Below are 288,358 nucleotides of genomic sequence, written 5' to 3' on the forward strand. Positions count from 1 at the left end.
TGGAAGAATTGGCAAGCATCACTATCTGTGCACAGAAGATAATTGCAACCAGTTAAGGTGCAGTTGCCACAAACAGGGGATATACCTGAAAATATCTGGTGGTTCTATTTTGGAGATACTAAAATCCTGTATTTTTTTTTTCACTTTGCCTTGAGGACTTTTTATATACACTGCACACATATTTCTGTCTTTCTCATGCACATATCTAGCTCTAACACAGACATATCTATCTCTCCCAGACTGTAAGCTGCATGGGCAGAGACCATATCCAGGCTATTTATTATTCTCTCCTACTATTTGGCACAGTGCCTAACACACATTAAATACTTAAGAAATATTTGTTTAATTGAAATGCATCCCCTTTTGGTTCTTAGACAGTGGCAAAAGTCTGTTGTCAGGATGCTATTTAAAGATCTTCCAGCAATATCAACTCAAGAGATTAGCATGGCTTGAATAAACTGATGAGTAGATTCCTATTTTAACCTGGTCATAAATATAAATATAAATATAGTAACACACTAAGTTCTTCTAAAAACAAGACATCACACTCTATTTTGGTCGAGCTAGCCAAAGTACACAGTTTAGTCATTTGAGATTAGGTTTGAAATTATGTGAATACGTCAATATCTGGCTGACTGATAATCTAGATATTCTAGGCCTAACAATGGCCAGGGAAGGCTATTCAAGTTAAGCAGAAGGAAAAGGATGAGGGAAATGGTGGTGAGACTTGTAAAAGTTGGAGAACAAAGGAGAAGTGGTTACCAAATTTTGACCATAGTACCTAATTTTGCTCTAAATTTACCAAGGTTTTTTTTTTTTTTTTTTGGAACGTGTTGTTCAATTGTCCCATGGAACAAAACCAAAGAGATAAGCACAAAGCTTTTTTTTTTTAAAAAAAGATTTATTTATTTATGCATACAAGAGCTGGGGTGTAGGCCAGAGGTGTGGGGTGAAAGGATTCTCCAGAGACAGATTGGGGGAGCAGAACAGGTGGATCTACTGAAATACACTGCTGAGGGGAGCAGCAGGTGAAACAGGAGAGGTCTGCTGTGCCATATATGGGGGGATGGAACTCAGGTTGTAGTGGTGATAGCATTGAGACTTAACCCCTAGGCCACCCCAAGAGAAAAGTATTTTTTTTTAAAGTGATATGGGGCCTCCCTGGTGGCGCAAGGGGTTAAGCACCACAATATGAAGCAATCCGCAGCCTCTACAGCACGAGTTCGATCCCCAGCCAGCCAGGGAGCTACCCACATGGCGCAGCAGACCTCTCCTGCCTCGGCTGCTGCTCCCCTCAGCAGTGTATTTCAGTCAGTCTGCCTGTTCTGTTTCCTACTCTGTCTCTGGTGAATCCTCTCATCCCTCCGCACTGCTGGCCTGTGCCCCAGCTCTTGTATGCATAGATAAATAAATCTTTAAAAAAATAAATAAATAAGTGGTATGTCTTGATCATACACATTTTCTCATTCTCAATTGGCTCCTAACATACACAGGACAGAAATCAAACCTGCAACAAATTGGATGATAATCTGAGCCCTAGCTTAGCTTCAGCACTTGCTCTTTCTTACTATTCATAAATATTCCATCTTCCCCCTTCCTCAATTATTGAGTTATAATTATCATGAAATAAACCTCATATAATGAAAATAGACCACCTGATAAGTTTTGACATATATGTTTAACATAGAACCATGACCACAACTAAGATAAGGAATATACCCATCACCTCCAAGAGTTTTTCGTACTCTTTTTTGATTTCCTGCCCATTTGATCTCTCCAATCTCCACCTCTGGATACTGGCTGATATCTTTTCTGCCACTGGTATGGAGGACAAAAAGAGATTTGTTGAAATATTCCTATAAACCTTACTTGGAATCTAGACTTTTATACATAATATATTTTTAAAAATAATTTATTCTTCATTTAAGGAACTAGAGAAGATTTGATTGGGTTTCTGTCGCATAGGTAGCTTGGGCTTAAAAATTAAATTTAGAGGCCTCCCTGGTGGTGCAAGGGGTTAAGATGCAGCAAGGGGTTAAGGTGAGGCTGTCCATGGCCATTGCACCATGAGTTCTACCCCCTGTCAGGGAGGTGAACCACATGGTGCAGCAGACCATTCCTGCCTCGCCCGCTGCTCCCCTCAGCAGTGTATTTCAGTCAATCTGCCTGTTCTGCTCCCCACTCTGTCTCTGGTGTATCCTCTCACCCCCTACACCTCTGGCCTGTACCCTAGTTCTTGTATGCATAAATAAATAAATCTTAAAAAAAATTTAAGGTAAATAAATGTCTGCAAATTAGGGAAAGAAAAAGACTTTTAAAAGGTAGTACTACTCCTTAGTAATTATATTTTTGGGAAAAAAATATTTGTTCTTTCTCTCATCTACATCTTAGTAGTAGTATCAGTTGTTCTCAAGTGGAGAGGGGGAATTTTGCCCCCCAGTGGACAGTCGACAAGGTCTGGAGACATTTTTCAATGTCACAACTGGGAGAGAAACTACTGACATCTAGTGGGCAAAGGTGGGGCTGCTGCTGAATGAGTTACAACGCATAGGACAGCTGCTACAGCAAAGAATTACTACCTGGTTCAAAACACCAATAGGGCTGAGATTCACAAGCCCTCATGTAATACAATATGCTCCCTTTTCCTAGCACTCCATTAAAACTATTCTCATAAAAGACTACCGATGATTTCTAAATAGGCAATGGAAAGGTTTCTTTTTCTTTCTTTTTTTTTCAGATTTATTTATGCATAGAACAACTGGGGTGTAGGCTAGAGGTGCAGGGGATGAGAGGATTCACCAGAGACAGAGTGGGGAGCAGAATAGGCAGATCTACTGAAACACACTGCTGAGGGGAGCAGTGGGTGAGACAGGAGAGATCTGCTGGGTCATTTGGTCACCTCCCTGGCCACGGATCTCAGGCTGCAGAGGTGATAGCCCTGAGACTTAACCCCTGTGCCACCAGAGAGGCTCAGAAAGGCTTCTTTTAAGTACTTCTGTGTTGCTTAGTTTCTCTGCCGCAATTGGCACTATTGACCATGCACTTCTTTCAAACAGTTTTTCTCTTGCGTGACTTTGTTTTGTCTTGGCTTTCCTCTTTTGCTGCTATCCTGCATCCTTTGACCTGTCAAATGCTGATGTTATTCAGGGAAACACACAGGCCCTTACTTCTCTCCATACACATGATTTCCTGGAAATTATCTTCACACCCATGGTACTGATGACCTCTAGATGAAGAAAGTCCAAATCAATTTATTTAGCTAGTAACTTCCTCCTTGAACATCCTACTGTTATCAATGACCTCTTAGATTTCTTTACTCCACATCCTATCAATGTCTGAAATTCAACATAATAAAAGGAACTCAGGGTCTCCCTGGTGGCGCAAGGGGTTAAGATGCAACCTATGAAGCTATCCACAACGTCTGCAGCATGAATTCAATCCCCAGCTGGCCAGAGAGTTACCCACATGGTGCAGCAGACCTCTCCTGTCTTACCCGCTGCTCCCCTCAGCAGTGTATTTCAGTCAATCTGCCTGTTCTGTTCCCTACTCTGTCTCTGGTGAATCCTCTCACCCCCGCACCTCTGGCCTGTACCCCCAGCTCTTGTATGCATAAATAAATTAAATCTTAAAAATAAATAAATAGGAAGAACTCATTCCTTTGAGCAAATCTCTCCCCTTTTTACTGACTTTTTAAATCTCTTTGTTGTCCAACTTGTTGCACAAGTTTGAGTATTTGAAGACATTTTTGTCTCCTCATCTCCCTTGGATTCCCCTATATAAAAGGTTTAGAACCACTACTGCTCCCTCCTTTTTTTTTTTTTGATGATATCAACTCTCTCCCTAACTGTTGTAATAGTTACTGGTCTCTCCCCTAAGCCTTTCCTTATCAAAAAACTAGTTCACCAATCCAGACATAATTGTGCAAGTCCTACAGATTGGTTTTTCTGGCAAACAGAAATTAAGGTTTTAAGACTCCAAACATTGCCTTCTCTAGGAAGCATCCCTCATGTCTCTGAAGTAGAGACTGCTCCCCCCTCCTCCCTGCCTCATGTTCCCTTAGAATCTGCTTTTATCTTTATCACAGTATTTATGCAATGATATTATGATTACTCATTTACACGTCTGCTTTTATAGTAAGCACTGACTGAATTATTTACCCAGACTACCCTTTCTGCAGAGCTGTCTTTCTTTTACCTGCTCAAAAACCCTTCCATCCTCACCCCCAGTCCGTGCTAGCCACCATCCGCATGGCTACATGAGGAACACTTGTAGGCATATTCTTATACCATGAAACTGACACCCTGTTCTCATTTCTAACTCAAGTGAGGCCAGATAATCCTTGTCCAGGAAATCTGGAATTGAGAGAGAAAATGAAGATGAATGAGAGGATAAGGAAAGAACAGAGATTCGTGTTTATATTCAGTTCCCAGATTGTCAAAGAAGACTGTCTGTATCCAAACCTTTGGTTTCCAGGTGTCAGTCTTGTCATTGTCTAAACAATTTCCATTTTTCCCTTTTAAGTTATCTTGACTGCATTTCCTTTTAAAAAAAAATTTATTTATTTATGCATACAAGAGCTGGAGTGTAGGCCAGAGTTGCGAGGGGGCGGGGCGGTGAGAGGCTTCACCAGAGACAGAGTGGGGAGCAGAACAGGCAGACTGACTGAAATACACTGCTGAGGGGAGCAGCGGGTGAGACAGGAGAGGTCTGCTGCGCCATGTGGGTAGCTCCCTGGCCCAGGATTGAACTCAATCTGCAAAAGTTGCAGATAGCTTCATAGTGCTGAGACTTAACCCCTTGCACCACCAAGGAAGCCCCTCAATTATATTTCTTTTACTTGCAACCATAGAGTCTTTTATTTTTTTTAAATTTTTTTTTTTTTAATAGAGGCATGTTTTATTTATTTATTTGTTTGTTTGTTTTGTTTATACATGCACTGGGTACAGTCAGAAGCGCGGGAGGGTGAGAGAATTCACCAGAGCCAGAGCGGGGAGCAGAGCAGGCAGAAGGACCGAAGTACACTGCTGAGGGGAGCAGCGGGCGGCAGGAGATTCTGCGCGCCATGCGGGACCCGCCTCCGGTGGCCGGGGAGCAGCCGGGGATTGAACCAGCGCTGCAGAGGCTGCGGGCAGCTTCGCAACCCAGCGCTCAACCGCTGCGCCACCGGGGAGGCCCGCAACCATGGAGTCTTAACTGATATAGCCACTGTTTTGATCATCTTTGTATAGGCAGCATTTACCCTAGTAACATAGTACACAGTAATATGTAGATTTAAGTACATACATACTAAGTAAAAAAAATTTGTGAAAGGAATCAAGGAAGGAAGAGATGGTTAAAGAGATGGTTAAACATAAAGAGATGGTTAAAATAAAATGGTAGCAGAAATAGAAATGGAAAAAAATTGAAGAGGCTACTACTAAAACAAGAGAGACAGAGACAGAGAGGAAAGGAACGAGGGAGGAAGAAGACAGCAAATGACCTTAAAAAAGCTATTTGCAGCCTCTGCAGCACGAGTTCGATCCCTGGCCAGGGAGCTACCCACATGGCTCAGCAGACTTCTCCTGTCTCCCCGCTGCTCCCCTCAGCAGTATATTTCGGTAGCTCTGCCTGCTCTGCTCCCCACTCTGTCTCAGGTGGATCCTCTCACCCCCCACACCTCTGGCCTGTACCCCAGTTCTTAGATGTATAAATAAATAAATATTAAAAAAAAAAGAATGGAATAACTCAAAAAAGAAGTGGGGGGCTAGGGTGGGAGGAAGCTGGTTTGCTGTTACATGGTAATTAATTGGGAATATATATCAAAGTGATCCCTGTAAGTTAAAATTTCCTTTTAATTTATTCCCTTACTTGGTTACAAATCAATCTTTTTCTTATTGCATTATATGGAGTAGAGGTGCTGTATAAAATATTTTGTAGAGAATATTTAAGAACACCCCCAAACCAACCATTTTCTCTTCATCTCTAATTTCTGTTTACCTTTTTTGTTTCTTGGTTGTTTATCACCACCGACTCACTTCCCTTCTGGGAAGGTTTATCTCTCTAGGGACTTGTCATGGGACTGAACTTAGATTCCACAAAGGCATGGGGATCTATAAGCTGCTATTCACTGACCATGTGCCTCTGATTCCATTACTCCCTCTCATCCATACCTTCCATACCTCCTCTGTTCTCTGCTTAACACTACAAGTTTCTATCAAAGCAAAAATCTGACCTGATCATACATAGCATTTTGGGGCATAGAATATGCTCTTTACAACACGACCCAGAAGATTCTAAATGAGCTGACCTTTGCTTACCTCTTTCACCTTGTTTCTCAAATTTTTCTGCAACCACTCCCAATGCCATCCCCAAGAAGGATTCCCAAGTCGTAAGGAGTTGCTTTAAATTCTCCGAAATCCTGCTCTTTTTTACCTCTGCCTTTCTCTCCATGATTTCCCCTCCAGCTCGAAAACTCATTCTCCACCTACTGTCCTGTCCTTGAGCAAAGGACACTCGCTCTTCAGGTTTCAGTTTAAAAGCCACTTCCTCTCGGCTTGCCTACACCCTCTGTTTGCAAACACGCTGTTTACTTGTTTATTCCCCCAGCTCAGCTTGGTGAAGGTAGGGAAGTTACTCTTATTCTACCACCCAGCAGTTCCCCCTAAGGGGTGAACAAATAAGAATGCGCGCCCCACCTGCATCTCCCTATGTCACCCAGCTGGTCCTTTCAGATGCAAAAGCTTGTTTATGAGTTGATCTTTCTAGACCCCGCTAGGCAGGAAAGAACCCTGACAATTCTAGTATGTATTCATTTTTCTTTTCCTGAACCCTCAGGTTAGAAAGTTGTGGGTAAATTTAGAAAAAAATAGGGATGAATATGGAGTCTCTTTAGTAGAATTTGCACGTACAAGGGCTCTTTTATAAACTGGTGGCTTCTCAAGTTAATTCCAAGCATCTTTCAATTGATGAGAGGATGCATAATACTACACTGTCTCTAACCCACTACATAAATATCTGTTATATCGATGGGTAAAGGAAGGAATCACTACATGGAGTGTCATCTAACAACTCACTTTCTACATTCCCTGCAAGGATTATGTCACTCCCAGCTACAGCATGTTAGTGTTAAGCAGTGTTTGCACTGCACCCTTCCCGTTTGTTCTTACCTTTTGCCCTGCCCATTGCTAGTTGCCTTGCTCTTAAAACTCTCCTTGATTATGTCCACTTCCTCCTTCCCAAACCTTTGCCTTCAGAGCTGCACCCTCCTTCATGAGGACCGAGCCTGGGGCATGCCAGCACCCCAACCCAAGCTGTAATTAACTGCTCTTGCTCTGACTTGGGACCCTGACAGGTGGCAGGTATTGACAAAGCTGGCAAAAGAGACTCGCCCCGTCTTGCACATCTGCACAAATCCTTCTGAGGCCCATCTGACGTCCTGGCCATCTGAGTTTAAATAGCGAGGACGTCTGCATTCCCAAAACAATAAAATGGAAGGAGTTCTTTTTGGAAAAATTAAACTGACTGGCAGAGGAGTCTCAGGGCGCAATCTGCATGCCTATCAAGTGTTAACTGATGTTGTGGCTGAGGACCCAAGCTCACTGGGGCAGATCACAGATTTTTAAAGGGCTTGCTGAGATCTCCCAGCCCCGGAATTTCAAGGACCACGCTCGCTGCCTGCTTGCAAGAAGAGCGCATTTCTCCGGGAGGTGTGTGCGTGCTCGCGCGGGGGCAGGGAAGGCTTGGAGAGGGGGCACCGCTCTCCGGAATAAACAGCAGGGGGAGAACAGGAGCGCAGCAGAGGGCCCAGGAGGGGATGAGCAGGCAGGCTGCAGGGCTAGGGCCGGAGCAGGAGCGCCCGGACGCGCCGAGGGGCAGCCAGCGAGGAGACCCGCCTGCCTCTGTCCCTGCAGCGGCTGCCAGGAGGAGCTGATCGCGGCCCCGCGCGCGCGCACGCAGTGGCCGGAGCCCCGGCTCCCCACTCCCACCCCGGGGTCCAGGTAAGGAGGCGCGCGGGGGCCGCTTCGTCCTCTTTAGGCTGTCACCTTCGTCTTTCACCCTGAACCCACCCCGGATCTCCCGCGCCGGCGGGCCCCTGGGGCTCCCACCCTGCGCCATCCCCTCTTCTCCAACGCCGAGCGCAGGGGCTGTCTGCTTTCCATCCTCAGCCCGCACTTTCTGCTCGCCCCGGGCAGCTCCCGAAACTCCACGCCCCGGGTTTTTTTTTGGGGGGGGGGTGGACAGGAGGGCGTCCACTGTCTCCAGGTGTGCGGCGCAAAGGCAGACGCACGGTTCCCCCCTGGAGAGCGCAATGATTTCCAGGCTGAAATAACACAACACATACCTTCTCAGCCGGCCCCCGCCCCCGCCATGCCTCACCGTCCTAACTTTGGATAGGAGATGGGCTGAGGGCAAGGGAGGTGCGCCAGCGCCGACTTAATCTTGTGCATCTGCACCGCAGAACAGAGGTTGAGGTTTTGGGGGGTTTCCTTTTACCAAAAATGAAACGCTGTGATAAGTTGACACGGTTTTCTGGGTGACTACGATGCTGGCACTTTGTTACAGCTTAAAGCAACGGCTCCTGCTCGGAGACTCAGATCCTGATTCAGATGTCCACTGTGTGTGTGTGTGTGTGTGTGCACGCGCGCGTGTGTTTGCGCTCATGCTTCCCTTCCCTATTTATAAAAAAGCTCTCCAGGACCTCCCTGGTGGCTCAAGGGGTTAGGACGCAACCTACGAAGCTATCCCGCAGCCACTGCTGCACGAGTTCAAGCCCCCAGTCAGGGAGCTACCCACATGGTGCAGCAGACCTCTCCTGTCTCGCCCGCTGCTCCCCTCAGCAGTGTATTTCAGTCAGTCTGCCTGTTCTGCTCCCCACTCTGTCTCTGGTGAATCCTCTCACCCCCCCACACACACCTCTGGCCTGTACCCCAGTTCTTGTATGCATAAATAAATAAATCTTTTTTAAAAAAAAGCCCTCTAGGTGCTAGTGAAACCTCTCTCGCATAATCGTTTGAAGGTAAATCCACATAGGAGGGCGAGGGGGCAGCCAGCTGTTAGGAAGCTGCACCTGGAAATATTAATATGAACAGAGAAGAAAAACGTAGTGAAAACTGGTTCCCAGAAAGTTGATGAATTTGGTGCCATGTCATTGGCTCTGAGATGGCGATTTGGGGATGGAAGGATTAGGGTTCATTGGCACCGCTGAGACAGAATGGACACAAGTACCCTACTTTTAAAAGCCCATCTTAAAGAGTTTTTAAATGTCGATTTTTAAAATATAAGAATTCCTTCACAGATCCTCTGGCGATTTACAAAGAACTGAGGCCTGTTATCTAGGGAATCAGAACATCTTCCTTCACTGTGTCTGCAATGATTGACTTTCTGCCAGCGACTACTGGCGTTTTTACTACTTGTTCTCTTTAAGGCCAAAGACCCAAATGGACTATTATCTCTAGGAACTAGAAGGAAAAATTATCCTAGACATTAATTTAGATCCTGTTTACACTCCTAATTATTTGAACCAAGCTCGTCCACCCTGAGTTGGTTAAGAGTATTTTAATTTACACCATCAACTGTATTTTAATTTGCACAAGTACGCAAATACCACAGATGTTTCTCCATCTTTCATTTTGTTCTAGATGCACATTTTCTGCTTTTCTTCTGTGTCTACATATGCACCTGAACCCTTCTAAGTACTCTAACAAACTGTCAGGGTGTTACTAACAGGGAAAATAAAGACTTTTATGGTCTGTCTTTTGGAAAATTGAGGTAAAGGACCGATTTTTTAAAACACCATAGAGAAGATATACTACTAAATGAACCAAAGCTTTATGTAATAAGATTCTCCTTATGAAATAGGGGTGCTATTTGGACCTGCTTTCAAGGATATAAAGGGTAAGTAGGAGACTGGAAAGCATTCTGAATTTTTAAGAAAAGAGTCACTGTCTAGGTATTGAGACAATGTGATTGTTTTCCTGGCAAACTTCTTCTGTGTTCTAAAATTAACTTTTCTGTAGGAAAAATAGTGCAGATGCTCATGATTCAGCCAACCAAGTCCAGAAAGTACTGTGTGTGAAATATAGGTGACCTTAACTCATCCCTATAGATTTAGTGTTTGCAGGCTATGAAGAAATAGTCATTACTTACCGACCTTTTCAAGCACTGGCTTAATGAAGGGCTTCATGGACAGAGAACAATATGTTGTTACGAATTTTGTTGTTAGGTGAAACTATTATTATTTTCCTAAGGTTTTTGTGAATGTGTGTGTACACTGAGTTTGGGACTTACATAATTATGTATATATGTGTAACACATGTTTTTAATAGGAACACAAACCCACAATATTTTTCTTTGTGGCAGAACACTGTAAGCATTAGGTTTTGATTACTTTTTCATGGAAATTTTAATATGACAGAACTAAAAACTTCAAGGAAATAATTCCATAAAGATCTATTTAGGACTAAAGGCTTTTAAAATAAAAGATGTTTGAAGCCCTGGGTCTGTCTGCTTTGCCTCTGTGGAGAAGTCTTTTGTGAGTGAATAACGCTGGTAGAGCCAATGCTGGCAGCCTCGGCAGTGGATGATTAGACCCTGCCACTCCTCTCCAGACCTTTAATTTGGTCTGTAACTTGATGCTTCACTGACCCCACAGTCTCCCTGCCACACCAGCTCACAGAGGAATTGCTGGCACTCTGGAGTGAATTTTTCTCCTCCCATCAATTAGAACAAGTTTGCATTGGTTGCAGAATGCAGTTACATTTTTAGCTCAGTCTTCTAAGAAACCTTGAGCCGCAAAGAGAGTAGCTTTAGTGTAGCAGAGATCATACATTGCCTTATTTCATCATGCTATGTTCATTTCCCAATGATTCAACTATGTAGAAATAATAGTCATAGAGTATTAAAATTGGAAAGCACTTTAGAAGTCATCTAGATTCTAATTATTTCTTTCTACAGATGAATATTGCAGTACTCATAACCATAATCCAAACTTTGACAATAGACATTACATTTTATATCCTTTTCAGTTCTTGTGGTAATGAGGATTTTACTCATTTGAAATGGATTTATATTGGAGTTCAATAATGTAGGAAAGGCAGTAAAGCCAGTTGCAAATCTCAAGTAGATTTCTAATGAAACGTAAAATGTGACATTAAGAGCAATGAAGGTCTTTTACAGAGGCTGTAACTGTCCTGCTAAACTACTAGCCTAGGTTTTTCATTCCAGCGGGTGGTGACTACTTCAACTAACTGAAAAGGAATACTTGGAGGAAGAGGAGTGTAAGGTGAGAAGAGAAGGTGGTGGGACAAATGAACAAAATGTTATAAGTCATTATCAAAATGACCTAAGTCGGCAGATCCTTCAGAACCCTCCAACTAATCCTCAACAGGATGTCTTTTTTTTTTTTAAGATTATTTATTTATGCATAGAAAAACTGGGCTGTAGGCCCAGTAGAGGTGGTGGTGGTGGTGGTGGTGAGAGGATTCACCAGAGATAAGTGGGGAGCAGAACAGGTGGATCTACTGAAATACACTGCTGAGGGGAGCAGTGGGGGAGATGTCTGCTTCCCCATGTGGATTAGTTCCCTGGGCAGGGATTGAACTCAGGCCACACTGGTGATAGCACTGAGACTTAGCCCATACACCACCGGGTAGGTCCTCTCAACAGGATCCACAAAATGACTATTTTGCCACTTTCTCTCCTATTCTTCTCTACCAAGTGACATTCTATTATATGCTACCATGTCCTTTAATACTTAAGAATTCTATCTTCTAGTGGCCTCCCTGCTGGAACAAGGGGTTAAATCTCAGCACAATGAAGCTATCTGGAGCACAGGAGTTGGATCCCCTGCTGGCCAGGAAGCAAACCACATGGAGCAGCAGACCTCTCCTGTCTCTCTCACTGCTCCCCTCAGCAGTGCATTTCAGTAGATCTACCTGTTCTGCTTCCCACTCTGTCTCTGAATCCTGTCACACAGACCGCCCCCCCAATACCTGGATGCATAAATAAATCCTTTTTTTTTTTTAATTCTATCTTCTAGTATTGTCCTGCCAGTACACTTAGAAATTTGAATGTATGTATTTTATTAAAATTACTTTCTTTTCTTTCTCCTTCATATTGCAGTTAGGATATTATATTTATTTGGTTTTGAATGTGTGTCTGCAACTAGACTATATCTTGTAGGAATTTCAATTCAACATAATAAAGGGATAACTTACAAAATATATGTTTAAAAAATGGGCATAGTCTAAGGTTGAAAATCATTGCCCTATAAAGAATATTTCTTAAAGAGTATTATACATGTTCACTTGTCTAGCAGTTAAAAAGTTTTACCTGTAGTTTTATGAACGTACACATTTTAACCAGTTTCTCTGGCTTCTGTTACTCATTTTGCTTAATATTAAACTGTCTTTTTTTAAAGATTTATTTACTTATGCACACAAGAACTGGGGTATAAGCCAGAGCTGTGGGGAGTGAGAGGATTCACCAAAGACAGAGTGGGGTACAGAACAGGCAGACTGACTGAAATACACTGCTGAGGGGAGCAGCGGGTGAGACAGGAGAGGTCTGATGTGTCATGTGGATCAGCTCCCTGCTGGGGATTGAACTCACGCCTCAGTGCCTGGCAATATCTTGATAGCTCTGTGTCTTTAAGCCCTGTGCCACCAGAGAGGCCCCACTTTATTACTATTTAAATGTTTTCTGGGAAACCTTGTGAGTAGACAGAGGTAAGAGGATTTCGAGTATAAATGTATTTATAAGTATGTATAGGGTGCTATGTGTAACGAGATTGTCTTTAAGAAATTGATTTTAGGAAACCTTGTATAAGTGAAAGAATGTTTTTTGCTTTTTGTAAAATGCTTGGGTTACAGTCTTTACCCTAATGCTCTTTAGATATTGCTTCAAGGAATTCTAGCCACTACGGCTGTGGAAGAGAATTCTGGGGTCTGATTGCTGTCCTTTTGTAGGTCATCTGTTTTCTGTCTGAATGTTTAAAACATTGTTGTCTTTTCTCTAATACTAAAAAAAAATTTTACTCCCCTATGTCACAGTGATAATTTGCTTTATTAATTTTTCCTGGTACTCTTTAAGTCCAGTTCTGATTTGAAGTCTTAAATCTTTTTAAAAATAATTCAGGGGCCTCCCCGGTGGCGCAGCGGTTGAGCGCTGGGTTGCGAAGCTGCCCGCGGCCTCTGCGGCGCCGGTTCGATATCCCACATGGCGCGCAGACCTCTCCTGCCGCCCACTGCTCCCCTCAGCAGTGTACTTCTCTTAATCTGCTCCCCGCTCTGGCTCTGGTGAATTCTGCGCTTCTGAACCCAGTGCATGTAAATCATGCCTCTTTAAAAAAAAAAAAAAAAAAAAAAAAAAATAATTCAGTATTATTTTTTCCTGATTTTTTTTCTTTCGTATATTTATTTTTAGAATCATGCACACATTTCTGTGTTCATCTAATATATTTCATCTTTTATTTAATACTTTTAATCTTGGTTTGCCTTTTCTCTGAATATTGGCAGAATTTCTCAAGCTTATCACTAATTTGATTAGATTTTCATCATTTCTCTACCTCCATTGTAAATTTTAATTTGGCAGTGATGTTTTGGGTATTGAAGTTGCCTTTCTTAATTTCAGATCCTTTCTGCATTTTGATTATCCACTGTGACTTTGTAACCATAATGTCCTTTTGTTCTTACTAAATCCACTAAATAGAAACTCTATAAAAGTTTCTACTGTATACTTTATTTCAGTAGACACCATTTTATGGTATTTTTACTGAGAAGAATGCCCTTTTGAAATATGGTGTTTTCATTTGTCTTGTATTTTACGTGTGTGTGTTTGTGCACATATGTAATATATGTATTATATATATTACATATGCTTGCTTTAGCTTGGAGAAGTCATCTCTGTTAGTCTAGAATCAGGAGTCGAGACAGGTCCTGTACCTATGGTATGGCCTCTGGCTGGCTCTATGACCTATGAGAGAAGGGAAAAGCTGAAATGGAAGGCGATTAACTTCACCACCTCAGAAGGGAGACAACCAGAGACAGATGGAATTAAAAACAGGAACTTCGGCTTTTTACAAAATTTCCTTTTTTATACAATGCCCAAACATTATTAAAATTGAAACTTGCGCTTCAATTTTCATCACCTTTATCTTTTTTCCCTTAAACAATTGCTTTAGGGTCAAAGGGCCATGACCTTTGGATTCTGAAGGTGGTTGGTTGAATGCATTCCTAATGCTAATAATGGAAACTTCACAAATTGCTGTTCTGTTCTGTTCTTTTCTTTTTTTAAAAAAGATTTATTTATTTATACATACAAGAACTGGGGTACAGGCCAGAGGTGTGGGGGTGAGAGGATTCACCAGAGACAGAGTAGAGAACAGAACAGGCAGACTGACTGAAATACACTGCTGAGGGGAGCAGCAGGTGAGACAGGAGAGGTCTGCTGTGCCATGTGGGTAGCTCCCTGGCCAGGCCTGAAATTGTGCCACGACAGTAGCTGTGGATCCAATCTCCTATCTTAAAAAATATATATAGGTAAGAGGTAATGAGTACCTAAGTGAAAACAGTGGCAGGGGTCATGGGAGATGGGACTATAGAGGAGGAATGTTTTATAAATAGCATTAATAGGACTTGGTGACTGATTGGATATGACAGGTGAGAGAGAGGGAAGAATCTAAGAGAACTTCCAGGGAGACAGAGCAGTGTGGTGCTGTCATGGAGGAGAGGGGCTGGTGGAGTACAGGGTGATGGGCTTGGTCCAGTGCGCAGTGGGGCAGAGAGGCAGGGAACGCTGTGTCTTTGACTCCCGCTCTTAGGTGCTTCTGCCTAGACCTCCCTCACCTGGACACCCCACCTCAGCCATTGTTGTTCATCACCACTGGTTGGTGCCGAAACCTCATTTTTTGCAATTTACTGGAATCTTGGAGCTTTAAACCCTTCTTGTAGGAGTTTGTGATGCTACAGATTACACAGAAAAAATTACAGAGAACCAGTTGATAGAAGTGTGTGTACAGGGCCTCCCTGGTGGGGAGGGGGTTAAGACGCAGCACTATGAAGCTATCCACTGCCTCAGCAGCACATGTTTGATCCCTGGCCAGGGAGGTGACCCACAGACCTCTCCGGTCTGGCCCACTGCTCCCCTCAGCAGTGTATTTCAATGGACCTCCCTGTTCTGCTCCCCACTCTGTCTCTGGTGAATCCTCTCACCCCCTGCACATCTGGCCTACACCTCAGTTCTTCTATGCAGACAAAAAAAAAAAGGAATTTCTAACCTCTTGAGTGCCCCCTCCTGGCCACCAAGTGAGAGGGGTATGTGCATTACTTACCCCTTGAACTAGAGAAAGAAGTTTTATGCAGGCCACTTGGAGTGTTTAATGGAAGGATTGAAAGGCAGAGTGGGTCAGAGATTGATGCTTGAAAATCTAAACCCAGTGGGCTGACTTCTCTGAGGGCAGGAGAAAGGAGATATAGCTGCATTGTCCCATAGTTTGATAGACTACAGTGTTAGGATTGCCCCCCAAATCAGAAGGAAGATGATGCTGGAGAACAAACCAATCAGGGTCATCTTAGATCATGTGTGTAACCTGAACCCCAGCTGGGTAAAGTGAGGAAAGGGCCCATCAGCAGGCATCAGCAGAAAGTAATCTGGAGGTGGAAGACCCCCATTGATGGGGCTGGCAGGGAAGCAACCTGCCCCTCCGACTCCAGCCGCTCACCACCCTCATAGCCTTGGTTCAAGAGAAAAAGTAAGCTTTCAATGCCCACCACATTCATAAATCACCAACTTGAGATGGCTACCTCTGAACTTCTTCCCCCTATGTCACCCCTACTTTTCCATCAGTAGGTTGGGTAGCCTAAATTAGAAGTCTGGCTGAAGACAGAATCTTACCCTGTTCTCTTTTTTCAGTTCCCATGGCCAGCGTTCAGTCATCGTTTCAGGAAGGGAAAAGTAGAACTCTGGGGGAAGTTGTACGAGCTTGAGTGTTCTGTTAGACTGGACACATTAATCACAGATTGATTGATTTTGGGGTTTAGTATGACTTGGTGTCTTCATTATTTAAGAGTGACTACAAAGTCATGACAATCATCCTGAATTTCATCCAAGGACCGCAGAAGAACCAGCCCCATATAATAAAGTTGAGGCAATGGGGGAAACATAATTTTTTGATTATATCCCATGAGCGCTGCTTATTTTTTTTAAAGATTTATTTATTTATGCATACAACAGCTGGGGTACAGGCCAGAGGGCGGGGTGCGCGGGGAGAGGATTCACCAGAGACAGAGTGGGGAGCAGAACAGGCAGATTGACTGAAAATACACTGCTGAGGGGAGCAGCCGGTGAGACAGGAGAGGTCTGCTGCACCATGTGGGTAGCTCCCTGGCCGGCCTGGGATCAAACTTGTGCTGCAGAGGCTGCAGATTGCTTCATAGTGCGGTGCTTAACCCCTTGTGCCACCAGGGAGGCCCCCAACTGCTTATTTATTGTAAGGACCATACACACAAAAGCATCTATGGATTTTTCATTGACACATAATTGACAAGAGACTAGAAGGGTAGGACAGAGGTGGATATAATAGGCATTAAATTTATGCACAGATATGTCAAAATAACTATTTTCCTTTCTTAAAATGATGCTAGGAGAATTTTAATTAATCAATTAAACTATGCATTAGATAATTTTAAAAGGAAGTTTACAATCTGTTTCACAGCTGGGGAAATGATCTGAGAGATTGTCTTTGTGTAATAACCACATAAGACATTTCCCCCTTCTGTTTCCAGAGACTCACAGAAGCAATAAACAGCTAAGATGAATCATTTGCCATTTGTATTCTGTCATTGATCAATTTAAAAAAAAATACATGTTCCTGCAAAACAATAAAAGACAATGCCCAGAAGCCAATGAACTCTAGAATAAACAGGAATCTAATGGATTTCTCTTTTCAGTCTTTGGGAATTTTAAAAAGGCTTTAAACTATTAGCCTTTACATTGTCTTCCCAGAATTTTCCATCTTTTCAATCAATGGTAAAGGAATGACAAGAGGGCAATCTAAATCACGTTTCTGTCAATGTGCTCCTAAAAGCTGAAAAGAGAGCCTTCCTGGTGGCGCAAGGGGTTAAGACGCAACTTAGGAAGCTGTCCGCAGCCTCTGCAGCATGAGTTGGATCCCCTGCTGGCCAGGGAGCTACCCACATGGCACAGCAGACCTCTCCTGTTGCACCCGCTGCTTCCCTCAGCAGTGTATTTCAGTCAATCGGCCTGTTCTGCTCCCCACTGTCTCTGGTGAATCTTCTCACCCCTCACACCTCTGGCTTACACCCCAGTTCTTGTATGCATAAATAAGTAAATCTCAAAAAAAAAAAAAAAAGCTGAAAAGACAGCTCGAAGAATACACATAACACGTCAAATAGTCACATTGACAGCGTGCCTCGGGCCTGCTGCAGAAGTGGAATTTTGGACCCAGAGGTAGGATATTAGACTGACCTGAAAAGTTGTAGGAAAGGTGATATCTTGGCATGGGGCCATGAGTCAGGTCTTCTATGGCCCCAGAGGAAACCCCGCTCGTGACCTTAGGATTCTGGGGCTGTGCCCTGTTTACTCTAGAGCTCAGCTAAGTTGGTAAGAGCAAATACGTTAGATGCGGTGTAACCTGGGGCATATTATATCTTGTAATACTGCTTTTCTCTGTGGTAGGCAAAATTCTAAGAATACTATTTTATTTTTTCCTGACTGACCACACATGTTTCTTTTACATTATCTCAAGCAAACTCCGGAAACTATGATGCTTCCTTTTCGGTCTTGTTTACCAGGAAAATAAAAAATATCTATTTGGGCCTCCCTGGTGGTGCATGGGGTCAATTCTCAGCATTATCAAGCTATCACCAGCCACTGCAGCATGAGTTCCATCCCCTGTATGAGTTCGATCCCCAGCCACATGGCGCAGCAGACCTCTCCTGTCTCGCCCGCTGCTCCCCTCAGCAGTGTATTTCAGTAGATCTGCCTGTTCTGCTCCCCGCTCTGTCTCTGGTGAATCCTCTCACCCTCCCACCCCCTGGACCCCTGGCCTGTACTGCAGTTCTTGTATGCATACGTAAATAAATCTCTAAAAAAAAAAAAAAAGAACTAACTCTCCCAGAGGAAGATGAGAAAAAATTTGAAGAAGTGTTCAAAATATTATAGTGGTCTCCTTTCTCTCCCACTAATGACATATTTTATTATTTATTTATCTAAATATTTCCTTTTTTTAGCTTTTGCATAGAAGAACTGGGGTGTAGGCCAGAGGTGGGGGGGTGAGAGGATTCACCAGAGACAGAGTGGGGAATAGAACAGGCAGATGTACTGAAATACACTGCTGAGGGGAGCAGCAGGCGAGACAGGAGAGGTCTGCTGCGCCATGTGGGTCAGCTCCCTGGCTGGGGATCGAACTCGGACCCTCCTGGTGATAGCATTGAGACTTAACCTCTAAGCTACCAGGGAGGCCCCCAGAATGAATTATTCATGACTTATTTCTTTAGTCTATCCTCTATCTTGTCATAAATTTTAAAAACATTAAAATTCTTAGAGCTCTCTAATATCTGTATTTTTGTTGGAGTAAATTCTTTTTCATTTATTAATGGATTCCTTCTTCTTCGTGGTGGTTTCCTTGTTTATATGCCTTATCAACTTTGTAAGTTCAATATAGGGGTTTCGTGCATCCTGAGTGGCGAAGTTTCTGCGAGGCAGTTCTGTCCCTCATTTATTTCCAGACCTGCGTGTTTCCTCAGTTTGGGGTGTGGGTTCCCACCTGAGCAGGTGGAGTGCATTTGAAGTGCTTCCGTATGCCTTTGACAGGCTTAAATCTCTAATTTCTCATGGGTGACTTTGTTCCCATCTTAAGTCCAAGGCCAGTGACGGCCTTGTGTACTACTTGCCTTCCGCCAGGCTGAAATTTTTCTAGTCCTTTCTGCCCCCCTGCTTTATGCCAGGTGCTTAATTCCCTCTTAAACCCCACACTCCTATCCTCGTATTCCTTCAAGGTCTTTAATTCCTAATCACCATTGTGGGTTTTGATTTTTTTTTATTTCTGGGAGATTTCTCACTTTCTGCACAATTATGCCCTTAAAAACAATTTGTTGTGTTTATCCAGAGTTTATATGTGTTAGCAGAGAAGGGTGTGGAATGGGGTAAGTTTCCCTCTGCTCCCCTCAGCAGTGTATTTTGTCAGTCTGCCTGTTCTGTTCCCCGCTCTGTCTCTGGTGAATTCTCTCACCCTCCCGCGCTTCTGACTGTACCCAGTACTTGCATAAATAAATCTTAAAAAAAAAAAATCATTAAAAATTAGGTATTTTAATTTATTGGTAAATTTAGTTCTAGATTTTAAACTTTATTCCTAGGCATTATCCCTGACTTGATAAATAACCGTGAGCAAATTATTTAATCATTGTTTAATTTTTTTTAAAGATTTATTTTTATTTATTTATGCATACAAGAACTGGGGTCTATGCCAGAGGTGTGGGATTGGGATGGGGGGAGGTGGTATTCACCCGAGACAGAGTGGGGAGCAGAATAGGCAGATCTACTGGAATACACTGCTGAGGGGAGCAGTGGGCGAGACAGGAGAGGTCTGCTGTGCCATGTGGGTAGCTCCCTGGCTGGGGATTGAATTTGTGCTACAGTGGCATTAGGCTGGCATTAGCTTTATAGTGCTGAGACCTAACTCCTTGAGCCACCAGGGAGACCCTAATCATTGTTTAATTTGGTCGAACTGTTGAATTACTATTACTTAACTCAATTTCTTAGTGAATATAAGTGACACATTTAGTGGAATAATCTAGCTGTTCAGTACTTTCACATAGGAGTTTAGTCTTACTATACTGTACTTCAGAAACTTAAAATATGCATTATCAAAATTTCCCAAATGCACATAGGTAAAACTTTTGGAAACATAACTAAAAATATAAACTACTAACAGACCAGTCAACTAAATGACTAAATGAATAGGTAAGATTTTGTTACTTGATGCATGCTAGAATCAGGATTTGTAAACTCATTGGTGGAAAGAAGAAACTTGTGGAGGCTAGTTCTGTTGCTAGACTGGCAAGCTCAGTTTAAGGTAACAGCCGGTCAGCTGCTGATCTTCATTGCTAGGATATGTGTCAACTCAGACACAACAGAAACGCCAGGTTCCTGAACAAGCCCTGTTGTGGTGTCAGTGGAAACTAGGGCCACACCCTCTGTTGGCAGTGTAATTACTGTAACCTTAGTTTCATGCACACTCAGATTTAAAGAATTTTGCAAAATTATTGTGAACATACATTACCTTTTAAATTAAAAAGCAGATGTATGACTTTATATTTCAGGTGATATAGGAATCTCAGGAGGCTTCCCCAAATCAGCCATACCTAAAGGGCAAATCTTAAAATATATTAAAGGGGGGGCCTCTCTGGTGTCATAGGGGTTTAGTTTCAGCGTTATCACAGCTACGGCCTGAGTTTGCCAGGTTGCAAATCCACATATGGCACAGCAGACCTCTCCTGTCTCTCCTGCTGCTCCCCTTAACAGTGTATTTCAGTAGATCTGCCTGTTCTGCTCCCCACTCTGTCTCTGGTGAATCCTCTCACCCCCATCCCCCCAGCACCTCTGGCCTACACCCCAGTTCTTGTATGCATAAATAAATAAAATAAATCTTTAAAAAGATATATTAGCGATCTCTGCATTACAGTATTCTCCATGTAATCATTAGTGGTCTGACATGCTTAAGTATCACCCTATATATATATATTTTTTTTTTACATTTCTTTTTTTTTTAAATTTAAATTTTATTTTCATTTTCCCCATACAATTGCAACCCCCTTATTTTGACCCCAATTCCTCCTTTCCCCGCCCCCCACCCCCCTAGAGGGTCTCTGGTTCATAGTTGTTTGTTGATTTTGATTTTTACTTTCTTATAGTTATTATTTTTCCTGGTCTCTTATTTAAGTTTTCTAGATTCCTGCTGTGAGTGAGACCATCCGGTATTTTTCTTTTTCTTTCTGGCTTATTTCATTGAGCATGATCCCTTCCAGCACCATCCATGTTGCTGCAAATTGCATGTGTTTATCTTTTTTGATTGCTGAGTAATATTCCATGGTGTATATGTACCACATCTTCTTGATCCAGTCATCTATTTTTGGGCATTTGGGTTGTTTCCAAAGCTTAGCTATTGTAAATAGTGCTGCTATAAACATAGGGAAGTAGCACCCTATATTAAAGTTTGTCCATTTTAGGAACAGAGCATAACTTTGCTATTTATTTTTCTTCATTGCAAATTATTGGAAACATTTAAAATAGGAAGTCTCAAATATGAATATCTAAACATAATTCCACATTACTAATTTTTTTAAAAGATTTTTAAAAAAATTTTTAAAAAGATTTTTTAAAAAGAGTTTTTTATTTATTTATGCATACAAGAATGGGAGTGCAGGCTAGAGATGTGAGGTGGACAGTGAGAGGATTCATTAGAGACAGAGCAGGGAGCAGAACAGGCAGACTGAAACACTGCTGAGGGGAGCAGCAGGTGAGACAGGAGAGGTCTGCCTCACCACGTGGGTAGCTCCCTGGATGTCTAGGGATCAAACTTGTGCTGAAGAGGCTGAGGATAGCTTCATAGTGCTGTGCTTAACTCCTTGCACCACCAGGGAGGCCCCACATTACTAATTTTAAGGTATGTTTGGGAGGTTGAGGGATATAAAAACGTCTCAGTATGTGATTTACTAAAATGAAATGCATATATGAAAGACAAATAGCATATATTCAGGGGTTTTTTGGGAAGGTTTTTTTTTTTATTTATGCACACAAGAACTGGGGTGTAGGCCAGAGGTGCGGGGATTAAGAAGAGTCACCAGTGACAGAGTGGAGAGCAGAACAGGTGAAGCTACTGAAATCCACTGCTGAAGGGAGCAGCAGGTGAGACAGGAGAGGTCTGCTGCGCCATGTGGGTCAGCTCCCTGGCCGGGGATCAAACTCATGCTGCAGTGGCTGGCAATAGCTTGATAGCACAGAGATTTTAACACTGCACCACCAAGGAGGCCCCATATATTCAGTTTTAAGGTTGGAGCACATATATGATATTATGATCACACATCAACCTAGTCACAAAGTAAAAATACCTTCATGATGTTGTTTTTTTCCTTCTTCCTTTTCATATGGGGATGAGACAAGAAAATGAGGGTGAAGGAAAGTCAGACTGGTCCCTTTTGAGAAGCCCAGTAAAAAGTTGTTTAGAGTTACTATACAGTGACCTTTATGTTTGCATACTTAATGCACATTAAGTAAATTTCATATACATTTTCTCATCTAAATTTTTAAAAAGATTTATTTATTTATTTATTAAAGATTTATTTATTTTTATACAAGAATTGGGGTACAGGCCAGAGATGTGGGGGGTGAGAGGACCCACCAGAGACAGAGTGGGCAACAGAACAGGCAGACTGACTGAAATACACTGCTGAGGGGAGCAGCGGGTGAGTCGGGAGAGATCTGCTGTGCCATGTGGGTAGCTCCCTGGCTGGGGATTGAACTCGTGCTATAGAGGCGGCGGATAGCTTCACAGTGCTGACATTTAACCCCTTGCTCCACCAGGGAGGCTCATGACACTCATTCTTATTCATAAAATATACTTCTAAGAACCAGAAACTGCCTGAAAATAGAAGCCTATTCAATTGCACCAAGTCCCCATTAGCTTTTTTAAATTCAGTGGCAAATAAAATGCTGTTTATGTAAAGTTCAATCTTTAAGAAAGCAGATGTGACATTTTGACTAGTGTTTCCTATTTTGCGTTCCTAAAACATTATTTTCATTTTTTGCTTTCATCTGAATCTTAAATAGAAAGACAGTTTCAGTGCATTTACCCAAAGAAATAAAAATAGCAGGAATACAAACAGTACTTAGTTGCAAGAATTCTTATTGAGATTTAGGTTCTATGTACAGAAGCAGCATTCAGTGCTTTAAAAAGCTGGAAACACTGATATTCAAGGTTTAATCTCATCATCTTTGACTAGACAGCCTACCTGATCTTAAACACTGGTTTGTTACAGGAGAATCCAGTGTTAGAAAAGGTGATTTAGTGCCTCCAGATTTCAGTTGACTCTGAGGAATGCATAAGCCCCCAAGGCCAAGGTAATGCATTGCAAACTTCCTGTATACTTGTGAACCACAATCCTGGAGTCTCTTGATAGGTATGAGAAGTATGCAGAGTGAGGTATTTTACAGACTCCTCTATGCCACCAGACTTGCAGTGCTCGACTGAGCTAAACCAGAACCCGCTTGTTACAACTTGGGTGGCTGAGCTGGGAAGGAGTGTGAACTAAACGGAATGCAGTAACATAGGAGATGTCCTGAAATATGATCAGATTGATATGTGCATTTTGTATGATCGTTTTCAGCAGAACCCTTGCTGATTTCGACATTCTTGCTTAGCCTTCTAAAAACCAACAGTATTGTTTGCTTGCTTTGTTATCACAGCCATTTCTCCAAGGCTAAAGGATAATATTAAGAAAGTCCTGGGCCTCCCTGATGGCCTAGAGGTTAATTCTCAACTCTATCACCCCTACTGTCTGAGTTCAATCCCCCACTAAGGAGGAAACCCACACATGGCGCAGCAGACCTCTCTTGTCTTCACCCACTGCTCCCCTCAGCAGTATATTTCAGCAGCTCCGCCTGTCTGTCCTGTCCGCCACTCTGTCCTCCACCTCAGTTCTTCTGTGCAAAAATAAATAAATAAAATCTTAAAAAAAGGGCCCCCCCTGGTGGCTCAAGGAGTTAAGCATAAGCCCTATGAAGCTAGATGCAGCCTCTGCAGCACGAGTTCAATCCCCAGCCAGGGAGCTACCCACATGGCACAGCAGACCTCTCTTGACTCACCTGCTGCTCCCCTCAGCAGTGTATTTCAGTCAGTCTGCCTGTTCTGTTCCCCACCTGTCTCTGGTGAATCCTCTCACCCCCCCCCACACACCTCTGGCCTGTACCCCAGTTCTTATATATATAAATAAATAAATCTTTTAAAAAATCTTAAAAAAAAGTCTTAATAATTCCTTTGGTCTTTCAATTAAGACACTCAGATCTCTCTTTGCTCAGGGAATGAGCTATATTTTTACAATACTTAGCATTTGAGGTAAGTGCAGATTTATTTCATTCACACTTGGGAAGCTCTATTGCACACTTAAGTAACTGTACCTGGCAAAGCCTAAGGGGATGTTGAAAATAATAAGTTTGATGTTTGGGAAAAAAATGTTTGAGCTCATTAAAGGAAACGCAAGATAATTGCAAAGAAGCAATAATCCTCGCATATATGTTCTGTTAACCTGTCTCTGCTGGACTCAGAGGATCGAGCCTCTTCTCCCGGGTGAATGTTGTTGGGTGCCTTGCTTCAATCAGCTGCTGCTGCTGAGTGTCAGTTATGTGGGGCCCCTGACCCCTTTCCACTTGCAGAACAAGAATAGAACAAATTGTAGCATCAAGATGCAATGCATCCCAAAATATATTTATGCTGAAGCAGTAATCTCTTCCACATACTGCAAAGGAATGAAGGACATATTTTTCATCACTTAGAATAATTCTGACACTGGATTTCAAACTCTAAATCTCAAATGTGCTAAAAAAAAAACAAACCCACAGTTCAAATGATCCAACTTTTATATAGCTCAAATCTTTTAGTAATGAACTGTACACACCATCCACATTCTTGTGTGCTTGGAGTTGTGCTGAATTAACTTTTGCCTAAAATGAGAACACCAGTTTTAGAGTGTCTTCTGACAATGGCATTTGCCATAATGACTTCTGACCCTAAGCCTGATGATCAATTCAGTAAAACTGGTTACTCTTGTCTTTATTTTCTTTGTGCTTTAATTTTTTTCTCCCTTCCAAAGGCTTCACCCTCCTTCTAGTGAACACCCAGCTTGGACTAAGTCCCTTTTTCATCACAGTAAAAAAATCTGATCTTCAGAAGGAATGTAAAGTTAATACACACAGAAGTATTGTGATATTAACCGAAAATAATGAGTAGAAATAGGAAACCTCTAACTTCAATGCCCGTGGACTAACTTCATCTAACAACTGGGATGTTTTTTCTTATTTTTTTCCTGCTTAGAACCACAAGATCTGGCTCCAAGCTTGATTCAGTCACTCTTTCAGAACTCCAACTTTCTCCACTTCCATTTATATCCATTACTTGGGGGCTGCAGTGATTCTATGAGGTAGTATGTGTAGACATGTTTTATGTAACAAGAAGCACTTTGCAAAAGTTGTTTTGGAATCATGTAAAGAACTCTAAATAGGAAGCCAGTAGCCCTAACCTTCAAGACTTTGCAAAAGTCCTCTAACCATACCAAGTCTGTTTCCTTTTCATAAAAACCTGCAAGTTGATCCAGAATCTTTCTGAAGTTGTCTTAAACCCAGGTGTTTTACAATTCCAAGAAACAGAACTATTTACAAAGAAACAATATGATACTTGTTACTAGGAGCACAGAGGTGGCATAACTTTGAAATAGAAGGTAAGGAGTAAAGGAAAAAGGGTGATGATGGACAGGGCTCCCAAAGATGCCACTGTGGATTATCTCAAGCTGAAATCAATTGAGATCCTGCAGGATCATGAGAACTTTAAAAAAAATTTTTTTTGAAGATTTATTTTATTTATGCATTCAAGAGCTAAGGTGCAGGCCAGAGCTACAGAGAATGAGAGGATTCACCAGAAACAGTTTGAGGAGCAGAACAAGCAGATTTACTGAAATATACTGCTGAGGGGAGCAGCGGGCGAGACGGGAGAAGTCCGCTGTACCATGTGGATTATCTCCCTGGCCGGGGATCGAACTCGTGCTTTGGTGGCTGCTGATAGCTTCATAGTGCTGACACTTAACCCCTTGCGCCACCAGGGAGGCCCTCATGAGAACATTTTACTAGTCTTTTAACTACCTAATTATGGTTTTTACAGGAAATAACCTATTCATTAGAGAAACATATAGCTATATGGCAGGACCAACATCTATCTGATTACAGAGCATCTGATCTTCCCCTTATGAGTCCTCCTCCTCATGCCTCGAAGCCCTGACCCCTATGTCATTCCCTAGCTCAGGATATATACCCCCTATTTTGCCTCGCTAACTTTGAAATCATGGCTGTGAATTTCCCCACACAATACATTTGTAATTACATTTTTTCCCCTCTGTTAGTTTGCCTGATGGTAACATGATTGCTCAACCAACCAGAGAAGAGTGCAGGGGAGTAGGGAGAAATTTCCTTTCTCCCCTATAGTGATTATGGGGGAGTCATAGACCAGTGCAGATGGAAGCTATAGCGCAAGAAGTAGCTAAGGGTCTGGGTGGCAGGGCCCTGAGAAAGTGGGGGTGTGAGCTGGATATGTTTACAGGTTTGGGGTGAAGGTTACAAGGGATGTCTTAGAGCTGAGTCAAACAATGATTTTTTAAAGATTTATTTTATTTATTTATGCATACAAGAAATGGGGTATAGGGCAGAGGTGCAGGAGGTGAGAGGATTCACCAGAGACAGAGTGGGGAGCAGAACAGGTAGATCTGCAACAGAGTGGTCCCCAGGAAAGGGGGAGGTTCCCTGCCCCACCCAAGGGAGGGTGGAGCTGAGCAGGGAGAGAAGAAGCGGAAGAAGAGACTAAGGAAGGAAGCAGGATGGAGCCAGGAAACCTGGAGGAGGCGCATGGAGCCTAGAGACACGTGAAGAAACTGCGCTTGTCTTTTGGTTGTGGACTGGGTGACACAGATGTGGGTGAGACCCATGGGGAGGTGACAATGGCAGCTTTTATCTTGATGTTGATTTTGCCCCTTTCCTTCCGGGCTTGTCTGGTTGTTTCTGGCCCTTTTCTGTGGGTCCCCACTGGAAGATGCTTTAGACTTGTGGCAGGCTTTGGGGCCTTGCTCTGGGCCAGTCCCATTTGGATGGACTTTTACCCACGAGGGGACGGGTAACTTTGGGTGCTTCATTTAGAAACTAGACTCTGCCTTACCTGTATTGTTTCCTAGTTTTATTAAAGTTCCTTCCCCTTAAAGTCTATGTTTTCTGTTGATGCGGCGGATGGCAGAACCCATTTAGAATAGGCAGGTTTGCGGGGTTTGGGCTGCCCCTCTCCCTGTCCTGTAACAGATCTACTGATACACACTGCTGAGGGGAGTAGCAGGTGAGACAGGAGAGGTCTGTTGCTCCATGTGAGTTAGCCAGGGATCCCTGGCCAGGGATCAAACTCATGTTGCAGTGGCTGGGGATAGCTTGATAGTGCTGAGATTTTAACCCCTGCACCTCCAGGGAGGCCTGAGTGAGTCCAACATGATTATCAGACTTTTTGGGGTAATGTTGCCAGATGGCTGAGGCTGCAGCAATTTTGGTGGCAAGGCAGGAAGAGTGTAGGTGTGTTCCTGCTGCTGTGACAACCACACTCTCCTTACCTGTCTCCCCCTCCAAGCCACCAGGTAGTGAGAGAGATCAATGCAAAATGTCAATCAGCTAACTTCTCTCCCCTGCTTAAAATCCTTTAATGGCTTTCACTGTATTGGGATTAAAATTTTTTCCCCCTTGGCTTTCAGGTGCCTGAGGGAATTTTCTCTGCTCTTTTCTCAAATCTGCCTCCTGCTCTCACCTCCACCTCCCACCTCCATTTCTTCACACAGGTCAGTTTGAAGTCAGTCACAAGGCTTTCCTGCATCAGGGCTTTAGCATATGCTGTTTCCTTACAGTTCTTCATAGGGTTAGCACTGATTCTGCAAGAGGTTGGCTTAAGAATTGCTGTGGACAGGTTTGCTTTGAAGGCCTTGGTTTCCTTACCACAACCACCACCATTTAATTATTGTACCTGGCATGATATCTGACCAAAGAATTGTTAAATGATTGAATGACTAAGTGAGCACCGAGTTCACATTCTTTCTTCCCTTTTATCTTTTCTATTCCTAGTTACTTTGTCTTTCCCTCAGTTTTTCAAAAATCAATACAGCTTATATGATTTTTCCCCCTGATTATAGAATACAGATCCATGTCAAAAAATTAAATAAGAGGGGCCTCCCTGGTGGCACAAGGGGTTAAGTGTCAGTACTATGAAACTATAGGCAGCCACTGCAGCACAAGTTTGATCCCTGGCCATGGAGCTAACCCACATGGCACAGCAGACCTATCCTGTCTTGCCTGCTGCTCCCCTCAGCAGTGTATTTCTGTAGATCTGCCTGTTCTGCTCCTCACTCTTGTCTGGTGAATCCTCTCAAGCCCCTGAACCTCTGGCCTACACCTCAGCTCTTGTATGCATAAATAAACAAATCTTTAAAAAAATGAAATAATAAATACGTAAGGAAGAAAATGAAACTCACTCGAACCCAGAGAAAACCAGACCTAGCATGTTAATAGTATCTACTTAAGGCTGTACAAACTTCCCAGAAACCTTTTCCTCCCCTTGACAATGGAGCTTCTCTTCTCCACTTGTAAGTTGGGCTTATCCTGCCTTTTCCAGGCAGACTCTTTGGTTAAAAAAAGGGTTATTCTTGTCTTTCACTGCCTGCATTGTAGACGGGGCACTGAAGTGCTTTGGATGTTGTTTTTGGAGCCAACAGCTGCACGCGCTATTTCCAATACCCTTTGAGATCCACCCAGGATGTGACAGTGGGAATGCTTGTCATTTTTTTAAGGAGGTGGGGATGGATGTAAAATTGGGGAGTGATTTACAGAGGTGAACACTAGGTGAGAAATTCTTCTCTGGACTGTAGGCTTGTCATCTGCTAACTAGAGGAAACCATACTCCTTTGAGCAATATTCTCAGTGTGTTCTTTTTAAAAAAGATGTATTTATTTATGCATACAAGAACTGGGGTGTAGGCCAGAGGTGCTGGGGGTGAGAGGATTCACCAGAGTCAGAGTGGGGAGCAGAACAGGCAGACTGACTGAAATACACTGCTGAGGGGAGCAGCGGGTGAGACAGGAGAGGTCTGATGTGGCATGTGGGTAGCTCCCTGGCTGGGGATGGAACTCATGCTGCAGAGGCTGCATCTAGCTTCATAGTGCTGGGACTTAACCCCCTTGTGCCACCAGGAAGGTCCCTCAGTGTGTTTCACAATCAAAACCAAATGCAGCAGACACTTATCACTCTCCTGCCATACCCACCCCCCCGCCCACACACGCAGATGACCAGCCAGCCAACCAATGAACCAAAAATCCAAATGAAAAAAAACTCAATTTTTTCCATTAAAAAAGGAAAACATTTCAGGCCTCCCTGGTGGCGCAGAGGGTTGAGCGCAGCACTGTGAAGCTGTCTGCAGCCTCTGCAGCGCCGGTTCGAATCCCGGCCAGTCAGGGAGATTCCCACATGGCAAGGCAGACCTCTCCTGTCTTGCTTGCTGCTCCCCTCAGCAGTGTATTTCATCAGTTCTTCTGCCTGTTGGGCTCCTTGCTCTGTCTCTGGTGAATTCTCTCACCCTCCCACGCCTCTGGCCTGTACCCCAGTGCTTGTATAAATAAATAAATCTTAAAAAAAAAAAAGGAAAACATTTCAATTCATAACTCCAAGCGCCATAAGTCCTTCCTTTTTTGATGTACTGAATTTCACAACTGACTTACATTTGCTTGTTATTGTTGCCCTGCAGCTCAATCCATAAATGATTTATTGACACTATTTTGGGATCTGGTTAGGCTGACAAATTTTTGTTTTATTTTGGTAGGGACAACTTCATGGGCGTTCTCAAAATATTTTGCAATCCATCGCTTAGTTTAAATTAAACCTATATTTCTGTCCCTTTCATATAATAACATCACTTTCTTTGAAACTCTAGGAAATTTGCATTTGGGGAAGGTTGTTTGAAATAGAATGATTTTTCTTGGTTACAATTACTTAAGAAACCATCACTGCTTGATTTTGACTGTTTATTTTGATGTGGGGAAGGGGACGATTCAGGGCATTTGCACAATTACTTTATATAAAGATATATTTCATCCTTGCAAGGATGTGGCAGATACTGTCGGTGCCCTGCCCACTTCCGTGAAGATCTTATCATTTTACTGCCTTCTCATTTGCAACTGTGAGTATCTAGAAATGCTGGGGAGTTAATAACACCCCCCAGAAGCCCTAAATCTGTAGCTGTTGGGAGTTAGGGTGTAATTACTCCAGTTTCCTCTCCCCTGGCTTGGGATGATTTTTAAGCTTGTGTTTGTTTTAGTGCTTCCTGGTGGAGTTAAGTTCTATTCATGGCTTAACAACATACAACACAGCCCCCCATTAAATATCCTTCCTTTCCTGCTGCTCCCCTATCAATATCCCCTTTACCTACCCAATAAATTATTTGCAATGAAATCTTTGTTTCAAAACAAATCAAAACCTGCTTTACAGGATACCTAATCTAAAACAAATCTTGTACCTTCAGGTAAAATTTTAATCTATTATCCTTAATAGATAAAAACATTATTGACTTAATAATGTTACTAGGCAGGGGGAGGGGTCCCCAGAACCCCAAACCTACCCGCTATAAATGGGTTCTGCCATCGGCTACATCAAGACAAAACACCGTAGTGCCCGAGACTTTCAATGGAAAGGAAATTTAATACAATTAATGGCAATGCAGAGAAGAGAGGGAAAGAATATAGTTAAAATAGTTTCCACATTCAACACCCAAAGTTACCCATCCCCTCGTGGGTAAGTGTCCAGTCAAACAGGAATGACCCAAAGCAGTGTCACTGAGATCAGAAAGCCTGCTTCAAGTTTAAGGCACCTCATCGATGGTTGGGGACCCATTGGAAAGGGGCTTCTAGAAGGGCCCAAGCAAGTCTGGAAGGAAAGGAGCAAAATCAAAATCAAGGTGAAGGCGGCCAAGGTCTCTCACCCTCTAAGTGTCTCCTTCCTTGGGTGGGGCAGGGAACCTGGAATACCCCCTTTTCCTGGGGACCACTGTGTTACAGCAACTTAATACCTACTTTGCATATTTTCACTATCTGGTAGCACATTTGGTTAATTGCCTGGTAAAGGTAGATGGTTCCTCACTTATATCTGTTTGAATTGAGGGTTTTGGACTTTATGATGGTGGTAAAGCAATATACACTCGTAGAAACTGACTTTGAATTCTCCTCTTTCCCCAGCCTATCCTTTCTTGCTATGCACTTCTCCATGCCCTTTCTTGATGTGGTGGCAGCAACTAGTCAGCCTTGTGATCACAGGGTAAACAATTATAAACACATTGTAAATTTTTGAGGGGAACCTGCCCCTAGTCTAGCAGGCAAAATAACAAAGCAGGCAAAAGAACACAGGCTCATTCCTATTTGCAAAAACTTGTGGCCTGAAGTTAAAGCCAGTCCTTCAAGATTAATAAAAAAACAATAGATTTAACAATGGGTACCCAGACTTTCCATCTCTGCAAGGAAAAAAAATTAAATCCTGCATTGCCTTCCCCTAGCATCAACATAATTTTAGGTAAGGACAACTTAGAACTACAAACCCTTCTTATTCAAGAATAATTACATTCATAATGTCAGTGACTCAATGTTCCTACCTATATGAATCAAATTCACACTTGTGTTTATTGAAACAGTTCTCACAGAGTCAAATCTCTTAGACCACTTCCTAGGTTCAAATTCTCACTTTGATTATTTAGTAAATGCTTTCTTTGTCTAACTATTGTTAAGAATTTATATTCAGGGCCTCCCCTGGTGGCACAGCTGTTGAGCACTGGGTTGCTAGGCTGCCCGCAGCCTCTGCAGCATTAATTTGATCCCCGGCCACTGGTGAGGGTCCCACAAACAAAAAAAAATAAAACAAACAAACAAAAAAAAGAATTTATATTCAGGGCCTCCCTGCTGGCACAGGGGTTAAGGGTCAGCATTATGAAGTTATCAGCAGCCACTGCAGCATGAGTTTGATCCCTGGCCGGGGAGCTACCCACATGGCGCAGCAGACCTCTCCTGTCCCCTCAGCAGTGTATTTCAGTCAAACTGCCTGTTCTGTTCCCCACTCTGTCTCTGGTGAATCCTCTCATTCCCCCACCCACCACACACACACACTGCATCGCTAGCCTATACCCCAGCTCACTTTATTTATTTATTAAATAAATAAAATCTTTAAAAGAATTTATATTCCATTAACACAGCTATTCTCTTCTTTTTCAGATTCAGTATAGTACCCAGCAAATTATATGAAATAGTCAACTCTTTATTATAAAATAAGCTTTATTATATTATAAAATATTAGATGATTTTGCCCAACTGGAGGTTAATGCAACTGTTTTGAGCATATTTAAGGTAGGCTAGGTGAAGGGGTGATGTTTTGTAGTTAGGTGTAGTAAATTCACGTTTGACTTAGATATTTTCAGTTTACAATGGGTTTATTGGAACATAACTCCCATTATAAATTGAGAAAGACCTGTAATGACTTTGTTGTTATTTTTCTTTTTAAAGGAAAAGATTTTGTACATTTAAAACATCATTGAAACAATTAAAATGCAACAAACGCATCAGAAAATTTAAGTACATAAATTAAACACAGTCATATTTTAAGAGTTCCTGGTCTCAATAGTGACACTTAAAGCAGAGCAGAATATGTACCAACTGCTGTTCAGGGACTAAACTTAACCATCATGCATCTGTTGTACCTTTTCACAACATCCCCATATTATAGAAAAGCCATCCCTATATTATAGAAAATTTGTAATTTTAGTGAAGGTAAGGTTTATGGTCAAATAATATATAATTCACCTCAATATAAAAGCTCTACATTATAGTTTTACCACTTAAGTATCAAGATACTATTGATGCAACATAAAGTATCTTGCAGCATTGAAGATTATACGTGGAAAAGTTACCCACAGCTTGAAAGATATAGGGTTTGTTTCTTTTAAGTTCCATGGAGTCAATTAATTGCTTGGGTCTGCAGTTATAGTTGAGCCTAAATGTGCCAGCTGTCTTAAAAATGGACAGCTTTAGGGGCCTCCCTGGTGGCTTAGGGGTTAAGTCTCAGTGCTATCACTGCTAAGGTCTGAGTTCAATTCTGGCCAGGGAGCTACCCACATGGGCTAGAAGACCTCTCCTGTCTCGCCCGCAGCTCCCCTCAGCAGTGTATTTCAGTCAGTCTGACTGTTCTGTTCCCCACTCTGTCTCTGGTGACTCCTCTCACCCCCTACATCTCTGGCCTGTACCCCAGTTCTTGTATGCATAAATAAATAAATCTTAAAAGAAAAAGAAAAAAATAAATGTAAATAATCAGTTAAAACATATTTCTGGATAATGTGCTTTTATTTCCCTCCATTCAAAGTATGGTTCCTTGACAAATACTTGTAGAAGGCAGAGTTCACCAAATTATCTGCAGATATGATTCTTTTGATATCTCCTAAAACTGAGATGCTAAAAAGTTATTAGTCCGCTTAACTTTGTTTGGTTCCAGTGGATATTGAACTAATTTATTTTTTTGCTATTGCTGATTTATTAGAAGGAATATTTCATTTTATCATTATTTTTGTTTAATTTATTCCAGTGGACATTTTGAAAGTGTCTTTCCAGAAGTGGATAAATCTGAAAAGCAATTAAAGAATTTCAAATTAAATGTTGGATGATTGAAAGGTTCGGCGCGGTAAAGAAAAGGAGAGCCAGGCTACATTTCTCAAAGGGAGGGAAAGTTTATTGCGCCCCGGGTGGACCTCAGGGACCCAAGGCGGGGGTCAGTGGAGTCGCGCACATTGTTAGGGGGAAGCAGGGTTTTATAGGGAGAGGAGAGGTCAGGTGGGTGGTTGGGCTCCTACAGTGGGAAAAGTTTGTAGGGCAGGTAGAGGTTCTTTGTCTGAGATGAGACTCGTAGGGGGAGGGGGGAGCCTCATTGTCTGAGTCCTCCAGGCAGGTATCCCCATTCCTGCCCCCCAGGTGGGCTTCCTGGTTGGCTCCTGCATTCTGGCTTCCTGCATGGACCTTTCAATGATGATTTGAGTATTTATCATTTATTTTATTTACATTCTTTGCTTTGTTGTATTTTCCCATTTGCAAGTTTTGTTTTCAGTAATTGTAATTCTCCAGTAAGTTAAGAAGCTGAAGGTTTTCAGTGCTCTAGGGATTGTTTGATTACATTTCTTTCTTTCTTTTTTTTTTTTGAAGATTTATTTTCTTTATTTATTCATAAAAGAGCTGGGGTGTAGGCCAGAGGTATGGGGAAGGGGATGAGAGGATTCACCAGAGACAGATTGGGGAACAGAACAGGCAGAGTGACTGAAATACACCGCCGAGGGGAGCAGCGGGCAAGACAGGAGAGGTCTGCTGTGCCATGTGGGTCACTCCCTGGCTGGGGATTGAACTCATGCTGCAGAGGCTGCGGATAGCTTCATAGGTTGCATCTTAGCCTCTTGTGCCACCAGTGAGGCCTGGCAGAACCCATTTAGAGTAGGCAGGTTTGGACGTCTCAGGATACAGGGTACCCTTACCTCATCCTGTCCGCTAACAGTACTACCAAGCTTAATTTTATAATAAAAATATTTTGATTATTTGGCATATTCAAAATTTGGAAATTTTGACAAATCAGCTTCTGTTTCAGTTGGTATAAAAATGTAACTTCTTTGGCTGAAATTGTGAATTCCATTTACTCTGTAGCCAATTCCAATTTTATCTGCTCCATATCTTAAATTTATGTATTTATTTTTTTATTTTTAAAGATTTATTTATTTATGCATACAAGAGTTGGGATACAGGCCAGAGATGTGGGGGTGGGGGGATTTTGGGGGGGACGAGAGGATCCACCAGAGACAGAGTGGGGAACAGAACAGGCAGACTGACTGAAATACACTGCTGAGGGGAGCAGCGGGCGAGCCAGGAGAGGTCTGCTGCGTCATGTGGGTTGCTCCCTGGTCGGCCGGGGATGGAACTCGTGCTGCAGAAGCTGGGGATTGCTTCATAGTGCTGTGCTTAACCCCTTGCGCCACCAGGGAGGCCCCCATATCTTAAATTTAAACTTTCATTTCTTTATTTGGTAAAATGCTTTTACCAGGGATGCCGTACTCCACCAAATTGACACTGTCATTGCAAAACAATACTTTCACTTGTAATATTGAACTTTTAAACTAAACTTATAGAAAATTGACAGTAATGTTACCGGGCAGGGAGAGGGGCACCCTAGAACCCTGCAAACCTGCCTGCTCTCAATGGGTTCTGCCATCCGCCACATCAACACAAAACATATGAGACTTTAATGGGAAGGAACTTTAATACAACTAGGAAACAATACAGGAAAGGCAAAGAATCTAGTTTCTAAATCAAGCACCCAAAGTGACCCGTCCCCTCGTGGGTAAAAGTCCACCCAAGCAGGACTGGCCCAGAGCAAGGCCCTAAAGCCTGTCACAGTCTAAAGCACCTTCCAGTGGGGACCCCCAGAAAAGGAGCAGAAACAACAAGACAAGTCTGGAGAGAAAAGAGCAAAATCAAAATCAAGACAAAAACTGCCATTGTCACCTCCCCACGGGTCTCACCCACATCTGAGTCACCCCGTCCACGACCACAAGGCAAGCGCAGTTTCTTCACATGTCTCTCAGCTCCATGGGCCTCCCCCAGATCTCCTTCTGGCTCCATCCTGCTTCCTTCCTTCCTCAGTCTCCTCTGCAGCTTCTTCTCTCCCTGCTCAGCTCCACCCTCCCTTGGATGGGGCCGGGAACCTGAACCTCCCCCTTTCCTGGAGACCATCCTGTTACAATGTCACATATTTCATTTTAATCAGTCTACACATCCAAAAGCATTACTTTCATTCCATGAGTTGGATGAAACGATCAAACTGTTATAGGACAGGGAGAGGGGCACTGGCACAGAAAAAATTTCCACAAGTTAAAATCTCTTAGCAAGTCACTGCAAACAAATTACACACAAACACACAGAATCTTCACAAAGCCCAAGCCAGTTTTTCAACAGCAAATCGACATATGAAACAAACACACTGGAGAAACCAAAAATGACATTTGCGCTTCTGGTAGCCAGTGCCATAGGGAAGCCCAATTTCCCCATGGGGCTGACTAACCACGGATGGCTCTGTCCTAAATCATGTTGGACGCCAAATCTGTTATAGGGCAGGGAGAGGGGCAGCCCAAACCCCGCAAACCTGCCTATTCTAAATGGGTTCTGCCATCCGCCGCATCAACACAAAACATGAGACTTTAATGGGAAGGAACTTTAATAAAACTAGAAAACAATACAGGTAAGGCAAAGAGTCTAGTTTCTAAATGAAGCACCCAAAGTGACCCATCCCCTCGTGGGTAAAAGTCCATCCAAATGGGATTGGCCCAGAGCAAGGCCCCAAAGCCGGCCACAAGTCTAAAGCATCTTCCAGTGGGGACCCACAGAAAAGGGCCAGAAACAACCAGACAAGCCTGGAAGGAAAAGAGCAAAATCAACATCAAGATAAAAGCTGCCATTGTCACCTCCCCACGGGTCTCACCCACATCTGTGTCCCCCAGTCCACGACCAGAAGGCAAGTGCAGTTTCTTCACGTGTCTCTAGGCTCCATGCGCCTCCTCCAGGTCTCCTGGCTCCATCCTGCTTCCTTCCTCAGTATCTTCTGCAGCTTCTCCTCTTCCTGCTCAGCTCCACCCTCTCTTGGGTGGGGCAGGGAACCTCCCCCTTTCCTGGGGACCACCCTGTTACAAAACCATCATCAGAATTAATTGATCTTTCTGGGTGATGTCTTGGTAATACTGATTTAAAATGGAAACATTGAACTGTTCATAACATACTGCTTTTATGACCACAGCTAGATCATAGCTTTTGCTTCAATTTTTGTACTCAAACATAAAAAAATGTGAAATACAAATATGGCAAAGTCAATTTAGAATAATCACTGGATCTAACTGTTATGTAAGCACCTTCTACAGCTGCCTGTGATAAACTACAGTATAGAGTTCTCAAGATATCTACTAATTTTTTTTTTTTAAAGATTGATTTATATTTATACAAGCACTGGGTACAGTCAGAAGCGCGGGAGGGTGAGAGGATTCACCAGAGCCAGAGCGGGGAACAGAACAGGCAGACTGATGAAGTACACTGCTGAGGGGAGCAGTGGGTAGCAGGAGAGGTCTGCGCGCCATGTGGGACTGTTGTAGAGCAACCCCGATACAAAACGGTGTGCCTGACTGTGGGTCCTCACCCACGCGCTTAAAAGGACTTATCAATGCTCTACTGCAGGCACACGCGAAAGGTTAATAAAAGGTTTATTGACAAGGGAAGGGGAAAGGAGGAAATGTACAGCTCAGGGAGAAAAGTGGGAGACAAAGTTTTAAATGCGTCCTACCCGATCCGCCGACCTGGAATCCCAAATGGCACTCTGAGAGCTGCCGCCAGCCAGGAGCCGTGAAGCCAGGAGGCGAGCGATCGCGAGAGACTCCAAGCCCCACGTGTTTGGTTTTTATATCCAACCTGGCTGCCCAACTCCACCCTCAGGTCCCAGCCACCCTCCCTTTGGTGGTGATGGGATTTGTCTTTCCCAGTGTCTTGATGGCTTTAGTCTGGAGTGGGGGTGGGGTCCACAAAGCCTGTATGGGATTAGCTCAGGACATCATTTCCCCCTAACAGGACCCTCGCCCTGCGGCCAGGGATCGAACCAGCGCTGCAGAAGCTGTGGGCAGCTTCGCAACCCAGCGTTCAACCAGTGCGCCACCGGGGAGGCCCAAGATATCTACTAATTTTTGATGTGAATTATAATGCTTCTTCAGCAGGTTTATGTTTTGGGGTTTTCACTTAGTTGTTAATCACTTTGGAAGGAGGCTAAGAGTAGAAAATTTAGGATGCTGGCGTCAGGAGACCAGAAACAGGAGGTGGGGATAGAAATGATTAACATAGTTGTTAAACCAGCTATAGAATTGAAAAATCCTTCTGTAGGAAGTTTCAGGCTGCTATAGAAAGTATCCTGAGGCGCAGAGGGGAGGTGGGATATGGAAATTGAGGGTCATTGTAAAGAATCACTGGTCCTTACAAGTCAACCTAGTCACACCCCAGAAGTAATTCATTTAACTACAGATAAGAACTCCACAAAGGAATGAACACCTCCCCTAAGGAAGAACACTCTATGAGGACCTTTTGTGCACTGGCAAAAATGTAGCTCTCCTGCCCGCCTGTGACAAGGCAGGCCTTTCAATTCACTGACTGGTAACTGTCATCACCATAGAAAGGGGAAGGTTCCTGGTTCCCTGCTCCACCCAAAGGAGGGTGGAGCTGAGCTGTGAGGGGAAGCTAAGAAGGATTTGGGATTGAAAGCTGGAAGGAGAGATCTGCAGGAGGCAGTGGAGCAGAGAGGCTTGTGAAGAGGAAGCTGCACTTGCTTCTTGGCCTTGACTTGCACCCAGGACTTGGGGGACATGGAAGGAGACACTTGAAAGAGACAGAGATGTGGGTGAGAGACCCCTGGGGAGGCTGACAATGGCAGCCTTTATTGTGACTTGGGTGTTGATTTTGTGCTTTTCCTTCCAGACTGGCCTGGCCACTTGTGCCTATTTCCTATATGGGTCCCTGCCAGAAGGTGCCGTAGACTTGGGGCAACCTTTCAGACCTCAGTGACCCTGTGTTGGGCCAACCCTATTTGGCTGGGCATTTACCCACGAGGGGATGGGTAACTTTGGGTGCTTCATGGGGAAACTATTTTAACTTTATTCTTTCTCTTGTCACTGTTGCACACTAATTGCATTAATGTTCTTTCCTATTAAAGGTAACTCACACTAAGAATAGGCTTTGCTTTATGCAGCAGATGGCAGAACCTATTTAGAGCATGCAAGGTTTGGGGTTCTTGTTGGCCCTCATTCTGCCCACTAACACAACCTTGCTCTTCCTGCCGCCTTGTGTCCATGCACGTATCATGTTTTCCGTTTATTTTTTATATAACAAACCTGACCTTTTAGATATAACCAAAAGTCTTTGTCTCAAGGGGAATCTCGCCATGTACCCCTGAAAGCAGAGCTCTGGCAAAACTGCTCAGAGGTAACCCAAGGACTCAGCTTTCTGCACCCAACAACTCTCTGAACTGACATCAATTTTGTCTGGAGGGTAACAAATGATGACATTTAGTTGGAAGTTCACCACTTAATATTCCAGTAAAATATAAATTCCATTTTGAGCTCATTGCTATTGAAAGGGATTACAGCAAAATTAAAAAGAATGTAATTAATAGTTGTGGACATATATCATGTAAGAAGCAACCCAATCATTATTCAAAGTTGTCCAGATAGGTCTCTATGTGCTGTGAGGCTGCACCATCAGCCTCTTTTTTCTGCAAATATTTCACACACCCTAACTCACAGCCCCCACCAGCTGTGCCTTGATGGTTGGGCACATCCTGCAGGTGGGAGGTAGGTGGGCCTGGCACAACTAGTTGGTCTGTTGGATGTAGGACAGCAGTAAGCAGAGTCTTCTCCCCACCTCCAGAGGCTGAGGGATGAACTGTCCTGCTTGGGGACATTTTCTTCTGTAAGCAAATGCCCTGCTAATCTGGAAAAGGAGGTGTCCTTTCCATTGTATTTGGAAAGGATTGGGGGAAACAGATGGGTCACTACCAGTCAGCTTTCAAATTTTACTACATCTTCCAGTGACATCTCTGTTCACTGCTTGCATTAACTCGGACTCCTACCGCAAAATACTGTAGTCTGGGTAACTTAAAGAACAGAAATTTCTTTTTTTTAAAAAATATTTATTTATACAAGAACTGGGGTATAGGCCAGAGGTGCGGGAGGGTGAGAGGATTCACAAGAGACAGAGTGGGGAGCAGAACAGGCAGACAGACCGAAAGCACTGCTGAGGGGAGAAGCAGGTGAGGCAGGAGAGGTCCGCCGTGCCATGTGGGTAGCTCCCTGGTGGGCCGGGGATGGAACCCATGCTGCAGAGGTTGCAGACAGCTTGACAGCGCAGCGCTCAACCTGCTGTGTCACCAGGGAAGCCCTATGTATGCATTTTCATCTTGGTTATAGTCCCCATACAATTCCCACTCCCCAGTTTCAGCTTCTTTTAATGCTAGTAATAGTAATTATTCATTGTTCATTGAGGAGAAAATATTCAGGCAAATGTTGAATCAAACAGGATAGCAGGATAATAGGCCTAAACCAGGATTGTCCAAGCCAAAAAGGAACTCAAGCCATTATTAATATGTAAAAGTCACCGTCTTAAAAGAAATTTTCACATAGAAGCCCTAGAGGGCGCTTTAGACTGTAATCAAGAATCCTGCTTTAATTATGCAGGGAGAAGTACCAGTACATTTGTTTTGTTTTGTTTTGTTTTTTTAAAAGATTTATTTATTTATATAAGAATGGGGGTATAGGCGAGATGTGCCGGAGGGTGAGAGGATTCACCAGAGACAGAGTGGGGAGCAGAACAAGCAGACTGATGAAATGCACTGCTGAGGGGAGCAGTGGGCGAGACAGGAGAGGTCTGCCGTGCCATGTGGGTATCTCTGTGGCCGGCAGGGATTGAACTGGCACTGCAGAGGTTGTGGACAGCTTCACAACGCTGCACTCAACCTCCTGTACCACCAGGGAGGCCCAGTATCAGTACATTTGGTTGATTTTATGCATTACACTCATGAATGTTTTTTTGTTTTGTTTTGTTTTATTTATTTATTTCTTAAAGAGGCATGTATTATTTATTTATTTGTTTATTTGTTTGTTTGTTTGTTTATACAAGCACTGGGTACAGTCAGAACCGCGGGAGGGTGAGAGAATTCACCAGAGCCAGAGCGGGGAGCAGAGCAGGCAGAAGGACCGAAGTACACTGCTGAGGGGAGCAGCGGGCGGCAGGAGAGGTCTGCGGGCCATGTGGGACCCTCCTCCGGTGGCCGGGGAGCAGCCGGGAATCGAACCGGCGCCGCAGAGGCCGCGGGGGAGCTTCGCAACCCAGAGCTCAACCGCTGCGCCACCGGGGAGGCCCTCATGAATGTTTTTTTAAAAACACTTAGATAAATCCGTATGAGATGGTTTTGATAGTCCATAAAGATGAACAATTTCACCACAAATGTGTTGGTGTTTTCCTTTACTTCCCCCATGTTGGAAGTCATGATAATTCTGTTTTTATTTAAGAATTTTTTGTTGTTGAAATTAATCTTCAGGAATGTCTTCGGGTTATATAAAGATTGAATTGCAGACTGCCTTTACTAATTGGGGTTTTGTTTTTTCTTAAATTTATTTATTTATTTTATTTTTGCATAGAAGAACTGGCATGTAGGCCAGAGGTTCGGGGGTCAGAGGATTCACCAGAGACAGAGTGGGGAGCAGAACAGGCAGAGTGACTGAAATACACTGCTGAGGGGAGCAGCAGGCAAGTCAGCAGAGGTCTGCAACACCATGTGGGTAGCTCCATGTCTGGGATCAAACTTGTGCTGCAGTGACTGCTGATAGCTTCATAGTGCTGAGACTTAACTCCTTGCACCATCAGCGAGGCACACTGCCTTCTTTTTTAATCAGGTTGTTTTGTTGTTGGGTTGTATGAATTTTACATGTTTTGGGTATTTATACATATATATTTTTGAGTTGTTGAATTATATGTTGAGTTTTAGATAATTTGGGTATTAACCCTCTGTCACATGAATAACTTGTGAATATTTTGCATCCAGGAGGTTGTTTTTTAGATTTGATGATGGCTTCTCTTGCTGTGCAGTAGTAGCCTTTTAGTTTGATTTATTCCCTTATTTTTTCTCATTTCCCTTGTTGCTGTGGTTGAATCCACAGACTTCACTAAGGCCATTGTTGAGGAGTTTGTATGCAGCCCGTGTTTTCTTCCATTTATTTTATGGTTTCATATCTCATATTCACATCTTTAATCCATTTTTAGTTTATTTTTGTGTTTGGTGTCAGATACTGGTCTAGTACTATTTTGCACATGGCTGTCCAGTTTCTCCAACACCCCCTTTTTTTTTGATAGGACAGCAGATTATTTTATTTTTTATATTAATTTTTTGATTTTTTTACATCATTGTTCATTTTTAAACAATATTTGCTTCCCCCCCTCAGGTGGAGTCCCCATAGAGTTTCCTTCCCCAAGGCACCCGTGCACCATCACCTCAGTCCCCTGTGCGCCTCCCTCCCTCCCTCTGATCCCTCTCCCTCCAGCTCCCCTGCAGGATGGCTCTGGTTTATAATTGTTTTTGTTTTGTACTGTTATTATTATTTTTTTACGCTGATGTCTTATTTGGTTCCCCTATATTCCTGTTATAAGTGAAACCATCCCATATTTTTCTTTTTCCTTCCGGCTTATTTCACTGAGCATAATTCCTTCTAGCTCCATCCACGTTGCTGTGAATGGCATGAGTTCATCTTTTTTGATTGCTGAGTAATATTCCATGGTGTATATGTACCACACCTTCCTGATCCAGTCATCTATTTTTGGGCATTTGGGTTGTTTCCAGGTTTTACCTATTGTAAATAGTGCTGCAGTAAACATAGGGGTACAGGTGGCCTTTTTAATCAATGTTTTTGTGTCATTTGGGTAGATCCCTAGGAGTGGCATTGCCAGGTCATATGGTAGCTCCATTTTTAATAGACTGAGGAACCTCCACTCAGCTTTCCATAGTGGTTGGACCAGTTTGTACTTCCACCAGCAATGCAGGAGAGTTCCTTTTTCACCACATCCTCACCAACATTTGTTGTTGCTTGTTTTGTTTATAAGTGCCATTCTCACTGGTGTAAGGTTGTATCTCAATGTGGTTTTAATTTGTATTTCCCTGATGATAAGGGATGTTGAACTTTTTTTTTTTTTTTTTTAAAGATTCATTTATTTATTTATACAAGCACTGGGTACAGTCAGAAGCGCAGGAGGGTGAGAGAATTCACCAAAGCCAGAGCGGGGAACAGAACAGGCAGACCGACTAAATACACTGCTGAGGGGAGCAGCGGGCACGGCAGGAGAAGTCTGCGCATCATGTGGGACTCTCGCCAGCGGCCAGGGATCGAAACGGCGCTGCAGAGGCTGCGGGCAGCTTCGCAGCCCAGTGTTCAACCGCTGTGCCACTGGGGAGGCCCTGTTGAACATTTTTTCATATACCTGTTGGCCATTTGCATTTCCTCTTTTAAGTTCTTCTGCCCATTTCTTTCTTTTTTTTTTTAAAGATTTATTTATTTATGCAAGAACTGGGGTACAGGCCAGAGGTGTGTGAGGTGAGAGGACTCACCAGAGATAGAGCGGGGAACAGAACAGACAGATTGACTGAAACACACTGCTGAGGGACGGAGGGGGCGAGACAGGAGAGGTCTGCCATGCCATTTGGGTCTCTCCCTGGTCGGCTGGGAATCGAACCTGCGCTGCAGACGCTTTGGACAGCTTCACAGCGCAGCGCTCAACCCGCTGTGCCACGCGGGAGACCCTATTCTGACGTTTTTCACTAATTTCTACTTCTATATAAATATGTTGAATGGCTAACTTTTTGCATGGGGAAGTGATATGTTAGAAGCATTCATCTCGGTTGAAAGGAAAATAATTAGGTTGGGGGAGATGTATAACTACTGTCGCATAAAAGAGTGATTCTTAGCACAGCTCTAATCTTGTAAGATTTTCAGCGATCTTTTGCACATCTTGGATGTCCCTCTCTGTGTTTGCCTGTCTTCTGTCTGTAGGTGTGTCTCTATGTGTCATGCTTTAAGCATACAGTCATCTACAATTAGTAACTTCTGGAAGATGAACTTGTTTTTGTTTTTGAAAGTTTCTCCGCACTTCATAATTCTCTATCTGTGATGGTGAAATCAAAATTAAAGAGACCCTGAAGGGAACTTTCATCTTTTGATACTTTCTTCGTGACTCATAATGTCTGAACCGAGTCTTGAGAGTAACAAGCAGAGACGGAAGGGGAGGGGAGAGAAGGTTGTAGAATCTCAGCCAAAGGACAGGGGTCCTGATGGTCTTGCTCCAGAGGACTTGGGCCAGTCTATAGGTCAAGTCTATAGGTCACCCCAAGTCAAAGTGACAGGGAATCAGTGTCAAGAAACCTCAACCCACCCATTCATCAGTCCTGTACTGAAGATCTATAGATAGTTTGTGCCAGGTGCTATGATGTGTGAAATGAATGTGGAAGTTTCTTCCCTCAAGCATTTTAAGGATTAATGATAAAGCTGACATAGAAATCAACCATAATATTTATCCTGAGCGGTGCCATGGAAGCCCCAGGAGTTCCAGCCTGACTGAGGAGGTAATGCCACATGTCTTTGAAGGGTTCCAAAACAAGGGTTCCCAGGAGGAACCAGGACCAGATGGGTCCTGGTCCTTCCACCCACTGTCCTGTGAAGCAGTGGAGTCTGGAAGGGGGTGGAGAGAGCAGGATTTTGCAGCTCCTTCCCTTCCTCCTTTGCAGATTTTCCGGTGATAGAGGCATGGAAGAAGTTTCCAGGACTGGCTCTGAGTCAAGCAATGCAAGACAGGAGCTCTTTGTGGAGACAGTTTATGCTCTGTTCACTGTACTGACACGTCCATGTCCAGTTCTGAGCTCCCGTGGCTGTGACTCTGAAAAGGCTTCTGCGCAGGCTGGCGGCTTTGACAGCAGTAGGAGGGGCTGCCTTTCACCTGATTGTTGTTCTTTCTTGGCTTATGGATGGAGGATTGGTTGGTGAAAAGGTAGTTGCCTTGACTGAAGTACGTGTAGAGTCGGGAAACAGGAAGGAGGTTTCTAGGTGTGTCTTATTGACCTAATTCTGTATTATGTTTTCATTGAATGCGCTGATTATTTTTATATCATTTCCTGGTAAGTGAATTACCTTCAATATTTTCAATTTTTCCATGTCCCACCTTTCAGTTCCTTTTACTACATTTTATATGCACTTGAAAATTCCCTTCTTGAGCTGGTTCTCACTCTTTTAACCCAGCAGGAGCAGTACGGCCTGCCGATTATTTGAGGAGCAGCACTGCTGTGGTTTTATAACCATCCAGGTCTTACACCTAATTTGTGTAAGGAATAAGTTCATATTTATTGTCAAGGCTTTCAAGGAGCTGTGTTCTTGGTGCTGCATTTTAATATTTAATGTATCCATGGAGGCTTTTGACTTTAATCACCTTCTCTGAGTGATTAAATATGTGTCACTACATCTGGCTTCTTTCACTGAGTCTGAAAACTGGTTTCTTGTCGGAGAAGTTAGTTATTTGTTTCCTAAGGTTATGTTCACTGTGTGTTGACTGGCATTGCTTTTCGGGTCCGATTTCAATGAAAACATTAAAGCAAATCACATTAAAGAATATATGTTCTTTTTGCATTTTGAAATTATAATACTTGTGTTGTTTTGATGTAGGTTTGAGCTCTCGAAAGATGTTCTAAGTTTGAGTTGAAACTTACTGGCATCACGGTTTTTTGTTTGTTTCTAAAACTTGCTCAATTATGCCCAATTTCTGCTGGAATGATATAATAAAAAGACTCTTTTGTCTTGTATGAATTTGATTTTTGTGACCTCTCCCTGCTTTTTGGTGAGCTTTGAGATTCTTTTCACTCCTAAAATTTAAGTGAGGGTAGAAATTTGATTAAGCATGGCTTTTTCAAAACGTTAATAAGCAAGGCATTATTGCTAAAACATTGTTTGGAAAAGTCAGGGCATTCCAAAAGGAATGATTTTTATGGCAGTATCCATCCTTTGCCTTTACATATGTTGTGAGCATGATTTTATTTACTTATTTATTTTTAATTTTCCATAGAACTTTGGAGTTATGGTTTTTACCTCTTCATATGTGTACATTTCACTTCACTCACCCTTCACCACACCTTCTGTGCCAACGTCCTGTCCCCTCCTACCTGAATCCCTTCCTCTGCCCTGACCCTTTCCTCTGATAACCACTACATTTTTCACTAAGCCTAAGATTTCTTTTTGATGTCTTTTGCCAGTATATATTTTTTTGTTATTTATATTTCACAGACAAGTGAAACCATCTAATACCTCTTTCACTCTTTTATTTTCTCCTTATTTCACTTAGCATAATCACCTAAAGATCCATCCATTTTGTTCCAAAAGGTACTAATTTCATTAATTTTTTTAATGACTGAGTAGTATTCCACTGAGTATCTGTTCTGCAGCTTTTTTTGAAAAGATTTATTATTTATTTATGCAGACAAGAGCTGGGGTACAGGCAAGAGGTGCGGGGGTGAGAGGATTCACCAGAGACAGAGTGGGGAGCAGAACAGGCAGACTGACTGAAATACACTGCTGAGGGGAGCAGCAGGCCAGACAGGAGAGGTCTGCTGTGCCATGTGGGTAGCTTCCTGACTGGCTGGGGATCCAACTTGTGCTGCAGTGGCTGCTGATAGCTTCATAGGTTGTGTCTTAACCCCTTCGGCCACCAGGAAGGCCCTATTCTACAGTTTTTTATCTAGCTATCTATGGCTGGGCACTGGGGGTGGTTCCGTGACTTGGTATTTGGGGTCAATGCTACTATGAACATGGGGGTGCATAAGTCTTTTCATATTAGAGTTTTCATATTCTTTGGGGAAATACCTAGCAGAGGTATTGCTGGAGCATATGGGATTTCCCTTTTTATTTTTTCAAGAAACCTCCATATTGTTTTCCTAGAGGCTCCACCAAATCTCATTCCCACCAACAGAGAATGGGAGTTCCTTTTTCTCCAGTAGTGATTGATGGATTTACGTGTGTGCAAACTAAGCTAAATATAAACAGTGTGTTTAGCAAGTCTTTAAGGAAGAATTCATCTTCCTCCATAAAAAGGATACATTCATTTGACAAGAGACAATCATATGTACATTTTGTAAGAAGTATAATTAAAAATTATTTCACGTGAGGTATTTTTGGCCCATGAAATATGCCCCTGGAATATTTATGTGTTTTCTTTTCCTGCTTCTAAGATTTGTGTTTTCTTTTCCTGCTTCTAAGGTTTGTAGGCTTCTGCTCCTAACACTGAATAGTCCTTTAGTGTAGCTGTATTCACCAAGGAGATTGCTCTAATTGCATAGTTCAGCTTTGTAGCAGCCTTGACTGATTGACTTTAAAATCAGATTAAGACAAACAAAACTTTCTTCTTGTGTGTCCAGACCCATAATTTAGACTGTTCTGAACTTTTAAAAGAATGCCTAGCCAGTTTTTTCCCCAACCACAATTTGGTATAATTTCATTAAAAAGCAAGAAAATTGTGTGACATTCTAAGGTCCCAGATTGAGTTGTTTGGAGGCTGTTTCTAATGGTGGGGAGAAATTAAGTGGACCACCATGTGCTATTACAAATTTTTTTTTTTTTAATTTGGAAATAGATGTCCTCTGAGCTCTGGAAAGACATTTTCTTTGGGTTCACTCCATTGGGTCAATTTAGCTCTGTTGTGTTTTCATACTGTATCTACCAGAAGAACCTTAAGTAAGATAGAAAAAGCACAAGTATTAGCATTTCTCAAGTTCCTTCTTGAGTCATTTCAGTTGCAGTTTCTCTTCCTTTTGCTACTTGGAAAATCAGGGACTTCAGAAGCAGGGAATCCTCTGGCCACAAAAGTTCCACTGTATCCCAAAGTCCAGCAAACCAAACATCTTTCGCTTCTCGGTGTTGCTCGGACATTTGTTTATGGTTTGGTAAATACTGAAAGGGGCGTTTGGGTTAAGCAAGTGTGCAATGGAAACTTAGATCTAGCTGTACAGTATTACAAATGGAGACTATCACTATGTCAACATGAAGACTTATACTAAATAGAGAAACAAGGGATTGGTTTTGATGCGTAGATGATTTATAAATAGGAAATTGGGTGTGGAATTAAGACTAGAACCATTGGCCTTAGATATAGCTGGTCTATAATGTGATGTAGCCACTGACTAGCTAGATAACCATGATTTATCTAAGGGCTTTTGACCCATAAAGATAATAATCTGTGATCCATAAAGATAATAATCTATGATATTTAGGGAATAATATAGAACATACTTACTATAATATGTAGCATAACAAAGGTCAGTCTTCAGTAAATAAGTAACCCATAAATATTCAGTCATGTGTGTACAAAGAAATGGACCTCACAGATTTGTGATTGAAATATGATAGATAGTTATTGTCTTCATTATTCAATGGACTCATGGATAGGGTAATTTGAAGGTTTTATTTATTTTTTTCAAAGGAGGACTGGGGTGTAGGCCAGAGGTGCAGGGAGGTGAAAGGATTCACCAGAGACAGAGAGTAGGGAGCAGGACTGGGGGGTCTACTGAAACACATTGCTGAGGGGAGCAGCGGGTGAGACAGGAGAAGTCTGATGTGCTATGTGGGTAGCTCCCTGGCCGGGGATCGAACTCGTCCTGCCTTGGCTGCAGATAGCTTCATAGATTGTGTCTTAATCCCTTGCACCTTTCTTTTTTTGAGAGCAAAACTTTTCTTTTATTGATATCCTACATAATGATGCCATATATACGTATGTGTGTGTATATATGTTACAGTGCAAGAACAGAAAAAAGTACTAGTTGCAATTGTACTCATATACCTTTTGTTTTATTTTTTTTAAGTGCTTATTTTTATTTATTCCATTTTTTATATTGAGGTCACAGTGGTTTGGAACACTGTATGTGATTTTGGGGTGGACCTAGCTTTCTCCAGGTAGTGATCATTCTTAACCTCTGTGTTTCCTTTGCACCAAAGCCACTATTTTGTTACCCTATCTCAGGATCCCTGTAGTCTCCCCTTTTGACTTGCGAACATTGGAAACGGATTGTTTTTCTTTTTTTGGCTGCATACAATATATCTTATTGATATACACGGTAAGGTGGAGCTCCCTAAGCTCTTCTCTTTCTCCTTGGGGACTCTGGGGGAACTGTGACAGCTCAGGAGTGTTTGGGTGTGGATGAATGGAGGAAGGACTCCTCAGCAGCTGGGGGTGACTCTTCCTCTTGTGCCCTCCCTGGGGTGAGGATTCGGGGGCTTTTACTCCTTGGAGGCAATGTGGACCATGAGGCCCACCACCAACAGGGATTGTTTTACTTCTTTTCCCCACCTCTTCTGCATTCCACTATCCAGACCTAGGATGGACAGAGGTAGCTCTTATTTGAGTTGAAATGAAGGCATTTTAATCACAAATACCTGTATAGAAAACATGACTATGGAAAATATTTGGGGCTCATAAAATTGCTGGCTAAGTCTGCAAGGTGTCTCTCAGTTGACAGACTTCTTTTTGACTCCAGGACCCTAATCTTGGCTGAGCACCAGCTTACACATCACATTTGATGCCACATGGGACTGCAGTGGTGATTCCAGACAGTGTGGGGTAGTGATTCAGCTGCCAGCAGATGTCAGGTTTCTGAGAATTTACAAAGGATTGGCTGTTCTTTGGGGTGAACCTAGTTCTTCTGCACAAGAAAAAAAAAAACGCTAGTAGTTATAGCTTTAACTATGAAAACTATGTATGGTTTAACCATTTAAAAAATTTTTTTAGATTTATTTATTTATGCATAGAAGAACTGGGGTGTAGGCCAGAGGTGGAGGGGTGGTGGTGAGAAAATTCACCAGAGACAGAGTGGGGAGCAGAACAGGTGGATTGACTGAATGAAATACACTGCGGAGGGGGGAGCAGCAGGCAGGACAGGAGAGGTCTGCTGCTCCATTTGTGGGTCAGCTCCCTGGCTGGGCATGGACCTCAGGCCATAGCAGTGATAGTGCTGGGACTTAACCCCTAGGCCACCAGGGAGGCCCCATTTGGAGATTTTATTTGTGTTTGAAACAGCAAAGAAACTCCAACAAACAATGAAAAGGCAACCTACTGAAAGGAGAAAGTATTTGTACATCATATATCTGACAAGAGGTTAACATCCATGATTTGTGAAGAATTCATGTAACTCAACAATTAAACCAATAAAAAAAATGGGCAGAAGAACTGAATAGTCATTTTACCAATTGGCTAATAGGAACATGAAAAAATGCTCCACATCAGTTATTAGGGAGATGCAAATCAAAACCAAGATGAGGTATCACCTCACACCTGTGAAAATGCCTATATCAAACAGACTAGAAACAACAGATGTTGGTGAAGGTGTGGAGAAAAATGAACCCTCATCTACTGTGGGTGGGCATGTAAATTAGCATAGCCTCTATGGAAAACAGTATGGAAGTTCCTCAGAAAACTCTCAGTGATGTAATCCAGCAATTCTACTTGTAAGTATTTATTCTAAGAACATGAAAACACTGATGCAAAAAGATATATTTACACTTGTGTTTATTGCAGCAGTAATTACAAAGGTCAAGTGCTGGCAATAACCTAAGTGTCCATTGACAGTTGAATGGATCAAAAAGATGTGGTGTAACTGCTGGTGGGAATGCAAACTAATCCAACCACTATGGAAAGCTGTGTGTGGAGTTTCCTCAAAAAACTAAAAATGGAGCTTCCATATGATCCAGCAATTCCACTCCTAGGACTCTACCCAAAGGACACAAAAACATTAATTAAAAAAGACACCTGCATCCCTATGTTTATTGCAGCACATTTTATAATAGGTAAGCTATGGGAACAACCCAGGTGCCCCCAAATAGATGACTGGATCAAGAAGATGTGGTACATATACACAATGGAATATTACTCAGCAATCAAAAAGGATAAACTCATGCCATTCACAGCAACATGGATGGAGCTGGAAGGGATTATGCTCAGCGAAATAAGCCAGAAAGAAAAAGAAAAATATTGGATGGTTTCACTTATAGGAGGAATGTCAAGTAAGCAAATAAGGGATGGAGGGAGGAAGTAATTATAATAAAGTAATTATAATAAATAAAATCAACAAACAGCTATAAATCAGACATTCTGCAGGGGAAGAGGAGGGAGAAGGATCAAAACAGGGATGGGAAGAGCACCAGGGACTATGGTGATGGGACATGGGTGGGTGAAATGGTGGTAGGAATTTCATGGGGACCACACCTGAGAGAAGAAAGCATACATTGTAAAAGAATGATGTAAAATATATATACACACACACAAAAAAAAGATGAGGTATATATACACAATGGGATATACTCAGTTATTTAAAAAAAAATCTTTCCATTTATGACAGCAAGGATGGAACTTGAGAGGATTACTCTAAATGAAATAAGTCAGAAGGAGAAAAACAAATACTGGATGATTTCCCTCATATGTGAAATATAAAGAAACAAAGCAAATGAATAGGCAAAACTAAAAGAAACCTGTGTGCTACCATAGCAGAACTGAGGTTACCAGAGGGAGCAGTTGGGAATAAAAGGTAGTGGGGCACCAATGAAATGTGGTAGAAGGTTCTTAGGACTTTGGTGGTGGGTGTGGTGCGGTAACACATTTGAAGAGGTGTGAGCCTGTCCTCCTATATCAGATACAGTGGGGTAAACCAATCTTACCTCAAAAAAAAAAAAAATTGAAAGAGTGCAAATTGCAAGGGGTCCAATTTTATATCTAATGGAAAATTTTGGTAAACACATGTCATTTTATTAAATTTGAATAACATTTAAAATTTTTTTTAAATTCTTGTTGGTTTTCAAACTAAAAAAGAACAATAAAATACAGTACCAATCAGTAAGATTTAGTACTTAAATTATAGCTTTTTTCAGAGATTCTGTTATCATTGAAATTAGCTCATTAGTGTAATACTATCCATTACACATAGATTCATATTCATTATTCATATATAAAGAGAGGCCAATATATAGGTATGTTTTGCCTCTGCATTTCCAACATACATTAAAGTAATCAACAGTGTTGCTCCATCTCTCCCCTCCACCCCTTGGAATGCTAATATTTATTTATTTTAATTTTTTTTTATTGGCATGGTTTTATATGTTGAGTTCATTATAATAGAAGCGTCCCTACTTATACTTCTTTTTCTGGCCATTGCAGCTATTTGTTTTCTTTTTTAAAAAGTTTTATTTATTTATTTACACAAGCACTGGGTACAGTCAGAAGCACGGGAGGGTGAGAGGATTCACCAGAGACAGAGCGGGGAGCAGAACAGGCAGACTCGCGAAATACACTGCTGAGGGGAGCAGCGGGTGGCAGGAGAGGTCTGCGCGCCATGTGGGACCCTCACCAGTGGCTGGGGATCGAACTGGCCCTGTACAGGATACAGGCAGCTTCGCGGCACAGTGCTCAACTGCTGCGCCACCAGGGGAGACCCAGCTATTTGTTTTCTTTTTAAAATTATAACTAAAATAGTTTTGTCTTATAGAGAAGGATGGTGTTAGTTGATTTGCTGCAGGTCAAATTTGCTGGGTAGTCTTGCTTCTGAGGTAATTTTCCATGTAAACTTTGACCCTTCTGATAACTTTCCTTGTACTCCATGCTTGCTCCAGTAAGCATATCCTGCTTTGATAAAATGATATATTCCTGAGAAACCTGTGTGTAATCAGGAAAACATTTATATATGGTTTCTGAACGTACAATTTATCTACTTTCTTTTCAGCATGCTTATACCCCATATGCCCTTTTTACCTTTTTACTTTTAAAAGAGAAGCAGGAAGTGCTAATAAAGGGAGATCCTGTGTTCTCAGCAGAGTATTATTAGGTGTTTTCCTACCTACCCTCCTCCTGTAACAAGGTGGTCCCCAGGAAAGGGGGAGGGGCTTCCAGATTTCCTTCCCCACCCAAGGGAAGGTGAGGCTGAGCAGGGAAGAGAAGAAGCTGGAGGGGAGACTGGGAGGGAAGGAAGCAGGATGGAGCCAGAAGGGGAGACCTGGAGGAGCCACATGGAGCAGAGAGACACGTGAAGAAGCTGCACTTGCTTCTTGGTCCTGGACTGGTTGAAACAGATGTGGATGAGAGACCTGTGGAGAGGTTAACAATGGCAGCTTGTATCTTGATTTTGATTTTGCTCTCCCTTCTAGACTTTTCTGGCTGTTTCTGACCCTTTTCTATGGGTCCCCACCAGGAGGTGCCTTACACTCGTGGCAGGCTTTTGAGCCTCAGAGGCCCTGTTTTGGGCCAACCCTGTGTGGCTGGGCGTTCACCCACAAGGGGATGGGTAACTGTGGGTGCTTGATTTGGAAACTGTATTCTTTGTCTTTTCTTTGTTGCATTCTAATTTTATTAAAGTTCCTTTCCATTAGAGATCTTGTATGTTTTGTGTTGATGTGGCAGATGGCAGAACCTATTTAGAATGGGCAGGTTTGGGGGTTCTGGGATGCCCCTTTTCTTGCCCTATAATACTCCTTGCTCTGATTAAGAGAAGCATATTCCTTTCAACCCAAAGCAACTATGTTCCAAGCTCATGGCTCTTCGCTTGCCCTAAAGACACTGCTTCTCACAGTTCTCAGCTCATAGGCCAGCTTGTTACTCAATTAGAGCCAACACAGTAAAAAGTTCCCTGCCACAGACTGTCCATAAACCATTGACGCTGAAGATGAATGCATTTCTGGTTGCCCTGATGTGGCCTGGGAACAGGCAGGAAATATGTGTTTGAATATTTTGGTTCAATGCATGACACCTCACTTAATCTTAAAAATCAACCAAGAATTTGTGAATGTCCCTTAAGTATTCTTTTTTTAAAAAAATTTATTTATTTATGCATGCAAGAGTTGGGGTACAGGTCAGGATGCGGGGGGTGAGAGGATTCACCAGAGACAGAGTGGGGAACAGAACAGGTAGATTGACCGAAGTACACTGCTGACAGGAGCAGCAGGGAAGACAGGAGAGGTCTGCTGCGCCATGTGTGTAGCTCCCTGGACGGCCAGGGATCGAACTTGTGCTGCAGAGGCTTCAGATTGCTTCATAGTGTGGTGCTTTAACCCCTTGTGCCACCAGGGAGGACTCTCTTAAGTATTCTCAAGGAGTAGCATAATCAAGTTCTTGGAGTCTCTTCATATGCACGACAGACTTGGTGAATTTCCTCAACTGTATTTTCAGAAGAACTCTTTCAATAGAATGATTTGGGTAGAACTTCTCTGTAATTCATTCTAGTAGCTTGAAATTTGAAAGAAACTTGTGAGGGGGTGATGGTCATTCAGTGAGAAAGTCAGACTGCCAGAGGTCAGCCAGCCTCCCTGCCCCTCCTCAGTTCTGTTCAGGCCAAACCTCCCAGACCTTTGACCTCTTCTACAGGATTTACTTGCTGTTCTGGAATAATCGTGATTGTTGGTCAGATAAGCTCATCTGTGTAGATGCATTAACCAGAGAGGGAGTCATATTTCAGATAAAGCAAAGACTTTTTCTCATGGTGTTTAAGGAGACCAAACAATGGTGTGAATTTCAGGCCAAAGGCGAAAAGTCACATGGTACTTCTAAAGAAAGAATTCTGGCTTCAGCATTAATTAGAAAGATCAGGGTATAAATCCTGGCTCCTTAATCTGTTAAGTGGGGATCTTGGGCAAAGACTGACCTCTTTAAAGATTTAGTTTTCTCATTTGAAAAACAGATCATAATTCTAATTGGCAATATTTTTATTTGGATTAGGAAGGAAAATAGTAGAATGCTTATTAGTGCTATTAATTGGGGGCATAAGTGTGATGTTTAGGGTCATTTTAAGCTCCTTTGAAGCCTCGTCCTAAGTGTGAGTTTCTGCCCAGATAACTGATATAAAGCACTGGTTTTCCTTGGAGTTAATTGAAATGGTACCCAAACACGTGGGAATAATTCATGTGAGTATTTCATCATTGCTTCATGTAGGTTGTTTTATTATTTTTAAATCACCCCCCTTTGAATTTATTGGCTTCTCTTGCAGTATATGTGATGGTGGCCAGTGAATAATTAGAAGGTTAAAGGGATGATGCCTTTGGTTGGAGGCAGGAGCTTCTCTCCAAAAGAGCATCAAAGTTTGCCTCTTAAGTATAGGGATGATTTTATATATGGTCACAATAAAGGTAAGAAAATATTTTGGATGAGTCTCGGACATTTACCTATAGAGGGTGTAGTGACTACTTTAAGAGAGCCATTCAATTATAATTTGCATATAGGTTAAAATGACGAGTTTTAGGATTTTCAACTTCAGAGGGAAAAACAGACTGTTATTTTCCCTTAAATGAAAAATCCTAACTGAAATATTTAGGAGCTTTGGAAGCTGCCAACACAAGGCCCTAGGAAGGAAGTCTGGGTTACTGACTCAACTCATTAATTCAGGATATTTAATTTCTTTGAGCTAAGAAAGAAAATTATTTTTTCCTTCAGTAACTTCCAATCAAATGAAACACTTAGACGCTGGTGTCTATTTTTTTTTAATGAATAAATATGAGACCAGAAAAAGCCATTAATTTGCTCTTGTGTCGGTTTCTTTATGAAATGAAGGAGTTGGCACTGAGACCTGCTCTGTCCTCACATGCTCTGATTTGTAATACAAATCAAAAGGGTAAGATGACTGGTGCATCTTGGTCACTCCATGTCCTTTAAATGAAGTTGACTGACCATCAGAATATTGTGTATTTCCAGTATTCCAAAGGAAGAAGTCATTTAAGCTTGTACTAACGGGAAAAAATGGCAATGAGAATTTTAATTTTGTTCTCATTTTTAAAAATTACTTTTTTTTTTACATTGTTGTTCATTTTTGTGCTATATTTGATTTCTCCCCTCAGGTTTAGTGCCCATAATTCTCCCACCACCATTGAACCTGTGATCCATCACCATAGTCTCTTGTGTGCTTGCCTTCCCTTTTTTTTAAAGATTTATTTATATATACAAGAACTGGGGTACAGGCCAGAGTTTTGGGGTGGGTGAGAGGATTCACCAGAGGGAGCAGGGAACAGAACAGGCAGGTTGACTGAAATACACTGCTGAGGGGAGCAGTGGGCGAGTCAGGAGAGGTCTGCTCTGCCATGTGGGTCACCTCCCTGCTTGGGGATCGAACTTGTGCTGTGGTGGCTATGGTGAGCTTCACAGATTGCATCCCAACCCCTTGCACCACCAGAGAGGTCCCCCCGCTTCCCTGTTTTGACCCCTCTTCCTGCCCATCTCCTGCTTGATGCCTCACATCTATGGTTTGCCTGTAAATTTTGTTTTTTTCCTGACCCTTTGCTCAGTTGCCCTATATTTCCCTATAAGTGAGACCATCCAATATTTTTCTTTTTCCTTCTGACTTATTTCACTGAGCATAATCCCTTCCAGTTCAATCCATGTTGCTGCAAAGGGTATGAGTTTATCCTTTTTGATGACTCAGTAGTATTCCTTTGTGTATCTCAATGCATTTGTCTGTTTTGGAGCATTTAGGTCATTTCCGTATCTTAGCTATTATAGATAGTTGCACTCATTTTTTTTTTTTCTCTCTTAGTCATGCTTCTTCATTGAAGTTAAAGAAATGCTTGTTTCTGTTGAGTTTTCCAGAGTGATGTCTCAGGATTATTGTATTTTGCTGGAGATAATTTGCGGTTGAAATGGTTTTTGGAAGAGCAACCTAAAGAGTGAATTTGTAAATTTAGACTTACTTATTGTGATACCTTGGACAAATCTGTGATACCTTTCCTAAATCTGGCCTTGTAAGATAAATAGGATACATATTAAATATTTTTTTTAAATTTATTTATGCATGCAACAACTGGGGTGTAGGCCAGAGGTGCGGGGTGGGGGTGGCTGAGAGGATTTATCAGGGAGAGAGAAGGGAGTAGGACAGGCAGACCTACTGAAATACACTACTGAGGGGAGCAGTGGGGGAGACAGGAGAGTTCTGCTGTACCGTATGTGGGTTACCTCCCTGGTGGGGGGATCAAACTCAGGCCTCAGTGGTGATAGCATGATAGTGCTGAGACTTAACCCCTATGCCACAAGGGAGGTCCTAAATATTTAAACTGAAGATTTTCAAAATTGTCAATTTAGGAGGATTCCATAGGCCACAGTCAATTAACTCACTTAATAACTAAATGAGGGTCTGCTCTTCTTAGGGCTGGGAAATCTGTAGTGAATAGAGAGACAAAATCCAGGCTTCTTGGAACTGATACTATAAGGGTGGAGGCGCTAGATAATAAAACAAATAAGTACAATATATAGGTTGTCGTCAGGTGGGGAGAGACATGGAGAAAGAGAAAAAAAGGGTTGTAGTAGGGGAAATAGCATTGAGCTTCTTTGCTTTATGCAATTTAGGCTTGCAAAAGCTTTCATTGGAAAGCCCTACCTTTGGATAGTGGGGGAAACCTGTAATAAATACATAAATAATAATAAATATATGCATTGAAAGAATGCATCAGATATCACATATTCTATCAGATAATACATGTTTCTATCAGATAATATGCAGTTTCTATCAGGTAATATGTGTTCAATAAAACTGGGCTATACTCATCATATTTCATTCTCATAGGAGGCTTTTAAAGTCACCCCATTATACATATCAGAAAAATGAGTCTCAGAAAGGTCAAGAACTTTCCTAAGACACAATGGCTAATATGTGAAGGCACAGCACTACTCGGAATTCTAATACCACCTCCAGAATTTTGTAGATGTGTGTCATTAGGTGAGATGGTTCACTTATGTGCCTGCTCTTCAAGTAAATAAGTTGTGTAAATGTCAGATGAATATAAATGTAGACAGACATGTAGGTGTTTACTTGAGACCTAATCACATTCCTATCTTTTATTTGTCTATGGTGTTAGCCAAAGACAATTCACAAAAGTTTCATTCTGACCCTAGGCAATTCCCATTCTTTTCATCAGCATTTATTGCATATTTATTTGTACCATGTAGCCCACTAAGTACACTGAGTAAAATCACTGGACAAAGCCATGTTCCTGTATGTTTACAATTAAATAAGAAATGTGGACAAAGAGATCTCTAAAATACCAGTGCTACTTGCTCTCATAGGTTTTTATTTTTTCAAAGATTTATTTGTGCATACAAAAACTGGGGTGTAGGCCAGAGGTGCAGGGGGTGAGAGGATTCACCAGAGACAGACTAGAGAACAGAACAGGCAGATCTACTGAAATACACTGCTGAGGGGAGCATTGGGTGAGACAGGAGAAGTCTGCTGCACCATGTGGGTAGCTCCCTGGCTGGCCCGGGATTGAACTCCATTGGCTGCAGATCGCTTCACAGTGCTGTGCTCAACCCCATGCACCACCCGCAAGGCCCTCTTACAGGGTTTTATCTAATTTGGGAAAACTCAACTTAGCTTAAGTCAGTAGGTGTTTTCAAAAATATTTTCTATTTTGAGAATTTACCCAGTTTGTTGCTTATGGACCTACATCAAATAATTAAGAACAATAGGTTTGTTTTTCATGTGGCACAACTGAGAACATACTAGACATTTGCTGGTGTCTCACTTTGAAGGTCCAGAACTGTTGTGAGCAGGTATTGCCTTGTTTGCCAACAGAGAGATCCTTATCAGAGCAGCACCTGAAGGAGTTGATGACTTATAATGCACAAAGGGAAAGCAGTAGGTATGGGTTTTATTTTATTTTTATTAAAACATCACAAATAAGACTTTTTATTTGTCACCATTGAAAGTCTGAATTTTAAACAAATTTGGGAATTGGTGGTTCACATCCATCAGCTCCTTCAACTTAGCACCAGTCTCATCCCCAGTAGCTTTTTCCCACATGTTAAAAGTAGGAAATATGAGGGCAGTCTGCCTTGAAACAATGTTAAATTATAAATGCTGACAGCTATTATTTCTAGGATAGAGGAAGTAAGAAAATCCTTGAATCATTAATTCTGGCTTGTTTGATATTTATGGTCTACTCAGCCCTAAATACCCAGGGGAAATATACCACATAGTGGGGAAGATTTCAAAAATAATAAACTCTTCAATTAAGCTTTGTTTTTTTTTCCTTTTTGTAGGTAGGTAATATATATGTATATATATGCATGTATATATAGATCTCCATATATATGATATATAAAATGTGTATATGGAGATATTTATATATATCTATATATGTAATTTTTTGCAAGTTTGCTGATAAATCATGATAGGAGCTGAATACAAAGAGAATAAGGCACAGAATGATTTAAAATATATATTATTTATTGCCTCAGGGAAAACCATTGTGTGTGTTCTTTTGTTTATTAGACTTTATTTTAGATTTTATTACACCTATCTGTTCTCACTTATCTATGCTGATTATGTCTCTCTCACATAACTAACTCACCTATTCTTGGTCTTGTATGGGAACATACCGCTCATAGAAATCCTAGCATTTCCATTCGTACATTAATGCGTGTGTGTGTGTGTGTGTGTGTGTGTGTGTGTGTAGAAGAACTGGGGTGTAGGCCAGAGGTGCAGGGAGGGGGCTGAGAGAATTCACCAGAGACAGAGTGGAGAGCAGAACAGGTGACTCTACTGAAATACACTGCTGAGGGGAGCAGTGGGTGAGACAGGAGAGGTCTGCTGCGCCATGTGGGTAGCTCCCTGGCTGGGGATCAAACCCAGGCCATAGCAGTGAGGGTACTGAGACTTAACCCCTAGGCCTCCAGGGAGGTCCCTCCATCCCTGCTTCCCTTTCAGTGGGATTTACAAGCAGAGATCACTTACTGTTCAATTCTTGTTGGTGATTTAAGTGAGAACCACCCAGTGCTCACAGCAGGAGACTGAAGAGCTCACATTCTAGGATCTGGGCAGTAACTCCTCAATGTTTTTGCTGCTGGGGCGGCCCACCTAGACATCTTGCCTTTCAACTTCTCTGTAATTTATCTGTGTGTCTAGTCCCCAGATTGTTCCAGTACTGCTAGGGCTTCAATTGATACCTGTGATCTGGCAAGTAGCATTGGATCTCTGGAACAGTGGGGGCCAGGCAGATTCCTTGTGGGTATTTCAAAACAGATAGATCTAGGGAAATGGTGGCCTTTAGTAATCACTGTCTTTCTGGCCACTTGCCAGATGCTGGAAATCCTTGGAGTTGAAGGCATTGGATTTGCAACTCTGTTCACCCTCTTATATCCACTGCTTAGGGAAAAGCCAAAGGCAGGACAGAAGGGATTGCTGTTGTGTTTCTCTGCTTGAGTTGGAGACACCAGTGCTTTTTTTTTTGTTAAGGAAGAGTCATGTCATGCTATTGCTCAAAGTCACTGAACTGCCACCATTTGTCCCAACTTGTTAAGATTTGCCCTGTGCACCAGCATGTCTGAATGAAGATCTTATCCCTTCTGAGCCCTGTCCTTCCTCTGAGTCAAGTATCTCTGTGACTCCACCCCACTTGGGCATCCTTCCACCCCAAGATCCCTTCTGTCTGCTTAGCCTCCTCTTCCCCTAACTCGCATCCCTACAGCTGGTTCTTTTTGTCAGCTTCCAGCCTGCCAAATCTACTTGGACAGTTTCTTTGACTGCTTTATTATTATTATTATTGTTATTGTTATTATTATTATTATTTTTGCATAATGCTTTAAAAATGTTAACTCTTCCCATCACTGAGTAAAACTATGTGTCCACGACAATAGGAATTACTTACATTTGACTCTTGGGTAAGGTCAAATAAAGCCCTAAGCCTGGCAGTTGATGGTAGAGAGGCAATTGGCGTCAACAGCAATAAACATTAGTTCCCTTGACCTTTTCTATGTTTTTTGCTGGCAGTAAGTGATATGTTGGCAGCCTCTTCAATATCTCTTTGGTGAACAGCATTATAACCTTCTGAGCAAGAGTGGGCCTTGGTTGCCTACTTGTGGGTTCAAATTCCTCTGCTAGGTGATTCTGGCAATTTACTTAGCCTCTGTACTTCGGTTTTCTACAGTTAGTACTAAGAACAGTTCCTACTAATAACATTGCTGTGCAGATTGAATTCATGTATTAGGTGCTTATAAGACCATGTGTCTGATAAATGCTGAATATGTGGGAGAAATTTCCTGGTGTATTGATAATAAAGGTGGGACTGCAAGAGATCACTGCTTTGTTTTTTTATAAGATTTCTTTTTTTTTTTTTTAAACAACTTTTTTTTTTTTTGTTTGTTTGTTTATTTGTTTTGTTTACACAAGCACTGGGTACAGTCAGAAGCCGGGAGGGTGAGAGAATTCACCAGAGCCAGAGCGGGGAGCAGAGCAGGCAGAAGGACCGAAGTACACTGCTGAGGGGAGCAGCGGGCGGCAGGAGAGGTCTGCGCGCCATGTGGGACCCTCCTCTGGTGGCTGGGGAGCACCCGGGGATCGAACTGGAGCCGTAGAGGCTGCGGGCAGCTTCGCAACCCAGTGCTCTACCGCTGCGCCACTGGGGAGGCCCTTATAAGATTTCTTTATGCATATAAGAGCTGGATGTAGGCCAGAGGTGGGGGGTGGCGAGAGGATACACCAGCGATAGAGCAGGGAGCAGAACAGGCAGACTGACTGAAATACACTGCTGAGGGGAGCAGCGGGTGAGTCAGGAGAGGTCTGCTATGCCCATGTGAGTCAGCTCCCTGGCCTGGGATCGAACTCCTGCTGCAGGGGCTGAGGATTGCTTCATAGTGCTGTGACTTAACCCCTTGTGCCACCAAGAAGGCCCCAGGAGATCACTGCTTTGTATAGCAATGGACTTTCATGGCTGTGCAGCAGTGAGGCTTTCTTTGGGAAAACCCATGTCAGCTTGGAGCTGAATGCTTACAATGGTGGCTCCAGATCTGGGGTCAAAAGGTCCATTGGTGTAGCCTTGCCTGAGGTAGAGTTTCTGACTCAGCCAAGTAAGACAAGCACCTTTCTCAAAGCCCATCCTAAGAATTGCCCAGGGCGCTTATTAGACTTGCAGACTCTGGAGGCTGTAGAGGACTGAATCAGAAGCTTCAGGGAGGGCCCTGGAATGTGATGTCTAACAACCCAGAAAATAGTAGCACCTGGAAACTCTAAACATGCACTTGCCCGGGAAGCTTGACAAAAATCCTGATATGGGGGGGTCTCATGCACTGCACATTCTGATGTGATGTACAGACACAAAATCTTCACCCATTTTTAATGTGAGTCAGCATTGAAAATCTCTAAAACAGAGAGTGAGAATCAGAATTAAGTCAGTATTTCTTAGAACCATTTAGGAGGCGTGTTCAAAATACAGATTTATGAGCCTCGTTCTCAATCTGTTGAGTCCAACTCTGGTAATGGAGGATGGGGTAAGGATGGGCAAGAAGAGGAAATGCGATTCTGGCCATTTACATTCTAAACAGACTTTCCAGATGATCCTTCTATACACTGGATCTTGAGAACAACCCACTGAATAGAGTTTTTTCTTAGCAGGTATGCATGGAAGTAACTGAATGAATGAAATGGAATTTTCTATCCTGCTAAACAATCTGTTAGAACATACTTATATATACTGTAGGTACATCCATTAATTGCTCTCCTTTGATTGGTAAAGGGTCTTGAGATACTTGTGTGAATTTTAATATGCTATGATTTGATCTGGTAGAACTTTGGGAGTTATTTTGGAGTTTTGCTTGGCTGCATGAATGTAATAATTTGGTAATAGAATCAGGGGAAAGATATAAAATGTTGTCAACTGGGGGCCTCACTGGTGGCTCAAGGGGTTGAGACACAGCATTGTGAAGCTAACCGCAGCCACTACAGCATGGCACAAGTTCGATCCCTGGCCAGGGAGCTGACCTACATGGTGCAGCAGACCTCTCCTGTCTCGCCCACTGCTCCCCTCAGCAGTGTATTTCAGTAGATCTGCCTGTTCTGCTCCCCACTCTGTCTCTGGTAAATCCTCTCGCTCCCCTCCCACCTCTGGCCTGTACCCAGCTCTTCATTATTATTATTTATACATATATATTTTACAATGTATGCTTTCTTATCTCAGAGTCCCCGTGAAATTCCCACCAATTCACCCGTGTACCATCACCATACTTGCTTGTGCTCTTCCCACCCCTGTTTTGATCCTACTCCTTTTTCCCTTGCCCCCCGCAGAATGTCTCTGGTTTATAGTTGCTTGTTGATTTCGATTTTCACTTTATTATAATTACTTTTTTCCCCCTAATCTCTTATTTGGATCCTCTACATTACTCCTATAACTGAAACCATTCGGTATTTTTTTTTCTTTCTGGCTTGTTTCACTGAGCATGATCCCTTTCAGCTCCATCCATGTTGCTGCGAATGGCATGAGTTTATCTTTTTGACTGCTGAGTAATATCCCATTGTGTATATATACCACATCTTCTTGATCCACTCATCTATTTTTGGGCATTTGAGTTGTTGTCATAGCTACCTATTGTAAATAATGCTGCACCATGGGGTGCACCCCAGCTCTTGTATGCATAAATAAATAAAGTAAATCTTTAAAAAGATTTTTAAACAGGTGCAGCAGTTCCTGCTGTTGTGTTCTCAGCAACCAAGGGTCTGATGAAGTGGAGCTTCACTAAAAGCAGAATGTAGACATTTATAAGATTAAATGTTTTGTGTTGTACTGAAATCAAAGTGTGCTGCTTTTCTCAGATGGCCACTTTGCCTGAGGGCTGGAGTTGCCTCTGTTTTGCTTACTCACTGCTGTGTCCCCAGTGTCCACCAACTGTTAAAGCACACAACGGTCTCCATAATATTTAGGAATAAGAATACTTTCTACTGTGGCAACAATGTAAATGTAGTGTTTCCCCTTTTCCAGTAAGACTAAGGGGGATTTCTTTTCTTTTCTTTTTTTTTTAAAGATTTATTTATTTATACAAGCACTGGGTGCAGTCAGAAGCATGGGGGGGTTGAGGGAATTCACCAGAGCCAGAGCGGGGAACAGAACCGGCAGACTGATGAAATACACTGCTGAGGGGAGCAGCGGGCACGGCAGGAGAGGTCTGCGTGCCATGAGGGACCCTCGCCGGCTGCTGGGGATTGAACCGCTGCTGCAGAGGCTGCGAGCAGCTTTGCAGCCCAGCGCTCAACTGCTGTGCCACTGGGGAGGCCCAAAGGGGGATAATTTCTTCGGGTGACTCATCCACGAAATTTATACACTTAAGTCAGTGTGGAGATTTATGGGTTCCCCTTGGAGGGAATGACTCCAGGTCAGCAAAACTAACTCAGAAGCTAATGGAGACATTTGATTTGCATGTATAAAGTATTTGTTACTCCCACTGGAGGTGGGAGGGGAGGAGATTGTGTGTGGCAGCATAGATAAGAGTCTCTGGATCTCACTGGCAGTGAGATCCATGCCAACCCATCCAGAGCTAAGGGTGACCTGCCAAGGGTTGCAACCTGAGTGCCAGGACTGGGTTTATTGCTATTGGGGAAATGGGAGCATCTGGAACCAGTCTGATGACATGAAACATAAGTGGCCAGTATCTCCTGTGACCTAATGCATATTTGGCTCACTGAGAAACTTGAGACTTTGGCAGCCAGTGTAGACCCTTGCTCATGACAGCAAGGCCTATGGATCAGCAGTTTGGGCATCACCTGGGAACTTGTTGGAAGTGTAGACTCTCAGACCCCACCCTTCCAAAACCGGCCTGTTGGGTTTGACAGACAATGTGGCTTTCTGTTTTCCTATCTCATACTCACTGATATTTTCTCACAGTGAGTCAACTTTCATGAGTTTGATTAATTTCAAGATATTGATGAAGGAGTTGCTGAACCTGTTAGGTGGAGAGCCGACCTTGGGCAAATGTGAGCTCACCAAGGGGCTGTCACTGAATAGCTGGTGAATTGGTCTTTTCTAGGACCTTTCTCATGACTTTTTGGATCTTTTGAAGGGAGAGCTCATCATTTTATCATATTCTCAAAAGGGTCTATGATGTCCACAATGATTAGAACCACTGGTATGGTGGATAAGATCCCCCCCTCCATCAGGAGGGGGAGGATGAACTGACAGAGAAGTGATCTTGCGGTTGAGAGTTGCTACTGGAATTTCCCTAGGACTTTTTCACAAATACTGAAATAATCTGAGGTAATACATTGAAAAGTATTTTAAAAATCAAGCTATATTTGGCATATGCTGGAGTAACTCGGCAAAGAAAGCTGGTTTGAATCATCTCCTAAAGGGAAGAATTTAAGATCAACTTCCTGCATCATAAGTTCTGGGTTTAGCTAATGACCCTATTGGATTTCCAGCACCACTCTGTTGGCACCACTGTTCTTTTTTTTTTTTAAATTTATTTATTTATGCATACACAAACTGGGGTACAGGCCAGAGGTGCGGAGGGTGAGAGGATTCACCAGAGCAGAGTGGGGAGCAGAACAGGCAGACTGACTGAAATACACTGCTGAGGGGAGCAGCGGGGGAGACAGGAGAGGTCTGCTGCGCCATGTGAGTTACTCTCTGGCTGGGGTTCGAACTTGTGCTGCAGTGGTTGTGGATAGCTTCATAGCCTGCAACTTAACACTTTGCGCCATGAGGGAGGCCCTATTGTCACCACTATTGTGCTATAAATTCATGCTTACTATGTGCCACGGGCTCTGAATAGGTTTTTCTGATTTTCACAATGTGACAGTTACTATCTGCATTTTTTTTAAAGATTTATTTATTTATACAAGCACTGGGTAGAGTCAGAGGCATGGGAGGGTGAGAGAATTCACCACAGACAGAGCAGGGAGCAGAACAGGCAGATGGACCGAAGACTTTGCTGAGGGGAGTAGCAGGCGAGGCAGGAGAGGTCTGCCACACCTTGTGGGTTTCTCCCTGGCTGGCTGGGAATTGAATGTGCTCTGCAGAGGCTGCAGACAGCTTCACTGTGCAGCGCTCAACCTGCTGTGCCACCAGGGAGGCCCCTATCTGCATTTTTAAACAGATCAAGCTCTGAGGTTTGGACTCTTACTCCACACAAAACTGCTCTTATTCCATTGAGTCAAGATTTGAACCAGTACTGGCAGATTCAAAGTCTATATATTGTTGGGCCTCCCTGGTGGTGCATGGGGTTAAGTCTCAGCACTATCAAGCTATCACCAGCCCCATGAGTTTGATCCTCATCCAGGGAGCTGACCCACATGGCACAGCAGACCTCTCCTGTCTTGCCCGCTGCTCCCCTCAGCAGTGTGTTTCAGTCGAGCCGCCTCTTCTGCTCCCCACTCTCTTTCTGGTGAATCATCTCATCTCCCACACCTCTGGCCTACAGCCCAGCTCTTGTATACATCAATAATAAAAATGTATACATAAATAAAATAAAAATAAAAATTCAAAGTCTATGTTCTTCACATAATGCTGATTTGCTTTATGATCCTATAAGTTTAATCAAGGTGCTTCTGATTTCGAATACTTGAAATAAATATAAATTAACTATAACAAAAGTAGGATAATTTATTATATGGCAAGGAGGGTCTTGAGGAACTCAAAATCTAGGAAGGGACTGGAACAGGGACAGAGAAAGCTACCATTCTCTTTCTCTAATTCTTGCCTTCTCTCTTGCACATCTGCTGTGTTCTGTCTTGGCCCTTCTCTGCTGCTCGTACAGATGATGGAATATGGCTGCTACAGAGCTTCAACTAAGCACAGAGAGCAAATGTCTTTAAACCTACATTCCAAATTCCTGGTGGAGAAATCTGATTGGCTCTGCATCAGACGGATACCCATTTTGGGTCCAATCTGCTTTCGCCAAAGAGATAGAATTACATCGTCCAAACAGGGCCACCATGGGATTTGGAGGCACCATTTTTAACTGGTAGGGATGTCTCTCATCTTTCCTCCCTCATCTGTTTTGATGACAGCCTGTTCTGAGCCCACTAATTGGTTCTCTTTTCTTTTTTTAAATTTTTTTAAAAAAAATTCATTCATTTATGCATACAAGAACTGGAGTACAGGCCAGAGGCGTGGGGGGTGAGAGGATTCACCAGAGACAGAGTGGGGAACAAGAAAGGCAGACTGACCAAAATACACTGCTGAGGGGAGCAGCGGGTGAGTCAGGAGAGGTCTGCTGCGCCATGTGGGTCACCTCCCAACCAGGGATCAAATTCCCTGCAGGCAGCTTCACAGTGCTGCATCTTAACCCCTTGCACCACCAGGGAGGCCCCCCTCTAGTTGTTTCATGAGAAGTCTAATAATGCCCCTCCAGGTTTGACCCACGATTGTAGTTCTTTGAAGCAAAAATAAAACTAGGACAGAATTCAGTCAATATGTTGTCTTGTCAATATTTCCCTTTTGAATTGGCCATCACTATGTCCCAGTCTCGTTTCTTATAGCTCAATTATTCTCTCTCTCTCTCTGTCTCATTGCAATAACAATTATACTATCACTCAGAGGAGACCTCATCTGCCTCCTTTGATCTGCTTTTAACTTGGGCTCTAGTAGCAAAGCTCTTCCTGACTCTCTGCCAATACAGAATGAAAAAGACTCTCCCCAAGCCCACTGCCCTTATGATCATGTTGAGACTCTTTTTCCCAATAGTCACTACTTGTCCAGAAGTGAGTCCAGTTACTCTCCTTGAACATAGTGGGAAGAATAAATTCTCACAGGTGTCATAGGAACAAATGTGGTCTGCAGTTCTTTCTCATTTAAAGCAGCTTCGAAGGGTGGAGGTAAAATCTCAGCACCCAGTAATATACATGCACATTTTCTATTTTCTCCTGCAGCTGTAAAGAGAATGAAACTCAAGGGGAAAAACTTGTTACATTTTTTTGGTTGGTGATCCCAATTTAGGAATATTAAGTGTTCCAAAAGTTTGGTCACAGTTTAGTTGTTTAGAATTCAGAATTCATTCTACTATGGAAACAGTAATGGTGGAGGTTTCTAGCCAAACTATAAAAGATCATTCGGTCTACAACATAGCTGCAATGGTAATTATGATCTTGAAATTTTTCCTTGTCCTTAAAATTGGAGTCTGAACACTTCCACGTCAAAAATTCTGAATTCATCAGTTTCCTGAAAATGAATTCCCCTAACTTCCCTAGAGTTTCATATTCCCTGGAAACTCCATCATTTCTCGCTAGAAAGGATGAAGTTGGGAGACACCAGGGAGGTGTGGAGGTGGACAATGGGTATGGACTCCAGGTACTGAAGGATGAGGGGATATTAGATGCAACCAAGAGGAGAGTAGGGAGAGTAGAAAGTAGTGAGTTTGGGGCCTCCCGGTGGCCCAGGGGTTAAGTCTCGGTATTATCACCTCGGCCTGAGCTCAATCCTAGGCCAGGGAGTTACCCACATGGCAGCAGCAGACCTCTCCTGTCTCCCTTGCTGCTACCCTCAGCAGTGTATTTCAGTAGATCTAGATCCTCCTGCTCTCCACTCTGTCTCTGGTGAATCATCTCACCCCACCCACCCCTCACCTCTGGCCTGCACCCCAGTTCATTTAAAAAAAAAAAAAGTAGTGAGTTTGATGTACTTAGTGACTCCCATAGGGAAGAGATGGGAAATTGGGAGGAGGAACAGGGAGTAAAGAAGATTTGGTTGCAATTTTTGAGTAGATACTGATACTAGTCAATGTCTATACGTAAAATAGTTATTAACCAATTTTTCTGATATGTAATTCTTTGAGTTCTTTCCCATGAATTAAATCATAGTAGAGTAATAATGAGTTTGACAGCATATCCCCATTGGTTTAGCCAAATCCCTGAACTCACCTCCCTGGAATGAGGCATCATGACTGAACAGGTGTCCAGCCAGGTAATGGGAAGCTGTGCACTGGCCTATAATTACTCGGTGATGGTGTGTGACCACAGCATACCTTTTGTGGGACTATTGCATGTTTGGCTTTATTTTTTTTTAAAGATATATTTATTTATGTACATAAGAACTGGGGTACAGTCCAGAAGTGTGAGGGGGTGAGGTTTGAGGATTCACCAGAGACAGAGTGGGGAGCAGAACAGGCAGACTGACTGAAATACACTGCTGAGGGGAGCAGCGGGCAAGACAGGAGAGGTCTGCTGCGCCATGTGGGTCAGCTGCATGGCTGGGGAAGGAACTCCTGCTACAGTAGCTGCAGATTGCTTCATAGTGCTGACACTTAACTCCTTGCACCACCAGGGAGGCCCGCATGTGTGTCCTTAGCAGATGATTTCATCCCTTTTTCTGACATGGCCCCAGACAACTTTATATTCTCAACAAACAGATGGACAACAAGGTTCAGTACAAGACTTTGTACTGAAATAGTCATTGAGTCATACTCTTTGACTGCTCACTCTTCCAGGAAACTTGCCCCTTCGTTCAGAAGGCTAAGAATTAATGCACTCAGAGTCACTGGACTCTCTTCCTGGTGCATGTTTTATATTTTTCTTCTTGGTCAAATTGGGCTTTTGCTAAGATAGAACTATGTTCTAATTTGTTTTGGTGTAACATGTGGCCTTTTGCCCTAAGTAGATGTTTAAAAATAGAATTAAATATTTTGCATCAACCTTCAAATTTTGTCCTCTCTCCAAAAAAGGTCTTGATAAGAGAATAAGGAAAGCTTGATTTCACCTAGGACTTTATTTCAGGGAGCAAGTTTGCTCTCACAGAAAGGTACTTGACTTAATTATTAATTCCTAGTCCATGTTGTATTAGTAACTGCTGGTTTGACCCCAGGAAAGTCAGCTCATTCATTTCCTGCTTAGTTTCCTGAACTGTAAAATGGGAATGACAACATTTCAACTGAAAGGCTGTTGTGAGTATTCAATGAGATAGATGATGTTTGCGAAAGTACGAAGATGGGGTGACCTTGCTTCAATAATATAAGTTTGGTGCTTTTCAAAGGTGAGAACTACCCTTCAACTATAGCAAAATAGTATATAATGAGCAAGGAAGGAATAATCTGATTTGAGATTTACTTACTCTAAATCTACAGTGTTGTGCTTAATGCCCTTTGTTTAATCCTTTCAGAAAAGGGGTAACAATAACCATGTCCACTGCCTTGTCATTCCAACCTCCATTTGGCTCTTTGAATGCTGTATAAAATAATGCATAGGTAGATCAGGGCTGTGCATGAACACCAACCCTCCATCCGGCTCATTTGACATTTATTGTTACCCTCCTTTCTGTAAGAAGCACACACACTGATGTGACATCAGAGGGCCGTCTTGACCAATAGGAACTGTCGAGCTGAAGCAATCAGTCTGGACAGGGCTGGCCACCACTCTAACTTTCAGTGCTCTTTTGAGGTCAATGGTTTCTGATTTCTGTTACTTTAACTTCAATTTTGGTAGCTGTATGTAAACCTGTTGTCCAAGGTCCTGTAAAAGTATGTGCAAAAATTGCAGGTAGAAAAGATTGGCATTTTATCCCCTAGAATTTAAGAAACAATATGTAATAACACTGGTCACTCTGAAAAGTTTTGTCTCTGTTGGTGAGCTCATGGATTGCTTCTATCAAAAGAGGAGTTGGGGGTGTCTCTGGTGGCCTAGGGATTAAGTCTCAGAACTATCACCCCTACGGCCTGAGTTCCATCCTGGCTAGGGAGCTAACCCACATATGGCGCAGCAGACCTCTCCTATCTCCCAGCTGTTCCCCTCAGCAGTGTACATCAGTCAATCGTCTGTTCTGTTCCCCACTCTGGTGAATCTACTCACCCCCTGCATTTCTCGTCTACACCCCAGTTCTTCCATGCATAAATCAATCAGTCTTTAAAAATAAAAAAGAGAATATGATTTATAATTACATCATCACTGAAGGGGGTATGTTCAGGCTGCGTTTATGCATTAGGTCAAAAAGAGGAAGACCTGCTGGATAAGGGACACTTCACCCCAAGAGAATGGTCTAGGAACTTGATAACAAAGTCTTTATCATTTGTTTTGATTTGTTCTCTTCCATTCTTGGGGACATGATTGAGTTTTCTCCTCCTAGTTCTCAGTTTGGATGTTAATATCTCACATGACTGAACTATTTTATTTGTTCACTAATATTTATTAGAACAGTCATAAGATACCCCTTTTGCCTTTAGAAAACATTTGAAAGTTTTAACTTATTACTGATGAGACTTGCTGGGTTTAAATTGGGAAACCCAGGATTACTCTGGGTGTAAATTGGGAATAAACTTTAAGTTGGCTTTCTATGATTATTTTTACTTCTAGTATACTAGCTTGAAAAGTTTTGTAAAGTAATTATTTTTTTTTAAATCAAATGTGTTGGCTGAAGAAATTTTTTCTGACTTCTACAAAGCTTACCTGGGATCTAGCTCTCTACTTTGTTCATGCAATTCCTTCGGGCCAGTCTCTCCCTGTTGCTTTCCCACACTTCTAGCCATAAAATTGTGGGGCCAAGCTCACGAAGCTGACTTCCTGCTCCCAGGTGGCAGATGGCACTGCTCTGACTGGTTTACATGCTGTCTTTTCCTCTACCTCTTGCTGTATTTATTCCTGTATTCCCAGAACCCAATAAAAAGCCTGGTAGATAATTAGAGCTTAATAAATATATTTTTAAAGATTTATTTATGTATCTGTACAAGCACTGGGTACAGTCAGAAGCACGGGAGGGTGAGAGAATTCACCAGAGCCAGAGCGGGGAGCAGAGCAGGCAGAAGGACCTAAGCACACTGCTGAGGGGAGCAGCGGGTGGCAGGAGAGGTCTGCGCGCCATGTGGGACCTTCACCAGGTGGCCGGGATCGAACCAGTGCTGCAGAGGCTGCAGGCAGCTTCGCAGCCCAGCGCTCAACCGCTGTGCCACCAGGGGAGGCCCTTAATAAATATTTTACTGAATGAAGGTGTGCAGTCAGAGGGTGTGAGAGTGTTACCTTGAGGGAAGAAGACTGAAGGAGGCCAGCTACCATATGGGGGAGAGGTTGGAAGAAGGTCAAGATAAGATATATCCTGACTAAAATTTTGGGAAATTAGGATTTATTTGTAAAATGAGAAAAGTGGGGGAAGTATGGCCTGGGCAAATGGAGAACCAGAGGAGTTTGTGAATGAGAAATTTGGGGTGCCTGATAATAGTTTATTTAGTCTGACTAAAATGAAGCTGTAAAATCAAAAGGGCAGGAGACTCTAAAAAGGAAGCAGTTAATATGCTACTTTGAATTTTGTGTCAATTAAAAATGTCATTTAGGTTATTATTATCATTTTTTTTACATAGAAGAACTGGGGTACAGGCCAGAGGTGTGGGGGGTGAGAGGATTCACCAGAGACACAGTGGGGAGCAGAACAGGCAGACTGACTGAAGTACACTGCTGAGGGGAGCAGCGGGTGAGACAGGAGAGGTCTGCTGTGCCATATGTGGGTTAGCTCCCTGGCTGGGGATTGAACTCAGGCTATACAGGTGATAGCGCTGAGACTTTACCCCTGCACCACAAGGGAGGCCCTCATTTAAGTTATTAACCAGAATTGTCTCTGACCAATCGTATAAGACCAGATAGGGTTAGATCTCATGGAGTCATTTGATGCAATGATTTATTTAATTAATTTTTATGGAACAATTACTTCAAAGTAAATATAAGATAGATATATTGGTCTATATTTGAAACAAGAATTTGCTGACATCACTATCTGAAATCTGAGAAGTTTTAGGAAATTCTTTCTGACTTAGCGGTAAAGATCTTGGAGTCTTAACCCTAAATGCTCTATATTGTGCAGCAACTTTACAGTCAAATCCATGTTGTAATGAGTCTTTCCTGTTATAGCAGTTTCTAAGCATTTAATAATGTGATAAAGAGGTTGTCATTAGATAAACTTAGATTATTTTCTGTGATGACTCCTTTTATGATGATGAAAAGCCGTAGTAGACGCAAAGTGTTCATGACCATTCCATGCTCAAGAATGTTTCTGCTTTAAAGTCATCAAACCTTGGGGAAACTTCTACCTCATCTTTATGAACTTTCAGGAGAAACCTTAAGAAAACAACAGCCTGCCTTCAAGTAGATCTTTGCTGTAACTTCCGGTGATTCTTTTGTAAGAGTTTGGAATTTCCTTGGTGATTTTAAACAAGATTTCCTCTCTTAGATGTGCTCATTGTACAAGTCTTAGATCACCAAGGCTGATCTGAGTACAGAATCTTCAAAGCCTTGGTGGGACTAAATATTTAGCAGTTACTTGTATTGAAAATAGTTCTAGCTTCTTCCAGACTAGGCTTTCCGTGAATCATGCTGAGGCATACTTGACATCTGTTCTTTTCTTGCATTTGCAGGTAGGCAGCAGGTTTGCCTGATGCCTGCAAATGCTGAGGGGGGATTGAGATGCTGGGTGGAAGATGAACATTTAAACTTGGTGTTTAAATTCCAAAGCGGAATGATCATTTGACTGTTAAAAAAATTAATTATCTTGCTTTCCGTCTAGAGGAGTAATAGTTGCAGATTTGCAAGCTAGAATGCATTTTGCAAGAGGGTAGCGACACATGTACAATTGTCATTGTGAGTTAGCTCTGTGTGACAAGAGCAGATTACCTGGTCACATCACCAAAAGACCTTCCAGAGGCATTTCTTTGGAGATGTGCTATTTTCAAGACCCTAATTATCAGAAATTAATGGAACTATTAACCTATAAAAAAGCAAAACTATAACCTATTAAAAGGAGAGGCTTTTTTTAGATCACATTGCCTTCCATAATCCAATTAAATAAGAAATGCGTGCTAAAGCTATGAACAAAAAAAGTACTTGGAAATTAAGAAACACTCTCCCAAGTAAACCTTTGATCAACGAGCAAATCAAAGATCAATGATAGGTTCAATAGAAATCAATTAAAATTATGTTTTATATCCAAATCTTCAGGGTATCGTGTCTACCAAAAACTTTGCTCAGAAGAAAATTTATAGCTAATATTTTGATTATTCATGAAGGCCAGCAAAAACACCTGCCTCTTCAAAAGCAAAAGCAAAACCAGAAACACCTAGGAAGAGGAGCTGATCAATTTAAAAGTTTTATTAATATAAGAGGGAAAAGTAAAAAGACTAAATAAGACAAAGAAGAAACATGGAAAATGAATAAAGATATAAAAGATTAGGAAGGAAACTGACATGACCACAGAAGCATGAAAGTCTGAAAAAATTATAAAATTACACCAGTGAAGGTGAAGGATAGAATTGGATTTTGGTGGTGAACTTAAACTAGTACATCCAAATGTTGATTTTTAATGATGCACACTTAAAACTTAGAATGTTAAAATGCAATGTTGTGTTTCAATTAAAATTGAAATAGTTTATTTTCAAAATGAAAAATTACGAAGACTGTATAGAATTCTATGGAAACAAATTTGAAAATATGGAAGAAATGGACACTCCTAAGTAAATATAAATGACCACTACTGACTGCTGTAGAAAATTCAAACAGGTGAGTTACCATGGAATTCCCAGATTGTGCCTAGTGACATGTGCCTAGTGACATGTCCCACTTGAACTTGGTTGGGATTTTTTGCTTTTAAGGAAATGTTATTATTATAAAATGCACTAAAATAAAGTGTGGTAGTATTTGAGAGATGAGGAGGATAAATCTGCTTTTCTCCAAGTGCAAGTTCACTTCCATCTCTCTTTAAGGAATAGCATACAAAGCATTTGATGATAAAATAAAATTTTTCACACACTCGTGGCTAAGGACTAACTCCCTCATTCCAATCTGGCGGTGGGAGAAGTTGTGGATGCTTCAGTCAGTTAAGCCATGGCACCCACTGTGGGCTCAACAGCATGGAAGCTGCCAGACTGATCCCTGGGCAGTGGAAAGTGTGGGAAATCTGAATGCTCTTGGCCTGGTGGTTTTATTTTTGTTGGTGTAAGTCTATAGCTATTTTTTGTTTGTTTCAAAACTTAATTTGGAATAATCCCCTTAGGTAGAAAATGAGCTACAAAAATTTTTTTTTAATGATTTGCTTTATTTATTTATGCATACAAGATGGTGGGGGTAGGGTGTGAGGGTTAACCAGAGAAAGAGTGGGGAGCAGAATAGGTGCGTTGACTGAAATACACTGCTGAGGGGAAGCAGCAGGCGAGACTGGAGAAGTCTGCTGTGCCATATGGGTCACCTCCCTGGCTGGGGATTGAACTTGTGCTGCAGAGGCTGCTGATAGCTTCATAGGGCAGAGACTTAACCCCTTGTGCCACTAGGGAGGCCCAGAATTGCAAAATGTAATGAAAAATAAAGTACTGAGTTTCTCAGATAGATGATCATGAATGTGCAATTCACAAGTTGACTGATGTGGCATCTGCATCTATTTAAAAAATTTATCATTATTGGAAGAATACTTTGTCCAACTATATGTAGTTCCAGGTGTCATTTCTTGTCAGACTGTGAAACATGACTTTTCACTGAGATCAAATAACTAATAAATCTACTCTACCGATTTTTAATTTTAAGTTTTTTTGTGCATACATGAAAAAAGGCAAAGAGTTTTTAATTTGTCAGCTTCTTTAGCAGAAAAGAAATTTGCACAGTTTCATATAATTATTACCAGATGCTTCCAACAGAAATTCAGATGCTTTTTTTTAAAAAAAAAACACAAATGGTTTAATTATTTTCATCTAATTCATGAAATCAAAAGGGAAAATCGTTCTACTGAAGTTTAAAGATTTAATATTACTATAAATTCTACTGTAGATTTATTTAAAAATTTATCATCAAAATAACATTTTTAGCAACTTAAGTGAGGTAAAATCTGTCTACAAGAGATTTTACTGATTTAATTCAATTTAATTTTTTAAAAAGTTTTATTTATTTATGCATACAAGAACTGGGTACAGGCCATAGGTGCAGTGGGTGAGAGGATTCACCAGAGACAGAGTGGGGAGCAGAACAGGAGGATCTACTGAAATACACTGCTGAGGGGAGCAGCGGGTGAGCCAGGAGAGGTCTGCTACTCCATGTGCATCAGCTCTCTGGCTGGGGATCAAACTCATGCTGCAGTGGCTGTTGATAGCTTCCAAGTACTGAGACTTAACCCTTTGCACTACCAGGGAGGCCCTGAAAACCTGAACTATTTTCTCACCACTGGTACAATAAAAACAGTTATTTTGTCACTTAATGGATATTTTTAAATTAAATGATTTTAATTGCTTTTTAGCATCTTTGTTCATTCTCAGAGTATCCTGCTTTGAATGAAAAATTTTGAGGTCATTCTGTCTTAAATATTAGTTAGTTGCTGTATGATTTAAACTTTTACACATTATAGAAAATAAAAGTTTCTTCCCAACTCTTTTTAGGGATCCAACATAACTTCAACCCCATTATAAGATAATATAAGATGATCAAGAAGGTGTTATCCCAGGATTATAAATTTAGGTAATATCAGAAAACCCAGCCACCTAATCTATAATATCAGAAATCTAAAAAATAAGTAACATGAGTATATCAATAGTTGCCAAAAAGCCATTTGATAAAGTTCAGTGCTATTCCAAATATAACACTTAAGAATAAAAGGAAACTTTTTAGGTTTAATTAAGACTATTTGTGAAAAGGGCCTCCCCGGTGGCGCAGTGGGTTGAGCGCAGTGCTGTGAAGCTGTCCGCAGCCTCTGCAGTGTGGGTTCAATTCCCGGTGAGCCAGAGAGCTACCCACATGGTGCAGCAGACCTCTCCTGTCTCGCCCTCTTCTTCCCTCAGCAGTGTATTTCAGTTGTCTGCCTGTTCTGGTCCCCACTCTGTTTCTGGTGACTCCTCTCACCCTACTGTGCTTCTTTTTTTTTTTTTTCCTACTGTGCTTCTGACCTGTACACCAGTTCTTGTATAAAAATAAATAAAAATTTTTTTTTTTTTAAAAGACTATTTGTGAAAAACTAACAGCAAACTTAAGTGGTAAAATTTTAAATCCAGTTCAATAAGGACCTATATCTATCTGAATGCCTATGCACAGAATTTTACTCATCATTATGTTAAGTAATATTCTAACAATATATCCATGTTCTAGAAAATGCAATAAAACATTATATTGCTATTATAGTTATTGGATAAGGAAATAAATTTTTTTGTGACTGATATATATGTGTACACCCCCACAGACATGAGATTAAGCTAAACAAACAAAAACAACAGCCAATCTAGTAGAAATAATAAGATATTTGGGGAAGTGGCTGTATGCAAGATAAATGTACAAATTGAGAACTTCTATTTTAGTACAGAGCACTAAGAAATGGAGGGAAATTTCCCTTGAATGGAAAGAAATGTTCCCTTAAACTAACACCATAAAAATATGTAATATATAAATTTCCCACAACTTAAAAATAGAACAGTGGCATGTGTTTTAAGAAATTATGTAAAATGCTAATAAAGTTTTTTGTTGATAATACCCTATTAGAGCCATAAATAAGAAAAATAAGAATAGGGCCTCCCCAGTGGCTCAGTCGGTTGAGTGCTGTGCAATGAAGATGTCCGCTGCCTCTGCAGTGTGGTTTCGATTCCTGGCCAGCCAGGGAGATACCCACATGGTGTGGCAAACCTACCCTGTCTTGCCCGCTGCTCCCCTCAGCAGTGTATTTCAGTCAGTCTGCCTGTTCTGTTCCCAGCTCTGTCTCTGGTGGATCCTCTCACTCTCTCCCACATCTGGCCTGTACCCCAGTTCTTGTATAAATAAATCTTTTAAAAAAGAAGAAAAATTAGAATGACTATAAAACACTATGGTGTTTGATAGAGGTTGCTATCCAATTTGTTGGAAAAATTCTGGATTACTTAATAAATTGTTCTCCTGTAAGTAGTTTATTATCTGGTTAAAATATAACATGATTCTTCATATATCATTTAAAGATAATTCTAAAAAAATCTACCTCACAAGATTGTCTAGGAAAACATACATACATAATGGAAAGCTTGGGAAACCTTAAGCAAGTTTGGAAATCCCAAACACTATGAAGACATGAAGGCATATTAGAACATACACAACAACAACAACAACAAAAACATGTCCTGCAAAGTTATATAAAAGAAATCAATGGACTTTAGTTGTCATAAGTTGTCAAAAGAAGTATTTGTAATATATTGCAGGCAGTTTTTATAAATACAGACTAGAAAATAAGTATTCTGAAGCTAAATGGATAAAGAACATGAATAGATAATTCAGAGCTGTGTGTGTGTGTGTGTGTGTGTGTGTGTGTGTGTGTCCCTGACATCAATATGATTAAATGAGAGCAGAGAAACACACTTAGAAGACACCATTGACTGTTGACTTTGGGACATAGGTGTTTGAGGGACTGATGTGAGTGGAAAATGAAGAAAATACTGACAGACTCCTGAGCAAGATAGACATAGAGAGTGTTTAGTGAGTACCATAAATGAGAAATAGAGCGCTGAGTTGACAAGGCCTATGTATCTGAACAGAGAGTACCCTGGGCAGTAAATAATTTTTTTTCACTACTGACCTTACAAAATCATTAATTATCTACAACTAGTGACACAGTGACTTTCATGAGTTGAATTCATAATTTCATCATAAGAATAAAAAATTCTTGTGTGACCTGACTACGATTGCTTATTTACTTTGTCTATTGTTGGGAAATAATTCTCCTATCGCCAAATAACTTCAAGGTGTTTAGGAGGATGGTTTGAGTCACGTATATTGTGAAATTTTGACCATGACAGGTTCGGTTAACACCCTTCTCCTAGAGACAATAGAAAGGAAACAAAGAAAAGAGAAAGGAAAAATTTTTCACCTTCTGATGACAACTTAGAATTTCCTCTCAACAACTTTCCTAAATATCACACGGCAGTGTTAGCTCTTCATCATGTTGCATTACTTACTCATCTTGTAAGCAGGAGTTTGTACAATTATTGCATATTTGAACTGATAATTATATATTTAGTCTGAACAGGATGCCTCTGCAGGAGTAAGAGGAATGAGGAGGATCCATTTAGGGAACACTGATTTGTGAGACACCATTTAGGGTGTCTGTGAGAGTCCTGAGAGTCCATTGTATTGAGGATTGAACTTAAGCCTTGTTGCAGACTCTATGGCTTTTTCTACAACCTTCAAAACCTGGTCAAGTCTCTGAGGACCTTTGTGCTTGTATCCTGCGGCTTGTGCTGGGGGTGTTGTGGGGTGAGGAGGAGGCCTTTCCAAAAAGACCACCAACCTTAAGACATCCTGAGGAGGATATGGAGGACTTCAGGTGACATTGGTAGATGTGGAAAGAAAATAGACTTTCCCAGGGCAGGAGCTTATTTTGTCTTGTAGCATACAGAATGGAAGCCTTCCCTCAAGGTACCTGCATTTTTCCCATCCAGCAGTCATCAAACCCAACCTTCCATCGTGCTTTCAACTTCACTTTCTTTGGTCTTTTGCAGATAACAGTGTTTGCCAGCTCTATCAGTTCTTAGTTTCACTGTGGACTTCATTAGCCACTATTTTGAAGGGAGAGCGATAAGATGGGGGGAAGCGAGATGGTGGGAAAAGAGTGGAATCTGCCATCTATGTCATAGGGAAAATTTTTTTTAATTTATTTATTTTTATATATTTTACATCACTGTTCATTTTTGTACAATGTCTGCTTTCTCCTCTCAGGTGCAGTCCTTAAAATTCCCACCACCAATTCCTCCGTGCACCATCACCCTAGTCCCTTGTGCTCTTCCCTCCTCTGTTTTGATCCATCTCCCTCCCCTTCCCCTGCAGAATGTCTCTGATTTGTAGTTGCCTGCTAATTTTGTGTTCTTATTTATTTTGTTTTTCCTGTTCCATAGGGAAAAATTTTAAAGGTGCCTATTAAAATAAAGTCCCATTGGAAAATTCATATTTTTAATATTCTCATCTATGACTAATTGATCTCTAGAGGGGAATCTTAATTCCAAGAATGCAGATCATCATGATTTAAGCCAAAAAGTGGTGTGACTTATTTCTGCTGAGTCCTTTGTGTCTACGTAGGACGTGACTGTGCAGTGCTGAGCCTTTCATTTCCTATAAACCAATTAGTACATTGGCTGGGATGAAAGCACGGGGTAGGGGGAGGACATTGGGGATTTTTTTTTAAGATTTCTCATCTATTTTTTTGTGTAGAAGAACTGGGGTGCAGGCCAGAGACTTGGGGCGATGTTGAGAGGATTCACCAGAGACAAAGTGGAGAGTGGACCAGGCAGATCCACTTAAATACACTGCTGAGGGGAGCAGCGGGCGAGAGAGGAGAGGTCTGCTGTGCCATGTGGGTCAGCTCCTTGGCCAGGGATGGAACTCAGGCCATCATAGTGATATCACATCACTGCTGAGACTTAACCCCTAAATCAGGAGGGGAAACCCTGGGGATCTTTTGCAGGATTGTCTTATGCAGGATTTGGGAGGCAATACTCATATTAGTAGAAGGATTAATGCAAACTTTGCCAATTTAAGGCATCTCAAGATGATTTCAGCTGACTCTAGTGGAGAATCTTCATGTGGTTAATGTGGTTATTTGTTTTCTTGAGTTAGGTGATGAACAACAGTGCTGAATGCCACTTTCTCATCAACTCATAACCCCAGCTTACCACTGGTGTTATATATAGACTATTATGAGTCTTGAACAACTGAATCCTTGGAGTCATTTTTTAATTATAATTTTTATTGAAGTGACATTGCATTATAATTTATTATATATATAAAATATATAAACTATATATTTATAAAATATATTAAAATATATAATTATATAAATATATTTTATATGTATATTAAATATATAAACTTATATGAGTTTCAGGTGTCCATCTAAATCAACTTCTCTATATGCCACATGAAGTTCACTACTCAAAGTCTGGATCCTTCACTGTGCAATTATCCCTTTAATCCAGGGGACCCACTTCCTTTCTTCTTCAGGTGACCCAAGAAGTGAAGCATTTGGAGTCTTGCTCTCCCCTCAGGTCCTGATGGGTTCTTGTGTGACATAGAGCGGTACCAATTTGAGAAGGGTCTGATCAGGTTTTTCTTGTTGGAGCCCAGCTGTTTTTCACTTTTATGAGCGATTGAGATGATCTTTTATGAAGCAGAACCAATGGCAAGTCTCAAACTTTTGGAGCACTTTTTTTTTTTTTTTTTTTTTTTTTGTCAAGTCAATGGTAACTGGGTGATCATTTCTGGGTCCTGTTTTGACTTCCATGTAGTTTGACTGCTGCACCACCCACATACAGAAATGTACATTTTAAAATTGTTTTCCGTCTTAATTGGTGTTGTGTCTTACTCTTAGTTCTGTACTCAATACCTTAGTCAATGTTGGGTGAATGCATAAGATGAGCACCACTAGATACAGCAGAAAAATACAAGTGCAATGGTGGCTGTTTGGAAATAAGAGATTACTAGAACACATGACCTTTGCCTTAAATCTTCTCCCATGGAGAGAAAATTGCACCTATTGCAGAAGCTGATTTCCCAATACTTGTGTTCTTTGTTTTCTTAAAACAGAACAAATCATTAAAAAATTTTATTTTTTAACACAGTTTGTAATTAAGATGTCAAGTGGAAGGTATGAGTTACTAACACACTAAATTGGAAGGGTAATTTCAATAGCATAAGAATGAATTTTGATTTTTTTTTTTTTTTTTTTTTTTTTTTTTTAGATTTATTTATTTATTGATTGATTGATACATACAAGCACTGGGTACAGTTAGAAGCGCGGGAGGGAGAGAGAATTCACCAGAGCCAGAGCGGGGAGCAGAGCAGGCAGAAGGACTGAAGTACACTGCTGAGGGGAGCAGCGGGCGGCAGGAGAGGTCTGCGCGCCATGTGGGACCCTCCTCCCGAGGCCGGGGAGCAGCCGGGGATTGAACCGGCGCTGCAGAGACTGCCGGCAGCTTCCCAACCCAGCGCTCAACCGCTGCGCCACCGGGGAGGCCCTTGATTTTTCTTTATGTTAATTAAAGAATAATTTCCAAAGAAGAAATTCTACTTGTTAATTCTTTACAAAGCATTTTATAATATACATAGATTATTTTATGTATATATAATAGTATATACCAGGTGCATATATTATTATATAAATATTTTACACATTTGTTTATCTACTATTATATGTGTATATTTTGGCCTCAGATAAAGGAAGAACTGTGCTTTGAATTTATTTTAGTTTGGCTTTTCTATGACTTTAGGTATATTAAAAGTTAATGCAATTTCTGCAGCTTGGATTACTTTTACCATTAATGTCAAGATTTATTTGTCTTTACTTTAGGAAGGTCTGTAATTCAGATTAGGAAATGATTCTCTAGTATATGAAGGTCAGTCTGCCTGTAATCTGGTGAACGGTTTGTAATATTATGTCTATTATTGCTCAGAAAGATAAAAAGTGTTGTGTACGTTATAGTGGCTGGGTTTCCCTGCTCAGTCTGAGTATCAAAGATTACATTATTTTTTACAGGGTTCTTCTTTTATGTACCCTTAAATAAATATTGGTATTCCTTTTCTTTTCCATTTTCCCTTCCTTCTTAGATGAATCACATTGACTTGGTTCTTACAGTGTGTGAGATCAGGCACATACTGTTCAGTTGAGTAGGTTGTGCACTGCACAATACTGGCAAGTGACATTCATTGCTTCATCCCCAAGACTTGTATGAACCATTAGGCATTATGCTACTTTACAAACTTTTCATTTACCCTCACAACCACTCATGAAATGAATACCATCATTCCTCTTTTATAGGTGAGAAAACTGAGTTTTGAGTATGTTAAAACTTGTTCCAATTACACGATAATGAGGGGGTGAGAGAGTTGGTTGGGTCTAAAGCCTTTGCTTCCCTCTACAACATGTTACCTTTTGTGGGTGATCTCAGTTCTTGGTGACCTCATTTGTGGCCACCACCTAAATGATGGTAACTCTTAACAAACTCTCCACCCCAGATCTCTCATTGTTGACAGTCTAGTAGGCTAGTCTTCTAGTATGTTCTAGAGGTACCTCAGATTTGGCAGGCTTTAATTAGAGTGACTAGGGGCCTCCCTGGTGGCGCAGGCATTTGAGCGCTGCACTGTAAAGCTGTTTGCAGCCTCTGCAGCGTGTCTTTGATCCCAGCTGCCTGGCTGGTGAGAATCCCACATGGAGCAGCAGAACTCTACTGTCTCACCCGCTGCTCCCCTCAGTAATGTGTTTCTTCAGTCTGCCTGTTCTGTTCCCTACTCTGTCTCTGGTGAATCCTCTCACCCTTCCCTGCATCTGGCCTGTACCCCAGCACTTGTATAAATAAAATTTAAAAAAAATCTTTAAAAAAAATAGAGTGACTATCACTTTCCTCACCACTGCTTCTCCTATAGTCCCATAGTCAATGGCACCGCCAGCAGCCTGGGCTTCTCTTATCTCTTTCTTCTCTCCCTCCCCACCCCCTTCACTAAGTCTCTCCCCTCACATCCAATCAGATATCAGACCTCATCATTTCTCTTTCTGAATTCTCTGTTCTTTTCTCTTTCCATGCCCATTATCAGTGTGGGTCCTCATTCTGTATTTTGAATTCTTTTGCTCTGAATGATGAATCGCATCATCCAGTGCCTCACATCTTTAAACCTTTGCACTGGCTTTTGTCTCTCACCACTTCCCCTTTTTCCCTCCCCAGCCTGCATTTTAAGACTCAGCTTTAAGTCAGCTTCTCAGGGAACCCTTGTGAGATACTTTCATGACCCCTTTTGTTTAGCCCTCTCTGCTCCATAGCACATCGTGTTAAGTCCATCATATCACTTGTCATTGTACCCTGGTAATTGATTTGCTGCTCTGATTTTTTCCTGGTCTGAGAGCTCTTCAATGACAGCGACCACATCCACTTATCTTTGTCTTCTTAGCACCTACTAGCTTCTCCGGGAGGAGGAAATCAATATATGATGGAGGGAATGAACGAATGCACACTGTAGACCTGTTTAGCATATCTGAATGAATTTTCTCCCAACACCTGTAGTGTTCTGCATGGTGACTTAGTCCTACAAAAAGTTCAATGCAATTTGTATAAACCTGCATGGTTGAAAATGCTGTTATTTCACTAACAGTATTTCCCCTCCCCATCCTTTGCAACAATAGGCAGCATGATAATTGCTTGACCTATGTTTTTCTTCATCTCTGCAGCAGCTTCTTCCCCTCTCCTGTAGACAAAAGATAACTTAATTGCATAATAATTTTAAAAGTGAACTTGTGTGCTGAACTTTGGCTTAAGGTGCCTTTTTTTATAATTTTAATTTTTTTTTATTTCAACATTTATCAATTTTCACATTTTTCAGACAATATTTGCTTTCCCCTGCCCCCTCAGAAGGAGTCCCCATAGAATTTCCTTCCCCAAGGCACCCATGCACCCTCATTAAGGTGCCTTTTTTGCATTAACACTAATGAATAAAGTAACCTCTAAGAAGGTGCTGTGTTCACCTCTCCGGACTCATTTCTATCAATAAGGGTCAGATTCCAAAGAACATCTTGAGGCTGATTAAATCAGACCTTAAGCTGCTAGCTGAATTGGAAGTTAGGCATTCGCCGAGTGGTTTAAATTGAAATGTACTGTGGTCATCTGACAGATTTAGGATCTAGTTTCGCCTCTCCCTGATTCAAGCCAATCCTTAAATCTCCCTGGACTTCAGTTTTCTCATCGTTCAAAGTAGGCGTTTGTATTAAACTAGTTAGAAGATCTTTTCAAGCTCAAATAGGTGCTGATTTTATTACTTTGGGATCCCTCTTACTGCCTTATCTCCCTTGTCTTCCTTCCCTTCCTACCCCATCAACGGGCTGATCCCCTGCCTGTTCTACCTTCATCCACCAGGATCCCCTGTGTTTTTCAGCACTTGGCTTAGACTTAGAGGTTTTCTTCGCCAGGAAGGGCTGCGAGGCAGTTAGTTAGCTTATGTCCTTTGGATCAGCGCCTGCTGCTGCCACTTCACTGGCACCTTGATTCCTTCAACAAAGGGCTTGCGGTCCCTTCCTTTTAGGAAACACATTTCTGACTCTGGTTGCAAAAGTGGGGTGAGGTTGCCTGGTGAGCACAGAGCAGACATTTCTAAATTGCTGCATTCAAAAGATTTGCAAGAGTGAATGTGATCTCTGAGGTGTATGTGGGGAGTGAGCAGATAAACAATCACTTATAAACCTCACACAAAATCCAGTGTCCAAGGTCTCAGAGTGAGGAAAGTGGGTACTGGACTCTCTCCCCAATTTCCCACTCCCTCAGCCTCCCCAGCTTCAGGATCGTGTAGTTACAGTTTCTGTAACTGAGATTACAACCTGTTAGGTTACTAAGCATTCCCCAGATAATTTGACAATGCACATCAAAGGCCTCATTGTTCCATAAAGGTGTGCCTGCATTTTATGAGGTAAACTCAGCCAGGCCTGATCTGATGGGCGTGCGTTCTAATTTTATCATTCAGCGCAAAAGGACAAATCAGGTACAAGGTGTTTGGGATGAGACGTGCATGGGAAGTGTTCCTATAAAAATGGTTTTCTGGCCAGGTGGGGAGGCAGGTCTGGGCTGTTAGACGTGGGAGGAAGAGATTTAAAGGGCTGGGGAGGAGGTAGGACTGCAGAGTAACAGCAAGCTCCCCAAGCCAGGAGGTGAAATGTCCCCTTTGGGGCAGGAGGAAGGACACTAGGGGCTGCTGCGCACACCCAGCTGGGGATTTCTGCTGCAGCTGCCCCACGAGGGTGACAGACAGGTCCTGATCGCCGGGGCGCTGCATGGCTCCTGTTCTCTGGCCGCGGGGTTCGGACAGGGTTAAGCCCACCACCTGCAGCTAAAGTGCGCCCCAGATGGGAAGTAGGAAGTGCCGCGCCTGAGCTTCCTGTATAAATGGACGCGCTGCTCGCTGCGCGGCTGCTGGGGCGCTGCGCCCCACGACCTGCAAAGCTCCCCGGGCGCCGCAGCCGCTCCCCAAGGCCAGGAGGCGATCAGGCACTCCTGCTGCTCTGACCCGAGAGGTCTGGGAGGCCCAGTCCTGTTGCAATCCTGCAAAGTGTGGAGCTGTCAGCCCCCAAGCTCGGAGGAAGAGAGCATGAAACAGCTCCGCCTCCGGGGTGTGTGAGCTGCCCGGCTGGAGGTGCGCGAGGGTGGCTTCTCGGAAGCCCGCGGCTGCGGACGGGAACATCTACTCTCCTGCCAGGTAGGTTTCTCCAGCTTGTGAAAAGGCTGCAGGCATTGCAAGGCAGGAAAGGTGTCGAGTTAAGAGAGATAAAAGAACAAGAGGCTCATTGTGATACCGTAGTTCTAGTTTTGTTTGCTGCTTCCAGGGCTTCCAACCATGCAGAATTGAATTCATCCTGAAATGCCTTAGACACCTGTTAGCTTTTAAAAAATAGGTGTCTTGGTAAAGGTCAAAAGAAACCGGCTTAATTCCTAATGAGATCGTCGCTGCAGACAGGATGGTACAATTCAAGATTAGAGCAAATCTCCCTTTTTCTTAAGGGGAGACCAAAAGTTGGTATCATCTCAGATGTTTACCTTTTGTTAGGTGGAATCCACAGCAGAGTGTTGATAGGCACAGAGATGAATAAGATGTTGTAACTATGGTATCTGATGGTATCTTGGCCACATAGTATAGTGATTATTTTGTCCGGGGGTGGTTGATAAAACAGAGAACCTCTGATGCTCTTCTGCTGTTCGGAAGTTTAAATTAAAATGAAACTGATTCCTGTTTCAGCAGAGCAATGGTGCCTTCAGCTTCCTACCCCTTTCAGGGCGCTTTTGCTTTTCTTATTAATTTCAGGGGTTGGGCTATAAGTCTACTCCTGCTGCGTAAACGTCTCATATTCACATTTCTCAGCAATGGATACCCTTTTCTGGGAAAATATTCTCCGTCTTTTTACTTCCACTTCAGTCTGTCACTTTCTTAGTTGTTTCTGCTGCACATATCTTATCAAAATATTGGCTGAAGCTCCTAATAGGACTTCCAGAATTCTTCTAACTTGACAGGCACTTCTGGGTATTTATTGGAACGTTGCATGGTATGGACTTAAAGAACATTTTAAGCATTCTAACATTTTTGAAGCAGCACACTGGGGGTTTCTAGGTCCAGAAGCAAAAGAAATGAACTTTGAGATGACTCAGTTTTTAGGGTGTGGGTAACAGGCGAAAGGAACCCAGCTGGTCTACACTGAGTGGCTGGCTAATTAAAATGCTACACTTTCTCTGAGATGCACCTCGCAATCCCACTATTCACCTCTAATTCCTCTCTCTGTTCCTTCTGACTGTCCTCTTTCCCTATCCCTAGTCCTTGGCCTGGCTAGCGATCCCTTAAATATTTCTGAAACCACTTTGATGAAGGGAGAGAGGGAGGAAAAGAAAGATATCTATTGCAGATGCATAAAAGATTCACTTGGAGATAATCATATTATGAAATCCAAGGCTACATTTTCCCACAGTTCCTGCCTCACCTTTGCACACTTGTGACTAATATGCTGTTCTTCCAGGAGGGCATAACTTAGAAAAATAGGAAAGACAAAAAAATCCTGTGTCAAAAAGTAGCTTCTGACTAATTGAAACTGTCTTCATGAGTAAACAAACACAAGGTAAACATACATAGAGAATGTCAAAAGATGTGGAGTAGCTGAATGAGCTTGCTTGGCTTTTTATTTAAAACAAACAGAAAAAACTCAACCAAAAACCCCTAAACCAATCACCCTAGATAACTTGCTCCTACTCTACTGTGCTGGAAGTAAGGTTTGAGTGTGGTCAAACACTGTCCATTTACCCAGCGTTTTACAAATATTTACAGTCACCTATGCCAAATATCTTTGTGCTGAGCCCTGAAGAACATTCTCAGCATTCAAAAGCCCCATTCTCATGAATGGTTTTAGTTCATTGGCAATTTAAAGGCATCCAGGCTTCCAAACTAGGTCAGTTGCAGATGTGTTTTTTACAAAAGAGCCAGTTATTGGGTCTCCCAGGTTATCAACCAGGTTTTCAGAGCCAAACTCTGTAGGAGAAAGAAAAATATGCCCTCGCAGAAAGAAGAGGGCTTATTTTATCTGTTTATTGAGACCACTTAACTGCCTGCAAACTTTCTCTGTATCACCTTGAATACCTTTAAGAAAGTGTGTTTTAAATGTCCCTTTTGAGAAGCAGTTTCAGAATTTTGGGTGTTTAGAAACCTATTATCAAGACCTACTATCAGAATCAGTTTCTGCTAGTCCTGGCTTCTGTTCTTCCCCTGGCCTTCACTTAGGAAATGACTTTCTTGTTGAGTGAGCTTTTTAGTATTCGTACTCTCTAGTTTGAGGTAGAGGTCAGGAATCATGCTGAACCCAAATGTTGGTAGAGGAACAAAGTCCAAAGAGTCTTGGGACTAAACCTACTTTGTGCAACTGATGATACTAGATACAGAAAATGGGCCCAGCTGTCACACAAGTCATGCTGTCTCCTTCGAGTTTTGGGGAACAGGTATTGGAAGCCACTGCTCCTGAGAAGGGAGACTTTTCAAGAATGCCTGCCTGAATTTATAGAAACTTCTCAAAGGTGGCAAATTGTCAAGATTTTCAGCTTTTAAATTAATAGAAAGGAGTACAGAACTAGCCTTTTATTATTTTCTCTCCTTCATGCATATTCAGAAAAATGACCCCCTGTATTATTAAGTGATTACTATCTGCCAGGCACTCTGCTGAATGCTGGGGAGCTAAAGATATATGAGATGTTCCTCTGTCCTGAAAGAATTTCCCTAAACTTGGAAGTAACTTTGGACTAGAGTGGTGATTCTTAATTCATGTTGGTTTACCTGAAAAAAAAAAAAACCAAAAACTGCATGTTTGTCATCTAGACGGTGTTTTTTTTTTTTTTTAATTTTGTAATATTTCCCTCATGTCACCTGAAAAGTAACTTAAGAGACATCAAAGCACTTAATTTATTTATTTTAACCTATTTTTTTTTTTACTTTTAGGTATGTGGGAGGTCTTACATCCATATTTTAACTTTTTAAAATTAATTTTGGCATTTGCTGTTTATTTGGTCAATGAGTACTTCTGAACGGTCCATGAGCATTTATACCACTGTAGTTTTAAAAACTTAAACCTTAAAGAAAGTCAAAGTGACTAGCAGTATTTTTGTAACGAAATGAGGAACTTCTTATTTGTGATAAGATCCCTTTCTTGAACTGAAAACACAGCAGTCTAAGAGCAGTAGACTAGTGCACAGCTGAAAATGGTGCTGATCACATGGCTTGTAGTTTCTATTAAAGGATATTTTTGAAAGCCATGTATCTATCATTGGTTTCTAATCTTTTACAGTCATGAGTTTAAATTCAGCTCTTGAATCAAATGGTTCTTTGTTTTTCTTGGGAGATAAACAAGACATCTCTTTTCTCTCTTTGGTGGACTTGTGACTGCAGCTATAAACCCACAGAATGTGTGGGTTTATGTGTATGATTATATGAAACTATGTTAGCAACTTCTCAGCTAGTGTGCTTATTATAAGTGGAGACTGGGTTTAATCGCTTTTATGTCCCTAGCACTTATCACGTGTGGAGTTGGGTGCTTTGTGGGTAGACTTCCTTTCCTGTATTGTGGATTCCTTAAGAAACAGATTTGGCAAACACCTACAGAAACACACATCCTACATCTTGCTTAGAGTGGGATAGAGGAAATTCCTCTTCCAAACCGGCTTAAAACTTGTTTCTAATTAAAATTTCTATGTGAAACATCTTTCACCTGATGGGGTGATATTTACTCTTGCTTTTATTCATTTGGAGAAAGTTTTCAATTTAGATATTTGTGCTTTAATGACTAGTTAGTTTCCTGGTAGTGTCATGATCCAGGAAACCAGTCTGTCTTTTGCTCTATGGAACTTTCTGAAATAACACTTCTCCTTCATCTGTTAATTACATCATTGTCTGACCTGCCTTTAAGTGGCGTTCCTTCCTGCTTCTCGGCTTTGTTGTTATGCCAGGCAGGGGGAAGAAAATTATTCAGCAGGGCTGTATGAATAATTGTGGGAGGCAGGGGAACCACTGATTAAAAAAGAGGTGGGCAGGACACAGTGGTGGAGTAGAAGAGGGAGAGACTGTGATGAATATAATATAAAATTACAATGCTAAGAATATCATTGAGTGTTATTCTCATTCACTCCTACCTTCTTTGATAAATTTATATTGTTGGGAAAGCTGGGATGGATTTTCTCCTCTTGGGCCATACCTTGCAGTGGTAATGAGAATATAGGGAAAAGGCAAGAAAAAAGAATTTGTGTTTCAGAGAAAAAGGGTGGCATTTTGCAAATGTTAAAAATTTGACATCCCAGAGGCCCTGCCCTTACTCTGTAGGGTTTAGAATTAGCTTATCTCAGTGCCTCTTGCGTTGTGGACTGTGATCTCATATTTCTTTCCCATCTATTTCTCCTGTATATTCTGTGGGAAAAATATAAAAATTAGATCTGATTTGCACCATAAGAAATTGTAACTATATGAGGATGATGGACCTGATAATTAATCTTACTGTGGGAATCATTTTGTAGTTCATACATGCATCAAGTCATTATGCTGTACATCTTAAACTTATACAATGTTATATCAATAAAGCTGCAAGGAAAATTAGAACTTATTAAAATAGTCATAAAAGACTTTATTCATAACTTAATTTCAAAGAGACTGTCTAGTAAAGGGTTCTTCCTAATATTTAAGATGCACCTCCTAACAGAATAACTGGTTCATCTAGTCACTGAATGACAGAGGAGCAGAGGAAGATTCAGGCAGGGAGGAGAGTCAGGGTAGAGGCCTGACTTATTCCTTGCTTCATTTGGTACCACATCCATTGCCCTCTCTCCTCTGTCGGCCAACTGATCTACCTTCCATTCCAGACAACTGGTAGTGTAAAGCTTCAGCTAAATGGCTGATGGTTAGCCCTTTATAAGACTGGGTCAGTACCACTTGAGTCTTTAGTAGTTTCTGCTAAGAACATGAACCAGTAGCTCAACAAATCGCTATATTGGGCATAAATGCTTAAGTCAACATAATACTAATTTTCAGATTGTATTGACTGGAAGCTGTTTGTCTGACATCTCATTCCTAGTTGAAATGGGAGAACTTTCCTAACAAGGCAGAGAGTAGACCTTTGGATCGCAGATCTTTTCTGCTCAATTACTGACTATTCTTTTCCAGAGACTCTCCATGATACAAGGTGACACTTCAGCCTTATCTTCCCACCACCGATCCTTCCTGAATATCCTTCCTTTGTTAGCAATTTCTGAGTTATGTATTCATACCTTTTATTTCTGGGGCCTCATAGGGATGACTGCCAATGTCTTCCATGGGCATGTAAACATTTTGAGAATATTCAGGAACCTCCTCTTCTGTTCTGTCCCCTGTTTTTGAGTAAATTTGGAGAATTTCATAACATAGCATGGAATGGAGACCTCAAAACAGATTGCCTGGGATTTTAGGTCCGTCAGTAAAATCCAGTTGATTGATTTTGATAGCTTTCTGTTTCTCTTAGCCTCTTTAACTATGCCTTATCCATGTATCCATATTTAAAAGTTTTTACAGATGAGTGTAAAAATTCCTAGTATATAGGATAAGGAGATAAGTATCCTAGTAAAGCAGTACCCTTTCCAATCCCCTCATCTTTTCATGCAGTAGAATAACTGCTGTGATCATGAGTAGTGGAAGAGGCATAAACTGCATTAGTTAAAAATACTCTGAATGTTGGCTCTCCCACTCTCTGCATTTTTGGGAGCAGATTGCTTTTTCAGGCCGCCAACAGAAGATGAAAATTCCTTATACATCCGGTGCTTCCAGCACAGCTTCTGAAGTATTCCTTTCTTTGGCAATTCTAATGAAAACACACGAGGGAAAAAGTGACTTTCCTGTTCTTTCCTATCAGATAGTATTTGCTTCTCATATAATGAACACTTTATAGTGCCAGAGAGACTCATAGAGAGGTGGGTCTGCTGATGCCTGGTGATTTAGTGCAGCATCAGTTGTGTCACGGTGATTTTCCTTTCTTGCATGTCCCAGCTAATCTGTCCTGTTATGTGATCAGTCATATTTAAGCAAGGGATACTTCACAATTTGGGTGAAATCTGCCCTTACCCCACCCCCAGCCTTGCAGTGACTTCACAAAGTTTAACCCTGAAGGCAACTATACAGGTTTTTCCTCTTTCCAATATGCCTCTGGCATTGTCTGCCAAAATTCTTCTCCCATTGGGATCTTCATGCCCAATAAGAAGCTTGGTCACATTTGTAATAACCGTAAAAGTAATTATAATTGTTACCGTTTTAAAATCAAGCAGGAGGGTGGAACATTGAAGTCACTTTCTTATTTTAGGTAAAATGTGAGGTATGAGGCAAAACAAGTTGAGTAAGCCAGTAAGAACGAATTGCCAGTTCTCTGGAAAGGTTTTCTTCCAAACTGGAGCAGGGTGGGTGTGAATTGCTGGGGTACCTATGAAAGGTGTGGTGCCCCGGGTGGGCCAGGAGGAAATGCCATACAGTTGGTTTGGGGGGGGCACCCCCTCTGAGCTTCACACCACGTGCTAGTTGTTTGGACAGGATGTGAGTTACCGCAATGGTGGTTTCACATAGTCGAGCCTGGTGAATCTTCCTGAGAATAAAGGAAGAAACATAGGACACTGGTGACATTCACCAACATCTAGGTGGAGAGCATTGCCTTCAGGACCCTGAGGATTCCTCTGATGATTGCTTGAGTGTCTTCATTTCTTTTCTTTTTTGAAATTTTTTGTTTTATTTAATTTTTAAAAAAATTTCTTGCATCTTTGTTCAATTTTGTACAGTACTTGATCTCTCCCCTTGGATGTAGCCCCCACTGTTCTCCCACCACCACAGCCCCCGTGATCATCACCACAGTTCCTTGTGCTCTTGCCTCCCCTGCTTTGACCCCCGCCCCCTCCTTCCCCTTCCCTGCTGGATGCCTCAAGTCTATGATCAGCTTGCAAGTTTTGTCTTTTTCCTGATCCTTTTGTGGATTCCTTATATTCTCCCTATAAGTGAGACCATTCAATATTTTTCTTTTTCTTTCTCACTTTTTTGGGGGAAGATTTATTTATTTATTTATGCATAGAAGAACTGGGGTGTAGGCCAGAGGTGCAGGGCTCTCACTGGGGTGAGAGGCTTCACCAGAGACAGAGTGGGGAGCAGAGCAGGCAGATAGACTGAAATACACTGCTGAGGGGAGCAGTGGGCGAGACACTCACAGGGCATGTAAATATTTTGAGAATATTCAGGAACTTCCTCTTCTGTTCTGACCCCTGTTTTTGAGCAAACTTGGAGAATTTCATGATATAAACTGGAATTAAGTCCTCAACACAGATCCCCTGGGATTTTAGGTCCATCAGAATTCTCTTACATCAGTAAAATCCAGTTGATTGATTCTGATAGCTTTCTGTTTCACTTAGCCTCTTTAACTATGCCTGATTGATGTATCCATGCACCATATGTAGGTTAGCTCCCTGGCTGGGGATCGAACTCAGGCCGTAGCCGTGATAGTGCTGAGACTTAACCAGGGAGGCCACCAGGGAAGATCCTTTCTTCTGACTTATTTCACTGAGGATCATGCCTTCCAGCTCCATCCATGTTGCTGCAAATGGCATTGAGTGTCTTCATTTCTAATGACTCAGTGATGAAAGGATTCCTTGTTTGATATTCTTTTTGAATGAAGTGTTCACTATGTGCCATTCATTTTGAAAATGCTCGTTATTGATTTTTGCCCAGAGTGAAAAACCAAAGGGCTGCTTTCCCTGGGCTTCTGTGATGGTGCCTGGGAGGTCAGCAGGACCTACACTGGGTCTCCTGCCTTATTCTTTTATGTGGCAGCAGTTAATATTTTGTTTTTATAACTCCCCCATGCTTTAAACACATTGGGGAATTGTTTTGTCCACAGAAAAACAAATCACTTCTTTTTGAAGAATTGTTTTGGATTGTTCACATCAGAAGAGATAAAATATGTGACTGTGCCTCTCTCTCACTGAGTCGCAAATACTGCCTAGACTGGATGCTGGAAATTGTTTTTCTTTTAAGAAGTTAGTCCTCTGTTTTGTAAAAAGTTTTTGAATGGCATAAGCCATTTTCATAATTATATATTTTAAAACCACTTTACGGAGGGATGGTTGACAGACAAAAAACTGTACATATTTAGCATATACAATTTGATGAGATTATAGATAAGTATTGTTGAAAACAGACAATGGGTCCAAAATAGACACTCATGCTAAACTCCCTGTCACCATACTGAGACTTAATTACAGTTTCATCTTCTCCAAGAAATGGAATCATAAACTAGTCATTCAGGAACCACCTGGTCTGCACTAGTGTGAGGTCTTCTGCCTCATAGACCCCTGCCTCCCCCAAAGGAACTTGACCTTGCCAAAAGCAATTTACTTTCCCATATATTCCTCTCTTGTTCTACATATAAAATTTTTGTATTTTGTACAGCTTCTCAAACTCCTTTCTCTTTGCTAGGTGGGCTAAAGCCTGGTTCAGGAACTCTTGAATAAAGCCAGGAAGGTCTTTAAAATGTGTGCAGTAGAATTTTTTGAAATTTATTTATTTATTTTTGCATAGAAGAATTGGGGAGAGTAGGCCAAGGGTGTAGGGATGAGAGGATTCACCAGAGATGGAGTGGGGAGCAGAACAGGCAGATTATACTGAAATACACTGCTGAGGGGAGCAGCACGCGAGACAGGAGAGGCCCACTGCTCCATGTGGGAGCTCCCTGGTCGGGGATCGAACTCAGCTGTAGGGGTGATAGCACTCAGACTTACCAGGGAGGCCACAGAATTTTGTTTTTTAACAGTACACATTTGTGGAAGAGCTAATGCTTCTAGTTAACACTGTGAAGTGGGTAGATCTTATGTTGTGTTCTTATCACAGACACAAAATAATGCTGAATAAAGAAGGAAGGAGGAAACTTTTAGTGGGGATGGATATCTTCATATTTTTATAATTTTGGTTTCTTAACCTATAAGCATGCAATTCACAAACAAAGGAGTAGTAAGAGACAAGATGACCTTGAAGCAACCTGGGAGGGATAGAATGGTTCTTGTAGGATGAGAGGCTACGTGCAATTATTTCTGTGGAAGAACTTATTAAAAGAGTAATAGTTTTAGAATGTTGCTCTTATTTAATCAGAACATGAGGTGACTTTATGTGCTATAAAATATGAATATGCAGGAAGATTATTTTTGCAATTTGTCTCTTTAAATATTCTGAATACAATCTAGTGGAAGGTTTCAGTTAGAATTTTTATTTTTCAATAATCCTGTCAAAAATGGGCAGAAGAGCTAAAAAGAAACTTCTCTGAAGAGGAAATGCAAATGGCCAACAGGCATATGAAAAAATGTTCAACATCACTTGTCATCAGGGAAATGCAAAGATACCATCTCACACCAGTGAGAATGGCACATATTAAAAAAACTAGCAACAACAAATGTTGGCGAGGGTGTGGAGAAAAAGGAACTCTTCTGCACTGTTGGTGGGAGTGCAAACTGGTCCAACCACTGTGGAGAGCTGTGTGGAGATTTCTGGACCTACTAAACATAGAGCTTCCATATGATCCAGCAATTCCACTCCTAGGTATTTACCCAAAGGACACAGAAACATCCACTCCAAAGAGCACCTGCACCCCTATGTTTACAGCAGCACTGTTTACAATAGCTAAGCTTTGGAAACAGCCCAAATGCCCAAAAATAGATGACTGGATCAAGAAGATGTGGTCCATATACACCATGGAATATTACTCAGCATTCAAAAAAGATAAACACATGCAATTTGCAGCAACATGGATGGCGCTGGAAGGGATCATGCTCAGTGAAATAAGCCAGAAAGAAAAAGAAAAATACCGGATGGTCTCACTCATAGCAGGGATCTAGAAAACTTAAATAAGGGACCAGGAAAATGAATAACTATAAGAAAGTGAAAATCAAAATCAACAAATAACTATGAACCAGAGACACTCTATGGGGGGTGGGGGGCAGGGAGGGGAGGGATTGGGGTCAAAATAAAGGGGTTGCAATTGTATGGGGAATATAAAAATAAAATTTATTAAAAAAAAATAAAAAATAAAAAAATAAATTTAAGATCATCTTGAAAAAATAAATTAAAAAAAAGAATTTTTATTTTTCAGTATAGAAATTGCCTTTCCTAGGGGCCTCCCTGGTGGTCTAGGGGCTAAGTCTTAGCTCTGTCACCCCTACAGCCTGAATTTGATCATCACCCAGGGAGCTAACCCACATATGGTGCAGCAGATGTCTCCTTTCTTGCCTGCTCCTCCCCTTAGCAGTGTATTTCACTAAATCCACCTGTTCTGCTCCCCATTCTGCCTCTGGTTAATCCTCTCATCCCCCCTGCACCTCTGGCCTACATGCTATCTCTTCCACGCAAAAATAAATAAATAAAATCTTTTTTTTAAAAAATCCCCTTTTCTATAGTCATACTACATGTGGAGACAAATTTTATTCCTGTACAACTTCAGTGACCCTAAGGATAGCTGTTGTCACGGATTTCATATTTTCTCTCTCTCTTTACCTTTCTTCTCACTCTCCCTGCCCCACCCCACCACATCAGTAGCCACTGTGAGACAGTGCTACCAGAATGCACCAGACCCTGGGCTTTGCCTCAGAAGATGGAGAGTTTGAGTTTTACTCCTCTATGGACAAACTCTGAGAACTTTGGGTGGTCACTTAACTACTTAAGACTTCACCTCTAAAGTGAAGAAAATAATCATTATGGCTGCAGAAGAGTAAATGATTTAATGCATGTGAAGAAATACAGCAAACATTCACACTATTAAAATAGTTTTTTGTTGTGGCAAAATAGACATAGCATAAAACTTCACCTTTTTGACTATTTTAACTGTACAAGGCAGTGGTCTTAAGTACATTTGCAGTGTTGTGCAAACACTACACTCTCCAAAACTATTTCCAGAACATTTTCATTCCGAGAAGAAACTCCCTACTCATCAAATCACTTTCTTCCTCTTTCTAGTCACTGGTAACCCTGTTCTGTTTTCTGTCTCTGTGAATTTGACTGCTCTAGCTATCTCATGTAAATGGAATCATATAGTATTTGCCCTTTGTGTTTTTTTTAAAGATTTATTTATTTATGCATACAAGAGCTGGGGTGCAGGCCAGAGGTGTGGGGGGTGAGAGGATTCACCAGAGACAGGGTGGGGAACAGAACAGGCAGACTGACTGAAGTGCACTGCTGAGGGGAGCAGTGGGAGAGTCAGGAGAGGTCTGCTGCGCCATCTGGGTTTCTCCCTGGCCGGCCGGGAAATCGAACTCGTGCTGCAGAGGCTACCGATTGCTTCATAGGTTGCGTCTTAACCCCTTGTGCCACGAGGGAGGCCCTTAGTAGAAGATCTTTAAGGTTCATTCATGTTGTAGCATGTGTCAGCATTTCATGCCTTTTTAAAGGCTGTATAATACTCCATTATAGGTTTATAACACTTTTTTTTTTTTAAAAGATCTATTTATTTATGCATACAACAGCTGGGGTACAGGCCAGAGATGAGATGTGGGGGGTGAGAGGATTCACCAGAGACAGAGTGGGGGAACAGAACAGGAAGACTGACTGAAATATACTGCTCAAAGGAACAGCAGGCAAGCCAGAAGAGGTCTGCCTTGCCATGTGGGTTGCTCCTTGGCGGGCTGGGGATAGAACTCGTGCTGCAGAGGCTGAGGATTGCTTATAGTGCAGTGCTTAACCTCTTGCGCCGCCAGGGAGGCCTGGTTTACAACACATTTTGTCTGACTATTCATCTGTTAATGGACATTGGATTGTTTCTACCTTTTGGTTGTTAGGAATAATTCTGCTATGAACAGGGGTGGACCAGCATCTGTTTTGGGTATATACCTAGAAGTAGAGTCTGCTGAATTGTGATAATTCTTTAACTTTTTGAGTGACATTCTGTTCTTAAGTAATCTTTGTATCCATTGAATCTTTTATAAAAGTGCTTTGGCTCTGAAGTGGCATGTTTATTCATAGTGGTTTTCTGATTTCCGTAGTTTATATTCCAGAAATAAGAACACTGAGATCACCTTAAAATTTTAGGATTCCAGAGATACCTTGTCAAAGGGACAAACTCTCTAGACCGTGCTTTCAGGAATACATTTGCTGTATGCTGAGAGATCAGAGAGGGTGAGGATTTGCTCTGTTGGTTGCAATAGTTGTATCAATATATAAAATATTTTGTTCTTTGGACCTTTCTGTAGGGATTGAGGAGACGGAAGAAGACTGAAGAGAGGCTGATGGGCTCAGTTGGCAGGCTGCACTGTCTCACCATGACCACTGAAAATCCAACGCCTGGAGACCTGGCATTGGCCCCCCTCGTCACTTGCAAACTCTGCCTGTGCGAACAGTCTCTGGACAAGATGACCACGTTGCAGGAGTGCCAGTGCATCTTTTGCACAGCTGTAAGTTTTCCTTGATGTTTCATTATGAGCAAAGGCAAAGGGAAAAATTGTGAAAGAACAGGGTGTATTACTGTGGCTGGCAGGGAAGCCATGGTTTGTTACGATAGGATCCTGCTTTGAAAGTCCACATTTGGGTCTCTTTCCAAATAATATCAAAACAATATCCAAATAATCTCAAAGCAATATCCAAATAATATCAAAAGCACATTTGGGTCTCTTTCCAAATAATATCTTGAATCATAAAACCATTATTTACTGGTTTTGAAGTATACTGCAGTGTGTGTGTGTGCGCGTGTGTGTGTGTGTGCACTCATGTTGCGTGTATGTGTAAAATTTAATTATTGGCTTTATAAGTAGAGTGTTTCTTAAAATTCTAGCTAAGGAACAAAATAGAGACTTTTTTTAACTTAGTTAACTACCAAAACTCACTGGGTTTTTTGAATGATGAGGAAATTAGGTAGCAGTTTACTGAATTTTCCCTCTATTTGCTCATCTCCAACAAAGTACATAATACACAACTGTTTTTATTTGTCAAAGGTCCTTTTCTGCTATAGTCATAATATGTGGAAGGTGTCTTATTCCCCACAATAAAGAGAACCATATAGATTTCTAGGAGTGGGGTTGCCTCTTTTAGTTTCATGCTTGGTATCAATGCATGTGACTTTACATCCTTGTTTCCCTGATGGATGGTTGGTTAAGGTATCAAGACAGTTCAAAGTCATTAGTAGAGGTGTGTACTTATGTGTTCTTATTCAAATTTTTATTTATCCAAACATTTTTTGGATTCTACTGTAAGCCAGACATTTTACTGGATGTTAGGAATATAAGAGGAACAAGATGCTTCCTGTAGAGAAGAGAGACACATGGAGGGAAGAATACAAGACATGGCATTACCCACCCACTGATGGTAGAGGGATTCTCCTGGGGCAGTGATCTCTGAGATGAGGCTATTTTTTTATTTAAAGATTTATTTATGCATAGAAGAACTGGGCTGTAGGCCAGAGGTGCTGGTGGTGAGTGGATTCACCAGAGACAGAGTAGGGAGCAGAACAGGTGGAGTGACTGAAATACACTGTGGAGGGGTGCAGCGGGCAAGACAGGAGAGGTCCGCTGGACCATATTTGGGTTAGCTCCCTAGCTGAGCATCGAACTCAGATTGTAGAGGTGATAATGCTGAGACTTAACATTTTGCCACCAGGGAGGCCACTCTGAGATGCAGCTTTCAAGGAGAGATTGCACACTGATGTCCAGAGGTCAAGGCTGCCTTGCTACATGGGTCTTTAGAACCCCAATCAGAAGATTTCAAATAACAAATTTTAGAAACTTCTCATGGAAAAACAAACAGATGGTAAAATAGAGCTATTCTGGACTTTCATTCATGGACCCGGGAATGGATGGTGCTTCCTCTGTTTATTTTCCTGATTCTTTCCTCTATGTGCTTGAATCACGCCCACTTTTAAACTGAGGATGGACTGAGAACCAGCCACCCAGGAAGAGTGCCAGACATCGTGGCATGGTGAAGGGATGACCTGATACTTACATTATAATGTTTACCATTTTTCTTTGCTTCAGCAGATTTTATGTGGGTGGACAGTTAGCATTTATGACATAACCGGTACCATAATCACCAGACAAATGTGGCTTTAGTACCCTGACTTGTGATGGGGATCTAATGGTTTATTTCAGTGAGCAGTGCTTAAATCAAGGGGAATAAGGAAAAATGACTCATTTAGGAACTAGAATCATTCAGAAAGAGACATGTTTACCAAGCATACTTTAAAAAAAAAAAAAGCAAGTTAAGCTGAAGTCAGTTAACCCACATGGCACATTTTCAAACTGGTTTGTATCCATTTTTCTTTTAAAATTTTTTTTGGATTAAGGATTTAGGGGGGAAAGCCTAAGAATTATTTTTAGATAAAAAGGAAATGACTAAAATCCTTTTCTTATGTTTTGCACTATAGGATCCAAGGACAGTAAAGAATAGTATTGTTTGACCATTCATTTACCAACTATCTAGGGAGCAACATCTGTGTCCCAGAACTGTTCCAGGCACCAGGGTTATCAGTTAAAAACTCACCAGGGAGCCTTGTTCTTAGGACCAACAAGGAAGCTACACAATAAACAATAAATAGGCTAAATAGGTAAGTCGTATAGTATTGGACTTAGGGAAAAAATGGGGGTTGGGAGTGTAGAGACGGAGAGGACCCACTAAATGGTGTTTGTGCTGGTTCCTCCTCATCTTGTCAGCCTGTGTTGCTTTATAGGAAGTGAGGAAATGGCCTTGTCATTACTGGGCAGCTTCAGCTTCCTCTGGTCTTGCTTTGTTTAAGAATGCTGTGCTTCAAAAGTGATTATTTCTCTGCCTTTCTCACATATGTTTTGGACCCTTGCTAATCCTTGAAACCAATGAGTCAGAAGCCACATTTGGTTAAAGCCAGGATGGAAATTTTTTGTCTGAGGGCTACTGAAGCTTCAAAGCAAGATATGGAATTCAGGTTTTGCTCAGAGATTTAATAGTGTGGGATTCAACTTTGTGTGTCAACATTGGGTAAAGGGTATGCAAGCAAAGGTTGCATTTCATCTTCACAAGGAGCTGGCGCTGACCTCTTGTTTCAATAGATCTTAGTTCCCATTTGAAAATAGCACAATTGCTTCTCATTTTTTCTTCAGCAGTTTGGGGGTGGAAGTTAGTGCAATTACATTATTCTGGCATCTAGAATCATACTTCCTCATTGTTAAGCGCTCAAAAGTAGAAATCAAATGGCTTGGTATTTTTGGTATCTCTCCAACGTTGGAACTATTTGTACCTATAAAGATTAACCTTGGCTTCCTGATACCCCATTCCTTATGATCTCTCAAAATAGTAAGCTGTGTGTGTTCAGTTACATGAATGTCTGCAAATTTGCAATTGCTATCAGTTTCACCTGAAATACTACCCCAAATTTTTTTTAGAGCTTGTATTTCTTCCTTAAATATATTAATTTTTTTTAAAAGATTTATTTATTTATTTAAGCACTGGGTACAATCAGAAGCACGGGAGGGTGAGAGAATTCACCAGAGCCAGAGCGGGGAACAGAACAGGCAGACTGATGAAATACACTGCTGAGGGGAGCAGCGGGTGAGTCAGGAGAGGTCTGCGCGCCATGTGGGACCCTGCTGGCAGCCGGGGATCGAACCTGCGCTGCAGAGGCTGTGGGCAGCTTCGCAGCCCAGCGCTCAACCGCTGCCCCACCAGGGGAGGCCCTTCCTTAAAAATATTAAAAAGTTATCTAATCTCCTATGTTTTAATTTGTCCTGAAAGATATCAAATGTGTTTTTTATTGTCAAGGCTGAAAACAAGTTGGTGATATTTTTAATGCAACATGTACTAGTGATTTCCAATTTTAAATTGGATTGGATGACATCTCCCAAACTATTGGCTGGGAAAGACTTCTTGGCATATATGTATTCTAAATGGGTTGCTGAGATAGTTCCCTTTTCTCCCCAACATTAGAGAAAGTCTAAATATAAGGTCCTTTTGCTGCATATGGTGCTACACAAATGTATTTTCACACATTCAGTGAAATTTTGGTATGTTCTAGCCTCATCTTGTTTTCTCTAAGCATTCTCTCTGACCATTTTGCTTTGAGCTTAAATTCTTTTTATTTCTAACATTAGTACGCTCTGGGAGTCCAGAATGGACAGATGTGGAGTGTCTGCCATGACCAGTAGATGTTAGCCAGCTCATTCCTCATGAGGAAACCTGACCTTTAAATAGGTCCCCCCACCCCAAGTCTGTTCCACAGACCTCCAGCTCTGGTCAAAGATCAGAAATGACCTTGAATAAAGTGTTCCATTGTCAAATTAACTTGGAACCTGGCATGTTCTCTGTTCCTCTTAGAGGGATGAAATATATATTTGCATTTTAGCGGCTCTGTGAAATCTTGTGGTTAAAAGGAAAGCAAGGGGACCCTGTTTAACTTTCCTGACGAAGCATTTCCATTTGACCATGCCACCTTTTTTAGTGGAATACCTATTAACTTCCCTGCAACCAGTCCTCTGAGGAAGGCTGCTTTAAATTATTCCATGAAGGTAATTCTTGATTTAAATAACATCCAGTGAAAGGAATGTGACAGATGTTGCTTCAAAGAATCAATCGATGTATCCAGAGTCTTGTTAGAGGAAGCTTAACATGTTGTATTGGTGAAGATGGTTTTTGTTAGACTATTTGCTGAGTTTTAATAGCCAGAGAAAGGGTGGTGGAAAGCAACAGAAGCTAAATATACAGGACAAAATTGGACAAGGAGACTAAAATCATAGGTGAATGGGTGTGCTACAGAGTAAAATAAGTTGATTTTTAGTGGCTATGGAAAGAGGTGTTGCAAAAGTATGTATATTTGTAATTTAGCTATCTCAAGGATGTTAATTTACTAACTAATGATATGCAAATGACCTCTTCCCTGTCTTTTACTTCTCTCTCTCTCTCTCTCTCTCTCTCTCTCTCTCTACCCCCCTCCTTGGATTTAAAAAGCCCCAATATGAAGATTCAAGAATTTCTTCTCCGACTTTTGTATCACACTCTGTCAGATAATATGACCCAATTATAATTCAAGTGAAACAAAAAAAGTTCACACAAGTCAGTTATCAGTGTAGGGAAAATTTGCGGGCTTGCTCCCTTGTGCATGATATTTGCCTCTCAGATTTATTTTGGAAGCTATTTCTGTCCGCTACGAACTAAGGAATAATGAAAACACAGTGTTGCTTGTTTTTATAACCTAGATAATTTCACCTGAAAAGAGTTGGGATGTTGGGCATGGCCTATTTACCTTTCAGATTAAAGACAGGATGTGCTGAGCGAAAAGAAAATAAAGTCCAGCCATATTCTTGCCTTGTTTCCATTACGTTCTGTTGGCGCCAGGTAGTTAGAACTCCTTTTACTATTCATTTCTCTGAGCCAAATGGTTTTTCCAATGTTTAAAAAGTGAGAGGAAATATAAAACTTTTAGACCAAGCCCTTCTTTTTCTTGGGGCCTGTGGGGTGACCTTTAAGAAAAGCGCACATATGGTGGCCTGGGAGACAATTTTGGAAGATTTTCAGTGTGTGTGTTTGTGTGCATGTATGGGCATCCATGTAGGTTGGTAACTTTCAAGTAAAACAAAGAACCTGCAGTGGTTCTCCCCAGATTTTTAGCTGATAATCTGTGTTAGAAGAAAGGAATTCCTCCCTGAAAGCTTCTGCACAGCAAAAGAAATCAGCACCAAAATGGAAAGGTGTTTGAATGGGAGAAAATATTTGCAAATCATACATCTGCCAAGGGATGAATATATAGACAATTCAACACAAAACAACAAACAATACAATTAAAAATGGGCAGAGGCTCTAAGTAGACATCTCGCTGATGAAGACATACAGAAGACCAACAGCACATGAAAAGATTTCATCTTCACTTATTATTAGGGAAATGCAAAGCAAACTTGCAATGAGGTATGAGCTCACACCAATAAGAATGACTTATCAAAAAGGCAACTAGCAAATGTTGACAAGAATGTAGAGAACAGGGAACCTATGTATACTTGGTAGGTTTTTGAATTGATGCATCCACCAGGAAGGCAGTATGGAGATTTTTAAAAACCGTAAGACTAGAAATACCATATAATTCAGCTATTATGCTTCTAGACATTTATCTGAAGAATATGAATGCACTAATTTGAAAAGATGTCTGATCCCTCTTTGTTCACTGCAGCCTTATTCACAATAATACAACTCACAATGGAGACACCAAGATACTCAGAACAAGCAGATGAAAGTACACTGATGAGTCAGGAGAAATCGAACCCGTGCTGCTGAGGCTGCAGATTGCTTCAGAGTTTGTGTCTTAACCCATTGGGCCACCAGGGATGCCCATTCTTGCCATTTTTAACAACATGAATGAACTCTGAGGTGATTATACTGTGAAATAAGTCAGGTGGATAAAGACTAAAATCATGATTGCATTCATATGTAGAATATAAAGAAACAAAGCAAATGAACAAATTAAACAAACAAGCAAAAAACTCCCTTAGATTCTGACAACAGAGTAGTGGCTGCCAGAGAAGAGGAATGGGTGGTGAGCAAATTGGGTCAAAGGGTTAATTGTTCAGTGGTGGATGGAAACTAGACTTTGGTGTGGGTCATAATGTAACATAGACACATTAAATTATAATGCTGTGTACCTGAACCTTATATAACATTATCCAATGTTATTTCAAAAACATTTCTAAATGAACATATAAACAATGTTAATAAACAATTAAACAATTTAAGACATGCCAATGAAAACAGAAAAAGCACAGATATGGAGACAGGAAAGCCCAGATTCAAGCTGAGGCTTTGCTGTCATTAGATGATCTTGTATGAGTTTGGACAAAGACTTGACTGTGCTGATCCTTGGTTTCCTCATCTGGGAGGATAATCCCTTTGTCAACGTTGAAGGAGGCATCAAATGAGAATTCCAGAAGAGCAGCTAGCTCAATATCAACCCCTAAGTACGTTGGCATCATTATTCATTTCTTTCCTAAGTTCTCCCAGTTTGCTGAACACTTCTGGTTTTCCAAAGTATTTTAGAGAAAGGAAATCCTGTAAGACTTGACTGACGGCCTCATTAACCTTTCAGAAAAAAGTGGTTAAATTGGTGATTTCAACCTCCCTATTATTTTGAGATAGCCATGGACTAGCAATGACAGTATATATGTAAATTTCCCTGTTCAATTTATTTAAAGTGTACCTTATGACTGGGCATTGAAAGTTGAAGATCTAGAAAGAACACTTACAGGAAAGAACACGCCAAAAAAAAAAAAAAAGACCAATGTGACTTGGAAAGTGAATAGTTGAGCACATTTCTCATGGATATAAAAGAGTCTGATGGAAGATTGTCTCATTTTATTTAAGAGCTGCTTTCTCCCAATAATAATGTAACGATATAATTACCTGCCGGCTTGATTTGTTTAGTCTGGTATCATTTTAAGTGTCTTTTATTGAGAACTCCCTAGAATTGCAAGAAATAATGAGACAACTTACTCAAGCAATATCACAGAACAATTTTTCTGTTCCCTTTTTGGTCATGTAACATACCAACCTTTCTAAACTTTCAAATTCTGAACTTCTCTGGGTTTTCATGTCCACTTGTACCAACACATAAATAGCTAGAAGTAAATTCTGCCCATTGAAAGCCCTTCTTACTCTGTTCATTTCTGGCACTAAAATACACTGGCTTGTAAGATTAGTGTTCCCCTGTCCCCAGCAATTTCACATCTGGATATAATCCCCAAAGAATTGAAAGCAGCGCTTGCCCATGTTCCTAGCAGCAGGCTTCAGAATCCCAAGGTTAGTCTGAAGCTTTCCCTTATCTTTGCATTGAGTGATCTCTAGTGAGTCAGTAACTTTATCTTTATTTATTTGTAAAAGGCTTTACTATATTTGCTTTACCATACTTCCTAAGAGTTTTAATGATAATTCTATGATAACGTTTTTTATCACTTAGTCAAACCACTGGTTTAAAAATGTAAATTTTTCATCCCTCCACCTGGATGCCTGGGATCTATGATCAGCTTTCATGGTTTGTCTTTGACCTTTTATTAGGTTTCCCTATATTCCATGTATAAGTGAAACCAAACTGTATTTATCTTTGTCCTTCTGACTTAACTCTCATAGCATAATCCCTTCCAGCTCCATCCAGTTTGCTGTAAATGGCATGAGTTTATCTTTTCTGATTGTTAAGTAGTACTCCATTGTGTTACACCACGATGGATCTTCTTGATCCATTTATCTGTATTGGGGCACTTAGGTTGTTTCCATATCTTGGCTATTGTAAATAGTGGTGCAATAAACAGGGGTGCAGTTTTCCTTTTGAATTAATGTTTTTGTGTCCTTAGGGTAGATTCTTAGGACTGGAATTGCTGGCTCACTGGAATTGCTGTTCACTGCTGGTATGGCAGATTCATTTTCTAGTGTTTTTGAGGAACCTCCTCGTAACTTTCCATACTGACTAGACCAGACTACGAAACCTACCACCAGTATAAGAGGGTTCCTTTTTCTCCACATCCTCTGTAGCACTTGCTGTTTTGAGTTTTTAAAATTCACCATTCTCACAGGTGGGAGGTGGTATCTCATTGTGGTTTTGATCTGCATTTCCCTATATAAGTGAACAAGAACATTTTTTTCTATGTCTGTTGGCTGTGTTTATATCCCTTTTGGAGAAGTTTCTAATTAGCTCTTCTGCCCATTAGTTTAATAGGATTATTTGTTTTGGTTTTGTTGAGTTTTTGTATAAATTCTTTGTAGATCTTGATATCAGTCCCTTGCCAGATGTATGGTGTTCAAATATTTTCTCCCATTCAATAAAGTGTCTCCTCATTTTGGTTACTGTCTGTTTCACTGTCCAGAAGATTTTTTAGTTTGATGTAGTCCAGCTGTTTACCTTTTTTGTTTTCCTTGCTTCCAGAGGTGAGTCTTCAAATGATGTTCCTGAAGTTTATGTCATGCGGTGTTTTTCCTATGTTTTCTTCTATGTATTTTATGGCTTCAGATCTTATATCTAAGCCTTTTATCCCTTTGGAGTTGATTTTTTTGTGTAGTATGAGATAGTGTTCTAATTTCATTCTTTTCATGAGGCAGTTCAGTTTTCCCAATACCATTTACTGAAGAGGCTGTCCTGTTCCTGTGTATATTTTTGCTCTTTTATCATAAATTAGTTTTCCAGAAACATATGATTTTATTTCTGGGTTTTCAATGCAGTTTCATTGGTCTGTGTGTCTGTTTTGTTCCAGTAATATGCTGTTTTAGTTATTATGGCTTTATGGTATAGTTTGAAGCCTGGAGTGTGATACCCTCCTTCCCTCTTTTTCACAGGAGAGCTTTAGCTATTCAAAGTCTTTTGTGGTTCCATATGCATTTGGACTCTGACAAAGATGGGGAATGTGGTGGGGAGAGAGCAAAGAGGAGCGGTAGGTTTAATGGAGGGTTTCTGGGACTTTGGTGGTAGGTGTGGTGAAATAACATGCCATTGTAAATGTGTCAAGCTATACCTATAAGACAGATACTGTGATGTTACTCAGCATTACCTCAATAAATGTAAGTCAAAAAAATGAAATGTAAATTTTGACACTATGTTTTTCCATCACAATGGTGTTGATACGGGTCAGATGGCATCTGAAAAGCAGCCAGTTATAACACACAGATGACTCTAGGGAACTGGCTTCCTGAACCCATGATCTCCTGCATGGCCATGCTAACCACCTACTTATTCAAGGGAAGTGGTAAAATGTGGTAATAGAGGAAAACATGGTAAAAATCCCTCTGAAGTCCCTAATGACTCTGTCTCAGTGTGACAGTCCAAGAATAGGAAGGGACATTAGATCTCCTCATGTCCCCACCCTCCTAATGGAAGAAATCCTTTTCTGGGGTACATGTATAGTTTGGTATTTAAATCAATGGGTCTCAAATCTGGCTGCCTGGACTTGACATTTTAAACAAATATTGATGGTGCATACACAGTTCTGATGGTCTAGTTATAGTGGTGAATAATGGAAGATGTGGTTGTCAGGTAGCTCATATCTTTTTTTTTTTTTTTTATAGAGGCATGTTTTATTTATTTATTTGTTTGTTCGTTTTGTTTATACATGCACTGGGTACAGTCAGAAGCGCGGGAGGGCGAGAGAATTCACCAGAGCCAGAGTGGGGAGCAGAGCAGGCAGAAGGACCGAAGGACACTGCTGAGGGGAGCAGGGGGCGGCAGGAGAGGTCTGCGCACCATGTGGGACCCTCCTCTGGTGGCCGGGGAGCAGCCGGGGATCGAACCGGCGCTGCAGAGGCTGCGGGCAGCTTTGCAACCCAGCGCTCAACCGCTGCGCCACCGGGGAGGCCCTCATATCTTCATGAAAGGCACTGATGGTGACAAGAAAATACAGGAGTTGGGTGAAGATTGGTGCTGTGAGGAAAATCAGCATGGTAGGGAGCACTGTGGGAGAAAAGGTTTCAACTTTAGTATGAAAGGTCAGGAAAGTCTCCCTGATAGGTTATTATTTAAGCAGAGGCCTGGAAATCATGGGAAACAAGTGGTGTAGCTACCCGGGAGAATATCGTCTTAGGCAGAGGAAAGCAGTATGGAGGTTCTAAGTTGGGAGTGTGCTTGGTGTGTAAGGAGACTGTGTGTGTGTGTGTATGAGAAAAGATCTACTGTAAGAAATTGGCTCACACAGTTATTGGCAAAGTCTCACAATCTGCTGTCTCCAAACCTGAGTGAGACTCAGGAGAATCAAGGGTCATTCCAGCCAGCAGGAAGAGAAGGCCAATGTTCCAGCTCAGCGGTCCAGGCAGAGAGTGCATTCACACTAGAAGCTCTGCCTTTCTGTTGTGTTCACCCTCAATCCATTAGATGAGATTGGCCCACATTGGCAGGGGGCAGTGTGGGGGCGGGTAGTCTGCTTTACTAAATCTGCAGATTCAAGTGCTTATGTCATCTGTAAGCATTCTCACAGACACACCTAGAAATAATGTTTAACCAAATATTTGGGCACCCCATGGTGTGGTGAAGTTGACACAGAAAATTAACCGTTGCAATCACCCCGACTGTACAGAGAATGAACTACAAGGGGGCAACGATGAAAACAAGGTTAGATGGGAAACATAATAATCCAGGCCACTGATAGACCAGCAGGACATAACAAAGCTGCTAATACCTTTGAGTAGTCCAAGTTTTCATTTTCTTTTATATAATACAGGGATAATAATAACTCACATGTTAAGGTTATAGAGAAGACTGCAATATATAATCTGAAGCATTGAGTACATTGGCTTGAATATAGTGATATGTATATTGGTCTTAGTTTGATTTTGCTTGAAAACCTCCCAGACTGGCAGATACCATAACACTGGTTATTTGGGTCTGATTTGAAATGATTGGTTTTTCTTCTACATGTTTCTATATAAATGTACATGTTTCTTCCACATGTTTCTACATAAATCCTACCTACTAGTACTACTTCTGCTCTCTGGAACAAAATGGGTGAAATCTAATTTTTATTCTACTCACTAGCTCTGAATTGTTTGAAGGAAGGTTATCTCTTGTTAGAGGGCAAAGACAAGATTAGTCATTAAAAATTCTCCCACAGTGCTCTGTCTAATGTGGGAATACTAATAAATAGTATTAGTCCTCCCTCCCCCTCAGTTGATGCAATTCTTTTGAGACAGGCTTCATTTGCACAACATCCTTGACTTTGATCTTGGGTTGAGCGAGTACTTCAGGCTTTTCTCTATTCTCTTAGAAAAGCATATGATGTTGGGGTACAGGGATGATCCTATGATATAGAACACTATTTAATTTCTATTTAAACAAAGCAGGTTATAAAAATGGTAGGTTGATAATCTGTGCTTGTATGTTGTATGTATTTATTTTCTTCAGGGCATAACTTGTAATAGTTTAGTTGTTTGAATCACAGATCAAAATGCTGGCCAAATGCTCAAACCATGATCAGAGAGCAGGCGAGTTGGGTATGCAGGGAGAGAACTTTCTTTTCATCCATTGAGGCATCCAAGTTTGTTGCTTCTTTGAAGGAGCAACTTTATTCCGATGTCCTCTGTTCTCATCATAGTCCTGATCTACTCTTCCATTTGACACTGTGCACATTGTGTCCATAGGCATGACCAGCTTTGGTGTGGAAAGCAGACCCTTCATGATATTGGTGGGGCCGTGGGTGGGTAGAGTGCTGCTGGGGGAAGTGACAGCTAAAGTGTAAAGGTGCAGAACTTAGGGAGAGTGGCCTGCCTGGAAGCCCGCTGAGCTATATCCCTGGAACCTATGGTTGGAAGGTGGGTGTGCTTGAGGGTGGGACTGGAGAGGGCAGCAGAGATGAGACGGAGGGTCTTGCCCACCATGGTAAAGAGCGTTATGAGCACTGGAATCTTTGTTTGGTGGTCGGGTGGGGGCCTTGGCATAGGGTGGAGAATGAAGGGAGACAGAACTGGAGTAGGATGAAGGAAAGTGTGTGAGATAGCTTGGATATCCTCATTAATGTATGCTGTAACTGCTAGGGTAGACTGCAGTTGGGGGTTGGGAGTATTTCTTTTCTTTTTTTTTTTTAAAGATTTATTTATTTATGCATACAAGAACTAGGGTACAGGCCAGAGGTGGGGGGGGGGTAAGAGGATTCACCAGAGACAGAGTGGGGAGCAGAACAGGCAGATCTACTGAAATACACTGCTGAGGGGAGCAGCAGGTGGGACAGGAGAGGTCTGCTGCACCATGTGGGGAGCTCCCTGGCTGGCCTGGGGATCAAACTCGTGCTGCAGAGGCTGTGGATAGCTTCATAGTGCTGTGCTATGCTCCCCTTGCACCGCCAGGGAGACCACAGGAGTATTTCTTTTCATGTCTGCAGTATCTCTTCCCTCTTATCCACTTGGATACGAATGTCACATTTCTTAAAATGTTGTCAAAATATCACTACCTGTGTTAAGGATTCATGTGGTCCTGTTTAAATCATTTTCTTTTTTGCTGTCATTCAGTTCTTCTACCTTTGTTGTACAGTGCCTGCTCAGACCCCCTTTTTTTCCCCAAAGATTAATTTTTAGTTATTTTGTGAAGGAGACCTGGGGTGTAGGCCAGAGGTGCAGGGGGTGAGAGTATTCACCAGAGACAGAGTGGGGAGCAGAATAGGCAGATTACTGAAAGCACATGAATTTAATCCCTGGCCAGGGAGCTACCCACATGGTGCAGCAGACCTCTCCTGTCTCACCCGCTGCTCCCCTCAGCAGGGTATTTCAGTAGATCTGCCTGTTTTGCTCCCCACTCTGTCTCTGGTGAATCCTCTCAACCCCTGCATCTCTGGCCTGCACTCCAGTTCTCCTTCACAAAAATAAATAAATCTTTTTAAAAAATACATACATATTCCTGTTTTAAAGGTCACAAGATGGATAGCCAATAGATATTTATTAATATAATACTTTTTTGGATTTGTGCACTCATGTTTTGAGACCCACTGAGTTGTCCCAGGCGATCATTCCACCTAAATATCAGTTTTCCAAAGTACTTAGGATGGGTTACTGGGCCATAGGCAGATGAGTCCAGTTAGACTGAACTACTTACCAAGTCTGCCATCATTTTAGGCTGTTATGTATAGGATTTCAGTTCCCATTTATCTCTTTGTAGAAATAGGAAGTCAGCAGGCAAATGAAGGCCACCAAAGGAAGACAGACACAAAGTCCACAAGGCTGAATCCTCTCTTCCCTATGGTTGCCAGTCTAGAGTGACTTGCAGTCCTAATCTGAGTTGTCAGCTCAGTGCAAAGCTTTTTTTTTTTTTTTTTAAAGATACACTTTATTTTTTTGTGAATATAGGAACTGGGGTACAGGCCAGAGGTGTGGGGTAGGGGATGTGAGAGGATTCACCAGAGACAGAGTAGGAACAGAACAGGCAGACTGACTGAAATACACTGCTGAGGGGAGCAGCTGGTGAGACAGGAGAGGTCTGCTGTGCCTGGTGGGTTGGGGATTGAACTCATGCTGCAGTGGCTGGCAAAAGCGTGATAGTGCTGTGTCTTTAACCCCTGCGCTACCAGCGAGGCCCTCAGTGCGGTTTTTGGTGATCAGTTTCACGTATGCTGGTAGGAGTAGAGAATTGATTTAGAAATACAGTGAATCCTAACTGTTTTCCTTTCTCCTACCATTTTTTCCTGGCACCCTTCTTTTTATGGCCAGTTTTAATTGTAAATGAAATGTATGCTGGTTTTACGCAAAATGAAACTTCCAAAGTATAGACTATATGAACAGTTTACCTGTATCCCCTCCAGACTCTTTCTTTGAATGTGGATAAACACATCTAGGTATACATATTCACACACATTGCTCAACAGAGAAATGGACTCTTTTTCTGTAGGGACTTTAAGTTCTACAAATTTCATTTAGTGTATTGTGGGCATATTCTGTTTGAGACTGTGCAAACCTACCTTGCCTAACTTCCTTTTAAAGTGTTGGATTCCATAGCATGCTATATCAAAATTTGTTTAATTAGGCCCCTCCTAATAATGGTTGTTTCCAGTTGGCAATTTTTGTAATTATATAAATGTGAAAATGTATCTCTTAAGGATATATTTCTGGAAATGAAATTGCCTGATAAAAAGTTAATGTACATACATGTAGAAGCATTTGTGTCCCCTACTGATATGACATTTTAGCAGTTCCACCAGGAGCGCAGGAAAGCCTTGTTGATGCTCTGGAAATAGCTCACCTTTTGAAAATCTCACCTTTTCTAATCTGCTGTGTTAAAAGAATGCATCTCATTGATTTATGGTTCTCATTTAAGGAGGAAACAATTTGTAGCAAAACAAGTTAATCTCGTGATTCTGTCTTTAAAAAATAGACAGTGTGCCTGGTATCAGTACAGTTTCAGCTGCTTTTATACCATAGGTTCCACAGTGAGTGTTAAGAAATATAGAAAAGTAAACCGTGTCTAGAAATTTATACTACACGTAGATAAGATGAATGAGTGAATGATAACACTCATAATGGTGATAATGGGAGATGCATTATCACAAAAAGTTTATATTTTTAATGACAAAATGATGCTAAGTTGTAAAGGGAAATTAAAAAATTTACTCGAGTTAAAACTAAGTGGTTGTGAGTTAACTAGAAGATTGAATTAACTCAAACCTTTTTCCCTGAACATTTTAATTCATCAAGAATTGGTTGTGGGGGCCTTCCTGGTGCTAGGGGTTAGTTTCAGCACTATCACCTGTAAGGCCTGATTTTGATCCCTGGCCAGGGAGCTGACCCACACATGGCTCAGCATACCTATGTCATCTGCTGCTCCCCTCAGCAGTGTATTTCAGTCAGCCTGTTCTGCTCCCCACTCTGTCCTTGGTGAATCCTCTCATCCCCCACAGCTCTCGTCTACACCCCAGTTCTTCTATGTATAAATAAATAAATCTTAAAAAAATTGTTTACATTGTGGATTGCAAATATGTTCAACATCTCTGGAAATCAGGTCAGGCATGGTAGAGCTTCATTTTTGTGGAAATAAATAGCTCTATATGAACCAAAAACCTTATTGGTTTGAATTATTTCCTACTCCTAGTTGGGAGGCCCGAGACTGTTTGGCAAAGTGTGAATATAGGTTTCCTTATTCAATTTCTTTGACACTCCATTTATTGATTGATATAAAAAAGTCCAGGAAAGACTAGCAAAGGATTTGAGTACCTAACATGTTACATGTATCCTGCAAGATTTCCCCCACTTCCACCATTCACTTTTGCCTTTGTTGGAGCACAACGGAAATCATCCTGTACCTCTAGGTGTTCTAGGTTGGCAGATAATCAAACAAGCATCAGAAAGGTCGATAAAAGAACAAGTAAAAAAAGTTGAATAACCACATATATACCTCCGGCGTTCATGCGAGAGACCAGCATGACTAACTGACCAGCCATCTAAATAGCTTAGCTAAGACAGCTGGCTTTGGGTGGGGAGACTAAGAGGAGGTTAGTTATAGAGGCTTATGAGGAAAGGTACAGGAGACACAGGTATGCAGACTTAAATTTTTTCTTTGCAAGAGAGAAGGAGAGCGCCTCTGGTGGTGCAGGGGTTGGAATCTCAGCACTGTCAAGCTATTGCTAGTCACTAAGGCCCGGGTTCTATCCTATGCCAGGTTGCAACCCACAAGGCACAGCAGACCTCTCCTGTCTTGCCCACTGCTCCCCTCAGCAGTGTACTTTAGTAGATCTGCCTGTTCTGCTCCCTACTCTGTCTCTGGTGAATCGTCTCACCCCCCCTCACCTCTGGCCTGCACCCCAGCTCTTCTATGCATAAATAAATAAAAATAAATCTTGGAAAAAAGAGAGAGAGAAGGAGAGTGGGTCTTCGGTATACACCCTTAATAAAGAACTTTACACAGAAATACAATTCTCTAAAGCAAACCCCCACCCAGCCTTCCTGCCCCTCCCATGAAATTTGGCAAAATATCATATTTTGGGATGGCAAAATTTCGCTTCCCTACACCTTCCATTTTACAGAGAAGGAAAGCCAGTGTGGAATTAACCAACTTACCGAAGTACCATACTCTTAATTCCTGGATGCTGGAGTGGTTTGAATAAGAACAGCTTCTGGGAAAATGCAAAGTGTGTTGCCTAGACATGGTATATGCTCCCCAAATTTTATTTGTTAGCAGAAGTAGTGGATGAGGTTTATGTTGGGTTTTTGTGATCCTACCTCTGGTTTCTAAAGCTTGACAGTTGCAGTTTAGATACATAAAAATTTAGTCAATACAAGATGTGAGGAGCAACTGTTTGAGGACACCCAAGGTTTCCCCAGAAACCAGATTGTGTATCATCTGACTACAGATGGCCCCAGACTGAAGGGATTGAGCAGTGCACCATGAACTTTGACTGAATGACTTTGGACCAGTTATTTGAGAAAGCAAGGGCTATGAGATCAAGCAGTCTGGTTCTCACACCAGTGCATGTCAAAACAGAAATACAGGGTCAAGTCCAGGCCTCCTGGTTCAAAGGCTGTTTTTTTCCTGCCTCCCTCATGCATCATGTTTGTGGAAGTTAAGAGGATCTCAGTCTAGTAGCAGTTTCTAAGTGATGCCTATGAGCTAAGAGTAATAAACGAATGGGCGACTTCAAAGCACACAGAATTCTATTACAACGGGAGAAAAAAATTATAGTCAGAGTCTGCTTTTTCCAGGTAGTGTGCTCAATGCAAATTGTCTTAAAATGGAACAGTGTTTAGTTTTTGAAAAATGTTATGGTTTGTGGTGTTGATGATCTTTAGAAGGAAAAGGAGTTTTTAAGTTGGTAAAAATTCCAGTATTTCTAATGCTTTAGTTCTTCTTTTTATTTTATATATTTTTATATCATTTTTCATTTTTGTACCATGTATGCATTTTCATCTTGGTTTTAATCCCCATAAAATTCCCACCGCCCATTCACCCATGAACTATCACCATGGTCCCTTGTGCTCTTCCTACCTTTCTTTTGATCCTACTCCCTTCTCCCCACCCTGCTCATGCTTCAGTTCTAACAGCTTGGAATCACATGATTCCATGAATTCTAACAGTGGGAATACAGACAAGGGTTGTAACAGAATTCATAGGATGAATATTTGCATTCTAAGCCATTGGTTCTCAAAGCGTCACCCATAGACTAGCAGTTTCAGCAGTAACTCTAAACTTGTCAGAACTATCACTTCTTGTGCCCCACCCGAGACAGACTGAATCAGCAGCTCTGAGGGTGGGGCCAAGTGAATGGGGTTTCTGTTCATCTTTCAGGGGTTTCTGATTCCCTGATCTAGGATATTTGCGGGCCAGCTACTGGGGACTCACATATGAATCCTCGAGGTCATGTACTTTTAAGTACATTGGCCCCCTGTGCCCCTCTGTCTCTTGCGAGCCCTGACACCAATCTCAGACATGGCTATCCCATGGCTTTGACTTAGGCTTTTGCCTTGATAGTCTAATTTGCTAAAATATGGTGCTAACTCAAAACATTTGGAAAGTGGCAGTTCAAGGATAGTAACTAGGTTAGATTTTAACAAGAGTGTAAAAAATCTTGGGTATGCAGTAAGCATATGGATTTAGTAAGAGGCAGAAAAGCAAGGCTGGTTCAAATTACGGCAATTAAAATTTTAAAAAGTAAGTACCACACATAAAATTCCCTGATTTCTAGAAACTTACTTTTTAGGAATTGTCAGAAACATTCACATGTTTTAAGAACAAAGATTTGGGGGAAAATTATGAGGTGAGGAATAGTGGCAATTTTGTTTGATGTAGATTTGAAGTAGGATGATAATTTCATTTTGCTGCACAGCAATTAATACAATCATCTCAAACTTAATTTCAAATAAAACAAGCCTCAACCTATTCCACCTAGTCACCATTAGTCACTGTCCAACCTTTCTACTTTTTCAAAATTCATGTTTCCCAAATCTACTAAATTCTTTTTTGTAAATGGAGCCAAGACGTAAGTTTTTGCTTACAGCTTAGATGTCTTCTCAGCTAATAGTGCTACACCATCATGTAGAGAAACAAGATCTTCTTGAGGACACTAACAGATCACTGTTGTCCAATTTTGGGGTTGTTGATTTGAGCCATTTTTCATGCTGGCTTTTTAAGTTATATGGTATAGAAAAAAAAATGTAGTTCATCATGCATTAGCTTCATTCTCTCATTTATGTATTATAATGGATATTCGTATTCTTTTCAAAAATTTCAAGTATTTAGTGGAATTTTTACAAAAGTATTCTACAAACTTGAAAATATAGCAAATGTATGAGGGTTCACAAACAAAAGAAAACGCAAAGGAAGGGGCCTCCCTAGTGGTGCAAGGGGTTAAGTTGCAGCACTGTGAAGCTATCTGCAACCACTGAAGCATGATTTCCATCCCCGGCCAGGGAGCTACCCACATGGCACAGCAGACCTCTCCTGGCTCCTCGCTGCCCACCTCAGCAGTGTATCTCACATTTGTGTTTATACAATAATTGCAGTAACATAAAGCTTCATGTGAGCATGATGAGAACAAGAGAAAGAAAAAGGATCTTAAACAATTAACAAGTTTAGGTTTATTGACTGGAAAATCTGAAGTTCTGCTTCCCACTATGCTATTAAAATGCTGTATTTCCTTAGGCGGGTCTCTTCACTTTTCTGGGACAAATGAGGAACTCGAAACCTTGAACTAAATTAGTGCTTCTTGTATGGATTCTTTGAAGAGTGACCATATGTACATCCTAGGCTATTGAAGACTGCCTGTAAAGTCAAATCTTTTTTTAAAGATTTATTTATGCAAACAAGAACTGGGGTACAAACCAGAGTTGAGGGGAGGTGGTGAGAGGATTCATTGACAGAGTGGGGAGCAGAACAGGCAGATTGACTGAAATACACTGCTGAGGGGAGCAGCGGGCAAGACATGCTGTGCCATGTGGGTCAGCTCCCTGGCTGGGCATCGAACTCAGGCCTTGGCAGTGATAGTGCTGAGACTTAACCCCTAGGCCACAGGAGAGACCCCTGAAAGAGTTTCCTGACCCATTGTTGACTTAGTGTGTGTTCCCTTCTGTGTTGCTAAGACTTTATGAGCATTCTGAGATAGTCAAAGGTTTGTCTGTGTGTTTAAATAGGACTCTCTAGGTACACAGATCAGGGCAAAGAAAGTGACAAATGAATTATTTGGAACATGCTGATGTTTAATCTGGATGTGCTTGTTTTCTCTGCCCATCCTGCATGTTGGCTGGGGCCATGGAGCCAGCTGAGGCTTGGTGGTTCTGAAGTCTAATGTTTCTTTGGAGTAAATGGAAGGATGTAAATGTGGCAAACTTTCTTGTTTTCTTTCTCCTGGAACCATGGATTGCATTTCTGGGTAGACTGTGTTGTAAAATGGTGCAGATGGTTCTCTTTGGAACCAGTGTAAGAGTTGGGGTCTCTTTCTGTTAAAAGGCAGCATAGGTGGGATGAAAGAGAAAGCTCTGGAAGGTTAGTGGAGTTTTTTAATCACTTGTGTTAAAGCAGAGCTTTCTGATGCTAGTGTCTTCTTTGATTGCAATGTTCTTGCAGTTTAGCAGATTTCATTGGCTTTATTATGAGGACTGGATTAGACTGGAGCATTTCCAATGGATTTCTCTTCAGAGCTATTTCTGTCATGGGGTTTCTTGATTTAGATGTTTATGATCACTTGAGATAAAGATAGAAGTGTTTGATCACTCTTGCTTGGTGGGAATTGGATGTACTTTTGACTGGGGCCCAGATTTAATCACCTGTATTAAATGACTGTTCTCAAACAGATAGGTGGACCTTAGTCTCCTCTCCCAGAAAAAAAGAGCAGCACAAACACAAACTTATGCACACACATACATAAAATCCTTCCCTCGGAAATTCTAAACCAGTTGGTCTTTACTTGGGCTTGAGCTTTGGATATTTGAAAAACTCCCCAGATGATTCTGTTAAACATCTGGTGTAGAGAGTCTTTTCCTAGATACTGCTACTCAAAAGTTTGGTCTGTGTATTAGCTGCAGCTACAAGACATAGGAGGTTATAAGAAAGAAAGAGATTTAGCCTCCACTCCAGATCTCCTAAGTCAGAATTTGCATTTTACAAAATTAATTAGTTTAATTAATTAGTTGTCTTACAACATTGTTAATGTTTGGACAGTATTTGATTTCTAGTGTAGTCCCCATACTTATCCCACCACCATAACACCTCAAGACAGAAGAATGAATAAAGAAGATGTTGTATGTATACACAATGGAATACTATTCAGCAATGAAAAAGATAAACCCATGCCATTTGTATCAGCATGGATGGAACTGGAAGGGATTATCCTCAGGGAAGTAAGTCAGAAGGAAAAAAGAAAAACACCAGATGGTTTCACTTATATTTGGAATATAGAGAAACCAAACAAGGTGTTGGGGGGTGGGGGGATCCAAATCTTGCAAACTGACCATAGATCTGAGGCCTGCAACAGGGGAGAGCAGCAGGAGAGGTCAAAACAGGGGAGGAAAGAGCACAAGGGACTGTGGAGATGAAGCACAGGGTTTGCCTTTTTAATAGGATCCTTGAGCGATTCAGTGGGCATTAAAGTCCGAGAAGCATTGTCAGTAACATAGCTGAATGTCAAGTAGGTGAGTGTTATCTTTGAGGTTGTCTACCCTCCTGTTGAAATACCCCTCTTCCTTTTGCCCAGGGATCCTCCTTAAAGCAGCCTTTCCCTATGGCATCCTACAGTCCCCATTGTCTTGCCCATTTTTCCCCCAATAAAAAAATATCTGCTTATATCCTTTTCTTCAGGGTTCTGCCCTCTGCTGGGGAACTTTTGACCTAGCTGACTAAAGTGTAATATTCTCCTGCCATAGTTACTAGTGAATGGTAACAAATACTTTTTTTTTTTGGTTTTTAAATCTATTCATTTTCTTACTTCCTTGTTCATTTTTGCATAGTATTTGATTTCTTCACTCAGGTGTATTCCCCCTAGTTCTTCCACTCTCATAGGGTGGAGACAATGATTTAAGCAAAGACATCAATTTCTGATAATGTAGACAAGGGATTTTTAAGCAGCAAAGAGAGGGGATTAGACTTAATTTTTTTAAAAACTTCTTTTTGCCTCAATGTGTAGAATCAATTAGAGAGACAAAAACAGACCGAGGAAGACCGGCCAATGGCTAAAGCAGAAGCCAAAGCAAGAAGAGGTAATGACAGATCGCCGATGGTTATGGCAGAAGGGATTGGCGGAGGTGAATCGTCCTGGTTTATAATTAGGAAATAAATGGGACTGAGAGGACTTATTAAATCATGTAACAATATGTCCTGTAGTTCCTTCCACCTGTTTTTCTGGATTCTTCAGAGAACAGGACAGAATCCCTGCCTTTCCAGTGAACTTCTCAGTGGTGCAACAAGTCAGTCCATAATAGATAGTCGTAGGTAGTGGTCAGTGCTTGCAGAGAAATAAAGCAGTGTCAGGAGGCCTGATAGGGGAGGGCAGGTTAGCCTTTTTAGCCAGGGAGGACCTAACATTAAGGGTGAACATTAAGCAAAGTCCTGATTGAACTTAAAATGAGCCATGTAGGAGAAGAGCACTCCAGAGAGAGGAAATCAAATGGCACAAACCAAGAAAGGACTTAGCGGAAGGAACAGCTTGACACACTCAAGAAATAACAAGAAGGCCCATATACCCAAGAAAGGGACGATGTGGTAAAAATGAGGTCAGGGCTGTAGCTAGTTAGAACATGTAGAGACTTGCAAGCCAGATAAGGGGCTTGTGAAGCAATCTGAATGAGATGCAAATTCATTGGAGAGTTTTGGCAGGAGAATAACCTATGATTTATATTTTGAAAAGCTCTATAAAAAGAAGCCAGGCTGCTGTGTGGAACAGAAACCAAGAGACTAGTCAGGAAGCTCCTGCAGGAGTGCTTGAAATAGATGAGGGGGACTTGAATTGCAGTGGGAGTGGTGAGAAGTTGTTATATTTGAGACAAGCTTTGGTTGTGGAGTTTGAGGAAAAGAGGAATTAAGGATGACAGTGCTTTGTGTTGTTTTGGGCTAAGCGATTGAATAATTACTGGTGGTTCTATTTACTGAAGACTGGGAATGTGTGGAAGCAGGTGTGTTGGTATATTGAGGAAGGTGGAATCCAAAACTCTGGGAAGTTTGAGATGGTAATTTGCCAGCCAGGTAAAGAAGTCCAGGAGGCATTAATTGGATAGAAGGGTACGAAAGAGTGTTAGGGGTGTCATAAATGACTCCAGGTTTCTGGGTTGTATAATTGAGTGGGTGGAAATGCCTTTTGTAGAGCTAGAAAACAGAATAAGGGCCAGATTTAGGGGAGAGGATCATAAATTTAGGTTTATATTTGTTGCCCATGAGGCCCCTATGAGCTGTGGGGTGATTTTTTTTTAAGATTTATTTATTTATGCATACAAGAACTGGGGTGCAGGCCAGAGGTGTGGGGGTGAGAGAATTCACCAGAGACAGAGCAGGGAACAGAACAGGCTGACTGACGAAATACACTGCTGAGGGGAGCAGCAGGCGAGACAGGAGAAATCTGCTGCATTATGTGGGATTCTCGCTGGCTGGCCAGGATCAAACCTGTGCTGCAGAGGCTGCAGACAGCTTCACAGTGCGGTGCTCAACTGCCTGCGCCACCAGGGGAGGCCCCCTGGGGTGATTTTTGAGTAACAACTACATGGGTACTACATACCCACGTCCATTCATGACTTAAAATGTTTCTGTGCTCAACCAAACTCATTATTAAAGTGAAATGTTGACTCTTGAAAAGACACAGTTGTTTCTTGTGATATTAGGACTTTCAAAATGTTATGTTGGAAATATTTCCCTTAAATTTGTTTAATACTATTGTTTAATGGAATGTAATTGTTAGCAATCTAAGTGATGGTGGTTTTCTTTCTTTCTCTATTGTTCTGTCTTTACAAGTAGGTGACAGTTACTTCCAGAACTGTTTTTTTTTTTAAAGATTTATTTATTTATGCATACAAGGCCTGAGGTGTGGGAGGTGAGAGGATCCCCCAGAGACAGAGTGGGGAACAGAACAGGTGTGCCTTAGCCAGAGGTCTTAAAGAAGAGAGGGAGGGTCTCAGATTAATTTTTCAGTGAAAGCTAATGGAAAACAAATAATGAGCCTAGAGTATTGAAAATTCAATGAGAAGCAATAACTGCCTGTTATTGCTGGGCTGCCTATTTTCCCTTTTTGCTTTTGGATAGGCTGTCCACAATTGATGGAGTGTTAAGTGCCTGTGCATTACTTAGCAATATGCATTTTGGAATCTTAAAATCTCTCTCTTATTTCTTAGATTATATACGCTAACACCATGTAGTCAGTGTACCCAGATCTACCTTCTCTCCTAAAGTCAGTGGGTCACATAACAGGTGAGTTTAGTGAGAAGCTGCAGAAGTCACTGGTTTATGTGTTGTGGTTTCAGTATACCTAAGAACCTACCATTAATAAATATGACATACCTGTTATAAACTCTTGGGGAAATGTAGATTTTGAATTCACAAATTTGCAATGTAATTTAAAATGGATTTTTTTTTTTTTTGCTTATAAAGACTCATACCATCTCTTTCATTCCTACTTAATGCTTAGCCTTTTCTATAGATGCAAATAATTCTAAGGAGATGCTGGAAGAGGAGGGCCAGTAGTTCTGTTACAAGTACCTGTTCTGCAGATGAACCTTGTCCACCATAAGTGGTTTAGCTGTTTCCCTGCTGGGAATGGAGAAAAGATAACCTCAGAAGGCCTAAGGATTAACATTTCCTCCCAATGCATTTGAAGGGAAGTCTAAGACCAGGTGAAATGTAGTCCAAATATGACCAAATACCTTGGAACTTGGAACCTTTGTATACAAAATTTCAGGTTTGTGTTTATGTGTGTTTTAAACCCTCACTGGGTTTAAATATCAAATGCCATCCACCCTCGACAAATACCATAATAGATATTGTTTATATTTTTAAAATTCAGGGAGGCAAGCCTGGGTTGTCATAGTGTCAGTAATTTTCCCAAAGTCACCCAAGAGAGTGGCATTGGGGCCACACCCCAGATAGAAGGTTATGTTCTTCAAACTGTCCACTTTGCTTTTCTCAGAAACCTTTCCCTTCAACCCAGATGCCTTATGTTATTAGAGGTAAGTTTCAACTTAAGTTTAGTTATTCAACTTAAGTTATTCAACTTAAGTTTCAAGTAGCAGCTGGGACGATCCAGGTGGTAGCCCTGGATTGTGTGTGGCAGGTGGAAGGCTCCAAGGTCCTCAAGTGTCACAGGCCTTCATTGTTTCTTCATTTGCCTCCTGGTGTTGCACTTATGCTGCTCCTTCTGGAGTCGTACCTGCCCATTGACATTCTTCCTCCTCATTTCCTACTGCTGGTCTTTTTACTTTTTTTAAATATTGCCTCCTCTTGTCTCTCTCTCTCTCTCTTTCTCTCTCTCTCTCTTTAAAATTTATTTATTTATGCATGCCAGAACTGGGGTACAGGCGTGGGGGGTGAGAGCATTCACTAGAGACACAGTGGGGAACAGAACAGGTGGATTGACTGAAATACACTGCTGAGGGGAGCAGCGGGAGAGACAGGAGAGGTCTTCTATGCAATGTGGGTCACCTCCCTGGCTAGGGATTGAACTCGTGCTGCAGTGCCTGCATATAGCTTCATAGGTTGCATCTTAACACTTTGCGCCACCAGGAAGGCCCCTGGTCTTTTTTCTTTTTAAGGTTTATTTATTCATGCATACAAGAACTGGGGTTCAGGCCAGAGGTGTGGAGAGGTGAGAGGATTCACCAGAGACAGAGTGGGGAGCAGTGTCCTGTGGGTTAGCTCCCTGACCGGGGATCGAACCTATGCTGCAGTGGTTGTCGATAGCTTGATAGCACTGAGACTTTAACCCCTTGTGCCACCAGGGAGGCCCTGCTCTTTTTTTCCTAGCACTGGAATGCAGGCCTGGCAAGGTAACTCTAAGAGCAGATAACACTTGAGCCTCTCGTGAACAAAGAAATGAAAGTTAAAATACAGTCATTTTATTGAGGTCAATTGTAGGGAGAAGAGTGACTTAAGAGGACCCCCCTACTCCTAGATATTTGTATTACCCAAGGCATACTAAATTACCTTTTTGACCTCATTCATAATGAATCATGAGCTTTACCCTATGTCTTTAGATATCATCTAAAAATATTTGTCATGGTTCTTCGTCACTCCATTGTATGAATTTGGCATAATTTAAGTTCTATTTGGGATATTTTGGTTATTTTGTAGTTTTTTTTCCCATGATGAAAATCATAAAAAATGGATAAATCTTGCCTTTTGTGACAACATAGATGGACCTTAATGGGATTATGCCAAGTGAAATAAATCAGAAGGAGAAAGAAATGCTATGTGATTTCACGCATGTGGAATATAAAGAAACAAAACAAAGGAGCAGATAAAATGGAACAAAAACAAACATAAATTCTGACAACACAGTGGTGATTATTAAAGGCAAAGCAAGTGGACATGAGAAGGTAGAACCAGGTAGAGGGGATTAACTAGATGGTGGTAGATTTTTGTGTGTGTAGTGTGGTATATACATTTGTTGAATGTGAAGCTATTTACCTGACAGTGTTGCAAACTTTGATAAAATTGTTTTTAAAAAGGATCTTTATGAGATGAGAATTTTTCACCATGTAAAGAAATAAAACTGGTTTTAATGGGTTGCCCTAGGCATTGTTTCATTAGTACATTGCAACAGAATTTCAATCAAATAAGTCATTATTTTTCTGAAATAATATAATCATAATATTAGTTTTATTTTCAGATGGGGAAAATAAAAGTGATCAATGAAAAGAATAGATTTTACAATTATGTCATTGATATTCTGACCACATGACTTATCTAACAGTTAAACTGATATGAAAATTTGGTACAGTGATAATATTTTCAATCCTACAGGTTGATAGATAAGTATCTAAATTTGAAAAATCCAAACAAATTGTAAATAACGACCACTTCCTACGAGTCCCCAATTCATTGACTAACTTGTATCTTCTGGGTTATTCTTTGACATTTGAACTTGATTATGTCCATCATTCCTAAGAAGAAAGCTAACCAATAATAAGAAATTAGTAGAAATTGAGGAGCCAATTTTTGGATATTTTAAAGTTTTATCTTTTACTTTCAGGTTAATGTATGTTGAAAGAAGGGTTGAGGGCCTCCCCTGGTGGCGCTGGCGGTTGAACACTGCGCTGTGAAGCTGTCTGCAGCCTCTGCAGTGCGGGTTCAATCCCAGCCGGCAGGCAAGGGTCCCACATGGCGCCACAGACCTCTCCTGTTGCTCCCGCTGCTCCCTTCAGCAGTGTATTTCATCAGTCTGCCTGTTCTGTTCCCCACTCTGTTTCTGGTGAATCCTCTCACGGCCCTGCACCTCTGGCCTATACCCCAGTTCTTGTATGCATAAATAAATAAAATAAATCTTTTTAAAAAATGTGCGAGCATAGAGGAATTTGACTTGTTGCCTGGAATAAGCCCAATATTCTTAGGATGAAGTCATACATCATTAATCGCCTGTCTCTGCATTCTTTCCAAAGTGATGGCTCTTTGAGTATCCACACTTGTGATAACTTATGTTTCCTGAGTACAAGAACCCCAAGACTACCAATTAAGGAAGAAGAGCCAGTGGTGGTTGTGTTATATAATCAGCCTGCTACTTGGATGCTGAGGGTAATTGTCTTGTTTCTTTTTAACTTCTAGTGCTTGAAACAGTATATGCAGCTGGCAATCCGAGAAGGCTGTGGGTCTCCCATCACTTGTCCTGACATGGTGTGCCTCAACCATGGGACCCTGCAGGAAGCTGAGGTATGCATGAGTGCCAGTATCATCCCTTCTTTCCTGTTGACATGATTTTCCAGGGCCTTGTCTCCTTGCGTACTTTCTTACCAAGGAGTCTAGAAACAAACTACAAAGGTTAACTTTTAAAGGCATAACTTATTGCTATCTAACTTTAGATTCTTCATATAAACTGTTAAAGCTGTAATTTACCTCCATTCTATTTTTAGATGCTATCTAAGTGTTGACGAAGCTTTAGAATAGGCTAATGTGTGAGAAATCAAATTCATCAAATGTAAAGTTTGGAGACTGAATAGTGAGTGGCCTTGTGATTTTAATCTTTTAAAGATAATACTGGAAAGATAAATTTAAAACAGATTAGCCACAGTTGTAGATAATATAAACTATGGTGATTCACAAAGGTAGGCCGAATTGAGCCAATTCCAAAGAGCAGAGATGTACCTTTCATTTGACCTTTAGCATGCCTCAAAAATACGGTTTTTGAGTGAGTTCTCCCATTTTCTTAAGGCTGATTTATCTCTTTCCTTTGTTCAATCCATTATCAGTAACTTGCTTTTCTTGTGACTCTTAATCTTCAGATCCTGCTTTCTTTAAATGGGCAGTTAGTGAACTATTGCCCATTCTTAGGGCACTTGTAAGCCTCTGATAGCGGTCACAAGACAGTGATGAAGTAAGTTATTCATTCACCAAATATACCATACCTGCTGTGCTCCAGATCCTCTTCTGCTTGCTCTCATAGTATATTATTGGATCCTTTCCACAAATGCATGAAGCAGAGGTCCAGAGGGTGGAAGCAATTTGTCCAGGAGTGGCCAACTAAAAAGCAGGAACACTAGAATTCCAATCTATTTCTTTCCTGCCACCTCAATCACATGGCTTTAAGAGTAGAATTAGGGCCTCCCCGGTGGCGCAGCGGTTGAGCACTGGGTTGCGAAGCTGCCTGCAGCCTCTGCAGCCAGTTCGATCCCCGGCTGCTCCCTGGCCACCGGAGGAGGGTCCCACATGGCGCGCAGACCTCTCCTGCCGCCTGCTGCTCCCCTCAGCAGTGTACTTCAGTCCTTCTGCCTGCTCTGCTCCCCGCTCTGGCTCTGGTGAATTCTCTCACCCTCCCGCGCTTCTGACTGTACCCAGTGCATGTATAAACCAAACAAACAAACAAATAATAAATAAATAAATAAGACATGCCTCTAGAAAATTAAAAAAAAAAAAAAAAAAAAGAGTAGAATTAGTTGGATAATGGGATCCTGATAAAGACCCCATAGCTGGAAGCTCAATCTCAATAGTGTGTGTAGATATATATGCAATATATGTGGATTGTAAATAAAACAGTCAGAAAGATGTAGATCATTCCCAAGCAGTCTGCATTTAGGAGTCCTGTGTTCTGCCTGTGGAATATCAGCTCAGTAGGACAAGTGAGTTTGATGTGTTTTTTACGGAAGGATAAAAGGCATACATGATAGTTTAGATGTGACTCATTTTAGGGAAATCATGAAATAATTGAGTTTTTTTTATAAAAAGGCAATAATGAATATGTAAATCTTGTGGTAAGAGGCAATTGTTTACTTTTGTGTGAGTAATGGTAGAAGGAAATTCAAGTGGGAAAATATTAGGTCAGCTACCAAGAACACTGTTGATCTGTGCAACTTGGAAATGGTTTTTAAAATGAGTTTCAGAGGAGACGGGAGCAGATTAGAAAGGGGGCTGAGTAGACAGACTGTGGGGGCCTTCGTTGGAGGGTGTGGCGTGGTGACATACACCTGAAGGGTGTGATCCTGTACCTCTCAATCACAGATAGTATTGTAAACCAGTGTTTCCTCAATTAAAAAAATAAAATAAAATGAGACTCATCTATTCAAGGGCATCTTTTTATATATAATCCTTCTAGGAAACATGTTTCTTTTCTTGTGTATTTCTTTCCCATCTGATCAGTCAACAAATGTGTATTAAGAGTGCTTAGCGTGTGGTGTCTGTTCCAGACCAGAATAGAGAGGTGAGTGGGACAGTCCCTTTGCTCTCATCCTGGAACTTCTGACTTAGCAGAGAGGAGGAAACTGACAATGAGTCAGATCCTTCTAAACGTGCAAAGCGTGCGATGGAGCAGGCCCCAAGAGCTGTGTTTTGTCTGACTTGACTCCTGTATGTAAAATCTGTTAAACATAAATGAATTGCTTGATGAAGTTTTAAAGCAAGCCTTTGAAGTGGAACATAGTGCAGTATTCTAGACTTGTGCTATCCAATCCTGTAACCACTACTTGTGACTATTTATATTTAAATGAGTTAACATTCAGTCAGCTTTAAAGTTCAGTTCTTTGGTTGCACTTGTCACTTTTAAGGTGTTCCGTAACTTGCCCAGTGTCTTGAAAAACAGAACTTTACATCATTCCAGAAAGTTCAGTTGCAAGTGTTGTTCTCCTTGAATGGTCCTTAGGGGCCATCAAAATTGGCTATCAGGGCTTCCTTGGTGGCTCAAAGGGTTAAGAACAGCACTGTGAAGCTATCCACAGCCTCTGCAGCATGAGTTCGATTCCCAGCCAGGGAGCTACCTACCTGGCGCAGCAGACCTCTCCTGTCTCGCCCGCTGCTCCCCTCAGCAGTGTATTTCAATAGATCTGCCTGTTCTGCTCCCCACTCTGTCTCTGATAAATCCTCTCATCCTCCTCACCTCTGGCCTGTACCCCATTTTTTTATGCATAAATAAATAAAAATAAATCTTTTTTTAAAAAGTTAAAAAAAATTGGCTATCAAATGTTAGTAATTATGTGTTCAGACAAGCCAGTGGTGAGTGAAGACCGGTCTTTGGTTTCTCTTGTAACTCTCTAGAACAGAGCTAACATTTCTGGTTTTCTTACTGAGGACAGTTCCCCTATCTTTTTAAATCCTTATTCTTTCCCACTATAAACGTACTCATTAACATTTTCCTACTTCAGGTTCTACTTAGTTTTATTCTAAAAAAGAAATTTACTTTTAGGCTACGTGAAAATCAAACAAATCTACAATGACTCTTAAAAATTTTAAGGGGACATTTGGAAGAATAAGACAAAAACATATTCTAGAGTAAACTAAGGTATTCCACAGATTCTTCAAAGTCTGTTTCCCATGAAATGAGTAAGCAGTTGCTCCAAGGCATTGACAGGCCATTTCTGTATTCTTTGATCTCACTAAGCCTGATTGAAGATGGATCATCATGTACAGTAATCAAATGTTCTTAACCCATTTGCCACTACTTTTTTTTTTTTCATCACAACTGTGGTTGTGATGTCTTTTATTTTGAATTGAGGAATGAATAGAAGACATTGGAGCTATCGGTAGCTTCTTCAGTTTATACAGGGCCAATCCTTTCAAAACAAATACCAAACACACATGAACTTGAGCTATATCTACTTCCTTTCTGACTTACTTTCCATCAGGCTGTCCTTATATATAGTTATTGTAGTAACCTGTAGCTCCAAATATAGATATTATTGAGTATACCCCAAGAGGCCTTATCCACAATAACTTGACCAGATTCTATCTCTATGACTACTTCCTCTGTCTTTTAAAAAATGTTTGGGGCAGGAGGAAGGGAGTAGGGTTAAAACAAGGGTGGTAGGAATTGTATTGGGACTATAAGATGAAAATGCATACATTGTGCAAAAATGAAAATGATGTAAAAAATTTAAAATAAAAAAATAATAAAAAATGTTTGGGGGTGGGTGGGAAAGCAAACATTGTTTAAAAATGAACAATGGAGCCTCCCCTGGTGGTGCAGGCGATTGAGTGAAGCACTGTGAACCTGTCTGCAGCTTCTGCAGCATGGGTTTGATCCCGGCCCGCAGATGACAATCCCACATGGCGCAGCAGACCTCTCCTGTCGCGCCCGCTGCTCCCCTCAGCAGTGTTTTTCAGTCAGTCTGCCTGTTCTGTTCCCTGCTCTGTCTCTGGTGAATCTTCTCAACCCTCCCATGTATCTGGCCTGTACCCTGGTTCTTGTATGCATGAATAAATAAATCTTTAAAAAAAAATAAAAATGAACAATGATGAAGTAAATAAATAAATAAACAAATAAACAAATGTTTGATTAGAGCTACACACTTTGCCTGCCAAAAATAATTCTGATTAAAGCTCAAGTTCCTTTCCGTTGCTGTTGTTTGTATTACATTATATGATACTTCATCATGCATTGTCTCATAAAATGCATTTAAATATAACCTTTCTTCATCTTCAGAGGATTTCAAGAATTTCAGCTCTTTCGTCCAGAATCTTTCCTGCTGCAGGCCTTGCTTGCTCTGCTGACTCTGTTCTGTGTGTCTGTCTCCTGCTGGCTTTGGGTCCCTTCTGTCTTTTTAATGCTTCTAAATGGACTCAGCTGTCTGCCTCTCAACCATTATTTATCAAAAATAGCTTCATCAGCAAAGTATTGAAACGCCCCATTCAAGGACTATTTGCTGATGTAGGAAACAGTAGAAAAGGCAGCTTCCTCTTCAGTGTCTTGGAAGCTGGGGGAGGCGTTGACTCTGGAGATGCGCCTGCTGGGAGCCAGGGAAAAGTCAAACTTTCCTCCTTTGCATCATCTGGTTCTTTCAGCTGTTGCTCTGCAGGGCCCTTTCAATGTACTTGATCCAGGGATCTTGTCCAATATGGAATTATGAAAGGCGGGACACAGATTGTTTGTTCTAACAGCAGTACTTCAGGCAAGGCCTGTGCTTGGAGTTAGCCTTGTTAAAGAGGCCATGGTGAGTAATGTGAGCAGTTCCTTTGCAGCGTTCGGGAAAGTCGTGTACGGTCACTGACCGGGAGAACCTGCACAATTTGTCTGGAACGTGTAAGCTTTGAGTGGCAAGCATATAACTGGTTTGAGTAGCAACAACCATTACACGGCTGGAGAAATTCAACTTCCTCCCACTACCAGCTGGCCGTGCGGGCCCTGGAGCAGCATCTTACCCTCAATCCTCCTTCTAAACCCCAGGACACAGGAAAGACCAGCCTGCCTGTTCTGCTAGTGCCACAGCACCAGAGGAAGGAGGGGGTGTGGCTGCTCTTGCCAGGAATGGGGGTTCCAGAGTTTATACGGGAAAAGGGTTTGGGGTGGGGCACCCTGGAGGAGTAGGACAGAGGGGTGGGGGGATGGAGTGTCAGAAATTTGAAGCTGCATTTGCAGAAGAAGCAAAGTTTTTACTCATTGCATGTTTATTTACGGTGGCATTGGCAGAGGTGCTGGAATTACCAATATCCACGTTTCCCCCTTATAGCCTGTTGGCACTGCCTCCTCTTGCCATTTCTTGAACTTTTTCTTCCCATTTTTTGCACTGCAAAAGCTGGGGCAGAGGAGAGCTGACGTTGTCCAGGCAAGTAACTGTGACCTTGCCACTCTGGCGAAGGGTCTGAATGGGAAGGTACTGTGTGTTTCTATAATCATTTTTGGCTGCAACATGTGTTGGCTGGAGAAATGTAAAACTTTGGGGAAAAGTTTTCTCCTGCAGTTTTAACATGAAGGATATAGACTGTGCCACACACCAGACTCTCTAGATATGTTTGAGGTTCCCAGATGAGTTCTATTTTATCACATAGGTCAATTATGTTTTAAAACTGTATAAGTGGAAAATAATGTTTCTAAGCTGCTTATCAACTAAAGGCAAATCTAGGAAAACTAAGCAGCCCTGGGTTGAAAGTGTTCCATGGACAAAGAACACACAGCAGCCGAGGAAGAAAGGCAGGGGTGAGGTGGGAGGATATACTGAGGTTTCTGCAGATAGGTGTGCAGAACAGTAAAAGTAGCCCCTTTTGGGGGAACAATGGAGAAGTTTCTAGGCACTGGATTCGAGGCCTTCCCCTCTCTTTCACTTTGCATGTGGCTCCTGCCTTCTGGATCTCAGACAGGGTTTAATAGCTAGCATGGAAATAAGAAGACGTGAGTTTGGCTCAAGTGTGAACTCAGGGGCACACGCCATTTCCATTTTCTCCTCTTATTTTCTCAGTTGAAACAGGAAACATTCTTAGTTTCGGTGCTGGTGTGGTAGGACACTTAGCCATAGACTAGTCGTGTTTCTCTTGCCTGTATTTTTGCAAGTCATGGCACCCCCAAAATTGCCCAAACCTTGGCATGGGTCATGCAACTAGTCGTCAATTCCATCTCCAGATATACTGACCTATTCTGGTCTTTGGCCTGTAAAAGCAACTATAGCAGAAGGAGGATTTAAAGGAACAACACTAAGTTAAGTCTGGACTTTTCCCCCTTCGCTCCTGCTTTCCAGACTCTGGTAGTACTTATAGGCCCCAGCTTCTTCATCTTAACCACTTCATTTTCCTAAGTAAAAGACAGTACATATTCTGTTGGTGGAAGTGCAAACTGGTCCAACCACTATGGAGAGTTGTGTGGAGATTTCTTTTTCTTTTTTTTTTTTTTTTTATTTTATAGTGGCATGTTTTATTTATTTATTTTATTTGTTTGTTTATTTTGTTTATACATGCACTGGGTACAGTCAGAAGCGCGGGAGGGTGAGAGAATTCACCAGAGCCAGAGCGGGGAGCAGAGCAGGCAGAAGGACCGAAGTACACTGCTGAGGGGAGCAGCGGGAGTCAGGAGAGGTCTGCGCACCATGTGGGACCCTCCTCCGGTGGCTGGGGAGCAGCCGGGGATCGAACCGGTGCCGCAGAGGCTGTGGGCAGCTTCGCAACCCAGCGCTTAACCGCTGTGCCACCGGGGAGGCCCTGTGTGGAGATTTCTTGACCTACTAAACATAGAGCTGCCATATGACCCAGCAATTCCACTCCTAGGTATTTACCCAGAGGACACAGAAACATCAATTCCAAAGAGCACCTGCACCCCTATGTTTAACGCAGCACTGTTTACAGTAGCTAAGCTTTGGAAACAACCCAAATGCCCAAAATAGATGACTGGATCAAGAAGATGTGGTCCATATACACCATGGAATATTACTCAGCATTCAAAAAAGATAAACACATGCAATTTGCAGCAACATGGTTGGCGCTGGAAGGAATCATGCTCAGCAAAATAAGCCAGAAAGAAAAAGAAAAATACTGGATGGTCTCACTCATAGCAGGAATCTAGAAAACTTGAATAAGGGACCAGGAAAAAGAATAACTATAAGAAAGAAAATATCAAAATCAACAAATAACTATGAAAAAGAGACACCCTATGGGGGGTGGGGGGCGGGGAAAGGAGGGCTTGGGGTAAAAATAAGGGGGTTGTAATTGTATGGGGAATATAAAAATAAAATTTAAATTAAAAAAAGTGCATATTGTGTTTATTGATATTTTGAGAACACACACAACTTTTCAACATAGATGCTTCTCTGGTAAATAACTCGGCTGTCTGCCCCGTCCCCCGACCCCTTGCTTTATTCCTTTGGTTGTTGTAAGGCTAATGTCAATGTGGGTGGTAATGCTGGTTCAGATGCTGTGATCACAGTTAATAATGGCATAGAAGGGGCTACCTCACTTGTCAGTCCTTCTCAATCACAGATGCTAGATGCATTCAGCGAGCATAATGGTGTTAATGTTTATTTATAGTCCCTGAATATATATTGAGGAGCTTAGGAAAAAAGACAGGGGTGGGGTGGGAGGATGTACTGAGGTTTCTGCAGATAGGTGTATATTCAGGGACTATATATATATATATATATATATATATATATATCAGGGACTATACTATGAGTATAAAATATGCCACTTATTGGTGTATTCTGAATTCCCTGTGTATACTCTACTGTAGGTGGAGTGAAGTTAAAGTGGAGATTATCAGCAGAGTAGCAACTGGGTATTTTTATCATGTGCCCCTCAGGATCATTTTTAATAGAAGAAAAGTGATTATAGGTAATTTGTAGCTCTTTATTATTATTGTTTTGATATTATTCTTGTTCTATTAAAATGTAACTGAATTTATTCACTATTTGAATTTAATTAATTTTTCTCTTTGGAAAGAATTTTTAGGATGAGGAGGAGGAGGAACAGTCATTTTTCATGCTTGAATAGGAGAGAGAAATTTCTTTTTAACACATAAATTAGCACAAATTAAAAAAAAGTCAAAATACCTTTTAATCAAGTTAAGGATTTTTTTTTTAGCATTTGATCTAAGGGAAGAGGTCTCTTGGTAGTTGAGATGCTATTTGAAGGCCTTTGTTTCTTACTACTTGAATATGGATCTGGCTAGTTATGGATTAGAACCAAATGAAAGAATATGTATTGGTAGTTCATACCAATTAAAATAAAGGAAAGAGGGAGAACAAACACTTTTTAAAGAAATAATAGAATTTTAATTAACAAGTACAGAATGAAGGAAGGAAATCGATGGCTAGGCAATACAACATTAATAATTATTGTAGGCAAGAATTATCAATAGAGGCAAGACCTCCTGGTGCCCTAGGGATTAAGTCTCAGTGCTGTCACCTCTGCGGCCTGAATTTGATTCCTGGCCAGGGAGCCTAACCCACATATGGCACAGCAGACCTTTCCTTTCTCGCCCGCTGCTCCCCTTAGCAGTGGATTTCAGTAAATCTGCCTGTTCTTCCCATTTTGTCTCTGATGAATCCTCTCATCCCTCATCCACCGCACCTCTGGCCTATACCCAGTTCTTCTATGCAAAAATAAATAAATATATCTTTTTTTTAAAAAAAGAATTATCAATAGATTCAAAGATGAATGGGCAAAGGGTATGATGAGAAACAGGATACTTGGTGAATCTCAAAACATCTCCCTTCAATATATTTGTTGATTACAAAGGATGAGACATCTTGCGGACACCACTTTCACTAAGTTAACAAGTTATCATCACCAGTAATGATAACAAGTTATCATCACCAGTTAACAAGTTATCATCACCAGCAAGTTATCATCACCTTCACTAAGTTAACAAGTTATCATCACCAGTAATAACAAGTTATCATCACCAGTATCATCACAAGTTATCATCACCATTAAGTTAACCAGTTATCATCACCACCTTCACTAAGTTAACAAGTTATCATCACCAGTACATGTCCTCATGTACCTCCCGATGGCCCAGTATCACTTCTATGATTTTCTTGCCTCAAATGCTCAACCTCAATGTAATCATGAGAAAGGCTCAGACAAGCTGAAATTGGAGAACTTTGTACAAAATAACTTACCTGGACTCTTCCAGTATGTCAAGGTCACGAAAGCAAAGACAACGAGGAACTCCACAGAGTAAATGCATGGTGGGATCCTGAACTGGACCTTGGGCTGAAAAAAAGAAAGACATTAGTGGGATAGTTTGTGAATTTTTTTAAATTTAATTTTTTAAATTTTTGCATAGAAGAACTGGGGTGTAGGCCAGAGGTGCAGGGGGGTGAGAGGATTCACCAGAGACAGAGTGGGGAGAAGAACAGGTGAATTTGAATTTACTGAAATACACTGCTGAGGGGAGCAGCAGATGAGACAGGAGAGGTCTGCTGTGCCGTATGTGGTTAGTTCTCTGGCCGGGGGATCGAACTCATGCCGTAGTGGTAATAGCCCTAAGTCCTGACCCCTGGCCACCAGGGAGGCCCAGTTTTGGAAATTTGAAGAAAGCCTGCAAAAGTTTATTACTGTGTATCAGTGTGAATTTCATTATTTTATTAATTAACTACTATTATATAAGGTGTTAACATTACATAATGTTAACTGGGAGAATGGCAGTTAAGAACTACTATTTTTGCAACTTTTTATATGTCTAAAATTACTTCAAATCAAAATGTTAGAAAGTGATGTCCTGGTATTGTAACAGGGTGGTCCCCAGGAAAGGGGGAAGTTCCCTGCTACAGTATGATTTTATATGTTTAGGAATTCCTTTGTTAGCAGGAAGAGGATAGTTGTATATCAGAAGATTCCTCTTTATAATCACTCTTACTATTCACTAGGATTTTCAGTCTCGCATTCATTGTCAGAATTCTTGTGACTATTGTCCCTAAAAAAAGGAAGTATCCCTTTACCTGTCATCTGGTGACATCCTAACACATTTATTTCAATATTAGGATTGTAAAATAACAATAGCAACTGAGCTTCAAATGGCAATGGAAATGGGAAGTTAGTGCTTTGGGTCATTTTTTTTTTTTTTTTGATTGTGCCCAGCTTTCTCTCAACTGGAGCTAAAAGTAAAATAGAAACATTTCAGGGGATTAGTTCTAATTTGTGAAATCCAAGAAATGATGAAATTTAAGGAATAGATTTTTAAAATTTTACCTGTGTGCTTTCTGAGTAATTTATTTTTTTATTTAATATATTTTATTTTATATAATTCTTACATCAGTTTTCATTTTTGCACAATGCATGCATTTTCATTTTGGTTGTATTCCCCATACAATTCCTACCCCCCTTATTTTGACCCTAATCTCTCTTCCCCTCCTGCCCCTCCATAGTGTATCTCTGGTTTATAGTTGCTTGTTGATTTTGATTTTTTCTTTATTATAAATAGTCTTTTTCCTGGTCCCTTATTTAGGTTGTCTAGATTCTTGCTATAAGTGAGACCATCCAGTATTTTTCTTTTTCTTTCTGGCTTATTTCGCTGAGCATGATCCCTTCCACCTCCATCCATGTTGCTGCAAATTGCATGTGTTTATCTTTTTTGATTGCTGAATAATATTCCATGGTGTATATGGACCACATCTTCTTGATCCAGTCATCTATTTTTGGGCATTTGGGTTGTTTCCAAAGCTTAGCTATTGTAAACAGTGCTGCTATCAACATAGGGGTGCAGATGCTCTTTGGAATTGATGTTTCTGTGTCCTTTGGGTAAATACCTAGAAGTGGAATTGCTGGATCATATGGAAGCTCTATGAGTAATTTAAATTCATTGAAAGCAACTTCTGTATGTCCTTCCTTATTTGAATCTCCAGTTTCCAGTGAGTGTTTTCCCAGAAAAGACTGTAAAGGATGATATATGGAGAAGGATGCAAGGCTGAGTAGCTAGAAATTATCTTTATTCCAAAAGGATAAAGTAGAGTGAGAAAGGAAACATTTTGTGATTACTGCATTTCTGTAAAAAAATGGGTTTATCTTATTAACGCTCAATTTTATACAAACCTTTGATCCATAATATAGTAAATAAGAGAGTCATGGCAGAGTAAGAAATGAAAAAAGAGATCAGAGGCTTCTATTGGCAGTACTATGTACTCTGATAAAATTTATCTTATTAATGTGAATTGAAACACTCATCTCTACTGTTGTTGACCTATTACTTTCACTTTCTCATTAGCATTTCATCATTATCCGAAATACAGTCTCCACTTTGCTTTGTCTACCATAACCTATATTTGACTTAGCTGTTACATAAATTGGTTAACACTGAAAAAAATAAAAAAAAATGTTTAGGGGTTGACTTTGAAGGCTTCGAATAAGGTCTTTATTAGTCCCAAAGCTATTTTAAATGGAGGTGGGTGTTACAGGAGTGTCCCACAGAATCAAAGACCTCAAATAGCTGGGGAGGTTTTAAGAATAGATTTATAGCATGCTACTGAGACCAGATGTTGTCATCCCAGGAATCAAGGTAGTAATAGATTATTTGCCCTCTACCTACTGTGAAGCAGTAACAAAGTCAGGAATTGAGTTTAACGCCTAATTCCTTAATCCCTTACCTCCACCTTCTGTCTCCAAATTTGCATTTTTATTGGGACACCTTTGTCTTCCAGGAAAGACAAGTGAATATAACAGATGAGACAAAGCTGGCTTTCAGTATAGTAAAAGTCTCACCTACTTTAAAAAAATTATGATAAAATGCCCACAACATAAAGTTAAGCACAATTTTTTTCAGTGATTATGAAGGAGTCTTTATTTAAGGTGCCAGATGAAAATGCAACATTTTGCTCCCAGCTGGAGAAAAAGATCATCATATTAAATTAAATTCATGTTTTACCAAACTTGACTTGGAATGGAGAAAACTGAACTGCCTGTTTTATGATCTTTCCCCTGCATTTTAGCTAACTTAGTTTAATTCATTTGAAAATAAACACTGGATTTTTTTGGTGGGGGGGAATTTGATTTTGAATACCTTTTAAAATGTGGTATAATTTTTGTACCATTTTTGCTGCATTATTTTAGTTTGGTTTTCTCAAAGCAGACCTCTCCGTTAGTTGCCACAACATCTACTTAAACACATTTTATACTAAATTCATGTAATGCTTTAGTGTTAGAATTGGCGAGGCTAATACTGTGTGTCCTGTATCAATTTTCTGGAGGCCTGGGACCCTAATATCACTTCCTTTAATTTTCTCAGTTATAAATCTTTTAAGCAATGTCAGTATACTGACATGTTGACGTCAATGGAGTTATTTTTAGAATGCCAGTTTAAGACCAGTTTTTCCTGCATCTGTCTTTGAAATGCAATTTAAAAATGATTAATCTGAAATGTCATTTGGTTAGATATGAATCACTGTTTTTTTACCGGTAAGACTTTGGATCCAATTGCCATCTGAAATGGAAAAAGGAGGTGAACCACAGAAAATATCTTAAATTTTTCTTTTCTAGCTATGGGTGGCAAGGCATGATAATCAAGGGCCCTAGGAGGTGTTTTTTGTCAGAAGACAGGATTTATCCATTGCTTCAAGGGTACTAGTCCGTAGGTGACCTAGACGTTTTCCTAATTCCCAAGACACTATTTGCCTGACCCTGGTTTTTAAGGATACTAGAGCTAGAACTATAATCTTTAAAAAATTTCTTAAAGTAATACAGGAGAAGGGGGCCTCCCTGGTGGCACAAGGGTTTAAGATGCAACCTATGAAGCTATCCGCAGCCACGGCAGCACGAGTTCAATCCCTAGCCGGCCAGGGAGCTACCCACATGGCGCAGCAGACCTCTCCTGATTTGCCCGCTGCTCCCCTCAGCAGTGTATTTCAGTAGATCTGCCTGTTCTGTTCCCCACTCTGCCTCTCACCCGCCACATCTCTGGCCTGAACCCCAGTTCTTGTATGCATAAATAAATAACTCTTTAAAAAAAAGGAATACAGGAGAAAATAGAAAGGAGCATCTTTCCTATAAGTATGCAAATAATTTGGGAAGTACCAACACAGGTTGTGTGGATGCTAATGTAAGTTGGAAGGGGCTCCCTGCATGCTGTAGCAGTTGCTCGGCATGATTTGGGAATTATAAGTGTTACTACATGAACAGGGTGGAGAAAAAAGTTTGCAAACAACTGGTATAGAGAAGACATAACCCAATAAGAAGCAGAGTACTGGGGTGTCTATGATGACTAAAATCTCATCTTTCTATTGTCTTTGATTTCAGATTGCCTGTTTGGTGCCTGTGGATCAGTTTCAGCTTTATCAGCGGTTAAAATTTGAACGAGGTATGCACTCACCTTTTTATCTTGATGGTGAATAGAGTTTTACAGGTGTCATCTTTACAGAAACCTGCATGGACTGTTAAGGCAGTTGTGGGCTGTTAAAGAAGCCACACAGAAAGGGGAGAAGAGTAACTGCAACCTGAGACTTGAACTTTCTCAACTGCAGCCAGAAAAAAATGCAGACTAGCAGGAAGTAGAAGTTTGCTTATCTTGGTCTGCATTGTTAATTTGACTTGTGATAGAAGTTCTACAAAAGTTGGGTAGTTTCATAAAAACAGCATTACCAATAAAGCGACCCTCAAAATTAATATTTTTTAAAGATTTATCTATTTATGCATGTAAGAACTGGGGTACAGGCCAGAGATGGGGGTGTGAAAGGATTCACCAGAGACAGAGTGGGGAACAGAACAGGCAAATCTGCTGAAATAAACTGCTGAGGGGAGCAGCGGGCGAGACAGGAGAGGTCTGCTGCGCCATGTGGGTAGCTCCCTGACCAGGGATTGAACTCGTGCTGCAGCAGGTGCGGTAGCTTCATAGGTTGCATCTTAACACCTTGTGCCACCTGGGAGGCCCTCAAAATGAATCTCAACACCACTTTCCCCACTCCTGAAGATCACTTTAAAACATTAATCAGTGTAAGCAGTTTTTACTGCTCCTCATAATAGGCATCATCTTTTCTTTTGATCCCACTTTTGTAACTATAGTGATGGCTGAGTATATTATCTTCATGTGATTTACTATGTATCAGACTAATTTTCTTTCTGATTTTGGATGGGGTGATTTATCTAGCTTTCAGTACTTACACTTTGAAGGCAGTATTTCTACTGCCTTTTTTCTGTAGTAATTTTTTCACTCCTCTCGATACTGATCTTTCTGAGGAGTCATTTCTCTCTTGTCACACTGTAATATGTTCTTGAACTAGATGGTTTATTTTTCTGTATCTGAGAAGTAGGAGAAAGATTGTTCCTTAGAAAGCATCGGACTGATGTGGTATCACTGAGTTTATAAAATAAGCTAGCATAAGCATCGATTTCTGATTGCTAACTTTTTAATCTGGATTAATACAGTCTAGAGTTAAGGGGAAGGGAAAAAGCAAACATTTAACAACCAGTATCAATAAGTTTGGTAAACACAATTACCTTTGTCGCATTTAAATTTTGTAAGGGCAGGACTGGTCACGGTGCAGGTTTTCTGATCCCATGCAGACCGGGTAAAGGAGGAGTCAGGGTCCTCAGTGGCTTTTGCAGGTCTTTAATTTAGATTTACCAGGCACATGGCAGGTAGGGGCGCTGGGAGGCCGGGAGGCTGGCAGGCCTCCCAGCCCCCAGCAAGTCTTCACTCTATCTGGGCTCTCTGGCGTTCGTTCTGCTGCTTCTCGGCTTCTGCTTCGGCTGCTGCTGCTGCTTTCTCTGCTTCGGCTTCTGCTGGCGTCCCCGTGACGCCGCCCTTAAAAAGCACAGTCTTAGCCCAGGTGAATCCCATCTACCTATGCCCACACCCTACTCCAGGTGCCCGCCATCAGGCATGCATTCAGGACAAGATCCATCATCTATCCTGATGGCGGAAGGGCAGAAAAGCCTGACATTTACCCTACAAATTTGCAACAGGGGCCTCTCTGGTGGTGCAGCGGGTTGAGCGCCGCACTGTGCAGCTGTCCACAACCTTTGTGGCTCGGGTTCGATTCCCGGCCAGCCCGGGAGGAACCCACATGGCGTGGCAGACCTCTCCTGCCTCGCCCACTGCTCTCAGCAGTGTCTTCAGCATGTCTGTCTGTTCTGCTCCCCACTCTGTCTCTGGTGAATTCTCTCACCCTCCCGCACCTCTGACCTGTACCCGAGTTCTTGTATAAATAAATAAAAAAATCTTAAAAAAAAAAAAAAATTTGCAAAAGCCCTCACAGGTAATCCTTACATAAAGAAGGAAAGCCATGTAGAGCATGAATACAAAATGAGTAGGAACAATTTAGCCATTTACAGAATTGCATTTGCAACCTAGGACCAAGATCTGGCTCAGTCTCATAAGCTTATTTTTTTTCAGTAAACCCAAGCAAATTAACCTCTTGTGAGCATATTTAAAATTTTAAGACTGATATGTTAAGGTGGAACTGACTGAAAGATTTTTAGACTAGATTACTTGTATGTCATATTACTGATAAATATATGCTGTGTAGGAAGATGCAGATAGAAGGCTAGGAAATAAAATGTTGTACCTGGACTCAGAAACAGCAGAGTCAGATTAATTTTAGGTTTAAGGGCAGATGCATCTTTCCTGTGTTGATTCTTAGTTAATGAGAGAAATTCAATGACAGGATAGTATATGACCTCTCCATAATCTCTGTGGGCTGATTAGGTTTATTATAATTATCAGGAGCTGCTTTATTGATGTCATAATGTTGTCAAACATCTGTGCCTTACTCCCCCATTTTATCTGAATATCCTTTCACTATCAAAATAAATTATTATTGGACATAAACATTCCAAGTGCTCACCCCAAGGATGAATGTGCCATGATTTGGGGGTTTTTATTTGAAGAAAGTCAAAGGAGTTCGGTTGACTTCTGGAATGAAGAGAGCTGTCAATCTCACCAGCCCTAGTCAGTAACCAGGGGGTTCAGCCCATTTACAGAGCTGTCTTGTCCTGGATATAACTCTTCATGTTTCTTTATTCCTTCTTCATTGTTTATATTTTATTATTCAATTCAGCAGTTTTTACTACTATAAAATATTGAAGTTAAATACTTAAATCTGGTTCAACCTTCATTTTATAAACAGTAAATCAAGGGCAAGACATTTTGATCTTAAGTGACTAAGGAGGGCAATTTCTAATCACATAATTCATCACTGTCATCCATTATAAAAAATTATTGTTGGAAGTAAAAGTTTATGTTAATACAGTGCTACATAGTGGAGTTTACTTGATTGGGATAACCTTTGTCTGAATTGTATACCTCATTTTTAGGTAATAGACTTCAAATCCACCTCAAACTTAAGATACACCAACTTGGTGAATTTGAGGCCTAGTCCAGGAACATAATTTTATGTGGAACTGTTAAGAAGCAGATCTTTTTTTTTAAAGATTTATTTATTTTTGTATAAGAACCGGGGTACAGGCCAGATGCACGGGAGGGTGAGAGGATTCATCAGAGACAGAGCAGGGAACTGAACAGACAGACTGATGAAACACATTGCTGAGGGGAGCAGCAGGCGAGACAGGAGAGGTCTGCCGCGCCATGTGGGATTCTCACCAGCCGGCCAGGGATTGAACCCGCGCTGCAGAGGCTGCAGACAGCTTCACAGAGTTGTGCTTAAGTGCCTGCGCCATCAGGGAGGCCCAAGAAGCAGATCTTGAGATTCATTAAATACTAATGTTATGAGTGGATTAAAGCAACCAACTGGCAGAAAATAAACTCATTGACTGGACTCTGAGATAGAATTGTAGAGATTGTTGTTGTCTGAAAAAATGTAGAATCATTGTGGCAACTCTGTGTCTTATTTATAAGATTTACATAAATAACCAAAAAACATAGATCAGAAAAACACAGCAAAAATAATTCTTAGACTTAGTGAAAAGTAGATTGGTTACCAGTGGGAATGGTGGGGAGGGAGCAGGGGGTAGAGGAAAAAAGAATGGGCAGGAATTTGGTGGGTGAATGAAGCACTTGCACACATGAAGGGGCACAAATTTAACCCCAAAGTTATCCAGACATGTAAATGCTGATGGATTAAGAAGAAAGAAAAGAGAAAAATTAAAGTTTTTTCTAATTCTTGCTGCTTACTAATCTTTTCTCAGTTTGTCATCCAGTGTTTTAATTCTCCCCTGTTTTATGTCACAGATATGATTAGTTTGCCTTAATTGACTTTGCTGTCATCTAAGTCTTTGTGAGGGAGAAATCTTTTGCATAGTATTGGACCCAAATCATCACTGTTTACACAAAGCAGAGAAATGCCATTTGGCATTGATTGGTTATTCTATGAATCCACTTTCCATCCATCTGTAACTTTTCCATTGGCTGCCCCAGTGTTTGTGGCTTTTTCTTTCTGTGTCAGCCTGCCAATGTTAACAAAGAAAAGGGAATACCACGCTTGGCTTGTGTTAGTGATTATTGCTTTTCTTTCTACTGGTTCTCAAAGCCCATGCCTGATGATTAATGTTAGACTTTTGCTGGTTTTCTAGAATCTACTGGTTCATTTGAAAATTGGGTTAAGATGATCCATCTTTGGTCCTTAAGCGCATTTCCTACTTTCTTGTGGCCCATATTTTACTTGCAATAACTGTAAGTGTCTTGGTAGGTTCATGTGCTTGTACTTGGATATTTGTGTTATTCATAATCACAGTGCTTAGAAACTGTTATAATTGGTTGAAGTGCCATCCGCGTGCCAAGTGTTTTCCTCCATAAAAAGTGAAGCAAAATAGGAATGTGTTGTCCTGTTGTCTGTGAACCCTACGGCACTCAGCCTCCTTGTTGAAAATTTTGAGTTTTGACAGGGATGGCACAATTCCTCGAAGTTCATCCATCCCTCTTAAATTGTTCTTGAAGAAATTCTCCCAATCTGTCTTTGTATTTGATTGGATTATTAAGGTTTTAATATCACCAGAGCTCCTGTGTAGATATTTGGTTTCTTTTAGCGGCTTTTTGTTTGTTTGTTTTGTTCAGACTGGGTGATACTTGATGATCTTGTTGTCAATTCAGTTTTATTTTTTAACACTTCCCATCTCTTATTAGTCATCTTCCTTGTCATAGTTTCTGATCACAAGTCCATTTTTACCGTGTTTGTGTGCATGTGTGCGTGTGTGTGTGTGTGTTTTCTTTCAGAGCCTGCTTTTTCTAGTGTTTTGTGGTAAATGGATGACTAAGTCTAGGGTTTCCTTTCTAAGCTGTTCTGTGCTTTGGGATGATAACACTTTCTTCTCAATGTTACATTTCCTCTACCTGACTATCCAATTCTTCCTTGTTGACGAGTCTTAAATCTAAAATAGCACCCTTGAAATGTTTCAGCCTTCCTCTAAAAAATTAAACTATCTGCAAAGAAAGACATTGATCAGCAGGTCAGGTAAGATTTCTCGAGAGGTGCAATGTTAAGTACTTGCTTCTTTCTGTGTGTTTATCCTTCCCTATAAATGGGGATAGTAGTGGTGGGATGATTATCTTAGGGCTGTTGTAAAGAGTTAATAAGTTCATATTGTGTATCTGTGGCCCTTGAAAGCAGACCTTAGATTGAAGGCACTCAGGAGGGAAGGCACAGAGAGGGAGAGTGGAGAGCAGACGAGAGGAGAGTGTGGTGGAGTATGATAGAGGACTGTGGGCACTTTGGTGGTGGGGTAACTATGGTGACCACACCTAAGGGGAGAAATCCTATGCTGTGAAAAAATAAACAAGAATGTTTAAAAATATTTTAAACAATCATGTGTCTGTCACAGTGTACATTCAATGAGTTATTGTCATCATCACTGAACCTATACCAATAATCTTCCCTTCCCCCTACCCCTAGTTCTCCAAACTAAGAAAGTATCTTCTAGAAAGAAATCATTCCTTGACTGAATGTCTAGCACAATGTCACTTGTGTTTTCTTTTCATCTTAATCCACATCTTTTCAGCATGTTTCCATCCTTGTCCTAGATGCTAGGAAGTTGTATAGAAACTTGAGAATGCTAATTTCTTACACCATCTATCATGTCAGTGCTCTTCATCCAGCAAACTCTTACCCTAAGCTTGAATCTGCCTCGTAACCCCCTCCAAGGAGATCATGACTGCTGAGATGGAGCTTCAGTTGCTGCTTTAAAAAGTTCGGGGCCTCCCTGGTGGCCTAGGGGTTCCTTCCCAGTGCCAGCCAGGGAGCTAACCCACATATGGCACAGCAGACCTCTCCTGTCTCTCCAGCTGCTCCCCTCAGCAGTGTATTTTAGTAGATCTGCCTGTTCCGCTCCCCACTCTGTCTCTGGTGAATCCTCTCACCCACCCCCACCTCTGGCCTACACCCCAGTTCTACACAAAAGTAAATAAAGTCTGAAAAAAATTAAAGAGAAAAGGTTCTCATGGTGATATTGGAGATTCAAATCTATTTAATAACATGATTATGTTTTTGCATAGAAAATGATATTATAGGAATAAAACACACCTGATCCTATCATATACTCAATAACAACGAGTTATGCAAACTCCTAACTTTTGTATTAGACTGCTAGCTGTTTATGAGTTTGAAATACTATGTGTTTGCATCAACTCTCTTGTGAGCAAGTTATCTTGTGACCCAGAGGGCCCCTTCTGTTTGGGCATATTTACTGTAGTGGATGTTCATTCTGATCCGCTTGGTTTAATTGCATTTTAACTATCTGCAGAAGACCTTTGTTTTTTGAGATAACAGAAAGCAAATTAACTTTAGCCTGATTAAAAATGCCATGGGTCATAAAAGGTAAAACAGTTTAATTATCAACTGATAATTAAATTAATTTGGGTATGTGGTGTTTTCCACTAGCAAAAATCATGTGATGTCTTTTGGGGCACAACTCACAATGTAAAGGATAGCAGAAAAATCACTCATGTTATTTGAGAGAATACACAACAAAATAAAAAAACACCTGTGCATAGCTAGTGCTGAAAGTTCCAGACCAAGAGTTTTGATTCAGTTGTTGTAAAGCAAAATCAGCCCTTGGGTTCAGGTGGGGTTTTTGGGCTCATAGCAGGTTTTTTTTTTTTTAAAGAGTATTTCTATATCCCCCAAATTTTCAGAGTACAGAGCACAAAATAGTTTTAAATAGCATTTTTTCACTTGCATGATTTATATGGACAAGCAGTCATTTTTTTTTTTAAAGATTTATCTATTTATTTATACAAGCACTGGGTACAGTCAGAAGTGCAGGAGGGCGAGAGAATTCACCAGAACCAGAGTGGGGAGCAGCGGGCATGGCAGGAGAGGTCTGCCCGCCATGTGGGACCCTCACCAGCGGCCGGGGATTGAACCGGCCCTGCAGAGGCTGCGGGCAGCTTTGCAGGCCAGCGCTCAACCGCTGCACCACTGGGGAGGCCCTGGACAAGCAGAGTCTTAAGATCAAACAGCATGGGGCTTTACTTCAGCAATCAGCTTTAATTTTCACAAATTCCAGTTCATGTCTGTGAATTTGTGTGAATTTGTATAACTTCTATTCAAGTATGTCACAGTTAATCGCTTCTAAATCATGTTCATGTTAAAATGTTGGGAACATGTTAGTTTGGGACTGATTTATAGAGGACCCTGCTTTTTCTCTTTTTAAGAATTTCTGCACTTACCCCTCCTTAAAGCTATGTAAAGTTTTTATTGCTGCCCAAGTAGAAGAAATTAGTTGACTGCATTAATTCACTTTCTTCCAAGTTCGACTTCCAGAATAAAATGTGAAGGCTTAAAGCCACATCTTAAAATATTTTGGAGAACTGTGCCTTTTGTTTATCTACATAACTGTGTTCCTTAGGCCAAAAGTCATAGTAATGTAGTGTTTATTCTAAAGTGTCTTGTTAGCCCGGGGGGGGGGGCTCCACTTCCCCTCAAACTCTTCTTAGATCATTGTTGTGAAGGGTACTCTTGCCATTATTGTTGAACCAATTCCTGGTGCCCCTGCACAGTTCTTTTTCTTTCTTCCTAGTCTGGCTTCTGTGACCTACTCTTACTTGGGAACATAATGCAAGGTCATGCTCTTAATAGCATCTCAAATTATAGTAATTTAGAAAAATACCTAAAACTTCTTTAATCTCCATTGAGTTTGACTTGTAGCTGCTCTTCTAGGAGCGAGTCTGCAGGGCAGATGCCATGTTGGGCTTAGACGCCTTTCCAGTGTGTTCTAGTTAGACGTGCGGCTCTGTTGATAAACCCATGTTACTTTGTGGGAAGCTCTTCTCCAAGAGACTCCAGAAGGCCGTATACAAAATGGGGGAGTCACTTCTATTCTTTAGGAACATCTGAAAGTAAGGCTGGACAATCCCCATATAGGCTATACTTATTACTATAAGGAATTGATCTACAGATATTGCCTCTTATGCTTCTGTTATGTTGCTTCATTCACTTTCTAATAATTCAAGGGAGTGGGTGTTGGAGATCAATGGGCCAAAATAGCAACAAAAAAAGGAAATCTATGATTCATAGATCCTCAGAAGCCAGGAAAGACCCTCAGCAGTGTATTTCAGTGGATCCGCCTGTTTTGCTCCCCACTCTGTCTCTTGTGAATCCTCTCACCCCATGCTACACCCCAGTTCTTGTATGCATAAATAAATAATAATAAATGTTTTTTTTGGAGCCTCAAGTCTGAATGCATGACATATAGACCATCGGTTTTTCTTTCTTTATTCTTTAGAAGTCCATCTGGACCCCTACCGAACATGGTGTCCCGTTGCTGACTGTCAGACTGTTTGCTCAGTTTCATCTGGGGACCCAGGACAGCCTGTGCTGGTGGAGTGTCCTTCTTGCCACCTGAAGTTCTGCTCATGTTGCAAGGATGCTTGGCATGCAGAAGTCTCCTGTAGAGATAACCAGCCTGTCGTCCTGCCAACAGAGCATGGGTAAGAGAGGAAACTTCAGGATTCCTCATTTTTCTTATAAATCCTAAATATGTTGTCTGGAGAAGGAATTACTTTTTGGTGGCAGTTAAGAGATTATAACCTTGAAGAACTTTCCTGAGGAGTGCCCCTAAGCATTGGTAAGTTGTTGCCAAAGAGAACCAAAAGAACATTTCTAAAGGAATTTTAGTTATAGAGACCAGCAGAATCTTCTAGATAATGCTGAAGTTGGTACAGAGAGGTACATGGTCCATTGAGTCTTAGTAGGAAGTCATGATTTGTCCACAGTCATTTGTTTAGGTTCCTTAACTGCCTATTATTAATAGACCTTGTTTTTGTAAAGATTTTTATTTATTTATGCATACAAGAGCTGGGATGTAGGCCAGAGGTGTGGGGGTGGGGTGGGGGTGAGAGGATTCACCAGAGACAGAGTGGGGAGCAGAACAGGCAGATCTATTGAAACACACTATTGAGGGGAGCAGCGGGCGAGACAGGAGAGGTCTGCTGTGCCATGTGGCCACCTCCCTGGCTGGGGGATTGAACTCATGCTGCAGTGGCTGCTGATAGCTTTATAGTACTGAGACTTATCCGCTTGTGCCACTAGGGAGACCCTAGACTTTGTTTTTAATGCTTGCAAAGTGGCGCAGAAATTATTTTCTATCCTGACTAAATTGCCATCTTGGAAGATGTGCCAATCATTTTGGACAGAACATAACAACAAAAATAACAGCCTTGCAGTGTCTAGGGTCCTAAATTCTTACATAAGCGAGAAAGGAGCTTACCTTTTAATGCTTTATACCCTGAAAAGATGGCTCTAAGTTGAAATTTTGTTAAGATGAGAAGCTATTAAATCCCTACCTGTTCCTATGGAGGGTTTTTATGGCAGTGACAGAGCCCAGAGTGAGAGACCTTTGTGTTAGATCCTTTGCTCTGCTTGAGGCTATGCTTTTCTGCACCAGCAAGAAGAGGAATACCAATGTTATGTCCAGTTGGCTGAATCACCCAGCCTGTCAGAGTGTGTAGAACCATTTTTCAGAACCAGCAATGCTACCTGGCTGTGACACTGGGCTTGAGTCTCCAACCAAACAAATCAACCGCCTGCACCACCAGGGGAGGCCCCTAAACAAATCAAGAGGGGAAAAAGACACAATGCACATGGCAGGCATAGTTCCTTATACCAAAAAAAAAAAATCTGTATTTTTACTGCCATTGCAAGAAGTGTGTTTTTGCCTGGGAGGAGAGAAGAATTAAGAGGAGAGAAGAATGAAGTTCTCACATTGTCTCTTGGTACCTGTGTGACCTCCTATAAGTCCCTTAGCTTCGATGAGTCTGTTTCCCTGTCTGGAAGAAAAGGGGAATTAAAATAGCAACGGTCATACTGCTAGATATGGTTATGGCGAGAACCTGTCATTGACAGCGCTCTGGATTTGAGGGGTGCTGGGTGCTGGTTTTGATGAACAGTAGCTATGACTCAGCTCACCCTTCCACCCACCCCAATTTGTTTCTTTTTTTCCATGCCCCTTTAAGCTGTCAGCCTGTGCTAATTCCTCTGCTTGGAGTAGGGCTTTTCAATAATATTGGTCATTTATTTTAAGTTATTGATCATTGAGTCCCCCTTCCACTTCCTCCACTATTTAATGAACAGGTCATTAGATTATCTACACTCCTTTAGATACTGGGCTACATTTTTCTGCTGTGTGTTAGACTTATTGCACTTTTTATTTAGACAGTGTGTGCTCAGGGAATGAAATATTAATTTGGCAAAATAATGAATTAAATTAGCCATGGAAAGTATAATTACATAGTTCACGCAAAGCCAAAGATAAATAGAGACTTTTTCGTTCTGAGTTATCTGAACCGTTTATAATCTGTGCCTCTCCTGCTTTTACCCCCATCCTTTTCCTTGGCAATGAATTAAGCACAGATAATGAAGAATTAACTACCTACCCCTCAGGAGCCCTGGGAATTCATTTGAAGAACATAAAGTTGAGCCTAGAAGGGCTCTGATTAATTATTTAATTAATGATATTCAGACCACTCTTCCCTTGTGGTTCAGAATATACAAAGAACACATTATCAACAACAAAAATCTAGTTTAAAAATGGGCAGAGGAACTGAATAGTCATTTCTCTAAGGAAGACATGAAAAGGTGCTCAACACCACTAATCATCATCAGGGAAATGGAAATCTGGAGCCCCATCCTATAATTTTGTCTCCATTTTGTTTCTAGCACCCTCTTTGGGACAGATGCAGAGGCCCCCATTAAGCAGTGTCCTGTTTGCCGGGTTTATATCGAGCGCAACGAAGGCTGTGCCCAGATGATGTGCAAGAACTGCAAGCACACATTTTGCTGGTACTGTCTCCAGAACCTGGATGTAAGTTCCATTTACAAGAGGCTTCAATGACCTTTCACCATAACAGTATGTGTTCAACAGTTAGCATCCTACAGATTTTCCTTTTAAAATAATGAGTCTATTTTTGTCCTGCAAGGACAAAATGATATTTACTTTTTTTAAATTAGACTTCCTATACCTGCTATTTTAGATATCTATAAAACCTCTATTAGATTACCTTAAGTGTGCATCTTAACTCTACAGGCAAGCTTTTTTTTTTTTCTTAAAGATGTGTTTGTTTAAGCATACAACAAGTGGGGTGTAGGCCAGAGGTGTGGGGGGGGTGAGAGGATTCACCAGAGACAGAGTGGGGAACAGATCAGGCAGATTGACCAAAGTACACTGCTGAGGGGAGCAGTGGGCGAGTCAGGAGAGGTTTGCTACGCCATGTGAGTTGCTCCCTGGCTGGGGATCGAACTTGTGCTGCAGCGGCTGGTGATAGCTTCATAGTGCTGAGATTTAACCCCTTGTGCCACCAGGAGTCCCCAAGAACCTTATTATCTAACCCCTGACCTGATGATCCAGTCTCAGGGCTAAGTTTCAGAGACATGAGGTCACACTTTAATACTTGCCTAATATTTATTGATTACATATACCTGTATGGTAACAAAATCTACCTCTGATAAAATGCAGCAAAATTCCTTCCTGTGTGTGATTTTGGGGGATAAGATGGCAATCTGCTTTATAGAAGATAAGGTTTCCTCTGAGGATTTTTTTTTTTTTTACTAAAGATTTATTTATTGATGCATATAAGAATTTGGGGTATAGGCCAGAGGTGTTGGTGGGGGTGGTGGTGAGAGGATTCACCAGAGACTCCTCTGAGAACATTATATTTATTTGATCCCCAATCTACGAAATGGACATTTTAGGTTCTAGAAGCTCAGCTATTCCAGTTGAAAGAACTATTTCATTCTTAAAAAATTCTATTTAGCATAACCCCTTGAATTACCATTATGTTTGATATTTGAAATCTGTCATAATTCCAAATGTGGGATTTTCGGAATCAGAATTTAACTGATTGGACACCCCTCATGCTTTGCAAATGAAAGAAATCTTGTTTGTTTTCCTTCAGGTTTTAACAGACTGTTAATTGGGTTCATATCCACAAGGACTCTAAGCCCATGAGGTTCTCTTTAGGAAGCAAGAATGTAAGGGAATAAATGTGTGCACCAGATCCCTGTATCCTTTGGCTACAATATATTTGGGGAATGGTGTTGCAAAGAACACACTATTCTGTCACTGTACTGTTCTGGTACATGTGATGAAATGGTACAGATGTGAAATGGCTGGATACACACACTTCAGATGTTGAAACTTCTTTGTTCTAGTCATTGTTTTTCTCGGTCATAGCCAGGGGCATTGGCTTGCTGGACCTGATGTTTTTCTCTAGACAAGTGTTTTATGTCATATGGTGGTGGTGATTGTTGTTTATAGGAAAGTTTTAGAGCATGGATCTAAGGGAAGGGTTTAAGTGCCCAACAGCCCAGCCTGAGACAGACAACAGACAGAGTTTCGAGTTTTGCTGGAGTTTTGAGTCTGTCTTTATCTTGGTTCTCGTCCCTACTGTTTCAGAGAAGATATTCTCAGTCCTCTGTTTTGGGCACCTCAGAACCTGTCCTCTTCAGTTATCTCTCCTCTCTCTGTGACATCAGCACACACTCTCCACTCTCTGAACATGTACGTGCATTTAACTGTGTCCCCCAAACAAGTAGCACTTTTCTCAAATCTCTGTCTTTCCCTTACTGCCATTCAACTTCTCCCCTTTCTTTAGAAGCTAAATTTCAAAACCCATAATCACTTCCATTTGTTGACACTTGAATAATTGCATTGTACTCAGCTTTCCTTACCTAGTTACGCTCTCACGGTGCTCTAACAAGACTTCTAGTGATTTCTTTTAGTTAAAATCCAATGGGTACTACAGTTCATATCTTACTTAGATTCCCTGATGCCTGTGACATCTTGGCCACCTCTGTTTCAGTGGTACCATCTCTTCTGCTTTCCTTTTTATGTTTCTAGCCACTTCCCTGTTCCTTCCAGGCTCTTCCATGACTCATTCTTAGATGTTCAATAGTCTCTTGACTTCTCAATCTACATTCTCTTCCTGAATAATCTTCTCTGCTTCTGTGGATTGTTGTGTGCCCTGTGCACTGACTCACAAGTCTTGATTCTTTTATAAAAAAGGATTCATTTATTTATGCATACAAGAACTGGGGTACAGGCCAGAGGTGTGGGGAGTGAAAGGACTCACCAGAGACAGAGCCAGGAACAGAACAGGCAGACTGACTGAAATACACTGCTGAGGGGAGCAGCTGTTGAGTCCGGAGAGGTCTGCTGTGCCCTGTGGGTAGCTCCCTGGCTGGCCGGGGATCGAACTTGTGCTGCAGTGGCTGCAGATAGCTTCACAGTGCTGTGCTTAACCCCTTGAGCCACCAGGGAGGACCCCCCAAGTCTTGATTCTAAACTCCAGATCTGTGTAACCAGTTGCCTTTTGAACAGGGTGGCTTGAATATCTAAGGTGTCACTCAAATTCAATTTGTCCAAACTGAGGTCATCATCTGACAAAAACCTCCATGTTGTCATTTCTCTCGACAGTCACAGCCTTTCCCCCAGTGACTTCCTCCTCATCTGTGGTATTTTCTCCCTGTGTCCCATCTAGTTAGTCACTCTCTTGATATCTCATGACTTTGTTTTCCTGTTCTCCATTCCTCAGCCAATGACATTTCATCTCACCTGGTTTGTACCACAACTGCGTTCCTCAGAGTCCTCTCACTCCACCTCAAACCTCTGCCAGAGCTACTTTTTTTTTTTTTTAACTATTTATTTATTTATTTATTTATTTATTTATTTATTTATTTATTTATTTATTTATTTATTCATACAAGCACTGGGTACAGTCAGAAGCGCAGGAGGGTGAGAGAATTCACCAGAGCCAGAGCAGGGAGCAGAACAGGCAGAAGGACCAAAGTACACTGCTGAGGGGAGCAGCGGGCGGCAGGAGAGGTCTGAGTGCCATGTGGGACCCTCACCTGGCGGCCGGGGCTCGAACTGGTGCTGCAAAGGCTGTGGGCAGCTTCGCAAACCAGAGCTCAACTGCTGCGCCACCAGGGGAGGCCCAACCAGAGCTACTTTTTAAAGACAGTTGATTAATTTCTGTCAGACTCTGTCAAGGATGTATTTTAACTCAGTGATTTATAAAACCACTAAGATAAATTCTAAAGATGAGCAATTTGAAATTCCTAGACACCATCATTAATATCACCACAGAGCCCTGGCTTCCATGAGCTGATCTACTGTGTGGTTAGTGTCCACCTTTTAATTCAAAACCCCATGTTGACTGAAACCTCTCTCTTGTTTTTCAGAATGATATTTTCCTCAGACATTATGACAAAGGGCCGTGTAGGAATAAGCTTGGTCACTCAAGAGCCTCTGTGATGTGGAACCGAACACAGGTACACTGACCTTCAAAGGAGATAAAGGAGACTCAGGGTGGCTTGCAAACTCGACATATTCACACTCCCCACCCTATCCCTTCCTGATCCTTTCCAACCTGGGAGGTTCTAGGAAGTTCTGGGACAGGGCTAGGAAAATCATAGAGCAATGACTGGATGTTCATTCATGAGGAGAAATCTCTTGAGGAGCAGCACAGGGCCAGGGCACTGGAACTGCCAAGCTAACCATACTGATAGTATACTGTACATATAGTGGCCTGTAGAATGTCCTTGTAAATAAAATGACAGAATGACTTTCTGAAAGCACTTTAAGGCTTATTTGTGTGAAAAGACATTGCCCTAAAATCCTGTGACTTCCCCCACCACCTGCCTTGAGACCCAAAATCCTTCTGTACATGCCCTGTGTGTTTATGCACAGGTTTAAAGGGACTCCTGATTTAATTTTAATAGTGTTGCCTATTTAATAAAAGTTGTGTTCCCTTGGTGGGCATCAGTGTTAACAGCCTAGCAATCTTTATTAGTATCTCCATGTGACTGTTGAGGAAACTCAGGTAGAGAGAGACCCAACACCAACAGGTCATGATGCTGAGTTTGTCCCTATGCTTGAGTAGTTACCATTTGGTTTGTTCTTCTCACCTTTAATTTAGTCTTTAGTGTCTCCCCGGCTTATATCCACTTCAGACCACTGCTGGGCACTGGCTAAAATGTCCCATAGTCGACCCCTTTTTATATGCCTAAGAGATGCCTTAGTTCAGGCCACTGTAACAAAGCACTGCAAAATGGACTAGGGGCTTACCCAAGAGAAATCTACTTTTCACAGCTCTGGATACTGGAAGCCTGTGATCAGGGTGCCAGCATGGTTGGGTTCTAGTGAAAAGACCTGGTTTGCAGATGACTGTCTTCTCACAGTTACAGTGTAGAGACAGGAAGCAAATTCCCTGGTGTCTTTTCTTATAATGGCACTAATCCTATTGCGAGGAGTTCACTCTCATGTCCTAATTACCTCCAAAGGCCCCCATAAACACCAACGTATCAGAGGTTTTTTTTAAAGATTTATTTTAATTTATTTATGCATAAAAGAACTGGGGTACAGGCCAGAGGTGTAGGGGGTAAGAGGATTCACCAGAGACAGAGTGGGGAGCAGAACAGGCAGACTGACTGAAATACACAGCTGAGGGGAGCAGCAGGCGAGACAGGAGAGGTCTGCTGTGCCATGTGGGTTAGCTCCCTGGCCAGGGATTGAAATCATGCTGCAGTGGCTGCCTATACCTTGATAGTGCTGATAACCCTGCACCACCAGGGAGGCCCCTGTATTGGGGATTTTTAACATAAACATTCAGCTTATCGAAGACTGAGCTGCTGAAATAGTTTTTGTTTTCAATTTCCAGGTGGTGGGGATCCTCGTTGGGCTGGGCATCATTGCCTTGGTGACTTCGCCCTTGCTGCTCCTGGCTTCCCCATGTATAATCTGCTGTGTCTGCAAGTCCTGTCGGGGCAAGAAGAAAAAGCACGACCCACCCACAACCTAAAGATCTCTGTTCCTGTCCACGTGCCACGGATGTCTGGGTTATACGAGACAGCACAGCGATAAAGCCCCGCTTAGTGAATTTGCCTCCTTCTAGCCAAACTTTGGAAGTGCCTCTGTGTTCAGACTTTGAACTTGCCTGGTGCGTGTGTAAAGAGAATCGGGTCTCTCAGCCCAGGTTGCGCTTATGGATTATGTTGGGAAGCTTCGGAGTTGTGGGGGAGGAACTGACACATCATCATTTTATCATATGCAAAGGATTCCACTGGACTGTTCAACTTCCAGCCAAATCTAAGGGGCCTGTGCCAACATTCGATCTAATAAATGTGTTGTCACGGTTGGCAACACACGTGATAACTGCGAAGCCAGTGTTCTGTGTTGGTTGGGCACCATGAGAAACATGGGGGAGATCACCACATGGGAGGGGAAGGATAAGACTGTTTAAGGGAAAATCTCATCAAAGCTGTAAAGCAGGCAGCTTATCTGGGGAGCTGAGACAGTGGCCGGCTACTGGATGTGCTGTTCCCAGCATTCCCACAGTGACTTGGCAGAAACACAATCGCTTTCTCCTCGTGTGATCTCAGCTCCAAGCAGGAGAAACTGCTGTGCACAGGGAATTGTCTCTTCCTAGTAAAAGGGTCACAGCATGTAAAACAATATTGTCTCTCCCTTGGCAAGTATAGCATCTTGAAGGCGATCAACTCTTCGCTTACACTCACTCGCTGTAGTCTGGAAGATTATTTTATGTGAAGTCTGGGCAGAGTGGCAGAGTTTTAAAACCTTCATCTTAGAGAACAGCTCTGTGTTCATTCAGCCAGCAGATTTAGAGTTGAGCCTAACAGTACACACCAAGAGTGAATATTAAAATTTACCATGTGCCCATGTAGAATCCATATAACTTGCTGCCTAGCGAGAATTTCTATCCACTAGGCATGCATGAATAGACCCATGAGTACACACACGATAAATGTTTCTCTAAAAGCCATTTTGTTTTTTCTTTCTGACTAATAAATCAATCTAAAGATTTGTTTTGCATTTAATGTATGTAAATTTTGGTTACAAGATCATAACTCAAGCAAAGGTATAGCCTCGTAAACATAACTCCTAAAACAATATTGAGTACAGTATCCTACCATCTCAGTTTGTGGAAACTCAACTTGATAATCACATTTTTTATATGTTTTCATACACAATTCAGAGCAGCTCTCTTCTCAGCAAAGTTTAGTATTGTCCTTTCAGAATCTGCTAGGGCAATCTGAATACTTTCTGAATGTTTAAGGCACTGATAAAAACGACCATAAATATGTGAGATAAAAAGTCAATGCTTTATACTATCTCAAATAGTTTGGATTTCTGTCACCTCATTGTGGCTTATTTTTCCCATTAAATCATGCGTCAGATTTTGAATAAACGGGTTTTGAAAAGACAATAGCTTTTTTCTCCAATGACAGGATTATGTAATTGCCATTAGCAATGTAGCCTGGTACTTCCTGCGAACTATTTCAAGTGATAATGGAGAATGCTCCTTGAAGCCAGGGATAACTCATCAGGAACTATCAGAACACATGGTGTTTTCTGAGGTAACTAGACTATTAAATTGCTGCTATCCTGGACCTATGATTAAAGAGTGATGCTTTGCTATGTAATGGAAGGTATCCTGGTTGTGTATATGTAAGGAACTTTCATTCATATGTACATATTGACATCTGATACATGTATTACTATACATTGGTCATGGACCTTTTTTCATTTACAGTTTGTATAGAACATAGATGGGAACTCTGGGAAAACTTTTGAATCATAACCAACCAAAAAACATTTTTAATGGCTTATTAGAAATTTCTCAGTATTAAGTGTCTTAATTTTCCTTTGAAACTCTCGACACTTCAGGAAAAAAATCAACACCCTTTTTTATCAATGAGTTTCAGATTGGTATAGTTACACATATACATATATTTGAATAGTTTGCTTTGTCTTATACTGCCTCATTATAGTAAAAGGCATTTATAATTGCTCAGGGGATCACAGAATTCAACTGAAATTGAATTTTTGTATCAAGAATGTCAGTAGTGGCAATGTATTCCTTTATTAGTAAAATTTTCCAAGTTTGGGTCCATAATTTTTAAACAATTGGGACTGGTTTCGAGGAAGCTACAATATTGTGTTATCAGTGGAGTAGCTCCTGAATTTGGAAGGAAGGTAGAAGAAAACCAAAATTGCTTGGCAAAATTGAAGGAACTTACCTTCCCAGAAAGTATAAAAGAATTAGCTACTTTCTTGTGGGGGGTAGACAGAGGGTTTATTTGTCTAACAGATCTAAAATGACTGGATTTAAAGTTTTTAAAGGTCAAAAAGTGCTTGAAAATGGTGACTTCCTCCTCAAATAGCTAAATGAGTTGGCCTGCGTGAAACTGTTAGTCAGGGCCTGCAGGGACTAGTTGGTAGTTTCAGCCCAAATATGTCTCTTTGTGCATCAGAAAGTGAGACGCAAAGGCTCTGGAGGCCTCGCTTAAAGGAGAAGCTGGCAGTTCTGCTAACAGTGAAGTTCTGGGCTTGGATATTTGTCCAGTCAAATTGTCACCTTCCTTTGTGAGTTTTATACTTTCCTAGTGATACTCTGTCCTAGGAAGAAATATGGGATTATATAATAATATCTGGATGTTGTGGCAAACTCTCTGTGTTTGCAATGGCGTTGTCCATTGAAAGAAATAAAAAATCCTTCACCAAGTTGTAATCTGGATATTAACCCCCACCATCAAGAAACCCAGTGGTTGAAATGGCATATCTGGTTGGTGCCCCTTCGAGCAATTTTTCTCATCTACTTGGTGGGGAGGCGAGAACGCAAGCCCTATGGGAGCATATTTTAGAATCTTAGGCATCCTATTTGTTCATGCCATGGATGTTTGCTCTGGACTTGAAATGTATTTTGAAAGAGGCCTTTGAAAAATGAGCAATTCACTGTGTGAATTTTCTTGTAGCCTGCATCACGAACACCTTATTTATCAAAGTTTGAAACTCTACGTTTATTTGAATGTAAATCACTGTCACTTGGAAACCCACATTGTCTCTTAAATATTCTCCAGAATCTAAATATGTATTACTCTAACCTTCCCTAAACAGTGCTTCTAAAAGACTTTCTGTTCATCAGTGGATTCCTTTATTTATATGGAATAATGTATAGATGTGTGGCTTTGAGGACAATTTCAGAATTGCCTTAGATGAATGACATTTTATAAAGCTGTCACAATTGATGTCTATAGGCTATTACATCTCATCTTGATTTATGATCCAGGAAAGTTTTGTTATGTCTTTAAGAAATTGCTGTTGTATTCTATTTTTCCAGTTATTTGGGAGGAAAATAGCTGCTTTAGTCTCTCTAGCCCCAATAAATGTGGAGGAAATCAAGTATTTTAACCTTTGTTATGCGGTGTGTTCAAAACCTGTTCAATTTAATCATCCAGGAAGCAGCCAAGTTGCTATTAAATCCTAGGTTCAGAATTGACAAAATGTACCCAAATCTTTGATACCATTTATGGAAATAACCCTTGCTGCCTTGTTTCATTAGAAGGTAAGGGAGCAAGTGTAATGCCTTCGCTTGTTGCAGACTTTGTGTGTGTGATAATCCACACAATCAGGGCGCTGGCATTAATCATTATCCAGAGAAATAACCAGTAATATAGGTCTTTGATCATGTTTTTAAAATGTTGCCTGGTATCAAAGTATTAGTTCTGAAAAATAAGGGTTGAACTAAGGGTTTTGTAAGGTGACTTCTAACCTTCCAAAAAGTCTCCTAGAGGAATGTGTTTCCTTGTTATGATTTTTAATGGATTTATACTAGTGTTTAAGATCATATGCATTTGATTAGTATTCCAGGCAGGACATGCCTAAAGTTGATTGCCAGAAGTCATTTAACAACCAGAATTTGTGTTTCTGCAGAACTGAAATTACTATTCTGGTGCTGACACCTTTTTAGTGAATGCTATATGTTTGTTTCTAATATGATACCCCAGTACAAAGGTTTGCAATTGACTTACAATTCATATTCATTTGTTAGTCGTGAGGTTTTGAGGAAATCAGTACGATAATTTTAAAACATCTTTGGGTTATGGTTTCTTAATTGGTTTAATCATCTCGTGGAATGTCAACATTATTTCATATTTGGCATGTGCTTATTGTTTGCTAAACTTGAATTTGCATTCCCAAAGAATTAATGAATGAGCCATTTTCTACAGCAGTGATTTTAATCAATGCCCTAACCAGCAAACTCATTGCCATGTAAATTATAAACCTAGTGAATTTGGAGAATTATAATTAGATTTTTCTGTAATTCAATTATTTTCATTTGTTCGGTAATAAAGCCAGCTTTTCTTTAGACTCCAAAGATAGTATCCAAATACATTATGAAGAAGAAATGAAAACGAATTTCTTAAAATAATTTAATAGCAATGGTAATGTTTTATTTATATATTTTTGCATATGTTTCTTAAAGAATGTTTGAGGATAATCCTATGACATAAATGCAGCAGGTATTCATTTGATCTCTTTCATGGGAAAGCAGAATTTGTGTTCCTGTCTTGCCAAGCTTCACACTATTGATGTATGGCAGCCAGCAAAGACTAGAAAGTATGCAAGACTAGAAAGAATGCAAGACTAGAAAGTAATTTTATGCTCTTTTATTAGTCAATTACTCTGAGCCTGCCTTAGCCCTCTTGTCTGTGAGTCCCAAGAGAATGTCCTCTCTCTCAATCACCTGCATCAGTGGAAGTGTATGTAATATAATAACTTATTATTAAAAATAGCCAGTCTGTAGTTTGGTGTGTCTGACAGCAAGCCCAGTGCAAATGGCTACCCCTTGAGATCAACCCCAGTCCCTTCTTGGGGTTTAGCTAGAGAAGGGGAGAGGGATGGAATGCCATTCATTAGAGAAATATCTAGATGGCATGAATGTGACTTGCCAATATTGGAACTAGAATTATAGCTGGATCTGTTTATATAAATAAAACATTACCATTGCTATTATTTTAAGAAATTTATTTTCATTTCTTCTTCATAATGTACTTGGATACTATCGTTGGAGTCTAAAGAAAAGCTGGATTTATTACCTAACAAATGAAAATAATTGAATTACAGAAAAATCTAATTATAATTCTCCAAATTCACTAGATTTATAATTTACATGGCAACATTATGTACGTCTTAAATGAACATGCACTGATGTTTTCTGGTCTCCACCCCTACCTTCGCGCTAAAGCAGTCCTCGGCTTCCAAGACTACAACTCCCATCACGCCATTATCTACCACGACACTTGACATCTTAACAGGGGGATTGCTGGGAAGTAAGGGTCAAGCTGAACAGCCCTGTGGTGTGAAGAAAAGACCTGGGTCTGCAGGGGGCTGCTTGCTTTTGCCTGCCTTCTGCGTGCACTTGGCACCCCAGCTCTGCCAGCATTACTGGTAGGTCATATTGGGCAAATAATTTCTCTCGCTCCCTCACTTTCCCTTTTCCCTTGTAGATAAACCCTCTCTTAACCTTGCCCAGCGTGCCTACGTTGGGGTCTTTTTCTGAGTTTTTTAAAATGTGTGGGTGAGGACTCACACCATCCTGTTTCCCTTTTGGTTGCCCAGTAAATGTCTACTTTAGCAGGTGCCTCTTCCCTGCATATGCAAAATATATGTTTCTCCCAGTTTTCTTCCAGTCCTTAACCACCAAGACTCAGAGTGATTTTTTTTTTTTTTACAATTTCCTTGAAGCATTTTATTTATTTATTTATTTTGGACAGGTTTTATTTTTTATATTTTAATTTATATAATTCTTACATCGTTTTTCAGTTTTGCACATGCATGTATTTTCGTTTTGGTTATATTCCCCATACAATGCCCACCTCCCCTTATTTTGACCCTAGTCCCTCCCTATCCCCCCAGTATGTCTCTGGTTTATAGTTGCCTGTTGATTTTGATTTTTACTTTATTATAATTAGTCTTTTTCCTGGTCCCTTATTTAGGTTTTCTAAATTCCTGCTATGAGTGAGACCATCCGGTATTTTTCTTTTTCATTCTGGCTTATTTCGCTGAGCATGATCCCTTCCAGCGCCATCCATGTTGCTGCAAATTGTTCTTAGTGCAGATCCAAATCCTATCCTAAAAACACTGCCCACTTGTGATCTGACGTGTGTCAGTAGCTTATTATCAAACTGACTGGAGTTTCAGAGGCTAGAAATGGTGCTATAAATAATGAACGTCTGGAGTTAATTTCTGATGTGTGTAAAGCTGTACTTTGAGGTCCATTTTCTGCTTTTGCTTTTCAATGTTATCAGTATCATTTTATCAGTTTTGCTTCCTTTTTCATCTAGAACTAGAATTCAGGCTTTTGCTGGAAAGGAAATTTCGTCTGTTAGCCATTTTACCTTGTAACCTCCTGGTGACCTGACACGACTTTTCCTTTTAAAGGAGTAGATGGTTGCTTAACATTAATTTTATTGAGCACATTCAAAGAAAGGGAACAAAGGTGAGTTGTGAGACTTCTCATTATTGATTAGCCCAGACTTATTTTTTAAAGCCAAGCTTGTTTGTTTAACTGAAAGCAAACAATTCCAGAAATCCATACACCTCCCTGCATGGTGTGTCCCAAATTCCAGCCAGGCCCTGGGACTTTGGCATCCCAAGAGCACGTGAACAGAGGGTTGGGAGAGAATGACAGTGATGTCACCTGGCCGCTGAACAAATGTGCAGCATCCTCTGTTTTCCCCATCTGCCTCACCCTCTGTGGTACAGATGGTGTGGGGGTGGGGACAGACACCTTGTTTGCAACAAGATGGCTTCTGCTATGCCTCCCTGGTGACGCAGGGGTTAAAGACACCGTGCTATCAAGCTGTCACCAGCCACAGCAGCACGAGTTCAATCCCCAACCCACATGGAGCAGCAGACCTCTCCTGTCTTGCCTGCTGCTCCCCTCAGCAGTGTATTTCTGTCAATCTTCCTGCTCCGCTCCCCACTCTGTCTCTGGTGAGTTCCCTCATCACCCCCACTTCTGGCCTATACCCCAGTTCTTCTATATGAAGAAAAAAAATTAACGGCACAGGGCCACCAGAGTGGGCTAGCAAGAAACTGAAATCTGAACCCTTATCTTGCATGAACCAGCTGGAGGACCAGGTGGCATTATTGTAACTTTTTAAAAAGTGACTTAAAACAACACATACATTTTTTATTTTTTTTTCAACATGGCAATTTTTTTTTTTAGCATTCCTAAGAGTTTTTATTTTTTTAAATTTTTTACATTATTGTTCATTTTTAAATAATATTTGCTCCCTCACACCCCCTCAGGTGGAGTCCCCATAGAGTTTCCTTCCCCAATGCACCCGTGCACCATCACCTCAGTCCCTCTGATCCCTCTCCCCGCCTCCTCCCCTGCAGGATGTCTCTGATTTATAATTGTCTGTTTTTGCTTAGTTGTGTTTTGTACTGTTATTATTTTTTCCCCTGATGTCTTATTGGGTTCCCCTATATTCCTGCTATAAGTGAAACCCTCTGATATTTTTCTTTTTCCTTCTGGCTTAATTCACTGATCATAATTCCTTCTAGCTCCATCCATGTTGCTGCTAATGGCATGAGCTTATCTTTTTGATTGCTGAATAATATTCCTTTGGGTATATGTGCCACATCTTCTTCATCCAATCATCTATTTTTGGGCATTTGGGTTAAAACAACTCATTTATTAATTGAGTTTTTGTACAGCAGGGAGTTAACTATTTTAAATTAGAATGGCTATTATTTTGATTAGTAGTGGAAGACAAGAAGATAGGAGAGCTCTTCTAGTCTTGTATGGCTTTGGGCCAGTTACAATTTATCTTGGTCTCAGTTCCCTCATCTAGAAAATTGTGTTTGTTTTCTAGGTTCAAATGCAAATCTAATCTTTCGTGCAAGATGGAAAAGATCACTAGCACCCACTGAGAGCACCTATACTTGAAGTTACCTAGCCCAAGGGAAATTCTAATTAGACAAGGAACTGTTAATTGTTAGAGAAAGTTTCTTGGCACTAAAGTATGGATCATTTCAGTAGCATATGAAATATATTACCAGTTTATTTAAAAGGAGCAAATTCAAAGAGCAGTGGTTGAACTTCATGGTTTGTTTACACCCCTTGATGGTTGAAAAGACTTAGAACAGAAGTTGCTTGGGGAATTTCCAGGGACATGTTTCTTCTAGTATTTATATTAAAAACATCAGAACTTCAGTGTCCTTGTTTGAAACACAAAATAGACTATTTATTCTGCTTGTCAGTCTGAGGATTTTTCTTAACATTCAGTTGCTTGTTATTAATTTTTCTCATATTTCCAGTACACATTCCACAGTCTGTGAATTGAATTAAATTTAAGGTATATATGTGTTAATGAATGCTGTATGGGACTGTGCATGCATGTGTGTGTGTGTGTGTGTGTGTATTTGTGTAAATGAATGTGTGTGAATAGGTAGGTGGATGGATAAATACATCTACTTAGGTGCAAAGAAATTTATTCCAACTTAAATAACAAACTTTATTTTTAAAAGTAGAACCTTTGGCCTCCTTGGTGGCCTAGGGATTAAGTCTCAGTGCTATCACCACTAGGCCTGAGTTCGATCCCCAGCCAGGGAACTGACCCACACATGGTGCAGCAGACCTCTTCTGTCTTGCCTGCTGCTCCCCTCAGCAGTGCATCTGCCTGTTTTGCTCCCTACTCTGCCTCTGGTGAATTCTCTCACTCCCAGCACTTCTGGCTCACACCCCAGTTCTTCCACACAACATTAAAAAAATTAATAAAAGTAGAGCCTAAAACTACCTCTGCATTTCAAAAAAATAGAAATAAAACCTTAAATATCAAAGAATCTTTACACAGCTTAGATTTTTATATAGTAAAATGTGTTTAGTTTTCTGTGTATCACTTGAAACCCATAATAATCTATTCTTACAAATGATAGTTCCTGTTTGTGACAAAACACTTCTACTCAGGGCTTTTAACATTTGAATAATTTAAAGAGTAGTCATACTAAAATTCATTTCTAGTATTTATATCTGGCAACACAAATATATCATAACCAAGGAAATAAAACAAGGACTTAGAAAAAAATCTCTGATTTAATTTCTGTTACCAAATTTAATAAAAGAAAAGTGTGTGTTGATTTCATGATAGGAAGAAAAAAATGGAAATGATTTTATTTTTTCTCCATTATATCTTCATAATCTACAGGGCATTTCTCAGATGTTTCCATGTAAATATCCTCAACTGGGATATTCCTTAAGCAGCTACACTTATTCACCCATGGAGGGAAGACATGGCTTGGAAGCACTGTGTGCAAAATGAATTGCTGAGGACTGGAAACTTATTTCACATCTCCTGTTCCACTTTCTAATTTTATTATCTTTAAAATTCATTTGAAAATTATCATCTACTCTATATGATTTTGATTTCATTTTCAAGGTCACACTGCCAATTGTCTAAGTAAATGGACTTTGTAAAATGCTTTGCTTTATCTTGTTCCCTCCAGGGCTCTTAACGTAGCTTCACCAAAGCAACTTCGCCTCAAGTATTTTCATTGTACAAGTAATTGGTCGCAAAGTAATTATGCCATGAAAGAGAAAAGAACAAAACAGCAAGAAGGGACTGTCCAAAGGACATCAAGATCAAGAGGTGCAAAAAATCGCAAACAAAATACTTGAATACATTTTTTGAAGTGTGTGTAGACTCATGGAAAAACTGCAAAAAATGAAATTTCCCTGTGACTTGTACCTAAGGTCTTGCCTTCTTTCTTTCATTCATTCATACCATTACACATTTTTCTTTCATTTTTCGGTGATCAGACTCACTGGAGTGTGCCATCAGAGCGTGTAAATCCTGATCATCTACTCTCTTAGAAAATAGTAACCTATCTAGTGTGGGAACAGATGGTTTCTTATTTCGTCAATGGGGAAATGAAACCAAACTGATAAATACCTTCCGTACTTGAAAAGGAAGCAGTTTATAGATGCAATAGAGAAGAAAACAAACTATCAACCGTTTTTTTTTTAAGATTTATTTATTTATGTGTACTAGAACTGGGGTACAGGCCAGAGGTGTGGGGGATGAGAGGATTCACCAGAGACAGAGTGGGGAACAGAACAGGCAGACTGACTGAAACACACTGCTGAGGGGAGCAGCGGGCAGGTCAGGAGAGGTCTGCTGTGCCATGTGGGTAGCTCCCTGGCCGGGCATCGAACTCATGCTGCAATGGCTGCAGATAGCTTTATAGCATCTTAACCCCTTGTGTCACCAGGAAAGCTCCTCAACCAGTTTGTTCTTTTCTCTTTGAGGGAAAAATTGTCTTGCAGCCATTTAAGCAGTGAAAGTGGTGAAGGTGCTTGTGATGAAACAGGTAGACATGTACATTGTACCCCTGGGGTGCATTTGCTTGAGAAGCATGTACATATAGCTGAACACACTGAAGAAGCCAAGACTGTCAGGTTACTGCTCCAATGATGAAACATATATTCAATGGCTGCTTTGCACAAAGAAATATGTGGCAATTAGTTGCCTAAAGTGACTTAGTCTGGCTTAGGAGAAAGGACATTTTGGCCAATCGGAAGATAAATATACATATCAGATCACGCCTGAAAAACGACAGGTAGGTGGTAGCCATCGGTGCTATGAACATCCAGGGTAAGACAGATGTTACTGCAACATTCTGGTTAGGGGTTTTACAAGACTTTGAAAGATTGTTAAGATTGTGATCATAAAGAAGAGGTGAGTGCACAGCAGCTAGGGGACTGATGAGAGCAAGGTGACTTGGGGAGAAATAAATAGGCCTATTAAGCTGAAACTAATTACTCTTGGGGTGGAGGAGAGCCAGGAAAGGATAATATATATAAGAGAACCTTGACCATGCTCAGGAGCTGGTGGGTTATTGGTACAGTGAGAAGCCAGCCATGTAAGAGTTCTGGGCTGGAAGGGTGATATGTGCAAAGGCACATTTTAGCTGTTTAAACTGACAGCAGTGTCTCAGTTGAATTGTAAGGGGAAAAGTTGAAAGTAGCAGAACCATTTAATAGACGGCTACGGTGGTCCAGGTAATGTCTGCTGAAGGCCTGGTCCAAAATAGTGTCTTTGGACAAATAAGGCAAGGGATAACAGACGAGAGAGATGTTATGTATGTATATGAAAATACTCCAGTGGCATTTTGATGACTAGCATCTGCATAACAAGTGCTTTAAAGTTTTCCATATATTATTGTTTTCTTACTTGAATCTTAAAGCTTCCGTACAATTGTTATCTGTCTGTTAACCAGAGTCAGCTTAAAAAGGGTTTTGGTCATGTGAGGCTTACTCATAGGACTTACCCTTAAATCCTTTTTGGAACAAAGCAGAGAATAAATAAAATTACTCATAGAGCAGGATGAAAGAACAGCCAGATCAAATGCAGAAAAACTGTGTGGGAGATGGGTCTCTGCTTCATTTTATAACTTTAGTTAATCCTTATGAAAATAGGGGGTAGAGGAGAGTTTCTTATATTTATGAATTTCGTTGGTGCTTAAGAAATGCTTTCGAGGGGGTGGGGGCCGGGAGGGGAGGGATTGGGGTCAGAATGGGGCATGTGCAGTTGTATGGGGGAATATAAAAATAAAATTTATTATTTAATTAAAAAAAAAAAAGAAATGCTTTCGATAATTTTTTTTTTGGAAAAACAGGAGAACTAAAGTTTAACAAAGACAGGAAATAGAACTGAGTTCTGAAAGTACTTTGAGGAAGTTAATTAACCATGTTGTTTTCATTTATTTGCAAAGGAATTCCCTTTAAAAGTGCAACGAGGTGTGTCTTTTCCCTTCCTTAGCTGCCACTCTGTCTGCTAATAAGCTAAACTGATGTAATCATATGTTATGTACTTGTGTTTTATATGTGAAAGACTAAAGTTTATGGCGATACCTTTTAACACATTCAAATCTATTTTATAATTGATGATTGGCCCGTTCTTATTAGAATATTCCTTTGCCCTTGGAAAATACAAGCCCTTTGCTCTCTGTAGGTCTGACACAGTAGCTTCTGGAGCTCTGCTTAACATGGCTGAACACAGGAAAGGGGTCAGGGAGAAGGAACATGGAATTCTGGCCAATTTGGCTTTGGCCTTCTGTTAATCAATACCCTTTGTTTTAGGAAACAAGAAAGAATAGCTGTGTATAATGATCTGAGACCAACACAGCAATCACTGTACAAATCGTGGAAGGAGAGATTAGCTCCCCAATAGTTCTTAAGGGCTGATCAGTGGATATTCAGGGAAGAAAAGCGAAATCTTTTATTTGAAGAGAGAAAGGTTTAGACAGTTTTCCTAAATTCTCCCATAGGTACTTGTTTAGGCAATTGTTGCTTTAGCAATTCTTTTAATACTTGTGTTGTACTGAGAGGGTGAATATTTTAAGAACTGAGTCAGAGAAACATCTTTTGTTATCAGAAACAATCTCTGAATCTTGGAATGATGGTTTTATCTGGTTTCCTCTCAGTTTTCTCTGGTATTCCTTAACAGCCAGATATTTATTTCCTTAGTCTTTTCAGACAAATAACTCTTGGATTTGGTAATTTGCTTTTATTTCTAAATCATTACTTCTTTTTTGATCTTTAATTTTCCTTAGATTAAAAAAAAAATTATCTCTTTTTCAACTTGGGTTTAATGCTTCACTAATTTTCATTCTTATTGAATTGTGAAAAGATTTAAAACCATGAATTTTCATTTCAATGTAACTGTGAGAGCATATGATATTATTTTAATAAATAATGTCACTATTGGCCTTTTCTGCAAAATAATCACCATATTGACTTCTTGCTAATGATTTTACCTAGACAGGCTTTGATTTCCAAGTATATTTTGTTTTTCTTTAAAAATAAGAAAATTTCCTAAGTTTGTTTTTGCATTGGGATTATATAGCCTGTGCAACCTCTTCTTTTGGGGATTAACTGAGAATTTCTTTGTGGAAAAAAAAATTAGAACATATTCTATAAACAAGTTTTTCTCTGAAGGGTACAAATTATAGTGTTTCAGTTTTAGAGCATCTGTGTTTATTTCCATTAAATTCATTTTTTTTAAAGGTTTATTTATTTATGCATACAAGAACTGGAGTACAGGCCAGAGGTGTGGGTGGGTGAGAAGATTCACCAGAGACAGAGTGGGGAACAGAACAGGTGGATCTACTGAAATATACTGCTGAGGGGAGCAGCGGGTGAGACAGGAGAGGTCTGCTGTGCCATGTGGGTAGCTCCCTGGCTGGTCGGGATCAAACCTGTGCTGCAAGGCTGTGGATAGCTTCACAGTGCTATGCTTAACTCCTTGCGCCACTACGAGGCCCCTAAATTCAAATGTTACAGATGTGGAATATTGAGATATATATATATATATATATATATATATTAAAAGGTACAGATTTATAGCAATGATTGACTTTAGCTTAGCAAATAGTTTAACATTCATACCAGTTAGGTGGGTTGAGGATGAAACTTTTTTTATAATTAAATTTATTTATTTATTTTCTAATATTGTTGTTCATTTTTGTACAATATTTGATTTCTTCCCTCCGGTATAGTCCCTGTAGTTCCCCCACCACACAGCACCTGTGATCCACATCTCCATTGTCGCTTGTGTTCTTTCCTCCTGTTTTGACCCCCTCCCTTCCCCTCTTCTGCTGGATGCCTCAGATCTATGGTCAGCTTGCACGTTTTGTCTTTTTCCTGACCCAATTGCTTAACATAATTGTAGCTCTAATTGTCTATCTTGACTGCAAAGATTCTTGTAATTTTTGATATGCCAGTTCCGTGACACTATACCTAGGGAAACAGCACTTTATGTTCTTAAAACAGTGGCCTTTGTGCACTTAAGTGAATTTATAAAGTTTCACAGGTGTGTAAATCAGGATCCAGTCAGAAAAGAGTCACACTGTAATAAGAATAGGAAAATTTAACTTAAAGAGTTAGTATCCATAACAGGATTGGTGGAGTGGGGAACTGACTAGGAAGAAGTAAAGAAAACTCTGAAAACTGAGGGATCACAGATGCAAGAAGTAGTCATTATTACATATACAGCTGACATGGAGCACCTAGGAGCTGGTGATGCTGTGCAGTGTGGTCACCTGTGTGTTAGAAGGTGCCTGTGACAGGCTATTTCAGTGACAGTGAGATTGAAGTGGAGAAGCTGCAACTGGCAACTTGACTGAAAGGGACCTTCTTCAACACTCTCTGGACTTAGGCATTGATGTCTTAGAAGAGGGAAGAAGGCAGCTTTTAAATAGAAGCAGAGTGACATTCATATGAAAGAACCATGATAACCGAAGAGCAATTCCATGGTGATCTAGGAACACTTGTAAAAGCAATTCTAGAAACAGTAACTCAACCGAGGTTAGCAGAAGAGTGTCCAGAAGTGTAGAATTGAACCTGAACCTACTCTTTGTGGAATTCTTTCTCTAACAGTATAAGCTAAAAAGGGGAGTTTCCATGTTTCCTGCCCTATCTGATGAAGGGTGTTGCTGAGTGGGAACAGGAGACCTGGAGGAGGTATGTGGAGCAGAGAGAGATGTGAAGAAGGCCAGCTTGCTTCTCAGCCTTGAACTTGTTGTGCCAGAGACTTGGGGGGACATGGAAAGAGACACTTGGAAGAGACAGACGTGTGTGAGAGACCCGTGGGGAGGCTGACATTGGCAGTTATTGACTTGACTTGTATTTTGAGTTTGCTTTTTTCTTTCCAGACTTGCCTGGCCCTTTCTGCGCCTTTCCGGTGGGTCCCCAGCAGGAGGTGCTTTACAGTTGGGGCAATTTTTCAGGCCCTAGTCTCCCCACTATGGGCCAACACTTTTTGACTTGGCATTTATTCACAAGGGGTAAATGCACATTAATTCTATAAAATTTGTTTTTTATTGGAAGGTCTTACATACTGAGATTATGCTTTGTCTTCATGTGGTGAATGGCAGAACCCATTTAGAGTGTGCAAGTTTGGGGGTCTCAGGGTGCCCCTCATCCCTGCCCATTAGTGTTTTCAAAATTTATGGAATTCCTGGGTCATATATGTGAACCCAGTAAGAGAAGGGATTTTGTAAAACCTTTCAGCAGTGATACATACGCTAAAGAATCAAAACTTGCCACAGAATCTTCTTTTCCTCTCAGTAGTGATAATAATAATGGATGATATTTGAGTGTCCAACTTATTTGTCAGGTACTTTAGTGTTAATATTTAAAACAATATTTGCTGGTCCTTACAAGGTCTAAATTGGAGTTATTTTTTATGAGAAAAGTGATTTGCATAAATTAGAAGAAATAACAGACCATCATGTAACCATTATTTAGTAAAATGACTTTGTCCTTTCTTTTCGCAGTAATCTTATTTTTTTTTTAAAGATGTATGTATGTATGTATGTATGTATGTATGTATGTATTTAAGCACTGGGTACAGTAAGAAGCGTGGGAGGGTGAGAGAATTCACCAGAGCCAGAGCAGGGAGCAGAACAGGCAGACTCACGAAACACACTGCTGAGGGGAGCAGCGGGCAGCAGGAGAGGTCTGCGTGCCATGTGGGATCGTCGCCCAGTGGCCCGGGATCGAACTGATGCTGCAGAGGCTGTGGGCAGCTTCGCAGACCAGTGCTCAACCGCTGTGCCACCAGGGGAGGCCCTTTTCCCAGGAATCTCTAACCCAGGATGTACAGAGCTAAAGAGGGGGACCCGTGGGAGGTTCTCAGGAAAACTCTCAGTCCTGAAATTGTATGCAAAATTGTGTGGCATGTATATTTTACTAGATAAAGTTTTCTGTATTTTTCAGGGGAAAAAGATGAACCATATTCAATGGGAATATAGCATTTCAGTCCTAGTGGATAGGTATTTCCATGTAATGTTGGAGTTAGAAAGAATTTCTTTTTTGTTTTCCATCAAAAGTAGAAATTTTGTTTTTTCCTACAAATAAAGTGTTTAAGAGTGTTGATAGGTGTCGTTGACATTTCTGAGCTCACGACTGGGGCATATTTCTTTTTGAAAAGCCTAACTTACTCATCATATGGAAATGCAGAAGAGTGTATTAATTAATTTCCTAATTACTTGTAGGTAAGATGAAAATAAGTTGGTCTCTCCTTCTGACCACCCAAGCTGCCAGCTAGCCTGAATGCTGTCTCTTGTTCCTTCATGTTTTGCATCCCGCTAGCTAAATCTGGGTCTTCTAGAAGTTTCCATTAAACAAGCTAGTGAGCATTTACCTGTTCTGAAACAAAGCCCACAGACCTGCCTGCCTAATTTGGGCAATCAAAGCCCTGTGACCGCTAGCGAGTCTGTCTTTGCTTTGATCTGTGATGTGTTTGACACTATATTTTTTGGCTGCTCTAAAAGAGACTGCCAATTAGATCCAAGTGTGTCAGGCTGCCTCAGAGAGGGTAGCAGTGGCCAAGTTTCCATCAGTGGTTACAACTGATGGATGCCTGCAGCAGTCTGTTCATTTAGCAATAGCAGCCTATGCTCATCTTTAATCTTGGGCTTGGGAGTCAAGGTAATGGGGAAGAGAAAGTCCTAGAACATAATTCAATCTCTGTATTGCTCAACATTTAACTATTGTTTTTCCTTGAATGCAGGAAAGACTCCCACTACTAGGAAACTGATTTTCTTGTTCAGGCTAGGATAGGTTTTTCATTTTCTTACATGTGCAAGGATGAAGGGAAGAGGAAGGAAGCTGCTCTGTGTCTGTAATATTGTTAGATACTTTCACAGATGACCCCATCCCATGCTCTAGCAACCTTTGGAATTAGCATCCTGCATCTTGTTGAGGAAAACACAGTTCAGAGAAGGAAAACACATTCTTTTATATTGTAGACATTATAAATGGCAAAGCAAATCCTCGTAGGCATATGTTGGAGCCAACAAGCTGTGCTTTTCCACTCCATTGTGCACTAATAGGAGTGATTCATCCTTCTGGTTCCCATGAAGAGCTTTGAGGAAGCCTCCCAGTAATGGGGCTACTTAGACTAGAAGCTGACCTGTGGGTTGCCACAGACCAGTATAGAAGACCAGAGACCTAATTTCTAGATTTCAGCTTTGGCATTCATTTTTTTTTTTTTTTTAGGATTTATTTATGCATACAAGAGCTGGGGTACAAGCCAGAGATATAGGGGGTGAGAGGATTCACCAGAGACAGAGTTGGGAGCAGGACAGGCAGACTGACTGAAATACACTGCTGAGGGGAGCAGTGGGCACGACAGGAGAGATCTGCTATACCATGTGGGTAGCTCCCTGGCCAAGGATGGAACTCATGCTGCAGTGGCTGAGGATTGCTCCATGGTGCTGTGTCTTAACCATTTGCACCACCAGGGAGGCCCTTTGGCATTCATTCTTAAAAATGGACTGGTATTGGTTTTTCTCTCCTAGCCCTAAGCTTTCATTTGTTGAAATCAGGTCATTTTTTCTGAACAGTAAGCTGAGCAGGGGAAAAGATAGAGAAAACACTGACCTCTTTTCTTTGTTAATGAGTCATATTGTCTGTCATATTGTCTTGGTTTTTCGTGGGCACCAACTGGGGTGGGTTTTGGGTTCCCTCCCCCTCCATCAAGGAGAATCCTGATAATGGTTCATGGGGCCTGCATCTCATTTGTGATACCAGTTAGTTCTGGAAACTCAAAGTGCATTCAATTGAATGTATGTTTAAAAACATTCTTTTTCTTCCCCTATGTTTATTTTTAAGGAGTGTAATTTGATATTTGGGACTGCATTGCGTGGAAGTTGGTGAAGTATGTTTCACTACAGCTCTTCAGGGAAGGGAGGTTTATTGTAACCAGAACTTTTCATGGTGGTGAATAGCCTAGAGCAGAGGTTGGCAAACTTTTTCTGTAAAGTGCCAGATAGTAAATATTTTAGGGTTTGCAAGCCATATGGTTTCTGTGGCAATGACTTAATTCTGCCATTGTGCTAAGAAAACAGCCCCAGGCAGAATGCAAACCAGTGGACACAACAGGGTTCTGATAAAACTTTATTTACAAAAACAGGAGAGGGGCCACATTTGGCAAACTGTGACCTGAGGCTAGAAGATCTCAGGTACATATGAGTATGTGATTCCCACTGGCAAGCACATAGTACATGCTCAATACAAGTGTTATTTAAAAAGAAAAACAAAAACAACTGAATGCATGCATGAAGGAACTGTAGAATTCTTTCACTGTGGTCTGAATTCAGACACTGAAATTCATAGGTTGGAAACCTAATATCCAAGATGGTATTAAGAAGTGAGGTTTGGGGGGGTTGGTGTGATTAAATAATGAGGGCAAAGCTCTCACAAATGGAGTTAGTGTTCTTTTAACTGTGCTCCCGGAGAGCAGCTTACTCTCCATCATGTGAGGACAAAGAGAGATGTTAGCAGCTTACAACCTGGATGACAGTGCTCCCCAGAACTTGCCCAGGCTCACACCCTGATCTTGAACTTCTGGCCTCCACATCTGTGAGAAACAAATGTCTGTGTTATAAACTACCCTGTCTGTGGTATTTTGTTGTAGCTGTCCAAACAGACTGGGGCATCTCTCCAGACTTTATTACTAGCAACTGTGTCATAAATTAAAAAAAGAGTTGTTGGGAATGCATGAAATTTATAGATCGAAGGAAAAAGCACAAGAAACTAGAGCCTCAAGAAGTTGCAGGCAAATTTTCCTTTAGAATGCAAGCTGCCTGAGACTATTGGCTGCTGTGTACTGAGCCCTCTTGGCTTTATATTCTTTTATCATTTATTCTCAGGAAAGCTGTTTGTTTCAAAGAGAATATGGTTAGTTTCTGCAGCACCAGATAAAGTTCTCTGTGTTTCAAGAGATGGAAAATTCAATTCAAACTTGCTTAAACAATGCAGGGAATTTGCTGGCTGATGAAAATTGAAAAGTCTAGATAAGAGAGTCACTCCAGACAGATTTGACTCAGTCACTCCAAGGTACCAAAGACATAGTTCCTTTCTGCTTCTTTATTCTGCCTGCCACCTGGTCATCTTCACTATGAGCTTACTCCTTGCCAGAAACCCTTGGAAATTTCCTTGCTTGGGGATGGTAGAGTGGGGAAAATGAATGTGTCAAATTTTGGCTGATCTCAGGCAATAAAAAAAATAAGATAAGAATGGACTAATGATTTAGACAGGGGGACAGAATGAAATTAGCTAAATCCTGGCCTCCCTGGTTGGCCTAAAGGTTAAGTCTCAGTGCTATCACAGTAATGGCCAGAGTTTGATCCCCAGCCAGGGAACTGACCCACATATGGTGTCTCAAACCTCTCCTGTCTCTCCCGTCGCTCCCCTTAGCAGTGGATTTTAGTAGATCCGCTTGTTCTGCTTCCCACTCTGTCTCTGGTGAATCCTCTCACCCCTGTCTGCTGGTCTACACCCCAGTTATTCTACATAAAAAAAAGAAATTAGGTGCCTTCCTAGTGGCACAGGGGTTAAGATGCAGTCTGTGAAGCTGTCTGCAGCCTCTGCAGCATGAATTCGATCTCTGGCCGACCGGGAAGCAACCCACATGGCGCAGCAGACCTCTGCTGTCTCGCCTGCTGCTCCCCTTAGCAGTGTACTTCGGTCAATCTTCCTGTTCTGTTCCCTGCTCTGTCTCCAGTGAATCCTCTCACCCCCCACACTTCTGGCCTATACCCCAGCTCTTGTCTGCATAAATAAACAAATCTTTTAAAAAAAGAAATTAGTTAAGTCCGTTAAATATTTGGGGGTCTTGAAGGCTGGAAACAAAATGGAGAGTAAATGCATGGTAAGGATAAGAACACGTTCCTTACAATGCAAGAGGCTGGTAGGTTTGTGGAGCTCAGTGCCATTTACGATCATTGGAGTCCAGGAGGAGCTGGGATGTTAGGATGGGTGACAGGTTGGGAGGGCCTGAAGCCACCTGAGAGTCATCTCCAAGATAAATGGGGCATTGCTGAAGAATTTTGAGCCAGGGGGGCCTCCCCAGTGGTGCAGCGGTTGAGCACTGGGCTGCGAAGCTTCCCGCAGCCTCTGCAGCGCCAGTTCCATCCCTGGCCACCGGTGAGGGTCCCACATGGCACACAGAACTATCCTGCCATGCCCGCTGCTCCCTTCAGCAGTGTACTTCATCAGTCTGCTTGTTCTGCTCCCGCTCTGGCTCTGGTGAATTCTCTCACCCTCCCGCGCTTCTGACTGTACCCAGTGCATGTATAAATAAATAAATAAATCTTTAAAAAAAAAAAAAAAAGAATTTTGAGCCGGGGGTGATGAAATCAGAGAAATGACTCTTGAGGGTTTTGTGGGCAGAGGTTTGGGGAGGAACAGGAGAAATGCAACAAACTTCATGTAATCATCAGGGTAGAGGAGAGGAGAGTAACCAACTGCTTAGAAATAACTCACCCGATAGAGGGAAATTGAAGCAACCTGAAGGACTTCTGGGCTCCCAGTTCAGCCGCTGGCTACGTGGTAGGGACCTGGAGAGAGATATTTCCCTGTGACTTTGGTTTTAAAGATGAGTGTGTAGGAGTCTGGGATGTCCTGTGTGTTTTTCCAACATATGGGATAAAAAGTTCCCAAATAGAGGTCACAGTCTTCTAGGATCTCTGCAAGGGTCTGTAAGAAGCCACAGCCATAGTTCCTACGATCTCTTTGGAGAAGGGCAGAGTGCTGGGCAGATTGAATTCAGATGCAGCCACAGAACCCCTAGGCTACTCAGCCTCTCCAAATCACCACTGGGGGGAATCATCATGGAGGGAAGCTGGGCTTTCTGCTTAATGTCTTGGAAGGGCAGGACTGGCCACAGTGCAGGTTTTCTGATCCCATGCAGACCGGGTAAAGGAGGGGTCAGAGTCCTCACTGGTTTTGCAGGTTTTTTTTATTGTGGTTCACCAGGCATATGGCAGGCAGGGGTGCTGGCTGGGCGGCTGGGAGGCTGGCAGGCAAGTCTTCACTCTATCTGAGCTCTCTGGAGTTCGTTCTGCTGCTTCTCGGCTTCTCTTTTGGCTACGGCTTCGGCTTCTACTGCTGCTGCTGGCGTCCCCGTGACGCCGCCCTTAAAAGCACAGTCTTAGCTCAGCTGAATCCCATCTACCTATGCCCACACCCTACTCCAGGTGCCCGCCATCAGGCATGCATTCAGGACAAGATCCATCATCTATCCTGATGGTGGGAGGGCAGAAAAGCCTGACATTTTCTTTACCCTACAGTCCACCCCCTCAGGGTTTTCTGCCATATAATCTACATATATACAATTTAGCAAACAAACAATGCAGCCATGGCCCACAAAAGCAAATACATCACAATATAACAAAATACAACAGAGCACAAGTAAGTCCAGGCAGGGCCCCAACCTAGTGCAAAAGACAATTATTGGTACCAGCAGATGAGCCACCAAATCTGCTGCCGAAGGCGCTGCTCCTACGAGGGAGGGAATCACTCACGGCATCTACTATATCACACCAGGAGCCGTCGGGCTTCCCGGCCTTCTCTGGCTGTCGTCTCGGCTACAAGCCACACACAGCATCCACCCCCAGGATGCACTCGCTCTGGGATTGGCGATTCTGTTCTGTTGGGGGTAATCGCCAACCCTCAGGGTTTCTGTCTGCAGTCGCTCCAACACTCGGCCTTCACGGCCACCCATGCGACTCGCAGACCCCTGCACTCAGGCCAACCCACTGCACAAGCGCGTGGGTCGGGGATCCAAACTCTGCATTCGGCTTGGGCTCCACCCCAAGCCACGTTCCCCACCCGTCCCCCAAGGACAGGTTCCTCAGCTCCTCACCCTCGCTCAGGAATGAGCAGGGCATCCCCCACAGGTGATTTGACGAGACTCCCAGGGCTTCAGCATACCCAGGCTGCTTAACAGCCGCTCAGGGCTTCTCAACTTACCATCAGCACCGGCTTTTGCCTTCTCAGTTGGCTTTTCTCCTCCGCCTGGCTGCTGGGCATAACAGGCTGCTTTTGGCCATCAAGGCCCACTGGCCACCCCCAGATTCTCAAAAAAAAACCAAACATAACCTGCCAAGGTCCTCCGCCTTCTGGAGGGATTGTCAGTCCAAGTTTATCAGTCCATGTCCATCAGCTGAAGTCCATTGGCCTCTCCCTGCATCAGCACCGGCGAGCGCTGAATCATGGTCCTCCCCCCCCCCCCCCCCGCCCCGACGATTCTGCTGCCTCAGGGGTCGTTGGCTGGTCCTTTCGGGTGTCGTTGTCTGGTTCTCTCGGGCGTGTCCTTCACGCCAGGTCTTGTCCTGTAGCTCGTGGACGTTGTCCACCTTCTGTGCCGCCATGGCGCCTCCAGCGTCATCACAGGCAAACAGTCTGTTCTCCTTAGTCCCTCCAGGTCTTTGGAGGACTCCAGTATCCGTCTGCATGGATCATCTTGCCGACTTACGCCAATTGTAAAGGGGCAGGAATGGACACGGGGCAGGTTTTCTGATCCCATGCAGACCGGGTAAAGGAGGAGTCAGAGTCCTCAGTGGTTTTGCAGGTTTTTTATTGGGGTTCACCAGGCATATGGCAGGCAGCGGTGCTGGCTCTCAGCAAGTCTTCACTCTATCTGGGCTCTCTGGTGTTCTCTGCTTCTGCTTCTTTGCTTCTCTCATCGGCTTCTTTCTCAGCTTCTGCTGGCGTCCCCGTGACACCGCCCTTAAAAGCACAGTCTTAGCCCAGGTGAATCCCATCTACCTATGCCCACACCCTACTCCAGGTGCCCGCCATCAGGCATGCATTCAGGACAAGATCCATCATCTATCCTGATGGCGGAAGGGCAGAAAAGCCTGACATTTTCTTTACCCTACATGTCTCTAGCTGCTCTTGCCTTTGGATGCATTCTAATGGTCAAAGCCACCATCAGCTCTGAAGGGGGAAAAATGCCTCTCTTTTGCTTTTGTAAAAAACTTGGCAGATGGAATTCATCATATGCAAATTCTTTCAGCATCTGTGAGGGACGGGGCGCAGGGGGGGTGCTGTCCAGAGCCCAGTGTCCATCTGTGACTCAGCCAGGCCTCACAAAGAGCTTTCTCCAAGCCTGTGGGGGAGACAGAATTGGAAGAAGCCTTGTCATTGTTCTGGCTGCAGGAACATATGGCAGAAACATTGTTCCAGTCGCTGCAAAATGCTCCCAGCATCACTTCCTGGACAACATCATGCGTGAAATTGGTGACAGTAGCAGTCGCCAGTCCAGCCTGTGAGTGACCAGGGGCAGCTGGAGGCCAGCAGTGTGAGCAGTCATGGCTGTGGGGGGCCCCTCCCCTTCTTCAGTGTCACAGCTCAGGCTGCCTGCAAAGACCCAAAAGGGAGTAATTATGGGTGGGAGGTGGACTGAACATAGGATTTAATAAAGATCGGTTCTTTACTTAGAGAATGCTTTGAGATTATGGTGAAAAGGAATCTAAATTAAATGTGGGGTCATTCTCACTAGAGATCCAGGGAGCCCTGGAAAGTTCCAGGCTGATTGAGCTGCTTTTCAGGTAAAACCAGTCAGTCCCCCACTGGTATATGAATAGCTGGTGTGACTCTAGGCAAGGAGGTGGGTGCCTTGACCAGAGAACTGAGGCCCGGTTTAAAGACCACAGAGATTTTCATTCTTTTCTGTAGCTTCCTTTATTCCCTGGCCATTCTATTCAAATACTCTCTCTTAATATTATGGCAAAAAAAAAAAAAAAAAAAAAAAGAAATCCCTGGGACTTGGTTTTATTATTACCATTTTTAAAAAAGATTTATTTATTCATGCACACAAGAACTGGGGTACAGGCCAGAGGTGTGGGTGGTGAGAAGATTCACCAGAGACAGAGTGGGGAACAGAACAGGCAGATCTACTGAAATACACTGCTGAGTGGAGCAGCGGGCGAGTCAGGAGAGGTCTGCTGCACCATAGGGACTGCTCCCTGGCCGGCCAGGGGATGGAACTAGTGCTGCAGTGGCTGCGGATAGCTTCATAGGTTGTGTCTTAACCCCTTGTGCCACCAGGGAGGCCCTACCATTGTTTTTTTTTATTAAAATTTTGCATTGTATTATTTTTATTGTGGTAACAGCGGTTTATAGCATTGTATGCAATTTGGGGGTACAGGGTCCCACCTCTTTGGATGCGTGTCCACAGCACTTTACACAGAAGTGAACTCTGAGGTGGGAAGGAAAACCCCAATCAAGCCACTGAACAAAGTGTGTTGAATGTTCATGATGGAACAGGCCTGGTGTTATGGATGAAGGTCGAGGGTGGGGAGGTGATAACAAACAAGACATAGTTCACGTTCTCGTGGTGTTCACCTCCGTGAGTAAGTTGAGCATCTTTTCAAGTCATTGTGACATGCGTCAGAGAGTAGGGGATGATCTGGAACAGGGGTGAACTCGAAGACCTATAGACATATTCTGAAAAGAGGCATGGGAAGGTTTCAGGAATGGACTGATGTGGAGAGGGAGATAGCAGTGGTGAGAACAGACAGCACTGCTGCTCCTGAGGAGTTAGAATATTTAGAAGGAACATAGCAGGGTCCCCCTATGATTAACTTGCTCCCTCGGGGTGTTGGAACATGGAACAGGCCTTTTCATAGTCAGAAAAGTTTAACTCCTGACTAAGTCGGAAGCAGGTTAAACCAGTCCTGATCCTCACTTGGGGGTTTTCCACAGGAATAGAGCAAACACGAAGGCCTCAGACAGACCTTTCAGAATGAAATGGCAAAGCCAGAAACAGGGAAGGGGAGAGATTTTCCTGGTTAATATTTATTGAGAGTCCTTGTGGACGCTGCGGAAGCAGCTTGATCACCAGGAATGTGGAATCAGATGTGGGAGATACAGAAGTCATTTCAGTTACTCACAATATGAAATTGATATTTTTCAGAGGCCTTGCAGATGCTGAAACCATTTAACCCAAAGAACATCTGTCTTGGGCCTCACTGTACAGAGGCAAAGACAACCGCCAGCTCCTCTTGATGTCTTGTTTCATATATTGTTTGAAACATGTGTTTCTCAACACTTGAGTAAATGCTATGCTCACCTCCTTTTGATTCAGTGACTGCTCCTGGATGACTCAGTTGAGGTGTTAGGTATGTAGGAATGGAGGGGAAATTTTCCCTTACTGGAAAATATGAGGTTCTTGGGCTAGTTAAACTATTTATTTATGCATACAACAACTGGGGTGTAGGCCAGAGGAGCCGGGGTGAGAGGATTCACCAGAGACAGAGTGGGGAGCAGAACAGGCAGGTCGACTGAAATACACTGCTGAGGGGAGCAGCGGGGAGACAGGAGAGGTTTGCTGCGCCATGTGGGTCAGATCCCTGGCCGGGGATTGAACTCATGTTGCAGTGCCTTTGGACAACTTGATAGTGCTGAGATTTAACCCCTTGTTACACCAGGGAGACCCCTCAGTGACCTGGATTTATTTGACCTCCTGTGGTGATATTAGGATATCCTGAGCCTCAGGCCTTGGGGAGGAACTTAACGGAAGGACTGTGACTTCTGAGTCCTCCTGTTCTGGTCAACTTGGCTTCCACAGCAAAATATCTTAGACTGGGTGACTTAGAGAGTGGAGACATAGTTCTCGAAGTTCTAGAAGCCAGGAAATTTAGACCAAGCTGCTGGCAAGGTTTGTCTTCCCTTTACAAGGCTTTGTCTCTGGGCTTGTAGGACACCTCCATCTCGCTGTGCATGCACAACCTCTTCTTGAAGGGAGCTCTGAGTCCTTTTTATAAGGATACTAATCCTGCCATGGGACCACCACCCTGAGAACCTCATCTAAAATTAATTATCCGGGCCTCCCTGGTGGCCCAAGGTGTTAAGTTGCAGCACTATGAAGGTATCCGCAGCCACTGCTGCACGGTTCAATCCCCTGCCAGCCAGGGAGCTACCCACATGGCGCAGCAGACCTCTCCTGTCTTCCCTCAGCAGTGTATTTCAGTAGATCTGCCTGTTCTATTCCCCACTCTGTCTCTGGTGAGCCCTCCCAGCCCCCCACACCTCTAGCCAGTACCCCAGTTCTTATATACATAAATAAATAAACCTTGAAAAAATGGTGTATTAAGGATTAAGGCTTCTTGAATGCAATGCATGAACTTGAGAAGTGCGTTCTCTGTTTGGCAAAACATACCACTTACCCATCAATGTCCATGACCTAACCCCTGTGTTGTGGAGAAGCCACAGCTCGGTTCTTTCCAACTGGTTACCTGTTCTGAGTTAATGGTAACTGGCATGTTTTCCTCCTCTGGTTCTTCCACCTACTGTTTCCAGTGATATTTCCCCCTTTGAGACTTCTCGCCTCTCCTTCCATGATCAGGAAGACATTAGCAAAGTAGTCAGAGTTGTTTGTCTCCTTATTTTTCTGGCTTGGTCCCAGGAGTCATGCCTGGTACATTCATTTAAGATAAGTGGGGTCGAGCTATAGTTAAGTGTTTATAAAGAAAGTTCCAAGGAAAACAGAGTGTAGGAGCTTGGATGGGGTGAATGCCCTCTGAGCCAGTATCAGAAGAGGCCCCTGTTGTGCTGGGCAAAGCCATGCTGGGGCTGTGCGGAAGGAATCCCACAACCGCAATAATGGCCTGTGGCCACTGTCTAAAGTTTTTTCTTTTCCAAGTAAAGCATTTTCCTGGGCAAATTCCAAGTGGGGTGACCCTGTGTTTTTGTTTTTTTTTTTTAGCATTGGCATTTTCTTAGCATTGTTAACTTTCTTTTTTTTTAAATATTTATTTATGTATACAAGAACTGGGGTACAGGCCAGAGGTATGGGGGGTGAGAGGATTCACCAGAGACAGAGTGGGGAACAGAACAGGCAGACTGATTGAAACACACTGCTGAGGGGAGCAGTGGGCAGAACAGGAGAGGTCTGCTGTGCCATGTGGGTAGCTCCCTGGCTGGCCCAGTATTGAACTTGTGCTGCAGAGAATGCGGATTGCTTCATAGTGTGGTGCTTAACCCCTTGCGCCACCAGGGAGGCCCTACATTCATAATTTAAAAGGCAGGGTTGGCATTGAGCTCAACTCTCAGATCAAGAAGCAGATCTAGAAGGGATAAATTTGAGAAGATGTGAATGGGTTAAATTTTTTTTTAAGATTTATTTTCATTTATTCATGCCTACAAGAACTGGCTGTAGGCCAGAGGTAGAGGGGTGAGAGGATTCACCGGCTACAACATGGAGGGGCCGTGTTGGAAATGGGGTGCTCTGGAGGGCTACTGCCACTTCCCCAGCTTTCCCAGAGGAAACCATTTCATATGGATGTTGAAAAGAGATTTTTGTAGAGCTGCCACTATTGGACTCTACCCTGAGTGATGGGTGGCCCTGTGCAGCAGCTCTCTCTCTCTCTCTCTCTCTCTTTTTAAAGATTTATTTATTTATGCATCTAAGAACTGGGGTGCAGGCCAGAGGTGCAGGGGTGAGAGGACTCACCAGAGACAGAGTGAGGCGCAGGACAAGCAGACTGACTGAAATACACTGCTGAGGGGAACAGCAGGTGAGACAGGAGAGGTCTGCCTTGCCGTATGGTTAGCTCCCTGGCCGGGGATCGAACTTGTGCTGCAGTGGCTGCGGATAGCTTCATAGTGCTGTGTCTTAACCCCTTGCACCACCAGGGAGGCCCCCACAGTAGCTCTCTTAATTCTCCTTAATCCCCAGTTATCCCCTTCTCGTGAGTGAAAAGTGCTCTGTTTCAGTACAGAGGCTCTCTCCAGACTCCTATCCCCAGTCAGAAAGGGGTGCCAGCTCCCACAAAGGCTTTTTGTGTGTGTGGCAGGAGGGGGCTGTCCTAAGGGGTGCCCCAGCAACCCTTTGTGGCCAAAGGCAAAACCCATTTGAGAAGGCCCAATGGGAGGAAGACGCATTGGTGGGGATTTCAGTAGCCATGCGGGGTATGCGGTGCTTTTCTTTCTTTCACAACCACCTAGAATGTATTTTCCATATGGGTGTCCTCAGGGAGGATGAAGAAATCTGGAGTGAAGACTAAGGTTTTACAGCCCTGATTTTTTTGCTTCTGACAGTTCTGCTTTCCTCCCCCTATCTCACAGTTTTTCAGGGTGTCCAGAGTCCAAGGCCGAATCTGGGATGCAGGAAGATTACTCTGTTCAGCTCAGAGTGGAATTTCGCTTTCATGTTTCAAGGAAGCTGAGGGACATAACAGTGTTGAGGGCTTGAGATAAGACTTCTTTGTTCTGCTTCCCCCACCCCTGATAGTGAGGTTCCCCCATGCTGACTATAGATATAATTTGCCTTTGGGGCTCATGGTAAGTCTGTGGGCCTCAGGTCGCAGGTGGAGTATGGCAGTATCATTTGGTCTTCATGCTTTTCCTCCAGAGCGGACCTTGGTTGCCCAGAACCAGGGGTCCGTGTTTGGGTTTGAATCGTGCGGTCAGTTAGGCCCAAGATCACAGGCAATGGAATGGTGTCTCATTTTTCTCCTTTGACTGCTGGATGCAAACACTTTGTCAATTATAAAATATTGCAAGAGTTAAAGTGTTATTATTAATTAAGTTCTGGGGCTTGTTTGGGGACTAGCTTCATTTCTGTGAGTGTGTATGTATGGGGAGGGAGAAGAATCTCAACAATGAGTTTAGAGTCAGAAAGAAAGATAATGTAAATTTAAAAGTATGGTTGCTAAGGTTATGGTGGAATGGAAAAAAGCACAGCAGGCACATTTCAGAGAATGATCTATTGCAAAGGCCAGAGAGAAGAAGGTGGGGGACAGAAGGAAAAAATGCTGTCAAGAAATAGTAATTTAAAATCTCTGTCCTGGGCCTCCCTGGTAGTGCAAGGGGTTAAGACACAATCTATGAAGCTATCAGCAGCCACTGCAGCGTGAGTTCAATCCCCAGCCAGGGAGCTACCCACATGGTGCAGCAGACCTCTCATGACTCTCCCGCTGCTCCCCTCAGCAGTGTATTTCAGTCAGTTTGCCTGTTCTGCTCCCCAGTCTGTCTCTGGTGAGTCCTCCTCTCACCCCCACAACTCTGGCCTGTACCCCAGTTCTTACATGCATAAATAAATAAATCTTTAAAAAAAATAAAATCTCTGTCCCTACAGTGCTTCATAGTCAACCATTAGAGATTTATTCATTTGGATGAAACATTGCTCTTTTGCTACTATTCCTAACATATAAATGCATCTGGGAGGGATAACGTGCTTGAATATCTATTCCTTTTACTGTTTATTTCCCTACCTAATAGAGACAGCCTAGGATTACCTATGGAGGGAAAGTTAAAACCAGGATATGGGAGAAAAGGGAGATTTAAATTATTTTTCTTTTACTTTACCTGTTTTGCTTAGATTTCAGCTTCACTTGGAGTTTGCTGAGAAGATAAGGAATGAGTGCCTCAGGGTTTCTGCCTGAGACTGGAATTGAGTTGGGGCCCTACTTTAAACCAGAGTGAAGAGAGCAAGGCCTTGGTATCCAAAAACTGAATAACACGTCTGTTCCCCCGATATGCTATTGAGTATGTTGGCCAAGTTCAATGGAAACACTGCATTCCTGGGCAGAACACCTCAGGCCTTCTTAGAGAAACTGCTCAGCTGGTGTTGCCTCCTCACACCCTCTGATCTGGAATGGGTGGGAGGGGGTGTATGTGTGTGGGCTGGGGGCACACAAATGTGTGCTAATGGCAATTGCTAAATAATCTGTCACAGTTACTAAAAGCCTTTCAGATCTCTGCTTGCATTTGGTTCTCACATCCTGCTCATGGGGCGAGGTGAAATTCTGACTTTTTTTTTAATATTCTATTTTATATAATTCTTACATCATTTTTCATCTTTGCACAATGTATGCATTTTCATTATGGTTATCTTCCCCATACAATTGCACCCCCCTTATTTTGACCCTAGTCCTTCCTCTCCCTGCCCCTCTGACTTATTAACATAGAAGGAAATGAAAACTCAGGATTACTGGAAAGTTGTGAAATTTGGGTGCCTTTCTGCTGGTTCCTTGGATCTGGTCGGTGATCATGGTGGGGGCTTCTTTTGCTACAATATCAGCTTATGTTTGTTTGTTTAGCCCTTTTCGGAGGAAAAGGACGTGTCCTTCGAGGGCAGATGCTCAGCACTGTGTGAAAAGCTAAGATTCCCCACGAGAAAGGAGGCAGGACCCAGGGGTGCTTGTGAAGTTACCTTCACGCGGCGGTTTCTGGCGCCATCTAGTGTTCTGTTGAAGTAATGGCAGCTGGCCGGCTCTCAGGCAGAGTGAAAATGAGTCTTACAGGAGGCAGAAGTGAGTTTTTTTCTCAAACTGGGTCTTGTGAGAATTGTTTCCTTTAAAAATTGCCTTCTTCCACAGATACCGTAGGATTGGGAGGAAAAACATCGATGAACAGATTCGTAGCATGCTGTGCTATGGAATATACCCATGAACAGCTGCCTGTTGAAAGGGCTACAGAAAAAGAACAAGCTTTAACTCCAAAGAAGGGAACCTTCCCATACACTCGGAGTCACTTCAGGGCGTAGACCAAGTTGGTTATCTTCACACCAAGAGCCTAGTAGCATCTGCTTCAGAATAAGCACCAATAAATATGCATTTGATCCATCACTGATGGTACGATTTGCAGGCATAGGGGTATCTGGATGAGGAAAATGTATACCTTGTGGGCAGCAGTTTTCTCAGCTAGTAAGTTGTGGGGTTCTTCTCTTGTTCTATGGAAGCAGGTAGCCAGAGCAGGGGAACCTATAACATTAAAGGACCAATAACAGCCTGGTCCTTTTCTAGAGCCAAGTCTGGTACTTTTTGAAAAAAAGATTTATTTTATTTATTTATGCATATAGAGCTGCGTTGTAGGCCAGAGGTGTGGGGGGTGAGAGGATTCACCAGAACAGAGTGGGGAGCAGAACAGGCAGATCTACTGAAATCCACTGCTGAGGGGAACAGCGGGTGAGGCAGGAGAGGGCTGCTGCGCCATGTGGGTAGCTCCCTGGCTAGGGATCAAACTCCTGCTGCAGTGGCTGCTGATAGCTTCATAGTGCTGAGATTTAACCCCTTGCACCACCACGGATGCCCAAGACTGATTTTGTTTTTAAAGGATGGTTAAGGCATATGAAAGAATAAGCGCTTGTAGGACACAAAGCAGAGAAAATGTTAAAAATCCATTTAGCAGCCCCAAGCTTTATATCCAGAATTAAGATTAGTCACTTGGAAAACTATTTAAAGGAAACTGTGGCTAATTCTTTTGAAAAGCAAAGAGTCTCTTTTGCAAAGTAAATATTCACACAGTTCAGCCTGATAATCCCTGAGCTAACTGAGATATGTTTAGTTAGGGCTTTTGTTGCTAAATACATGTTACTTGCTTAAAGGATTACAAACATTCACCAGTCCTTCAGTAAGAAATGGGTTGACTTACATATTTATTGAGTCAAAAAGATCTTTATTGAAGCAAAAAGGCTATTCCTTTATTTACAAAATTATAAATTTATAAATTTAGGTTTCCAGATCACCCCTCCTAAATCATCAAACTGGTGATGTACGTTAAATAATAAAAATTCCAAAAAATTGAAACAAGTAAAAAGAATGCATCTAAAATATTCAAAATTACAAAGGAGATAAAATACAACAGAAGTATATTTTTAATGATTAAGATATTTGTGTAAATGCAGTGCTAGGGAAATATGAAGAAGAAAAAAATCTTGTCAATTTTAGAAGAGTCCAATAATTTCAGATATTGGTGATGCTGCTTCTTGTATCTAAGTCAGTCTAAAAATGTGTGACTTTCTTTTCTTTGAGTAGATCTATACTAGCTTTTACTTATCAAATATGGTCATTTCTTCCCTCAGAAATGAACCATTGAGGAAGTAAGAAAAGGAAAGTTTTTTTTCCCCTGAATTTAGTGGGTAAACTCTGAAAGATAATTGAGGAAGAACAGATTTGGGAAAAAATATAGATGACTGTAAGGAAGATATTTCTTCAAGTTAGCAACTGGTCTGCAAGTGGAGAAATTAAGCAAGTCAACTCAGGAAGGTTTCCATAACTTCCTGATTCCTGAAGTAAGTAAATATGTATCCACTGACTTACCATGTTGGCTGACAGTCATGTATGATAAAAAGAGAACAGTGTTTTGCATATTTTAGTGACATTTGGAAATTAGTTGCAAAGTTGTTTTGTTCACATAGCAACAAGGCACAGTAGTTTGAGAAAGAAAGAACTTCACGCCTAAAAGTCTAACCTTCCTTCCCAGCCTCCTTTAAAATTGTTGTTTTTTTTTAATTTTTAATTTTATTATTATATTTATCTTTACAATTTCTTTTTATCAAGGTAACATTGGTTTACAATACTGTGTCTGACTTAGGGGAATAGCTTCACACCTCCTCAGATGTCTGTCCCCACACCCTGTCCACCATCACAACACCCATGAGAATGTACAGTTGCTGTTTCGATTCCTGCATCAGTGAAGAATTTAGCTTGGGCTTCTCAGTGTGACATCCCATAAAATTCCATGGCAACCGAGCTTTTCACAACAAGTATCCAGCTGGTTTTCCATCTCTATATGTGTCAAACAGGCAGGCAGCTGTGAGTCATCAAGTACACATTGGGGTCATTTGAGAGGTAATCTTTATGAAGATGAAAAAATGGGTTTGAGTGCTTATTCATGCTTCACTTCAGTGTGTGATGAGAATGTGGATTGCAATGGGTGCCTGAAGTATGGTCCAGGCCCAGCAGTGTCTGAGTGATGCTCTTTGGAATTTATTCAGAATGCAGTTTGGGGTCCCAGACCACATCTACTGAGCCAGTAACTCTGACTGCAGGCCCCAGTAGTTTGTTTTTAGCAAGGAATTGTGATGCATACTCAAGTTTAAGAACTGACTGGGTAATATGAGGACGAGGGCAGAACTAAGGAAGCGTGCTGGGGAGATAAACCAATTCAAGTCAACTTCCTCCAAAACACAGATATTGTTATTATGTGGCTGGTAGACACTTGAACAGAACATTAAAGATGATCCTTCTTAGGATTAGGAAATAAACCAAGCTCAGCCAGGGATAGGGTGGGACAGGATGGCTGAGGTTGGAGTTGAAAGGGTTAATCATGATCATCCAAATTCCAACACCTCCCATCTCTGAAAACCAATAATTTCAATTTGTTTGCAACCAAAATTCATTGGTGCAAAGCCTAACTGGAATTCATTATAAATAAAATACTGTTTACTTATAATGGTTAGGCTTATTACACTGAGAATGAATATTAGTGTTTTGCTTTGATAATATTAATACATTTGATTATGGACAGTGGCTCCAGATTCTGCTAGATTTCTCAGAGACTCACCATATTTACTTGCTAAAATTCTGAAGATTTTTCAATTCTGAAGCATATCTGGCTTAAGGATTTTGTCATTTCTCAAAGAAGACCCAGTGAGTCAACTCAAAAATCCCTTCTTTTTTCCTGTAAGCGTCCAGCTGTCCAAAGTTCAAGGTCCTTCAAGTCAAGGACTGACCTCTCCAAGCCAATCCCTAATGACAGCTCTGCTGGTGGTGCTGGGTCTGAGAGCCTCTGCTGGGTACCCACCTCCTGCACCCGATGTTCCCCAGATTGCAGATTTCTCGAGTGCAGGCCATGGGTTGCACTTCTTGGAGCCCTAGTTCATGATCAAAGTCTTGTTTGCTGAATGTATAGAAGAGAATTTGGGATGAAAAAGTGTAACCCAGGGAGATGGGAGATAGTTTTGTGATTTAAGAGTTACATTTTATCATCATATTACTGTGCCACTCAAATCCTCAGAGCAAAGACTAAGTGGAAATGAATGCACAGATTATCTCTTTTTAAATTTTTTAAAAATAAAATATATATTTATTTATGCATACAAGAGCTAGGGTACAGGCCAGAGGTGCGGGGGTGAGAGGATTCACCAGAGACAGAGTGGGGAACAGAATAGGTGAGTTGAGCAGTGGGTGAGACAGGAGAGGTCTGCTGCGCCATGTGGCAGGTGAGTGGATCAAGATGTGGGTCACCTCCCTGGCCGGGGATTGAACTCTTGCTGCAGTGGCTGGTGATAGCTTGATAGCACTGTCTTTAACCCCTGCGCCACCAGGGAAGCCTGTCTCTCTTTCTCGCTCTCTTTTTTTTAAAGTTAGGTAAACTTCATATTTTCTTCAGTTTTGATTACTTTTCCATAGAGTCCTTTTTCTGTTAATGATTTCACCCAGGATTCTACATCCCATTCAGTCATCAAGTCTCCTTAGGCTTATGCTGGCTATGGCTATTTCTCAGATTTCCCTTATTGTTGATAATTTTGTCAGTTTTGAAGGTGCTTTGTAGAAGCCTCCTCTTTTGGAATTTGTCTGTTTTCCTCATATCAGACTGACCTTAAGGGTTTTGGTGAAGGAAGACCACAGAGCGCGTCACATCAATGACTATTCTCCACTTGACAGGGCCCTCGTAGGCTGTGGTTGTGGATTGCTTGTTAGCTCTTCATTCTCTTTCATCTAATTTCATGAAGCCAGACTCTAATTCTGTGCTTATTTGCACAGAATTCAAAGTTGAATTCTCCCTGGCTCAGGTTTGCTAGCCTAGGCAAGAATTTCTAGTGAAAAAATGCAACGCATATCTGACTCAAAATAAGAATTTCTTGACTCATGATCTAGCAAACCCAAAGGCTAATTTCAGGCATGGTGGGATCCAGGAATTCAATTACACTCAGGCTACAAAGCAAGGAAGGGAAGAAGGTTGCACAGGCAAGTGCACATGTGGTTCCTTTATGAGTCATCTGAACTAATTTGCTCAAACGGAAAAAGTAGGGCCTCCCCTGGTGGCGCAGCGGTTGAGCGCTGGGCTGCAAAGTTACCCACAGCCTCTGCAGCACTGGTTCAATCCCTGGCCACTGGCGAGGGTCCCACATGGCACGCAGACCTCTCCTGCCGTGTCCACTGCTCCCCTCAGCAGTGTATTTCGTCAGTCTGCCTGTTCTGTTCCCTGCTCTGGCTCTGGTGAATTCTCTCAACCTCCCATGCTTCTGACTGTATCCAGTGCTTGTATAAATAAATAAATAAATCTTTAAAAAAAATAAAATGGAAAAAGTAATATATACCAGGGTGTGTCCTGAGAGCAAAAAGGGAAAATTTGCATCCTAACATTTGTTTGATACTTGCCATGGTGAGCCAGATGCTTCCCTAAGCAACTCATCTAACCTTTAGAGCTGTTTTGGAAATAGACACCTTCACTTTACAGCTGAGGAAGCCCAGGCATGATGAGATTAGATAACTTGCCCATAATCATAGGACTGATAAATGGCAGAGACAAGATTTACCCAGAGACTCTGACCCAGGATGTTCTTAACTTGTCAGTCTTATGTTGCTGCCTACTGAGACAGCATTGGGCAAAGATGGTGCATGGGGTGCTGTCTAGACCTCTTTTTGGAACCAGGATGCTCATTCATTCATTTCCACAGTTGCTGGGAGTGCTGGCTGCAGTCACGATCAGAGTCCCTTGCTTTCAATTACTTCTACTGAAAAATGCAGTCGAGCCAGGTTTCACTCCATTCTTGGGGACAGTCTATACCTAGTGACCAGATGAGGCAGGAGTTCAGAGGCCCTTCCATTGTCCTGGTTTCTGCAGGGCCATCCCAGCTTCAGAGCTCCCTATGAGAGCAGTGAGCATGTAAACTATGGAAACAACCTAAGTGCTCCAGAACAGGTGAGTGGATCAAGATGTGGTATATATACACAATGGAATACTACTCAGCAATCAAAAATGATAAACTCATGCCATTTGCAATAGCATTGTTGCAGCTTGAAAGGATAATGCTAAATGGAATAAGTTCGAAGAAGAAAGACAAATACTGGATGGTGTCACTAGTATGTGGAATATAAAGTAACTAACTTAATAGTCAGATGAAGACAAACTGAAAAACTAACCCTTTTCAGCCACTCTGGAACAAGGGGGAGGGGAAAGAGCAAAGCACTCCTTGATGAAACTCCTTCCTGCAAATAAATCTCAGACTCAGAATCTTTCTCAAGGAACCTGACTCAAGACAACTCACAGCTATTCTTCATCTTTGTGTCTCCCACAGTCCAACATAAGAAAATCACTAAGATACTCCAAGATGATAAATGGCGATCTGTAGGCATTTCTCTTGGTATTTTAAGATGAGACATAATGGCCTTATCCTTTCCCCCAAAGTTCATGAAATATTTGCTTAATGTCTCTCTACAGGACACTACCAGCAAAGTTTTCCCTTCCCATCTGATATAAAATACTTCCCCCTTCCTAAGCTGTCTGTCCCTCTTTCTTATCATAATCCTTACCACCAAAGCTTTCCTTCTTCCTGTCTTGTCTCTCCATGTCTGTATGTCTGTCTATTTGTCTATCTGTCTATCTATCTATCTATCTATCTATCTATCTATCTATCTATCTATCTATCTATCTATCTAACATCTACTTACCTGCTTACTTATCTATCTACCTAATCTATCCATAGAAGCCTATAGAAGGAAAAACCTTATGAGGTTAAACCTTATAAAGACGAACAATATTAATATCTAGCTACACAAAATATAGGTATTTACAGATACCATTTTTAATTTAATTTTATTTTTAAAGATTTATTTATTTATTATACAAGCACTGGGTACAGTCAGAAGCGCGGGAGGGTGAGAGAATTCACCAGAGCCAGAGCGGGGAACAGAACAGGCAGACAGACAAAATACACTGGTGAGGGGAGCAGTGGGCGTGGCAGAAGAGGTCTGCGCACCATGTGGGACCCTCACCAGCAGCCGGGGATCGAACCGGTGCTTCAGAGGCTGTGGGCAGCTTCCCAGCCCAGTGCTCAACCACTACGCCACTAGGGGAGGCCCTTATAGATATCTATAGATCTAAATATTTAAATCTCTTCTGTCTATCATCTACCTACCTACCTACCTACCTACCTACCTACCTAATCTATCCATAGAAACCTACAGAAGTTAAAACCTTATGAAGATAAACATTATGAAGAGAAACAATATTGATATCTATCTACATAAAATATAGGTATTTATAGATATCTATAGATCTAAATATTTAAGTCTCTTCTCCCCTTCTCTCCCATCCCATATTCCTTCTCCTGCCAACAGCATAAAAGCTCCAGGAGAGGAATTACTATTTTACTCACTCTTTATCTTCAGTGCCCACCTCCATCAACGGCTCCTACTTCACACTCATTCAATACCTGTTGAATGAATGAAAGATGAAGCAAGTGAATGATTATTATTTTTCATTGAGGGAGCATGGGTTTACAACACTGTATATGATTTAGGGAATCTGTTCACACCTCCTCGTCACACACCAGCCCTGCCATCCGAGACCCCCAGTCCTTTACCCTGGACCATCGGGTCCCCTCTCACCATTGTTCCCACCCTACCTCCCTTGCCCCTCTAGTAGTCTTCATTCTGCAGTCATTCCTAGGGTTTGTTTTGGTTTAGTTTGTCAGTTCCTTTGCTTAAAACAGATTAAATAAAGAGAAGCAGCAGAGAGACAGCTCACAGAAAGAGTCCATTGATGTCATGGAGAATGACAGAGGCTCAGGTGTCATGTCATGCTCCCTGCACGCTGCAGCCCTGCATGGGCTTGCATCCCCCACCTGCATCTCCACCTGCTCACAGGCAAAGGGGTGTTGCAAAGGGGTGTTGATCCTCCTTGGCCAGGGATCAAACTCAGGTGCAATGCTGCTAACGTGATAGCACAGTGACTTGACCCCTACGCTACCAGGGAGGCCCCCAGTTTTATATTTTTTAATCTGAAAAGGAGGATTCTGAACTTCTTACATGATAGGGACTAACCTTATGGGAAGGTCTTAGGAAAAGCATGTGCAGAAGGTTCACTCAATAAATATTCTCATTAATTCTGGGCTTTGTGGTATTACTGGGAGATGTATGATCTGTTTGGGGTGTTTTATAGAAAAGATCTATGTTCCAGATCAGAGATTAGACAAGATGATGGTTCAGCCCCTTATGAACGCTAAACCTGTCTCTTGAGGGGAGAATCTGAGTGGAGGCTAATTTTCTTCTCTCTAACCAGAGCAAAGTTCAGTCTTTGTTTTGCGCGGAGGAGAGTGATTTTCCCTTTTGCAATAAATCACAGTGCAGTGGTTGATATGAACTCTGGAGGTAGGTCACTCGGGTGCAGTTTCTGATTCTACAACACACTGGCTGTGAATGTTGGGTGCTTATGTTTTGATTCTTCATCTGTAAAATGGGAATCATTTTAAAGGGGCTAGCCCTACTGTGCACAATCTTTCTAGACCTCATCCGATGCTGTTTGGGCACACACCCAGACCATTAGGACACACTTGTCATGTGACTGCCAAGTGATTGTCATGTCTCTGGGCAGGAAAGCAAGATGGCACCAGTGGGGTTGGAAACAAATGCTCTTAGAGTTGGATGGTAGAGCAGCTGATGTAAGAAACAAATGTTAGTTTTTGCAGCCGTGCAAGGCAGTTGTTCAGAACTTCACAGTAGCAGGACTTCCCAGAACCTGCTGGGTTTTCCTTTGGGTAGGCAGACTGCCAGGGCCACCAGCCTGAGTCCTTCTGCTGTCAGACTGGGGACACTTGAGAGTTTTTCCTCCTTTAGCATTTCCCTAGCTCAATGTTCTCTATTAACACTTGCTGAAAAAAAACACTCTTATTTTTTAAAATATTATTTTCTTACATTGTTGTTAATTTTGGCAGTGTTTGATTTCTCCCCTGGGTGTAGTCCTTATAGTTTTCCCACCACCTTTGCAGCCGCGATCCATCACCACAGTCCTTTGTGCTCTTCCCTCCCCTGTTCTAACCCTTCTTACTCCCCCTGCTCTGCTGGATGCCGCAGATCTATGTTCAGCTTGCTAATTTTCTCTTTTTCCTGACCCTTTGTTTGCTTTCTCTATATTCTGCATATAAGTGAAACCATTCAATATTTATCTTTGACAATATATTTTTGAACTTTCTAGTAAGCTGTTTTTTTTTTAAAGAATTATTTTATTTATGCATCCAGGAACTGGGGTGTAGGCCAGAGATATGGGGGTGGTGGTGAGAGGATTCACCAGAGACAGAGTGGGATGCAGAACAGGTTGATTTCTGAAATACACTGAGGGGAGCAGCAGGCAAGACAGGAGAGGTCTGCTGCACCATGTGGGTCAGCTCTCAGGCCAGGGCTCGAACTCATGCTGCAGTAGCTGCGGCTAACTTCATTGTGCTGAGTCTAATCCCTTGTGCCACCAGGGAGGCCCTGCAAGCTGGGGTTTTTAACTTGTGTCAGGATATCCAGTTCCATGAAACCTATAGCCCAGTCATTCATAGGACCGCCTCAGGCTGTTCTGGAGTAAACATTTCTTGTCTCCTTGACCCTACCTTTTGCTCATGTTAGTAACTAGAAATATAAGTAGCTAATTGGTGGGTGTGAACTACTGGGCTGTGCACAGCACAATGGCTAGAGTTATTTTTCTTCCAAAGTATAAATCCGACTTGAGTCTATTTGTGCTGCTTTCATAAATCTACAAGAAGGGCAAGAGGTTAGCATGGGTTTTCCTTCCCAGGGTAAGCAGATGGGTTGGGACCTTCTTTTGCAGATTCACCACAGGGTCCAGCTTACCGGTGTCTGATGGCTGTGTCAGGTGACCTTGACTGCTGTGCTGAGCGTGTTTCAAGGAGAAGAGCTAGGAAGGAGGTCCTGTCTTGGCCTTAGAGCTTAGCGTTCGCTTTTGTTTCTCAAGAAGATGAAATATCAGCCACTTATGAAGCTGCTATTCTGGTTGGCATTTGGGCTAGTGAGCTTTGTGAATCAGTCGGGATCGTGAGGAGTAGGAGGGTGCCCTGATCCCTAATCTCTGGTGTTTGAGGTGCACATATATTTTTTCCCAATTTAGAACTGGTGAGACAAACTCAGGTTAGCTGAAATGGGTTTTAAGTGGTGAGAGCACCGAATCCTTTCAACATGAGTATTTCTATGAAAGAAAAAAATTCTGTCTTCAAAATTCTGATTGGCTTTTTAGTAACCTCCAGGCCCGTGGTTTCACTCCCACTATTCCCACAAACATCTGGATGGTGAGGGTAGCTGGGAACATGCAACTGTACATGACAGGACTTCTGGGACTGCCAGTGCTGTGGTTGGAACCTGACCACTGTGGTGGTTCAGGTTCTGCAACACCCTGTGTTGGGGTCACGCTGACTCAGGAGGGCACAGTTCTCTCGCTGTAGGTGAATGGGACCAGACATCTCTTGTCAGGTGAATTGATGCAGTCATCAAGTGTGTGCTGTGTCTGCAAGGCAACACTCACATGGTGAAAGTATTAAAAACAAACAAACAAAAAACCAAAACAGCAATGTCTCCAAAGGCTGGTATTGCTCTGAGAAGTTACGGGAGATTTTTCATGCATTCCACAGCTGCAGAGAGGCGGTGCTCTGCTGCCAGGCTCTGGAGCCTGCTGTCACTGCTGTCAAGGTCAGACTGTCCTTGCTATGGCTTAGTGTCCATCAAGAGTGCACAAATAACAAAGACTACGGCTGTTTAACCCTTGCTGCAGTCTGGATTTTTTGGGGTGAAGGGCAGGAGGCTCCTCTGACTTTCTCTGGTCCAGCAGGATGACCTTACTGTCCTGCCAGTTAACAAGAAGGCAAGGATTTGTGGTAGATGATCCCAAAGCTGAATGGAGAGCATTATTAAAGAAAACAAATTATTCAGCTTTCCTTCAGTCCCTTCTTCCTAGACAGGTGTGGTTTCTTCGGAAATCCTTCTGTATGGCCGTGTCAATATTCAGGCACACGTTTCCACTATTCTCAAGTGCTTGATCCTTATTGTCCGAGCCCGCGGACTGGTCAACGAGGTTCTCGGGGGGAGAGCAGCGACCTGAAAGAACAGGGGTACACCACGGAGGGAGACACGTACACTTGGTTCAGCTAAAGCATGTCTTACTTTTGGTTTCAGCGGGGCTTTATAGCCGGGGGAAAGTGGAAGAAGCAGGCCAACAGTGCCTAGCCAATGACTAAACACATGATCATGCGCACCTTGTCTGAAAGGAGCACAGCTAATCCCGGAAGGGGGAAGTATCCTGATGCCATGAGGCAAGGCGCCAACAGATCCCCCTTTTCTCTTTATTAGTGAGGAGGAATGTGCCTGTCTTAGGTTGTGAATTGCAGGGACGAGCCTTACCCGTCATCACCCGACAGTCCTAGATGAAAGGGGAGCGCGGGCTGTCTTAGGTTGGTCTCGTCCCGCATTCCATCTTACCCGTCATTGGCTATCCATTCCAGCATCCTCAAGGGGGAGGCCCAGCCAGGAAGCTGGATAATGACTGGCGTTAAAGGCTACCAAAGGTCAGGACAGTGGGACTCCCATAGCATGTAGGCTGTGCTACCTACTGGCCAGGCGCAGACGGCGACCGGAGATCCGTACATGCGTCCCCGCTTTCCAGCATTTCCAGGCGGTGATAGTGCACCTGGATAGGTCTCGCCTGAAGGGACCGTATTTGTTGCCTTACAAACCCAACAATTTTGTTTAAAGCACAAGGACCTATAGCAAGTAGCAATAAAAGGGATAACAGGGGGACCCAACAGGGGAAGCAAATACGGCAAAAGTCCATTAAGGCCAGTCCATAAGGGGTTGGTTGCAAGTTCCTGTCGACGTCTGTCTAGGTCCTCTTGGAGCTGGCGGATCTTGTTGCGTACGATGCCAGACTTGTTAGCGTAAAAACAGCAACGTTCCTGCAGGACCACACAAATGCCCCCCTTTTCGGCGGTGAGGAGGTCAAGACCACGTCGGTTTTGGAGGGTAACTTCGGCCAGAGAGTCTAGTTGGTCCTGAAGATCTTGGATGGTGCTAGATAGTGCCTTGCAGTTGCAGGGCGAATCCAAGGAAGAAGACGCAGATGTGAGCGAGGCGGGTGGTCCGAGGCCGGCTAAGCCACGGGCGACAGGGTACTGTAGAAGAACCAGGAGAATCCAGGTGGCCACAGGCATCCTGAAAAGGAAACCAAAAGAGACGCCTCAGAGGGACTCAGCCTCCCTGGGCGGAAGGGGTAGACGGGGCGCCTCGGCGGCGTCCAGAGGTTTTGCAGTGGCACAGCACGAACCAAGCGCTCTGGGAGCCAGCGAGGAGAGTCAGCGTCGTGGGGGTAGACACAAACCGCTCCACGAGCCCAAATCAAAACAGGGTCTGGACCATTCCAAGGCCGGTAAGTGGGTCCTTCCATTTGACCAACGCAAACTGAGTGGAGGTGGAGGCGTGCCAAAAGCGGTCGGCTGCACTTTTACCAGCATCATCCAGGCGGAGGAAATTTAAAATAAACAAGGCATGACACAGGGTATTGCGGGGCGCCCACCGGGAGGGGTACCAGGAAGATTGGCGGATTTTGTGAAGAACGGTTTTGAGTGTCTGGTGGGCTCTTTCAACGATGCCCTGTCCCTGGGGATTATATGGTATGCCAGTAGTATGGGCAATGGAAAGGGTGGCACAGAATTCAGAAAATGCCTTGGAAGTGTAGCCCGGTCCATTATCAGTCTTAAGGGCCTTAGGCACGCCTAAAACAGAGAAGGCGTAAAGGAGATGGGAGATAACATGTTTGGTGGCCTCCCCAGCATGGGGAGAAGCCACCAAAAATCCACTGAAGGTATCAATGGAAACATGGACATACTTGAGATTACCAAACTCAGAAACATGGGTGACGTCCATTTGCCAGAGGTCTCGAGGGTCCAAACCACGAGGGTTGACACCCAAGTGAGGGACAGGAAGGGAAGTAGCACACGTTGGGCAGGAGCGAACAATGTGCCTGGCTTCGTCTCGGGTGAGACGGAACAACACACACAGGGACCGGGCATCGAGATGATGGAGGTCATGGGCTTGTTGGGCCTGGGTGACCGAAAGAACGTGAATTGTCTGAGTGGCTGCATTGGCCAAGTTGTTTCCGTGTGTCAAGGGTCCCAGAAGAACCGAATGGGCCCGAAGATGGCCGAGGAAGAAAGGGGCAGTGTGGTCTCGTATGGCCTCCTGGCAGCGTTGAAAAAGGGTCGCAGCCATGGAAGATGTTTTGATAAATGGGGCGGTTTCAAGTAGGGGGACCGATTGGGCGATTAAGCACTATCCGTATATAAATTAAGAGGTTGATGGGCAAAGGAAGAAAGAACAGTGATCACTGCCTCAAGCTCTACAAGCTGGACCGAGGAATGAGGGGTTTTCCAGGCAGTGGAGTGACCATGCACCACATATGCAGCTGTTCCATTGGAGGATCCGTCGGTGAAAGCTGTGAGGACCGACGGAAGGGGCGATCTTTGTATGGTTTTGGGGAAGACAAAGCGGTGGCTGGAAGCAAACTGAACAAGTTTGTCAGGAGGGTAATGGTTATCCAGAACGCCCAGATAGGAAACCAGTGCGTTGGGCCAAGCGTCAGTGGACTGTAGCTACCAGTCAATCTGGTGGTTGGAATAAGGAGTGACAACAGAAGAAGGCTCAAGGCCGAAGTATTTGCGGGATGCAAGATGTCCCTGAACAATCAGGTCAGCCATAAGGTCATAATATGGGAGAAAGGTCCCTTTTGAGGAAACTGAATGATGGAGCCACAGGACAGGGTTGTCCTGCCAAAAGAGCCCAGTGGGATAGTGTTGAGTGGAAAAGATAAGCAAGGAAAATGGTTTGGAATAGTCCAAACTTACAAGAAAATGATCATTAATGGCAGTTTGTACCTTTTGTAAGGCAATCTGGCCCTCAGGGGACAGAGATCGCGGAGACGCAGGATCAGGGTCGCCCTGGAGGGTATCGAAAAGGGGCTTAAGGTCTGCTGTGGGCAACTTTAAATAGGGGCGAAGCCAATTAATATACCCCAGAAGTTTCTGGAAATCATTAAGAGTGTGAAGATGGTCGGTCTCAGTAGTTGCACTTTTAGCAGTAGTATACAGACCATCGAGACGGAAACCAAGGTAGGTGTAGGGGTCACAAATTTGAACCTTCTCAGGGGCGATTGTTAGCCCTGCCCGAGTTAAATGGCAGTGAAGGGAGTGGAAGCAGGCTAGAACCTCTTGGGGGGGGGGTTGCCTGCCAATAGGATGTCATCCATATAATGAATGATGTAAATAGAGGGCCATTGAAGATGTACCGGCCGGATGGCGCAGGCAACAAAAAGTTGACAGAGAGTAGGGCTGTTAGCCATACCCTGTGGAAGAACCACCCATTGGAAATGCTGAAGAGGTTGTTGAGAATTGATAGAAGGAAGGCTGAATGCAAACCTTTTCTGATCATTGGGGTGAAGTGGGATGGAGAAGAAACAGTCCTTAAGATCCACAACAACCCGGAACAAGTTTTTTGGGATGGCAGCCGGTGAGGGAAGGCCGGGCTGTAGGGCGCCCATGAGTGTCATAGTGGCATTAACTGCCCTGAGATCTTGAAGGAGTCGTCATTTGCCTGCGGATTTTTTTAATGACAAAAATAGGTGTATTCCAGGGCGACGTGCTAGGCACAACGTGACCGGCATCCAACTGTTCCTGCACCAGTTGGTATGCTGCCTGCAGTTTAATTTGGGACAGAGGCCATTGGTCGACCCAGACCGGGTCATCGGATTTCCAAGAAATAGAGATGATGTCCGGGGAGGGACAATTTCTAGCAAAATGGCCCTGTTTTTTGCATTTAAAACAAGTAACCTGAGCTTGTGTTTGGCCAGCCACGTAAGCGGCGACCGTCTGTCCCGAGAAGGCAGCGGCCATGGCCAGTCCTTGTTGGCAGGCAGGGTCAATGTCTGCACACGCACGGACGTGATCCATAATGGTAGAGGGGGTCCGGCGAATGGGACGTATAGCGGCCTGACAGGCGGGAGAAGCATTTTCAAAGGCCAGTTGACGGACAAAGTCAGAGGATCCAGCCGTACCTCCCAACATGCGTTCTGCAGCAGTTTGGAGGCGATCAACAAAATCAGAATAGGGTTCCCCGGAAGCCTGACGTATTTTAATTAAGGGGGTACCAGTGTTGTTTTTGGAGGGAAGTTTGCGCCATGCACTAAGGGCAGCAACACTAATTTGGGCATAAAGGCCGGGTGGAAAATTGATTTGGTTATTTTGGTCAGAATAATTGCCTTCTCCAATTAGCATTTCAAGGGTCCATCCATTGCGGGCCTCGTGGTTTTGTCTTTCAAAAACCTTACAATTATCAATAAACTCAGCCTTCCAAAGGAGGTGATCGCCCCCAGAAAGGGTGGCCTTTGCCAGGGAGTACCAATCCGACGGAGTGAGAGAGGACTGGGCTAAGGGGTCCAAAACAGTGAGGGTGAAGGGCGCCGTGGCTCCATAAAGGGACACCGCCTCTCTTAGTTCTTTAACGTTGCGGAAATTATGAGGCTCATGATGACGTTGAGCAACGCCCTGGGCGTTGGTGGTTTCAACCACCGGAAAGAGATGTAATGGAGCAGGGCGCGAAGGAGGAGGGAGGGATGGAGAGGGCGGCTGAGCGGGAGGAGTCAAAGAAAAGGGCGGCAAGGCAACAAGGGAGGTAGAAGGAGGACAAAATGGCGGCAAGGCGGGAACAGAAGAAGGACAAAATGGCGGCGGATTAACTTGTGGGGGCGGAGCAGAAGGGCCGTCAGCAGACACGGGGAAGGCCGCACACAATTTATCAAAACGGTCAACAAGAGTATTAATTTGGTTTCCCAAGGTCTCAAGTGTTTGTATTAAAACAGGCTTTTTTATGGGGTCCTTGGCAATAGGGGGGGGGTGGCGCCGATAGCGGCCCTCTTGTTCTGCCAACTCGCCCCAGTCCACCTCGGAAGCCGGAGGAGACCCAGGGTGGGGTCGCGGCAGAGAAGGGTAGAGACTTTTGCATGGGGGAAGTGTATTTGGACGGGGCTCCTTTACGGGGGTGCCGGCAGGTTGGGGGGCACCATCTGGCACTGGGGGTGCATTATTTTGGGGATTAGTCTCATCATAAGGGTTGGGGGCCCCTGTCGCATGTTTTGGGGGCGAAGTTTCTTCATCTTCACTATGGAATGAAATTAGGTCTTCACCGCAAGCCCAGGAAGGGGGAGCCTCAGCTACAGTGGAGGGGGCACTTTTAAGGATATTTTCAGTATGGGAGATAGCATGCTGTAAGCCAGGATCAGTTTTTCGCTTAGCCAACAGATCACTAATACGGTTCCAATATGAAAAGGCCGTTACGGGAACCTTTTCAGGCCCAAAAACTCGGTAAAAATCGTTGAGAGCATCTCCCACTCTCTGCCAGCGTTTTTCATCCATAGTTCCTTCTTTAGGGAACCACGGGCATGTTTCTTGGACAAAATCAAAGAATAAAAAGAGGTCCTTGGACTTAACCCTAACTCCGCGTGTCCTAAGAGCTTCCTTGAGCTGGGAAACATAAAGCTGGTGCTCACTAAGTGCCTGTCCCATTTTTAAGCAAATCAGACGCCGAAACTTACCTAATGACTGTCCCGCCGGGTGGGTCGGGGCCTGAGTAACTCGCGCTGCGTCTGGGTCTACTGGAAATCTCTCGTACTCAAGCACCACGTTGGGCGCCACCTGTCAGAGCCCGCGGACTGGTCAACGAGGTTCTCGGTGGGGGGGAGAGAGCACCAAAATCAAAGAACAGGGGTACACCATGGAGGGAGACAAGTGCACTCGGTTCAGCTAAAGCAAGTCTCTTTCACTTTCGGTTTCAGCGGGGCTTTATAGCCGGGGAGAAGCGGAAGAGGCAGGCCAACAGTGCCTGGCCGATGATTACACACATGACCTTATTCGGTGCGCCGGAGGTCGTCCTGCGCACTGGGCCCAAAGGAGCACAGCTAGTCCCGGAAGGGGGAAGTATCCTGATGCCATGAGGCAAGGCGCCAACACCTTACAATGTTTACAGTATTTATAAGGTCTTTTAAATTAGTTTTTCCATAAAAAATTTGTTTTAATAATGATGTTTTATTAGGAAAGGATTATATAATCATTAGAGAAAACTTGGAAAGTGATACAAATATAAAAAAGAAAATAAAGCAGCCAGAATTGCAACGTCCATTGATAACCACAAGAAGGTCTGAAAATTCTAAATAACACACCAAGGCAGTGACGGATGTGGATGCTGTCCTAGTTCTGGTCTCTAGTCATCAATCAGGTTGTTCCCCTGTCAGGGCAAAAGGAATTTTTATTTTAAGTGGATCGCTATTATGCACTTACCATATTGGAAAAAAAAAATTACCTGTGAACTCACCTGAGGGAAAGGAACACTTTTATTTTTTTTCCTTACATAGATTTTATTTTATTATTATTATTTTTGCAATTTCTTTAAGGTGTAATTGATGTTCAACTTCACATATTTAAAATACAGCATTTGATCACAATATATAAACACATGCATGTGTGTGTGTATATATATATATATATATATATATATATATATAGACACTTCATGTTAGTGATGGTTTCACATTTACTTGCACATCTGTGAAACCATCACCAAAATCAAATAAATGAATATAATCACTTGCAGAAGCTCTCTCATGCCCCTCCCCTGACCCCAGACTACCAGTGCTTTCTGTTATTACAAATTACCTTGCATTGCGGTTTTTCATTTTAGCCTCACAATAACCCTGTGATAACCAAGTTTACGTTTTTGAGAATTTTTATGTAGTTAGAATTTTATTTTTTATGACTTCTTTCATTCAGAATAATTATTTTGAAATTCCTACTTGTGGTGTGCATTCATGGTTTTATTCCATTGTAATAATATACCACATTTTAAGTCCATTTATCTATTGGTGGACTTTCAACTTGTTTCTGGTCTTTGACTATTAGAAATAAAACTGCTAAGAATATTCTTGTAATTTTTGTTTGGGTACATGTTTTCATTCCTTTTGATAAATAGCTAGGATGAAGGACTGGATCATACGTTAGGTGTATGGTTATTTTTTTTGGAAATTGTTTTTCAAAGGGGTATATGAGATTTTTAGTTGCTCCATTTTCTTGGAAAAACTTAGTATGTCCACTCTTTTAAATTCTAGGCGTTCTATTGGATTTGTGGTGGTAGCTCATTGTGGTTTTACTTGGGATCAATTACTCTAATGACTAATTAGTTGAACATCTTTGCATGTGCTTATTTACCATTCCCACATCATCTTTAGGGAAGTGTGTGTTCAAATATTTCGCTTGTGTAAAAGAATATGTTGTATGAATACCTTATTTAGTACAGATACGTCTTTCAGTGGATATATAATTTTGCAGAGATTTTCCCCCAAAATATCCCTTAACTTTTTCTTTTGAAATAGTGTCTTTTCATTGGCTTCAGTGATTCAGTGATTCAGTGATTTCTTTGGGAACTTGACTGCAATGACAAAGCAAACAAAACAAAAAATAAACAAACAGGACTACTTCAAACAAAAAAGCTTCTGCACAGCAAAAGAAACTACCATTGAAATGAAAAGACACCCTACTCAATGGGAGAAAATATTTGTGCATAATACATCTGACAAAGGGCTAATATCTAAGATCTACAAAGAACTCATACAATTCCACAACAGGAAAATAAACAACTGAATTAAAAAATGGGCAGGAGATTTAAACAGATACTTCTTTAGAGAAGACATACAGATGGCCAAGACACTTATCATCATTTACCATCAGGGAAATTTAGATCAAAATCACAAGGAGAGACCGTCTTACACTGTGAGAAAGGCCTATCTCATAAAGACCAGAAACACGTGCTGTAGAGACAAAGGGACCCTCATACACTGTTAGTGGGGACATTAGACTGGTGTAATGCCTGTGGAAATTAAATATTATTTATTTATATATTTTAAATATTATTTAGATATTATTTATTTAAATATTATTTTAAATATTTAAATATTATTTGTTTATTTATATATATTACATCACTCTTCATTTTTGTACAATGTTTGCTTTCTCCTCTCAGATGTAGTCCCCATAGAATTCCCACCACCAATCCATCCCCACCCAATCCCCTATGCTTATTGCAGCATTATTTATAATAGGTAAGCTATGGATACAACCCAAATGTCCAAAAATAGATGACTGGATCAAGAAGATGTGGTCCATATACACCATGGAATACTATTCAGCAATCAAAAAAGGTAAACACATGCAATTTGCAGCAACATGGTTGGAGCTGGAAGGGATCATGCTCAGTGAAATAAGCCAGAAAGAAAAAGAAAAAACCGGATGGTCTCACTCATAGCAGGAATCTAGAAAACTTAAATAAGGGACCTGGAAAAAGAATAACTGTAAGAAAGAAAAAAATCAAAATCAACAAACAACTATGAATCAGAGACACATTTTGAGGGCGGTCGGGGAAAGGAGGGATTGGGGTCAAAATCAGGGGGTTACAATTGTATGGGGAATATAAAAATAAAAAAATAAATTAAAAAAAAAAGATGTGGTACACACACACACACACACACACACACACACACACTGGAATACTACTCAGTGGTCAAAAAGATACATTTATGCCACTGGTGCCAACATGGATGGAGCTTGAAGGGATTATGCTAAGTGGATATAAGTCAAAAAGAGAAAGACAAATACTGGATGGTGTAGCTTATATGTGGAATATAAAGAAACCAGACAAAGAGTCAGATAAAGCCAACTTCAAAAACAAACCCTTGAAAGCTGACTACAAAACTGAGATGGAAGGTGGAGGGGAAGGGGTCAATGCAAAGTGGGGAGGGAGCACAGTGGACCATGAGTGCTTTGCTGGTGGGGGTACTGTGGTAACAGCACCTGAATGGGGGGGATCCTACACCTACAAAACACAGTGATGTAAGCCACTGTTACCACAATAAAAAAATATAGCTGACTGTTTTAGCACCATTTATTAAATTATCCTTCCTCCTACCCCATGATTAGTAGTGTGACCCATGCCAGATACTAAGTTCTTTTTAAGTAAATGTGTGTTATATTCCTTTTCTCTGCTATTTAGTTCCACTTTCAATTTTTATAAGTGTGTCACATTGCATCACAGGAGTGTCATAATATGTTTTATTATCTGGTGGTGCAACTTGCTTAATTACTCTGAGAGTCATCACACTTCTTTTAGTATCTGTAGGAGTTCAGGCTGACTCATGGGATTGTATGACTTTTGTGATGCCATCTAAAGACATTAATGTTAAATATTTTACTTTAAAAAATGAACTTTTCCCCTTTGACTATAATGTATCCCAAGTTCGTGTAAAAATGTGGATAATTCAGAAAAGCACAATGGATAATTCCATCAGCAGGCATAGCCATTTAAAATATTTTGAAATTTCCAAAGTAAGTTAAAAGAAAGTTTAATCATGTTCAATAAAATAAAAAAAACATGAATTATATAAGTTCAGCCTTTTGGATAGGCATATGGTTCATATGTTTTTTTTTTTTTTAAGATTTATTTATTTATTTATACAAGCACTGGGTACAGTCAGAAGTGCGGGAGGGTGAGAGAATTCACCAGAGCCAGAGCGGGGAGCAGAACAGGCAGACTGATGAAGTACACTGCTGAGGGGAGCAGCGGGTGGCAGGAGAGGTCTGCTGTGCCATGTGGGACCCTCGCTGGCAGCCGGGGATCGGACTGGTGCTGCAGAGGCTGCGGGCATTCTTCGCAACCGAGCGCTCAACCGCTGTGCCACTGGGGAGGCCCTGGTGCATATGTGTGTTTTATATGAACTGCGGATAGCTTCATAGGTTGTGTCTTAACCCCTTGCACCACCAGGGAGGCCCCGACAAATTGAAATTTAAAAACAATTAGAAGTTAAAATTGTTAGTATTAGCAGGAGAAAATTATTTTCTTTTTCAAAGAGTCTGTGAAAATTGTGATGGACTGAAAGCCTCCTCCAGAAATCCAGAGATCTTGGAGAATCTGTCAGCATTGCTGAGAGAGTTGGGAGCCAATATGGTGAGCATGTTGGTTCTATCTTAAGAAGGAAGAACGGGGAAGAACAAAGAAATAAAGAAATTCCCAAATAGGTACCTGAGTGGACTTGGTTTTGAAAATCTTTGGGCATGCATTTGATTATTTTTCACAATAAATTTATGGGAAGAAAAATGCTGAGCCAAAATGTATCACTGAATTTAGAAAATTATACTTTCTGGAGTCTGAATTGGGAAAACTTTCCTACTAGTCTAGGTAAGTAGTGTCTTGATGAAATTAATATGAACATAAACTTTTTAAAAAAGTTTATTGAGGTAATATTGACAAATAGGTATTATATATATATTTAAGGTATGCAACTTAATGTTTGGATATATGTATACATTGAGAAATGATCACCAAAGACAAGTTTATTAGCATATCTATCACCTCACATAGTTACCACTATTTTTTTTTAAAGATTTATTTATGCATACAGAGCTGAGGTGTAGGCCAGAGGTGCCGGGTTGGGGGATGGTGAGAGGTTTCACCAGAGACAAATTGGGGAACAGAACAGGAGGACTGACTGAAATACACTGCTGAGGGTAGCAGTGGGCGAGACAGGCGAGATCTGATGCACCATGTGGGTCAGCTCCCTGACCAGCGATAGACCTTGTGCTGCATTAGCTGTGGACAGCTTCATAGTGCTGAGACTTAACCCCTTATGCCACCAGGGAGGCCTCCAGTTACCACTTTCTTCTTCATTATCATTGTTGAGTGTGTGTGTGTTTGATTAGAGTACTTAGAATCTACACTCTTAGCAAATTTCAAGTATTTGATATAGTATTGTTAACTATACTTACCTTATTGTGTAACTTTCTCTCCCCTTCAGTTCTTAGCAAACATTGTTCTATTCTCTGATTCAGTGAATTTTACTGTTTTAGATGTCAAATAGAAGTGAGATCAATGATGTGAGCATAAATCTTATATCTAGTGGAAAAGAGAGAATGCCCAATAGTCTCTTAAAACAATAAAACCTCTTTAGTAAGGTTTAATAAAATGAACGTTCAGTGACTTCAAGGTTATCCTTTTATTAATAGCTGAAGAATAGATCAGCCATATTGCCAGCTCTTGTAATTTTGAACACATCCTTAGCAGCTAATCAGGGAGTGGATTTGACATTTGTGAAAGCTGAGGACCATAACAGGACCAAGGCTCATGGAAAACTCTTCAGTTTCCACTTAAAATTAGGTGGAGTCTCGGCAAGGCCAAGATTCTTTTTTTTTTTTTTTTTTAAGATTTTATTTTTATTTAGAAGTAGTGGAGCATAGGCTAGAGGTGCAGGGGTTGGGGTGAGAGGATTCACCAGAGACAGAGTGGGGAGCAGAACAGGTGGATCCACTGAAATACACTGCTAAGGGGAGCAGCAGGCGAGACAGGAGAGGACTGCTGTGTCATGTGGGTCAGCTCCCTGGCTGGGGATCAAACTCAGGCCATTGCAGTGGACCTTCGTGGTGCAGACTTAACCACTAGGCCACAATAACTTCAGCTTTGCTCAAACACATAGACAGTGGAAAAAAGGTGGCCCTTGATTTCTACTCTGAGGAAAATAGTCCAATCTGTAGATCAGGAACTGATCCCTACCAGCTGTTTATTAAATAATCTATAGTCTGTTGATTAAATATCTTACATATGTTCTATTCTTTTCCCTGTATTTAAATGGCATTTATTGAGTACTGTATGCATTTTGTGCACATTCTCTTAAACTATGTCATATATTTTTAAATACATGGACACTCAGAGCAGAACTATCACTTGTGGGGAATCAGCAAAGCTGTATCTCAATATTTGCGAGGCTTTCACACTTAAAAATTTGGGAACATTGCTAAAGGCTAGAGTGCTGTCATTCTAGCCTGTGACACTTTAGAGAGATGTTACAAAATACTTACTTGGACAATTAACAAAAACTTAGTAAAACTCACATCATGTGGCAAGAGCTTTCACATACAGCTGCATATTCTCCATCAGATCAGTTGCCTCCATAAAACCTGGAAGCTTAGTGACAAGGCACACTGTCTTTTGGTCCCAGACTCCTTAGGCCTTCCCTGAATGCTTCCCTCTGTGAACTTTAGTGCTAACATTTTACTGTGTTAAAAAGGATGCTTCGATCTGTAAATGGGCAGGAGAACCTGCTGGGCTATGTCCTGCACACTGCCATGCTGCTCTTTGCCCTTAATGTCTTCGCTTCTCTTAATTTCTTTTCCTGGCAGGAGAACAACAAAAATTGCTGCCAAGAGATGTCCTAATCTTGACCTGCCCTCAGCATCTTGCTGTAGCACTCCTGAGCTTCCCAGACTGTCCATTTGGTAGCTTCCAGCATGGGAGAAGAGATAGACCCAGTTAGTAGGTAATGTCAATTGCTTTCTGTTTGTTAAACATGATGTTTTGAGATCTTGGAACATTTGTTGGGTCTCTATATGAAGAGAGAAATCATGTCTAGCAGTGATGTTTTCACTTGAAGATGTCCCTAGCTTTTAGATCCTTCTTGCCTCCTTCTTCTGTTCCCTCCCATCTCTCAGCTCCTTCGTTGTACTTTTTCAAAAGCTGCAGCCAAAGTCCAGTTGCTGCAATTTTGGCAGCTTCCTTGTGCTTCCAAGCAGTCCAGTATTCTGAACTGCAGTTGTGTAGGTCCTGCCATCTTTAACTTCTTAAGTAGTTCTACAATCCACCTGCAGCTCTCATGTCCACAGTCATCAACTTAGCCCAAGCCACACTGTCTCTGACCTAGAGACATTCATCAGCACCTTTCATGAAAGAATGTTTGAGTGAGAACAAGCTAAGTGTTTCTGCCTTATTTCCAAAATGACCCCTAAGCAGAAGAGTGTCCAATATCCTATGAAAAGAAATTGGCTTTCACAAACTTCCTTAGTGTTCTACCGTTTCTCAGGGTAAGGTATAGGTAGATACACAAAACTTTCTTAAACCATTGGTGGTATTTCTATTGGAAAGATAAAGCAAAAACAATAATTTAGTATTTCTAATAAGATTTAGGATGGTCATTCACAGGAGGTGTCAACTCAAAATGAAACTTCAGTTTCATTTTTAGTTCAAACAAAATATGATATTATCTTTTTACAGTTTTTATATCATTATGTTTTATTTTGGTTTTGGTCAATAAGGCTTATGTGCACTTACTCTGTTTAATCTCTGTTCTAAGAATTTATCAATATTAACTGGTCTACTGTATAATATGGAACGTGGAAGTCCTTCATACTACCTTATCTTGTAACCAACCATTCACTCTACACCTGACTTAGTGTAGGAGTGCTTTTGTTTTTGTAAATTTTTTTATTTATATATATTTTTACATCATTGTTCATTTTTGTCTGATGTATGTTTCTATGCTTTCTCCTTTAAGGTATATTCCCCCTAAAATTCCCACCACCAACTCACCCATGAACCATCACTATAGTCCCTTGTGCTCTTTTTGCCCCTGTTTTGATTCTTCTACCTGTGGGAGTGCTTTTGAAGGCTAAATTTCAAGGAGTAGATATGCTGGTTCAACATATTTTCAAATTGTTCTCCAGCATACATCTCCTCCAGCAGTGTATTAGTGTTATAGAAACTTACACCCTTGTAGACACTGTATAGTATACATTTAAAGAAATTACCAGATCGATAGGCAAAGAATAATAAGATAATATGCATGTTACTAGGTGTTAAATATGAGGAAAGGAAAGAAGAGAGAATTCAAAGGTAATAATGACATCTACTGGAGACAAAAATATCCACATTGAAATGTTGGTAACTGGAAGCCTGAAGTAATAGAAAATGTTATATCTCAGTTTTTAGAGCATTTGTAGTTTAGTTGCTCTTTGCAACTATATACGTGTTAATTCTGGAATATTTTTTACGTGAACTTTAATATGTAAGCTCTAGCTAAGAGAAGGGAAGCTGTTGTGCCTGGCACAGTATACATAGTAGGTGTTGATGAATATAGATTTTCTCTTTCCTTTTGGGGGACACCTCTGGTTAAGGGAGAGAATGGATGACAGATCTGCTACAAACCATATGCTTTTAGGATTATAGTGTTTCAAAAATTAAAGTTTAATCATGGCAATTTATATAGTTACTAATATAGAAAGGTGCCTTATGTGCATGTTAGGAATTTATTGGCTCTGAGATCCAAAGAGTTCTACATATAAACAGATAATAAACAGGTAATTATGATATGCCACAATAGCTATATTATTACAGTTATACAGCCATGACTGTAGTAGAAGTATGAATACTTCGCTTGCTGTGTAACTGGTCAAATCTCAAATATTAGTCTCTTTTTTCAAATCCAGTATTCCATGCTCCTAATAAAAATAACAATAAAAAAATCTACAGTAAGCTCATGCAATTTGCAGCAACATGGATGGAGCTGGAAGGGATCATGCTCAGCAAAATAATCCAGAAAGAAAAAGAAAAATACCGGATGGTCTCACTCATAGCAGGACTTTAGAAGACCTAAATAAGGGACCAGAAAAATGACTAATTATAATAAAGTAAAAATCAAAATCAACAAGCAACTATAAACCAGAGACACACTATGGAGGGAGGGAGGAGAGGAGAAATTAGGTCAAAATAAGGGGGGTGGGAATTGTATGGGGACTATAACCAAGATGAAAGGGCATACATTGTGCAAAAATGAAAAATGATGTAAAAAATACAAAATTAAAAAAATAAAATTCATCCTTTTGCCAATTAAAAAAAAATAATCTACAGTGAGATTAAAATTGGCAAATATCATGTCCTTTGTCCCAGTATATTGTGTGTCCTACGAATACAGGGTCAATTTTTCTACAGCCCCGAGACAAGTCCCCACATTCATCTGTCATAATTCTGCTTTCCTCCCTTTTTCACTGATTATAATTAGGGATCCTTGAAAACTCAGGTCATTTGAAATGTTACATTTGAAAGATGAGCTTGATACCTATGGGCTGCCGACTCCTTACCTGTTTAAATTTATTTTTTTTAAAAATTTATTTATTTATACAAGCACTGGGTACAGTCAGAAGTGCGGGAGGGTGAGAGAATTCACCAGAGCCAGAGTGGGGAACAGAACAGGCAGACTGACGAAATATACTGCTGAGGGGAGCAGCAGGCCCTCCTTACCTGTTTAAAAAGACAAGGGTCATCAGCATGCCTGTCTTTCATTTTAGATTGATGATGTACCCGATCCAGACCATCTATGGTCCATGCAAGGTGGCTGTTGTCTGTTCCACCTTGTAAGGGAGCTGAACTAATCAACCCCTATTAATTAGTCACTAATCTGTACTCTGTACAAACAACTGTTTTCACTAAGCAGTGGCAGCATTAATTGATGGGGGATAACGAGCTCCTCCTTAATTACAAGGAAACTTGTAAACTGATCTTACCCGCTGTAGATGCTTCCGTATAGATGAAGGGCCACCGAGGGAAGGTTGGGACAGGCACAGGATGGCAGGGTCTAATTTGTTTTTAACCTGCTTTGAAGGAGTTGTTTAATTAATATGAGATCAGCACATTTGAAGGCTTGAACAGGTGCACACACACACACACACACACACGCACCCAGCTGTGCAATTGACCGTGGAAGAAGAAGCTGGAGCCAAGATACAATCCTCACTAATCACCTGCTCACCTCCTACCTGTGGCTGTAGAACCTGTTTATTTGATTTTTTTAAAAAAAATTTTTATCTTCCTTTTCTCCCAGATTATGTTATTTTTAGAAAGATTTTATTTATGTATTTTTGCGTAGAAGAACTGGGGTGTAGGCCAGAGGCACAGGGGGTGAGAGATTCACCAGAGACAGAGTGGGGAACAGAACAGGCAGACTGACTGAAATACACTGCTGTGGGGAGTAGCGGGCAAGACAGGAGAGGTCTGCTGCACCATGTGGGCCACCTCCCTGGCTGGGAATTGAATCCAGGCTGTTGTGGCGGGCTTTGTGGTAGCACTGAGACACAACCCCTGGGCCACCAACGAGACCCCCCCAAATTATGTTTTTTTAGGTAGAGTAGGTTTACATCTTTGTATCTGCTTGGGGAGTTAGAGGTTCAAACCTCCTCAAATGTAAACTTTCACACCTGCCCATGCTCTACCATGTTCCACTGGATCCTTGAGTGTAGGAGTCTTTGAATCTATCTGGAAGACCATATTGGGTTGGGATAAGTTTAAGTTCTATTCTTTGAAGAAAAAATTGTAAATTGGTTCATCTCTGCTCACCCCACATGATAAACCTTGTTCTATATTCTTGTTTGTTTCTGTAGCCTTTCTAAGACTCTGGGGGTTGGTGTGGGTGTTGTTTATGGTTGTGGATAACCGGATCTCAGAGCCAAAGATTTCTAGAATTTTAAGAGCTTTTAGGAATAGGTATCTAGTCTGGGGATGGGCAGATTACACTGTGGGGCCATCTAGCCAGTGTTTTGGTTTATATAAATAAAGTTTTATTGGAACATGGCCATGCTCCTTTGTGTATGTACTGTTTACACGAGAATGGCAGAATAGAATAGCTGTGTTAAAGGCCATATGATGCATGAAGCTAAAGTTTTTGCTATCTGGCCCTTTATAGAAAAAGTTTACTGATCCTTGAGACCAAGGTATCTATCTATCTAGTATTTTCAGTTTTTTAAAAGTTGTCTTTTAAAAAAGTGTTAGGTATTAGGTGGGGTTGAACAATGCTTAGTTTCTTTACCATCCCAAAGATGTTAATATGTTTACATGTATGATGTAAATCCCCAGGAAGAAAATACAGTAGGCAGGGTTTTTATAATATCTTTGTTAGCTTTATGAATACCTCCCCGAAGAGACTTGCTAACTCACAGGGACGCCAAGAGCATCTTAAGATAATTCTGATTCCAAAGTGTGGGAAAGTGCTTCTTAGAAATGTTCGATTTTTCATCCTGTTCTACTCTCCAGAGTCGGATAACTAGATCCAAGCTCTCACCAACAAGAAATTCCTTCAAATATTTAAAATCAGCCTTCATCTCTCTCTACCAAGTAGTTTAGTTTTTTCTTACCCTTCTCAACTTTTCTTCTCAGCATTTATTCTCTAGAATTTTTATTATCCTAGTCATCTCCTTTGGATACACAGTCATTTGTCAGCATTCCTTTCAAAACATTGGTTCTAAATATTTTGAGGCTCTGAAAGAAATTATAGATTTTTCCTTAGAAAACTCCAAAATATGTTACATACAATTTTATGAACTTCATATATTCTCTTAAGCAAATCTATGTTAATTGATTCTTGCTGAAGAAACTTTCTAAATTATGTCAACCAGAACTGAACACAATATTTATTCCAGATGGATAAGAGTGCAAATAGAATAAGATATATTCAATGTAACATACTTAAAAAAACCTAGCCTCTGAACTTTTATTTCATGTAGATTTTGTCAGAAACTAAATTGCAAATCTTTTTACATACTATTGTTTCACCATATATTTCCTTCTCTGTTCTTTTGTAAATGAAATATTTAATCTGAAGCAGAAGTTTGTGGATACTTTTGAGTTCAGACTGTTGTTCTATTCTGTCATATTCTTTTTGTGTCTTACCTGCCTCATATAATGTACTTGTCCTTTTAAGATTTATCATCTTCAAGTTGGCTACTAATATAACTTTTGATTTTCCAAAATTGTTGACAAAATGTTGAATAAGGCCAGGCTGTGTAAGGCTGTACAATGCCTTGAAAACAGTTTGATGTCTTTAGATTAATCAGCTGCTTTGATCATTACATCCAATGCACAATTATTTAACTATGTTATAAACCACCTGCTTCATTAAATGTGCTTCAGAAATAAAAGCACTGTGAGATGACACCATCCCTATTATCTGCAATATGATAAATTTGCTTAAAGTAAAACAAACAAATAAAAAAGAAGGGGGAGTTAATTCAGCATGGAAATTTTACTGATTTTTTCCCAAGTTCTCATCTTTCAAAAATACACTTATTCAACAAATATTTATTGAAAGAAGTCAACATAAACTAAGTGCCTATCGTAGTATCTGAAACAAGACCAACTGTACCATCGATGCTAATTTCTTTCCCTTTTACTTGTATACTTTTCTGTTTTGCTTTTTATCTCCCCTCTTCCTTCTCCATCCATCTCACTCCCTCTCCATCCATCCATCCATCCATCCATCCATCCATCCATCCACCCGTCCATCCATCATACGCCCTTCCATAGTTGTAGACATTTTGCAGTAGGAACAGTGACTTCAAAGATCAATAAGAACCAGTTCTATTCACATCTTCAAGTGAGGCAGATGAATATATAAAATACATGTAAACTCCTCCCAAACTGTGATTTCATCTTATGTGAAATCTGACCTTTTAATTGCTTGTGAAAACTTTTTTTTTCCTGACACAGTTGAAGGGTACTGAGGACCAAGACTCAAGTCTAGTTTCTGTTCTCTGTCATAGTTTCTAGCTTCCTTGTATCATAAATTTGTTTATCAGTCTCCTTCATCACAATGCAAACTCCATAAGAGAGAAACTTTACTTTTGTTGTTCACATATCCCCAAGAGTAGCAGCATGGAATATACTAGTTGCTCAATAAATACTGCATTTTGTGGAATCTCTCACAGAGGCCTTGGCCCGAGAGATCATTAGCTTGCCAAGAATGGATTTTTCTATTCTTAGTAAAAGAAGTCATCAGTTGTAAGCTAGGCCATTATTTTACGTAACACTAAGAAAGAAAAAGCACTGCTAATTAATTGATGGCACAAGCTGAGGTATCATTCATGAAAACATGCTTCTTTTATTTCAGGGTTGTCAAGATGTGAAATAATAGGCACCTTAAAATCAATGAATAGGTGCTCTGCTCCCCGCTCTGGCTCTGGTGAATTCTCTCACCCTCCCGTGCTTCTGACTGTACCCAGTGCATGTATAAACAAAAACAAACAAACAAACCAGCAAAACAAATAAATAAAGCATGCCTCTATTAAAAAAAAAAATCAATGAATAGGGGTAACTGCTAAATGAGTTGGAGAATTGATGATCTTTTGATAATGATTATCAAGGTTTAGCTAGCATTTCACTTCATATCAAATCAAAATTAAATCACAGATATTTACTGAGCAATTGCAGTAGCAAAATTCTGGTTGGATACCTCCTTCAAGTGAACCCCAACCTTAGCACCTTGGGGAACTCCGCTTCCTGTTTCTCCCCAAGCTGTAGAAACTCAATCTTAGAACTCCCTTTGCAACTTCATTATATACTGCCTTTCATTGATCACCATTGTTTCTGGTGAATTAGCAGGCTTGTCTCTACAACTAAATTATTATCCTCTTGAGCATAGGAACCAGTTTTAAAAAGTTATATATTCTTCACAGTGCTTCTCCTTTTTATTACCCAGGAAGGAGAACATGGCAGTTTAAGGGCTGGCAGGATTGAATGTTAAGTACAGAGAATACATAAGAATGCTTTTAGACAGCTGGGTAAGAGACCAGTAGAGGGGAAACAGATTGATGGAAGGCGTGAGGAAGTATAATGTAATGAAAAGAAAATTTATGACACGTGATTCCAGAGGATGCTGGTGAGATTGATTCAGTGGACAGGGGCTGGGGCCAGGTCATTGAGGAACAAGGAGAAATTGCAGATGAAGAATGAATGGTCGGGAGTAAGAACCCACTTACCCTTTCTTTTCTGGGGAAAATCTGAAGGAGGCAATAAAGAAAGAAGGGGACAAAATGAGAAGACATGGAGAAAACAACTTCCTTCTCATTTTGTTAGTGTCATTCTCTCTTTCCTTTTCTTTGCCATCTTCATTTAAACATCCAGAAAGTTAAAATCCAATTAAAACCCATCCCTCTATTGTCAACATCTTCCTTCTCCACTTCTTTCTACTTTCTTTTGTGATCCAAGGTTTTACATAGCTAGGTTTTTTTTTTTTTTTGGAGGGGGGCAGGGGAGACAGCTCTCTGAAGTCATAGTCTTTATTTTTTTTTGCGTAGAAGAACTGGGGTGTAGGCCAGAGGCGTGCGTGCTGAGAGGATTCACCAGAGACAGAGTGGGGAGCAGAACAGGTGCATCTACTGAAATACACTGCTGAGGGGAGCAGCAGGAGTGACAGGAGAGGTCTGCTGCGCCATGTGGGTTAGCTCCTTGGCCTGGGATCGAACTCAGGCCGTAGAGGTGATAGTGATGAGACTTAACCCCTACTTTAAGGGAGACCTTATAGTTGTATTCTTGGAGTTATGAGAAGAAAGAAATGTTAACAAAGGGGGGTATGGTGAAAAGAACGAAACCTGTAATCATTATGTTTTTATGTTATACTTTTTCTATTACCTCTTCTAGGACTTTTATATCAACTCTTTCATTTAATCAGAGTCACCCTCCTTAAAGATTTTAGATACTTTTCCAGTGTCTCAAAGACATTCACCAGTGAATTTGTGCTGATTCTGGTCTGCCTGGCCACAGAACCTGAATCTTGGCTAATTTATTTTTTTTAACATCCCCTTGTTGCTCAGCAGAGTGCATTGCCTCCTCCTAATTAGGTAAAATTTGTGCTTTCATGTGGTGTTGGATTTTCACCCTAGATATTTTTCATCACTAACAGAGATATTGTGAAGACTTACTGTGTCTTTAATATTTTTAATTACACTAGTTAAACATATTTGTAGTAAGAACCTGTTGGAAAGTGCTGATAAGCAAATTAAAGAAAATGAAAGATTATCTACCACCCCATGTGCCCTGATTTTTAAAATCACCGAGAAGAATTAACAATCCCCCTCATTATGAAACATTTTGAATAAGAACATGAACTAAGTGCTGACCCAGAGACAGAGTCTTGGACATGGGCTCGTAGTGTGTCAATGGCTTGGGATTTCATCCCTGGCCTGAAGTGTTCCTTTTCGGCTTTCTTTCTGTGTGGGATCTGTGTTTTGATTTATTTTCTTTCCTAATGAGCAATTGGACTAAAGGATCAGGTTTAATTATAACTAGAGTCCCTTTCTGTGTGTACATCACTGCAGACCTAATTGTAGGCTGGCATCCCCGCTGCGGCCTGAGTGGTCATTAGCTTGCCGATAACGGACTGTTCTTGTCAACAAGGCCTCATTAACCATTGTTTTCTCAGCAACATAGTTTTAAGGGTTTGAACTTGTGATTGAGGATGCACTGGGGCCAGGGTTGCCACACTTGTTCTGGGACTGGACCTGAGGACTTCTGACTGATGGAAGTGATGCTGTTGGGGAGGCTGGAGCTCTGAGCCGCAGCCCCCAGGGGACCCTTGACCTGACAACAGGCCAGCTTTGCCTTCTCCGCTCTGGAGCTGAGTTTGGGTCCTTCTTTCTTTCTTTTTCCTCAATTTCCTCATCTGAAAATAAGAGGGTTATTCTCAATGATTAGTGAGATAATTTTTTGCCAATACTTTTTTTTTTGCATGATGCTTGTCAATTTTCTTTCTTTCTTTCTTTTTTTTTGGTGTGTGTTATATTATCTTAGGTTATACACTAGAGGGCAGTGGTACATTAATATTATAAACTATGAATGCACTTGATCCTGCACTTGGCTGAAAATCTTACATTTTTGGGTTAGTGAGGGGGTCTTATATCCTCATGCAAAATAAAGGAAGCTGTTCTGTAGTATCTTCAGTTGCTATTCATCTTATCCCTCTTGAGTATTTTCAGGGCTGGCAATCTTGCTACTTCACAAGTCAGCTCTTCCTTTTGTTAATTCTAGTATTAGAAAGTTATTTATTCAATGAAAGAAAAACTTATTTACCTGTAACTCTCAACCCATGGTCATACAGCACCACAGAAAGCTTTGTTGCTTCTTTCTCATAATGGCACTTGAAATATTTCATAGCATTTTATTACTGAGTAGTTACACCTACCATCTGTTGGTAATGTGTTAATTGAACGATACTCTAAATGTATGGTCTATTAGATATCAGGCACTGCACCAAGTATCTTATGTACACTATATTTAGATCTCACAGTACACTGTGAGGAAGAGTCAACTTGTTTATCCATATTTTATAGAGGCTCAGACCAAAATCATATAATCAATAAGCAGTTGAAAATAGGATTTGAACCTGGAGTTTGATTAAAAGCCCTGCTATTGGCTACGGCACAACACCCCCTTTTTTACCATTGGACTCAGAGACAGCAAGCAACTTGCTCCAGATCACACAGCAAAGTAAGAAGCATGAGTGCTGGATCCTGGATCTTTGGAGAACATGCTCAATTGTTCTTTGCACTACAGCAGAGAACACCCATGACTGCTCTTATTTACTTCCAAAGTCCTCTTCTTTCTACATGAAATGTTCCCATCTCCTTTCATTGTCATTCTAGTGGTTTCCCTGCCATCCTACCATGTCCTCTGAGCTTACTATTAATTTGCCACATCCTTTCTAAATTATAAAACTCAGAATCGAGAACAATGCTCTGTCTAAATAGTACAGAACACATTGGCACTGTACTTCCTGTCATTTGGACTTAATTTTCCATGAACATTGTCTAAGGTGGAATTAATAATTTCGTGCCATGCTGGCTTATTTCAAGCGTAAGGTCAGTAATACCCCTTGTTCCTTTTAATTTTATTTCCATTTTTATGAAATGCCAGAACAAGACAAAATGATCCTGTCACATTGTTATTGATGGGGAAAAAAAATCCTCCTGATCTGAATGATAGCAACATCCTGGTTTCTCAAGGCATTCAAGGATGTGGGGGTGAAAATACTCCAGTTCCTGGGATGCTGACTGGATTCATGTCATATGTCAATGACCGTGTTTGTTTTTGCGTCCTATCAGGAGTGCACACTGGTTGTGTGTGATAGGCATTGGTTATCTTTTCCCCTGCCTGTTATGTTTGTGATAGCATGACACTGACATCTTTGTAAGGAAGACTGTGCACCCCTGCAAGGGGTTATTCATCCAGGGGCCTGATTTTGTCTGGCAAAGATATGGGCATGTGAAGCAGTGCTTTATTTCTGGTTTTTATTCTGTTTATTTTCTTACATAATTGTTCAATTTGGGACAGTGTTTGATTTCTCCCTTCAGGTGTTGTCCCCATAGTTGTGATTCATCACCACAGTCCCTTGTTTTCTTTCCTTCCCTCTTTTGGCTTGTCTCCTTGCGCCTCCCTGCTGTATGGCCCAGATCTCTGTCAGCTTGAAAGTTTTGTCTTTTTCCTGAAAATTTGATTTGTTTGCTTTCTGATATTTATCTTTGTCCTTCTGACTTATTTTTCTCAGCATAATCCCTTCCAGCTCCATCCACGTTGCTGGAAATGGCGTGACTTTGTCCTTTTTGATTGCAGAGTAGTATTCCATTATATATATATATCTCACATTTTCTTCATCCACCCATCAGTTTCTAGGACATTTAGGTTGTTTACATAACTTAGTAAATAGTGCTGCAATAAACATAAAAGTGCAAGTTTCCTTTCAGATTAGTGTTTTTGTGTAAGACTGTATTCTTGGTTGGAGTGATTTTGGTTCACTGTAATCTTGACTGGAAAATGTGGCCGTTGATTCATCATGATGACAGTAGAGTCCCCTGAGCAGCCTGCCTGTTAGACTCTGCTCTCCTAAAATTGGGGCCTTTCACTTCAACATTCCCCTTGAATTGAAAACAGCTAAATAAATCATTCCAATATATTTATTAATTTTAAAGTCAGAATCACTTTCTCAATAGCAACCACACAGTCTGCAATCATACATTGATCTATGAGAGTTAGTGAAACTGTGCCTTGAGAAGCAGAAAACCCAACATGACTTTTGACTTGTCTAGAACTTAACTACTAATTTCCTGCTGTTGACTGAAATCCTTATGGGTAACATTTGTCTGATTTTTTTCTCAATTGGGAATGACAGTGATAACAAAATTCCAGGTCTCAGTTCCTTCTGGCCAATAAAAGGAAAAGAGTTTGAGAAGGAAAGGAGATTTATTAATTTGTTGACAAATGCAAAGGGCAGGTGACTAAAGTGTGAAAGACCGCCACACCACACACTAGCAGAGACTGGTGGTATTTAACTGGAATCACAGGGGAATGAAAAGGGGAAGTGGGTTAGGGCTAACATACTCATTCTTGCAACACAGCGTCTGGTGGTCTCAGCAATTCTGGTGTCATTTTTGCATAGTTCAGTCCTTGCTTTTTTTTTTTTTTGAAGTTCCTTTGAAGTGAGGCCTTTTGCCCTAGGAATGCAAGGGAAAGAAAAAACAAGAAGTTAATTAAACATATAAATCAAGGTTTGTTAAACTTCGAGGGAAAAGGGAATGTTTCTCTCCGAGGCAGGGAGGGATATGTATTTCATTGCTGTATCAGCACCATATATAGCCTGAGAGTGTTTGTGTGTGTAAATCTTGATAAATTTTAATTTTCTAATAATGCATTTGTGTATATTTGATGGTAGTAAATGATAAAATAGATCGTTACCTGCATGTTTTATGTATTCATGACATGCCTTACTTTTCCTTGTTTTTTTCAATATTAGGCTATGCAGTTCATCTGGGAGTTTTTTCAAAATGTTGCAAATTCCCCCCAATTTTTACAACGTATTTATTGAAAAAAAGTGCATATAAGTGAATACAGGCAGTTCGAACCATGGTTGTTCAACACGGGTTGCATTTCCTTTTTTGATGTAGTCTTACCAGAAATTTCTACTGCTCCTTGACATAAGAGAATGGCTAATATGACCAATCTAGTATCACATTTGTTGTAGAAATTGCTTTTCCAAGCCAACTTCTGAGATTATAGTTATAAAATATGTTTGACACAGCTAATGCAATACATGTGTTCTTCAAAAACTAGTGATAAATTTTATAACTTCATTAATAACAACTGTTGGTGAATACAAATCAATGCTGACATTTAAGGTTGAATCTCTTAGGAGGTTAGTTATTCACTTGCTTTATAAATTTGAAGTGTGATGAATTTAGTTTTTATTTTCCAGGAGGAGACGTGTTTACATTTTCAGCTAAGTAGCAATTCATGTTTGACACCTTTTATATACCATATTTGTGATGATACTACTTCTTTTTAATTTTTTTTTGTGTGTGGAAGAACTGGGGTGTAGTTCAGAGGTGTGGGGATTCACCAGAGACAAAGTACGGGGCAGAACAGGTGGATTTACTGAAACATGCTGCTGAGGGGAGCAGTGGGTGAGACAGGAGAGGTCTGCTGCACCATATATGGGTTAGCTTCCTGGCAGGGGATCCAACTCAGGCCTTGCAGTTGATAGCGCTGAGACTTAACCCTTAGGCCATCGGGGAGGCTCCTTGATTTTACATCTTAAGCTAGGCAGGGTTTTCCACACCAGAGCTATCAGCTTGATCCACTCATCTGTTCTGGGGCTCTTAGTGGTTTCCATAGTTCAACTTTAGCAAATAGCACTGCAACTAACATGGGAGGGCAAGTTTCCTTTTGAATTAGTGTTTTTGAATTTTGGAAGAAGATGCCTAGAAGTGGAATTACTGGGTCGTATGGCAGATCCATGTTTAATATTTTTACACACCTCCGTACTGCTTTCTGTGAGGGCTGGACCGGTTTGCTTCCCTACTGACAGAACTTGGAGTTATTTTAAATCCTCTCTATCCCTCATTCTTCATATCTGATGAGTCCTTAGAAGCTGCTCAGTTGTGCTTCTATAATACCTCTTATGCACTGGGGAAAAAATAGGGAAACTGTGGCCTTCTGTCTGGGAAATGTGAGACAGCACTTGAGAAAAAGCAATGATCTTGCCTCCCAGGGCACTCATCTTTTGGTGAAGTCAACTGATTCTCAAATGGTTCTCAAACTTGAGCATGCAACAGGATCCCCTGAGGACTCGATAAAATACAGATTCCTGGATGCCACGTTCAGAGTTTCTGAGGTCTGGGGTGGGCTCAGGGCTGTGCATTCCTGACACACCTGGCTGAGCCCCAGATACTGCTGCCCCTGCCTGGTGGCCCACACTTTGGATTATCACTCTAGACTGTTCCCTTGTTCATTCAACACACTCTGCTCCCGAGGGTAGCTCTTTTACGGAGTGTGTCTTTTCTCAAAAACCTTCATTTTGCTTCAATGCTTACTGAACTTATTTTATATTTCAAATGTCCTACCTAGTATTCTAGACCCTGGGATGTGATCTAGATACAATTTGTCTCTTTTACTTCGTTGTATTTCTTCTTCGTCACACAAAACTCTTTTTTTTTCCTTCTTTCATCTCTGTTTATTAATAGTGAAGTCATTCTCCAGGGCTCTACTCAAATGACATCCAGTTCATGAAGCTGTGCCTGATACTCCCAGCTATAATTGAGAGTCAGCCGTCTTTTATTTTCTGGTAACATTTACAACATTTACAACATCATGCCTCTAATTATTCAGTTACCTTGTCTCTCCTGCTGAATTTAACAAACTCCAAAACAAGGACCAAGGACCCTCTGTCTTGATCTATTGTCTCTATTTTTAAATAAGTCCTCAGTCATTATTGTTACCTAAAGCCCTTCTATTCTTTAAGATTTCACTAGCTATTTTTATGGAGATTTTGGTGGCAGGAACATAGCCGATAAAGGTAATTGTGACACACTTGCAGAATTTCCCTGAGATCACATTCTTCATGGCAAAAAATCATAACATTGTCCTCTTTCATTCTTACTAATGAAATATTTCACAAAACACATAATAAGCAATTAAGAAATACAGACTCTGAATTAACTCATCATGCACAGGATTTCAACTGAATTGTAATTTTTGCCTCATCGTGATTATATTGCCAAGATCTATTAATTAAGTATTATGGCTAATTTATGACCCAAATTATATAGGTAACAATCTATCATCGAAGTCCTTCCTACATTTGCTAATTTGTAAACAATAAAATGGTCTGTTTTTCTATAGACCAATGAGTAATTATATTAAAATAGCATGACCATGAAACACTGCTTCTGGTATATTAATAGGTGTTGCCTGTGTAATGGATATTTCCATCAAATACTTTTAGAAAATTCTAGATTAAACTATGTTCAATTTTATCAAATGTCAGGACTCCTCAGAGTCTACAATGTGCTAACATCTTGTAGGAATCTTTAAAGAGAGCATACAGTATACAGCATTTTTCAGAATCCTTTTTATGTTTTAATTATTTTATTATACTTTATTTTCATTTGCAGTGTAGCTCATAGTGATAACTCCCCTTGTATCACTCTTTGGGAAACCAGCCCCCAAACTCCTGCATGTTTGGAAAAGAGACAATTGCCATGCCAGTGTCCTAAATTAAATGTGAAACTAGATACATCACGCATTAGTTTTGTGCTATCATCACCCAGTGATGAAAGTGATACTTGAGTGTGACAACTCACTTCATATCTAATGTATTTCTTTTGTGATTTCTCTGATATCTCCAAGTCACTGGGAAGAGTTTTGCAGAAGATGAAGCAGGGAGGTTGCTGGACAAAAGACCCAGCTGGTTATTTCATTTGGCTGCAATTAGCTCTTGCTGCCAGTACAGGATTCTGCTCAAACTCATTGCCTGAGTAGGACCAGACTCTTGACAGAGCTCCAACAAGACATCTCCTCTTACACATCTCTGTGGAATATACTGGGTTTAGATGTGTTGATAGCAAGTTGAAGCTGGTTATTATAAGGGGTTCCATCAAGAAGCTGGGAAACCAAAGATGTCTCTGCCTTGCTGTTTGGGAAGCTGAGAACATGTTCCTGATATTGCTTTCCTTTGGGGAATAGGAATGGTGGCAAGGTGGTGGGCGGGTTGGCCTTAATAGGTTCCAAGCGAGTCTTTTCTTACCGGTGTTCTGAATGATTATCAACTCTACACTTCATCTCATGCTGACTCTTTTCTGACCGTCAATACAGAGATACTTTTACATGTTTTGTGAAACTTTGATTAAATCTCCTTCTGTCTTTAGCTTCAGCTCTGTGTGTATCTCAGTAAAGTCTCTCTCCTTTCACGGTGTCATGGTCCTTTAATTGTGGACTTGCTCTTGGGATTTTTTTTCACTATTGTCTTTAAATAAAAGTCAGTATAGTGAATTTTTTTTTTTGGTTTGTTTTCAAAGATTTTATTTATTTTTGCATGGAAGAACTGGGATGTTAGGCTAGAGGTATGGGAGGTGAGCGGATTCACCAGAGAAAGAGTGGGGAGCAGAAGAGGCAGACTGACTGAAGTACACTGCTGAGGGGAGCAGCGGGCGAGACAGGAGAGGTCTGCTGTGCCATGTGGGTAACTCCCTGGCCGGGGATTGAACTCAGGCTGTTGTGGTGATAGCACTGAGAATTAACCTCTAGGCCACCAGGGAGGCCCGCTATAGAGAAATATTTTTGAAGTATTTTTTATCTAAATATCCAGGGGATGATATAATATCACTTTCTAAGAATGTTGATTCATATTTTGCTAATTTATTATCTTATATATTCTTTTTATTCCTATTATTAATCTTGTACTTTGCTTGGTTCAGAGGTTTTCTGAATCCTACAATCCATGTCCAGATGATTATTATGATACATCTGTTTGCCTTAGTCACCGGACTAAGGGGCATTTAATAAAGTCTTATAGTTGTTCTGACTTAAGTATGTGGTCCTTTTATGCTCTGCTTTATGTACTTTTGTGTCTTAACTGAGCGATTATGTCTAGAGTGGATACTTGGTTCCAGTTTGATGGAAGAGGAATGTCCATCCCTGATGAATGACCATTTGCTTCTAAATCAATGGCCCATCTACGGCCTTGGTCTTAAAATTGCCCAACTAAGAATTAAGTAGCAACAGATGCTCATTTTCATGTTAAATTTTTGACATTAAATGAGCTATTTGTTGTCAACATATCTTGGGATCTTATGGACTGTGCCATAAATATTCTAGGTTCCATTTGGCCAGCTTTTAGTCCCTTCCTTGGGTGCCTAATTTTGCGACCTAATCACTAACTGCCAAGCAGACCTGTCTCTCATTCTATTTCCTACAATGATAATACCATGGATGGTCATCAACAAATGAAGGATTTTTTAACAAACAGTTATCTACAGTGAACTTAATTGTGGCCAACATATCATTGTCTTCATGGTAATACAGGTGGAAGGATTAGATGCCAACAAAAAGCAGAGTAATTCCCATTGTTGAGTGAGAGGAGCCAGAATTGGCTGATATCTGGGAGGACAGCAATCTCATGGCTGTGATAAGTGCAGTAGGGAAGCCATGAGGGACAGCTCCCCACCCAGCACACCAGCAGTTCCTTTCTTTCTTCCATATTGAGCTGTAACATTGCTGCGTCACAGTGGAATACTATTCAGGCATAAAAAAGATGGAATCCTGCAAAAAGATGCATTACACCTAATGAAATAAGCCAGTTGGAGAAAAACAAACGGCACAGGGTTTCAGTCACATGTAGTGTAGACAGAAGCCAAACAAACAAACAAAAAATTCTTTTGGACTATGAGACAAAATTAGTGGTTACCAGAAGGGGGAGGGGAATAAATTACTGTATGGTAAAGGACAGAATTGTTCTTTAATGGTGAAATTAATGTAGTATATACAGATGTTGATTTATAATGATGCACACCTGAAAGTTATATAGTATTTTACTGCGGTGTTACTTCAATAAAATATTATTAAAAAAATTCAGGGCAAGAGTAAAACCATGGATAAGCTCTACCCTTGCCTAGAGCTTCCCTTAGAACCAAAAGCCAAAACAAGGGGAAATGCACGTGTGAGAAGCTACATTCCACTGCGCCTGCAGGTGTTGGTTTTGCTCATGATGACTTTTGCATCTTTCCTGGAAAATTCTACCTCTTGCTCCCTTTTCTCCCAGATCATCACCTGGTTTTCCTGAAGGAGGAGACACTGCTCAGGGCCTTTCTCAAGTAAAATGTGTTCCTCAGAGATCACATGTGTCTCCAGCACAGCTGTGTATATTAGATTTTGGGAACTTGATGGGGCAGGGAAGGTCCTTTAAAGCTTCAGTTGGCCAAGGGATAAGATACTTGCTTCCTAGGAACTCGGGTCATAACCACCTATGTTCAACATTTCCCTCTGATGATGTCACAGGGTATGGAAACCCTCTTCTCTTGGCTGCGACAAACCTAAAGGAAGTTAGCATCATTGGGGGAGGGGAGAATGGGAGGAATGTCCCTGGCCAGGAGGCCGGAGGTGCCCCAGGAAGCTGTTTCCTCTGAATAGTTAAATGGCTGCCTCTCAACTTGCACAATGTCACATTGAATTTGAAACAGGGAACTTTTTATATTTTTCCCCTGATTGTGCTGGCACCTGGCAGATGCCTATTTACCACAGGCATCAATACACATAGTAATCAAAGGAAATCAGAGGCACAGATTAGCAACAGCTGCAAGTCATTAGTGACAGACACGGGAAAGCACAATTCTGCACCCAACTTTGAAATAACCAATATGAGTATTTCAGAGCATGAGGGTTACCGCAGGGCATTCGCTAACATGAGAGCAGCCAAACAATAGCTGGGCTTGTCTCTCTAGGGAGCCTTCTTCTCAAAGGGGTTATCACACACTCCCTATTAGAAACCAATCAATCACCCGATATTGGTCCATTGAGTGGGCAGCCTTTTCAGAGGACTTGTGCCCACCTTTGGAGTGAAGGTCATCTCAACTGAGAAATAACCTCTGGCCCTTGGGAAAACATCATTTTATGGGTGAGAGTTTGCACATATCCCTCAGGACTTAGTTATATTATTGACCTAGTTGGAAAGGGGTAGGTTGAGGGGACAAGAAGACATTCCCCTTTTCTCATTGAATTTCACTTTTCCACTTTACTATTTGAAAATCAACTCTGATTGATAGCTGTTCACTTAATAGTTATACACGATCGCTGGCAGCTCTAACCTTAGCCTGCTCCAGAAAATACTATTCAATTTTTAGCTTTTCCCTAATCAATTCATTCAGTGCCTTGGTGGAATACAAGTTGGTCATTTAAAAATTTCTAGCTGTTGCCTGATATGTCCCAAAACAAATTTAGCCAGCATGGGTTTCTATTTTAGACTGTCTCTGGAAATGCAGATTTACTGTACAACTGGGTAATGGCTTAGAGATAAACAGACACAGTGAGTTGCCATCTGATTAGCAGGACTGGGAAAAATTGAGCATTATACATATACATACTGCAATAATTGGGCCATTCGACCATAGGATGTAGACTAAATTGGTATCATCACCACATGTGGTCTCCTTTTCCTTTGTTTGAAATTAAGGTTGGATTATTCTTTTCATTTTTAGAATCTTCTCCTTCCCCCTGAACCCCTCTCCCCAGATAGCTTCTGACGGTGTTTCTCAAAATTCTTATAATAATAGGTAACTTGTTTTGGAGATTAGGATAAGAAAGGGAGAAACCTGCTGCCTTCTGTCAAGTTCAGAGCCAACCATTGTATATCAGTTCCCTACTAACAAGCAAGATACTGTTATTTTTCAAGAAATCTTCCAGGGAACGTGGATTTACGGAGCACAGGGCATATCCCAGGCATTCAGACACATGCTATACTCTTAGGGGTTGCCTTTGAAACTTTCTAATGAGAGAAATTATTTCAGGCTTGATGAAATGCCATGATTCGTAGCTGAAGGAGATGTGATTTCTTGGGGTCATTACATATGGAAGCAAAGACATGGTATTAATTCAGAATTTTATTTACTAATAAATTCAGTACATGTTTATTGGGCAATTAGTCTATTACAGGGAATGTTTAGAGACTGTGGATGTAGCAACAAAATTAGCAAATGATCTGGTTCAATATACTCCATTGATAGCTGGGATATAGGCAACTTATGTTTAAGGTGGTATTTGACTATAATTCTTCATTATTTACACCTTCTTTTTCCTTTCAATCTCTGTTCTTTTTCTTTTTCTTTTTTTAAAAATTTATTTATTTATGCAAGAACTGGGGTACAAGCCAGAGGTGCAGAAAGGTGAGAGAATTCACCAGAGACAGAGCAGGGAGCAGAACAGGCAGACTGACAAAGTACACTGCTGAGGGCAGCAGCGGGTGAGATAGGAGAGGTCTGCTGCACCGTGTGGGTATCTCTCTGGCAAGCCAGGAATCGAACTGGCGCTGCAGAGGCTATGGACAGCCCCACCGCGCTGCGCTCAACCTGCTGCTCCACCAGGGAGGCTCTGTTCTTTCTTTCTCATCCATTTCCCTCTTTCATTTACCACCTCCTTCCTTTTTCTTTCATGCCTTTTATCCATGCTTAATGATTAAGACCTTTGAGGGACTAAGCATTGTTAACCATAATGATTTAATTATATAAATTATGCTTTTTGGAGAATTAATCTGTATTAGTTCAGGGTGAGGCCTCTGTAACAAATATAGCCCCAAATTTCAGTGGCTTAACACAATAAAGCTTATTTCTTGCTCATGTAACAATCTCATGAGGGTGTCCTGAGTTAGTATGAGACTTTCCTCCATGCAGTGACTCAAAGATTCAGGTTCTTTCCACTTTGTGAGCCTGTTAAGGCCACAGAATATTCTGATTCCAGCTGTGGAAAGGAAAACAGAAGAGTGGCACAGCCATTTTTTAACTAACCTGGCCTGAAATAGGCAAACATCACTGCTGAAATACTATGGGGACAGCTGTGTGGCTGGCCCAATCTAATAGTAAGGAGGCTTAGAAAATTCTTAATTTTGGGTTAAACAGACACCTTGAGGTGACAGTTCTATACCATGGCAGTGGGAAGAAAGGTGTGAGTAGACATGATTCTGAGTCAGGTACCTGGCTAATTTTGGAGATCAAAGATGGTTATCATTGTCCTTTAGGGAGGACTTAACATGAGATCCAAGTACAAAATAAATTCATAAGTGAGCACTGATGCAGGGACAGATACCTCACTCTGGGTAGACACAGGAAGCAGAGTCCGCATGGACTTAGTGTAGCAGAGAAGAGCAAGGTTGGGGGGCGGTTATCAGGGCTGAGAAAAGATGTGAAGCTGAGAAGTTGTCTGTTCTGTGCAGACAGAGGATGAGCTGCTCCATGTGTCAGGTGCTCAAGAATCGGAGGAGGAGGGGTAATTGGGGCCTGATGAGAGAGGACCTTGTGGGCTGTGCCTTTTGCAGGAAGAATTCAAATAGCAATGTGAATGTGAACTCTGCTTGAGGCTTCACACACAGTCTTCCCTTTCATTCTGCTCCTTTTTGAGGTCCTTGTTTCTTGGCTACTTCATGATGTAAGTGTAAGGAAATTGATTTGTAAACTTGAAGAGTCACACATGGCTTTTAAAGATGAAAGTTGTGTGGTTTCTATGGAAGAAGAACCTATCTTTGGCTGGCAACCTAGTTCCTCAGTGAGTAGGAAGGTGGTGGTGTACAAAAGAGGCACATTGAGGGCTATGGATTCCCCATTTGATGCCAAGGTTGATGTTTCATCATATAGTCAAGGTCCCTTCCCTTTCTGCCAATATATGTAGCTGTGACTATGCTTTATTATAAGGTCAGACAGAGTTCAGAATTCCAGTTACTAGAAGAGGGGAGGTTGCCCAGCTGGTTCCTCAATGATGAAGCTCAGCCTGGGGACATGACAAAGGACTGACTTGTAGAGGATGAACATGTGAGACTAGCTGCAAGATGTACACATGGCTTTCCCCAAAAGTTTTCTTTTTCCTTTTTTTAAAGATTTATTTATTTATGCATATAATAAATGAGGTACAGGCCAGAGGTGCAGGGGGTGAGAGGATTCACCAGAGACAGAGTGGGGAGCAGAACAGGCAGATCTACTGAAATACACTGCTGAGGGGAGCAGCGGGCGAGACAGGAGAGGTCTGCTGCGCCATGTGGGTAGCTCCCTGGCTGGGGATTGAACTCATCCTGGAGTGACTGCTGATAGTTTCATAGTGCTGACACTTAACCCCTTGCACCACTAGGGAGGCTCTATCCCAAAAGTTTTCATAATTGGAATCAAGGGACTAGAAAAAACATGAGATTTTGATGTTCTGTATCTGCGTTTACCCTTAGCACAGAACACCGTTAATTCATAGTGAATATTTGCTTTCCATGATCTTTATCTCAAGCTAATTAGCAAATAGGATCACCCCTTTCTATGTCGACTGATATATGAAGAGAGACTGTCTTAGTGAAGCATATTTATAAGCTTTATAATGAAAAATAATTATTAAATGAGGCTCTAGTAAGAATTGAGACCCTGGGCTTTGGAGTGGAGAAGAGAGGGTGATAGATAAATGAGTAAACTGAGGCTTCTGCCTCCATCTAACAGAGGTTATGCCCCATACTTAAATAACTCCCATACCATGATGAATGTGAAAAGTTTTATAGGATGCGTGGACAGGAAGGAGAAAGAATTTGTAACTGGAGGAAATTGGGTAAGGTTTAATGACTAAGGTGCTCTGGGGTCTCAGTTTAAATATTGAGAGTAGAAAGAAGGCTGTTAATCTAGAGAACAAAGCTGGAACACAGACATGAAGATGAGTAGGTGTGGGGGGCAACTTTGGGGGTCAGAGAGCCCTCCATTGTGCTGGAGACAGAGGTTCAGGCAGTTGGGGGGAGAAGCAAAGAGGTGAGGGGAGTAGGAAAGAGGTGTCCATGTTATAATCAACTATTTAGGACCTTAAATACATGATTGGGAAACTTAGATCTAAAATGAGAAGGGGCTACTTCTGAGCTTTGGGTAGAGAGAGATTTTACTAACAAGGTCCTAAAATTCAGAGAAGTACCACCAGAGATTGGTTCCAGGCTACATAGCCAGGTGCTGAGTGATAAAACAACGACTCAGGTCTCCCTGTGCATTAGAGATCCCGACTTTTTTCATGATGCCAAGTCAGAGAGAAGGTCTAAGGACAAAGGTCAGAGGTTGATGAGCCCTTGACTTTGCACACAGGACAGCACAGTGGAGAGTCAAACTGTTGTGAACACAACGGCAGCTTTTTGAGTAAAAAGAATCCCCCCAACCCAATACCCTGGCTCCCCTAGCCATTGCATCCTCATAATTTTGGGTGTAAGAGATGTTTCCATGGGTTAGAAGGACTGCTGAGAAAATATGGCAACATCAGATGACTATCAGAAAAAAGTTTTCGAGAGAATGAAGAGACAAAATTTGCTATAGTTCCAAAAGGGAGTGTTGCCCCACTGGTGTTTAAAAAACAATTTTTTTAAACCATAAAATAGAGAACAGAGAAAACTAGAAGATTTCCTTTTTAGAACTTGGTAAAAATTCTTGCAGATGAACATTAGGCAAAATCAAAGGGGGATTTTTCTCACATGTGAAAGTTTATAAGAAATCTAGTTGAGTCTGGTTCCAGTATTTGCTGAAGTTTGTGACTGTGTCAACAAAGATGGGTTAAAGTAAGCATATTTTAGATCCTAAACAGAGTCATCTCATAGTCTGGAATAGGGAGTCATTTTAAAATGGTTTTCCTTTTCTTTACTTCCAGCTGTGCCTAGTGCGAGGGGAAGATGAACCGGCATGTTCTTTATTACACAGCAACATTCCCACCCAGAAGAGGAGGCATTTTATTTGTAAAACCTTAAGTTCCTTCAAGCTGTGAACAGTGGGCTTGGAGGAAATAATTGGGAGGAGCTTCCCAACTACCCAACATGACCCTCTCCCACCTGGCACACTTTAGCCACATGTTCCAAAATAGAAGTGATGGGCTTCTGGTAAAACTGGTTTCACAATGGAGCAGAGGCTAAGTGGACCTTCTTGGCATTTACTCCAGGTCGTATGGCAGTCTCGGCTGCTGCTACTTCTCTCATATGCTGATGGATAGAATTTGCACAGTGTAGAGAACATTAATAGCCACATGAACTTCTTAGCTGTACTTTTGTGTCTTTTTAAATTTATTTCTAACTCTCAGCCCTGAACAAAATTGTCTTTATTTAAAAATTTTATTTATTTTTGTGTAGGAGAACTGGGTACAGGAGAGAAGTGCAGGAGAGAGAGACAGACAGAGTGGGGAGCAGAACAGGCAGACTGACTGAATACACTGCTGAGGGGAGCAGCGGGTGAGGCAGGAGAGGTCTGCGCACCATGTAGCTAGCTCCCTGGCTGGCTGGGGATTGAACTCATCCTGCAGAGGCTGAGGATATCTTCGTAGCACTGGCTTAACCCTTTGTGCCACCATGGAGGCCCTTAATATTTGATTCTTGTGAGTGTATTTTCTTATTAATATCATACACATGTATTTGATTCACATTAAGAATATATTTTCATTAAGTATTGCACATTTATATAAATATATGTTGTATATGTATATAATTATCATTTTTCATGGTGTTTATAGCCTATAAAGTTGTTGTGAAGACGGTTGTCATGACCTGTGAGCCATTGCACCTAAGGCAAATCCAGGGTTAGGTTTCTGTGAGCTGCTGCTCACATTTTTGTCAACCCATCAATACATAATCTTCTTTTACATATTTAAAACACACTAAACACCTTCATTAATATAGACTGTTGATTCATTAACATTGAACCAATATCTAGCAGTACATAACTCATGCCTGAGAAGCTTATCCAACACATCCACTTCCTCATCTATTTCCTTCCAACACATCTATTTCCTGTTGATTTTGGGCTTACAAATAAATACTAGCAAGTCAGTAAATTTGCCAATATGGAATCCTTGAGTAGCGAGGTTGACTGTATTAATATATCCTTTTAGCGCATTGGAAACTCAAGAAATTCCAAGATCACAAAGATTTGTTTGTAATCATAAAAGTATAACTGAAATCTGGGTCTTCTGGCTTCTTAGGATGTTAGCATATAGATGGGGCCTATTGTTGAACAATGTGTGGTCTTTGTGTTCAAATTTATCAAGTTCTGTTCATGGGTTACATGGTGGCAGGGGAACTATGCAGATTACAATGATGTAAGAAAAAAATTAATAAAAATATAAAAAATAAAGGTGTCCAGTGCTATAATATGAAATGACTTATTGAAAACTTTCTTACAAATTACCTATTTTGTAATTTGTAACTTTTATCATTTATATTAAGAACAAGCCATACAGTCCACATAAAATCAGTAATATCTATGCCTGTAACAGGGAAAATCATTCGAACTTACTCTTCTTACATGTAAATTACACTAACGCACAAGGGATCACCATGACCCACTGTTCTGTTCTTCGTTAGTGGATGGTCTGTTAGAGTTTTTACATACAAAGTACCAGGGTGAGGGTGAGCTGGAGAAGAATTGGGTCACTGACTTCAAAAATATCTGGAGGGTTATTCTATGTTGGTTTGATATCTTCATCCTCTACAGATGCCAGCTAATTCAGGGCGCTCAGCACTAAGTTAAAAAACCAAAATCTGTCAGATTAAAACTTTAATTTTAGATCTACAATATTGAAATGACTTGAAATACAGCTGTGCATTTTAATGTTGGGAATGAGAAGACAATACCATTTCTCTATGTAATACTAATTTTATGCTACTTCCAATATTAAAAAAAATGTCCAATTGTATTCTACAGGGCATTAACATTCCATGAGATTTTAAACGATACCTTGTAAAAAAACAAAACAAAATCGTCTTTAAGGTTAAAAGATATGACGGAGGAGAGAACTGGACTTTCAGAGTGAACTTGATGATACACATGTTGATTTTCAGTGGTGCAAACCTGAAGCTCATATAATACTATAATGTTAGTTCCATTAAAAGTTGATTTTCATATGCCTGTTGGCCATTTGCATTTATCACTTGAGATACAATGTGATACCATCTTACACCAGTGAGAATGGCACATATTAAAAAAAGCTAGCAACAACTAATGTTGGCGAAGTTGTGGAGAAAAAGGAACTCTCCTGCCATTTCTGATGGGAGTGCAAACTGGTCCAATCACTATGGAGAGCTGTGTGGAGATTTCTGGACCTACTAAACATAGAGCTTCCATAGGATCCAGCAATCCCACTCCTAGGTATTTACCCAAAGGACACAGAAACATCAATTCCAAAGAGCACCTGCACCCCTATGTTTATAGCAGCACTATTTACAGTAGCTAAGCTTTGGAAACAACCCAAATGCCCAAAAATAGATGACTGGATCAAGAAGATGTGGTACATATACACCATGGAATATTACTCAGCAATCAAAAAGGATAAACACATGCCATTTGCAGCAACATGGATGGTGCTGGAAGGGATCATGCTCAGCGAAATAAGCCAGAAAGAAAAAGAAAAATACTGATGGTCTCACTCATAACAGGAATCTAGAAAACTTAAATAAGCAACCAGGAAAAAGAACAACTATAAGAAAGAAAATATCAAAATCAACAAACAACTATGAACCAGAGACACTCTATGGCGGGTGGGGGGCGGGGAAAGGAGGGCTTGGGGTCAAAATAAGGGGGTTGTAATTGTATGGGGAATACAAAAATAAAATTCAAATTAAAAAAAAAGTTGATTTTCAGGGGCATCCCCAGTGGCGCAGCGGTTGAGCGCTGGGCTGCGAAGCTGCCTGCAGCCTCTGCAGTGCCGGTTCGATCCCCGGCTGCCCACCTGGCGCGCAAACCTCTCCTGTCTCGCCTGCTGCTCCCCTCAGCAGTGTATTTCCTCAGTCTGCCTGTTCTGTTCCCGGCTCTGGCTCTGGTGAATTCTCTCACCCTCCTGTGCTTCTGACTGTACCCAGTGCTTGTATAAATAAATAAATAAATATTTTTTTTTAAAAGAAGTTGATTTTCAATGCTGCAAACCTGAAGCTCATATAATACTATAATGTAAGTTCCATTAAAAAAGAAAGTCAAGGGCCTCCCCTGGAGTTGAGAGGCTGCCCACAGCCTCTGCAGCGCCGGTTCCATCCCAGGCCACCGGCGAGGGTCCCACAAAAAAAAAAGAAAGTCAAGAGAGTTTGGGAAACATTGGGTTAAATGAGGTTAACCTGGTTTCTTTACTAGAGTCCTAGAAGTGTAAGAGCATGAGGGCCATAGAAAGGGAAGGTTCCAGGTTCCCTGCCCAATCTATTTTTTTTTAAGAGCTGATATCCAGGAGAAGCTAAAAGGACCAATAGAGGAGATTGAAGGAAGGCAGGAAGGAGAAGACCTGGGGGAGGCACATGGAGCAGAGAGACATGTGAAGAAGCAGCCATACTTGCTTCTCAACCTTGGACTTGCACCAGGGACCTGGGGGACAAGGAAGGAGATACTTGAAAGAGACAGAGACGTGGGTGAGAGGCCCCGGGGAGGCTGACAATGGCAGGCTTTACCTTGACTTATATTTTGATTTCGTTCTTTTCCTTCCAGACTTGCTTGTCCCCTTTTGACCCGTTCCTATGGCTCCCCACCAGAAGTGAGGGGGGGGTGTCCCTTAAACTTGGAGCAAACTTTTGGACCTCAGTGACCCCGCTTTTGGCCAAGCATGTTTGCTTGGACATTTATCCACAAGGGCCTGGGGAACTTTGGGTGTTTCATTAGGAAACTATTTTCTTTCTCGTCTCTCTGTTGGATACTCGCACACTAAAATTTTAACTTTTCAAAGTCCTTTTCTATAGAATGTTGTACACATTAAGTATCAAAGTCCTTTTCTATCAAGGTCTTACACATTAAGATTTTCTTTTGTCTTTATGCAACAGATGGGAGAACCCACTTAAAGCAGGAAGGGTTGGGGGGCCCTGGGGTGCCCCTCACTCTGCCTGCTGACAAAAGTACTCAATAGAGCCTGCTTGCTCTAGTGTAGGCTTCTCAGAGCTGCAAGTAAGCTGGTGCACGTAGTCATGCTCTCAGAAGCAGAGCTGTAGGACACTCAGCAATGTCTCCTGTTTGGGTAATGTCATGCATTACTGTGTCCAAATTCCAGGAAAGGTGAGAAAAGAGAAAGTTAAAATCTGATTCTGCTGAGGGATGTGGAAAAGTTAAGTGAGATCATACTCTGCCTTGCACGGTAGAATTCCAGCAGGGGAAATCTGATTGCTAACAGTGATTCTCTTTGAAGGGGAATAGTAAGGCTATTGTACCTGGTCCGGGGTAAAGCGAACAGAGTTCCTTCGGGCTCAGGCAGTGCAGGTTGGGCAAGCCCAGTGAGTCTCCTTCCTGAACCTGGGGGGGCTGCAGGAAGGCTATCTTCAACCAGCGTCAGGTCAGGGCTCTTAGACATGTGAGACTTGTTGTGAGCTGGATGGGCATCTTCCTCCCCATAAAAGGCATGGATTCTGTGAATGTTAACTTGCTTGGAAGTAGCATCTTTACTGAGATAGTTAATGTTGAGATGAGATCATCTTGGCTACTAGGGTGGGAACTAAATCAGTGAGTAGCATTCTTTTTTTTTTTAAGATTTATTTTATCTATATATGCATACAAGAGCTAGGGTTTAGGCCAGAGATGTAGGGGTGGTGGGGAGAGGATTCATCAGAAACAGAATGGGGAGCAGAACAGGTGGATCTACTGAAACACACTGCTGAGGGGAGCAGCGGGAGAGACAGGAGAGGTCTGCTGAGCCATATGTGGGTCACCTCCCTGGCCAGCTGGGGATCTAACTCATGTTGCAGTGGCTGTGGATAGCTTCATAGTGCTGAGACTTAACCCCTTGCACCACCAGAGAGACCCCAAGTAGCATTTTTATAAAAGGCAGAGGGAGATTTGAGAGGCAAAAAGATCACGTGGGGGCCTCCCCTGGTGGTGCAGGCGGTTGAGTGCTGCGCTGTGAAGCTGTCCACAGCCTCTGCAGCGCCGGTTCGATCCCGGCCAACCGGCGAGGGTCCCACACGACGCAGCAGACCTCTCCTGTCTCGCCCACTGCTCCCCTCAGCAGTGTACTTCTTCAGTCTGCCTGTTCTGTTCCCCGCTCTGTCTCTGGTGAAAACTCTCACCCTCCCATGCATCTGGCCTGTACCCTGGTTCTTGTATAAATAAATGGATAAATCTTTAAAAAAAAAAAAGATCATGTGGTCTGCAGACAGATTGGAATTGTGAGGCCATAAACGAAGGGGATCATGGAACTATCTGAAGCTGGGGGAGGCAAGAAAAGCTTCTCCTAGGGTTCAGTTAGCTTACATCTTGATTTCAGATCTCTGAGTTTAGAATTGTGAATCAATTCTTACTATTTTTCAGCCACCCAGTTTGTGGTGATTGATTGGGACAGCCCTGGGAAACTAATACAAGTGCTCTAGTGAGGCAAAGTGGAGGCTGACAGAGAAGGGGGTAAGGCTGTAAGATGAGGAATAAGAAAATAGTAACTTATCAGCTAGCAAAAGTTATCCTAGGGAGTCTCTGAAAGTGGAGACGCAAAACTGTCAGAGCTTTTACACACCAAATGAAGGACACTCAGGAGGAAATAGCAAGGTCACTGCCAGGTGTCTAAGGGAATTGAAGGCAGGTGCATGTGGATTATTTGGAGAACAAGGCCACCGCAGGAGTGGGAGGAGTTTTCTCCTGCTCAGCAAGGGGGGGTAGAACAGTCTATTGGAGGGAGAGTAAAGGTTGGCAAGGAAATGAGATAAATCTTCTCCTTCTGACCCAGGAAATCAGGGATGCTGGTGGTTGTCTGAATAGGTTTCAGAGAAGTCACTCCACAACTAACATGGTCCTTGACAGCTGTGGGGCAGGACAGCATTCCTGGACCATGGATTTACTTTCAGGACAATGTGTCCTCCTGAAAATAGTTTCCACATATTGAGTCATTGTGAATGAAGCAAAGAAATGTTACCAACTAAGAAAAATGTGTTAATGTTTCCATCTTCTAGTTTGGATGGTGTAATAATAGTTTCCCAAGGAAACTATTTTATTGCTTTGGAAAAAGCCAGTTGGTCATTTGATTGAGAGAAACAAGACTTCCCGGTGTATTGAGGAGGAATCAAGTAGAGACAAAGATGATGCTTTATTATAGAGGGAGCGAGGGTCTGTGAATGGAGAGGGAAGGGATATGCAAGGAAGAGAGAGAAAGATGGAGAACTCCTAAGGAAGAGGGAGGGTATGAATTGCCTATGGCAGAACATGGCTCCGAAAATTTTGTGTAAAGAGTGACCCACCTTTGTCTGAAGTTCAAAGGAAGTTGTTGCCTGTTTTGTACAGTGATTTTTCTCTATTACCCTCAAGTTGTCATTAAAAGTCTACTATGTGCACAACTCTGTTAGGGAGGCTTTGGAAAATGTAGACAATCCAGAGTGTCCGCCATGTGCATGGAGGAAATGTGGGTCTGACAGAGAAGCTGGGATTGGAGGAGCAGATGATGGTGGGTGGCAGAGCCTTACGAAGGCCCCAGACTTCCCGTTACTCCCTCAGGGAAGATCTGTCTAGTTATTTAAGGGAGGGTTTAGTCCTGAAGAATTATTCAAACTGTAGGATTATTCAAACTGTAGGTATCTAAGTCTTGGGTAACACCAAATATGCTCAGGGTAGGGCCTGGGTGTACTTAATTGAGGGAGATTTTTCAGTTTCATAAATGAATTGTTTTATGCCCTTAAATGCAGTCTAAGTCTTTGGTAAAGCACCTGCCTCATGTTCAGAAGACTCCTCAAAGTGTGTGTTTAAATGTATTTTTGAAGGGAAAGAGGGTGGATATATTTTTTTAAAGATTTACTTATTTATGCATACAAGAGCTGGGGTACAGGCCAGAGGTGTGGGGGGTGAGAGGACTCACCAGAGACAGAGTGGGGAGCAGAACAGGCAGACTGACTGAAATACACTGCTGAGGGGAGCAGTGGGCGAATCAGGAGAGGCCTGCTGCGCCACGTGGGTACCACCCTGCCTGGGGATTGAACTCGTTCTGCAGTGGCTGTGGATATCTTCATAGGTTGCGTCTTAACCCCTTGCACCACCAGGGAGGACCAAGAGAGGGTGAATATTAATGACGGGGGAAAGTGAAGAGCAACTATGCTAGTTTTCTAGTGACACCATTGATTGGTGATGCAGAAATGTGATTCTCGTTTGATAAGGAGCACAGTGAAATAAGACAGGCAGAGTGAGAAAGGTGTTGGTGGGTCCACTGTGGATGGTTATAATCGAGGAATATCTCACTGGGCATTGAAACGTGCAGTCCTTTGGAGAATGGAGAAATGGTTGGTGTGAATCTATTTGGTAAAACTAATGAAAGCAGGAAATGATGCCAAGTGTGTTCATCCTGCCAGATTATCAGGGTTATTCTACATATATATGTAATGGTTTTAAATATGTGATAGTTAGGAATGTACTATTGTGCGAGACTGAGATTCCATTTCATCCAAGGTAGATAGATTGGTGTGAACATGAGTTAATGGGACACCAAATATTGTTTCTGTAAAGATGATAACGACTTGGTGAACAAGGGCCATTTTGAGAAAAAAAATTCCATTTTTCTATTGTGGACCCCTGACTCACCTGTGTTACCTTCCCTCAAAATTATATGGATCGCTGGTTTCTGATTCTGAGAGGATTAGATCATTCATTCCCAACTGGTCATTTCTGTCTGTAGATGGGACAATCAGTGCTAATTGATACTTTTTATTTTTAATTACAGTTAATTTCTTCTGTCTAGCTGCCCTGAAACAAGAAGAGGAAAACAGTGTTCTATATGCAAATCTTCTAACATAAACATTTCTTAAACCTCATTTGCTTCAGGATTGGTTAAATATAGAATTCTCAAGAGTTTTAATGCAGTTAAAATGGTTTCTTAAGTGTATTTTGATACTTGAGTTCTTCTTTCTGGAAACCATTTCTGCGATGGGGCTTTGCTCATTTTCTTCTTCCCTAACACTCAACACTTCCATATTTAGTATTATTTAATCCTTTCCCAGTCCTTTTGTTAATTTGCCTAATTAATTCCAGAGCCTTAGTTCTACCTCTTCTCTGCTGAACCGGCAGTTCAGGACTCTGTCTGCAGCATTCTGCTCAGGACCATTCCTTCAAAACCCCGCTACTTTGCCTCTGTTGAGAACATTTCCAATGCAGTCTCAACCTTTGCTTCCAATTTTCTCTGATTCTCCTATACCCATCAAACTGTTTCATTTGGTCTCACCAAGTTCCTACAGTTTCCGCATCCAGGACACAAGTTCACTCTGTGGCTCTCTGAATCTTCTGTCCTTTATTCAAGAAGCAGAGTCCATCTCTTCAGCTCTGGAATGACTTTCTTGGCCACTGCATTCAAATGAGATCTTTCTCTTCTTAAATATCCATGGATTCATTGTTAAGAGCATTGATTTGGCAACCTAGGGAGCCCACCTAGGAAACTGAAAGCATAGAAGAGACAAACTCTTCTGTCTCACATTCCTGGTTTTCATGGGAATTAATAAAGATAATATATGTTCAAGTTTTTTTAATCTGTAAACTCCTATACAGATTTAAATTTATAGCTATTAGAGAGCTCTGCTATTGATTGACTATCAAAACTCCTTGTCGTTATTTAATGCTTCTTATACTTAGTCAGTATAACTTATTTAATGAGCCAAGGTAAAATATAATGATATCAGATTTTATTTTTCTAGTTCATTGCTTTATCTACTTTTTCCCCTTTAGGCCTACTATTAGTAGGAGGAAGTCGATTATTCCCTCTTGGAATTCCTCACTAGCCTTCTCTCATTTTTTTAAACAAATTAGATAGGATTCAATCAGTCTATAAAGGGTAGGTTTTGGTTCTAAAACAGGGAGAGAGAGAGAGAAAGAGAGAGAGAAATCCCAGCAAGTCCACAGTTGATACTGGTTTTGTCCAGATTGCTGCATTATCCTGCATTTAGAAACAATCTTTGTGGTTCCTTGTGTCTCTATAGTCAGTGGAAGCACAATGTGTGGACAGTGAACATGGCAGCCATAGCAGTGACCGGCTCAAATCATCCTCAGAGAATGTGCGGTGGGGAACATAGCTCATCGATTGCCTCCAGTGTCTCTCCTGTGAGGATGGGGTTCCGGAGGAGTGTACTAGAACCAGGCCTTTCCTGCGCAACACAGGGGATTCCAGCAGACAATTTTGGCTCAGAAACGCCCCATCCACCTGGCCAAGACTTCCTCGGAACTCTATCCTGTTTGCTTTCCTTTCTTCCCTTGTAAGTGTCAGCTCTGTGTCATGGCCTGAGTCTTTACTTCTCTTGTTCTTTCCCCCAGTGAAGCTGTGGGTATCTAACCCTGTCTTGGTGCCTGTTTTCAGGGCGATCCAAAATGACAGAGAAGCATCCCAGTCTTAGCCTACTTACTAGAACTCTTCGACCTTACTTTTGTTCACAGCTTCTTTCCTGGCAAGCTCCCCTATGGGATTTCCCTTTCTTGTCAGCGGACCATTCTGGTGCTTTCTTGTAGATGTCCTCATTGTGATCTCAGAGAGTTTGGGATGAGTTTTCCCTCCTCAGGGACTCAGAGTTTCCTTCTGCAAATTCCTTCTCATCATCCATAGAGCTCAGCAGTCAAGGGGCAGACATGTTCTGTGTCTGCTCTGGCACCTGTGTCCTATTATAGATTTGCCTCAGAGCAAGGGGGTGCTTATTATCCTTACGGTTTGAAAGCTGCAAAATTTCAAGGCACGAGCAGGTTTTGTTTTTGTTTTATTTTCCCCTAAAATATGGCAGTGTTTGATCCTATAGACCCCCAATTTAGGGACCTCTGATTTGAAGCTATGAGTCACATTGAACCACCTGTGTTAAGAATACCAGCTGATTGTTGGATGCCTGATGGGCTCCAGGGAGTATGTCAGGTGCTTGACAGAGTTACTAATTCTCCCATTGATATTGTAAGAAATTTATTATTATTCTTATTTTACAGGTGGGGTAGCTGATGCCAAAAAGTTCACTTATTTTGTTAGGGTCACCAGTTATTGGAACCAGGATCAGACCCTGGTTTCTGACTTTAAAATGTATTCTTGTTCTTTATTATACTATATTATATCATAGAAGAGAAAGGATGAAAAATTGGGTACTTCTTCCATTTTATAACAATTCAAAGGCTGTTTCTTTATATGAAGAACTTAAAAAGTAGTATATTCTCTTTTTATTTTGAGTGGTATATCTTGAGTAAGTATATTCTCTTTTTATTTATGCTTTTCTTTGCGAACATGGGGAAGAGAAGAAGAGAAAAAAAGGAGACTGCTCACAGTAGGATGAGCTCCTCCTGTCTTTCAAAAACTCAAAGCCAGAAATAGTCTCCCAGCCAGCTAGCGTTTGGCTTTGTGTGGAGAGCGCCTGTCTGCTTTGACCATAGTTTCCTGTGAGATGGTTACTCGCTTGCTACTGCTAACTTTTACTCCCATTCCCAGAAAGCAATCCTCAGGGGAAAAAAAAAAAAAAAAAAAAAAAAAAAAGATCTTTTGTTTAGGGTCTGAAGTCAAGTCCAAATATAACAAGATCCCAATAACTTCCTCCACCCCCTAGGGTTTAAAACCAAATTCCCTCTGCCCAGATGGCTGCTACAGAAAGACAGAGCATTCCCCCACTGCTTCCTCTTTTTGTTGGCTGCCCACTGATTACAGCTAATGACTCCCAGCTGTACTGCCTCTGAAGATAGAGGAAGATGAACCTTTGAAAAATAATTTAATAACAAGACTCCTCCAGGGATGGGTGGGGCTGATGCCAATCCTGTTGGAGCACTCCCTCATTCGGATTCTAGCTGGGTGGTTTGCCTTGGAGAGAGAAGAGTGTTGCTCTGTGCATTTTGATGCCCTCTTAGTGTTCCCTGTAAGAATTTGATGGGCAATTTCCTAATCTTAGTTGAAAACAAATTCTCTCCAACTACTAAACACTAATGTTAGTTAAGTGTAACATATGTTTCTTCAGTTCCAACCCAGAACATTTGAGGGAACGTGGACTCGTTAGGGTAGGACTTTATCCAAATCACATATAGTTTAGGATCAATGTCTTTGGGGGATTTCCAGTATACATATATTACACAAATAATTTGGTGCCTATAAATCTTTAAAAACTCGGCACCATTTTCTCTAGTCTCTTAGGAAATGCTGGAATATTTCATTGCATGTAAGAATTCTTTATCTTCAATGGCTAGTATAGTGTCTTCCTCATGCAAGAAGATCAATATATATGCATGGATTGAATTGCGTTTGTTAAAGTGAATTGAATTTTCATCCTGTTTCTAGGTAGCAATGGACACATAGCTTGTTCCCTGGAAGTTTAGGCATTTTATTTCTAACAAACAAGTTCTTCAGTTAAAATTTTGTGGTGGGGAGTTTTCCTTGAGGTTTTCTTCCCACCGATTTAGATGATGAACACAGGGGACACAGTGTGATCACTTTGTCCTAGTTTGCCTAGAACTTTCCAGGTTCTAGTACAAAAGATCCCACATCCCAGGAACCACCTCAGTTCTAGTCAAATTAAGACCTTTTGCCACCCTAGTGAAAATCAAACTTGCTTTTTCTGAAGGTGTGTTGAGATTTTCAGGGAAATACCCTGTTAGGGTTCATTACATTGCAACTTTAGGGGCCAGAGTGGTATTCTTCTTTAGTAACTAAGGTAAACATTGCTTGAAACACTAAGGTTTAGTAGTTTTCAGACTTTTCATATGTGCATGCGTGTGTGTATACACAATATGCACTTACATATATCATATATCATATGCTTATTTTTATTTTTTTATTTATTTATTTTTTTTTTTGCTCTTCGCTTCCCAGTTTTTTTTTTGTTTTTTTTTTTTTTTAATAAATTTTATTGTTATATTCCCCATACAATTGCAGCCCCCCCATTCTGACCCCAATCCCTCCCCTCCCACCCCCGCCCCCCTAAAAGTGTCTCTGGTTCATAGTTTTTTGTTGATTTTGATTTTCACTTTCTTATAGTTATTCATTTTCCTGGTCCCTTATTTAAGTTTTCTAGATTCCTGCTATGAGTGAGACCATCCGGTATTTTTCTTTTTCTTTTTGGCTTATTTCGCTGAGCATGATCCCTTCCAGCGCCATCCATGTTGCTGCAAATTGCATGTGTTTATCTTTTTTGAATGCTGAGTAATATTCCATGGTATATATGTACCACATCTTCTTGATCCAGTCATCTATTTTTGGGCATTTGGGTTGTTTCCAAAGCTTAGCTATTGTAAACAGTGCTGCTATAAACATAGGGGTGCAGGTGTTCTTTGGAATTGATGTTTCTGTGTCCTTTGGGTAAATACCTAGGAGTGGAATTGCTGGATCATATGGAAGCTCTATGTTTAGTAGGTCCAGAAATCTCCATACAGCTTTCCACAGTGGTTGGACCAGTTTGCACTCCCACCAACAGTGCAGAAGAGTTCCTTTTTCTCCACACCCTCGCCAACATTTGTTGTTGCTAGTTTTTTTAATATGTGCCATTCTCACTGGTGTAAGATGGTATCTCATGGTAGTTTTGATTTGCATTTCCCTGATGACAAGTGATGTTGAACATTTTTTCATATGCCTGTTGGCCATTTGCATTTCCTCTTCAGAGAAGTTTCTTTTAAGCTCTTCTGCCCATTTTTTGACTGGATTATTTTCTTTGTTGTTGTTGAGTCTCATCAGCTCTTTGCAGATTTTTGTGATCAGTCCTTTATCATTAGTGTTGGGTGCAAAAATGTTCTCCCAGTTGGTGGGGTTTCTCTTTGTTTTTGTTATTGTCTCTTTTGCTGTGCAAAAGCTCTTTAATTTGATGTAGTCCCAGCTGTTTATCTTTGCCTTCACTATCACTGCTTTGGGTGATGTGTCTGTAAAGATGTCTTTGATGTGCAAATCACGTAGTGTTTCGCCTATATTTCCTTCTATATATTTTATGGTTTCAGGTCTTATGTCTAGTTCTTTAATCCATTTTGAGTTGATTTTTGTGTATGGTGTGAGGTGGTGGTCAAGCTTCATTCTTTTGCATGTAGCGACCCAGTTTTCCCAGCACCATTTATTGAACAAACTTTCTTTGCTCCAATGCATCATATGCTTATTTTTATATGTACTTGTATATACTTATGTAAATTATTATATGTACTTATATTTAAGTAAATTATTATATGTACTTATATTTAAGTACATTTATTGGTTTATATATATAAACTTATATGTACTTATATATACTTATGCAAATTATATATAAACTCTATATACTTATATATTCATAAATATGTAAAGTACATTTACACTAGTTATATTCATAAACATGTCTATAAACATGGATATATGCAAGTATATGTGAAATACACTTATATTTATATAGACACATATATGTACATAAAATCAGGCAAAGGAAGTTTTCAGAGTACTCAATTAGCTCAAGGGGAAAATGCAGAAATGTGGATGTCTATTATGAGGCAATTGCAATTTTAATCTTATTTTCATCTTGTTTCAATTTTTTGAGTAATCATGAGAGGTAGATACCGTTAAACTCATTTTAAAGACAGAAAGTTTAGTTTTGGAAGTTAAGCCTTGTAAGTACCTTCCAAGATAATGTCTTTGAAAGACTTCATCGTCAGTTTATATTATATGAATTAGAAAGCTTGATATTCTGTATGTCTATTTTGCCTTGAAATATTGGATCTTCTGAAAGGTTGTCTTCAAATGCTTATTCTAATCAGATCTCTGTTCTATTCAAGAAAACTGTTAGCTATACCTAGTTTATTTAAGTGAAGTAGATTCAGTGGAAGAAGCCTGCTGGTTTTTCAAGGTTACTATACAATGCTTTAAGCCCTTAGAATGCTGAGAACATTTTCAGCTTGATTCAAGGACTGGCTCCCCTGAGAATGAGTTCAGAAAGAGCAAAAGATAACTTATCATGAGAAACTTACTGGAAATTCTGGCTTTAATGGAATTTTTTTTTTTACTAAATATGTGTAAAATCCAGAGAAAGTGTCACACAGTATTATGAATGACCACTGTTGATATTTTTGTGAACTTACTAAAGGGGCAGATATAGAGCTTAGCATTTTGTAGGAGAAGCTTGCCTGTCTTCCTCTCTCCCTCCTGCTCCCTTCCTTTACCACTTCCTCTCTTTGTATTTCTCGGATAAACTATAATTTTAGATGTTCCTCTCAGGAATGAAGCAAGGGACCTCTTCTGCTATTATAATGATGATATTTCCATATGTGTGAAATTCCTATTTTTATTTATTTATTTTTGAGGAATCTATATGACTTTCCATAATGACCGACCAATTTACATTCCTCCAAAGAGTGGTCAAGGATCTGCTCCTCTTCATATCCTTTCTAACATCTGTTGTTTCTGAACTTTTGTATAACGGCCATTCTTATAGGTGTGATATGATAGCTCATTGTTGCTTTCATTTGCATTTCCCTAGTAGTGTGCTAATAAACATCTTTTCATGAGTCTATTTGCCATTAGTATGTCTTTGGAGAAGTGTCTATTCAGATCCTCTGCCCATTTTTTAAATGGGTTGTTTGCTTTTTATTGCTAAGTTTTAAAGGTTGCTCATGTATTTTGGATATTAATCACTTGTTGGATGTATTATATGCAAATATATTCTCACTCTTCAGAAACTTTTTAGTTTGATATAATTCCATTTGTTTATTTTTGCTTTTGATTCTCTTGTCATTGAAGCTGAGTCCATAAATACATCTCTAAGGCTGATAAGGAATGTAGCACCTACATTTTCTCCTATGTATGTTTCAGGACTTACATCTAAATCTTTAATCTATTTTGAATTCATTGTTGTGTGTGATATGAGATAGTAGTCTAGTTTCATTCTTTTGCATGCTGCTGTCTAGTGTTCCAAGTAACATTTATTGTTCTATTGTAAGTATTTGGCCCCTTCATCATAAACTAGTTGTTCATATATGTGTTCCTTTATTCCTGGGATCTAAATTCTGTTCCATTGATCTTTGTGTCTGTTTTTATTCAAATACCAAGCTGTTTTAATTCACTATCACTTCGTAATTTAATTTGAAGTCAGGGAGTCTGATACCTCCATTTTCTACTTTTTTTCCTGGAGTGTTGTTGTTATTTGTGGTCTTTATATATATATATATATATATATATATATATATATATATATATATATATTTTAAGATTTATTTATTTATGCATACGAGAGCTGGGGTACAGGCCAGAGTTGGGGGGGGGGTGGAGATTCACCAGAGACAGAGCAGGGAACAGAACAGGCAGATTGACCAAAGTACAAGATTGACCAACGGGAGCAGTGGGCGAGCCAGGAGAGGTCTGCTGCGCCATGTGGGTTGCTCGTTTGACTCTTGACAATCCTTAAAAGAGTTTGCTATATAGGGAGGAGAGAGTGATGAGGAGGAAGCACATGGAAGAGTGTGAAAATTTGAAGGCACTTGAATGTGGTTAGATCTAATAGAAAATGGTCAATAGGATAGAAGGGATAAATCACAGAAGAAAGACATACTTCAGAATGCAAGTATGAGGTCCTATGCTGTATGGCAGATGATTAATGGTGGTAAGTTATTGGGATATTTGAAATTTTGAAATTTAAGTGAAGAATGGGAGAGTTTGATGATAGGATTGTAATATTTTATTGCAAAGCAGGGACCAAATGAAGTTACTTATACTAACTGTGGTGGACTTATTTTATATTAATTTATGGTATTAAGTCAGGGTGAGTTTCTCTGGTAAAACTCCGTGACTCGTGGGGCATCTATTGAGATGTGGGATAGTCAATTTCATCTAGGCTTGGGATTTTGTTAGCAGCTGCAAATAAAAGACAGTGGGGCAAGGAAGTTTCTGAAGATTAGCAAGAGAGACAAATACTGTATGATCTTCCTTATATGAGGAATCTAGAAAAGTATACTTGAAAGTTGCTAAAAGAGAGGATCTTAACTGTTCTTACTACATACAAAAGAATGGCAATTATGTGCAGTTATAATCCTAATGTGATGATCATTTTGCAATTTATACTTGTATTAAATCATCATGTTGAACACCTTAAATTTATACAATGTTAGTGTGTCACTTATATATCAATAAAGCTAGGGAAAAAAGATTAGCAGGAGAGTGGTCGAGATTATGAACCAGAAAATCTTAGATGCAAAGTAAAAGAAATGAAGCCTGGAAAGCATGGGAAAGAAGAAAGCAAAGTTGTTGAACCAAAGGTTTCAATAGGCCTGAAGAACATACATGTTGGGAGTCATAGATTGAATAGGCTGAAAGGACTGTAATCTGACCAAAGAGTAACTTATATTAAAGATCAGAGATTCACAGATGGAAGTGTTGAGATGTCGAGATGGGAGATGGTAGCCAAAGTGGAGTGGAAGATGAAGTCTCTGAAGTCATAAAGTTATTGCAGAGCGACTATAAATTAAGTCACTCAAAATGGTGGTGGACTATATTGTGAAGAGAAAAACTACAAGTCACTTGTCAAATAATTCAATAAATGCAGCCCACACAGTGAAATAAATATTGAAACTGAGGTCTGGTGTCTTATACTTTCTCAAACTATACACTGTACTAATTTTCCTAGGTTTACCACCTTTATTTGTTTTAATTTTTTTTAAAGAATCTCTCCTTTATTGCATATCAACTCTTTTAGTTCAAGTGTTGTATCTTTATTATGAGTGTATGACTCAGATTACTTGATCTATGCCAGATATGCAACAGATTTTATGCTGGCTAAATAAATAGAGAGGCACACTTTCATTTTCTTTGGTGCAGTTCTAGAAGATCTTGTTATTGTTCTCTCCCAGCTTCAGTGTTACAGATCAGATCCAAATTAAATGAAAATTTGAACAAAACCCTAGAGGCTTTGATGAAATTGAATAAAAGTAACAAAACTTGCTTATTATTTACCTTTGATTACCTGTTTCCTATTTGTCTTTCTACTGATATATCTTCCAGCATTGTTACTCAGACTTTTGTAGTCTCAAGTTGTCAAACAAAATTTAGGGTAATTCAGACTTTAAAACACTTATCTTTGATTCACTTTTTCCCCCTTGAAGGCCAAGAGTTGGTTCAGTGAGGACAAAATAAAGAAAAATTAAAGTTTTCTTTCAGGAAAATTTTTGATAAGGAATCCCCCTTCTTAAGTTTTCCTGTGATGATTCATTTGTTTAAGAATGAGAATCGCGACAAATGGACTCGAATAGAAAATCCAGAAATAAACCCACAGATTTATGGTCAACTAATCTTTGACAAAGGAGCAAAGACTATGCATTGGAGCAAAGAAAGTTTGTTCAATAAATGGTGCTGGGAAAACTGGGTCGCTACATGCAAAAGAATGAAGCTTGACCACTACCTCACACCATACACAAAAAATCAACTCAAAATGGATTAAAGAACTAGACATAAGACCTGAAACCATAAAATACATAGAAGGAAATATAGGCGAAACACTACGTGATTTGCGCATCAAAGACATCTTTACAGACACATCACCCAAAGCAGTGATAGTGAAGGCAAAGATCAACAGCTGGGACTACATCAAATTAAAGAGCTTCTGCACAGCAAAAGAGACAATAACAAAAACAAAGAGAAATCCTACCAACTGGGAGAACATTTTTGCACCCAACACTAATGATAAAGGACTGATCACAAAAATCTGCAAAGAGCTGATGAGACTCAACAACAACAAAGAAAATAATCCATTCAAAAAATGGGCAGAAGAGCTAAAAAGAAACTTCTCTGAAGAGGAAATGCAAATGGCCAACAGGCATATGAAAAATGTTCAACATCACTGTCATCAGGGAAATACAAATCAAAACTACCATGAGATACCATCTTACACCAGTGAGAATGGCACATATTAAAAAAACTAGCAACAATAAATGTTGGCGAGGGTGTGGAGAAAAAGGAACTCTCCTGCACTGTTGGTGGGAGTGCAAACTGGTCCAACCACTATGGAGAGCTGTGTGGAGATTTCTGGACCTACTAAACATAGAGCTTCCATATGATCCAGCAATTCCACTCCTAGGTATTTACCCAAAGGACACAGAAACATCAATTCCAAAGAACACCTGCACCCCTATGTTTATAGTAGCACTGTTTACAATAGCTAAGCTTTGGAAACAGCCCAAATGCCCAAAAATAGATGACTAGATCAAGAAGATGTGGTCCATATATACCATGGAATATTACTCAGCATTCAAAAAAGATAAACACATGCAATTTGCAGCAACATGGATGGCGCTGGAAGGGATCATGCTCAGTGAAATAAGCCAAAAAGAAAAAGAAAAATACCGGATGGTCTCACTCATAGCAGGAATCTAGAAAACTTAAATAAGGGACCAGGAAAATGAATAACTATAAGAAAGTGAAAATCAAAATCAACAAAAAACTATGAAAGAGACACTTTTTGGGGGGTGGGGGGCAGGAGGGGAGGGATTGGGGTCAGAATGGGGGGAATGCAATTGTATGGGGAATATAAAAATAAAATTTATTATTTAAAAAAAAAAAGAATGAGAATCGCTTTCCATATGGTGTGACTTGTCTGTTTGCTAACAGTTTTGCTCACTTAACAAAAGTGTTATTAATGCAATGTATTTTAAAAAATCATAAAAATGGAGAATGATTATATATATGTATATTATATGAAATCCCACATTACACCATTTGTCAATGCTGATTTTCTTTCTTAATTGGGAACTAGAGCCAACAATGAAGAATGGAGATGGAGCAAATTGAACAAAGACAAGACAACACAGTCAATTCTGTGCCCTAAACATATAACTAACTAGGGCTTGATTTCTATATTCTTGGACAAATTATTTTTGTCTTTGGTGTATTCTCATATTTCTTTCTGAGCTGAAAGAATAAATTGACTTTGGCAACAGTCACTACATTGATCCCTGTAGTTGGACTTTCTGGGTAAAGCAATGTGCATTTATTTCTTTGATAGCCATGTCTTCCTCCTGAAGTTGCATATTCTGTAGAAGATGACCTTTAATTCCATGTTTAGTTATGTGCATGGGAATAACTGGTTCCAGTACTTGCACACCTCCTCTATTTTCTCCCAGGTGTTCAGTATTCCCTAAAAATCTTTGACTTTCCAAATTCAATGCTGAGAAGATTCATGAAGATTTTCCCTTCCCCAGCATTCTCCGTTCTTTGGATTTCATGAGCTCTTTTCCTCCAATAATTTTACTACAGTTTCCCTTCCCCTCAAAATGGTGGTGGACTTTGGGTGCTTTGGTGTTAAGCGCACTATGCTACTAACACATAAAGGGGAGGATTCTGTACTCCCCAAACACAAACAATGATGTAAACCAACATTGTCTTGAAAAAAAGTTTCTGTCCTTGTAATCAATCAATAATATGTGAAGTATCAGCTCTAACTGGTCACAATGTTTGGATCTAATGCTTAAAGAACTTATCCTTTAGTTTGAATCAATGTTTACTTATATAAACAATCACAAAAAAGCACTTGAGAGTCAAATTACTTTCTATTAGCCATATGGATAATTTTCAGTATGGGGTGAAGTAGCTAGGTGAAAGATGAATGGAATGCATCTGTATCTGGAGAAAAAGGGTGAATGTTTTATTTCTTTATTGGATAATTTACATATGTAGAAATGAATCAAATTTAGACTTACAGGTTTGCAAGGAGATATCTGGTCAAGCCTGTGTTCCTCAAATCACCTACTTTTCTATATGGTACACTTTTCTCCTATCAGCTGAAGTCTTGCACCCCTTACTTATTTTTTACTTATTTATTTATACAGAAGTCAAGGTGAAACACATAAAGTTTTGCTCTCAGTGGAATCTCTGTGAGGGTTGACTGAAAATGAAGTTGATTCCAGTGATGTTGTCCTGACCACTTTAGGTGTATTATGTCTGTAATTTGGGGAGAAGCTCTAAACTAAACGTTTTTAAATGCTTGGAGCTTATCTAATTTTAATAGCTTTTCAGTGACATGAGAATCAGACTTTGTTTTTGTAAACCATTTTCTAAGAATTAGACCTGGTTCTTCTGTTCCCTCTGGTAGACCAGTTAGCCTGCCATTCTCTCTCTCTTTTTAACCCAAATTTGATTTTGGAGAGATTTAATCTCATTCCCTATCACAACATTATTTTTCATAACAGCAGGAAGAAATTTGATAAACTATTCTAGTTTCTTACATTTGTGAATTTAATTCCCACTTCGTCAAATTGGGCTTCTGTCAGGGGATGAAACCAGATGCACCAAGTTGTTCAAGTCTTAAATGTCTCTCCAGCTTGTTGAAGCAATTGCATTAAAAATCTTAATAAATATGGTTGCTGACTTTCTTGCTCCCTCTGTGTTACTGCTTCAGTTATACTATTTACACTTGAGCTTTTGCCACATCTGGTTAAATCTCAGTGCCTGCCCTCCTCACTCCCCTGTTTTAAGTTGCTCTCTCCCTCAAGGTTTTTCTTCCATGCTTTGAACTTCCACAAATGCCTTTCTTTGACTGATAGGAGTCAGAATGGGGTAGCAGCAAGAATATGGACACTGGTCCCAGAAATGCCCAGGTCTGAATCCTAGCTTTGACTCTTGCTAACTGAGTGATCTTGGATATTTTAACTTTTCTGACACTCTGTCTCCCATAGCACAAAAATTTGTATATAGGAACATTTACTTTGCCTATTTTTTCCACTTATATTTATAAATTTGGGCATAATCAAGAAACAAGAATAAAGAGGGCTCACTCAAAATGTAGTTCTGTGTTATACCTGTAAGTTACATAGACTGCTAGTGGGCACCCATTATGATATCAATGTTATCAATATTTCCTGCACTATTTTTATTATTACTTTTTGTCCACATAGCATTTGATGCTTATAATATGCTTTTGTGCTATTATGCATCTTAATGTGCTTTTGTATTGTGTAGCATATATAGCCTGAAATTTATCTTGTTGGTACATCATTCTGGTTGGTATATTGCTTACATGGTCTGCTTATTTTGAGTATCACAATATTATTATTTTTTTTTACTGAAGTAACTTTGAATTATAACATTAATATAAGTTTCAAGTGTGCATTATTGAAAATAACGTGTACATACTACATTTTCATCATTTGAAAGTCCAGTTCTTTTTTTTAATATTTATTTATTTATGCATACAAGAGCTGGGGTACAGGCCAGAGATGTGGGGGGGTGAGAGGATTCACCAGAGACAGAGTGGGGAGCAAAACAGGCAGATTGACTGAAATACACTGCCGAGGGGAGCAGCGGGCGAGACAGGAGAGGTCTGCCTCCCCATGTGGGTTTCTCCCTGGCTGGCCGGGGATTGAACTCATGCTGCAGAGGCTGCGGACAGCTTCATAGTGCAGTGCTTAACCCCTTGCACCACCAGGGAGGCCTGAAAATCCAGTTCTATTTGTCAACATAGCGTTGTCTCTTTAGCCCATATTTACCACACTTCCCCCATGGTAACTACTAATTGGCTTATAGTCTAAATGTTTATTTCTGTTTTATTTAGTTCATCCATTTGATTTCTATGTATATTGCACATGAATGAAATCATGTGATGCTTATTTTTCTCTGTGTGGCTACTTTCACTAAGCATAAAACCATCTAGGTCTATCCCCATTCTTACAAATGGCAGAATTTCACTTTTTATAGCTCAGTAGTACTCTATTGTGCATGTTTGAGATATAGCTATATCTATATATCTATAAACGATGTCATCTATATCTGTATTCCTTTGTTGATGGGCACTTAAGGTGTTTCCAGCTCTCAGCTATTTAGATAACGTTGCAACTAACATGGACTGCATATATCTTTGAATTAGAGTTTTTGTATTTTTTCTCAGGTGAATACCTAGAAGTGGGATAACTGGATTATACGGAATTTGTATTTTTAATTTTTGAAGAATTTTCATATGACTTTCCATAAAGGCTGTATAATTTACATTCCCACCAACCGTGCATGTGCAAGTGTTCTCTTCACATTTTCTCTCACACTTGTTCATTTTTGTCTTTTGGATAATAGTCCTGTTCACAGGTGTGAGTTAATCTCATTATTGTTTTTATTTGCATTTCTCTAATAGTAAGAGATGAGGAATATCTTTTCATGTGCCTGTTGGGCATATGTATGTCTATCTAGGTTTTCTGTTCTTTTTTTTTGATGCTTTTTTTGGTCTTGAGTTGTGTGAGTTGTTTATATATCTTGAATATTAACCTCTTGTCAGATGTATGACGCACAAATATTTTCTTCCATTCTGTAGAGTGTCTTTGTTTTGATATAAGTTTCTTTCACTGTGCATTCTTTCTAGTTAGATTTATTTCCTTTTGTATTTGTTTCCTTTGCTGTTGGAGTCCAGTCTCCAAAGACATCATGAAGACAAAATCAAGGAACATACTGATTTTTTTTTTACATATTTTATGGCTTTGGGTCTTACATTATGCTTTCAGCTCCTTTGTAGTAAATCATTTTTCCATATAAGCATGGTTTTATTTCTGGGCTGATCACAATTTTAACTGCATAGTTCACTTAAGGTCAAGAAATCCAATTATGACAGAAGTGGGGTTATTCAACATTGAACTCTATGAAGACAACAAAAACTTTCTACTGAGCTCCAAGGAAATATGGTAGGAGATTAATCTGAATTTTCCTACTTGTCCTCTTGGAAATTATATAGAACAAGAAGTTGAGAAATGATTCACAAATTTCATTTTCAGTGAAAATGTGATTATGGAAGCATGTTGCTCAAATCAACTGAGTCTGATGGAAGCAGACAACAAACTACATGGTAAATGGTAATAACCAATGAGTAGGATGGTGAGAGAACATGTGAATTTCAGAAAACATAAGTGGATTTCATTTTCACAAAGGATGGGGCCATAGATAATATTTAATAGGCCTTGTTAGGATTTACTAGGCCAGGATGTAATATGTGTGAATATTCCTCATGCAGAAAGTTGAGTGAATTTTTTTTAATAAAATAAAAGAATGTATGAAACCCTGAGTTCATAGGTCATGCCGCAGGTAGGAAACCAGGTCAGGATTCAGTAGCAAGTGTGATTTGAAAAAGGCAGCTTGATTAATCATTTTAGGATCACAAAACAGTCATGTACCATAAAACTGTCAGACTATACTAACCAAGGCTGAGAATAAACATTATCTCCTCTAGGAATTTTAAATGAACTGTTGAATTGTTTGCTTGTTGCTGTGATCAGTATTTCCAAGTCCCTTTCCTTGCTTACCCAAAGAGAACTTTCCAAAGATACTCTCTCAATCCAACTGCAATTAAACCTATATGTACTTGACATTGACTTCTTTTCAAAATTTGAGTTACACAGTTTATTTTATTGTTAATTTATTATGAAAAACGTCATTATCCATAGCACAATGTTATAATTTTGTGTGGAAGAGAAAACATCTGAGGACTAATGAATGCTAACCAAGAAATTGCAGTTACCAAATTATTACATACATAAGGAAGAGGAAGGTCAAGATGACGGAAAAGTAAGCTACATAAAGAAATAATGTTTAAATACTCTATACATGGTGTAATTTACCTCTTTAATTTCAGAACTGTAATTCAGAACATCTGTAGCAATCACTAGGCCTCAGTATGAAATTAGTCTGAGTCAAAAGATAAAAGGATAATGTGATTCAACATGAGTGAGTCATTTCACCTTGGTATTTTATTTTATTCATTAAGAAGTGTCCAAGATCTTGTAGCCACAGCTTTAACCACTGTATGTTTGCAGGAACAAGACCACGATGTCATTGAAAGAGCACACACTTTGGAACTAAGTAGAAGTAAACCCCAATCCTTGCTGGAGTATGTTTGAACCATGGGTCCAGCATATGACAATACCTTCTTTCCAAGGTTGCTTTTATTTTTTGTTCATTTACTCCATTAGCAATAATACAAGTAAAATACTTAGCAGAGTGCTAGGCGCATAGCAAGTACATGATGAATGACAGCTATTCTTATTATGACTATTTCATGGCAAGAAGTTTTATTAGGGTTAAAAATCTCAGAGAAACAAAACATCCACAAATCTCAAATGGCCATCTGTTTCTAGCAACATTCGTACTATGAAACTCTAGCTCACTGGAATGATTTGGATTCCCTCTTAAAACTCACCATAATGAGATTTGGCCTACACCAGAGAAAAGCCATTAATGACCTAATTGTCAAATCTAATGGCCTGTTTTCAGTCATGTTCTTATTTATTTCCTCTGTGGCATCTGATGCTATTGACTATTCTGATCTTAATTCGTTCATTTAGATTCCTCAACAATGCTCTCTCCTGCCTCTTCTCTTGTTTTAGAATCTCTTCCCGGTGTTAGGATTTTGAAGGGGACTTTTCTCCATTTCTTAACCTTACCTTCTGTGAACACTTCTCTTAAGTTCTTGAGGTAGAATCAACATGATTCAGCAAACCTCTAGTCAGTTTCTAGCATGCATTTGCCCTATTCCAAGGTTTGGGGTCACAAGGACCAATGAGTGGTGGAAACTCACAGTTCTTACTGGATTTAGTTCTTCTCTCCTTCCTGAACATGTAGGTCATGTGAATCATTTACTTCTTGCAAGAGAAGGGGCCATGTAACTAGTTCTACTAGTGAAATGTAGATGCAAGAAAGATGCAAATAGCAGGTCGAGGCATTTTTGAGCCGAAATACAACTTCTCTCTTCTTATGCTGCCAAAACCTAGGAAATCATGCATGGACCTGACAGTGTCAGGGTGGAGGGAGTTTGGGTCCATGATTCCAAATAGAGGAATTTTTATTGACTTACACTAGACTTTGAGAAAACATATACCAAGCTGTTGAAATATTAGAGTTCATTATTGCCTCCTATTCTCTCTTCTCCAATCCTAAAACATCCTATCTACTACTACTTGCCAATCCTAGCCCAAGCCACTGCAGTATGATAGATTTGGAGGAAATGGGTATATAACATATAAACAGATACAGCTGAGAACATGTGCAAAGCACTGTGGCGGAGTAATCACAACATGCCTTCTGGATCATTGAGGTGAAGCAGTGAACTCATTCTGAGTGGGGAGGGTTTCAGGAAGATATGACTTCCTGGTTCTAATTCCCCTCTTTCCATCTTTTTTCTCTGGACCCAACTTGAAGGAGTTGCCAGTGAAGAGGGGGCCATGCCAAAGAGCAGTTGCCCTGATTACTGTGGCCAAGAAATCAGGGGCCAGGCATCTCTTTTTTCTCAGTCCAAGTTCCTGGTTGGTACCTGGGGATTTAAAACAAGCTGATGTCCTGAGAAGGACAGATGAGACATTGATGATACACAGCTTCATGATTTTTTTACTTCCTACTGCTTAGAGCAAAGTTAGACAAGATAGCTATATGTGAAAGCTCTCTCTAATATGTAGTTTGGATTTAACATTTTGCATCTTCTTATTTTCATTTATTTCTATGAAAATATTCTCTCCACATCATTGTGTTTCAAATCCCCACAAATTTCTCTCCAGATCTTCCTTAAGACAGTGCAAATTAGGAAACAATCTACCTCCAGTTACATTTGATTTTTTAACATTGCAATGCCATTACATCAAGGTTTGTATGTCTTTGCAAGGAAAAATATTAGGTTACCCTAAGCTCATTTTTTCCTTCTCCTTGGCCACAGTTCTGCCATTGTGTTAATTTCAGTTTCTTAAAGTTAAATGCATATGATCTTTTCCATGGTGATGATTTTTTTCTATTTGTTCTCATTATCTTTTTCTCTCATCAAGGCATGACTGACATATAGTATCTTCTGAATTACTAATTTGAACCTTTGATGCCATCACTTTTTCCTATATCCCAAATTTCTACAGTATATATTCTCAGATTAATGCTTTACACTAAGCTGAAGGTTGTATGGAAGAGGGGGCACTTGACAAGAAATTGTAAATAATGTTTTTAAATTAACTTTTTTTCTTTATTGATTGGAGTAACATTGGTTTATAATACTGCATAAGATTCAGAGGTTATAGAATCACACTTCTTTGAATAGTATAATTTCTATGGGAGAACAAGAGTTAAATATCATTGCAGACAGAGAATGGGCATGAAACACCTTGTGGGGTATCTAGGGAACCTCAAATAATTTGGTACCAAGGGAGAGACTGCATGGAGACAGAGGTGTCAATGTCTTGTTCTTGGGTGTTGGGCTAGTCGTGGTGGGTGTTGGTTGCAACTTAAAATTGGATACTCAGAGTCTTTTAAGAGTTGGTGCATGATTTCATACCAAAAGTGAACAAATCTTCCAAGGACTAGAGTTATCAATTGAAGGCGAAGACTGTTCAAAGAAAATGTAGATTCACCAGAAAGATCAACTCTAAGTACCAAACTGAAATGTCCAAAATGGGATCCAAGTCAAAGTAACAGAGCCAAAATTATAAAAACAGGAGATGATACTGGAGCTTCACCAAGTAGGGATTAATCAAGGGGGCTGAGATTCAGAGTGAGAGCCCTAAAGTTTAGGGGGTATGTGTGGTGTGTCTTCCTGACTTGGTGGGTTCAATAAAGGGGCTCTGGTGAGACCAGATCTAGGGCAGGCAAAGCATAAGGGATTAAGTTGGAGAAAGAGCTGTGGATTGCATCAGGGGCAATTCTTGCTAACGGATTTATCACTTATTTTGTAGGTTATACAGAATAAATAAAGAATTTTAAGTGGGAATGAGATATGGTAAGATTTGCATGGATGGGAAACTTTAAACAACAGTGTAGAGGTTTAACTGATGGAGAATGAGACCAGAGGCAGAGGCATTCCTGATTAAGGGGCTACTATTGTTGTTTAGGTGAGAGAAGGGGGTTTTCTAGGCATTACTAGGATGATAGGCACATTCAAAAGGTAGATCCAATGGCATCTTTTGTCTTATTAAATGTACTGTGTAGGGAGGAAGGAGTCAAAGTTGACTGTACATTTCTAGGTGGATGTAGTAGCAACAGCAGAGATGTGGAGGGCCAAGGGAGAAGTTTCCATGAGAAGTTTATTGATTTAGTTTTTGGCACAAATTCTCATGGTTCTCACAGGACATGTAGGTATAGAGATCGGCAATCCACTGGAATTCCAAGTCAAATACTACAGGAAGGGAGTGAGTGGCGATAACTTGGGAACCCTCTTGTGGAGGCAGGTTCCTACTCTGAGAGAGGATAGAGTGAGAAGTGGATTGAAGATGAATTCTCTGATTTTAACTTAAAGATAGGAAAGCAGATACCCAAGGAAAGAAAGTGATGGCATAAAAAAACAGAGGTGGTGGACTGGTCATGAATAGGAGAGGAGGCACCTGCACCCACTGAATGTGGACAGTTCCCAGTGGGAATGGGTGTAGACTGTTTAATAGGTGTTGGGTCAAGAGATTGAGGGACACTGCTTTCTGTTGTGCCTTAGTGCAAGAGTCAGCAACTTTGTTTTCTGAAAGGCTCGTTGGCCAATAGTTAGACTTTGCAGGCAACGTGGCCTTTGTCACAACCACTCAACCCTTTCATTTTAGCGGGAAAGTAGCTGTAGGCATTGCCTGAAACAAATCCTGTATTCCAACATAACTTTATAGGACCTCCCTGGTGGTGCAAGGGGTTAAGTGTCAGCACTGTGAAGCTATCAGCAGTCACTCCAGGATGAGTTCAATCCCCAGCCAGAGAGCTACCCACATGGCACAGCAGACCTCTCCTGTCTCGCCCGCTGCTCCCCTCAGCAGTGTATTTCAATCAGTCTGCCTGTTCTGCTCCCCACTCTGTCTCTGGTGAATCCTTTCACTCCCTGTTCCCCTGGCCTGTGCCCCAACTCTTGTATACATAAATAAATAAATCTTTAAAAAAATTCAGTTTGTCAAGCACAGATCTAAGAAATTCACATTAAATCCTCATGATGATAGAATCCACATTTTAGAGGTAAGACCTCTTAGGAAGGCAAAGTCAAGATTCAGCATAACTCTAGGATTCCATCCCTTAACTTGACCTCTATGACAACCATGACCTTGCTGCTCTTAATGCATTTTCTGGGATAAGGGTGATGAGTTTGGACTATCAAAATCTGGCCTGTATTGTATTTTGTAAATAAATAAATCTTAAAAAAAAAAAAACCCTACTCTTTACAGAGTTGGTGGACTGAGTTTGGTCTGTGAGAAATGGTTTTTGACTCCTGTATTAGCAGGCTGAAGCTTGGGTTGTGGGGTTCAAGTGAATGTTGGCTGTTTGGAACAATCTTTATGGGAAACAGGAGAGAGTGAGGGTTACTCAGTGACTAGGAAGACCATCCAGATGGAGCGAGGGTCCATTCATATTAGAGAGGGTGTGTTGGCCATGACCCCATTTGCATTGTTTTTTGAGCCTCAAGCAATTCTGATGACTTCCTTTCCTGTGGCCCTGCAACACTGCTTTAATTCCTGCTTAATCACAGGTGTCTCCTGCTGGAGTTGGGAGGCCTTTGAAAGCAAGTTCCTTATTTCATTATTTGTGTACCAGCCTGATTTTCCTCAGTCCAGGCAATGGCCATATCCTTTAGGGTTCTAGGTATTTGTTCCTCACTGTGTAACAGGGTGGTGCCCAGGGAAAGGGGAGATTCCAGTTCCCTGCCCCACCCAAGGCAGGGTGGAGCTGAGCAGGGAGGTGGGGTAGCTGGAGAGGAGACTGGAGGAGGAAGGAAGAAAGACAGAGAGCAAGCCAGAAGGAAAAAGAAAAATATCGGATGGTTTCACTTATAGGAGGAAAATAGGGGAACCAAATAAAGGATCAGGAAAAAAATAATAACACTAATAAATGAAAAAAAAAAAAAAAAACCAAAATTAGGGCCTCCCCTGGTGGCGCAGCGGTTGAGCACTGGGCTGCGAAGCTGCCCGCAGCCTCTGCAGTGCCAGTTTGATCCCTGGCCACTGGCGAGGGTCCCACATGGCGCGCAGACCTCTCCTGCCGCCCGCTGCTCCCTTCAGCAGTGTACTTCGGTTCTTCTGCCTGCTCTTCTCCCCGCTCTGGCTCTGGTGAATTCTCTCACCCTCCCACACTTCTGACTGTACCCAGTGCTTGTATAAATAAATAAATAAATCTTTAAAAAAAGCACCAAACAACTGTAGGCAACTGTAAATGAGAGACATTCTGCAGGGGACAGGGAGGAATAGGATCAAAATGGGAGAGAAGAGCACAAGGGACTATGACGGCTCACGGGTGGATTGGTGGTGGGAATTTCATAGGGACTACACCTGAGAGGAGAAACCATATGAGCACACATTGTAAAAAAATGAACAATGATATAATATATAAATAAAAAACTACAAAAAAAAAAAAAAAAAAGATGGAGAGCCAGAAGGAGACCTGGGGGAGGCACGTGGAGCAGAGAGACACGTGAAGAAGCTGCACTTGCTTCTTGGTCGTGGACAGGTTGAAACAGATGTGGGTGAGAGACCCGAGGGGAGGTGACAATGGCAGCATTTATCTTGATTTTGATTTTACTCCTTCTATCCCAGATGTACTGGGCTCCTTCTGCCCCTTTCCTGTGGGTCCCCACCAGGAGGTGCCTTAGACTTGGGGCGGGCTTTTGGCCTTCAGTGGCCCTGCTTTGGGCCAACCCTGTTTGGCTGGGCATTTACCCACGAGGGGATGAGTGACTTTGGGTGCTTGATTTGGAAACTTTATTCTCCTTTCCTGCATTGCACACTAATTGTATTAAAGTTCCTTTCCACTGAAGGTCTTACACACTAGGGTATGTTTTGTCTTGAGGTGGCAGAGAGCAGAATCCATTTAGAGTGGGCAGGTCTGGGATTCTGGAGTGCCCCTCACCTTGTGCTGTAACACTGCCCTGGGACACAGTGAGAACCCTTTTCTGGACCTGCACTGCAGTTACCAGGCCTGTTTCACTTCATATTGAATCCAGCCAGACTCATCTTGTCCTTTGACGGTTGGTGACTAATGCGGTGACTGTTACCCGGTCAGAGAAGCTGAAGTCATGCAGCAATTATGGCTCCATATACACATGCATCCACTGTTTTATTTGCCCCCCCTTCTTCCCGTCCCCCCATCTTCCTGTCTTTGAAACAAAAAAATTGTCTGACTTCACATGGACAACACAGCTGTCCAACGGGCTGCAAACACAGAAGTGAATGAAGTCAGTGACAGCATGAGTCATTGCCCAGCAGTGTCTTTTACACTCGCCTTCAGTCCCTCCATGCCCCTGCCTCCTCCTGGCTGGGTTTATGGCTCAGGAAAGAGCCTTTGCTGCATCTCCAAGGTCAATGTACAGGGAAGAGCCTTTGGAGACGGGAGTAACTCACCAGGCAAATGGGCTGTCCGCTCCTGATCCAACTTGTGGCGTAATCTCATTTGGAGTCAATGTGGAAATGGAAGAATTTAAGGAAAAATTCTCAACTTCTTCTATAACCAATTAGTTGAGTGGCTCAGTGGTGCTTAAATATTTTTTAGAAAAAGGTCATACACCCATACACTCGCATTCCGTACTCAAATTTAGTTATAACCGAATAATGTCTCTTGAGTCATGCGACAGAGTGAACCTATAACCAGGAGGCTTCTAGAACCACTGGTAACCCTATTCCCTGCTGCTGTTGTCCATAGTAATCCACGAAATGTCATGAACCAATGGGTCTATTAGTTATCATCATCATGATGAGTGTTTTATTTGAATCAACGTTGAGCATGGATTTAAACTCTATGATCAGTTATGACATCAATTGATATCATTCAGCACTCATTTATTTTCTCTCTGCGATTGCTGCCTTTCTGTTGTGAACTTCTCCCATCTTGAGGATGATACCGTTCAGTTTGTCTTCGTCCTCACACTCACTGAGTTCCTGATTTTCATGTCCTCGGTCAACCACTGTAATCATCCCTCTTGTATCTCCGTCTTTCAAGGTTTTCTTCTCTCCTCTTTGTGATGGGTGTCCCTGGGGATGGCACTTGGATCCTCAAACTGAGGAGGAGAGACAAGATTGAAGCCGGAGGAGCAGCTGCTGGTGCAGCCTGTTGCCAAGGCTTGGCAGCAGGTTCCTGGGGAAGCGGCAGGCACCTGGTTCACACAGGACCAGCACAGCTGGTCCAGTTTTTGACTGGCAGAGCGTGGCTTCCTTCGTCACCAGAGTGACTGGCCCTGTGATCTTGCTGCAGCCCGCTGAAACCGAGAGGGATGCAGTGAAAGCCGTACACCTCAGCGGAGCAGGTGCAAGTCACATTTCACTAATGAACAATGGGCACTTTGCACAGAGGGAGGCTTTGATCTGAGAGCTAAAAGCCCTTCTGTTGGACAGGATGTTGGCTGAGGCAGGCAGCAGGAAGGAGCATTGGGAAGGCCCTTGATCCAAGAAAGTCAGTGTAAGAGCGGTCAGCCAATAATACTTTCAAACACTCCCCTTTTCAGAGATCTTCTTGAGAGAAGGTGGTGTGTTTGTGGAAGCAGAATTCTTCATAAAACCCTATGCTTGGCAGGTGTAGCCCAAACCGCATCTCTATAGCCCACTCCAGCTTCAATCAGTAGGAACTGTTCCCTGGCCAATGCTTAGATATTTCTGGTAAACACAGAACCAGACACACAGTTCTTTTAGTTTTGTTTATCCCCCAAATAAATAAAACACTTCGCCTATATTAAAGTTACATTTGTCTTCTCTGATGGGTTTGAGTTTTGCCTGACGGATCTATATAGAATGGTTCTATCAGAGGAGGAAGGGACCATGCAAGATACTTCTGTAAGTTGTTGTCTTCCAGAAAATGTGAATAGGGCCCTTCGAATACTTTGATCAAACCATTGTAAAAATTAATAACTAAAATAATAAACATATTTCTTCCTCTTTTTTTATGAAAGTAAAATCAGATAAATTGCTATCTTCCTTCTTTCTGCACATTGACCTTGAAGGCTTTGTATAAATCTTTGTCTCTTCCCCTAAAACACTAGAAGAACTCCAGGTTTTCTATGATGGAAATGACCTTGGAGACTAGCTTCCCTAAGCCCTCTCTTCACAAGTTTGGAAATGGAAGCTCCTGGACTTCGTTCATTTGTCACACAGTAACTCACAGCTGAAATCAACACCCAAGTCGGTCCAGGGCTCATGCCTGTCATGTGGCTGGACACTGTATCTGTGTTTATGGCTGGGTGACCCTGGTTCTGTGCTGGGCAGGTGAACATACTACCTTCTACTGTGTAGGCTCAGAGGACTCCCAAGTCTCACCTTCCTTTATTTACAACCTACTCTCAGAAGACAGTCATATCCCAGACTGTGTGAACTTCAGCCAACGCATCTCTATTCTTGAGTGTCTTAATGTCACTGTTTATTCCTGGAAACTTTTAATTTTTTTTTAAATTGAGATAACATTGGTTTACAACACTGTGTATAATTGAGAGGTAAAGGATTACGCCTCTTCAGATGAATGTTACCACAAGGCACCTGTAGTTCTTCACTGTGGTCCATTGGGCCCAACCACACCTTGTTTTCTACCCTCACCCTTCCGTCTCAATTCTAGAGTTAGACTTGTAGGGTTTGTTGTTGTTTTGGCATGTCTCCCCCTTTGTTTAGTTTCTCTACATTCCACATATCAGTAAAACCATCCTGTATTTGTCTTTCTCCTTCTGACTTACTTCACTGAGCGTCATCACTTCTAGTTCCATCCATGTTGCTGCAGATGGCATGAGTTTATCTTCTTTGATCACTGAGTAGTATATCACTGTGTGCGTACACCACTTCTTCCTAATGCTCTCCTCTGTTGTTGGACTCTGATTCACCAATCAAGAGGCAGAGTGACTGGTTGGATCTTGGAAACTTTGGCTTTAAATGAAACCATGTAAAATTAAATACACTCCTTGAATAAGGTCCTTTCTTTCAATGTCAGTGGGATTATTCTTTCCTGATGACATTATAATGAAATGATGTTGATCTAATGACGTTATTCTAGCACCCACTGTATTTGAATTCTTCTCGCTTTTTTGCTGAGGAAGGCAGAGTGTTGGATAAGGGTTTTGAGGCTTCCTAAAGCATATGCCAGAAGGGCATTTAGGGGTAGGGTTTAAAGGGAATGTCCACATAAGGAGATGGTCTCCTTGGGACAAAGACTGGGTATCTCTACATTTGTACAAACGGGCATATTTTCTCCATGTGAACACTATAGCAAGTACTAATAAGTCAAGAGATAAAGCTTAAAGAAGGAAAGCAACATAATGAATTATTGCTCAAAAGTTGGATGTGCCAGGTGCCATGCGAGTGCACATGATCACTGCTTAGGCAATAGAGTTATCCCGTGGGTGCTGCACCTGAGCTCAGTATCTTGCCAGGGGAAAATGAAAAAGAGGAAAACATCTAATGGTGCTTGTGCATTTGAGGGGAGATTTTGCAGTGTTGAAACATGCAAGGAGAGGCCTAGGAACATGGAATAGGAAGCGATGTATGAAAATCCCTAGGAAAAAGGTAGAGAGTCTGCACTCAAAGCCTCATGTAGAAAGGGTTTGGGCTGTCATGTTCAACAAGGGTCCTCTGTGCCTGGAAAAGTTTCCTATATCAATGTTCTTGGTTAGGCTCAGAACAAGGTTGAATATAATGTTTCGGAGCGAAATATACCACTACTTTCAAATCCTTGCAGTTGCTTCTGGATCAGAGACTTGTTTAGGTAAATAAGCTATAGTCCATTAACTGATTGTAGGGGAGCCTCCACCTGATGTACCCCCTCTCTTGTCAGGACTAACTTAGCACCCAAACAAGGTCAAATCTGGGGCAACGAGATCTCTGAGTTACACTGAGAAAAGCAGGGGTTGATACTAAAGCTGTAAGTACTACTTCACATTTTCCTCTTTTTCCCCTTCCCTCACCTTATCAACATGAAGCTGTCCATGCACCACACCATTAAGACTTAGCAGTTTGACATATTTCACTGAGCATGATCCCTCTAGCTCCATCCATGTTGCTGCAAACTGCATGTGTTTATCTTTTTTGATTGCCGAGTAATATTCCATGGTGTATATGTACCACATCTTGATCCAGTCATCTATCTTGGGGCATTTGGGTTGCTTCCATAGCTTAGTTCTTGTAAATAGTGCTGCTATAAACATAAGGGTGCAGGTGCCCTTTGGAATTACTGTTTCTATGTCATTTGGGCAAATACCTAGGAGGGAATTTCTGGATCATATGGAAGCTAAATAGTGGATGGTCTCACTCATAGTAGGAATTTAGAAAACCTAAATGAGAGACCAGGAAAAAGACTAATCAATACAAAGTAAAACAAAATCAACAAGCAATTTTAAACCAGAGACACACTACGGGGTGGGGGGGGGAAGGAAGGACTAGAGTCAAAATAAGGGGGGGGTGCAATTGTATGGGGAATATAACCAAAATGACAATGCATACATTGTGCAAAGATGAAAAAAGATGTAAGAATTATATAAAATCAAATATTTAAATAAAAATATAAATAAATAAAAATATAAATAAAAAAGTATCTTATCCTAAAGATACCCAGCCCCCAGCAAGTCTTCACTCTATCTGGGCTCTCTGGCGTTCTCTGCTTCTGCTTCTTTGCTTCTCTCATCGGCTTCTTTCTCAGCTTCTGCTGGCGTCCCCGTGACGCCGCCCTTAAAAGCACAGTCTTAGCCCAGCTGAATCCCATCTACCTATGCCCACACCCTACTCCAGGTGCTCGCCATCAGGCATGCATTCAGGACAAGATCCATCATCTATCCTGATGGCGGAAGGGCAGAAAAGCCTGACATTTTCTTTACCCTACAGTCCACCTCCTCAGGGTTTTCTGCCATATAATCTACATATATACAACTTAGCAAACAAACAATGCAGCCATGGCCCACAAAAGCAAATACATCACAATATAACAAAATACAACAGAGCACAAGTAAGTCCAGGCAGGGCCCCAACCTAGTGCAAAAGACAATTATTGGTACCAGCAGATGAGCCACCAAATCTGCTGCCGAAGGCGCTGCTCATACGAGGGAGGGAATCACTCACGGCATCTATTGCAACACGCCAGGAGCCGTCGGGCTTCCTGGCCTTCTCTGGCTGTCGTCTCGGCTACAAGCCACACACAGCATCCACCCCCAGGATGCACTCGCTCTGGGACTGGCGATTCTATTCTGTTGGGGGTATTCGCCAACCCTCAGGGTTTCTGTCTGCAGTCGCTCCAACACTCGGCCTTCACAGCCACCCATGCGACTCGCAGACCCCTGCACTCAGGCCAACCCACTGCACAAGCACGTGGGTCGGGGATCCAAACTCTGCATTCGGCTTGGGCTCCACCCCAAGCCACGTTCCCCACCCATCCCCCAAGGACGGGTTCCTCAGCTCCTCACGCTCACTCAGGAATGAGCAGGGCATCCCCCACAAGTGATTTGAGGAGACTTCCAGGGCTTCAGCATACCCAGGCTGCTTAACAGCCCCTCAGGGCTTCTCAACTTACCATCAGCACAGGCTTTTGCCTTCTCAGTTGGTCTTTCTCCTCCGCCTGGCTGCTGGGCATGCACAGGCTGCTTTTGGCCATCAAGGCCCACTGGCCACCCCCAGATTCCCATCTCCTGGGGTTTACAAACAAAACTGTTCCAGCCCCAGGGTCCCAAAACATATCAACCTGCAAGGTCCTCTGCCTTCTGGCGGGATTGTCAGTCCAAGTTCAATTGTCAGTCCATCAGTCCAAGTCTCTTGGCCTCTCCCTGAATCAGCACTGGTGAGCTCCAAATCTTGGTCCTCTCTTTGCCGATGATTCTTGCTGCCTCAGGGGTCATTGGCTGGTCCTCTCGGGCGTCTCCTCCTTGCGAGGTCTCATCCCACAGCTCCCGGACCGTATCCATCTTCTGTGCCGCCATGGAGCCACCAGCGTCGTCACAGGCAAACACCGTTACTCCTTAGTCCCTCCAGGTCTTCGGAGGACTCCAGTATCCGTCTGCATGGATCATCTTGCCGACTTACGCCAATTGTAAAGGGGCAGGAATGGACACGGGGCAGGTTTTCTGATCCCATGCAGACCGGGTAAAGGAGGAGTCAGAGTCCTCAGTGGTTTTGCAGGCTTTTATTGGGATTCACCAGGCATATGGCAGGCAGGGGTGCTGGGGGGCCGGGAGGCTGGCAGGCCTCCCAGCCCCCAGCAAGTCTTCACTCTATCTGGGCTCTCTAGCATTCTCTGCTTCTGCTTCTTTGCTTCTCTCATTGGCTTCTTTCTCAGCTTCTGCTGGCATCTCTGTGACGCCGCCCTTAAAAAGCACAGTCTTAGCTCAGCTGAATCCCATCTACCTATGCCCACACCCTCTTCCAGGTGCCCGCCATCAGGCATGCGTTCAGGACAAGATCCATCATCTCTCCTGATGGTGGAAGGGCAGAAAAGCCTGACATTTTCTTTACCCTGTAGTCACAAAGGTTGCTTTTCCCAGCCTCTCTGCTAATGCTGATTGTAAGGGGGCAGGACAGGCCACTGTGCAGGTTTTCTGATCCCATGCAGACCGGGTAAAGGAGGAGTCAGAGTCCTCAGTGGTTTTGCAGGTTTTTATTGGGGTTCAGCAGGTACGTGGCAGGCAGGGGTACTGGGGGGCCGGGAGGCTGGCAGTCCTCCCAGCCCCCAGCAAATCTTCACTCTATCTGGGCTCTCTGGCCTTCTCTGCTTCTGCTTTGGGCTTTTTTTCTTTCGGCTTCTGCTGCTGCTTCTCCTTCGACTTCTGCTGCTGCTGCTGGCGTCCCCGTGACGCCGCCCTTAAAAAAAGCACAGTCTTAGCCCAGGTGAATCCCATCTACCTATGCCCACACCCTATTCCAGGTGCCCGCCATCAGGCATGCATTCAGGACCTCAAGGATCCATCATCTATCCTGATGGCGGGAGGGCAGAAAAGCCTGACATTTTTCCTTACCCTACACTGATTCTTAAGGTTTTGGAAGATACTGGGAAGTTGGGAGGGATGCGAGTTCAGTCTACAGGTCTCCTGTGCTTCCTTTGGAAGAAGAAATTTTGTTCATGTCTTTTTTGGGTCACTTTCCTAATGCTTTTATTTATTTTTAACTTTGCTATGGTTTGGAAAGTTGGCGCTGGGATTTCAACCTTTATCCTTATGTTTTGCAATTTGTATTTTTCTTTATTGTTTTGCAATTTGTATTTTGACTTTTGTTGCAATTTCAAATTGCATAAATGTCCATTCCTGCCCTCAGGATATGGATTTATAAACCAGTTAAACTTACTGACTTGCTCGTGTCATCTTCATTTTCATCCCAGAATCCATGAGTATGAACGGGTGAACAGATAGTAGTCCTCCAAAGTCTTTCTATTTTGGACCTGCTGGCATGTTCCCCACTTATTCTTTCTTAAGCATGGTTCTGTTTGGTTCAGGTCTCCCTACAGGAGAGTTTGGGGTCTGTAAAGGGTAGGACAGGGCACAGTGCAGGTTTTCTGATCCAGCAGACCGGGTAAAGGAGGAGTCAGTCCTCAGTGGTTTTTGCAGGTCTTTTATTGGGGTTCACCAGGCATATGGCAGGCAGGGATGCTGGCTGGGGGCTGGGAGGCTGGGAGGCTGGCAAGCCTGCCAGCCTCCCAGCCCCCAGCAAGTCTTCACTCTATCTGGGCTCTCTGGCGTTCGTTCTGCTGCTTCTCGGCTTCTCTTTCGGCTTCTGCTTCGGCTTCTACTGCTGCTGCTGGTGTCCCCGTGATGCCGCCCTTAAAAGCCCAGTCTTAGCCCAGATGAATCCCATCTACCTATGCCCACACCCTATTCCAGGTGCCCGCCATCAGGCATGCATTCAGGACCTCAAGGATCCATCATCTATCCTGATGGCGGGAGGGCAGAAAAGCCTGACATTTTTTACCTTACCCTACAGGGTCACTTAGGGTAGAATATGGTGAAAATAAAATTTCTGGAAGGCACACTTCATTGTGATTTGGGGGAAGCAGGCGGAGGGGGCAAGAATGAGCTGGGGCTGTGTTGCTCATATACTGACCTTCGGTCTCATTTTGTGCACAAAATTGTTCTTAAGTTTGTGGGTCTGGGGATGCTTCATCAGAAGGTGTAAGCATTTACTGCTCTTCTGATCATAGAATATGTTCTGTATTGTGTCTCCATTAGCCTGAAGTCCTTTCAAGAATAAGGATTGTCTCCTGTCTCCCCAGCATCAAGCACAAAGCAGCATAGTTGGCTATCTATCTGTCTATCTGTCTATCTATCTATCTATCTATCTATCTATCTATCTATCTATCTATCTATCTATCTATCTGTCTATCTGTCTATCTGTCTATCTACCTAGTTATGTATGTATCTATTATCTATATATCTATCAAGTAAATAAATAAATGTGTTTTCCCCAATAATCTGTATGCTAGTCATTCAGTAACATAGATAGAAATCATTAGCCATTTATAGCTTCATGCTTTCTTTTTGTCCATCTGATACCTAGCCATGCTCCTTTGATTATCTCTAATTTTTGTTTTTTAAATGCATTTGAAAAGGACAGGTTTATTAGGAAAAGAAAAAGAAAAGGAGAGACAGCTGCGCAGTCACAGGCGGGCAGGAGAGCTGCTGATTATGTCTAATTCTTGATTGTCTTTTGAAAGCAAATATTAAAAAAACAGATTGTTTATTTTTTTGAGCTGAGTTTATGAGAACTGCACGTAAGGATAGTTAACCCAGTGAGTATGCATTTGCTAACAAACCTGGCTAGGGTGAGTATTAGCTCTGAAATGGTGGAGGAAAATGTGGGAAGTCATTTGCTTATTAGCCATAAAACTCTGTGGTGCTCCACACGGATCAGTAAATGAAGGTGATCGCTGCTAGATATTTCGTTTACTTTATTCTGTGTAGATACAGAAAAGAAACACCTTCTTTCCTATCTTGATGGCAGATAATCAGACTAACCCAGCACTCTCCTTGGTAACTTAATGATTACTTCTGCATAAAATCATAATATACGTATGCTTTAACTGATACTTGATTAAAGCCGAAGGGATGAAGTTTAGTGCTTTTGAGCCATTCTCTTAGAAAGATGATATTCTGTGCATAAAATGGTGGTATCGTCATTTTTATCTCTTAGTATATGTGTTTCTCCTCAATTTCTTCCATCAAGTACTGCCTTAAGCAAAATGTGAAAAATGTCCTTGTGGATTCCTTGAAAATTAAAGTCTAAATTATGTCAATTAGAGTACCTGCAGAATTTTGGGTTGTAAGAATAATAGAGAGACAATGAGCAAATACATTGAGTACCTGGCCCCGAGGCACGTGGTAGAGGCTTAGGAACTATGAGCTTTATAAACGAATGTGAACACACAACACAACAACACAGGCAGTAGTGGAGAAACATAGACAGTGCAAATCTGAGGTGGCACTAAGGAATAAAGGCAACAAAATAGCATGTGTAGGAAGTAATCTCAAATTGATTTTGAGAAACCTGAGAGCTATTTCACCCCTTAATATTTGGCTTCAACACTCTATTCCCTCTGAAATGGAGAAGACCTTTCCAAAGCTCAGTACATTTCAAAACTCAATAGCTGAGCGTACTCAACAAACAAACATGGTTGGCGTTGTAGAACAGACACAGTGGACTCAAAACATTGCTCATGCCTTTTTGGCCAAGCTTTTATTCTTCTTCACGCTAAATATTTTATACCTTGAGATTTGGGACACTAATTTTTTTAAGGAGAAAGAGCATTGGAATTAATGCATTAACCAAGGATCCCTTCAATTCTTCAGCTGTCTTATTGTGCTCTTGCAATATCTGCATTTTTTTGGGGGGGGTTTCTCTAATTAAGTGACTTAAAAACAAGTGAAAAACAAACTTTTCTTTATGTTCTGGGAAAAGAGCGAATCCCTCATTCCTATGTTACTTTGATTAGTTGGAAGATGCTCTCATTATTCTATCAACTACTGGGTGCATTCACTCAAAATTAATCGATGACATTACTACATAACAAGCATCCTCATTATAATTGTAGAGGACTAGATTGAAAAATTGGGTCTTGACCTCATGTCCCCAGGGACCAATAATGTCACAGTTATTTAGAGATAGTTCTGGAGTCAAAAGTTCCCTATGTAAAATGCCCACATCCAATTCTTCAGAGTTCAGCTTGGTATCATTAGCTGAGTCTTCCTGCTACGTCTCAAGAGACAGAGGTGAGCTTGTAAGCAGCATTTGTCCTAATTGCCTTGTTTGTATTATCGTCCCTAGAACTTTAATTTAACTTGTTTGGAAAGGTTCCTTTTTCTTTGTTCTGCCTCTAGCTCCCTGAATGATGTGAACTTCTGTTGCCTGTGGCCTCCTATCTGGACCTGAATTTTCACTACAGCTTTGCGCTTCGAAGTTTTCAGCTGTGGTTACAGAACACATAAAAAGGGATTGAAAAACTTAGTCTGACTCTAAAATTATTTTTCCATTTTCAAGACCCACTACTCCCTTTCAAATGTGCCTTTTTTCCCTGTCTGTGCTGTGTGCCTTAGCTCACATGGCTAACTCCACCTGGAAGGTCTCCTTTCAATTCTATTTAAATTTCTACCTATTCTTCAATGATGAGCTGATCAGTTAGTAATTCACTTTCTCCATGAAATCCTTCTGGATTCCCATAGCTGGAGGCACTTTCCCAGAGCCCTCTGTGCTCCTCAAGACCACTCCCACCTCCTGAGCTTACTGCCCTTGGGCTCTGCTGCTCATCTCCTCTCAGACTTGCACTGTTCCCATTTTAACAGACAGACTTTGGCTACCTCCACCCTTTCCAGCCAAGAGTCTCTTAGAAAAGGGACTCAATTCCTGCTATGAGTGAGACAATCTGGTATTTTTCTTTTTCTTTCTGGCGTATTTCGCTGAGCATGATCCTTTCCAGCTCCATCCATGTTGCTGCAAACGGCATGAGTTTATCTTTTTTGATTGCTGAGTAATATACCATTGTGTATATGTACCACATGTTCTTGACTACCAGGGTCGGGGGGTAGGAAGGAGTAGGATGAAAACAAGGGGAGGTGGGAATCATATGGGGACTATAACCGAGATGAAAATGCATACAGTGTGCAAAAATGAAAAATGATGTAAAAAAATACATAAAATTAAAAAATAATAATAAAAAATAAATAAAAAAGAAAAGGTACTCAAAAGGTACCTTGAAATAAAGTGGCCTGTTTACTCAACTGGTTCCCCCCCATTTTTTATATTTATTTATTTATTATGATTGTTAAAATTTTTCTTATGTCATTCATTTTTGTGCAATATTTGATTTCTCCCCTCATGTGTAGTCTCCATAGTTCTCCCACCACCACAGCACCTGTGATCCATCACCAGTGTACCTTGTGCTCTTCCCTGCCCTATTTTGGTCCCTATCCACCCCCCCAAACCCTCCCACTCCCTCCTGCTGGATGCCTCAGATCTATGTCTTCCTGCGAGTTTTGTCTTTTTCTAGATCCTTTGTTTGGTTTCCCTATTCCCCCGTAAGTGAGACCATCCAATGTTTCTCTTTTTCCTTCTGACTATCCCTCCGCATTTTTATTTTGAAATAATATAGCACATTCAGCTATATATTGCAGACTCATTTCCCCCTCATCCCAAGACAGGATAAGCAAACCATCAAAATCATAAGCCTCAAGAAGTACAAGGGTGTTTGTGGGTGCCTACCTGTGCTTTGGGGGGAAACATAAATTGAATCAGAATTTAATCAGCTTTGACAAACCTATTATAAAAATAACAACCGCCGTGCAGGGTACGTGGCCTACTTATTTTATGTCCTGGAGTAGGTGGTCTCGCTGTCCTCTGAAACCTGAGAACTATTTCACCCCCTCTCTGTTTGGCTTCAACTCAAATTTCCTAGAGTTACAGCTGTGCCCCTTAGGTGCTGACTCACCGTGGTGGTTCACTCTTGTTAAATTTTCTGGCACCAGCATGTGTGGCGAATTTTTTTGTCTCTAAAGAATAGAGAGTCACATTAGAGCAGAACTTTCTCCAACTTCTTTCCCCTCAGTGCTCACTAATTCCAAAGTACTTTTATCGCTGAAGGAAACAGTTTTGTAGAACTGTTACATTTCAGAGTTAAACTTCAGCATTAAATTTAATGACTGTTTCATAAACTTTCAATGAAATTCTGTTTTCCTCTCTGGGAAAAAAGGGATCTTTATGGCACAAACTTTTCTGAATGATTAATAACACTTCAGTAGTAAATTTAGATATAAAAAACAAATTCAATTCAGCCAATCCACCCACTGCACATAATAAAGATATTTATAATAAGAAAATCCAGAGAAATAAAGCATAGACCTTGTCCCCAAGGAGCCCCAGGCATCAGGTATGGCAGATATTAAAAAATAAAAATTCAGTGCAGTGTCCAAAGGCGTCTAATCAAGTTCTTATAAAGAAAGGACAAAATGAGGCATTTAATAGTCTCTGAGTGTTGTCACCATTAATGAGATAATGTGTTTAAAAAACTTGGAGATAATTGATGAAATGAATATTTCTCTTTAATGGGGATAGTAATGGTAGTTACACCACAGGTCCATGGTGTGTAATAAATGAGTTAACAAAGATAAGGCATTTGGCGTATTGCTCGGCGCATGTTAAGCAGTCAGGATGTGCTAGTTACGTTCAGCGATCATTTCTCCACGAGCTACTTTAAAGTTCTGTGCAAATAGTTCTATTACTACCATTTACCAGATAGGGACAAGCACCTGGTATTAGTAACTTCAAGTATGAGAAACATGCTACCATGAAGGATTATTGCTTCTAGAGCTAAGGAACCTTCACAATTAAGAAAATTCTTAGATTTCATTATATGTTTACAGTATCGTAACTCAAGGTAGAGAGCTTTGGTATCAAGCATATATATTGCACACAAAAAAATGTCTGATTACTTCCAAAGACTCACATAAGCAGATCTGGGGTGATACCCAGAACCAGAAGGGGCCAGTTAATTCTCAAATCCCTATATAAATGAGACCATGTAACTTTGATGCCAAAATGAGACAAGAGCCACGTTTCCTGGATGACCAAAATCAGACCTAAAGACTGGAGAATTTTCTTCATTGTCAGGTCAACAAAATAAAACAAACGGCTAAATTTTGTTATTGTTAGGTTGGTGATAAATAATGCAGGCGTAGGCATTCACTCTCACTTTCTTTTTAATTATGCTGCATGGCCAGGGGGTGACAGGGAGGAGAGTCTAGCTGTGTGACCTTGAACCAGTCATTAGCCACACTGGGCCTCAGCTCCACTCTCTAAAATCCAAGTGTACCTCTGTTTCTTCCTGAACTAAAATGCTATGACTCCAGAGACGAGCATTAGAGTAAGGGTACTATGGGAAAAAGGTTTGCCACTCACTTCAAAGTTTCTTTTAAAAGGCAGAGTTGAAAGTGTGTGTGTAGCCAAGTGCAGAGCGCTGCTTAATGTTGATTTGTCAAAAGATTACAATTTCGCCCTTGGAACAAATGTTTCCCAAAATAACAGCATTTGGGAGACTTTGAGCTCTGTTTTAGTCCTTTCACAGGAACTAAGAAGTCTTTCACATTCTGAAGGCGGAATACTGAGTAATAGAAGAAACAAGAAGTCCTCAGTCTCCATCCCTCTGCCTGGGGACCCACTGGACTATTATTAGCATGGAATACAAAATAGATTTGGTAAACATTGGAACAGTCTTGCCAAGCAGCTTCTCAAAAACATATGGTCTTTTGTAAGTGCCACGATCATTATAAACAAGCAAGATGTTCTAATTAAGAAGAAGTCTTTGTAAGGCAACTTGTTCTATAACTTAGCACTGAGGTGCTGAAACAGGCAGGGGAACCTTGGGGGGTTGGGGAACCCTAGGTCTGTCCTTTATCCAGATGCTGTACGCTGAAGCAGGGGGCTGCCATCTCCTCATTGATCACTAGAGGGAGGACAACTACATGGAATTACTCAGCTGAGTTGGTTTCTCCAATGCAGTATACCCTGGCCTCCTCACCCAGTTCTTCACAACAAAGTAATTTCTTATAGAAATGGTCTTCTTTGATTTTTTGAGGGAGTAGAAACATAGGGGAATGTGTTGGCTCAATGCATATCTGCTCCATCTTTTAAGTTCATTTGGGGTGTTGGTGTGGACAGTATTGTCTTATTTTTACAAACACAGGCAGCCTAGAACTGACTAAATGAAGGAACATGGCAGATATTAAAAAATAAAAATGCAGTGCAGTGTCCAAAGGCGTCTAATCAAGTTCTTGTAAAGAAAGGACAAAATGAGGCATTTAATAGTCTCTGAGTGTTGTCACCATTAATGAGATAATGTGTTTAAAAAACTTGGAGATAATTGATGGAATGAATATTTCTCTCTAATGGGGATAGTAATGGTAGTTACACCACAGGTCCATGGTGTGTAATAAATGAGTTAACAAAGATAAGGCATCTGACCATTTTCTAGTCTGCCCTGCTCTGAGCAGTGAGCCAGGATTTTCTATTATAAGATTATGTCTTCAGAGTTAAAGCATTGGATTTTTATAATGATTTCATTGGAAGAAGTGCTAATTCTTCCAATTCTAAAATTCTGCGATCCTATAGCTTCCCCACCAGCGTATCCTCAAGGGTAAGGAATTATGACTTTGATATAACACTCACTGCCAAGACACTTACTGAAGATGATAAGACTGGCTCAACCATATGATTATATTTACTATCTAGGTGGTCCTAGTCTTGATTCTCAAGATCTATAATACTATCTCCTCAATATATTTTTTAGCCTGTGAGGACTCAAGAGAGTGATGGTTAGACAAAAAGCTGAGGAACAGTGCTCCTCACTGTAGCCATTCGCCCAACATAGGCACAAAAATATGCCCACATGGATACATACACCCCCCACACCAAAAACACACACATCAAATTCAACCGCTAAGGCAAAAATATATTTTCTTTTGGGTTAGGATTTTATTTTATTTTATTTTATTTTATTTCATTTTATTATTTTTTAAAGATAGATTTATTTATTTATTTATTTGTTTGTTTATTTATTTATTTATTTATACAAGCACTGGGTACAGTCAGAAGCATGGGAGGATGAGAGAATTCACCAGAGCCAGAGCGGGGAACAGAACAGGCAGACTGACAAAATACACTGCTGAGGGGAGCAGCGGGTGCAACAGGAGAGGTCTGCACGCCATGTGGCACCCTTGCCAGCACCTGGGGATCAAACTGGTGCTGCAGAGACTGCAGGCAGCTTCACATCCCATCGCTCAACCGCTGCGCCACCAGGGGAGGCCCATTGGGTTAGGATTTAAAAAAAATGTTTTATTTATTTATTTTCTTGCATCTTTGTTAATTTTTAGATAGTATTTCATTTCTCCCCTCAGGTAGTCCCCATTTTTCTCCCACCACCACAGCACCCATGATCCATCACCATAGCCCCATGTGCTCTTCCCTCCTCTGTTTTGACCCCTCTCCCTCCTCCTCTGCTGTATGAAAGGCAAAATTATTTTTTTTGCCAAATCCCATTATGCCAGACAACAAGCAACTGTGGAAAAAAACCCTCATCCTCAAAAAGCAATAGCAAGGAGTATAATAAATTATAAAAAAGAACCATTTATGTGATTCACTAGTGAGAGATATTTATAGGTCTTTTATAACATCATGTAATTATAATCATAAAAGGTAGAGAAAGAAAAAGTTTAAAAATGATAGTGATGTTAGCAAACATCTTTCCTTTTTGTTGCTGTTCTTTCTTCTTTAAACAAAGGATAGAACTGATGCTAAGGAATCACAGGTGGTTATTGTTAAGCCGAGGACAGAAGTGAGGTCTCTTGGCTCTGAGTCCTTTCTGTTGTGTGTTGCAGTGGACAGATCAGTGTTAGCTGCCCTTAGCATTTAGAAGATGATCTTTCTAGTGCATTCTGGAGCAAAGCTATGGCAAAACTTCAAATCTGGAAAGGAAGCTCATTTGGAAAATATTCCTAAATTAAAAATGAATTAGGGCACATAAAGTAAGCTTCCCATAAAGAGCTGAATTCTGAGAGGAAGGAAAAAAATGCCTAAAAATAAATTATATAATGAGAAGACTTTGCTGTTACTAATTTAGAGCCATTAATAGCAAAGATAATGACCATTAAATAAGCACATTTATATTCTGCTTTTGGTTGAGTCATAGGAAGAACTATGAATGAGGACATAAGGATAGAGTTGTGGTTGCTTTGTGTTTTATTTGATACTGCCCCTTTAAAATAAAGAATACGAAAATATCAAAACCTACCATAATTATCTTAATACTAATAATAGAGTTGCCTTCTCTGTTTGGCGAGACTACAAATTCAATTAATTCCAATGCTGGTTCCAATAAGCTCTTTATGAGTCTAAAGGGATTATTAACACAGCAAAGTTTGAAAGATTGAATCACAATAACAATTTTTTTGCAAGAATTTTGAAGCTTTGAGCAGGTTCACTTTCATGAAAATAATCATCTATTAACCTAATGCAGTCGAAGGAGCAAGTCAGGAAGAGGGAGCAAAAGGAACTAGAATGAAGCACTTTCTTATTTACCCACCACATGAAAGTCAAGAACAATGTCAGTTTTGTTTTTAATTTTTCTGGCAGAGCCCAAAAGGATCAGTTTTGCTTCAGTTCTATTTCATAAGACCAAGATATTTGACAAGACTTGAAGAAAGCTGGGTCTCCTTGGGGGTACTAGGGGAACTGTAGATATATGGACTCAATTATTCTGAACATTCAGGCACCACTATTGGGCAAGTGATTTCTCCCTAGCTTTCTGGGATTGATGCAGGTGCTGGTGGTATCAGTGAAGAATCATCCCATAACCCGGCATTAAAGGAAATTTTGAAAATAATAATTTGACAAGGTCCTCCTAAAAAAGAGTGGCAGATTGTCAACTGGTTTATTCAGTGATTAGCTTTGTTCTAAATACTACAGGGATCGTGAGCAGAATATGCCCAGGGAGTCAGGCAGTGACACAGAATAGTCATTCATTCATTCATTCATTTTGTGGCTGTACCATCCTAGTCCCAGCCATTTCTTCAATCACCTGGTCCCAAGGTCAGACCTTCTGCCTCCCTCTTCCTCGCCCCCACTGACTGGGCACGTAGTGACATAGTAACTAACCAAGCCTCTCTTTTCTGGATTGTCAGCTTCACCATCAATACTGCCAATTTGCCATGTGTCAATTAGCTTAGGCTCAGAGCCAAGGACTGCCTGTGACATGTTCCTGCTGCGTGACCCCTTGTCTGCACTGCTGGCAACTCCAAATACTCTGTTCTGATTTCCCGATGCCCGTGGGCTACTCATTCAGCACACTGTAAAGGGCTGGTCATTTCCTCCCCCAGATTGGGACAGGACAGCAGAGCCTGCAGGCAGAGAGCTGTTAGAATGACCATTTCTTAAATACAATCGAGCCCTTCTTTATGGCCTTTTCCTGTTTTCCTTTCCCCTGGACTCCTCTGCAGTATCTATCTGGGATCATAGTGGTGCCTCAGGCAGTTCGAAGATCATTTGCAGCAAGGATGGGGGGAGGCAGAGAAAGTCTTTGAAAATTCTTATTTCTCTACCTTTCAGGGCCCAGCCCATCCTTGCAGATGCACAGGCCTCACTGATGTCACATTACTTCACTTTCAAGTCTGGCTTCTTCCTGAGTGAGGTTGTCATAGAGCTGGGTGGGTTGGCTCAAGGGAACAGGGAATTACTTTTTTATATTGTCCTTATTTTGAGTCATAGGGAGGGGAACCGGGGTTAAAAATACCCATTATTCTCAGTAACATAGAATTGTTAGATTCTGGTGAGGCTGACGAATGGTGGAGAGAGAAAATGGAAGTGGGGTCGTAAGCAGCAAACAGACTGCCTGGTTCTCAGCCGTGCAGGTAGATCAGCCTGGTCTTCCAGCCAGACTTTCATCTGGCTTCCCTTAGCAGCATCAGATTTTATCAGTGCATTTCTTTTCTAATTCTTGCAGTCTGAGAACTGAGAGGCATGATTACATTGCCAGGTGAGCCCCGTTTCCTCAGGAGACTGATGTAGGAGCGTTTTTGGCATCTCCTGCCTATTGTTCTTATAAGAGTCTAGAAAAGGAAGAGGGGAGGAATAAGAAACAGAGGGAGAAGGGACTTTGGATGTTTCTGGAAGGTGTCCTCCCACAGAAGGCGAGACCACGGAGAGTGCCCTTAGGAGGTGACCTTCTGCAGACACTGAACTTGGCAGTTCCTAGCATCAGAAAGACCCTGTCAAAGTTGGGAGGGACGTAGGTCTTGAAAGTGTCCAGTGGCCGGAGGAATAATGAGGCTCTCTGAGCAGTAAAGTCAAAAGTTAGAGAACTGAAGCAAAATCTCTCATACAGTCCCTGGAACCCACTCCCAACAGCAGAGTCACTGAGAATGACTGACTACCCAGCACGTTTCCTCCTGGTCTTGAGCTTGGGCTCCTGCCAATGAACCAGAAAAGTGAATAGCCTTGGCTTTGGGGTAGAAGAGAAGTCATTGACTTGGTCTCGGAAAGACTTAGTGGTTCCAGTGGCTTGGAGGACAGCAGAGAGGCTGAGAGAGAGGAAGAGGGTTGAGGAGGAAGGGATGCCAAGAAGGTGCTTCTGGCGAAGGAGCAGCTGGCATCCTGCTCGAGCTGAGATCGGCTGGCCCAGGAGGAGCCTAATTACTGCACAACTGCCGCCTCCATTATCACGGTGACAGGAGCAGTGGGGCCGGAAGAGAGAGACGAGATGGAATTGGTCGCTACTGAAGAGAATATTGGAATCACTGTTTTTTGCCCCGGTTTCAAACAGGAGGCTGTTGTCAGCTGCCTGTTAAGTCTGACTCAGCTGCCACCAAGAACAAGGCCAGTCCCTTCCTGCCTCATCTCTGGACACCAGCCCCAGCCTGCAGGTCTCTCTCTGGCCCTCTGGCCAAGGCAGTGGGCAGATTGCCAGCTAGGCCTTTAGGAAAGTTCTTTTTATAGGCAGCTGGAAAAGGAATTCAAAAAGTATTGGTGGTAGGAATTTCATGGGGACTCCACCTGAGAGGAGAAAGCATACATTGTACAAAAATGAAGGATGATGTAAAGTATATATAAAATAAAATAAAAGGTAAAAAGAAAAAACAAGAAAAGTGTTGTGAAGGGTTCAGAGAGAGCTGGGTCAGGCTTGAACTTAGATTAAAATATAATGACGTCAGAAACTTATATGACATTATCCCCAAATCAAAGGAAAGTACTATGAAATTTGCCATTTGGGAACATTGGTTAGGTGATCTTGTAACAGGGTGGTCCTCAGGGGAAGGAGAGGTTCTGAGTTTCCTTCCCTACCCAAGGAAGGGTGGAGCTGAGTTGGGAGGAGGAGAATCTTGGAGGAAGACAGGAAGAAGGAAGGAAAGAGAAAGAGACCTGGAGGACAGGTTTGGGGGTCCTGGGGTGCCCCTCTCCTGCCCAATAATAGTATCTTCGAGTCAAGTAGTCAGAGAAATTGAAGCTGTTTTTTATGCATCTTGTGAGAGAATCCTGCCTCTCCTACCCTCCCCCCCGCTATGGATATTCCCAGTTTAGGGGTGAACAGTCTCTTGGATGGTAATCCAAATAGTGCCCTTGAAGCCAAGAATTAGCTGGAGGCTTCAATTTGTTTGCAGGAAATCCAGACAAAAATCAGGGGTGCTAGAGCTGGGGAGAAATGAGCATGAGGGTGTGTGAGGAGGGGGCAGTGATGGAGAAAGATGGAGACCCCACTTTGATATTTCTTCTTCTTGCCTGGATCTCAAGAAAATACCAAGGCTGGTCATTTACAGGGACTTGTGATGAGGCACTGGAATCCTCTGCAAGTCTTTTGTGCACTGGAATCCTCTGCAAGTCTTCTCTGGCTTCTGATACCAAGGAAACTTCTGGAAGAAGAAAAGACATAATGAAGTTGTTGGCTGATGTCAATCCCCTCGGGAGGCAGGTGACTGGTTACAACACAGTGCTAATCCCCAGACAGCTGACTTGTGTTGATGTTTGGAATGGACTCACTGAGGGAGAAAACTGGTGGAGTCTCAGGATCTAATGACTTCTCATTCCACTTATTCCCGTATACTCAGCACCAAGTTAGCTTCACTGGCCTCTGACTCTAATGTGTTGCATTACATGTTACGTTGTACATTTGGGTTCCCATGTGTGAAACCAATCACTCTCATTTTGCCTTTTCAGGATTTATTTCTAGAATATGGCTTCTTTTCAGTTGTTTTTCAAAGTAGTAGGGCAATATTGAGAGTGGTGAATTTGGGAGGTGGAGATGTTTACGTCCTAGTTCTTTGTATGAAGTGCCACTGAAAAATAAACCTGGCTTTTGGGGCCCAAACTTTTGTTCCACAGACTCTTCTCTTTCTACCCTCTACATCCTTTTAGCTTGGTTTATGAGTCTGAATGTAATTCTAATAACCATTTTCCTTGAAAAGCATCTCTCACAAATTGCCATGAGAGATTGTGTTTTCCCATGAACCTTTATTGATCCTTTCACTGAAAGCATTTGGAAAAAAAATATGACTAGAGTCTCATTTCTGCCATCTGGGAGTGTTGTCATAGGCCCTAGCATTTGGCATTCCCAGTATCCACAAGAACGGATTTGGGATTTTGACAGGGAGATGCAATTGGAACTTGGAAAAGAGTAGAGTGATAGAACTACCATTTGAAGATACTGCCATTGCTCCAACATCTCCTCCGTGTTCCAGCATAAAAAGTCATGGATAGTTAGAAGGGTGCTATGTTGGATGAACTGCCCCTGGTTTTACTGGGGCATCCTAGCTTCAAGGCAGTTGGCTTTCACTTTTGATGATAAGCCAACCAGAAAATCAACAGAAGACAATGAATGCTGGCGTTTTAATGAATATAGCTTTGGAAACATAGTTAGAATCATGAATTTGGGAGACAGATTAATTAATGGAGTAAAGAGACCATATACACATATAGAGCTAATGGCTAGCTCCAACACAGTGGGAATCAGCTAGTATATGTTCACACATGGAATTGTTTATTGCATTGGGTTGTAATAATGGAGTGTAGGCAGAAACCATGCAGCCTGTATGGTCTGCTGTTGACCCAAACCACTGGACACTGCACTTTCTTCTTCTGTTTCTTAGAATTTTCCTATTCCCACCTTTTCCCTATATGGTTCTACTGTTGCGTTGTAGGGATGGGGTTGGAGGTAGAAGTGAATATTTCCCTGTTTCCCCGCTTCATATATAGGCTGCTTCTAAGATGGCTCATTTTCCTATAACTTCAAATTCTGTTTTCCAACTAGGCTACATGCATTGCATAAAAAGTTATGTGATTCATGCAAAACAATAAAACGTACCTAACACCATATACAAAAGTTAAATGAAGATGGATCAAAGATTTAATTGTAAAATCTGAAACTATAAAACTCTTAGAAGAAAACATAGACTTTACAACACTGGATTTGGCAGTGATTTCTTGAATGTTATAGCAAAGGCACAAGAAACAAAAGAAAAAAGAGAAAAATTGGCATTAATGGAAAAGACAATGCATGAAAAGACAGAGTGAAAGGGCAACTCACAGCATGCAAGAAAATATTGGCAAATCATATATCTGATAAGAGATTAAATCACGAAAATACAGTGAACTCCTAAAACTCAGCACCAAAAAAGAAACAAACAACTCAATTCAAATGTGGGTAAAGGACTTGACTAGATATTTCTCCAAACATTTATACAAATGGCCAATAAAGATAAAAAAAAGATCCTCAGTGTCACTAATCTTTTGGGAAATGCAAATCAAAACTACAATGAGATACCACCTTACATCCATTAGGAAGGCAACTAACAAAAAAATGCAGGAAATAACAAAATAATGTCTTAGGCTATTGAAGATTGGAACTCTTGTATATATTTGTAGAAATGCAAAGTAGTCCAGTCTCTCTGGAAAATGGTATAATAATTTCTTAAAGTATTAAAATTAGGATATCCTGCAATTACACTTCTGGGTACGACCTCCCAAAGTTAAAAGCAGGGTCTTGAAGAAATATTTGCACAGCTATGTTCATAACAGCAGTATTCACAATAGCTACAATGTGCAATCAATCCTGTGTCCATCGACAGATGATTAATAAGCAAAATATGATATATGCAATGGGAATATTATTCAGCCTTAAAAGGAAAGGGAATTCTGATATAAACTTCATATAGATGAACTTTGAGCCAGCCATTGCACTAATTAAAATTAACCAGTGACTAAATGATATATGATTCCACTCACTTAAGGAATTTAGAGTAATCAATTTATAAAGATAGCAAGTAGCAAGGTGATGACCAGGGCCTGGGGTGGGGTAGTTATTGTTGAAGGGTGTAAGAGTTCACTTGTACAAGATGCAAAGAATTATGGAGATGGGTGGCAGTGATGGCTGTACAAGATCACAAAAGTCTTCAATACCCCTGGAATGTACTCTTCAACGGGGCTAAGATGATAATTTTATTTCATGTACATTTTTCCACAATAAGATATTTGGGAAGAAAAGTTATGGATTCCTTACTGTGTCATCTTACTCTACTGTAATTGACTTTGTGTGCATATTCTAAATGCACACACACATTTTTATCATACTTAATCAACAATTTTAATGTGGTGTGAACTTGGTATTTATAAAATCTAAGTGCTGAACAATAGGTGAAGTTATGTAAATTAATGTGTGTATAAATGAATTATTATGTTGGCAAGACTAGTTATGTTACAGGATGGGGAAATGCTCTCTGTATGACATACAAGATCAGAAAACAATGTACTATGTGACCTCATATCTGTAAAAATATAGAGGGAAATAAACTTTACAGGATATAGGACAAAATTTACACAGTGGTTATCTGTTGGTAGTGAGTGTGTGGATGAGATTTATTTTTATAAAACACTGCCTGCAATAAGCATACACTATTTCTATAATCAGAAAGCTATTTTATAATAGAAATAGTCATAAAATTGATATATGTTTTAACTTAGATAGCGCTGATTATGTGTCTTCTTTATACCCAGTCAAAAGATTAACCTGCATAAAATTTGGGAACCAGACTGCTGATCAAGAATATAACACTTCTGGGCCTCCCCTGGTGGCGCAGCAGTTGAGCACTGGGCTGCGAAGCTGCCCGCAGCCTCTGCAGCACCGGTTTGATCCCTGGCCGCCAGCGAGGGTCCCACATGGCGTGCAGACCTCTCCTGTTGCGCCCGCTGCTCCCCTCAGCAGTGTATTTCATCAGTCTGCCTGTTCTGTACCCCGCTCTGGCTCTGGTGAATTCTCTCACCCTCCCGCGCTTCTGACTGTACCCAGTGCTTATATAAATAGATAAATAAATAAATAAATCTTAAAAAAAAATATAACACTCCTGAAATAGTTTCTAAAGAAAAATAAGATCTGTCTTACAACATTTTGACTTCTAGTGCCTTCACCAGGCACGTAATGTGCTGTGAGTTGGAGACTTGCCAGTTGGGGCAATCCAGTTTAACAAATGAGGCTTAGAAGCCTTTCTTCAGTTCATATTGGTAGCACTTTCTTACTGAGATGTAAATACCACAGCTGGTGAAGTGGCGATGTTAATTAGCACTGGGAAGAATGTTGGCGGATCAGGGGAAGAGCCACTAGCACCATCTTGGGCTCTGACAGCAGGGAACAAGCAGGTAGAGAGGCAGGTGGTGCTCTTCCCCGCCCTTTGAGAAAATGGAGAATATTAGCTGGGTCTAGGTCTCGAGGCGAAAGCTACCTTACTTTAAGAGCTGACTGCAGAATTCCTTAAATGGGAAGATTCCATTCTTTGGCTTGATGTCTGGGTTCTCAATTTTGGTTAGGGGAGAGAAAGCTCTCAGGGCCTACGTGATATAAGAGAAGTCTTAGCTGAATGACTTTAAAAGATAATGGAATAGGACATCTGGATCATAGGGGCAAGTGAGGTTGAGAGGAGAGTGAGGGAGGAGGTTAAGTGTGTGTGTGTGTGTGTGTGTGTGTGTGTGTGTGTGAAGGCAAGAACAATTCTGCAGTGGTGATATGGTGATGGTGGTGATTGATATCTGTAGAAGATTTTAGAGGCACAAAGTATCTTTTTGCTGATCTGTGCAATATGGTGAATAACCACCCCATCCCCTGCATCATTATCTTTCAGTAGCCTACTGCATACGATAGCCACATCTAAGTATTTTTTTGAAAATCAAGAAGGGGCTATGTTTCATGAGTGGATTGTCTTAGAGAGAAGAGAGACGTCATAAAGATTTCACTAGAGAATTAAAATGAAAGAATCAAGGTAAAACATGAGTCTCCCAAGAACCCTAGAAATATTTAGAGGCATGCAGGGCTATCTTTTGCAGTCAGAATGAGATTTTTGACCAGAATCTTCGAGGTAGGGGGATCACATGCAATGATATCTGTCTTACATTTGCACTTTTACGGAGGCAGACACTGAAGAGTTAATATTTTCAGATTGATTGATTCATTGATTTTTGGTTAGCCAAATGCTCAGGCCAGGAAAAATTCAGTCCAAAGTTTGGATTTTTATCAGTTCCCAGGCTTAGTGTTTTCCTGTTTGCTTTAGGTAATACAATTAATAGTTGAGATTTGCAATTGTCAATTATCTGTTCTCTTGCCAATATTTAAAAAAAAAAAATAGGCATGGGAAGAAAATAGCCATAAAGATAAATAATCAGTTACAAGAATGGGGCTTATTTCTCCCCACTGGGTCATGTTTTCCAAAAAGTCCTCAGAGATTAAACTGATTAATATTTGTCATTTCAAAATGACACAATTGCCATTCAGCCCATTAGTACACGCCGGTCTATGACACAGTTCAGAGCAATCAATTTATCACTAAAATTTCATTTGTTTATTATCCAAATAAATGAAGAGCTGGATTGGAAATTATGTCAGTGCTGTTAGTAGTGATTTGGGGGGCTCTTATTTTCCTCCAGTAATTGAAGTGTTGGATCCAGGATGTCTCTGCTTGTTAGAGCCAAGTTCATGAGCGTTCTAATGGAGCACATCTTGACTATCAGCTATTAATCAAGGTGCTTCAAAGTGAGGTAAGAGACCTCACTTTGAACAGTTCAGTTTCTTATTCATGAGTTCAGAGGGCTTTCTTTTTTCAGATCCCTCTCCCCCGTTCCACTCTGTTTTTTATTAGATGATCTCATTTTATTGGGACCAACAGGAAAAATGAGTACACAGGGATTATCTGTGCATAAAAATGCTCATTTATGGAAGTGTAATTTCAGGTTAAAGTATTATTAGGAAGGAAAAATTCAGTCCAAACCAAATATGGCATACTAAAAAAGCAGGAGAAACCAGGGGATTTCACTTTTAGTTTAGACTTTATTTCTTGCCAGCTCTGGGATGTGGGGCAAGTGGCTGAACTTTTCAACTCCTCATTATCTAGTGTACCGGAATAGGATAATGATACACATCCTACCTGAAGGCACAGCATTGGACTAAATGACCCTCTGCCTGCGTGAGCTACACACCTCTTTCTCTGTGGTTCCTTACTCGACTCTTTCTCCATAGCACAGATCACTATTATACTATTATACTTCTTACCACTATGTTTTACTATATATATGTTTATCTTTGTTTGCAGTTTATCCAAATAGAAAGTAAGCTCTATGGAAATAGGGTTCTTTTGAGATGGTTTTCAGTGCTAGGGCAGTGACTGGCACTTAGAGGAAGATCAATAAATAATCATTCGAAAGATGAATTCTAATGGTAATACCTAGGATTGGAAACACAATCTGATGAATCGTAGTATTTAAGTGCTGTTGTCAAGATGCATAGTCCCAGGGGCCTCCCTGATGGTGCAAGGGGTTAAGATGCAACCTGTGAAGTGTCTGCAGCCACTGCAGCATGAGTTCAATCCCCAGCCAGCCAGGGAGCTATCCACATGGCACAGCAGACCTCTCCTGTCTCGCCCACTGCTCCCCTCAGCAGTGTGTTTCAGTCAGTTTGCCTGTTCTGTTCCCCAATGTGTCTCTGGTGAATCCTCTCACCCTCTACACTTCTGGCCTGTACCCCAGGTCTTGTATGCATAAATAAATAAATCTTAAAAAATAAGATGCATAGTTCCACTCTCAGCTTGACCACTCTTTGACTTTGTGAACTTGGGGAAGTGAATTAATTGTTGAGGGTTTCAATTTTACCTTTTGTCCTGGGTAAGATTGAGCCTAATTATAGTACTTGATTCTGAGTTGTTATGAGAATAAATAAAATAAAAATAATTCATGTTCTCAGCCAGAGTCTGAGTTCATTGTTTGTTGTTGCTATGAATTTCTGGATTATAAAGGTTGGACTCAGCTTTTCCAAGTTAGAATGAAAAGATTAGATGATGTCACAAGAAAGACTGACACTGACAAAGGTTTTTGTTGTTTGTCTCATAACAAATGCCTTCTATAAATTCCAGTTTTGAGAGGTAGTTATGGTTTTGTGTTTGCATTTCGGAGGAGGGAGCACTGAGGTTGAAGGATGATTTTTTTTTTTTTTTTTTACAGGATGACTTCTTGCCACTTCTTGTTTTAATTTACTGTTTTAATGTGCGCTTAAATGACAGGACAGTGGGGAGCCAGCTGAGTGGTTGATGAAATACTCTAGAGCTTATGACTCTGAGGGTCATGGGAATGTTGCAGGGCAGGGAGAGGGGCACCCCAGAACCCCAAAACCTGCCTACTCTAAATAGGTTCTGCCATCTGCTGCATCAAGACAAAACATACTCCAGTGTGCAAGACCATTCGTGGGAAGGAACTTTAATACAATTAGTGTGCAACAAAGAAAAGGGGAAGAATAAAGTTTCTAAATCAAACACCGGAAGTTACCCATCCCCTCATGGGTAAATGCCCAGCCAAACAAGGTTGGCCCAAAGCAGGGCCACTGAGTCCCAAAAGCCTGACACAAGTCTAAGGTACCTCCTGGGGGGACACATGGGGAAGGAAGAGAGCAAAGTCAAAATCAAGACACAAGCTGCCATTGTTAACCTCCCTGAAGGTCTCTCACCCACATCTGTTTCAACCAGTTCAGGACCAAGAAGCAAATGCAGCTTCTTCACGTGTCTCTCGGCTCCATGTGCCTCCTCCAGGTCTCCTTCTGGCTCCATCTGGCTTTCTTCCTTCCTCAGTCTCTTCTGCAGCTTCTTCTTCTCCCTGCTCAGCTCCACCCTCCCTTGGGTGGGGCAGGGAATCTGGAAGCTCCCCTTTTCCTGGGGACCACCCTGTTACAGGACCACAGTCCATGTGGAAATGAAGGTGGTGGTGCTGGGGCCATGGGCTAATAGGAGAAGAGGACAAATCAGGTGCCCTGAGCATGCGTGGGACTTAGCAGTCGGGAAGTGCCTCTGTCCATTCCTGGCCTACCGCTGCAGCTAGACGCATGGAAACCCTGATGTCTGCAGGAGTCAGGGATGAAGAACAAGAAAGGAAGGAAGTTGACACTTCTTAGCACGCTCTGTTTGTCAGGCACTGTTGATAACTGTAAAAGTTATCTCGTCTAGTCTGTAATAATCATTGAAATAAGCATTGTTTATTTATTTATTTATCTATTTATTTTTTAATTTTATTTTTATATTCCCATACAATTTCAACCCCCTTATTTTGACCCCAATCCCTCCTTTCCTCGCCCCTCTCCCCCACAGAATGTCTCTGGTTCATAGATGTTTGTTGATTTTGATTTTTTCTTTCTTATAGTCATTCTTTTTCCTGGTCCCTTATTTAGGTTTTCTAGATTCCTGCTATGAGTGAGGCCATCCGGTATTTTTCTTTTTCTTTCTGGCTTATTTCGCTGAGCATGATCCCTTCCAGCTCCATCCATGTTGCTGCAAATGGCATGTGTTTATTTTTTTTTGAATGCTGAGTAATATTCCATGGTGTATATGTACCACATCTTCTTGATCCAGTCATCTATTTTTGGGCATTTGGGCTGTTTCCAAAGCTTGCTATTATAAACAGTGCTGCTATCAACATAGGGGTGCAGGTGCTCTTTGGAATTGATGTTTCTGTGTCTTTTGGGTAAATACCTAGGAGTGGAATTGCTGGATCATATGGAAGCTCTATCTTTAGTAGGTTGAGGAATCTCCACACAGCTCTTCATAGCGGTTGGACCAGTTTGCACTCCCACAAAATATATAGAAGGAATTATAGGTGAAACACTACATGACATGCACCTCAAAGACATCTTTACAGACACATCACCCAAAGCAGTGATAGTGAAGGCAAAGATAAACAGCTGGGACTACATCAAATTAAAGAGTTTCTGCTCAGCAAAAGAGACAATAACAAAAACAAAGAGAAACCCCACCAACTGGGAGAACATTTTTGCACCCAACACTAACGATAAAGAACTGATCACAAAAATCTGCAAAGAGCTGATGAGACTCAACAACAACAAAGAAAATAATCCAGTGAAAAAATGGGCAGAAGAGCTAAAAAGAAACTTCTTTGAAGAGGAAATGCAAATGGCCAACAGACATAGGAAAAAATGTTCAACATCACTTGTCATAAGGGAAATGCAAATCAAAACTACCATGAGATACCATCTCACACCAGTGAGAATGGCACATATTAAAAAAACTAGCAACAACAAATGTTGGCGAGGATGTGGAGAAAAAGGAAGCACTGTTTATTTAATAGAGACCAGAGGCTGAGAAAAGTTAATAATTTACTCTAGATCAATAGCAAGTCACAGATGGTCCAG

General features: G+C 41.4%; 1 protein-coding gene across 6 annotated transcripts; it reads left to right on the forward strand.

The window, feature by feature from the left end:
• The first annotated feature begins 7,930 nt into the window (after positions 1-7,930).
• RNF144B (ring finger protein 144B) lies at positions 7,931-157,014 on the forward strand. 6 transcript variants are annotated; one of them, XM_054698335.1, is made up of 8 exons: positions 7,931-7,976; positions 97,422-97,622; positions 124,337-124,441; positions 137,645-137,705; positions 146,021-146,225; positions 148,453-148,597; positions 151,975-152,064; positions 153,453-157,014. In XM_054698335.1, exons 2-8 carry the CDS (start codon positions 97,458-97,460, stop codon positions 153,591-153,593), a joined length of 912 nt encoding a protein of 303 aa, XP_054554310.1. In that variant the 5' UTR covers positions 7,931-7,976; positions 97,422-97,457; the 3' UTR covers positions 153,594-157,014. The 6 variants fall into 6 exon arrangements, with proteins under 6 accessions (XP_054554310.1, XP_054554308.1, XP_054554311.1 ...); XM_054698333.1 differs by lacking the exon at positions 7,931-7,976 and adding an exon at positions 38,088-38,319; XM_054698336.1 differs by lacking the exon at positions 7,931-7,976 and adding an exon at positions 38,088-38,315.
• Positions 157,015-288,358: the final 131,344 nt, after the last annotated feature.

This window comes from Talpa occidentalis, unplaced genomic scaffold (genome assembly GCF_014898055.3).
Source record: "Talpa occidentalis isolate TD23 unplaced genomic scaffold, MPIMG_talOcc4v2.1 talOcc4.2, whole genome shotgun sequence".
NCBI classification, from domain to species: domain Eukaryota; kingdom Metazoa; phylum Chordata; class Mammalia; order Eulipotyphla; family Talpidae; genus Talpa; species Talpa occidentalis.

Excerpts from the sequence above, each read along its gene's own strand:
- RNF144B (XM_054698333.1), top strand. Across the intron at positions 137,706-146,020 it reads GCGGTTAAAATTTGAACGAG|AAGTCCATCTGGACCCCTAC; the intron begins GTATGCACTCAC and ends TTTATTCTTTAG. Across the intron at positions 152,065-153,452 it reads TGATGTGGAACCGAACACAG|GTGGTGGGGATCCTCGTTGG; the intron begins GTACACTGACCT and ends TTCAATTTCCAG.